We start from the raw sequence: 288,358 nt of genomic DNA, 5'->3' as shown, positions 1-288,358 counted from the left end.
CTCTTCTTCCGGCGTCTCCCGACGAATGACGGTTCCTTTAAGGGACGTCATCCAAGATGGCGTCCCTCGAATTCCGATTGGCTGATAGGATTCTATCAGCCAATCGGAATTAAGGTAGGAATATTCTGATTGGCTGATGGAATCAGCCAATCAGAATCAAGTTCAATCCGATTGGCTGATCCAATCAGCCAATCAGACTGAGCTCGCATTCTATTGGCTGTTCCGATCAGCCAATAGAATGCGAGCTCAATCTGATTGGCTGATTGGATCAGCCAATCGGATTGAACTTGATTCTGATTGGCTGATTCCATCAGCCAATCAGAATATTCCTACCTTAATTCCGATTGGCTGATAGATTCATATCAGCCAATCGGAATTCGAGGGACGCCATCTTGGATGACGTCCCTTAAAGGAACCGTCATTCGTCGGGAGACGCCGGAAGAAGAGGATGGATCCGCGTCGGCTGCTTCAAGATGGACCCGCTCCGCACCGGATGGAAGAAGATCGAAGATGCCGCTTGGATGAAGATGTTTGCCGGTCCGGATGTCCTCTTCTTGCCGGATAGGAGGAAGACTTTGGAGCCTCTTCTGGACCTCTTCAGCACCGGATGCCAGGATGGATCGGTGATACCTGTTGAGGTGAAGACAAGGTAGGAAGATCTTCAGGGGCTTAGTGTTAGGTTTATTTAAGGGGGGTTTGGGTTAGATTAGGGGTATGTGGGTGGTGGGTTGTAATGTTGGGGGGGTATTGTATGTTTTTTTTTACAGGCAAAAGAGCTGATTTTCTTGGGGCATGCCCCGCAAAGGGCCCTGTTCAGGGCTGGTAAGGTAAAAGAGCTTTTAACTCTATTAATTTAGAATAGGGTAGGGCATTTTTTTATTTTGGGGGTCTTTGTTATTTTATTAGGGGGCTTAGAGTAGGTGTAATTAGTTTAAAATTGTTGTAATATTTTTCTTATGTTTGTAAATATTTTTTTATTTTTTGTAACTTAGTTCTTTTTTATTTTTTGTACTTTAGTTAGTTTATGTAATTGTAGTTATTTGTAGGAATTGTATTTAATTTATTTATTGATAGTGTAGTGTTAGGTTAATTGTAGGTAATTGTAGGTATTTTATTTAATTAATTTATTGATAGGGTAGTGTTAGGTTTAATTATAACTTAGGTTAGGATTTATTTTACAGGTAATTTTGTTATTATTTTAACTAGGTAACTATTAAATAGTTCTTAACTATTTAATAGCTATTGTACCTGGTTAAAATAATTACAAAGTTGCCTGTAAAATAAATATTAATCCTAAAATAGCTACAATGTAATTATAATTTATATTGTAGCTATATTAGGATTTATTTTACAGGTAAGTATTTTTTTTTAAATAGGAATAATTTATTTAATAAGAGTTAATTAATTTCGTTAGATGTAAATTATATTTAAGTTAGGGGGTGTTAGTGTTAGGGTTAGACTTAGCTTTAGGGGTTAATCCATTTATTATAGTAGCGGTGAGCTCCGGTCGTCAGATTAGGGGTTAATAATTGAAGTTAGGTGTCGGCGATGTTAGGGAGGGCAGATTAGGGGTTAATACTATTTATGATAGGGTTAGTGAGGCGGATTAGGGGTTAATAAGTGTAGGCAGGTGTTGGCGACGTTGAGGGGGGCAGATTAGGGGTTAATAAATATAATATAGGGGTCGGCGGTTTTAGGGGCAGCAGATTAGGGCTACATAAGGATAACGTAGGTGGCGGCGCTTTGCGGTCGGCAGATTAGGGGTTAATTATTGTAAGTAGCTGGCGGCGACGTTGAGGGGGGCAGATTAGGGGTTAATAAATATAATATAGGGGTCGGCGGTGTTAGGGGCAGCAGATTAGGGGTACATAAGGATAACGTAGGTGGCGGCGCTTTGCGGTCGGCAGATTAGGGGTTAATTATTGTAAGTAGCTGGCGGCGACGTTGTGGGGGGCAGGTTAGGGGTTAATAAATATAATATAGGGGTCGGCGGTGTTAGGGGCAGCAGATTAGGGGTACATAGGGATAATGTAAATTGCGGCGGTTTACGGAGCGGAAGATTAGGGGTTAATAATATAATGCAGGGGTCAGCGATAGCGGGGGCGGCAGATTAGGGGTTAATAAGTGTAAGGTTAGGGGTGTTTAGACTCGGGGTACATGTTAGAGTGTTAGGTGCAGACGTAGGAAGTGTTTCCCCATAGCAAACAATGGGGCTGCGTTAGGAGCTGAACGCGGCTTTTTTGCAGGTGTTAGGTTTTTTTTCAGCTCAAACAGCCCCATTGTTTCCTATGGGAGAATCGTGCACGAGCACGTTTTTGAGGCTGGCCGCGTCCGTAAGCAACTCTGGTATCGAGAGTTGCATTTGCAGTAAAAATGCTCTACGCTCCTTTTTTGGAGCCTAACGCAGCATTTTTTTGGACTCTCGATACCAGAGTTAATTTTATGGTGCGGCCAGAAAAAAGCCTGCATAGCGTTAACAACCCATCTACCGCCAAACTCCAAATCTAGGCCTAAGCTAGCTACAATATAACTAATAGTTACATTGTAGCTATCTTAGGGTTTATTTTTATTTTACAGGCAAGTTTGTATTTATTTTAACTAGGTACAATCGTTATTAAATAGTTATTAACTATTTAATAACTACCTAGCTAAAATAAATACAAAAGTACCTGTAAAATAAAACCTAACCTAGGTTACAATTACACCTAACACTACACTGCAATTAAATTATTTCCCTAAATTAAATACAATTAAATTAAATTATCTAAAGTACAAAAAAACCCAATAAATTACAGAAAATAATAAACAAATTACAAGATTTTTAAACTAATTACACCTAATCTAATCCCCCTAACAAAATAAAAAAGCCCCCCCAAAAAACAAAATGCCCTACCCTACACTAAATTACAAATAGCCCTTAAAAGAGCCTTTTGCGGGGCATTGCCCCATAGTAATCAGCTCTTTTACCTGTAAAAAAAAGTACAAATCCCCCCCAACATTAAAACCCACCACCCACACAACCAACCCTACTCTAAAACCCACCCAATACCCCCTTTAAAAAAACCTAACACTAACCCCATGAAGATCACCTTACCGGGAGAAGTCTTCATCCAACCGGGCCAAAGTCCTCAACGAAGCCAGGAGAAGTCTTCATCCAAGCCGGATGAAGTGGTCTTCCAGACGATCAGAAGTCTTCATCCAGACGGCATCTTCTATCTTCATCCATCCGGCGTGGAGCGAGTCCATCTTCAAGACATCCGACGCAGAGTATCCTCTTCTGACGATGGCTAATACTGAATGAAGGTTCCTTTAAATGACGTCATCCAAGATGGCATCCTTTGAATTCCGGGAATTAAGATAGAAAAAATCCTATTGGCTGATGCAATCAGCCAATAGGATTGAACTTCAATCCTATTGGCTGATCCAATCAGCCAATAGAATGCAAGCTCAATCCTATTGGCTGATTACATCAGCCAATAGGATTTTTTTCTACCTTAATTCCGATTGGCTGATAGAATTCTATCAGCCAATCGGAATTAAGGGACGCCATCTTGGATGATGTCATTTAAAGGAACCTTCATTCAGTCTTAGCCATCGTCAGAAGAGGATGCTCCGCATAGGATTGCCTTGAAGATGGACCCGCTCCGCTCCGGATGGATGAAGATAGAAGATGCCGTCTGGACGAAGACTTCTGCCCGTCTGGAGAACCACTTCGCCCGGCTTGGAAGAAAAGACTTCTCCCGGCTTTGTTGAGGACTTCGGCCCGGTTGGATGAAGACTTCTCCTGGTAAGGTGATCTTCAAGGTGTTAGGTAAGTGTTAGGTTTTTTTAAGGGGGTATTGGGTGGGTTTTAGAGGAGGGTTGGTTGTGTGGGTGGTGGGTTTTAATGTTGGGGGGGATTTGTACTTTTTTTTTACAGGTAAAAGAGCAGATTACTTTGGGGCAATGCCCCGCAAAAGGCCCTTTTAAGGGCTATTTGTAATTTAGTGTAGGGTAGGGCTTATTTATTTTGGGGGGGCTTTTTTATTTTGTTAGGGGGATTAGATTAGGTGTATTTAGTTTGAAAATCTTGTAATTTGTTTATTATTTTCTGTAATTTAGTGTTGTTGTTTTTTTGTACTTTAGATAATTTAATTTAATTGTACTAAATTGTATTTAATTTAGGGAAATAATTTAATTGTAGTGTAGAGTTAGGTGTAATTGTAACTTAGGTTAGGTTTTATTTTACAGGTACTATTGTATTTATTTTAGCTAGGTGGTTATTAAATAGTTAATAACTATTTAATAACTATGGTACCTAGTTAAAATAAATACAAAGTTGCCTGTAAAATAAAAATAAACCCTAAGCTAGATACAATGTAACTATTAGTTATATTGTAGCTAGCTTAGGGTTTATTTTATAGGTAAGTATTTAGTTTTAAATAGGAATAATTTAGTTAATTATAGTAATTTTTATTTATATTTATTTTAATTATATTTAAGTTAGGGGGTGTTAGGGTTAGGGTTACACTTAGGTTTAGGGGTTAATAACTTTATATAGTGGTGGCGACATTGTGGGTGGCAGATTAGGGTTTAAAAAAATTAGGTAGGTGGCGTCGATGTTAGGGACGGCAGATTAGGGGTTAATAATATTTAACTAATGTTTGTGATGCGGGATTGGGCGGTTTAGGGGTTAATATATTTATTATAGTAGCAGCGATGTCCGTTTCGGCAGATTAGGGGTTAAAATTTTTATTTTAGTGTTTGCGATGTGGGGGGCCTCGGTTTAGGGGTTAATAGGTAGTGTATGGGTGTTAGTGTACTTTTTAGCACTTTAGTTAAGAGTTTTATGCTACGGCGTTGTAGTGTAAAACTCTTAACTACTGACTTTAAAATGCGGTACCAGTCTTGACAGGAGAGGGTGTACCGCTCACTTTTTGTCAGACTCGGTGCTATGCAAGTCCCATTGAAAAAAAGAGGATACGCAATTTATGTAAGTGGATTTGTGGTATTTCCAAGTCTGGCCAAAAAAGTGAGAAGTACACCTGTACCTGCAAGACTCGTAATACCAGCGGGCGTTAAAAAGCAGCGTTAGGACCGGCCAACGCTGCTTTTTAAGCCTAACGCACAACTCGTAATCTAGCCGAATGAGATTTGTAGGGTGAAAATGATAAGATAATTACGCTGATATTTGAGAAACATTTTTATACATGCCATGGAATGCCCATGTTAGCCAATTTTACAAAAAAAACAATTATGCTTTGTATTTTGTACTGATAAGTAGGAATTTCTATCGCCTAGATTTAGAGTTCTGCGTTAGCTGTCAAAACCACCGTTAGGGGGTCCTAACACTGGTTTTGTCCTACCGCTGGTATTTAGAGTCAGCCAGGAAAGGGTCTAACGCTCACTTTCCAGCCGCGACTTTTCCATACCGCAGATCCCCCTACACCAATTGCGTAGCCTATCTTTTCAATGGGATCTTTCTAACGCTGGAATTTAGAGTCTTGGCTGAAGTGAGCGTTAGAAATCTAACGACAAGACTCCAGCCGCAGAGGAAAGCCAGGAGTTAAGAGCTTTCTGGGCTAACGCTGGTTCATAAAGCTCTTAACTACTGTGCTCTAAAGTACACTAACACCCATAAACTACCTATGTACCCCTAAACCGAGGCCCCCCCACATCGCCGCCACTCTATTAATTTTTTTTAACCCCTAACCTGCCGACCGCACACCGCCGCAACCTACATTATCCCTATGTACACCTAATTTGCTGCCCCTAACATCGCCGACACCTACATAATATTTATTACCCCCTAATCTGCCCCCCAACGTCGCCGCTACCTACTTACACTTATTAACCCCTAATCTGCCGACCGCACACCGCCGCCACCTACATTATCCCTATGTACCCCTAATCTGCTGCCCCTAACACCGCCGACCCCTACATAATATTTATTAACCCCTAATCTGCCCCCCCCCAACGTCACCGCTACCTTACCTACAATTATTGACCCCTAATCTGCCAACCGGACCTCACCGCTACTCTAATAAATGTATTAACCCCTAAAGCTAAGTCTAACCCTAACACTAACACCCCCCTAAGTTAAAATATAATTTTTATCTAACGAAATAAAATAAATCTTATTAAATAAATTATTCCTATTTAAAGCTAAATACTTACCTGTAAAATAAACCCTAATATAGCTACAATATAAATTTTAATTACATTGTATCTATTTTAGGATTAATATTTATTTTACAGGCAACTTTGTATTTATTTTAACAAGGTACAATAGATATTAAAGGGACAGTCAACCCAAAAATTACTTTAACTTATTTAGATTAGTTAACTAACTATCTTTACAGTAAACTTTGGCAGAAAATAAACTTACTAGATCTCATCTGGCAGTTTGGAAATGGCCGCCTGACCCCTCCTTCTCTGACGTCTCCCAAAAGCTTGCACTAGTACAGGCTCCTTTTCTCGAGTCTAGTAGTCTCGTCCCTGCGCGCTCCTGCAATTTCAGCTAACAGCTGTTCATACCCGGCACTCACACACTGCCTCTCATCCATGCTGTGCTCTGTGTGTTAGAGACTGAGAGGCAGTGAGTGCCGGGCAGGCAGCGATATGATGGTCTGTGCTTTAGTTAATACTCTAATGAGATTAGAGAGAAATGTTTTATTTTTATTGTATTTCCCTCACTACTCAGTCCTCTATGATCGACTTTTTCGCGCACCATCAGCATTGCAACATTGTATCCACAGATGTGAAAGGCTGCACAGTAGTGATAATTACATACACAGGCACTGATGCACTGAGCTGATTTTGCTTGCCTCTTGCCTTCCACGCCCTGTGCACTCACTATATCATTATTTCCCCTCAGCTAGAAGTTCCTTGCTCCCGCTGCCCACTATCACTCGGGAGGAAGGAAGATGGGGAGGGGAGGGCAAGCTGTCACTGATCTGAGGAAGCACAGAGCACCCCCAACCCACAGGTACCATGGCACAGCATTAGCTCTACTATCCAGGAAAACCGGTCAATTCAGCTAACTATTAACGTGCGTTCTCATGGCACAGCTACAGAATAACCGAGAAAACATTCAATTATGTGCGCACATTAATAGTTAACTGAATTGACCTGTTTTCCTGCATAGTACAGCTAATGCTGCAGTGTAGTGTAGCACCGGGCACCGTTTAAACTTCCCTCATATCGGGGTACATGTTAGGGTGTTAGGTGCAGACTTAGGAAGTGTTTCCCCATAGGAAACAATGGGGCTGCGTTAGGAGCTGAACGCTGCTTTTTTGCAGATTTTTTTTCAGCTCAAACGGCCCCATTGTTTCCTATGGGGGAATCGTGCACAAGCACGTTTTTGAACCTGGCCGCGTCCGTAAACACCGCTGGTATTTAGAGTTGCAGTGGCGGTAAATATGCCTGTACGCTCCCTTTTTGGAGCCTAACGCAGCCCTTCTGTGAACTCTAAATACCAGCGGTATTTAAAAGGTGGGGGGGGGGGGAAAGCACGCGTAGCTAACGCACCCCTTTGGCCGCAGAACTCTAAATCTAGGCGTATGTGTTTTTTTGCACATCCAGTGTACTTAACTTATTTAATATGATTTGTTCCTGTGTAACTTACATACACATTTTTCATTTTTGATAAAATATGATTTTTGGCAAACAATTTTTTTTATAATTTTTAATACACCTTAACAATATAATTTTTTGTGCATATTTTTGTGTGAATAGTTTAATTATTCATTTTGTATGATTTCTAAATTATGATTTTCATTGTGCACTTTTGTCATGTATGCATTTCCTTCCCATCTGAAAATGCAATATACGCCCTTTAACAAGACACGTGGTCTTATAGAATTCTACTGAACTTGCAAGCATTCTTAACAAATTTCACCAGCCCAGAGAGATGTTTAGAATTGGGCCCACAGTGAGAAACAAGTTTTGTTTTGCACCCCAGTCTTGTAAAAAAGTTATTTTGTATATGATTACATTTGCCATACATATTATAGCTAACTGGTGGCATAAACTGTGCTTAGATCAATACCTTTGGATTTCTACTCAAAACTATTAAAGGGCCATGAGACCCACATTTTTTCTTTCATGATTTAGAAAGAGAATGCAATTTTAAGCATCTTTTTAATTTACTTATATTATCTAATTTGTTTTATTCTCTTGATATTCTTTGCTGAAAAGCATATCTAGATATGCTCAGTAGCTGCTGATTGGTTGCTGCACATAGAAGCCTCGTGTGATTGGCTCACCATGTGCATTGCTTTTTCTTCAACTAAGGATATCTAAAAAATGAAGCAAAATAAATAATAGAAGTAAATTGTAATGTTGTTTAAATTTGTATTCGCTATCTGAATCATGAAAGAAAGATTTTGGGTTTAGTGGCCCTTTAAGGTTACTGTGTGCTATCACCGCTCAAGTAAATTCAAGAGCGCTTTTATTTTTATACTCATATTACAAGTTAAAAGTAACGCTAAGTATCTCACATAATAGCCTTCTATGGGGTGCTCTGAAATATTTATGTTGGCTATTGCTTGAGTGCTAAGCTGAAGGTGTGCTAAATTGAAGGTGTGTTAAGGCAAATAGTCGAGTTCTTCACTAATATTTAAAAGTATGATTTTCTATTGCAGTATAAGTTTAAAACACTGCACACATACATACACAAACATACATATGTATACACATATAAATATAAACACCTACATATGTAAACACATATACACTCATAGAAAAAAGAGAGAGCAGCCTCCGTTCTGAGATACTGGCAGCTGCTGTCGGTCGGTGTCCAAAAAAGGCACAGGCTAAGCTAAATCATGTCAAAAATCCTTTATTAATCCAATGATTGAAAGCATCAGCACACACACTCCTCAACGTGCAGAAACCATTTGACGCGTTTCGCGCCTCTGATTGTCACTTTCTCAAAGATGGCATAAGATTAGAGGATTCCTCTTTTATATTTTGTTACTCTTCTCCCCTTTTGTTCGTATGGCTCTCCAGGAGGATACATTGTTATTAGCGTTCCCATTTATACACGATCTTGCCTAAAGGAACAATGCCTTAATATGAGCACTTCAGAATTATCTCTATATGGATCTGCTAAATCAATGTCATTATTCTTTTTGTTCATACTTATATTACCAGTATTTCTAGGGGTGCCAACTTTCCCATTGAACCTTACACTTTTAAAAAATTATAGACATATTTTAAAATTATTAATGATAGTCATGAAAAAGTTGTTATGTTTTTACTGTCAGATTAATTAAATGTTCGTCTTTGCTCCGCTTCTCCTTTTTGGCATTCTGTTCCACTTCCTTCTTCTTCCTTTTCTCTTTCCCAGCCGGTGGTTTTTCTATTTGTTACAGTTCCAAGTTTAAAACTCTGGTATGAAATAATGTTTTTTGAAAAGTATGTGCAAAGCAAAATAATACCCAGTGGCTCAGACTTAAGAAATTCACAATTATGGAGAATGAAGGTAAAGAATTTATGGACAAATGGACTGATAATCTATCAAACTGCTGGTTGATCATGATGGAACAGCTGATAAAACTTAAAAAAGCAAAGAGGGAAGAAACACTGAGAGAAATAAAAACTTTTCAAGAAAAACTAAAGGATAAAAAGGAAGATTAAGAGTACAGCTGAATGATGAATTAGAATAAAATCTGGAGAAATTGGAAAAAGAAATCCAAGAGAGGAAAGTGTCTAAATATGAAAGAGATAAAAAAGACTTACACATGGTATACAACTGACATAGTCTAAGAAGAACAACATGGGAACAGGATGACACAAGAAAAATAAAAATAATAAATATAATATGAAGAATAAAAATAAGAAGCACCATGGCAGAAACAGAAAAGTAAGCTTTTCAGACACCAGCAAAGAAGTGGTTAGCTACTCAGTGTCTACCCCATACAGTTACAGGATGAAGAAACCACCTCTCCTGTATTGGAATCCTCACAGGACTCTGTCAATGAGGAACAAAATACTAATAAGAGAGCCCAGGGAGTCATCCCGAAAGTTAAAAAACAACTTGGAACTGTCACAAATAGAAGAACCACCGGCTAGGAAAGAGAAAAGGAAGAAGGAAGTGGAACAGAATGCCAAAAAGGAGAAGTGGAGCAAACACGAACATTAATTAGTCTGTCCTCCTATCCCCTTAGTCAAGATGAAGAAAATATATTATGCAGAGAATTAGGATTCTCCACAACTACAGATCTGGATCTCTTTAGAACTATTACTGACATAAATACATTTGTTTATTATTATTATTATTATTCTTTATTTATAAAGCACCAACAGATAAAGCAGCGCTGCCCATGGGTACAAGGATAACAGTACAACGGAGAAACAATACGATAAAAGACAACATTTTACAGACAAAATACAGGGGGAATTGAGGGCCCTATTCCCATGGGAACTTACAATCTAGATGGGTAGGAGGATGGGAAACAGGAGGTGGGGACTGCAAAGGTGAGAATGATATTAGTGAGGAGATAGAGAGCAACTGTTAGTTAAGTGAAGTTAGTTTGTTAATAAGTCGGGTGATAAGCTTCCCTGAACAGAAAGGTCTTTAGGGAACGTTTAAAGGAGGAGAGGTTAGCGGCAAGTCTGACAGCATGAGGAAGTGCGTTCCAGAGGGTTGGTGCCGCACGAGAGAAGTCCTGTAGTCTAGCATGAGAGGAGGTGATGGTAGAGGACGCAAAAGCAGGTCATTGTTGGATCTTAGGGGGCGGGCAGGAGTATATTTGTTAATAAGTGAGGACAGGTAGGGTGGGGCAGCATTGGTGAGGGCTTTGTAGGTCAGGGTGAGAATTTTGAATTTAACTCTGTTGTGAATGGGGAGCCAGTGAAGGGACTCACAGAGAAACACAGAGAAACAGAGCGTCGAGAGGTGGATTAGCCTGGCAGATGCATTTAGGATGGATTGGAGGGGGGAGAGAGGGAGGCCAGTTAGTAAGTTGTTACAGTAGTCAAGTCAGGAAATTACCAGGGAGTGGATTAGCTGTTTAGTAGTTTCAGCACTTAGAAATGGACGAATTTTGGAGCTATTGCATAGGTGGTTATGGCAGGATGAAGAGAGCAATTGGATGTGGGGAATGAAGGACAGATTTGAAACAAGCGTGACTCTGAGGCAGCGAACTTGGGGTGATGGGGAGATAGTGGAGCCGCCAACAGTGATAGAAAAATTGGAAACTGAAGTAGAGTTAGAGGGGGGAATTAGAAGTAGTTCGGTCTTGGACATGTTTATTCTTAGGTGGTGAGAGGCCATCCAGGAGGAAATGCCAGATAAGCAGTCGCTGATGTGAGAATTGACAGAAGTAAAGAGTGCAGGGGTGGAAAGGTAGATCTGGGTATCATCAGCATAGAAATGATAGCTGAAGCCATAGCTATTAATAAGTTTACCCAGTGAAGAAGTGTAAATAGAGAAGAGTAGAGGACCCAGGACAGAGCCTTGAGGTACTCCAACAGACAGAGGCAAAACAGAGGAGGAGTCACCTGTAAAAGAGATGGAGAAGGATCTGTTAGAGAGATAGGGGTGGATTCAGGAGAGGGCAGTGTCACAGACCCCAAGAGAGCTGATAGCCGGTAGGAGAAGGGGATGGTCAACAGTGTCAAAGGCAGCAGAGAGGTCAAGTAAGATGAGTATAGAGTAGTAGCCTTTGTTTTTAGCAGAAAGGAGATTGTTAGTAACCTTGGTGAGGGCAGTCTCAGTTGAGTGTTGGGGACGGAAGCCAGATTGCAGGGGGTAAAGCAATGAGTTGGAGGACAGGAATTGGGTAAGGTGATCGAAAACTAGTTTTTCAAAGAATTTTGAAGCTAGCGGGAGCAGTGATATGGGGCGGTAGTTTGCAGGGGAGTTATGGTCAAGGGAGGGTTTTTTGAGGATGGGGGTGACCTTTGCATGTTTGAAGGAGGCAGGGAATAATCCAGTAGAAAGGGATAGGTTAAATATGGAGAAGAGTCTTTTAGGGTTTGAAGAGTGAGTGGATATAAGAGAAGAGAAGTATGTTTGCTTAGCTAAGCGAAGGGCAGAGGTGTAAGAGTAAAGAATGAACTTATAGTGCAGGAAGTCAGGTTCAGAGCAGGATTTCCTCCAGGCACGTTCAGAAGTGCGTGAGCATTTTTGTAGGTGGCGTGATTGTTGGGAGTGCCAGGGCTGGAGCTGACGACGCGGGGCTTTGCGAAGTTGGGGCGGAGCGAGAGTGTCAAGTGCAGCGGAGAGAGTATTGTTATAGTGGGTTATAACAAGGTCAGGGCAGGATATCATGGAAGTGTGGGAGAGGGGTATATGAATAAGATTGGAGAGTTGGGAAAGGTCCATAGTGTGCAGATTTCTACTGGTGAGGGGGCGAGAGGGGGAAGTAGGTTTAGCATCTATATGGGGATTAAAGGTGAGCAGATGATGGTCAGAGAGAGAGCAGAGATAGGAGAATACTAGATCAATCAATTGTCCGTCACGGTGGGTAGGAAATAGGGTGGATTGTGAGAGGCCGAAGGAGTTAGTGAGTGAGAGAAGTTTAGAGGCAGCAGGGGCAGATGGGTTGTCAATAGGGATGTTGAAGTCCCCCAGAATTAGGGTAGGTGTATTTGTAGAGAGAAAGTGAGGAAGCCAGGCAGCAAAGTTGTCAAGAAATTGGGAGGTTGGTCCAGGGGGGAGATAGATAACTGCCACTCTGAGAGAGAGGGGGGAGAACAGGCAGATGCAGTGGACTTCAAAGGAAGAAAAGGAGAGAGATGGAAATGGAGATAGGTACTGATAGGAGCAGGAGGAGGAGAGTAAGATGCCAACACCGCCACCATGTATCTCACCTGGCCTAAGTGTGTGGCTAAAGTGAAGACCACCATGAGTGAGAGCAGCAATGAAAGCAGTGTCAGATGAAGATAGCCAGGTTTCAGTAATTGCTAAAAGGTTAAAAGTGTTGGAAACAAACAGGTCGTGGACAGTTGTAAGTTTGTTGCAAACAGAGCGAGCATTCAAGAGGGCACAGAAAAGAGAGGGGATGGGAGCTGTGTGTTAATGGAGATGAGATTGTTGGTATTGCGTGACCTAGAATTATTGCAGTGGGAGACGGAGCGAGAGTGTAAAAGTGCGGTGATTGCTGCAGGGCCAGGGTTAGGAGAGACATAACCAGCAGCAAGCAGTAGTTCCACTGAGAGTGACAGAAGGTGAGAGCGAGATTTGTAGGAGCGTGAATGACTAGACACAGAAGAGTTAGAGGGGGAAGTGTTCCTAAGGAAACAGAGTAGTTCATGAGAGGACAGCATATAGGGGATGAGAGAAGGGAGGGGGAGATGTGGATAGTGTGGGGATTGTTGTTGTAGGGACATGCAGTGACTTTTAGGAGAAGGGCAGACAGAGAGAGCAGAAAAGACATGGAGAGCATTTTGTAGGTGTATAGTTATTAAGTTTACCTGTTAGTTGGTCTGCAGTTTTAACCTCCAGTTTCTAACTCCAGTGAGTAACTCTGCCACTTTTAATCAAAGAGCCACTTTAGACTCAGAGAGCCAAGGCTCAAATGATCTTATGGCTTGCAATATGTAATAATGAGTGTAATGGAATAATTTTGTGCAGCTGATTAAAAGAAGTTGGGCTAGCCAGGAGTTACACACTTGCAAATTAGAGGTGGAGAGGGGGGGGGGGGGTGGCAGGATGCATTCCAATTATACAAAGTATATGATAAAATGATTACTGGTAGACAATATGGAGACAGAGCAAATGGTTACCAGAGATTCAAACAGGAATTAAAGGGACATTTAACAGCAGCCAGGTAGACAGAGGCAGAAGACATTACCTGTAGAGAGATGAGATGAAGTAGCATTAGAAGCAGTGTGGATGTAGATGAACTCCAGTGAGTAACTCTGCCACTTTTAATCAAAGAGCCACTTTAGACTTAGAGAGCCAAGGCTCAAATGAGCTTATGGCTTGCAATATGTAGTAATGAGTGTAATGGAATAATTTTGTGCAGCTGATTAAAAGAAGTTTGGCTAGCCAGGAGTTACACACTTGCAAATTAGAAGGGGGGAAGGGTGGCAGGATGCATTACAATTATACAAAGTATATGATAAAATGATTACAGGTAGACAATATGGAGACAGAGCAAATGGTTACCAGAGATTCAAACAGGAATTAAAGGGACATTTAACAGCAGCCAGGTAGACAGAGGCAGAAGACATTACCTGTAGAGAGATGAGATGAAGTAGCATTAGAAGCAGTGTGGATGCAGATGAACTCCAGTGAGTAACTCCGCCACTTTTAATCAAAGAGCCACTTTAGACTCAGAGAGCCAAGGCTCAAATGAGCTTATGGCTTGCAATATGTAGTAGTGAGTGTAATGGAATAATTGTGTGCATCTGATTAAAAAAAAGTTGGGCTAGCCAGGAGTTAAACACTTGCAAATTAGAGGGGGGGGGGGGGGGAGGGTGGCAGGATGCATTACAATTATACAAAGTATATGATAAAATGATTACAGGTAGACAATATGGAGACAGAGCAAATGGTTACCAGAGATTCAAACAGGAATTAAAGGGACATTTAACAGCAGCCAGGTAGACAGAGGCAGAAGACATTACCAGAGGTTCAAACAGGAATTAAAGGGACATTTAACAGCATCCAGGTAGACAGAGGCAGAAGACATTACCAGAGATTCAAACAGGAATTAAAGGGACATTTAATAGCAGCCAGGTAGACAGAGGCAGAAGACATTGCCAGAGATTTAAACAGGAATTAAAGGGACATTTAACAGCAGCCAGGTAGACAGAGGCAGAAGACATTACCAGAGATTCAAACAGGAATTAAAGGGACATTTAACAGCAGCCAGGTAGACAGAGGAAGAAGACATTACCTGTAGAGAGATGAGATGAAGTAGCATTAGAAGCAGTGTGGATGTAGACTCCGCCACTTTTGATCAAAGAGCCACTTTAGACTCAGAGAGCCAAGGCTCAAATGAGCTTATGGCTTGCAATATGTAGTAATGAGTGTAAATATGTAGTAATGAGTGTAAAGTGTTTCAAAGTATAACATTAAAAATAAATTTCTCATGCACAATGGACAATACATAAGTGAGTGGAGACATAAATCTTGTATCCACCAAAAATATAGACCATACTCTGAGTAGGAATGAAGAAAATCATAATAGAGGTACAATAGAATAAAAATATAAAGAAAGCGTAGAAAGAAATGTGTTGGACTTTCAAGATGTGCCTTACAAACTTTGAGAGACTTACAAATAGATTCAAATATAAAAGAGGATCAGGGCATATATGTGATAGGAAAATCTTATAGAGACAGAAGTTATTTCTATCCAGTTAACTCTCGTAGTAAAGAGATTGAAATATTCCAAGAGACAGTTAGTTAATAAAGAGGTAATAAAATTATACCAGAAAACTAAAGAAAAATTAGAAAGATCAGTAGGATATCAAAATGTAATGATTAGGGAAAGAAGGGCACTAAAAAGACTACAACAGCAAAAAAAACTAATGATAACCAAAGCGGACAAAAGAGGTTCCATAGTTATCCAGGACATGGAAAAATACAAAACAGAAGCAGAGACGCAGCTTAATAATCAATACATTTACCTTAAAATGAGACAAGATCCCACTAATAAATATTAAAGAGAGTTAGAAAATATACTTAACTTTGGAAAACAGTTGGGATTTCTTACAGATGAGGACATTAAATATTTTATACCCAAATATCCAAGAATAGCAAACTTTAGACATGTTCCAAAAAATTCATAAGGGTGAGAACTCTCCCCCCATGGAAACCAATAGTATCAGGTATCGGATCCCTGGGGGAACACTTGGGAGAATGGCTTGACAATATTTTACAGCCATTAGTTGAATAATTACCAGGCCATCTTGAAGACACCATCTAGATTGTAAGTTCCCATGGGAACAGGGCCCTCAATTACCCCTGTATTCGTTTGTTTAATTTTGTCCGGTGTCTTATATTGTATTGTATCACTGTTGTATTTGTATCTTTGTACCCATGGACAGCACTGCGGAATCTGTTGTCGCTTTACAAATAAAGAAAAATTAATAAAATAATAATAATAACTAAGCACTTGATGCAAATCATAGAAAATGTAAAATGGCATCACACATGCACATGGATCACAATTGATGCAGAATCACTGTATTCTTGTATACCACACGAAAAGGGCAGAAAAAAAATTAATTATTTTTTGTCACATAACACTAAGTTTCCAAAAGAGGTTGTACACTTTATAGATTTAGTTCTTAATTTTTTGTTAACGCACAATTATTTTTTGTTTGATGGCACTTATTATCTCCAAAGATGCGGAACTGCAATGGGAGCTAAATTTGTTCCCACTTATGCCAAATTATACCTTGGCTGGATGGAGGCCATCCGTATCTTTGGAGATGATAACAATTTTAAGGCTGACATACAGTACATCTATATACCAGATGATTTATTATTCATTTGGAAGGGAAACAAATAAACTATACCACAGTTTGTGAGACGCTAATAACAATGTATCCTGGAGAGCCGTATGAACAAAGGGGAGGAGAGTATCAAAATATAAAAGAGGAATCCTCTAATGTTATGTCATCTTTGACACACACATATACATACATACATACATACACGTACATATGTACATACATATACATACAAACACATACATATGTACACATATGTACATACAAACACATACATATGTACACACATATACATACATATGTACATACATATGTACACACATATACAAACAAACACATACATATGTACACACATATACATACATACATACATATGTATACACATATACATACATACACGTACATATGTACACACATATACATACAAACACATACATATGTACACATATGTACATACAAATACATACATATGTACACACATATACATACATATGTATACACATATACCTACATACACATACATATGTACACACATATACATACAAACACATACATATGTACACACATATACACACACACATACATATGTACACACATAAACACACATACACATACATATGTACACACATATACACACAAACATACATATGTACACACATATACATGCAAACATATCCATATATACACACATATACATACATACACATACATATGTACACACATAAACACACAAACACATACATATGTACACACATATACACACATATACATACATATATACACACATATACATACATACACATACATATGTACACACATATACATACAAACACATACATATGTACACACATATACACACACACATACATATGTACACACAAAAACACACATACACATACATATGTACACACATATACATACACATACATATGTACACACATATACACACAAACATACATATGTACACACATATACATGCAAACACATCCATATATACACACATATACATACATACACATACATATGTACACACATATACATACAAACACATACATATGTACACACATATACACACATATACATACATATATACACACATATACATACACACACATACATATGTACACACATAAACACACATACACATACATATGTACACACATATACACACAAACATACATATGTACACACATATACATGCAAACACATCCATATATACACACATATACATACATACACATACATATGTACACACATATACATACAAACACATACATATGTACACACATATACATACATACACATACATATGTACACACATATACATACAAACACATACATATGTACACATATATACACACATACACATAAAGTTGCCCAAATTGCCCCCAAAATAAAGAGGACTGTAGAGTAACATAAAAAAAAAATGAGCATCTTTATTTAAAAAACCCCAAAACTGCACAAATTAGTTATACGGGTTTAAAGTGAGGGGAGGTGTTAGAAAAATAAAAGGCACTGAAAGTGTCTTTACATGGATGTGCATGGGAGACTGTGTTTTCTCTATAAATATATATGTATATGCTTATATACATATATATTTATGTGCTTATATGTGTATATACACATATAAACACATAAATATAAATGTATATATTTATATACATATATATTTATTTATTGCTGCCCAATGCTGTACGATTTGCCCCCTGTGCTGCTCTAGGTGGGGTGTCTGTCAGCATGAAAACAAGGCTACCATTAAAGCCTATGGAAGCACGTTCTTGTAAGCGCTTAGCTTACGGGAAATGTGAACGCGAGGTCACATTCGCATTGCGCCACACTTGTAATACCAGCACACATTTACATACCCTGGTATTACTGAGTGGAGCGAAAATATCGCGCTCGCGTAAATGCAATATTGTGCTCCACTTGTAATCTAGTGCTGTGTTTTGCAGTTAAACTCATAACTCACCACTTGTAATTTGAGGGATAATAGGGCACCCTGCTTTATCCATTAAAAGTAAAGAAAGGATGCATTAAAAAATGTCGACTGCATTAAGATTCTCTGGTAAATCTTTTTTTTACCATTCACTTTTAATACCAGGTTGTGTGTTATTCTTAGGGTCACAATATGGATGGCACACCCTGCAATATTGCTTGTGTTCCACTTATAATCTAGGCCTATTATTTTTTTACTGCAAGTTATATCTGCAATTTAAAATGCTATGGGCTAGATTACAAGTGTTATATTGCTTGACTGAGCTGCCATTAGCTGCTATTATAAGTCCATGAAAAAGCGCCGTAACCGGAATTCGCTCAAGTGCAACCTATACTTTCAATAAATATCACGACCGAAACTGCACTACAATATTTAGCGCACCTGAAGTAAACTGTTAGGGTTAAAAAAAGTTGCACAAAAAAACACATTAAAATAAGCTATTCCACACATATATACACTTTTTAATAAAAATATATTAATATTAATTAAAATAATATTAAATAGAAATAGATTTATAGTATCAGAGCCATAGAGGTGAGATATTAGATACACTATAAAATGATACACACAGACAAACAGAGGGAGACACACATACACAGGGACACCCATACACAGGGACACATTGTAGAAAAACATAATATCCATTTTTTTTTTCCGGGTTACCTCTGTCCTCAGACAAACTTTTTGTAAAGTTTTCTGAGTACTGGGGTAACCCCGAAACGTCACTAAAGAATAAAGAATTGCTTTTCAAGAGCCGGTGAGTGCCTTACTGTCTGGATGATTATATTGTTCTGTTGAAGTGCACCCCGGGCAGCAAGTTTACTGCTGAACAAATAAATGGTTACTGTGGGTGCTTTGCCACGAAACTGCTATATCTATATACTGAACATCGGGTACACCAGGCAAATGCCCAGTGGGCCTGTTGCCTTAGCCCAGCCCACCTATTAATTACACCAACCACACACACCAACTAATGTGGCTCTGTCTTTGTCCCCAAAAGTTTATTGCAGTACACAGCCTGAGCCAGGCACACAAAAGGTCCGATGTCCATGTAACGTCAGGAACTGGCCCTTTTTTGTGGATGGGTCATTCCTCTGTGGCCTGAGCTATGATTGGGAAACAAATCTTTTCTGAAGCTGCAGCCATAGACCAGTGATGTCACATGTGCAGAGGGAAGAGTGAGAAGCGTTCAACATGGAGAGAGAAGGTGGATGCAGTCATTATCAATATTGATACAATTACCAGACATATCTCACTTTTTTGGCTGCATATCTTTTACTTCCCTAAATATACTGGGCTAGATAACAAGTGGAGAGCTAAATTATTGCGTGCCCGCAAACGGGCTTGCGGTAGCAATTAGCACTTATAAACTTAACCAGAGATCAGATCTCTGGTTAATTTTATAAATGTGCCCCAAATAGCCCAAAAATACAGTCTAGCGTATTTTATTTAAAAATGAAGATAGCAGCATCATTATTTTTTAATAAAATTACTGCAACAGGCAGTATTTTGGGGGTAAAGTTGGTGGCAGTGGGGTGTTAGAAAAAAAGTGCACTGAAAAAGTGCCTTTACATTGCGGTTTATGAGAACTGTGTGTTCCCGGTAAATATATATTTAAATGCTTATATGCATATATATTTATGTGTTTATATACACATATTAGCACATAAATATATATGTATATATGGATATACATAAATATTTAAAATTGCTGCCATTGCTTCGCTACTGACCCTCTTTGCTGCGCTGAAGTTCTGATGCCGTCTCTGATTGTGTCAAAATGAGGATCCATTGGAGCCTATGGAAGTGCACTCTTGTGAGCACAATGCTTATCAGCAATGCGAATGCGAGGTCGCATTCGCATTGCTGTGAACTTGTACTACCCGCATAAATTAGCGTGCACTGGTATTAGACAGTATTACACAGTGGAGAGCAATTATCGCTTTCATCGCACGCTAATCTGGCCCACTGTGTCTGAAAGTCCTTAAGGAAATCTATTAAATAATCATACACTATCCTTGTTTCTGACAGATTTCCAATAGTTTTTTGTGGATTTCCATAATTCAGAGGCCAAAAAAAGTACAGATTTTTTTGGTAGTTTTTCTTTGAAATAGAATAAAACATTATAATAGTTTTGTGTTTGACAAAAAGATTAGAATATAGACCTGCCTTGGACAACTTTCATACAGCTTTGTATTTGCATTCTGGTGAGACACTGAAATTTTGTAATCTATATACTCTTAAAGGGACATTAAACACATCGAGATGGTAGTATAAAATTATAAATTGTATATATAAATAAATCTCTGCAATATACTTCCATTATTTATTTTGTCCCCTTTTCCTGTAATTCCATTCTGAAATTTTGAGCTTTTAAGTTCCTGTTAGAAATGGAAGTGCAGAACACTGTTATATTCCACACAGCCATTGGCTGCACACTCTAGTGACCTATTTATAACTGTCTCTAATTGGCCACAGCAGAGAAGGTAACCTAAGTTACAACATGGCAGCTCCCATTGTTTCATAGACAATTAAACATTACACTTATTTTGTCAATATTTAAACAGCTAATGAAACTTTAAAAAATACATCTACATTTTATATTCAGACTAATCTTTTCTTTAAATGCTTCGTTCTATCTAGCATTTATTTAGTGTTTAATGTCCCTTTAAATATGGTGTAAGCTACCTTCCCTATTCTTAATGGCACGAGACAGGGGTGCCCTTTGTCTCCCCTATTATTTGCGCTCTGTATTGAGCCATTGGCAGCGAGCATAAGAGGGCACCCAGACATAGTGGGAGTAAAAATAGCACAATCAGAATATAAACTCGCCATGTTCGCGGATGATATTTTACTAACAATTACAAAGCCCCTCATATCCTTACCCAATTTATATACAGTATTAGACTCTTTCTCGGGTATTTCAGGTTACAAAATTAACTCGGATAAGTGTGAAGCTCTCTCCGTAGCCATTCCTTCCCAGACTCAGAAACTAATGGAGTTAAACTTTGACTTCAAATGGGTCAAGCATACACTTAAATACTTGGGGATTAACCTTCCGCAACAGATGCATCATTTGTACAAATATAACTACCCACCATTATTTCGGAAAATTAGGCAAGACTTTTGGAACCCATTTGGATTGCTTTAGAGACAGAACTAGAAGGGAGGGGTGACTCGGACTTGGGATATACAACAGACTGGCGCCAATGCACACACAGGTGAGCTAACAATTAAATTATGGATGAAACTGAGGAAGAGAGAAGATATTCTCCCAAGAAATTCCTTATTAATGCCAATTAGGTATCTCTTACAGGGGTCACACGTAAACACCTAGAGAAATGGGAAAACAAGGGCCTGTACAGAGTGGCCGATATTCTAGAGAGCAGGTCGGTTTTGTCGTTTTCCCACTTACAGGAAAGAATAGCACCATTCAAATTACCCTGGTTCATTTATTTGCAGTTACAGTCCTCTCTCCAAAACTTCCTGAAAAATTCACCAAGCAAGGTGTCCACGGTGTTAGAGGCCTCTGGCATCAGTCCCCATAGATCCAAACACTCTATATATGGCAATCCAATACCCCCCAAACACATCTAAAACCCTCATCATGTTAGCGTGGGAATGAGAACTAGATATAATAAAAGATAGACAGGAGTGGGAAACATTATTCCAGTCAGGAGATAAAGGCCTACTAAGCGTTGACCTGAAGGAAAACACGATGAAAACAGTCTTTCGATGGTACTTGACCCCAGTTAGGACATCTCGTATGAACCCCCAGGGGAGCGACTTGTGCTATAGGGGCTGTGGGAAAAGAGGTACATATAAACATATGTGGTAGGATTGTGAGATTATACAGGAGGTGTGGAGGAGACTATCTTCATTTATAGGCCAGCTGATAGATGAGGAGTTTACCTTTACCATACAACAGGCACTACTGCATGAACCCATAGAAGTTTTTCATAGATACCTTAACACCTTCATTAGAATCCTATGCACAGTCACTAGAACATGTATCGCGAGATACTGGAACATAGGGACTCCGTCATGGACGGAAATATACAATAAAGTACAACACACTTATACCATGTATGAAGAAGCAGCGGGAATTCTAAACAATAGGGAGGTCATACATAAGATATGGTTCTATTGGATAGGTAGACAGGAGTCACTATCTAAGAGTCCTTACTTAGATTGAACCGATGTTGGGATGCAGGAGTGTGCTGTGGAATAGATGTCTTTATTTACAAGATACTTTGCTCTCTACAAGAAGGTCACTGTTTCTTTTACAGCTCCATACTATTACATACTTGGATTGATTAATGTCATCCACAGCCCAGCCTACAATTCACCTTCTCTTTGCAATACAAGTCAGACAAGCTGAGTCACTTCTCACTCCACTCACCCTGGCAATCATTCACTACTGGTTGTCTGCTCACTGTTAAATATAAGATCAAGCTTTATAATTTTCTGTTCATCTGCAGCAGTTTTGTATTTGTGGAATAGTTCACTCTCAAAACCAGCGTGGGTACTCATGCCTCTGGTTTACCTCCAATGACTCAGGCACTGGAGCCCAGGTTACCCAGGGTTTTAAAAAAAAAAAAAAAACATATATCGGGCATTGCATCCAGGTTTACCTGGTGTTTCTTGCCTAAGTCACTGAAAGTACATTTGACTATGACATCCTGTTTTGTATTTCAGTATATTTGGTTGCAAGTGGGCATGTGTGGCTGTAGGTTAGGGAACTAGATAAGAAGATGTATTGACGCAGAACCTGGGCACACAATTGGCATTCAAACCATATTAAAAACACATTGGGGTCAATTTAACAAGCAGCGGATGCTGCTTCCAACCCTGATCATTTCTGGTCCACCAAAAACTGAAGTTAAGAAGCAGCGGTCATAAGACAACTGCTCTTTAACTTCGCCTTTCAGGTGGCGGACTGAAATTATTGCGATTAACGTAAACTGTCGGGATTTAGTGGAATAGTAGAATAGTGGAAACTTGTCCGCTTGACCCTACATACATCTACCCCATTGTCTCAGCCTAGTTAGAATAATGTGGTGCAGAGATGATATGGTGCTATATACTGGGATTCTGTGAATTAAATCAGTCACATAGGTGATAAATTAATCTATGCTAACGACTAAGCTCCTTCAATCCGGGAGCTGAATTTACTTTTATCTAGACATGTGCAATTCATTTCGGATCGATTCAGAAATTCGGCCGAATTCGTACAAATTTCTCTGAATTCGAATCTGTCCGAACCGAAATTCGAAAAATTCCGAATCGATCCAAACCGAACCACTTGTAATAGCTGTTTAATTATTTTGCTCCCACAAATGGGCAAAGTAACTATAGGACCTACATATTTCACTGCCATTTTTTTTTTATAACACAAATTATTTAAGTCCTCTTCATGCACCAACTGGTAATGGTCTCTCAAATTTGGGGCCCGATCCGATATAAATCGTCGCCCGCAAAAGCTGGCGACGCCAAATTTTGCATGGGTTTGGTATCCTATATACGGCGTAACTTTGAAGTTACGCGCGTATATTTCTGCCTTCACCCGTCGTTTTTTGGCCCATAGATTGACATACAAAACACGCGCAGTTTGGTATCCAATATACAGCGTATGGACTTACGCGCGCAGATTTCAGAAAATCTACTCCATTCTCATCTCGCCACAAATTGCATGGGCAGGAACACTTGCACTGACTTAGAAACCAACGTAACTCTCTGAAGGCCTTACAAATGCATGCTTAACAACATACATATCAGCAGCTTGATCACAAATAGTTAACCTCTTAAAAGCATTTATTATTCCTGCCCGTGCAAGTGTGTCAAACCAATCACAAACAGCACAACCTCTCACCTGCAGCCTTAAAACACCTGCCAATGCACACCCTCATTAGCCACCATGTTTCCCTTGGAATATATTGTTTTCAGAGAGAGACAGCGTCGTTGGGCACAAGGGGTGCTGGAACCCATACAAGCCCCTGTTTTGGATGTTATTCCTGCTGCTGAGGTCCCTGGTCATGGTGCTGTAGCTGTCCCTGCTCCTGCTGCTGCTGTCCCTGCTCCTCCTCCTGTTGTCCCTGTTCCTGGTGCTCCCCATGCTGCTGTTGCTGCAGCTGGCTATAGGCCAGCAGGGCCTATAAGACAAAGGCATCAGCAGAGGGGAAGAGCACCAAGGATACACAGGGTTAGGGTCACCCTATTTGGGATGACAGAAGTGGAGGTCAGGGAAAAATATCGCTTGACATCTGCAAGCCTCATTGACCTCTATGAGATCTTGAAGGATGATATTGACCATCAAATTAATAGGAACCGAGCTCTGACTGGTATGCAGAAGCTGTTGTGTGTTGTACACTTCCTGGCATCCGGCTCATACCATTCAACAGATGGGCTTGTGTCTGGCCTAGCGCAGTCTACCTTCTCTTGGATTCTAGGGGAGGTTTTGACTGCTTTAGATAACCAGACACAGCGATACATTCATTTCCCCCGTACCCCCCAGGAATGGAACCGTCTTAAACAAGGCTTCTATCGACTGGGGGGTATTCCCAATGTCATGGGGGCAATTGATTGCACACATGTGCGTATCATGGCCCCACATGAGGAGCCACTCCTCTATATTAACAGGAAATGGTTTTACTCATTGAATTGCCAGATGGTCTGCGATACCACTCTGAAATTCATACATGTGTATACAGGCTTTCCGGGGAGTGCACATGATTCCTACATCCTGCGCCAGACCTCCTTATTCCAGATGTTTGAAACTGGAACACTCTCGGGAGGATGGCTGCTTGGTTAGTACCTTCATTCTGTCTGTATATTTCTACTAAAGGGACACTAAACACAAATTAATTATCTCATGTTTCAGATAGAGAATACAATGTTAAACAACATTACAATTCACTTCTATTATCTCATTTGATTTATTCTTTAGATATCCTTTGTTGAAAAAATAGCAATGCACATAGATGAGCCAATCATATGAGGCATCTATGTGCAGCCACCAATCAGCAGCTAATGAGCATATCTAATATGCTTGTCAGCAAATGATATCAAGAGAATGGAGCAAATTACATAATAGAAGTAAATTATAAAGTTGCAGAAAATTGCAGGTTCTTTTTAGTTGAAATAATTTGTATTATTGCAAATCTTATTCAACACAAAATTACAATACAATATGCTTGTTCACATTTAGATTACAGCTAGTGATATAACTCATAATACCGGTACGGTATAGTCCATGAGATGACACTTCTGGGAAACAAGAGAGCTGTATAATGCCGTAAGAGACTAAAGTCCAGTATCATACATACTTCTAAGTAGACTGAATAAGGTGTATTAGCTAAAGTCACATCTTCCAACCTTAACTCTTGCATTTATTTTCTTAAAATTTCCCCCTTCCTCCCCCCCCCCTGCAGTTGGGTTTTTAGAACTAAACCCAGAAATAAACTATGAACATTCAACTATTACTTCATAACTCATAACGTCGAGCAGCATCCAACTGAATTTAAAGAGTCCTGAGGAACATGTAACAGGGCCTGAGAGGCTGGAAGTTCAAAGGAATCCTCCAGTATTGTTCTAAGTAAATGTGTAAGCTTATCCCATGAAGGCTTTATTTTCGGGCAGTCCCACCACATATGGATATATGTACCTATCTCTGCACAACCACAATAACATAATCTGTTACCTTGGGGGGTGTAGTGCGAGGTCTTTAAAGGTGTAAGATACCACCTATAAGCAGTTTTAATTGAATTTTCAATAAGGTCTGCTCCTATTAGTCCCTTCTTCATCTTGGAAAAAATCTGCAGCCAATCCTGTCTGTCATGAGACTCACCTAGATCTTGTTCCCATTTATCAAAAATCCCCAATTTTGTTTTATTTTTAGCTTCCTGTATGGCCAAATATAATTGCGTTATCATTTTTTTCTTCCTGCTTGGAATTATAATGAGTTGTTCTAAAGTGGTGTATGGTGCCGGGGTGTTACACTGTTTGTATTTGCTAATAATATTAGAGATTTGAAGATACAAGAACCATGGCAATGTTTCTGGCTGAAGCTTATCTCTCAGTTGCGTGTATGTCAGTATACTACCTCTTTCTAGAAAGTCTACCACCCTATACAATCCCTTATTCTCCCATTTGGAAGTTTGTCTTTGAAAGTCTTTGGGTAGCAGCGCCCTTAAAGGTATAACTAAAGTTTGTATGGGAATTAAATGTAGCGACTCTGTTAAAGACTTCCACAGTTGTCTGGAATCTTCTGTGATTTTTAGTTTATGTCTTAGTTTAGCTGCTGTGAAAGGAGGGTTCCATATGATATCTGTCGGCTTGTCCACTCCCCTTATATCTGCCTCTATGTGTGGCCATGTGAGATCACTGCAATTTTTGCCTAACAGTGTGATTTGGGCTAACCTAGCTGCCTGGTAATAATCTAGTAAATTAGGCACTACGATCCCCCCCCCCCCCCCCAACTGTGTGTGTTGTTTGAGTATGTGCGCAGCTACTCTAGCGGTTTTGTGTCCCCGTACAAATCTAATTAATTCCGATTGCAGCACCTCTAGTTCCCCATGTGGGATTTTGATCGGTAGAGCGCGGAACAAGTATAATTATCTTGGTAAAACATTCATCTTTATTGCTGATAATCTACCATACCAAGAAAAATTTCCTTTTTTCCATGTCCTAATGTCTTTCCTAATAATTTTGAAGAGTGGTATATAATTTGCCTGATATAGGGAATCAATTTCTCCTGTGATATAAATTCCTAAATATTTGATATAATGTTTAACCCATTTAAAATCAAAATTGGCTTCAATCAATTTTTGTGTATGAGACGGTAACAATAGTGAAAGTGCTTCGCACTTGTCTGAATTTATTTTGAAGCCTGATATAGTGGAGAAGTCCTCTAAAAGTTGATATAAGATGGGAAGGGACAATAAGGGTTTTGTTATTGTAAGCATAATATCGTCTGCAAACAAAGTTAACTTATGTTCTCTTTTTTGTAAACTGACTCCATAAATGTCCTTAGTGTTTCTTATACACAAAGCTAGTGGCTCTATGCAAAGCGCGAATAGAAGTGGCAAGAGTGGGCAGCCTTGTCGGGTTCCGTTTAATATTTGAATAGGTCTAGATTGGTGTCCCGCCGCACTTATTATAGCTGTTGGGGTAGAGTATATAATTTACTACCAAATTCCATATGTGCTAGGACATCCCACATAAAGGACCAATCTATTCTGTCAAACGCCTTCTCTGCATCCAAAGAGAGGAGCAGAGAAGGCGTTTCTGTGCCCCGCAAATATTCCACTAGCGCAACCGTACGCCGCACATTATCTGGGGCTTCCCGCTCCCTAATAAAGCCCACCTGATCAGGGTGGATCAAGGAAGGCATACATTGTTTTAGTCTGTTAGCCAAAATTTTAGTAAAAATTTTTATATCTTGGTTGATTAAAGAAATTAGTCTATAGTTCTGGATAATTTTGTGGTTTCTTCCTGGCTTGGGAATTACTACTATCCTAGTTTGTAACATGTCAGGTGGGATTGAAGTACCTTGCATAATGTCGTTACAGAATTTATGTAAGTGAGGGATCAAATTTTTCCTAAATAATTTCTAGTAATCTCCTGAAAATCCGTCGGGCCCAGCGGCTTTACCTATCTTAAGGTCTTTTACTGCTAAGATAATTTCGTTTACTGTAATCTCTGCGTCTATAGTGTTTGCATCTGTACTACTCAATACAGGTAGCTTCGCTCTCTCTAGAAGTTTATGCTTAAGAAGCTCAGTCTGGACAGAGTGAGATACTTTCTTCCCATCATAAAATGACTCATAGTAATTAGCAAAGCATTCCGCAATTTCTTGCGGATGTGATGTTACATTTCCATCTGGCTTTTGTATCTATGGGATTGCATAATTTTTTGTCCGTTCTCTTAATTTATAAGCCAGATATCTATCTGGCTTATTCGCGTACAAGAAGTAGTGCGCTTTTAGTTTATGTAATGCTCTAAGGGAATTTTCATTTAAAATCTCAGCAAGAGCTTTTCTTTTTTGGGTCAGAGTATTTAAGGTAGTTTGAGATGGTGTGATTCGATGGGACTTTTCCAGGGCTTCAATTTCTTGGTGTAATGTGTCAACAACCTGCCTAATTTGTTTCATACGTTTTGTCTTTTCTTTTATAAGCATCCCCCTTATGTAGGGTTTATGAGCAGCCCATGTAATCGTCGGGTTAATTAAGGGGTCTGTATTTAATTCCCAATATTCTGAGTGTTACCTAAAATATTCGCATGGATATCTGGTTGTTTTAGTAGAGTCAGATCATAAGTCCATGATCTCTGTCTATTTGTATTAATTAGACCCTCTACTTGGACCAGAACAATAGAGTGGTCTGACCAAACCGAAGTGTGGATGGATGAGGAAATTAAACCTGGTAATAGAATCTGACTAATATAGATATAGTCAAGTTTGGTATACATTTTGTGTGCAGGTGAATAATATGTGTGGTCCGTTGTCTGGCCATATAGCGTTGTCCATGTGTCTAGAATGTTGTGACTATCCAGTATCTCTCTGATGGATTTAGTAATAGAGTTAAGTCTTAGCTGTTGGCTTGTGAGTTTAGATTGGGCTTTTTCTTTGGGTGTCATCAGGTTTATATTGAAGTCTCCAGCCAGGATAATCCTGGTTTGGGACCATTGAGTTAACAAATGTGAAAGAAGCTATGCTGCTGCTCGTTTTGGTGCATAAACATTACATAATATGATTTGCGTGCCCTGGATATTTCCTCTAACCACCAGATATCTGCCTTCTTTGTCTCTTATTACCTCTTCTTTTGTAATTTGTAGCGAATTGTGTATAAGGATCGATACCCCCCTCTTTTTTCTATCTGTCATAGAATGGTAGTGTTGGGTAAAATTTTTGTCCCAGTATTTGGGTACTTGTTGGTGTGTAAAATGTGTCTCCTGAAGAAACAGGATTTTAGCTCCTAAGTTATTGTATTGGGTGAGTGCTACTTTCCTTTTGATATTAGTATTTAGGCCTCGAACATTATGGGAAATTATCTGCAGTTTATCAGACATATGTAATTACCCATCTATCTCTACCCTCATACCTGTAAAGTCCAGTCATATCTGTATCTTGGATATCTTCTACTCTCTTGGATTCGGCTCTATAATGGAGAAACTTTCCGGTGAGCGCTCAACGGTACTTAAAACAATAGTAAACAACCAAACATTAAACATAATCAAACAATTATTCAACTTATATATGTTAAAATACTGTTTGTACATCCTCAAATATAAACCCCCCTAACTAAGTATGCAGTTCTATTCAATATAATATTCAATTTAAAGCAATAGTAATACAAGTGGGGTTTTTTTATTTTTTGGGGGTTTTTTTAGAAAAAAAAAACCCTTATAGTGATCTCCTTATAGTGATCTCACATTCTCTGCTTAGTACCTAAACATCTTGGTCTATAACTATTTAGAAACTAGCTGTCATCCGACATTCTAACTTTACTTAACTGGATGCTGTCTGATCAGCTGCCCCTAATCAGAGTTCTTAATCCATAAGGGATCTATATATCCTCTCTCCCTAAGCAGTGCCTAAGTGAGCTCATCTCATTTAAAAGTCCACCTCTCTTTATCGGTTTTGGCTCTATGTTGGAGTCTCTGAGAACATAAGGATTTACATCAAACCCCTTCTACTTGCTGAGAAGGCAAAGAAACAATGGTAGGGCTTCTGTATTAATCCTCAGGGTCTCTTCTTTCTCTTGGGAACCTTTGACCATCTTTCTGCTTGTGTTGTTCCTCTTGTTTGTAGTGGTGGTCTTTTGTCGTTGTCTCTCTGTTCCTCAGGTATGTCCGGGCATTTTAACTTAAGTAGCTGGCATATTTCCGGGATATCTTGTTTCTCTTTGATAGTGGACGTTTTTCCTTCATGATGGATATGGAGGGCAAACGGGAAACCCCATCTGTAGATAATTTGATTTTTACGTAATAACTGCGTCAGTGGGCGTAGGACAAATCTTTTCTGTAGCGTCTTAATACACAGATCTTAGTAAAACTGCCCCACTGTACCCTGAAATTTGAATGTTGGATTTTTCCTGGCCGCAATCATAATCTCTTCTTTTTCTTGGAAATGTAGGAGCTTAGTTATAACATCTCTTGGCGGATCTGTATCCTTGGGTTTTGCTCATAGAGCTCTATGAGCTCTCTCCATCTGAAACTTTCCCTCTACTGGCGAGTTTGTGATGGCCTGAAACAGCTGAAGTAGATAGTTTTTGAGGTCTGCAGGGGAGATTGTTTCTGGGATGCCCTTCAATCGTATATTACACCTCCGACTCCTATTCTTTAGGTCTTCCAATTTTTCATGAATTTCTGCTAATTCCTGCTGTTGTTCAGATACTTGCTGTGTGATAGTTGAGATATCTTCTTCCAGGGTTTCCTCTTTCTCTTCTAAGGATTCCAGTCTAGTTCCCAACTCTGATATATCTTGCTTAATTTCTGTTAGGCTATTTGTGACAGTATTTTGGAGGGTATCCATCTTTTCCCACATCTTATCAAAGATTGAGGTTAGATCTTGTTTAGAAACTAGGTTATTTATATCACCTTTGGTGACTGGGACATTACTTTCCCCTGGAGATAAGGCTTCTGTCATAATATCCATCACTTCTTCATGAATATTGTCCTCTTTTTCCTGGACCCTATCTCCTTTAGCAGCTCTAAAAAAAATATTAGCAGGAGCCGTCTTGATAGGTGTGCTTAATTTGTTTTGCTGCCTAGCGGCCATATTTTTGTTTAAAGACTGTCTCAGGGGATATCACAACCCCTCTTTTCTAGTAGGTTATAAGCAGTGCTTATGCCCCAGTATACTAGGCGTTAATCTGTAGCGTAGGGGTGCTTTGAGTTATCCTACTTATTTTATTAATCTTATTTAGAGACTTTTAGTTGCCAGTTGTATTAGAGCTTTTCCCTTGTTGTTCCTTTTTTGAGGGGAAGCTATCAAAGATGAGGTATTCAGCCTTTAAGAAACTGAACCCACCAACGTCAGCTGTTATTTCCTCTGGGGTTTCTCTAAAAGTCTTTTACAGTATTCACTGCTGTAACTGATAGGGCATGCCCTCCAACCCTATGCAGCACTAATTTATTGTCCTACATACTAGCTTATAATTGAAGCATCACACGTTTGTTTAAAATCCCTCTTGTGCGGTCAGACAGGCTCTGTGAATGTGTCTACCCACGTGGCTCCTCTACATGGCGTCTCACCCCACAAGGCTTCTACCGCCTCATTGCCCTCTGCCTTATAGCTGTGTGGTGTCCGTTATCGCTTACCGGGAGTGTGCTGAGCCTCTGACCACTATGCTTTGTTTCATCCGTTTCCCGGTAAGCCCTCCGTAGTGCCGACAGCTCCTTCTCTTGCAGGCCTCTTCTATGGAGTAACTAAGCGTCGCGGTGCTGGAGCGTGCTTTCAGACGCCCAATTTTACATATTGGGCAGGGCAATAATGTGACTGTGAACCGGAGCCTTTTTGAAGTCCCTTAAGCAGCTTTTGGTGGCTATTTCCCCACTTGTATGCTGAACTACATACGGAGCTCTACTCTCAAGCAACCGCCATCATGCCTGCCTAGGCTCCGCCCCTTGCAGGTTCTTTTTAAAGGGACAGTCTAGTATAAATTACACTTTCATTTCATTTCATTCAAATTTGCTTTTTTCTCTTGGTATTCTTAGTTTAAACTAAACATAGGTAGGCTCATATGCTGATTTCTAAGCCTTTGAGGGCTGCCTCTTATCACATGCTTTTTAAATCTCTTTTCAACACAAAGAGACAGAAAGTACACGTGGGCCATATAGCTAACACTGTGTTCAGGCACAGGGGGTATTTAAGATTTAGCACAAAACAATGCTAAATTTAAGACAAAAGATAATAAATAGTCACAGTCATGTGATCAGGGGGCTGGAAGAAGGTTCTTAGATACAAGGTAATCACAGAGGTAAAAACTATATTAATATAACTGTGTTGGTTATGCAAAACTGGGGAATGGGTAATAAAGTGATTATCTATCTTTTAAAACAATAACAATTCTATGGTAGACTGTCCCTTTAACTCATGAAACAAGAAATGTGTGTTTCATGTCCCTTTAAAGGGACAGTATACTATAAATAGTTTTTCACTTAAAAGTACATTGTCTTAAAATGGCATGTTCTATCTGAATCATTAAAGGGACACTCAATCAAAATTAAAGGGACAGTCTACACTAGAATTGTTATTGTTTTAAAAGATAGATAATCCCTTTATTACCCATTCACCAGTTTTGCATAACCAACACAGTTATAATAATATACTTTTAACCTCTGTGATTATCTTGTATCTAAGCCTCTGCTAACTGCCCCTTTATTTCAGTTCTTTTGACAGACTTGCAGTCTGCTCCCAGATAACTTCACGTGCACAAGCACAGTGTTATCTATATGAAATACGTGAACTAACACTCTCTAGTGGTGAAAAACTGTTAAAATGCATTCTGAAAAGAGGTGGCCTTCAAGGTCTAAGAAATTAGCATATGAACCTCCTAGGTTAAGCTTTTAACTAAGAATACCAAGAGAACAAAGGAAAATTGGTGATAAAAGTAAATTGGAAAATTGTTTAAAATTACATGCTCTATCTAAATCATGAAAGTTTATTTTGGCCTAGACTGTCCCTTTAAACTTTCATTATTCAGATAGAGCATGCCTTTTTAAACAACTTTCCAATTTACTTCCATTAACAAAATGTGCACAGTCTTTTTATATTTAAACTTTTTGAGTCACCAGCCCCTACTGAGCATGTGCAAGAATAAGTGTGTATGCATTTGTGAATGGCTGATGGCTGTCACATGGTACAGGGGGAGTGGAAAAAGACATAACTTTTAAAATTGTCAGAACAAAATTTAATACTCATTTGAATGTTAGACTAAGTGCTATTGCATTGTCTTGTTATCTTGCATTTGTTGATTATGCAAATCTACTGTGTTGACTGGTCCTTTAAAATAGAATTTTGATCTAGACTAATCCTGGCAAAAAAGTAGATTGCTTACAATGCATCAATTTAATGTTTTGGTTAAATATATCTTTTAAATGAAATCCATGTTATGTCCCTTTAAGCACATGATGTACCTGTAGTAATCAGAATACATATGTTACATGACAGGTGACGCAGGGTATGGCTGCAGACCATGGCTATTAACCCCCTTGGTGCACCCCCTTACAGAGCCACAACTCAGGTACCAGGAGGCCCACATACGAACAAGGAATGTCATTGAAAGGAGCTTTGGCCTATTAAAATCCAGATTCAGGTGTCTGGATGTTACAAGCGGAGCTCTACAGTATAACCCCAACAAAGTGTGTTGCATTGTCAATGCATGTTGTATTCTACATAACATTGCTGTGGACACACGTTTATTGGTGGGACATTCACCAAAAGCAGCAGCAGCTGGTTCCTGTACCTGAGGATGTGGACAGGGGGACACTAAGGGGGAATGAAGTGAGGGATTATGTCATCTGGGAATACTTCACCTGTAAGTTACTTGTTCATAAGTACAGTAAACCATAACATTCACATGTATTATGATGTTTGACAGTACCTCACCAACCATGCATGTGTATATATCATGTCTTGCAGAATTACATACTGAGGATTTCCACTGCATGTAAGTGAAACTACTACATCCCAACCCCCTTCCCTTAACCACCCTAATTACTGTATATTTCTCATTTGTTGAATTCATGTTTAGGACACTATGATTTATTGACTATCATTAAAGGGACACTGAACCCAAATTTTTTCTTTTGTGATTCAGATAGAACATTCAATTTTAAGCAACTTAATAATTGACTCCTTTTATCATTTTTTCTTCGTTCTTTCGCTATCTTTAATTGAAAAAGAAGGCATCTAAGCTTTTTTCTTAGTTCAGCACTCTGGACAGCACTTTTTTATTGATGGATGAATTTATCCACCAATCAGCAAGGACAACCCAGGTTGTTCACCAAAAATGGGCCGGCATCTAAACTTATATTCAATTTGAATTTGAATTTCAAATAAAGATACCAAGAGAATAAAGAAAATTTGATAATAGGAGTAAATTAGAAAGTTGCTTAAAATTTCATGCTCTATCTAAATCATGAAAGAAAATATTTGGGTTCAGTGACCCTTTAACCCCTTAGTGACCAGAGCACTTTTCCATTTTCTGTCCGTTTGGGACCAAGGCTATTTTTACATTTTTGCAGTGTTTGTGTTTAGCTGTAATTTTCTTCTTACTCATTTACTGTACCCACACATATTATATACCGTTTTTCTCGCCATTAAATGGACTTTCTAAAGATACCATTATTTTCATCATATCTTATAATTTACTATAAAAAAAATTATAAAATATGAGGAAAAAATGGAAAAAAACACACTTTTTCTAACTTTGACCCCCAAAATCTGTTACATATCTAAAACCACCAAAAAACACCCATGCTAAATAGTTTCTAAATTTTGTCCTGAGTTTAGAAATACCCAATGTTTACATGTTCTTTGCTTTTTTTGCAAGTTATAGGGCCATAAATACAAGTAGCACTTTGCTATTTCCAAACCATTTTTTTCCAAAATTAGCGCTAGTTACATTAGAACACTGATATCTTTCAGGAATCCCTGAATATCCCTTGACATGTATATATTTTTTTTTAGTAGACATCCCAAAGTATTGATCTAGGCCAATTTTGGTATATTTCATACCACCATTTCACCGCCAAATGCGATCAAATACAAAAAATTGTTCACTTTTTCACGAATTTTTTCACAAACTTTAGGTTTCTCACTGAAATCATTTACAAACAGCTTGTGCAATTATGGCATAAATGGTTGTAAATTCTTCTCTGGGATCCCCTTTGTTCAGAAATAGCACACATATATGGCTTTGGCGTTGCTTTTTGGTAATTAGAAGGCCGCTAAATGCCACTGCGCACCACAAGTGTATCATGCCCAGCAGTTAAGGGGTTAATTAGGGAGCTTTTAGGGAGCTTGTAGGGTTAATTTTAGCTTTAGTGTAGTGTAGTAGACAACCCCAAGTATTGATCTAGGCACATTTTGGTATATTTCATGCCACCATTTCACCGCCAAATGCGATCAAATTAAAAAAAAACGTAAAATTTTTCACAATTTTAGGTTTCTCACTGAAATCATTTACAAACAGCTTGTGCAATTATGGCACAAATGGTTGTAAATGCTTGTCTGGGATCCCCTTTGTTCAGAAATAGCAGACATATATGACTTTGGCGTTGCTTTCTGGTAATTAGAAGGCCACTAAATCCTGTTGCGCCTCACACGTGTATTATGGCTAGCAGTGAAAGGGTTAATTAGGGAGTTTGTAGTGAGCTTGCAGGGTTAATTTTAGCTTTAGTGTAGAGATCAGCCTCCCATCTGACACATCCCACCCCCTGATCCCTCCCAAACAGCTCCCTTCCCTCCCCCACCCCACAATTGTCCCCGCCATCTTAAGTACTGGCAGAAAGTCTGCCAGTACTAAAATAAAAGAGTTTTTAAAAAAAAATGAATTTTTTTTTTAGCATATTTACATATGCTACTGTGTAGGATCCCCCCCTTAGCCCCCAACCTCCCTGATCCCCCCCAAAACCGCTCTCTAACCCTCCCCTCTGCCTTATTGGGGGCCATCTTGGGTACTGGCAGCTGTCTGCCAGTACCCAGTTTACAATAAAAAGTGCTTTTTTTTGGTTTTTTTTGTTTTTTTCTGTAGTGTAGCTTCCCCCAACCCCCCACCCCCCACAAACAAACCCCCACCACCTTGCTCATTGTATATATTTTATTTTGATTATATTTTTTATTTCCCCATTTTCTGCAGTGTAGCGGTTCCCACCCGCTCCCTCCCCGTGCACGCGCCCGCCCCCACCCTCCCGTGCACGCGCGCGCGCCCGTGCGCGCCCCCAGCCACCCCCGCCCACGATCCCGCCCCCCTTCAGATCCACATGGCCATCGATGGCCGCCACCCGCCTCCCGGTCCGGCTCCCACCCACCAACGCCGGTAGCCACCGATCTCCGGTGCAGAGAGGGCCACAGAGTGGCTCTCTCTGCACCGGATGGCTTACAAACGTTATTGCAGGATGCCTCCATATCGAGGCATCACTGCAATAACCGGAAAGCAGCTGGAAGCGAGCAGGATCGCTTCCAGCTGCTTTCCACACTGAGGACGTGCAGGGTACGTTCTCAGGCATTAACTGCCTTTTTTCTGAGGACGTACCCTGCACGTCCTCAGTCGTTAAGGGGTTAAGAATGATGAAAATGGATGTTTATACCTTATGTTCACACCTTCTGTAAATACATTATTAGATATATCCATGTGTCAATTTATATTGTATGTGAGAAACCTTGATTTACATCTTATAAGTGAATATTACTATATGTACCCTTCATACACAACTATGTGATGTGGTTTATAGAACATGAATATGTCATAAACATGATAATAATACCTTTTTCGGCCATTTCCACACAGGTATTATTATATGTTTTAACAATATTACTGTACTAAAACACAACTCACATGGATGTGGATGACAATTATATGTTAAATAACAGAGGACAAGATTTATGGTCAACTATAAGAATATTTATTTTTTTCTTTGCTTCTTGGATGAGGGTTCTGAGGTAACTGGAGTGGATCTCCTGGTTCTTCTGGGTTGTGCGGATTCAGATGATTCAGCTGGAGTTCTGGCCACAGATGAGAGGCTGGAGGCAGTGTCCTGCTGGTGTGTGAAATGCTCCACCAACACACCCAACAGTTGGTTTTGTTCCTGCCTTCTGTTGTCAGTCTGCATCTGCATATCCGAAATAATTCTCATCATCTGAGACTGGTTTTGGACTATACCCCTTAAAGATGCTGCCATGTCCCGTTGTAGCTCAATGGAACGCTGGAGAAAAGTCTGTTGGCTTCTGTAAAACCTGCGTTGGTCTCTCTCTCTTCTCTCGCAGCTTGCTATGAGCCTCCTCTGGAGGGAAATGTATTCGTCGCCTAGGGTAGAATACAGAGGATCTACAGGCTGTTCACCAGCAGGGATTATAGGCGCAGGTTCACCTCTAGCTGCTGTTGCATCTGGAACTATGACAGATGGTGCTGCAGGAGGAACTACGACAGCTGGTGCTGCAAGAGGAACTATGACAGCTGGTGCTGCAGGAGGAACTACGACAGCTGGTGCTGCAGGAGGAACTATGACAGCTGGTGTTGCAGGAGGAACTATGACAGCTGGTGCTTCAGGAGGAACTACGACAGCTAATGCTTCAGGAGGAACTATGACAGCTGGTGCTGCAGGAGGAACTATGACAGCTGGTGCTGCAGGAGGAACTACAACAGCTATATGCTCCTCTTCAGATGCTGGAGCTCTTCCAAGGGAAGCGGATGGTGGAGCTCTCCGGGTGTACTGGTAGTCCCATTGCTGACTGGTGTGCGACCACTCAGCATGTCCAGTTTGCATGTCCTGTGCATAAAAGCCCTGACTGGCCTGATATTAGGGGGGTGTAAAGACATCTACCCTTTGGGCCTGACTTGGCTCCCCCTCAAAGCCAAAAGAATAATCCCCCGGTCAGAGCTTGTCTTCCAATGTTGGTGGCATGACGTCTGGGTCCTCAACAGAGGCAATCCAACCCAGCTCATGCCTGGGAGCATACTGTCCTTGTTGATGGAATCTCTGGACTTGTGGTTGCGGTGGAGGCATTCTCTGGACTGGTGGTTGCGGTGGAGGCATTCTCTGGACTGGTGGTTGCGGTGGATGCATGCCCGTTTGCACCCTGGTGACAGGAGGTTCTGTGGAAGAGTCAAATGATGAGAGTTATTAGTACAATCATATATATATCCATGAGGGCATACAATGTACATTGATACATGCTAGGGCCTATACTCATTCTCATGTCAAACTCTATAACATGCATGTGCACATTGGGATTTGTGAAATGAGGGATTTTAATATGCAAAGTATACATGTATGTGTTTCATACAATAGTTATGTGTACATGTCAGTGATGGAGAAAATGTGTTCTTTAAGTGACACTATGGTCACACAATTTCCTTTAGCCTTGCACATAACGTGCTTTCTTGAGCTAACAGTATTGTGATGGCGAAAGTGTCCATTTACTGAAAACTCTACATGTGGCTTGTGGCCTGTGTTACTCTGAGACATGTCAGTATTACACTATTCCACCTCATATCATGAATTTCAATGTGTTAAGTAGCATTAAATGGACATTAAAACCATTTTTATTCTTTCATGATTCAACTAGAGCATGCAATTTTAAACAACTTTGTAATTTACTTCCATTACCTAATTTGCTTCATTCTCTTGATATTCTTTGCTGAAAAGCATATCTAGATAGGCTCAGAAGCTGCTGATTTGTGGCTGCACATCAATGCTTCATGTGATTGGCTCACCCATGTGCATTGATATTTAATAAACAAAGAATATCAGAATAATGAAGCAAATTAGATAATAGAAGTAAATTGGGATGTTGTTTAAAACTGTATTCTCTATCTGAATAATGACATAAAAAGATTTGGTTTAATGTTCCTTTAATGTGAAATCTAATTGTAGATGTTTTTGTTAGTAGGCCAAATACCATGCTCCTCATTGTGTACATGAATGTGTGACATTAAAGGATGTTATATCTCAAATACATATAATACTGGTGTGTGGGATGTTACTCACCAGCATGCTGTGCTGATGTTGCAGCCCCTGAGTCACGAGCCCCTGGAAGTCCACGGACTGCTGTGATGCTCAGGGACCTGCGAATGATCTCCTGCCATTCATTGTATTCAGCCTCCTGGGGAGGACCACCACCTGTTCCCCTCTGGCTTCTTGGCCAATTTTCTCCTTCACCCGCCTCTTGCAGTCGTTCCACCTTTTCTTTAGCACATCGACATTCCTCCTCTGCTGGGCCACGCTGTTGACTGCATCCTCGACCAACAGCCATGCAGCCTTACGCCTTCGGCCAACTCCTTTGCCCTTCTCTTGGCCAAAGAGGGCAGTGTGGTTCTTCATGACGGCCTGGACTAGCGCTAGATTTTCAGCAAAAGAAAAGTTCGGGCACCTCATGCGCTCATCGTCCGTGGCCACCTAGCTTCCTCCCTGGGATGTCCCTGGTGTGGGTTCCTCCCTATCCTCTCCCTCCTCCCCTCTTCTATTCCCATGTGCACCCTCTGTCCTTCTTCTGAGTGTGCCTGGTCTTGGGGCAACCCCACTCCCATCCTCCCTTCTGGCTCCCCCTCTCCCCACTCCACTTACTCCCTGACGGGGACCCTGCTGCTCTTCCTGTCCATAATCCTCTCCTTGCAACTCCCCTCCCCTCCTCCCCTCCGCCTTAGCTCTCCCTGTCATCCTCAAACTACACACACTCACACTCACTCCCACTTCAATCACACACAATCACAACCAAACACTCAGCCTATCACACTGTAAAAGATAAATAAAATGTGTTAGGTGCTATATAAAAAAAGTGTTGTGTATTTTGTATATGTATGTATGCAAAATGTGTGCAATATGTAAAAAAAAGTGTAAGTAAATGTACAGGCTTAATTAAACACAAATCCAAAAATCCGACCTAACTGATGAAATGCGCCTCTCTCACTGCTCTTACTAATTATCACTATACTAACTGTAGTGTGCTGTAGCTCCAAGAACCAACCAAACACACTAAAGAAAATGGCGGCTGCGCATGGGTTTATGTATGGATTTTGAATCGCGTAATTACGTGGCGCATCTTTTAGAACTGGCGGTTATTTTTAACGATTCGTAGCTAATTTGCATCAAACTACTCTTTATTGAGACTTTACGTGAACAAAATACTGGCGTAAGTACTTGCGACGACTAAAATGTGTATTTGCGCACATTTTTGTTGATCGCTGGTTTTTCATACTTACGCCAGTTTAGCATCTGACGGCGCAGTATATTGGATAGCTCAAGTTTGGAGGTGAAATTACGGGCGGCGCGGGTTCCCTCGCTTTCGCCAAAAACTATGCCGTATATCGGATTGCGCCCTTGATATATTACTTTCACTCATCTTTAGTGAAAAGTGAGAGCAAGAAATACGGTGAATTTTTGGAGAGGGGGTTGAAAGAGTTTTTACCATCCAAACAAATTTCAAAGAAATGTCTGCAGGTGAAAGGAGAAAGAGAAAGTAAAAAAGGAAAAGGGAAAGCTTGTGATGACAAATAGGTAAAGAGAAGAAGAATTACACACAAAAAGGATATTAACACCTTTGTGGGGGTACTAAAGTGTTTACATCAGAACGAAGTACAGATGTAAACACTATTAGTAAAAATTAAATCACGTGATCTTCAATCCGATGATGTGATTTTAAGGCCGGGATCTGATCATGGGGGTCTGCCTATGCTGCTAAACACGACCCCCCATGCCGATCCTTGCCTAAGTCAAAGGGGGAAGCTGCAGGATGCTGTATATGGTAGAACATTGCATGCCATTCTAATGGCGTTAAAGCCCAGTGCTGTCAGGACTGCATGGAACATCCTAATGGCGTAAAGGGGGTAAGAGACCCTAACCTCTTGAGTGCTAACAACGGCTCTGAGCCGTTGCAAATTGTCTCACTCAGGTGCTAACGACAGTTCTCAAAGCCGTAGCTAGCATCCTCCTACCTTGAGGGAGATCTGGAGGCTTCCACCTTCTCCTACCCCGGCGATCAGGATTGTATATTGACAGGCATCGCCAGGGCTTCACGTTTTGCGTGATGACGTCAATGCGCAACTTTATTTAAAATGGACAATGTAAAGTATAGGGAAAGGGGGCATGCTGCTTAGAAGCCTGTATCTGAGGCATCTAAGCAGCTACAGACCCCCAAGACCGCCTAACCTTTCCAACAGTATAAGTCTTGGGGATCTGTAAAAAAAAAAAAAAAGTTACAAAAATGTTTTATGTAAAAACATTAAAAGAAAAAAAATTCAGCTTAGCACCCAGGTGGTAAAGTGCTTAGCACTCAAAAGGGTTAAAATAGCAATTTCAATAAAAAATAAGGGGTCGATCACAATCTTTTAGAAAATAACCAGTCAAGTCTAAGGAGATTATTTTTAAAGAAATTATTTCATAAGTTTTTATACAGTATAATGATCATCCCCTAATCGATTTAGCAAACTTTTTAGGGTTTTGCGTATCCAAAGCAGTCCAGAGATAAACCTCTTAAAATTCCCTGACTACATCTATCTTTTCTCCTTTACTATGACCAACTGGAAACCAGATATAAATGAGCTCCTGCACTAATCTAAGCAATCATTGTGCCTTATGTCACAGGGTCAGGTAAACTGAAGTATATGTAATCATATACAGTATACTCCAGGCTTTCTGGTGAATTTGAAAAAGCAGCAAAGAAAGATGGCACATGAAAAATAATAAGTGTGAGTTCCATTTTTTACTATGCCTAAGCATTTTATACCAGATGTAATTTTGATTTGAATAAACAGTTTGGTGATCAAATATAGATTGAGAGAAAATGAGAACTAGGCAAATAAAGAGCAGACAATGAAAAAGGAGAAATGTTTCATATAAACCTTGAAGAGACAGAAGTGAAGAAGGGAAAGAAGTACAAAGTTGCAGAATGCAGAGAAAAACAGAATATGAGTGTAGCGAACAGGGGAGGGGGCTAGCAGAGACTCAGTTTTACAAGTAAAGGAAGCGTGAACAGGTGCACGGTTAAGCTTAAAGGGACAATGAACCCATATTTTTTCTTTCATGATTCAGATAGAGCATGAAATTTTAAGCAACTTTCTAATTTACTCCTAGTATCAAATTTTATTCATTCTCTTGGTATCTTTATTTAAAATGCAAGAATATAAGTTTAGATGCCGGCCCATTTTTGGTGAACAACCTGTGTTGTCCTTGCTGATTGGTGGATAAATTCATCCACCAATAAAAAAAAGTGCTGTCCAGAGTCCTGAATAAAAAAAAAAGCTTAGATGTCTTCTTTTTCAAATAAAGATAGCAAGAGAACGAAGAAAAATTGATAATAGGAGTAAATTAGAAAGTTGCTTAAAAATGCATGCTCTATCTGAATCACAAAAGAAAAAAATTGGGTTTAGTGTCCCTTTAAGAAAAGTAGTTTGTTTCTTTCCCATCCACCCTTGATATACTAACATTGTGTTCAATTTGTTTACAGATTTCATAATGGTCATATAGATGGCAATGTGTCGATATCAGCACAGACTGGTTGAGTTGCAGGTTTGTCCATCTATAGTAAATCAGTTGTACAGAAAGTCACACCTGAAAACAGCCATCATTGTCACATGGCATAACTCCAGGTGGTGGATGGTAGCTGGAATGGGTGCAGGTTTGGGGCACATAAGAGTGGAACTAGCATTAAGGGAACTAAAGGGTGCATTTCAGGTATGGTTGAACCAGAAGTTCTTACATGCCCAATGGGGCTATTGGTCTAGTAAGCACCATGGTATATGGCAGGCAAAAGTAAGCACCTAAGTCTTATATCTGTTAGCTATAAAGTAATTCACTGGGGTGACAGTTTGCTGGACTCATTAACTTGATTTAGTTGGTTACATTTTTCAATAAAGTGACCTTTAACTTTCCCCATATAACATATCTCTGGCCTTTATTGATGACTATGGTTGTAACACCTAACATTTCTTCAAACTTAATTTTATTAGCAGCTAACTATCCTGGCAGCAGAATTAACTAATAGGCACTTGTATCATGGCATTGGGAAATATAAAGTTTCCCTACAATCCCTTGTTTGTTTTTCAAGAAGTCTCTCTTACTACCTATTTTTTCCTGTTTCGTTCACAACCTGAAATGTGTCAAACGTAAATAGCTGATTATGACTCAGATCTGGACACAAACAAATTAGTTGAATAAATGATAACTAATGAAAGTACTGTGTTGATAAGCACACAAGGGCATATGTACATTAAAAAGGCTGTTAATGTTAATTGTTCATATTTTTGATAATGTGAGTGAACACAATATGATTTTTTGACAAATATGACCATCTGCATGAATTTCTTTTTATATATAAAGTAACAATTATAGCTTTTGAATCAAATAACTTTCTTAAAGAAATCTGGTGAATTGTAGCTGTGTTTTGCTCTGCCTGATAATGCATAAAATAATAATTGCTTATTAAAGTTCATGTTCTATGCTTAGAATTTAGATTCCTTCTGAAAAAAATATCACAATAATAGCCTTTCTATTAAAACATAAAATTCTTATAATAAAATAGTATACTCTGAAAATTTTACAATGAATACAGTTATAAGCATTTTATTACTGTATTTTGCTTGCCCAAATTCAGTGGGAATAGTGTATTAATATAGAAACCATTTTGAACTTACCACAAAATGTAATCCAGACTTCAAGGAGCGCTGATTTGCAAAGTAAATGTTCTTTTGCTGTTTGCACAAACGTGAAACCAAGCACGCATAATAAAATAATTGTTTGAAACATGTTTGAATAACCATAAACTTCCAAAATTATTTATGCTTTTTATTTTGTAAAACAGGAAGAGCATTTATGAAAGTTGAGATGGAAGTAGTCAATTTCCTCTTTCAAATTAAAAGCATCATATTGTTATCATGTACTGTTCTTTCTGGAAATGTTAAGCAGGATCACTGTATAAAGAAAAGGTTGTGATCAAGCTGTACTTGAACAAATAAAAGATTTAATAATTGGAATGCAAGATACAGTTTAGAACAAAATGACAAATAAAGTGGTGTGTATAGAAAAAAGTATTTTATGCTTATCCTGATAACTTCATTTATTTCATAGCAGTGAGAGTCCATGATCTGTTACTCCTGGTAATTACTCTTCCTTACCACTAAGAGGAGGCAAAGATTCCTAAACCCCAAGAGCTCCATAAAACCTCTCCCACTTCACATGTGCCTCAGGGTAATGTATAGCCAATTAAAATGAGTTAAGAAAAAGGGGAAAAAAATGTGCTCAAGAAAAAACTAAGCCTAAAAAACATAGGATGGGGTCTAGTGGACCACCATGAAAGAAATGAATTTATCAGGTAAGCATAAATTATGTTTTTATTCATGCAGGTGGTGAGAGTCCATGGTCCATTACTCCTGGGAACTAATACCCAAGTTGTGGAGTCCACGAGTAATAACATAAATGGAGGGATTTAGAAAACTTTTTTTCACTGAGAGATTAAATCCACAACCCCATAAAAACCACACAAGCTGAGACAACTGCCAGAAGGACCTTTCTACCAAAGGCTGCCTCAGAATTTTGTAAAAGTATGCAAAGAAAACCGAGTAGCTGTCTTGCAAATTTGGTCAACTGAAGCCTCCTTCTTGAAAGCCCAAGAAGTCGTGACTGTCCTAGTAGAATGAGCAGTAATTTATTATGGTGGAGGCTGACCTGCCTCCAAGTGAGCCTTGTGAATCAAGAGCTTCACAAAATAATTCCTTTAGAAAGGAAATACTGATTGCGCTGTCAAGGACAGCTTAATTAGCAATACATGTCAGACATAAATTTAAATGACAATTGAAAAAAATACATTTAATACATGTAATAAAAACAAAAACAAAACATGAGCAAAATTAAAAGGTTTCCAAAATAAAGGAAACTATCAGTTGAAAGCATAAAGTGTAGCATCAAAAAAAAATCTATATAAAAAATAAAATAAAGTACATATAATGCAATAAAAATACAATAAAATCACATATCAATATACTATTAAAAATTTAAAAATGAACAAAGTCCAAATCTATGAGAGAGACAAATCTCATAGGGGAAGGCTTGAATAACGATGAGCGGACTCCAAATGGTCAGTTGACGCTGAAATAAGAAAAAATCACAATCACAACAGGAAGAAAAAGCAAATCTAAGGTGCTTTTAAATACTTACACCAGAAAGATTTGGCTCCAGTTCCACACAGTGTAGTCCTACAAAGTAACCGGCAAAGACACCAAGACATCTATACACCAAGAAATAAAGGCCTTCTAGACCTTATGATAAATCTTCCTAATTACAGGCTTAGGAGCCTGAATTAAAGTTTCAATCACTGAATCAGAAAAACCTCTATGTCTAAGGACTAACCGTTCGAATTCCATTCCATCAAGTTCAGAAACTTGAGATCTGGATGAAAAACTGACTTTGAGACAAAAGGTCTGACCCCAGAGGAAGAGGCCAAGGATTGAAGCTGGACATCTGAACCAGATCTGTATACCAAATCCTGCAAGGCCAAGCAGGGGTAATCAGGATTACTGAAGATTTCTCTAGTCTTATCTTGGAGCTCACTCTGGGAAAAGGAACCAGAGCTTGAACTAAGATATTGTCCAGTTAGGGAAACACTACAATACACTGAGATCTGATCACAGACAATAGGGTACCCAGCACTTTTGTGAATATTTTTGGAGCTGTAGTCAGATCAAATAGTAGAGCAACAAACTGAAAATGCTTGTCTAGAAAGGCAAACCTCAGAAATGGGTGTTCCCTGTGTATTGGAACATGAAGATAAGCATTATTTAAATATATTGTGGACATAAACTGACCTTGCTGAACAAAAGTCAGAAAAGTCTGAATAGTTTTCATTTTAAAGAAGGAATTTTTGCAAACTTATACAGAGCTTTTAGATCTAGGACTGGTCTGAAAGTACCTTTCTTTTTTGGAGCAATGAAGAGATTTGAATAAAATCCCATCCCCTGCTCCGGCAAAAGAACTGGAACAATCACTCCTATTAGTTTCCAGATCTGAAACTGACTGGAAAAAAAGTTTGATTCTTAAGGGATTCCTTGGAACATTGGACAAAAAAAAACTCCCTTTGGGAGGCCTTCTTCTGAAACCTATCCAATAACCCTGGGAAACAACATTCAGAACCCAGGGATCTGGAAGAGAATGATTTGCCCCCTTCCAGAACTTCTTCATGCAGATTTGGTAGTAGGGATAGATTTCTTAGCCTGCTTTGACTTGTTCCAGTTAGCACTAGGCCTCCAGACTGGGCCACAGGTGCTTTGCTTCTGAACAGAGGAGTTGACCTTTTGTTCCTTATTCTGACGAAAGGAACAAAAATGATTAGAAGTTTTAGTTTCCCTTTAGACTTCTTGTCTTGTGGAAGAAATGCCCCTTTACCTCCAGTGACAGTAGATATAGAATTTAAATCAGAACCAAACAGTTTCTTTCCCAAAATGAAAGAGACGATAGTTTGTATTTTGACAACTTGTAAGCAAACCAAGACTTAAAGGGACAATATACACCAATTTTCATATAACTGCATGTAACAGACACTACTATAAAGAATAATATGCACAGATACTGATATAAAAATCCAGTATAAAACCATTTAAAAACTTACTTAGAAGCTTCCAATTTAGCTGTGTTTAAAAGGTTACTGGAACACCCACTGCAAGTGGGAAATATCAGACACCTCCCCCTTCCTTTGCATATAAAAAGACCCTTTACACAAACAGAAGCAAGCTGGAGTAGGTATACGCTGGTATTCTCCTAAAACTTTGGGGCTTGGTTAGGAGTCTGAAAATCAGAGCAATATTAGTTAAAAGTAAGCAAACTATCCATTTAAAAAAAACAAAAAAACTTTATGGGCTATATTAATAGATCATCTACAAAACATGAATGCAAAAAAAAATTAGTGTATAATGTCCCTTTAAGCCACGAGGCTCCCCTAGCAAGGACTACCAAAGATATGCTTTTGATATTGATCTTCATAATATCAAACACAGAATCACAAATAAAAGAACTGCCACTTTTGAGTAAACCCAAAATATTTTCACTAGCAGAATTATCAAATCAAATGTTCTGAAAGAATAGCTAACCAGTAAGATGAAGTAGCAGCCATACCAGCAATAGAAAATGTCAGCCTAAGCCAATACCCTGCTTGTAAAAGGGCCCTTCTATGAAAAGATTCTAATTGACTAAAGAGTCTTTAAAAGAAGTACTGTCTTCCAAAGGGATAGTAGTACGCTTAGCCAGAGTGGAAATAGCTCCATCAACTTTAGGACTAGTTTCCCACTATTTAACATTAGCAGCAGGTAAAATATAAAACTTTTTAAACCTTGCAGAAGGATTACATTATTTACCTGGTTTAGATCATTCCCTAGAAACCATGTCAAAAACTGCATCAGGGATAGTAAAATCCTCAGGAAGTTTAAAGTGATGGTAAACTCTCCCCTTTTTAAAATCAGATCTGGATTTCTAGAAATATTTTATATGGGGGAGTGCAAGAAATTTGAAATTCATATATATATTAAAAAGTAACTTATACTGCATCTTCATTACACCTGATGAATTAAACTTCATCTAAAATATCACTAACATTCCGGATCTGTTTTTTAAAAAGGGATAGATTACCATCACTTTATCAACAGTCTTAAAAACTGAATTTAAATTATTACAAGGATTATCCTCAGAAACCTTAGTATCTTTAACCCCTAAAGTAAGTAAAGCTTCAGGCAAAAGAGAACGAATATGTTCAATTTTAAACAAAAAAGAGGAAGTATCAAGTTTAACATCAGAGGAAGACTCCTCATCACCAGAGGAAAATTCACCATCTGAAGACATAACAGTATGTATACCTGACTTCAGGAGACATAGTACTAGTAGAAGGTAAAATCTGAACTGACTTTTTATGCTTACTCAAAGCAGGAGAGGAGACAGCTTTGAAGAGAATTTTCACACTGGGTGATAAAACAGTAACATTCTCCTGTAATAAACAAACAGAAGAAGCAGTAATACCCATAGAAGATTCATTGGGTTGGTCTAACAGCATTAACAGTTTTAAACATAAGTAGGCATGTGCATGGCTAAAAAATTTGGTTCATTGTCGGTTCGGATCGATTCTGACTTTTCAAATTTCGGTTCGGATCGAATCAAATTCGTCAAAATTTGAATAAATTCATTTTGGATTTATTCGGATTCGAATAAATTCGGCTGAATTCGGTTCTATTCGGTTCGATTCGGTTCCGAAATTCAGTATGTTTTAGTACACTAACACCCATTTAGTACACTAACACCCATAAACTACCTATGAACCACTAAACCGAGGCCCCCCCACATCGCAAACCCAATAATAAAATTATTTAACCCCTAATCTGCCGACCGGACACCGCCGCCACCTACATTATAGTTATTAACCCCTAATCTGCTGTCGCTAACATCGCCGACCCCTACATTATAGTTATTAACCCCTAATCTGCCCCCCCCCAACGTCGCCGCAATCCTAACTACAAGTATTAACCCCTAATCTGCCGACCGGACATCGCTGCCACCTACATTATAGCTATTAACCCCTAATCTGCTTTCCCTAACATTGCTGACCCCTACATTATAGTTATTAACCCCTAATCCCCCCCCCCAATGTCGCCGCAATCTAACTACAAGTATTAACCCCTAATCTGCTGACCGGACATCGCCGCCACCTACATTATAGCTATTAACCCCTAATCTGCTGTCCCTAACATCGCCGACCCCTAGATTATAGTTTTTAACCCCTAATCTGCCCCCCCCCAACGTCGCCGCAAACTAACTACTAGTATTAACCCCTAATCTGCTGACCGGACATTGCCGCCACCTACATTATAGCTATTAACCCCTAATCTGCTGTCCCTAACATCGCCGACCCCTACATTATAGTTATTAACCCCTAATCTGCCCCCCCCCAACATCGCAGCAATCTAACTACAAGTATTAACCCCTAATCTGCCGACCGGACATCGCCGCCACTATAATAAATGTATTAACCCCTAAACCGCTGCACTCCCTCCTCGCAAACACTATAATAAATTTTATTAACCCCTAATCTGCCCTCCCTAACATCGCCGCCACCTACCTACAATTATTAACCCCTAATCTCCAGCCCCCAACGTCGCCGCTACTATAATAAGGTTATTAACCCCTAAACCTAAGTCTAACCCTAACCCTAACACCCCTTAACTTATATATAATTTAAATAAAACTAAATACATTTACTATAATTAAATAAATGAATCCTATTTAAAACTAAATACTTACCTGTAAAATAAACCCTAAGCTAGCTACAATATAACTAATAGTTACATTGTAGCTATTTTAGGATTTATATTTATTTTACAGGCAACTTTGTATTTATTTTAACTAGGTAAAATAGCTATTAAATAGTTATTGACTATTTAATAGCTACCTAGTTAAAATAATTACAAAATTACCTGTAAAATAAATCCTAACCTAAGTTACAATTAACACTACACTATCATTAAATAAATTAACTGCAAGTACCTACAATTATCTACATTTAAATAAACTAAACTAAAGTACAAAAAACCCCCACTAAATTACAAAAAAAAACACTAAATTACAAAAAATAAAAAAATATTACAAGAATTTTAAACTAATTACACCTAATCTAAGCCCCCTAATAAAATAACAAAGCCCCCCAAAATAAAAAAATGCCCTACCCTATACTAAATTACAAAAGTTAACAGCTCTATTACCTTACCAGCCCTTAAAAGGGCCTTTCGCGGGGCATGCCCCAAAGAAAACAGCTCTTTTGCCTGTAAAAAAAAAAACACAATACCACCCCCACATTACAACCCACCACCCACATACCCCTACTCTAACCCAAACCCCCCTTAAATAAACCTAACACTACCCCCCTGAAGATCTCCCTACCTTGAGTCGTGTTCCCACAGCCGGGCCGAAGTCTTCATCCGATGGGGCAGAAGAGGACATCCAGACCGGCAGAAGTCTTCATCCAAGCGGGGCAAGGAGAGGTCTTCCATCCATCAGAAAAGTACCAAAAAACAAACAAACACTAAATTACCAAAAATAATAAAATATTACAAGAATTTTAAACTAATTACACCTAATCTAAGCCCCCTACTAGCTATTAATATAGCTACAATATAACTAATAGTTACATTGTAGCTATTTTAGGATTTATATTTATTTTACAGGCAACTTTGTATTTATTTTAACTAGGTACAATAGTTAATAACTATTTAATAACTACCTAGCTAAAATAAATACAAATTTACCTGTAAAATAAATCCTAACCTAAGTTACAATTACACCTAACACTACACTATCATTAAATTAATTAAATAAATGAATCCTATTTAAAGCTAAATACTTACCTGTAAAATAAACCCTAATATAGCTGCAATATAACTAATAGTTACATTGTAGCTATTTTAGGATTTATATTTATTTTACAGGCAACTTTGTGTTTATTTTAACTAGGTACAATAGCTATTAAATAGTTATTGACTATTTAATAGCTACCTAGTTAAAATAATTACAAAATTACCTGTAAAATAAATCCTAACCTAAGTTACAATTAAACCTAACACTACACTAAATTAATAAATAATTAAATAAATTAACTACAAGTACCTACAATTAAATACAATTAAATAAACTAAACTAAAGTACAAAAAAACAACACTAAATTACAAAAAATAAAAAAATATTACAAGAATTTTAAACTAATTACAGCTAATCTAAGCCCCCTAATAAAATAACAAAGCCCCCAAAATAAAAAAATGCCCTACCCTATACTAAATTACAAAAATTAACAGCTCTATTACCTTACCAGCCCTTAAAAGGGCCTTTTGCGGGGCATGCCCCAAAGAAAACAGCTCTTTTGCCTGTAAAAAACAACACAATCCCCCCCCACATTACAACCCACCACCCACATACCCCTACTCTAACCCAAACCCCCCTTAAATAAGCCTAACACTACCCCCTTGAAGATCTCCCTACCTTGAGTCGTGTTCACCCAGCCGGGCCAAAGTCTTCATCCGATGGGGCAGAAGAGGACATCCAGACCGGCAGAAGTCTTCATCCAAGCGGGGCAAGAAGAGGTCTTCCATCCATCAGAAGTCTTGATCCAGGCGGCATCTTCTATGTTCATCCATCCGGAGCTTAGCGGCAGCATCCTGAAGACATCCGACGCGGAGCATCCTCTTCTTTCTTGATCCGACGACTAAATGACTGTACTTTTAAGTGACGTCATCCAATATGGCGTCCCTTGAATTCCGATTGGCTGATAGGATTCTGTTTCAATTGATTGAATCAGCCAATCAGATTTTCCTATCTTAATTCTGATTGGCTGATAGAATCCTATCAGCCAATCGGAATTCAAGGGACGCCATCTTGGATGACGTCACTTAAAGGTACAGTCATTTAGTCGTCGGATCAAGAAAGAAGAGGATGCTCTGCGTCGGATGTCTTCAGGATGCTGCCGCTCCGCTCCGGATGGATGAACATAGAAGATGCCGCCTGGATAAAGACTTCTGATGGATGGAAGACCTCTTCTTGCCCCGCTTGGATGAAGACTTCTGCCAGTCTGGATGTCCTCTTCTACCCCATCGGATGAAGACTTCGGCCCGGCTGGGTGAACACGACTCAAGGTAGGGAGATCTTCAGGGGGGTAGTGCTAGGTTTATTTAAGGGGGGTTTGGGTTAGAGTAGGGGTATGTGGGTGGTGGGTTGTAATGTGGGGGGGTATTGTGTGTTTTTTTACAGGCAAAAGAGCTGTTTTCTTTGGGGCATGCCCTGCAAAAGGCCCTTTTAAGGGCTGGTAAGGTAATAGAGCTGTTAACTTTTGTAATTTAGTATAGGGTAGGGCATTTTTTTATTTTGGGGGCTTTGTTATTTTATTAGGGGGCTTAGATTAGGTGTAATTAGTTTAAAATTCTTGTAATATTTTTTTTATTTTTTGTAATTTAGTGTTTGTTTGTTTTGTACTTTAGTTTAGTTTATTTCATTGTATTTAATTGTAGGTACTTGAAGTTAATTTATTTAATTTATTTAATGATAGTGTAGTGTTAGGTTTAATTGTAACTTAGGTTAGGATTTATTTTACAGGTAATTTTGTAATTATTTTAACTAGGTAGCTATTAAACAGTAAATATCTATTTAATAGCTATGTAACCTAGTTAAAATAAATACAAAGTTGCCTGTAAAATAAATATAAATCCTAAAATAGCTACAATGTAACTATTAGTTATATTGTAGCTATATTAGGGTTTATTTTACAGATAAGTATTTAGTTTTAAATAGGATTCATTTATTTAATTAATTTAATGATAGTGTAGTGTTAGGTGTAATTGTAACTTAGGTTAGGATTTATTTTACAGGTAAATTTGTATTTATTTTAGCTAGGTAGTTATTAAATAGTTATTAACTATTTAATAACTATTGTACCTAGTTAAAATAAATAAAAGTTGCCTGTAAAATAAATATAAATCCTAAAATAGCTACAATGTAACTATTAGTTATATTGTAGCTATATTAATAGCTAGTAGGGGGCTTAGATTAGGTGTAATTAGTTTAAAATTCTTGTAATATTTTATTATTTTTGGTAATTTAGTCTTTGTTTTTTTTTGTGGTACTTTTCTGATGGATGGAAGACCTCTTCTTGCCCCGCTTGGATGAAGACTTCTGCCGGTCTGGATGTCCTCTTCTGCCCCATCGGATGAAGACTTCGGCCCAGCTGGGTGAACACGACTCAAGGTAGGGAGATCTTCAGGGGGGTAGTGTTAGGTTTATTTAAGGGGGGTTTGGGTTAGAGTAGGGGTATGTGGGTGGTGGGTTGTAATGTTGGGGGGGGTGTTTTTTTTTTACAGGCAAAAGAGCTGTTTTATTTGGGGCATGCCCCGCAAAAGGCCATTTTAAGGGCTGGTAAGGTAATAGAGCTGTTAACTTTTGTAATTTAGTATAGGGTATGGCATTTTTTTATTTTGGGGGGCTTTGTTATTTTATTAGGGGGCTTAGATTAGCTGTAATTAGTTTAAAATTGCCGGTCTGGATGTCCTCTTCTGCCCCATCGGATGAAGACTTCGGCCCGGCTGGGTGAACACAAATCAAGGTAGGGAGATCTTCAGGGGGGTAGTGTTAGGTTTATTTAAGGGGGGTTTGGGTTAGAGTAGGGGTATGTGGGTGGTGGGTTGTAATGTTGGGGGTGGTAGTGTGTTTTTTTTTACAGGCAAAAGTGCTGTTTTCTTTGGGGCATGCCCCGCAAAAGGCCCTTTTAAGGGCTGGTAAGGTAATAGAGCTGTTAACTTTTGTAATTTAGTATAGGGTAGGGCATTTTTTTTATTTTGGGGGGCTTTGTTATTTTATTAGGGGGCTTAGATTAGGTGTAATTAGTTTAAAATTCTTGTAATATTCTTTTATTTTTTGTAATTTAGTGTTTTGTTTTTTGTAATTTAGTGTTTGTTTTTTTTTGTACTTTAGTTTAGTTTATTTAATTGTAGATAATTGTAGGTACTTGTAGTTAATTTATTTAATGATAGTGTAGTGTTAGGTTTAATTGTAACTTAGGTTAGGATTTATTTTACAGGTAATTTTGTAATTATTTTAACTAGGTAGCTATTAAATAGTCAATAACTATTTAATAGCTATATTACCTAGTTAAAATAAATACAAAGTTGCCTGTAAAATAAATATAAATCCTAAGATAGCTACAATGTAACTATTAGTTATATTGTAGCTATATTAGGGTTTATTTTACAGGTAAGTATTTAGTTTTAAATAGGATTCATTTATTTAATTAATTTAATGATAATGTAGTGTTAGGTGTAATTGTAACTTAGGTTAGGATTTATTTTACAGGTAAATTTGTATTTATTTTAGCTAGGTAGTTATTAAATAGTTAATAACTATTTAATAACTATTGTACCTAGTTAAAATAAATACAAAGTTTCCTGTAAAATAAAAATAAACCCTAAGATAGCTACAATGTAACTATTAGTTATATTGTAGCTAGCTTAGGGTTTATTTTACAGGTAAGTATTTAGTTTTAAAGAGGATTCATTTATTTAATTATAGTAAATTTATTTCGTTTTATTTAAATTATATATAAGTTAGGGGGTAATAACCTTATTATAGTAGCGGCGACGTTCAGGGCGGGAGATTACGGGTTAATAATTGTAGGTAGGTGGCAGCGATGTTAGGGAGGGCAGATTAGGGGTTAATAAAATTTATTATAGTGTTTGCGAGGCGGGAGTGTGGCGGTTTAGGGGTTAATACATTTATTATAGTGGCGGCGATGTCCGGTCGGCAGATTAGGGGTTAATACTTGTAGTTAGGATTGCGGCGACGTGGGGGGGGGCAGATTAGGGGTTAATAACTATAATGTAGGGGTCGGCGATGTTAGGGACAGCAGATTAGGGGTTAATAGCTATAATGTAGGTGGCGGCGATGTCCGGTCGGCAGATTAGGGGTTTAATACTTGTAGCTAGATTGCGGCGACGTGGGGGGGGGGGCAGATTAGGGATTAATAACTATAATGTAGGGGTCGGCGATGTTAGGGACAGCAGATTAGGGGTTAATAGCTATAATGTAGGTGGCGGCATTGGGGGGGCAGATTAGGGGTTAATGAAATTTATTATAGTGTTTGCGAGGCAGGAGTGTGGCGGTTTAGCGGTTAATACATTTATTATAGTGGCGGCGATATCCGGTCGGCAGATTAGGGGTTAATAAGTGTTAGATTAGGGGTGTTTAGAGACTCGGGGTACATGTTAGGGTGTTAGGTGCAGACTTAATGTTTCCCCATAGGAAACAATGGGGCTGCGGTGTTAGGTTTTTTTTCAGCCGAAACTCCCCATTGTTTCCTATGGGGAAATGCCGAATTTTACCGAGCTAATTCGGATTTATTCGGAGATACGGCAGCCATTTCAGATTCATTCGGTAGATTCGGAAGTATTTTAATTCGGAAATTCAAATCGATCCGAATCTCCGAATTTACCGAATTTTCTGAATTTCCGAATAAATCCGAAACGAATCGCACATGTCTAAACATAAGTCACATTAATAAGAGACCTCAGCTTCTTTACAATAAACACAATTAATCTGTGTAGAAAGGTGTTCAGGGGACTCAGCTTCTAAGGTAGATTTAGTGACAGAATCAGATAACTCCATTATAGCATTGACAAAGCAATGAACATTGCAACCTTTTTGTGGAACCACAAGCACTACACTGATCATTCCATAAAATGACCAGTTCTATATAAATTGTAGTTATTTTCAAATTGTTCAAAACTACCCATATATTTAATATAGTATTTAGAGCAACTAGGTGCTGTGTATCATGTTAAGAACGCTTTTTACTATTTCCAGTTATTGAAACCGGAATAGAATACCCCTTTCAAGCACTCAGGGTCCTGATAATCATCGTAATCCAAGTAGTGTATATAAAAACATTTTTGAAAAAAATCTTTATTTAGGAAATTAAAAATGGGTTTTAGAATTTTAAAAACATATGCAAAGAAGATAACTATTTTCCAAATAAATGGTGGGATATCCCAATGAGGACACAAATTAATATTATCTCTTAATATCATAAATCATTATTAACATTTATGAAATATCTATATCCACCATGATCAAAAAATATTTAATAGAGGTGTTATAACCTCCTTGGGTGTTTCAGTTTTACAAAATTAGTTAAAATATGTAATACTATAATTATCTCATGCTATACCTTTTCTTGTTTAAAAATAGACAGCTGTGGTTTTTGTTGGTTGTCAACCAGTTACAAAAAGTATATTCTACATTGCACAATAATGCCACTAAGTGGTAAAAAAATGAATCTCTTTTATCCTCTGTAAAATGCACATATTTTTTCATATAGGTGCTAAAAGTATTTCACTCTGTAGCAACAATGTTGTGATGTACTGATGAGTCTGAATAAATCTGAACAAGTAATTACCGTCTAGATTTGGAGTTTTGTCGGTAAAGACCTGAAAAGCTAACGCCGGCTTTTTTCTGGCCGCACCATAAAAATAACTCTGGTATTGAGAGTCCACATAAAGGCTGCGTTAGGCTCCAAAAATGGAGCGTAGAGCAAATTTAACGCAGCTTCAACTCTCGATACCAGAGTTGCTTACGCAAGCGGCCAGCCTCAAAAACGTGCTTGTGCACGATTCCCCCATAGGAAACTTGATTCTGATCAGCCAATCAGAATCAAGTTCAATCCGATTGGCTGATCCAATCAGCCAATCAGATTGAGCTCGCATTCTATTGGCTGTTCCGATCAGCCAATAGAATGCGAGCTCAATCTGATTGGCTGATTGGATCAGCCAATCGGATTGAACTTGATTCTGATTGGCTGATTCCATCAGCCAATCAGAATATTCCTACCTTAATTCTGATTGGCTGATAGAATCCTATCAGCCAATCGGATTTTGAGGAACGCCATCTTGGATGATGTCCCTTAAAGGAACCGTCATTCTTCAGTTGGACGTCGCCGGAAGAAGATGGGTCCGCGGTGGAGGTCTTCAGGATGGAGCCGGTCGTCATCGGATGAAGATAGAAGATGCCGGTTGGATCAAGATGGTTGCCGGTCCGGATCGCCTCTTCTTCCCGGATAGGATGAAAACTTTGGAGCCTCTTCTGGACCTCTTCAGCCACCGGATGATGGATCGCCAGCCCCCGCTTGGGTTGGATGAAGATTTTGGAGCCAGGACGGATCGGTGATACCTGGTGAGGTGAAGACAAGGTAGGATGATCTTCAGGGGCTTAATGTTAGGTTTATTTAAGGGGGGTTTGGGTTAGATTAGGGGTATGTGGGTGGTTGGCTGTAATGTTGGGGGGGTATGGTATGGTTTTTTTTACAGGCAAAAGGGCTGAACTTCTTGGGGCATGCCCTGCAAAGGGCCCTGTTCAGGGCTGGTAAGGTAAAAGAGCTTTGAACTTTAGTAATTTAGAATAGGGTAGGGCATTTTTTATTTTGGGGGTCTTTGTTATTTTATTAGGGGGCTTAGAGTAGGTGTAATTAGTTTAAAATTGTTGTAATATTTTTCTTATGTTTGTAAATATTTTTTATTTTTTGTAACTTAGTTCTTTTTTATTTTTTGTACTTTAGTTAGTTTATTTCATTGTAGTTATTTGTAGATATTGTATTTAATTAATGTATTGATAGTGTAGTGTTAGGTTTAATTGTAGGTAATTATAGGTATTTTATTTAATTAATTTAATGATAGTATAGTGTTAGGTTTAATTGTAACTTAGGTTAGGATTTATTTTACAGGTAATTTTGTAATTATTTTAACTAGGTAGCTATTAAATAGTTATTAACTATTTAATAGCTATTGTACCTGGTTAAAATAATTACAAAGTTGCCTGTAAAATAAATATTAATCCTAAAATAGCTACAATATAATTATAATTTATATTGTAGCTATATTAGGATTTATTTTACAGGTAAGTATTTAGCTTTAAATAGGAATAATTTATTTAATAAGAGTTAATTTATTTCGTTAGATTAAAATTATATTTAACTTAAGGGGGTGTTAGTGTTAGGGTTAGATTTAGCTTTAGGGGTTAATACATTTATTAGAATAGCGGTGAGCTCCGGTCGGCAGATTAGGGGTTAATAATTGAAGTTAGGTGTCGGCGATGTTAGGGAGGGCAGATTAGGGGTTAATACTATATATTATAGGGTTAGTGAGGCGGATTAGGGGTTAATAACTATATTATAGTAACGGTGCGGTCCGTTCGGCAGATTAGGGGTTAATAAGTGTAGGCAGGTGGAGGCGACGTTGAGGGGGGCAGATTAGGGGTTAATAAATATAATATAGGGGTCGGCGGTGTTAGGGGCAGCAGATTAGGGGTACATAGCTATAATGTAGGTGGCGGCGCTTTGCGGTCGGCAGATTAGGGGTTAAAAAGTGTAGGCAGGTGGAGGTGACGTTGTGGGGGGCAGATTAGGGGTTAATAAATATAATATAGGGGTCGGCGGTGTTAGGGGCAGCAGATTAGGGGTACATAAGGATAACTTAAGTAGCGGCGCTTTGCGGTCGGCAGATTAGGGGTTAATTATTGTAAGTAGTTTGCGGCGACGTTGTGGGGGGCAGATTAGGGGTTAATAAATATAATATAGGGGTCGGCGGTGTTAGGGGCAGCAGATTAGGGGTACATAAGTATAACATAGGTGGCGGTCGGCAGATTAGAGGTTAAAAAAATGTAATCGAGTGGCGGCGATGTGGGGGGACCTCGGTTTAGGGGTACATAGGTAGTTTATGGGTGTTAGTGTACTTTAGAGTACAGTAGTTAAGAGCTTTATGAACCGGCGTTAGCCCACAAAACTCTTAACTACTGACTTTTTTCTGCGGCTGGAGTTTTGTCGTTAGATTTCTAACGCTCACTTCAGACACGACTCTAAATACCGGAGTTAGAAAGATCCCATTGAAAAGATAGGATACGCAATTGACGTAAGGGGATCTGCGGTATGGAAAAGTCGCGGCTGAAAAGTGAGCGTTAGACCATTTTTTGAGTGACTCCAAATACCGGAGTTAGCCTAAAATCAGCGTTAGGAGCCTCTAACGCTGGTTTTCACGGCTACCGCCAAACTCCAAATCTAGGCCTACGTTACCATTAACTACCCATAATTGCTATATGTTACAAAAAAATATATCCAACTATACTGCTGTCATATAGTTAAAAATAATAATCCTTTTAAATGATTATTGCAGTATGTGGAAATATTTGGCCTATATTCTAATTTATCTGAATAAATCCAGACCAGGTTCTTATAACAACATTATCATATGGTGCTGAGTTTTAAGTAACCTCATTTGATTTGAAACATCAGACTTTTTCATTATTCTAGTGCCGTATATTTTATTCAAGAAACAGAGACCGACTTGTGGCGTATGAGTAAAGCACAGTTTTTACTGGACAATGTTGTTGTTTAAGATTATCAATTGCATTATAAGTATAGCAAACTTTGTAGTGTATCTTTACAAAAAAAATGGTATTGCTACTGATTGCATGTGTGATATAATGCTCACTGATAATAGACAGCTAATTACTTTACAGAAAATATTTATACATATAGATTCAATTCTTTTACTGTGTGAACGAAGGGCTATATTATAAGTGGATCACTAATTTATCATTTATATGATTTTTTTTGGTACAATATATATGTATATATATATATATATATAAAATTACATATAGGTATAGATATATAAAGGTGTATATATACGGTATATATATATATATATATATATATATATATATATATATATATATATATATATATATATATATACAGGGAGTGCAGAATTATTAGGCAAATTAGTATTTTGACCACATCATCCTCTTTATGCATGTTGTCTTACTCCAAGCTGTATAGGCTCGAAAGCCTACTACCAATTAAGCATATTAGGTGATGTGCATCTCTGTAATGAGAAGGGGTGTGGTCTAATGACATCAACACCCTATATCAGGTGTGCATAATTATTAGGCAACTTCCTTTCCTTTGGCAAAATGGGTCAAAAGAAGGACTTGACAGGCTCAGAAAAGTAAAAAATAGTGAGATATCTTGCAGAGGGATGCAGCACTCTTAAAATTGCAAAGCTTCTGAAGCGTGATCATCGAACAATCAAGCGTTTCATTCAAAATAGTCAACAGGGTCGCAAGAAGCATGTGGAAAAACCAAGGCGCAAAATAACTGCCCATGAACTGAGAAAAGTCAAGCGTGCAGCTGCCAAGATGCCACTTGCCACCAGTTTGGCCATATTTCAGAGCTGCAACATCACTGGAGTGCCCAAAAGCACAAGGTGTGCAATACTCAGAGACATGGCCAAGGTAAGAAAGGCTGAAAGACGACCACCACTGAACAAGACACACAAGCTGAAACGTCAAGACTGGGCCAAGAAATATCTCAAGACTGATTTTTCTAAGGTTTTATGGACTGATGAAATGAGAGTGAGTCTTGATGGGCCAGATGGATGGGCCCGTGGCTGGATTGGTAAAGGGCAGAGAGCTCCAGTCTGACTCAGACGCCAGCAAGGTGGAGGTGGAGTACTGGTTTGGGCTGGTATCATCAAAGATGAGCTTGTGGGGCCTTTTCGGGTTGAGGATGGAGTCAAGCTCAACTCCCAGTCCTACTGCCAGTTTCTGGAAAACACCTTCTTCAAGCAGTGGTACAGGAAGAAGTCTGCATCCTTCAAGAAAAACATGATTTTCATGCAGGACAATGCTCCATCACACGCGTCCAAGTACTCCTTAGCGTGGCTGGCAAGAAAGGGTATAAAAGAAGAAAATCTAATGACATGGCCTCCTTGTTCACCTGATCTGAACCCCATTGAGAACCTGTGGTCCATCATCAAATGTGAGATTTACAAGTACACCTCTCTGAATAGTGACTGGGAGGCTGTGGTTGCTGCTGCACGCAATGTTGATGGTGAACAGATCAAAACACTGACAGAATCCATGGATGGCAGGCTTCTTTTGAGTGTCCTTGCAAAGAAAGGTGGCTATATTGGTCACTGATTTTTGTGCCTGCTTATTTGGATCCTGTTTACAACACGGAGACCGTCCGTGGGATTCACCGCTCTTCTACTGTCTGTATTTTCCCAGTGAGGGCACCAGGTAGCTGAATCAATTTAGTGAGTGCCGTACATTTCTGCAACTTTGTATATATATATATATATATATATATATATATACATATATATATATATATATATATATATATATATATATATATATATTATATTATATATAGTAAAATCTGTTTAGAAATACTAAGACTGCTGCTATGTGCAGAACATTGGAATGTGAAATATCTACAGTAAATACATAGTTAAAACCTTTATTAAATATAAATATTGCATAAATATGTTTATATATATATATATGTGTCTATATATGTGTGCATATGTATTTGTGTTTAAATGTGTATATATGTCTGTAAATACATATATACACATATAAATATATATGTACACATATATAGACATAAATAAATACGTACATATTCATCTTTAGACATGTATATGTATGTATCTCTATGTTAAATTCTTTTGACTACTTTTTTCCCCTAACACTTCAGACCTCAAATCTTATAATAATAAATCTTTTATAAATTTGCGATTTATATAGTTCTTTTCTCCCTGTGAGACTCAAAGCACTTTACAAATATACCAACATAAGACATAAAAGTTAGGAGTTTCTGAAGGTCAGATAAGCGGACTGAATGCCTGATGGAAGAGGTGGGTCTTTAGCTTTTTTTTAAAAGTCTGTAAGGACGGTGCCTCTCTGATTGCGCATGGTAAAGAGTTCCAGAAAGTAGGGACAGCGTGGCCGAATGCTCTGGAGCCTGAGTTTGTCCTTATTCTTGGCACTGAGAGGAGCAGTTATAACTTTTTTAATATTTTTTTTTTATTTAATTTTTTTTTTTTAAATCATTTTTATTAGATGGTATTATTATGAGTGTAAGTGTACTTTTTGTTTCAAGAAACAGTTAACTAGAGCTCTGATGACGTGCTAACCCGATGATCATTAACTTGAATTGCGCTCAAGCGACCATGTTTACTTTCAACTTGAATTACAAGCTGAAAACCCATCATGCGCAAACACCCATGATACACACTTTATTGCTCATGCATAACTGTTAGTGCTCCGTTCGTAATCTGGCCATAAGAAGGAACAACAATGTCCCTACTAAAATTGTCAAAAACATCACCTAATTCTAAATTAGATAAGGACAAAATAAATAAACAGAAGAAATTCTTCAAAAGAAATAGCTAACTTAAAACAAAAAAACGTACAAGAAAGAATTTAATATCCACCTGAATCATGGGATCAAAAGGAGAAAACCTGCAAAGAATGACAGAAAGATTTGCAATTTTCTTACAGAACATAACAAAAACAGGAAAGAAGGGGGGACTTCCGGGCGGCGGCCATGTTGTATTTACAGACTATCTTACGTTATAGCCATCATCTGGGCTTCAAATTAGTAACTTCATGACCCTCAAAGGTTTGTCTCTCATTTGAAGCCTTCCTTCTCAGGATCGTTCTGCGCTATCATTTTCCAGAGCTCTTTAGAGGCTGAGGCCTTATAAAAAAAAACCAGTGGCATCCCTTCTGGTTTCCACTGTCGTGCAGCACCCAACATGTGCTGTTTAATGTAACAGGAAATAATACTTTTACAATTACCTTCCGAACGCCTGCTGTAGATCTGTACCATGGAACCACGTACTATTTAGTGTATTCTGGAGGAGCTGCGCTGCCTACTTGCTGATTATCGTGTGGCATTTGAAGAATCACTGTCTGTGGCGCTAAGTACTACTGGGGGGTACTTAACTCAGCAACCCATCCAAACGAAGCTTGATTCTAATGAGAGCAGGAGCAGTGGCACTCTGGGACCCCAGCGTTCACTCTCCACATTTGGTCATTCTCAGATAGATCTGGAAACTACTATCGAAGACTTTGCAGCGCAGGAAGATGGGGATAAACACGAGCACCCTGAAAGCTTTGAGAAGAGCCGTGCTGCCCTACAGAGTGCTCGTGAAGGCATTGTCGCTATTAGCCAACCATTTTCTATGCCATTCCAGGAGTTTCCGAGATGCATACCTGCTGGGACCTTAAGTGGAGACTTTGTTCCAGTCAAAGAAGTCTCACCACCGCAAGCATTGTACCTCTTACCAAATTCCTCGCTTACCTTCCGTCCATTTCTGTACAGACTTACTGCAATTAAAATGGGATCCAGGAGGTCTTCCTGTGGTAGGCAAAATACGGAATCTTTAGTCTCTTCTGAAATCTGGAGTGGGATAGCTCTGAACTATCTTCGTCATAGGTTTATGTTCCACATTTAGCTATCCAAAGACTTTGAATTTGGACAATTGTTTAACCTTTTTTGTTCTCACAAATTGCTCATTTAAAAAGTCCATCTGAGTAGGTAAGCCCCCCAAAATCTGTGTCCCAAGGATAGTAAACAAAGGTTTATTTAACTTTACCTGCTAAGCTCTGCTTCATTTTATATACGGTAAGGACTATATGAGCCTATTCTGTAGGTTTTTATGGCCATATCTGTTGTGAACAATATAGTCTCCTTTTTGAGGTCACTATAGATATATTTATATGTGTGTTACCATACTCTGCAATTTACAGCTTTAAATTATGATGGGCAGCTTACTCCCAACAGACACCCTGTGTCTTTGCTGGATTTAAACACTGTTTTTTTTTTAACTCCTGGTATGTCCCTTTAAAACCCTGTGTCTTTGCTGGATTTAAACACTGTTTTTTTTTAACTCCTGGTATGTCCCTTTAAAACCCTGTGTCTTTGCTGGATGTAAACACTGTTTTTTAACTCCTGGTATGTCCCTTTAAAACCCTGTGTCTTTGCTGGATTTAAACACTGTTTTTTTAACTCCTGGTATGTCCCTTTAAAACCCTGTGTCTTTGCTGGATTTAAACACTGTTTTTTTAACTCCGGGTATGTCCCTTTAAAACCCTGTGTCTTTGCTGGATTTAAACACTGTTTTTTTTTAACTCCTGGTATGTCCCTTTAAAACCCTGTGTCTTTGCTGGATTTAAACACTGTTTTTTAACTCTATAGAACCAACTGTCTACTCCATTAATCTGCTCTTTCCTGTCCCCAGCATGTGCATCTCCTTATCAAACTTTGCTTAATGAATTAATTAATCCCCACCCAATTTTCTTTCTTGAATCTACTCCTCTGATCTTGTAGCAATTAGTCTTCTCACCTGGGTGTAACTTATCTCCCTGTCTCCAAACAATTAAACTCAGCCGTCTGCTGTAGCCTTATAAATTTAGGACCAGTTAGGGGAGAGCGTTTGCTGGGGCCTGAGCATTTGCAGAGTATTCCATCTCTCTAAGCTCCCATCTGTCTAAGTGACCATTTTTAAGTGACAGCGCTGAGAATTAGACAAGAATTTCACAAGATTTGAAGAAGATTTGAGGCAAGCAAAATATTTTAATTAAAAAAATCTTTTGCACTTAACATTCTGCTGTGTTTTCAGGACTGCTTTTTCTTTTAACAGTCTCATGTCTATTCCACAAGCAGGCTCAAATGCTCATACCTTACCCTTCTCCACATGCAGTTTATATAGGCCCCTCTCTCCTTTCTTCACCATACCTTAGCTCTCACGAACTACTTTCTATTTTAAAATCTATGTCACTAAACTGCACCAACTCACAGAAATGCCTCCGCCGCTATAAATCTCATTCTCACCTACTCTTACTTTCCATCTTGATGCTATTAGCATCAGGCGACATCTCTCCAAATCCTGGGCCCACCCTCATTCCCCCCATTACCCAATCACGCACTCCATATAGAAACTTTAATAAAAGCAACACACATAACCTCATTTCCATCCAATGCATCCCACACGCACACACTCCTTTCACCTGCGCACTTTGGAACTCTCGCTCTGTCTGCAACAAACTTACAGCCATTCATGACCTGTTTATATCAAATGCTTTCACCATTTTAGCAATTACAGAAACCTGGCTATCTCCTTCTGACACTGTTTCCATTGCTGCTCTCACACACAGTGGTCTTCATTTTAGCCATACCCCTAGGCCAGGTGAGAAACGTGGCGGCGGTGTTGGCATCCTGCTCTCCCCCTCCTGCACTTATCAATACCTACCTCCAATCCCATCTCTTTCCTTCTCCTCCTTTGAAGTCCACTGTATTCGCCTGTTCTCCCCCCTCTCCCTCAAAGTGGCAGTCATCTATCGCCCTCCTGGACCAACCTCCCAATTCTTTGACAACTTCACTGCCTGGCTTCCTCACTTTCTCTCTTCAAATATACCAACCCTAATTCTTGGGGACTTCAACATTCCCATTGACAACCAATCTGCCCCTGCTGCCTCTAAACTTCTTTCACTCACATCCTCCTTCGGTCTCTCACAATCCACCCTATTCCTGACTCAGCATGATGGACACTCCATCAACCTGGTATTTTCCTACCTCTGCTCTATATCTGACACCACCTGTCGCCCTTTTCCCATTTCAGACCATCACCTGGTAACCTATAATATTAATGCAACAGCTAAACCCACTTCTCCATCCCGTCCCCGCACCTGTAGAAATACACATGCTGTGGATCTGCTCCATTTTTAAAAAATCATTCAAAATCTCCTCCCTCACACCTCCACTATAACCTGCCCTGATCTCGCTACAGCCCACTATAACAAAACTCTCTCCTCTGCATTAGACACACTTGCCCCTCCCCAGCTGCACAAAACACCACGCCGTCAGTTACGCCTGGCATACTCAGCAAAAACGCTATTTGCAAAAATGCTCCCGTACTGCTGAGCGTGTCTGGAGGAAAACTCACTCTGAACTCGATTTCATACACTATAAGTTTATTCTTCGTTCATACACTTCCGCCCTTCACTTAGCCAAGCAAACTTACTTCTCTTCTCTCATATCTACTCTTTCCTCAAACCCTAAACGACTCTTCTCCACCTTTAACCCTCTCCTCTACCCACCTGCTCCACCACCCTCACCTGTCTTTAGTTCTCAAGACCTGGCAGACTACTTTTTAAACAAAACACGTACTATCCGAAGCAACATCCCAAACCAACCTGCAATATTCCAACAACAGGCCCAATTACTCCCTCTGCCACCCTCTGTATCTTCCATCCAGCCACTGAGAATGAAGTTTCTTCCTTACTATCTTCCTCACGCCTCACTACCTGCCCACTCGACCCTATCCCTTCCCATCTAATACCCTCCCTATCTTCCACCCTCACTCCTGCTCTTACCCACATCTTCAACCTATCTCTCTCTACTGGCTCATTCCATCTTCTTTCAAACACGCAAAAGTCACTACCATACTCAAAAAACCCTCCCTCGACCCTAATTCTCCTGAAAGCTACCGCCCCATATCACTGCTTCCACTAACATCAAAACTCCTTGAAAAACTAGTTTACAATCGCCTAACCCACTTCCTGTCCGCCAACTCCTTGCTTGACCCACTGCAATCCGGATTCCGCCGAAAACACTCAACTGAGACTGCCCTTACCAAGGTCACAAACGATCTTATCTCTGCTAAAAATATTGGCTACTACTCTATACTCATCTTACTTGACCTCTCAGCTGCCTTCGACACAGTTGACCACCCCCTCCTCTTACAGACCCTTACCTCTTTTGGCCTCTGTGACACTGCTCTTTCCTGGATTCACTCCTATCTTTCTCACAGGTCTTTTTCTGTGTCATTTGCCGGCGACTCCTCCTCTCCTTTGCCTCTGTCTGTTGGAGTACCTCAAGGATCTGTTCTGGGTCCTCTACTCTTCTCCATCTATACTTCTTCGCTGGGTAAACTTATCAACAGTTATGGCTTCAAATATCACCTCTATGCTGATGACACCCAGATCTACCTCTCCACCCCTGCTCTCTCTCCCTCTGTCCTCTCTCATGTCAGCAACTGCTTATCTGGTATTTCTTCCTGGATGGCCTCTCACCACCTAAAGATTAACATGTCCAAGACTGAGCTCCTTCTTATCCCCCCCCCTTAAGCTCTACGTCGACTTCTGACTTCTCTATCCCTGTTGACGGCATCACCATTTCCCCATCGCCCCAAGTCCGCTGCCTCGGAGTCACACTTGACTCAAACCTATCCTTCGTCCCCCATATCCAATCGCTTTCGACATCCTGCCACAATCATCTACGCAATATTTCCAAAATTCGCCCTTTTCTGAGTGCTGACACCACAAAGCAAATAATCCACTCCCTTGTTATCTCCCGACTTGACTACTGCAATAACCTACTCGCTGACCTTCCTCAATTCCCGCCTCTCCCCCCTTCAATCCATCCTTAATGCCTCTGCCAGGCTGATCCACCTTTCCCGTCGATCTGTATCTGCTGCACCTCTCTGTGAATCCCTTCATTGGCTCCCCATTCACAGCAGAATCAAATTCAAAACTCTCACCAACGCCGCTCCCCTCTACCTATCCTCTCTAATACACAAGTATACTCCAGCTCGTCCACTAAGATCCAACAATGACCTGCTCCTTGCATCCGCAAGTATCACCTCCTCTCATGCTAGACTGCAGGACTTCTGTCGTGCAGCACCTACCCTCTGGAACACTCTCCCTCGTGCTGTCAGGCTTTGCCCTAATCTTTCTTTCTTTAAATGTTCCCTGAAGACTTTTCTGTTCAGGGAAGCCTACCACCCAACTCAATAATAAATTAATTTCACTTACCTAACATTTTCCTCATCTAACTCTGTATTAACATCTTTCTCAATCTTGCAGTCCTCACCTCCTGTTTCTCAACCTCCTACCCTTCTAGATTGTAAGTTCCCACGGGAATAGGGCCCTCAATCCTTCCTGTATGTGTTTGTAAAGTTTGTCCTGTATCTTACAAGTCTTGTATTGTTTTATTTAAATGAATTGTATCCATGGACAGCGCTGCGGAATATGTTGGCGCTTAATAAATAAAGTATAATAATAATAATAATATTTTCTATACAATAAAACAACCAAAAATCCTTAAGCCATTCTATTTGAAAATTAGAATTGCACTATAGTTTTACTGAGTAGGTGTTTCTGCTACAGTTTCTTATTGCTATTAGATTTGTAGCCCAAGTTCTCATAGCAACTGTTTGTTATATTTAATTTAAACATTTGAAAACTGTTGGGTCATAGCTGTATGTCTTTTTCTTATAACAATACTACAGTTTTCTCATAGCTTATAGTGTACGTGTTAATGTTTTCCTTTAGCCTAAACCCTAAATTTCATAATGCTGTCTATAGCCCAGCTCCATTTTATTCAGTCAGTGAACCTCTTCAAAATCAGCATTGCATACTATATTACTCGATTTACAATGATAGCTATAATGGTCTGTAACGGATGTCCCGTAGTGAAAAAGAAGCCCCAAACCATACTCCATATACATCCCTCTGACAAGCACTGTACTCTCAGGGAAAACCAGTCCTCAATATAGACTTAGAACCTCTTCTCTCTGAAGAATCAAATAGATATCTTCATTCTTCGACCACCTCCAGTGGAGGCAAAGTAAAGACTGAGGTGCCTGTGAGGTGGGAGGGGTTTTATAGAATTCTTGAGGTTTGGGAATCTTTGCCTCCTCTTAGTGGTAAGGAAGAGTAATTCACAGGAGTAATGGATCATTGACTCTCACCACCTATATCAAAGAAATGTATTTTTCTTTTTAAATAGATATTTATATATATATATATATATATATATATATATATATAATTCCTATATATATATATATATATATATATATATATAATAAGGCAGAGAAAGCGCACTCTCACTTAAGAGGCATCCACCAGGGTGCAGGCACGGTTTGATACAGAATAGATGAAACTTGCACTCACTGGATTTTTAGAAAAGGTGCTTTATTTAGCACAAAAAAGTGACGTTTCGGGGATCAATCACCCCTTCATCAGACCTTTATCTGAGATCACAAAAGGGGATTTAGTCTCCTATAAAAAAGTCTGCTAAATCTATTTCCCTATTCATCCCCATCGGTTCAAGACTGCCCAAAGTACGTATCCAATAGGTCTCTCTATGTCTAAGGGCTAGAAGTCTGTTACCTCCTCTAATATCCATCTTAACCAATTCTATTGCTTTTACTTTTAAGCTACTTGGGTCTTTATTGCGTATCTCCGTAAAGTGGACAGAAACTCCACGTGTGAGTACTCCTTGCTCAATATTGGTTAAATGTTCTCTAAAGAGGGGTTTTAGGCTCCGTTTTGCTCTACCAATATAAATTTTACCACAGGAGCATGACAAATGATAGACCACATGGTTTTACAATTCATGGAATTCTTGATACTATATATTTTGTTATCTCGCAAAGAGACAAAATTTGAGCTGTCTTTATCGATGTGTTTACAGCTCAAACATCCCTTTCTGCCACATTTATGAAAACCCTTGGTTTTCTTTTGTAACCAATTGGCCTGCTTAGTCTCCTCCTTAAGTTTGCTAGGTGCCAAGATGTTTTTCAGGTTCTGATTCTTTTTAAAAATCACTTTTGGTTTCTCAGTTAATACTGATTTTAGTACTGGATCTTTTAATAGGACAGACCAATGCTTCTTAAAGACACTCTCTATTTGGCGGGATGCTCTATTATATTTGGTTATAAAAAAGGGTCTGATCTCCCTGTCTGCTTCCTTTGTCTATTTTCTTTTTAGTTTTTAAGTAGATTTGCTCTATCCAAATTCCTCGCTCTAGAGTATGCCTTCTGTACCAAAGAGGAATCATAACCCTTACTGTAAAAACTTTCTTTTAGGACTTCTGACTCTTTATTGAAAGTCTCCACATCCGTACAGTTCCTCCTGACTCTCTGGAACTGTCCGAATGGAATATTTCGGATCCATTTCTCGTGGTGTCCACTTTCTGCATGCAAGTATGCATTGGTGTCAGTATCCTTCCTAAAAAGACTTGTAGTAATTTAATTACCTGTATGGGTCAAGGTTAAATCAAGAAAAGTAATAAAATCAGGATCATGACATTCAGTAAATTTAAGATTGAGAAAGTTTCAGTTCACATATAATACTAGATTGGTAATTTCAGTTTCTGGACCTTGCCAATTAATGAGAATATCATCTATGAACCGAAAACATCTCACTATGTGATCCATAAAGGGATTGTTGGAAAATATACATCTCCTCCCACCACCCCATATACAAATTGGCCAAATTTGGGGCAAATGTTGTCCCCATTGCAGTACCAGTTGTCTGGAGGAAGAATTCCCCCTCGAATAAAAAGTAATTATTTTTCAGAATAAAGTCAATGCTGTCAATGGTAAATGACCGTTGGGTTAGGTCTAAATAATTTGTTCTTCTAAAATAACATTCCACAGCTGAAAGACCGAAGGAATGTGGCATGGCCGTATACAGTGCAGAAATGTCTAAAGTGATCCACATATAGTCATCCTCCCACTTGCATTTAAATAGTTGGTTAATAATATCTGTGCTGTCCCTAACATACGATTGTAAGCATGGCACCATAGGTTTTAATATGGTATCCAACATTGTGACAGTTTCGTGGTTAGGGATCCTATCTCCGAAACAATCGGGCGACCTGGAGGATCAATTAATTGTTTGTGAATTTTAGAAAAATTGTATAACACTGCAATCCTAGGTTCTACCAACTGTAAAAACTCATATTCCGATTTATCAAGTATCCCTTGATTATTAGCTATAGCTATTAAAGCATCATAAAGGTCTTTAAACTCTTTAGTGGGGTTTGTTTTTAATTTTATATAAGTATTGGTATCTCCCAGTAACCGATATGCCTCTTTAAGATAATCATCTTTGTTTTGCAGCACTATTCCCCCTCCCTTATCTTCACAGATTATCAGTTTATTATCATTTTTAAGTGCTTCTAAAGCTTTTTTCTCTTCCAAACTTAAATTGTAATTTTTAGTGCTGTGATTATTTTTACATATTTTCTCTAAATCTCGAAGGATTAAATTATTAAATACTGGGATAAAATTGCCTTGAGCATGTAGAGGATAGAACGTGGAGTTCGGTTTCAAGCCTCTATGATTAACTTTTCAATTCAGACGCCTCTGCTTCTAAATCTTCAAGTGTTCTCACTAAGTTTTGAGTATTATAAAAAAAAAAATTGAGTATTGCCTAAACCCTGTAGATCCCCACTTTCTCTCTCCAAGTCTAATAAGGATTCAAGAGTCATAGACTCTTCTAACTCATTTAGTTCATACTCTATCACATGGTCTACAGGGAGTGTAGAATTATTAGGCAAGTTGTATTTTTGAGGATTAATTTTATTATTGAACAACAACCATGTTCTCAATGAACCCAAAAAACTCATTAATATCAAAGCTGAATAGTTTTGGAAGTAGTTTTTAGTTTGTTTTTAGTTATAGCTATTTTAGGGGGATATCTGTGTGTGCAGGTGACTATTACTGTGCATAATTATTAGGCAACTTAACAAAAAACAAATATATACCCATTTCAATTATTTATTTTTACCAGTGAAACCAATATAACATCTCAACATTCACAAATATACATTTCTGACATTCAAAAACAAAACAAAAACAAATCAGTGACCAATATAGCCACCTTTCTTTGCAAGGACACTCAAAAGAAGCCTGCCATCCATGGATTCTGTCAGTGTTTTGATCTGTTCACCATCAACATTGCGTGCAGCAGCAACCACAGCCTCCCAGACACTGTTCAGAGAGGTGTACTGTTTTCCCTCCTTGTAAATCTCACATTTGATGATGGACCACAGGTTCTCAATGGGGTTCAGATCAGGTGAACAAGGAGGCCATGTCATTAGATTTTCTTCTTTTATACCCTTTCTTGCCAGCCACGCTAAGGAGTACTTGGACGCGTGTGATGGAGCATTGTCCTGCATGAAAATCATGTTTTTTCTTGAAGGATGCAGACTTCTTCCTGTACCACTGCTTGAAGAAGGTGTCTTCCAGAAACTGGCAGTAGGACTGGGAGTTGAGCTTGACTCCATCCTCAACCCGAAAAGGCCCCACAAGCTCATCTTTGATGATACCAGCCCAAACCAGTACTCCACCTCCACCTTGCTGGCGTCTGAGTCGGACTGGAGCTCTCTGCCTTTTATCAATCCAGCCACGGGCCCATCCATCTGGCCCATCAAGACTCACTCTCATTTCATCAGTCCATAAAACCTTAGAAAAATCAGTCTTGAGATATTTCTTGGCCCAGTCTTGACGTTTCAGCTTGTGTGTCTTGTTCAGTGGTGGTCATCTTTCAGCCTTTCTTACCTTGGCCATGTCTCTGAGTATTGCACACCTTGTGCTTTTGGGCACTCCAGTGATGTTGCAGCTCTGAAATATGGCCAAACTGGTGGCAAGTGGCATCTTGGCAGCTGTACGCTTGACTTTTCTCAGTTCATGGGCAGTTATTTTGCACCTTGGTTTTTCCACACGCTTCTTGCGACCCTGTTGACTATTTTGAATGAAACGCTTGATTGTTCGATGATCACGCTTCAGAAGCTTTGCAATTTTAAGAGTGCTGCATCCCTCTGCAAGATATCTCACTATTTTTGACTTTTCTGAGCCTGTCAAGTCCTTCTTTTGACCCATTTTGCCAAAGGAAAGGAAGTTGCCTAATAATTATGCACACCTGATATAGGGTGTTGATGTCATTAGACCACACCCCTTCTCATTACAGAGATGCACATCACCTAATATGCTTAATTGGTAGTAGGCTTTCGAGCCTATACAACTTGGAGTAAGACAACATGCATAAAGAGGATGATGTGGTCAAAATACTCATTTGCCTAATGATTCTGCACTCCCTGTATACCATGGGTTGACTCTTGGGTCTCTTTATGTGCATGGAACCTCTTTAGGGTAAGTTTACGTGAGAATGTTTGGATATCTATAAAAAGCTCAAAATCACTAGGATTTTTTGTTGGTGCAAAGGAGAGCCCTTTCTTTAATAGGTCCTCCTCTTTGCTAGTCAATGTTTTTGAGCTAATATTAAAGATTTTCTGTTTGTGTTTCTGAGTTCTCACCACTCTTTCTCTTTTCTCCTTTTTGAGTCGGAGTACCACTCTTCCTCGACATCCTCTTCTCCTTCTCTGACTCCTCTTTTCGTGTTTTTCCCCATTGAGGAGTCTCCTACTCCTAAAAAATGTTCCTGATTTGATTCCCTATTAGCTTTAAAATAATGACCTATTTTGTTTGACTGTCCTTTGGAATAATTTTGATTCTCAGTATGGTTGTACTTTGGTCTAGCACCCATACTTTCTATGGTCCCATTTCTCTATTTTGTTTGTTTGGGTGTTGATATGTCATGTTTTGATTTTTGTGTTGTAAGCCTTGTGGTTCTTTCAAATTGTCAGCCAGATTACGAGTTTTGCTTTATGGCTGGCTCGCTAATAGCTTGCAAGTTATTTTCACCATAATGTCTATGGGGAAAAAATGTATGTTTAAACCTAACACCCTAACATAAATCCTGAGTCTAAACACCCCTAATCTGCCGCCCCGACATCGCAGACACCTACCTACACTTATTAACCCCTAATCTGCTCCCCCCTAAGTTGCTGCCACCTACCTACACTTATTAACCCCTAATCTGCCGCCCCCAATGTCGTCACCACCTATCTACACTTATTAAACCCTAATCTGCCACCCCCAATGTCGCCGCCACCTACACTTATTTACCCCTAATCTGCCGCCCCAATGTCACCGCCACCACTATACTAAAGTTATTAACCCCTAAACCTCTGGCCTCCCACATCACTAACACTAACTAAATATATTAACCCCTAACGTAACCTTACCCTAAGTCTAACCCTAACCCTAACGTAACCCTAACACCCCTAACTTTAACATAATTAAAATAAATCTAAATAAAACCTACTATTAATAACTAATTCCTATTTAAAACTAAATACATACTTACCTGTAAAATAAACCCTAAGATAGCTACAATATAACTAATAGTTACATTGTATCTATCTTAGGTTTTATTTTTATTTCACAGGTAAGTTTGTATTTATTTTAACTAGGTAGATTAGTTAGTAAATAGTTATTAACTATTTACTAGCTACATAGTTAAAATAAATACAAATTTACCTGTAAAATAAAACCTAACCTGCCTTACACTAAAACCTAACATTACAATAAAATTAAATAAATTAAATTAACAAAATACAATTATCTAAAGTACAAAAAATAATAAACACTAAATTACAAAAAATTATCAAAATTAAAACCAATTACTCCTAATCTAATAGCACTATCAAAATAAAAAAAGCCCCCCAAAATAAAAAAAAACCCTAGACTACACTAAACTGAAAATGGCCCTTAAAATGGACTTTTGCGGGCATTGCCCCAAAGAAATCAGCTCTTTTACCTGTAAAAAAAAAAAAAAATCCCCCAAAAGTAAAACCCACCACCCACACAACCAAATCCCACAAATAAAATCCTATCTAAATAAACCTAAGCTCCCCATTGCCCTGAAAAGGGCATTTGAATGGGCATTGCCCTTAAAAGGGCATTTAGCTCTTTTACTTTGCCCAAAACCCTAAGCTAAAAATAAAATCCACCCAATAAACCCTTAAAAAAACCTAACACTAACCCCCGACGATCCACTTACAGTTTTTGAAGACCGGACATACATCCTCATCCAGGCGGCGAAGTCTTCATCCAAGCGGGCAGAAGTCTTCATCCAGACGGCATCTTCTATCTTCATCCAGACGGCATCTTCTATCTTCATCCATCCGGCGCAGAGCAGGTCCATCTTCAAGACATCTGGCACGGAGCATCCTCTTCTGCCGATGGCTGTTGAAGAATCAAGTTTCCTTTTAAATGCCGTCATCCAAGATGGCGTCCCTTACAGCCAATAGGAATTAAGAGGGAAAAACTCCTATTGGCTGTTGCAATCAGCCAATAGGATTGAGCTTTCATCCTATTGGCTGATCCAATCAGCCAATAGGATTGAGCTTGCATTCTATTGGCTATTCCAATCAGCCAATAGAATGCAAGCTCAATCCTATTGCCTGATTGCAACAGCCAATAGGATTTTTCCCCCTTAATTCTTATTGGCTGATAGAATTCTATCAGCCAATCGGAATGTAAGGGACGCCATCTTTGATGACGGCATTTAAAGGGAAACTTCATTCTTCAACAGCCATTGGAAGAAGAGGATGCTCCGCTTGGATGAAGACTTCAGCCGGCTTTGATGAGGACTTCTGCCCGCTTGGATGAGGACTTCTCTGCCTGGATGAGGATGAATGTCCGGTCTTCAAAAACTGTAAGTGGATCATTGGGGGTTAGTGTTAGGTTTTTTTAAGGGTTTATTGTGTGGGTTTTATTTTTGGCTTAGGGTTTTGGGCAATGTAAAAGAGCTAAATGCCCTTTTAAGGGCAATGCCCATCCAAATGCCATTTTCAGGGCAATGGGGAGCTTAGGTTTATTTAGATAGGACTTTATTTGGGGGGTTTGGTAATGTGGGTGGTGGGTTTTACTGTTGGGGACCATTGGCAGTTTAATATAGGCTAGGGTTTTTTTTTATTTTGGGGGGACTTTTTTATTTTGATAGGGCTATTAGATTAGATTAATATAGTGTTTATTATTTTTTGTACTTTAGATAATTGTATTTTGTTAATTTAATTTATATGATTTTATTTTAATGTTAGGTTTTAATGTAAGGCAGGATAGGTTTTATTTTACAAGTAAATTTGTATTTATTTTAACTAGGTAGCTAGTAAATAGTTAATAACTATTTACTAACTAGTCTACCTAGTTAACATAAATACAAACTTAGCTGTGAAATTAAAATAAAACCTAAGATAGATACAATATAACTATTAGTTATATTGTAGCTAGCTTAGGGTTTATTTTACAGGTAAGTATTTAGTTTTAAATAGGAATTATTTAGTTATTAATAGTAAGTTTTATTTAGATTTATTTTAATTATATTTAAGTTAGGTGGTGTTAGGGTTAGGTTTAGGGGTTAATAGGTTTATTATAGCGGCGGAGTGGGCGGACGGCAGATTAGGGGTTAATTATTTTTAAATAGTGTTTTTGATGCGGGAGGGCGGCAGTTTAGGGGTTAATAATTTTATTATAGTGGTGACTATGTCAGGGAGCGGAGGAAAAGGGGTTAATACATTTTTTAAGTGGCGGCAGATTAGGGGTTAATTATTTTATTTTATTATTTGTGATGCAGGAGGACCTCGGTTTAGGGGTTAATAGGTAGTTTATGGTTGTTTGTGTACTTTGTAGCAGTTAAGTTATGAGTTTTATGGTACAGCTTTGTAACGTAAAACTCATAACTACTGACTTTAGATGGCGGTACGAATCTTGTCGGTATAGGGTGTACCGCTCACTTTTTGGCCTCACAGCAAAACTCGTAATACCGGCGCTATGGAAGTTCCATTGAAAAAGGACTTTTTTAAAAGTGTGGTACTGACGTTGCGTGAAAGCCAAAAAAGTGTGCGGTACAGCTATTCTGACAAGACTTGTAATAGCAGCGTTAGGGAAAAAGCATTGTTATGGGCCATAACAATGCTTTTTCACTCATAACTCCAAACTTGTAATCTAGCTGAATGTTTGTTATGTGTTTCCTTAAGTGAATTTTGTGTAGCTCTAAAATTTGGATGATTCTGACCACGGAAAGGGCCCTTTTCATTCCCATTATTGGAACCCTGTGTTGCATTGGGTTCTTATTTATGTTTGTATTATAGTATCTGATATAACGGAAATACCAATGGCACTACTTATAATTAAATAAACGTTCCCATATATGTGGTTACTGAATAGTAATCTTTTTGAAACAGGTATTGGCGCACCTCCAAACACATAAGACCACAAATTATTTCACATATTTAAACTTTTTTTCCTTTTTTTTCCTTTATATTGCAAAAAAATTGCCTTCATAATATTTCTTAAATTTTTGAATAAAGATGGGATCTTAGTCACACAATATGGCCATATTCTGCTCAGCCAGTCACCACTTACAAGGTGTCCCATAAAAGACTGGTCCTACCTATATGAAATTAGCCAAACTAAGCTAAATAATGCAATATTTAATATACCAACATTTTCTCACTGATTTATCACTAGGGTACTGACCAAAGCCCTTTGGTTTAAATCACTCCACCCTGTTCAGGTGTGTTCCAAACAATGTAATTTAACTGTGTGTATATAAAGCCAGAAAGCCTCATCCCATGCAGTCTGGGTGAGAGGTATAGTATTGTAATGTTGGAAATTTCTCTTTGGTATATTAGAATTGTATTGGCTAATTGTATAGTATTAAGAAATATTGGGAAGGCAGTTCTTTGCAGCATTAAGAAATATGTTTAAAATATGTGGAATAATATGTAGCCAGGAAGCCTCATCCCATGCAGTCTGGATGAGAGATTGGAAATTCTATTTTGGTATATTAAATATTGCATTATTTAGCTTAGTTTGGCTAATTTCATATAGGTAGGACCAGTCTTTTATGGGACACCTTGTAAGTGGTGACTGGCTGAGCAGAATATGGCCATATTGTGTGACTAAGATCCCATCTTTATTCAAAAATTTAAGAAATATTATGAAGGCAATTTTTTTGCAATATAAAGGAAAAAAAGTTTAAATATGTGAAATAATTTGTGGTCTTATGTGTTTGGAGGTGCGCCAATACCTGTTTCAAAATTATATTTACTTTTTGGTCACTTTGGCAGCACTCCCACAATATGTGTATTTTTAAAAACATATGCTTTTATTAGATGTGCTAATCAAAATTTCTCACTGAATAGTAATTATCTCACAGGGGATGGTGCTTGTACTGATCAATAATTCAAAAGAAATCAGTAAAGAACTGAAAAAAGAGTACAAATGTAGCACTCACAACGTTAATGGGTAAATAATTGATTTTGAAGCATAGGATGAAAAATAAAATTAAAACAACTTTTACTTGATAAATTAAAAAATGAAGGGTAAGGGGTAACTGGTTTAAAATTTGCATATGCTTATTTTAACGGAATAAAGTAAAAGAATGACTTGGAACAAAGATGAAAAACCTTGTGGCCTGAATACTACCTATATAATAGGTGACCTTGAGAGGTTCTATCTGTAACAAAATCACAGTTTGAATATACTGTCAGAGTTCACAGGAAATTATTATCTGGCTAGAATAGAAGTCACAGCTCTTAGTAGGAAAACAGACATGTTATATCTGCTGTCCAGTATAGGAAACAACAATAATGCCTCTAAATGTGAGTTAATTATGTTCTGTAAAATACGGTAACTAAAGACCAATACCTTATGATACCGAAGACCTATGTCAGAGGTCAGTATCTAATACCTATACTTTATGATTACCGATGATATTACTAAGTCCAAAGTTTGTACCAGAGGGTATTGATGTTTGCTATCAACTGTGTGATAAGTGATGCCTCTAAATATGAGTGGAAATACCAGAGACCTATACCTGTTAATTACCTGTGATAAGGCAATAATATATAGAATCAAAAATGGTGATGCCAGAGACCTATACCAAAGGGGACCTATACCAAAGGAACAATAATTATGGTACCAGAGACCTGTGTCAAAGGCCCGTATCTAATGCCTATACCTTTGGTTACCAATAATAATCCTAGTTATAAAAGATCAAAGCTTATACCTGAGGGCATTATTGGGTTTATAATAAAAAATGCATCTAAATGTGAGCAGATGTGTTCTCTCTGGAAATACCAGAAACCTATATCTGTTAATTATCAGTAATAGGACATTAATAGAATCAGAATTCTCTGGAGATACCAGAGACCTATACCTTTTGGTTACAGGTGATGGTACTAGGTATGGAAAGTCAGAGACTCACATAGATTATGTGGACAGTCCAGTATCTGATAGAATATACTTCTAAGTTAGTAAATTACTCTCTGGAAATACCAGAGACCTATACCTGTTAGTTTACCATGATAGAGCATAGATATAAGCTCATGTTAAGAAGCCATAAAGCTAAATTAGCGTGCCAGTATGTAGTGAGGAGTGCCCTCAGAACAGAATATAATTATATACCTCGTAATACCGTTAGTATAAAAGTAAGCATAAAAGAGAAAAAGAGAGGAGCGCTGACTCAAATGTAGGGATAAAACAATTTATTATAACATATAAGACGGTTCAAAAACACTCACAAGATAGAAGGGGTAAAGTTCATATCAAGGCCGTCTGCCGTGAATATTCCCCTGATGTCAGTTCACATTCACTCCGATGTTAGGAGATGTGTGGTCAAGGTGTTGAAGTCTCACGCTGTGTAACTAGTCCTTACAATACCGCTCTGCAGTCGCGGGTAGTGACGTTGAGTTCAGCGTGCAGTCTCCGTTGTTGAAAGTGGATCAGTGCACTACGGATCCCTTGTGGGGACAAAAGAAGTAGCAAGCCTGTGTTTTTCTTCTACGCGTTTCGTCCTGATCGACAGGACTTTGTCAAGAATACTAGAACAGCTCTACTGGCACCTTAATATACCAGCATTTAACCAATGCGGTTCAGGCTCTGGATTGATGTAAATCAGGCAGGTAATAGAAATTCGCTAGCTGATGTACAATTCTTGTTAAAGAACCATGCACATTACAAACTACAATATAAGGATATTAAGAATACTAAAAATACTTACGACAATCAGTGTAAATAGATATAAAATAAAAGGGCAATCAGAATAGATATGCAAATATAAAAGTGAACACGTAAATGTCACAAAGCAGCAGCAAATTCATACATAACAAGTGTTAATGGATCACATATACTATATATACTTCATAAATTATATAAGTTAAAATCATTAGATAATATACTGATACATACCTATGGTTCAAATATTAGATCATAATTCATAGTCATTCTCATAAATGCATAATTCATAGGGATTTCTATATACTCACTGAAAGATAAAATCATTAAAAGAGAAATATAACACTTCACTACTAATAAAAATTATGTACCAGATCGCTAAGACATATATATAGAGAACCAATTAAAAAAGGATAAAAATAGGAGAAAAAACTGTGAAGGGGATGCAAGGTAAAAATTACTTAGTAAAAAATTACTTCATAAAAAAGCTTGTATATCTAGTTCAATGTTTAACCCTTTAGGTTCTAATCAGTCTAAAGTTTTAATCCAATAGGTTTCTCTTTGTCTCAGTTTCAACAACCTGTTGGTATCCCATTTGTCTGGTGCTACCCATTCAATGACTTTTATACTGAGATCATTTGGGTTTTGGTTGTGGCAAACTTTAAAGTGGTGTGAAACACTATGGTTGTCGAAACCTGACTCAATATTTTTGACATGCTCTCTGAGTCTATATTTAATTTTCCTTTTAGTCCTACCTATATAAATTTTTCCACATTTACAGCTCAACTGATATACAACATAGGTAGTATGGCATGTGCATCTGAATTTGCATTTGTATATCCGTTTGCCATTGTAGTTAGTGAATGTAGTGTGATTGCTATCAATTAAAGGGCACATAATACATTCAGAGACCTTGCATGGATACAGGCCTACATTACTACCACACCAGCTAGTAAGAGTGCCATTTGATATTTTTTGTCTAAGTTTGGTGGGTGCTATGTAATTTTTAAGATCTTTATTTTTCCTAAATATAACTTCAGGCTTATCACTAAGTACCTTCTGTAACACTGGATCAAGTTTTAACACATTCCAGTGTTTATTAATAATCTTTTTAATATGGTAGTGTTGGTTGTTATACCTTGTGATAAATTTAACAGAACCCTCCTTTTGATTATTTCTATTGGTCTTCCTTTTATTCTCATATTGGTTAGTGATAAGGGCTTCTCTATCCATATTTTGGGCTCTAGTTCTGGCGGTGTTAAGAAGTTCTCTATTGTAACCTTTCTCTAAAAATTTATCTGTTAGAAAGTCAGCTTCTTTATTGTAATCCTCTATGTGTGTGCAGTTGCGTCTGATTCTCTGGTATTGCCCTAGTGGAATATTGTTTTTCCACTGTTTATAGTGGCCACTTTTGGCATTTAATAAACCATTTCTGTCCGTAGGTTTATGATAATTTTTTACACATACTTTATTGGTGTGGTTGTCGCAATATATCACCAGATCTAAAAATGATATGGATTCAGGTGAACTTTCATATGTGAATTTTAAGTTAAAAAGATTGCCATTAATATGAGAAATAAAATTATCTATTTGATCCTTCGGGCCCTGCCATATAATTAAAATATCATCTATATATCTGAAGTATTTAAAAATGTTATTAAAAAAGGGGTTATTATTCCATATATATCTGTTTTCAAACTGGGACATATAAATGTTAGCGTACGATGGGGCAAAAGTGGTCCCCATCGCCGTTCCCTGTGTCTGATGATAGAAAACTCCCTTGAATAAAAAATAATTGTGCGTTAAAACAAATTGTACAGCATCCGCAATGAATTTACGTTGTACCTCAGGTAGATGACTGTTACATAATGTATCTCTAATTGCCATAGTGCCTTGTGAATGAGGCAGCTGCCGCTCTTTATACCAGCATTCCTCATTCACAAGGCACTATGGCAATTAGAGATACATTATGTAACAGTCATCTACCTGAGGTACAACGTAAATTCATTGCGGATGCTGTACAATTTGTTTTAACACACAATTATTTTTTATTCGAGGGAGTTTTCTATCATCAGACACAGGGAACGGCGATGGGGACCACTTTTGCCCCATCGTACGCTAACATTTATATGTCCCAGTTTGAAAACAGATATATATGGAATAATAACCCCTTTTTTAATAACATTTTTAAATACTTCAGATATATAGATGATATTTTAATGATATGGCAGGGCCCGAAGGATCAAATAGATAATTTTATTTCTCATATTAATGGCAATCTTTTTAACTTAAAATTCACATATGAAAGTTCACCTGAATCCATATCATTTTTAGATCTGGTGATATATTGCGACAACCACACCAATAAAGTATGTGTAAAAAATTATCATAAACCTACGGACAGAAATGGTTTATTAAATGCCAAAAGTGGCCACTATAAACAGTGGAAAAACAATATTCCACTAGGGCAATACCAGAGAATCAGACGCAACTGCACACACATAGAGGATTACAATAAAGAAGCTGACTTTCTAACAGATACATTTTTAGAGAAAGGTTACAATAGAGAACTTCTTAACACCGCCAGAACTAGAGCCCAAAATATGGATAGAGAAGCCCTTATCACTAACCAATATGAGAATAAAAGGAAGACCAATAGAAATAATCAAAAGGAGGGTTCTGTTAAATGTATCACAAGGTATAACAACCAACACTACCATATTAAAAAGATTATTAATAAACACTGGAATGTGTTAAAACTTGATCCAGTGTTACAGAAGGTACTTAGTGATAAGCCTGAAGTTATATTTAGGAAAAATAAAGATCTTAAAAATTACATAGCACCCACCAAACTTAGACAAAAAATATCAAATGGCACTCTTACTAGCTGGTGTGGTAGTAATGTAGGCCTGTATCCATGCAAGGTCTCTGAATGTATTATGTGCCCTTTAATTGATAGCAATCACACTACATTCACTAACTACAATGGCAAACGGATATACAAATGCAAATTCAGATGCACATGCCATACTACCTATGTTGTATATCAGTTGAGCTGTAAATGTGGAAAAATTTATATAGGTAGGACTAAAAGGAAAATTAAATACAGACTCAGAGAGCATGTCAAAAATATTGAGTCAGGTTTCGACAACCATAGTGTTTCACACCACTTTAAAGTTTGCCACAACCAAAACCCAAATGATCTCAGTATAAAAGTCATTGAATGGGTAGCACCAGACAAATGGGATACCAACAGGTTGTTGAAACTGAGACAAAGAGAAACCTATTGGATTAAAACTTTAGACTGATTAGAACCTAAAGGGTTAAACATTGAACTAGATATACAAGCTTTTTTATGAAGTAATTTTTTACTAAGTAATTTTTACCTTGCATCCCCTTCACAGTTTTTTCTCCTATTTTTATCCTTTTTTAATTGGTTCTCTATATATATGTCTTAGCGATCTGGTACATAATTTTTATTAGTAGTGAAGTGTTATATTTCTCTTTTAATGATTTTATCTTTCAGTGAGTATATAGAAATCCCTATGAATTATGCATTTATGAGAATGACTATGAATTATGATCTAATATTTGAACCATAGGTATGTATCAGTATATTATCTAATGATTTTAACTTATATAATTTATGAAGTATATATAGTATATGTGATCCATTAACACTTGTTATGTATGAATTTGCTGCTGCTTTGTGACATTTACGTGTTCACTTTTATATTTGCATATCTATTCTGATTGCCCTTTTATTTTATATCTATTTACACGGATTGTCGTAAGTATTTTTAGTATTCTTAATATCCTTATATTGTAGTTTGTAATGTGCATGGTTCTTTAACAAGAATTGTACATCAGCTAGCGAATTTCTATTACCTGCCTGATTTACATCAATCCAGAGCCTGAACCGCATTGGTTAAATGCTGGTATATTAAGGTGCCAGTAGAGCTGTTCTAGTATTCTTGACAAAGTCCTGTCGATCAGGACGAAACGCGTAGAAGAAAAACACAGGCTTGCTACTTCTTTTGTCCCCACAAGGGATCCGTAGTGCACTGATCCACTTTCAACAACGGAGACTGCACGCTGAACTCAACGTCACTACCCGCGACTGCAGAGCGGTATTGTAAGGACTAGTTACACAGCGTGAGACTTCAACACCTTGACCACACATCTCCTAACATCGGAGTGATTGTGAACTGACATCAGGGGAATATTCACGGCAGACGGCCTTGATATGAACTTTACCCCTTCTATCTTGTGAGTGTTTTTGAACCGTCTTATATGTTATAATAAATTGTTTTATCCCTACATTAGAGTCGGCGCTCCTCTCTTTTTCTCTTTTGTGTATAGTTTCTTGGGAACTTTGGAAGTTCTTCTTAGAGGAGCAGCGGGACCACACACACTTTTTTTTATCTCTCTCTGTGACTTTGGAGATATATTTTGGACTGAATTATCATCTATTTGGACTCTGGACTTTGTAAGTACCTGTGTACTGGCTGTATGTATAATCCAGCTACCGGTGTACCCATATATTGTTAATTATTTCATTTATATATACCTTGTATTGACCTATCGCATACACGGTTATTATTATATCATATATATTGGGATGAGTTTATAGCGCTTTACCGTATATTTCCATATATACACCTGTTTCTTTATAAAAGTAAGCATAGCTATCTAAAAAGAGGGAGAGGGAAAGGGGACGCCACTGACGCGTTTCGCCGTGGTGGCTGTATCAAAGGGCCACCACGGTGGGTTTTGTATTGTAGTATTTATCTCCATCTACATTATTATCCCTTTTGTGATTGTAAGTGAAATTTGGTTTAGAGCCCTTCTTTTTGTTCTGTTTGTACTTGGGCTGACCATTTATATGAAATCTGTTAGATCTGTTTTCTATCTCTGTGTTTTCACTAGTAGCAGTAATTGGATTATTTTCTGTATTTGTAGGATTCATTATCAAATAGGCATTATTTATTTTTTTCTTTTTGGTTTTAATTACCTCCTGTTCAAAGGCTGCTATTGATAACCTATTCCTTTCATCTAACTCTCTGAAGTGTTCATTCTCTCCACATTTTTCTAAATCTTCTTCAATCTCTCTTATTTGATCTATCAGAAGATTCACTTTCTTTTCCCTAAATTTAATGGCAATATTAATCAATTTAGGGGAACACTCATCCAGAGCTTCCTCCCATTCTGTATTCAACTTCATCCAATTCAAAAATGCAATTTTTAGACACTCTCAAACCATTCGGTATGAGGCTATTGCTTTCAAAATTTTCCAAGATATCATATCATACCAGTGTCTAACTTGCATCTTTGAAAGTTTTTCTAGTCTTTTAAAAAGGAGTTCTGGATTTGTGGAGTTATTTGGTTCACTTTCAAAGTTGGTAGATAAAATCCTACTTCTATTGGTAGTATTGAAATATTTGCCATATTTATTGGTCATATTGGTAGGTTCAAATAAGTTAACACTGGTAAAAGAAATGAACAGTGCATATAGTAACACTATTAGGGGTTAAAACTATTGATTGCTATACAATAGTATATATACACACATACACTGAAATAGTGAAATATGATACAATGTATAGGTCAGCTCCTATAACCAGATAACCAATGGATATAAAAAACACCGGGTAGAAAAAATGCAAATACACAAAAAGGAGAACCCTATATAACCATATCAATCATAATAAACATTATACTATATAGGGTGTTAAAATAAGTGAAATTAGCAAATTTAACACAAATACACAAATTAAAAAGATATGTGTGCAGATCCAATGGTTGTATCCATCCAATAAAGGAATATCTTTTAAAGGAATCTGTAAACGCTGGGTAGTTGCAGCCCCTCCAATACACGGCACTGGAGAGAGGATCAAGATAAAGTAGGAAACAGAAGAGAGGAACAGGGGCGCACACTCCTCTAAGCGTAGTATGTTAAAACTTGTTAAAAATGTATTTACAGAATAACAAATACACACTCACACATAATAACCTCAAACAGTTATAAGGTATTATAAATGCATGAATAGGTACACATGTGAGAATCTCACAGCTCTACCGTAGATTCCCAGAGATGTCTTCAAGGATCCCAAAGTTCTATCGATCCAGCTGGGCAACTCCAAAATGTGGTGCTGATTCAGTGTCCCATAAGAAATAACAGTAAGTAAAACACTCTGTTGAATGTATCGCCCCAAACACCTCACAACCGCTCAAAAGAAAGTGCAGCCGGCTAGTAGATCAGCTGTGGGTAAGTGACGCGTAGATGGTGGGTGTTGCCTAATGCGTTTCGTAGGGGAACTCCCTACTTCGTCAGAGGCTGCCCACTGGTTATAGTGACCATCTATAAGAATGATTTAGGAGCTTCTCACATGATCTTGCTCCTCCAAAGGCCTACTAGAAAAACAGGTAATGTTCTGCTATATTACAGTTAAGGGTAAAAACAACAACTATGTATGACACAAAAATAGGTGTCAAATAGATAATGCTAAATTAAGAAAAAAATTCATTTAACGAAAATATATATAGAGAGAGAGAATTTACCTCTATATTCTAAATAGACAGTTAAAGGTCAATTGATAGGGTAAAAGTGAAACTTGATCTATAAAATACATAACAATATGACATTGTATTTAAAATTACATACAATATATACCAATATATATATATAAATATCTATTTAAAATGTAAAGAACATTTTCTTATATGTGAAGAACATTGGAATGTAAAATATTTACAGTAAAAAACAGCAAAATACAATATAAAATATTAAAATTGATTAAACATGAATTTTTATAGTTAAAAGTAACAGTGGAAATGGCTCCAAAGTGTATATACTGTATATGTGTATATATGTATAGTATATACGTGTGTATATAGGTGTTTATTTATGTATATACGCCTGACAAGAGCAAATTCCTTTAAAATTCAACTTGTAATATACACGCAAGTTAATACAGACTTAAGTGCGCCACTTGTAATCTAGCACAAAGTGTATACATATGTACACAATATACCCACAACCCCCAGCACTTATAGGTGTATTGTTCTTGTCCCAGTTTCACTATTGTATTGTAAGAAAAGGGCTGAGTCTCGGCTGACACATGTAAATTATATTTCCAATCAATACAGTCTGGGATCATTCCCTTTACGCCTTCAGTGTAGGTGGTGATGCTGCTTTTAAAATTCCACCAGTATCAGAAAAGCACCCACAGAGCTGTATGGTAAAATGCCTCGCAGCGAGACTGCTTCAAACAATCAGATCACTTTTTAAAATATTGCCAAAACCACAATTCTTTTATCATTGAGCCCTACAGTGACATCAATATTTAGAGCCTGATTCTCAAAAATTTCCCAGTATAGAAAGAAATCATCAGCTTATTTTACTCAGCATTATATTGTAAATTAAGTGTGCTGAACATAAGCATATTAGTGAACTCATTTTAATAAGATACACAGTTCCCAAAGTAAAAAACAATACCTTCTTATATTGACGAGACATCTTATAGAATCTTGCCAGACAAGAGAGTTTGGGAGAGATCAGGTAGGGATTGGGGATGGGTGGTGTCAGAGTGGAGGGTAATCTATACATTATAGCAAATGTTAACGTTACAAGATAACTGATTAACCCCTTCACTGCCAGGAATTTCAAAAGTGCGGTGCACAGGTGCAATTAGAAGCCTTTTTAATTGCGAAAAACCAATGGCATTGCCATGCATGGCTGCTGTTTCTGAACAAAGGACCCCAAATAATCTTTTTTAACCATTTGTCTTATGACTGTAGTGATTGTGTGTTAATAAGTTCAATGAGAAACTGCAAAAAAGTGTTTTTTTTTTAATATATGATCATATTTGGCAGCCAAATAGCGGCATCAAATATACCAAAATGGGCCTAGATCAATACTAATTTACAAATATACATAGAGGGGCCGATTTACTATGCCCTGAATGGGGCCAACTCGCCCTGTTTCCGCACGAGCCTTTAGGCTCTCCGGAAACAGGAGTTAAGAAGCAGCAGTCTTAAGAACTCCGCTCTGAGCGGAGGACAGCAATAAGCCCAATTGAATGCGATCGGGTTGATTGACACCCCCTCGAATCTGCAGGGGGCAGCATTGCACAAGCAGTTCACAAGAAGGAAATTATTTATCTTCTCAAGAAGGATTTGTTTTCTATCCCTTTTTTAGCCAGAGATATCAGCCTTCTTTCTTCCTCCATTCAGGCAATCTTCCCAGCTCCTCTTCAGTACAGAGCGCTTCAAAGATTGAAAATATTTTATCTTCGGAAGGGTTTCTCTTATCATCACAAAATCTCTTTATCCAAGGAAGCCATGGAGGAATTGAATTGGTGGCATAGAGGCATGGAAAGGGAAAGCAATTTTCGGAAGTTCTCCAGATTTGATAATAGAGTCAGATGCAAGCAAATCAGATTGGGGTGCAAGATGTGGTTCCCTAATTACAGGAGGGAAATGGTCTCCTTCAGAGAAACATCTCCATATAAATTGTCTGGAGCAATTAGCAGGAGCCTTTGCAGTCCTATAACTGTTCTTCTTCGGATGGACAACATCTCTGCAGTTCGCTATATCAACCGTCTAGGAGGTACTGCTTCAAAACGTTTATCGGATTTAACCAAAATTTTAATTCACGATTGTTTATCTCAGAATATATCTATTCAGGCAGAATATATTCCAGGTCTAAACAATCAGATGGCAGATTGGGGATTAAGATACCTCACAGATTTCTGCGATTGGAAGTTAAATTTGTCGATTTTTCAGAAGATTCAATCTCTGAGGGGTCCATTTTCAATAGATCTATTTGCTTTCGTCTGAATCATCAGATTTTTCCTTGCTACAGTTGCAGACCAGATCCTCAGGCTCTAGCAATAGATGCTTTTCTTCAACAGTGGCCAGATTCGGGAGCGTATGCCTTCCCTCCATTTCCGATGATTCTTTGAACCATTCTGTTTGTCAAGCATCAACAGACATCCCTTCTGATAATAACTCCCTTTTGGCAGACTCCGGTTTGGTATCTTCTTCTGGAGTTGTCAGCTTTTGTAAGCTTTTGACTTTAATTCTAAATGTTTTTTTCCTCAAGGGTTATTTTATCTATTTCTCGTAGAAATAAAACCTTATCTTCTATTGTTTATCCTTATTTTACTGAACATCCAAAACTTTGTGTAGTTCTTTCTCTCAAGGAGTATGAACAAAGAACCTTACCGTTAAGATCATCTTCTCATAATCAACTTCTTATTTCATATGCTTTACCTCATTTACCTGTTTCTTCTCCTACTATTAGTAGATGGGTTAAATGGGTCATGACCCAAGTTGGGGTAGATAGTAATTTTTTCTTCCCATTCTATTAGAGGAGCTTCAGCTTCAAAAGCTTTTTCCAAATCGGCTGCTCTTCAAGATATTCTTAATGCTGCGGATTGGTCTTCAGATAAAGTTTTTAGACAATTTTATTTCAAAAATAGAAAAAGGAAAGTCCCAACTAGTCCATAAAGTATGCCCCACTTTGATTTAACCGGAAAAAATACTATAAACTACCCTCTGGAGAGCGTTAAAGTATAATTGTATTTTTATATTTATGCAAATGTGTCCATTTCAAAATACAGCACTAATATTATATGCATGCTAACATTGCGCCTTCCCCAATGTAGCTGATACCTGATGGCGTCCTCCTGGTGCAAGGAGCCAAGTATCCTGTGTTGTCAGGCGTTCAAATAGGGCCGGTCAGGTGACGTATCTAGCGTGTCACTTCTACCTCTAATCCGATAGGTCCTAGCAAAGTGACGTATCCTGCGTATCTTGCTGTCCCATAACTATTTTCAATTTGAGGGGGAATTCTACCTGCAGAGACGTGGGACCACTATGGGGGCGAAGTTCGCACCCACCTACGCCAACCTGTTCATGGGTTGGTGGGAGCTATCCCACATCTATGCGGCTGGAAACCCCTTCAGATCGAAAATTAGATTATATATCCGCTACATAGATGACATTCTATTTGTTTGGAAGGGGAACAAGGAACAGGCACACACTTTTGTTAATTACCTGGGACTCAATGAAGTGAATCTACGATTCACATTTGAGTATAATACAGGCTGGGTACATTACCTGGATCTTGAACTAAGGGGCTGGCCTTCTGGAAGAGTTTCCTCACGTGTATAGGAAACCCATCACGGGGAATAGCCTCGGACACGCAAAAAGTTGCCATCCCAAACACATGCCCCACTCAGTGGCCAAAGGCCAATTTGTGCGAATTAAACGAAATTGTACTATGCCCCAAAGTTATAACACACATGCAGATGACTTGGAAAGACGTCTGCAACAACGGGTCTATAGTAGAAAGGTCATCAAGAGGGCAAGACATGAAGTGAACCATATACCAAGGGATACCCTTCTACAGGATAAAAATATCCCAAGAAAGAAAAAAGACAACACACTAACCTTTGTGACAGATTATTCAGCCCAATATACACAGATTTGTGGTATAATCCGCAATCACTTTCGATTATTGGTAGCTGATGATGCTCTCACGGAAACGGTCAAGAAAGGCTGTAGGTTTTCCTATAGGAGGAACAAAACAATAGGAAATCTGATTTCCCCCTCTCAGCTAAAAAGACCAATTTCTGAGACAGCTGCATCATCCTCCTGGCTTAGACACAAGGGGACCTTTTAGTGTGGATATTCACAATGCAAGGCATGTGAATATGTTCAGGTGTGTACCTCTTTTTCCTCAGCGGTTACAGGGGAAACTTTTGAAATTTCATCATGTTTAAACTGTAGATCTACTTATTGTATTTACCTACTTTGGTGTACAGTATGTAATTTACAGTATATAGGATTGACTACCAGAGATATCCGCTCTAGGATACGTGAACATTTGTCCACTATCCGGGTGGGTACGAGTAGTACTACACTGGTGACCCACTTTGTACAACGGCATGACAAGGATTGTCATTAGTGATGTCGCGAATTGTTCGCCGGCGAATGGTTCCCGGCGAACATAGCATGTTCGCGTTCGCCGCGGCAGGCGAACATATGCGATGTTCAATCCGCCCCCTATTCGTCATCATTGAGTAATACTTTGACCCTGTACCTCACAGTCAGCAGGCACATTCCAGCCAATCAGCAGCAGACACTCCCTCCCAGACCCTCCTACCTCCTGGACAGCATCCATTTTAGATTCATTCGGAAGCTGCATTGTTAGTGAGAGGAGGGACAGTGTAGCTGCTGCTGATTTAGTAGGGAAATCTATAGCTAGGCTAGTGTATTCAGTGTCCACTACAGTCCTGAAGGACTCATCTGATCTCTGCTGTAAGCCCTTTTTAGGGCTGCTTTTTTTTTTACCTGTGTAATCTAATTGCAGTTGCCTGCCTGCCAGCGTGTGTGTCAGGCTCACAGCGTATACTGTGCCCACTTGCCCAGTGCCACCACTCATATGTGGTGTAACAGTAGTGTAGATTTTAAAAAAAACAACACTTTTTTGACTGTGTTAAATAATAGCAGTCAGTTTCCTTCACACATGTGCGTTTAAGTGCCTGCCTGCCAGGGCACAGTGTCACCCCAGTGCAACTCATATCTGGTGTAACAGTAGTGTAGATTTAAAAAAAAAAAACACTTTTTTGACTGTGTTAAATAATAGCAGTCAGTTTCCTTCACACATGTGCGTTTAAGTGTCTGCCTGCCAGGGCACAGTGTCACCCCAGTGCAACTCATATCTGGTGTAACAGTAGTGTAGATTTAAAAAAAAACACTTTTTTGACTGTGTTAAATAATAGCAGTCAGTTTCCTTCACACGTGTGCGTTTAAGTGCCTGCCTGCCAGGGCACAGTGTCACCCCAGTGCAACTCATATCTGGTGTAACTAGTGTAGATTTAAAAAAAAAACACTTTTTTGACTGTGTTAAATAATAGCAGTCAGTTTCCTTCACACGTGTGCGTTTAAGTGCCTGCCTGCCAGGGCACAGTGTCACCCCAGTGCAACTCATATCTGGTGTAACAGTAGTGTAGATTTAAAAAAAAACCACTTTTTTGACTGTGTTAAATAATAGCAGTCAGTTTCCTTCACACGTGTGCGTTTAAGTGCCTGCCTGCCAGGGCACAGTGTCACCCCAGTGCAACTCATATCTGGTGTAACAGTAGTGTAGATTTTAAAAAAACAACACTTTTTTGACTGTGTTAAATAATAGCAGTCAGTTTCCTTCACACGTGTGCGTTTCAGTGCCTGCCTGCCAGGGCACAGTGTCACCCCAGTGCAACTCATATCTGGTGTAACAGTAGTGTAGATTTAAAAAAAACAACACTTTTTTGACTGTGTTAAATAATAGCAGTCAGTTTCCTTCACACGTGTGCGTTTAAGTGCCTGCCTGCCTGCCAGGGCACAGTGTCACCCCAGTGCAACTCATATCTGGTGTAACAGTAGTGTAGATTTAAAAAAAACAACACTTTTTTGACTGTGTTAAATAATAGCAGTCAGTTTCCTTCACACGTGTGCGTTTAAGTGCCTGCCTGCCTGCCTGCCAGGGCACAATGTCACCCCAGTGCAACTCATATCTGGTGTAACAGTAGTGTAGTTTTAAAAAAAACAACACTTTTTTGACTGTGTTAAATAATAGCAGTCAGTTTCCTTCACACGTGTGCGTTTAAGTGCCTGCCTGCCAAGGCACAGTGTCACCCCAGTGCAACTCATATCTGGTGTAACAGTAGTATACATTTAAAAAAAAAAAACACTTTTTTGACTGTGTTAAATAATAGCAGTCAGTTTCCTTCACACGTGTGCGTTTCAGTGCCTGCCAGGGCAGTGTCACACCAGAGCAACTCATATCTGGTGTAACAGTAGTGTACATTTAAAAAAAAAATACAATTTTGACTGTAATAGATTGAATAGCAGTTAGTTGTCTGCAAGCGTGTGTGTCAGGCCTACAGCGTCTACTCTGCCAACTTCTGCCAGTGCACAGTGCCACTCATATCTGTTGTCACAGTAGCTCTCACGCATAGTACCACTAATCAAAAAAAAAATGACAGGCAGAGGCAGGCCACCCCGCAGGGGCCATCGTGTTTGTGGTGCTGTGATTCCCTTTGGCCCTAGAATAATGCCCAGTGTTCAGAGGCCACGTACCCCGAACTCGAACATTTCTGACTCTGAGGACATAGTTGACTGGCTAGCACAGGACACCCAATCTTCTACAGCTTCCGCTCGGAACCTTGACGCACCATCCTCCTCCAGCTTAGCTTCGGGCACCTCTCAAGTTACCACTCGCCCGCCTGCCGCCACCACCAACACTAGCACCACAGCCGCTTCACTTCATCTGTCAGAGGAGTTATTTACACATCAGTTGGAAGAAATGAGTGATAGTGATGCGCAACCATTATTACCAGAGGATGTAGATAACAGGGATATGTCTCAGTCAGGCAGCATTACACACATGGACGTATGGTGTGATGATGATGATGTTGTACCCGCTGCTGCTTCCTTTGTTGACTTGTCAGATACAAGTGAAGCGGTTGATGATGACGATGCGTCCGTGGATGTCACGTGGGTGCCCGCTAGAAGAGAAGAAGAAGAGGGGGAAAGTTCAGATGGGGAGACAGAGAGGAGGAGGAGACGAGTTGGAAGGAGGGGAGGTCGTCGCAAGGAGCTAGTGGCACAGTCAGACAGCATGCATCGGCACCCGGGGTCAGCCAGACAGCACGCCAATCAACGCATGCTGTTGCCACCACCAGAATGCCGTCATTGCAGAGCTCAGCAGTGTGGTATTTTTTTTGTGTGTCTGCCTCTGACAACAGCGATGCCATTTGCAACCTGTACCAAAAGAAACTGAGTCGTGGGAAGTCCAACACTCACCTAGGTACAACTGCTTTGCGAAGGCACATGATCGCACATCACAAACGCCTATGGGATCAACACATGAGTACAAGCAGCACACAAACTCAAAGCCGCCATCCTCCTCCTGGTCCAGCATCTTCAGCCACGTCAACCACTGCTGTCCTCCTTGCCCTCTCTCAACCATCCGCCACGCCGTCTCTCGACTTGAACAGTTCCTGCTCATCTGCCCACAGTCAGGTGTCTGTCAAGGACATGTTTGAGCGTAAGAAGCCAATGTCACAAAGTCACCCCCTTGCCCGGCATCTGACAGCTGGCTTGAATGAACTCTTAGCCCGCCAGCTTTTACCATACAAGCTGGTGGAGTCTGAGGCGTTCAAAAAATTTGTAGCTATTGGGACACCGCAGTGGAAGGTACCCGGCCGAAATTTCTTTGCACAAAAGGCAATCCCCAACCTGTACTCGATTGTGCAAAAGGAAGTAATGGCATGTCTGGCACACAGTGTTGGGGCAAGGGTCCATCTAACCACTGATACCTGGTCTGCAAAGCATGGTCAGGGCAGGTATATCACATACACTGTGCATTGGGTAAACCTGCTGACGGCTGCCAAGCATGGAATGCGTGGCTCTGCAGAGGAGTTGGTGACACCGCCACGACTTGCAGGCAGGCCTGCTGCCACTTCCTCTACTCCTCCTACTCCATCCTCTTCCATAACCTCTTCGGCTGAGTCCTCTTCTGCTGCTGCGCCTTGCTCCACATCAACGGCACCCCCCCAGCTCCCCAGGTACTATTCCACATCCCGGATACGGCAGTGTCACACCGTCTTGGGGTTGACTTGCCTGAAAGCAGAGAGTCACACTGGACCAGCACTCCTGTCTGCCCTGAACACACAGGTGGATCAGTGGCTGACTCCACACCAACTGGAGATCGGCAAAGTGGTTAGTGACAATGGAAGAAATTTGGTGGCGGCATTGAATTTGGGCAAGTTGACACATGTGCCATGCATGGCACATGTGTGTAATCTGATCGTACAACGCTTTGTGCATAAGTACCCAGGCTTACAGGATGTCCTGAAGCAGGCCAGGAAGGTGTGTGGCCATTTCAGGAGTTCCTACACGGCCATGGCGCACTTTTCAGATATCCAGCGGCGAAACAACATGCCAGTGAGGCGCTTGATTTGCGACAGCCCGACACGTTGGAATTCAACACTCCTAATGTTCAACCACCTGATCCAACAAGAAAAAGCTGTTAACGACTATTTGTATGAACGGGGTGCTAGGACAGCCTCTGCAGATCTGGGAATTTTTTTGCCATGTTACTGGACGCTCATGCGCAATGCCTGTAGGCTCATGCGTCCTTTTGAGGAGGTGACAAACCTAGTCAGTCGCACAGAAAGGCACCATCAGCGACATCATACCATTTGTTTTCTTCCTGGAGCGTGCCCTGCGAAGAGTGCTGGATCAGGCCGTAGATGAGCGTGAAGAGGAGGAGGAAGAGTTGTGGTCACCATCACCACCAGAAACAGCCTTATCAGCATCGCTTGCTGGACCTGCGGCAACGCTGGAAGAGGATTGTGAGGAAGAGGAGTCAGAGGAGGAATGTGGCTTTGAGGAGGAGGAGGAAGACCAACCACAACAGGCATCCCAGCGTGCTTGTTGTCACCTATCTGGTACCCGTGGTGTTGTACGTGGATGGGGGGAAGAAGATACCTTCAGTGAGATCACTGAGGACGAGGAACGGGACATGAGTAGCTCGGCATCCAACCTTGTGCAAATGGGGTCTTTCATGCTGTCGTGCCTGTTGAGGGACCTTCGTATAAAAAAGCTGAAGGAGAACGACCTGTACTGGGTGTCCACGCTACTAGACCCCCGGTATAAGCATAAAGTGCCTGAAATGTTACCGAATTACCGCAAGTCGGAAAGGATGCAACAGTTCCAAAATAAATTAAAAAGTATGCTTTAGACAGCGTATAAGGGTGATGTCACAGCACAACGTGAATCTAACAGGGGAAGAGGTGAAAGTAATCCTCCTCCTCCCACGACCATGCCAGCAAGGACAGGACGCTTTACAGACGTGTTGTTGATGGAGGACATGCGGAGCTTTTTAAGTCCTACGCATCGCCACAGCCCTTCGGGGTCCACCCTCAGAGAACGACTCGAACGACAGGTAGCAAACTACCTCGCCTTAACTGCAGATATCGACACTCTGAGGAGCCATGAACCCCTTGACTACTGGGTGTGCAGGCTTGACCTGTGGCCTGAGCTATCCCAATTTGCGATAGAACTTCTGGCCTGCCCCGCTTCAAGTGTCCTGTCAGAAAGGACCTTCAGTGCAGCAGGAGGTATTGTCACTGAGAAGAGAAGTCGCCTAGGTCAAAAAAGTCTAGATTAACTCACCTTTATTAAGATGAATGAGGGATGGATCCCGAAGGGACTGACAGTGGGCGATACATTCAACTAAAAAATGCCTGATGAGATGAGCTGCCTTGGGATAAAAATGGTCCACACGCTGCTGTATTTTATCTCTGAATGCCGGATGACTTGCGTGACTTATCCGCCACCAACTAGGGTTCAAGCCGCAATGTTTTAGGGCACTTTCTGCCTGGGAAACAAACATCAATTTTTATGGCCGCTGCTACAGCAGCGGCTGCAACAATACCTAATTTTTCAGGCATGTGTACATGCCTAATTTTTCTGGCCTCTGGTGCTGCACTGTGGCTTCAAAAACCAAACCAAAAAAAAGGCACATAACAGGGATTAAACTGATAGGAATAGTACTACTTAACACACCACTACTATCTGGTGGCACATTAGATTGCACGCGCAGTGCCCCAAATTTGAAGTAGGAGGACCGACCAAGCATCTTTTTCCATCTCCCGGTTCCTAAAATCGATGCCATATACACGTCCCCTGATAGGGGACGTAATAGGGATTAAACTGATAAGAATAGAACTACTTAACACACCACTCATATCTGGTGGCACATTAGATTGCACGTGCAGTGCCCCAAATTTGAAGTAGGAGGACCGACCAAGCATCTTTTTCCATCTCCCGGTTCCTAAAATCGATGCCATATACACGTCCCCTGATAGGGGACGTAACAGGGATTAAACTGATAGGAATAGTACTACTTAACACACCTTATAATAACGCAGAGAGAGGCAACGCAGAGAGAGGAGTCTGAAGAAGAGGAGTCAGAGGAGGAAGGTGGCTTTGAGGAGGTGGAAGACCAAACACAGCAGGTGTCCCAGGGGGCTTGTTGTCACCTTTCGGGGACCCTTGGTGTTGTACGTGGCTGGGTGGAGGAAGAGACCTTCAATGACATCAGTGAGGACAAGGAACGGGACATGGTTAGCTTGGTATCCAACCTTGTGCAAATGGGGAGTTTGCGGTTGTGCAAATGGGCTGCTTGTTGTTTGCGGTGCGTTAAAGGGACAGTCTAGGCCAAAATAAACTTTCATGATTCAGATAGAGCATGTAATTTTAAACAATTTTCCAATTTACTTTTATCACCAATTTTGCTTTGTTCTCTTGTTATTCATAGTTGAAAGCTTAACCTAGGAGGTTCATATGCTAATTTCTTAGAAGCCCACCTCTTTCAGATTGCATTTTAACAGTTTTTCACCACTAGAGGGTGGTAGTTCACATATTTCATATAGATAACACTGTGCTCGTCCACGAGAAGTTATCTGGGAGCAGGCACTGATTGGCTAGACTGCAAGTCTGTCAAAAGAACTGAAAAAAGGGGCAGTTTGCAGAGGCTTAGATACAAGATAATCACAGAGGTTAAAAGTATATTATTATAAATGTGTTAGTTATGCAAAACTGGGAAATGGGTAATAAAGGGATTATCTATCTTTTAAAAGAATAAAAATTCTGGTGTAGACTGTCCCTTTAAACGGGGAGTTTGGTCTGTCACTGTGAAGCGAGTGTAACCCTTACACTACCTGATCGATACAACATCATACCTGATGTTTTAAAGCACGTTATTCCAAACAATTTAGGAATGTTAGGTGATTTATGCCCTTTATGGATTAAAACCAGACTCTGCATCAACCATGTAATTTTCCATGGGAGTTTTGGCATGGATCCCCCTCCGGCATGCCACAGTCCAGGTGTTAGTCCCCTTGAAACAACTTTTCCATCACTATTGTGGCCAGAAAGAGTCCCTGTGGGTTTTAAAGTTCGCCTGCCTATTGAAGTCTATGGCAGTTCGCCCGGTTCGCCCGTTCGCGAACAGTTGCGGAAGTTCGCGTTCGACGTTCGTGAACCCAAATTTTTATGTTCGCGACATCACTAATTGTCATTCATTAAAATGGATGATTATTGAAAAAGTTTAACCTCAAAAGAGGGGAGGGGATCGCTTCAAAGTTTTATCAAGACAAGAAATGTATTGGATATTCAGGCTCAAAACAAAGAGACCTTGGGGCCTGAATTCAGAAAATGATTTCATCAATTATTGGTCTTAGTTTATGGAGAACCACCTTTCCTTCTGCTGTTAAGTAATTCTTTAGATATTTGTGTTCCTATCCTTTAGTTACAGGTTTATTCTATCACAAAAAAAACAAAATCAACACATTTTTAATTCCTATCCTCTTGTCATAGGCTCATTCATAGGATCTAATAGTATTTTTTTTTAAAAAATAAAACCCTTTGGCCCTAGCACATATGGGAGTTCATTCTCCTATAGATGTAGATATTAATAAGTTTTATATCAATTAGGATCTTATCCTCTTGTCATAGGCTCACTTATTGAAATCAATATACTCCTTAGGAATTAATTACTTTGACATGGACCTAATTATGGAGATTAATACATCTTGGGGATTTGGCTCATGGATGGGAAACATTTATTTATTTATTTACCTTTAAATTCTAATTAACTAACCCACCTATCACATTAGAACACTGGGTATTTAAACCAGTGTGTCAGTCGATGTTTTAGGGATTATGAGTACGGCTCTCCTAGCCGAAACGCGTTAGTCTGTTTTTGGGGGTTACCCCACACTCTTTTTTGTACTCATTTTATGTTTAAATACCAATAAAGTTTAAGCTTTTTATACAATAATTATTTTTTTGGTGCCTGGCGTGTTTCCTGTTTTTTTTATTTGTAATTTTATTTCAAACCCATTCACTCTATTCCATTTAATTTAGTTTCTTAATCTATGTTGCTTTAAACTAGCAAAATAGGAGTCTCTGTCCTTGCAATAAAATTCAGATTATCATAGCTTTGTGACGGAATAATCTAGATTTTATTAAAGAGACAGAGACGAGTATTTTCCCTACACAAATTGTTATGTAATTTGTTCCCTCCTTATGTTTACATTTATTTTATATATGATATATTAATTTTATTTTTTTTATTCTTTCAGTGTCAAACTCTTCTTCAGGGTTTCAAGGAAATTTCTACACCCAACAGTGAGGTTCTTCAATCAAGTTCATCCAGAATTGATTCATATTCAAGCAAGTTTTCAAGTTCTTCAAGATTTAAAAGATCGTTTTTCTTCAATCAACCATCTTTTTCAGTTGTCCTGTTCTTGTTTTTCAGCCTTAAGTTTTTGGGACTTTTGTTATATTTTTCTCTAAATGTTTTTGGAGTTTTTCACATCAAAGATCAAAGAGGAGGAGTGGTTACATTCTGGTCAATTTATGGATACTTGGGCTTCTCTCATTGGACCTTTATTTCTATAAGATCTCAAGCCTTGTTCTCATTGGTTTCTCTGTTATATTCAATGCTTTCTTTTCTTTTCTGTAAAGTTTACTGTTCTTGTAAATGCTGTCTGCAGTAAAGTGAAAAGATATATAGCAAAATACTCTTCTCTGTCTCTTTAATAAAATCTAGATTATTCTGTCACAAAGCCAGGATAATCGGAATTTATTTTAGCAAAATAATGAATAATGCAAATGAGGAATGAAGTATAGGTATTTAAACTTTTTAAACTCTCTAAAACTGTAGATTAAACTTTATTTTGCTCTTTCCACACACAAAAATCCAAACAATGCTAATAAATGTATATGCTGTATGACTAGAAAATTATTTTGAAAACCATGTCATTACCGGAAGCAGTGTTTCTTAATGTGTGTGGTTGCAGAGAGTACACTGATGTTCCTCTTTAAACATTATCAGATGTTTCCCATTTGAGATAGCAAATACAGTATTTTGCAAAGAAATCAGTGAAAAACATTTAACTGAATTTTAAAACGTAACACATTCAGTTCCAATATCAAAATCTAGGCAATTGGAAAAAAAAAATCTTTATTTAAAAAATATCCTTAAAGAGACAGTATTCACCAATTTTCATATAACTGCATCTAATAGACATTACTATAAAGAATAAGATGCACAGATAATGATATAAAAATCCAGTATAAAACTGTTTAAAAACTTACTTAGAAGCTCTCAGTTTAGCTCTGTTGAAAAGGTAGTTGGAAAGCCCACTGCAAGTGGGAAATAAGACACTCCCCCCCTCCCCCTTCTTTTGCATATGAAAAGACCCTTTACACAAACAGGAGCAAGCTGGAGAAGGTAGCTGACGGTATTCTCCTAAAACTTTGAGGCTTGGTTAGGAGTCTAAAAATAAGAGCAATGTTATTTAAAAATAAGCAAAACTATACATTTATTTAAAAAAACAACTTTATGGGCTATATAAATAGATCATCTACAAAACATTTATGCAAAGAAAAAATGAGTGTATAATGTCCATTTAACTCATTTGATTTAACTAAGTATTTCACTGAAGCTGTTAATTGTAAGGTGCTTACCATCCCTTTAAGTAGATCATGCTTTTTATTGTTAACTAATTAGGGGATCAATCAATGAGAGATTTTCTCTTAAAATTATTCTTTGCTTTCTGTCCAAATTGGTCACATCCACTTGTTAAAAATCAGCAGCCACAAAGCCTTTTCAAAAGAAATGTTCCTGAAAAGGCCTTTTAATACGTTAATACTTGTTTTCGGGATAGGGATAGGTAGGTCACCCAAAACTGAAACGTATTATAGCCTTTTTACACATTTTAAGGTTACAGTAAAGTGCAGTTGAATTAACCCTTTAACAATAATAAAATGAAAAAAATGGATCCACTGCTAGCTTCTAAAAATCCAACTTTATTGTAGTCTAAAATTAAAAACACACGCAAGAAAGAACATGACACTACAGACGCGTTTCAGCAAGTGTCCCCATTTAAAATGACTAACTAATTGGCTAGTAAACATAATAGCTGTCTGCCCCTTCAAATTCAAGATGGTATTCACTTCCCTAGTCAAAAAGGATAATCTGCCTGGAGTAATTCTGAAGTAATCAATGACTCCAGGCCTAGTCATCAGAAGCCATTCTGAAGTATGCCCACAGGCCAAAATATTTAAATGAGATGACTCTAGAGTCATTCAATGGCTGTTCATGCTTGTGAAGTAATCCGTAAGGTAATCTGCTAATCATTCTGAAGTCATTACCTTAGTATGATGATGTGCAAATGACCTCTAAAGTAAATTGATGATCATCAAATTACTCCAGGAGTATCTCAAAAGTAATCCTGTTTGTCTTGGTTTTTTTCAGTTCAAAGCAATAAATGAAAGCATAATGCAAAAGATTTTAAACATATTCCTATAAACGTATCAAAATTGCTATTTACATTATATTATATATATATATATACATATGATATATATAAATCACCTGTAACTAGCCTATGCACATAAACAATATCAGCCCCACAAAGTTTAAGATGGTATCCACAGAGTGTTAATAGCAAATGAAATGTCATAAAAAGTATATAAAAACAAGTGCCAGCAAAATACCTCAATTACTATTTACTAAGCATACCTAAATAGGCTCTGAAGCAGCATTGCACTACTGGGAGCTAGCCCCTAATTGGTGGCTGCGCATATATATGTCTCTTTTCATTGGCTCACCCAGTGTGTTCAGCTAGCTCCAAGCAGTACATTGCTAATCCTTCAACAAAGGATACCAAGATTAAAAAGCTAATTAGGTGACAAAAGTAAATTGTGAAGTTGTTTAAAATTACATTCTTCATCTCAATATTGAAAGTTTAATGTTGTCTTTACTATCTCATTCATTTTAATGTCCCTTTAGCTTAATAAATTCAAAATGCATGAATCAATAACTTATGACAAATAATAATGTGCTGATTTTGTTAAATTATTATAATGAATTTAGTTATACATAGCATTTGAGATATTGCCATGGCAGATATGAAATCTGTTATTAATGTATTTAAATATGGAGATAGTTCATATAATGATTTAATGTTTTCAGCATATACATTAAAGGGACATTAAATACTTTGAGATGGTAATATAAAATGATACATTGTATATATAAAAAATGCTCTGTAATATATTTATTTTCATTATTGATTTTGTCCCCTTTTCCTGTAACTCCATTCTGAAATTGTGTGTTTTTCAGTTCCTGACTAGAAATGGAAGTGCGGAACACTGTCATGCTTCTAAAGTGACTACAAATTTGTATTATCGTTTTGGTGATTAGGTACCATATTAGCTAAAAAATAGTTCATACAGCTTAAAGGGAAATAAACCACTTTGAAATGGTAATATAAAATCATAAATCATATATATATATATATATATATATATATCTGCAATATACTTTAAATTTGTATTTTGTCCCCGTTTCCTGTATTTCCATTCTGAAATTGTGAGCTTTTCAGTTCCTACTAGAAATTGAAGTGTAGAGCACTGTACTATTCCACACAGCTATTGGCTGCACACTCTAGTGACCTATTTAACTTTCCCTAATTGGTCACAGCAGAGAAAGTAACTTAAGTTACAACATGGCAGCTCCCATTGATTTATAGACATTAAAACTTTACACTTATTTTGTCAATATTTAAACAGCTAATGAAACTTTTAAAAATACAACTACATGTTATTCTCAGACTATTCTTTTCTTTGAATGCATAATTATATCTAGCAATTATTTAGTGTTTAATGTCCCTTTAAAGTATGTATTTCTTGACAAAGAAGGTAACATTACATCCAACCGCCAACTCTTTTTGCTCCCCAGCAAAAATGAGCAATTTTGCAATCAATGAGCCCTGAAAAAAAAACAAAATAATAATTAGAAAATAAGTATAAAATCAATGAATGAAAATGGTAATATTGATCACTTGATATCTAAATATTTTTGTAATTTTAAATACCCTATAAAACGTTTATCAATTATTTTGGCCTCTAGGGTTGCCATGTGTTATTTACAAACATTCGGCACAGCAATATGGCTACCAGGGGATCATACAAAAAAAAAAAAGATCATACATTGGCTCCTACCAAAACTATATCTAAGTTCTACAATAGGCTCCTCTGCTGCCAGTAAAAAAAACTGCTAGTAATAAAAAGCAGTGATTTACCCTCCCCCTACAGTTTTGGCTTTGTGATTTGATATAACTGCTGTTATATCAAGGCATTGGTGGCCTTTAAACACCGAGGGTTTGACAAATGAAAAAAATAAAGGAATATTTATTATGAACAAAAAGAGTCACAGTGTGTTTATATAAAAAAGGAATAGAACACAATTACACATAAAACAACAATTTAAAGTAAAAAAGAGTAAAATAACAGAACCCAATACTGTACGTGCTTATATTACTGTTCCAAATATCAATCAGGAGATTGTTGTACCGTCACTATGTCCTAATCCTTCTTCAAAGAAGGAACGTCTTTTACACAATCTTGACGTGGTTCGTGCTTTAAAGTTTTATTTACAAGCTACTAAAGATTTTTGTCAAACATCTGCATTGTTTGTTGTCTACTCTGGACAGAGGAGAGGCCAAAAGGCTTCGGCAACCTCTCTTTCTTTTGGCTAAGGAGTATAATACGCTTAGCTTATAAGACTGCTGGCCAGCAGCCTCCTGAAAGGATTACAGCTCATTCTACTAGAGCGGTAGCTTCCACATGGGTTTTTAAAATTTGATACTTTTGCTTCTTTGGAGGCTATTTTTGGGAGAAAGGTCTTGCAGGCATGGTGCCTTCCGTTTAAGCGCCTGCCTTGTCCCTCCCTTCATCCGTGTCCTATAGCTTTGGTATTGGTATCCCACAAGTAATGGATGATCCGTGGACTGGATACACCTTACAAGAGAAAACATAATTTATGCTTACCTGATAAATTTATTTCTCTTGTGGTGTATCCAGTCCACGGCCCGCCCTGTCATTTTAAGGCAGGTGTTTTTTATTTTTAAACTACAGTCACCACTGCACCCTATAGTTTCTCCTTTCTCTTGCTTGTCTTCGGTCGAATGACTGGTAGTGGCAGTTAGGGGAGGAGCTATATAGACAGCTCTGCTGTGGGTGATCCTCTTGCAGCTTCCTGTTGGGAAGGAGAATATTCCTTGTGTGTGTAATTTTTTATTATTTAATCAGTATCAACAGTGCATAGGTCATGAACTCTTTTACTGTGATCTCATGACATCGCCCAGCTTGGATGAAGACTTCTCCCGGCTTTGTTGAGGACTTCGGCCCGGTTGGGTGAAGACGTCTCCCGGTAAGGTGATTTTCAAGGGGTTAGTGTTAGTTTTTTTTAAGGGGGGATTGGGTGGGTTTTAGAGTAGGGTTGGTTGTGTGGGTGGTGGGTTTTAATGTTGGGGGAGTGATTTGTACTTTTTTTTTACAGGTAAAAGAGCTGATTACTTTGGGGCAATGCCCCGCAAAAGGCCCTTTTAAGGGCTATTTGTAATTTAGTGTAGGGTAGGGATTTTTGTTATTTTGGGGGTGCTTTTTTATTTCTTTAGAGAGATTAGATTAGGTGTAATTAGTTTAAAATTCTTGTAATTTGTTTATTATTTTCTGTAATTTAGTGTTTGTTTGTTTTTGTACTTTAGATAATTTTATTTAATTTATGGAATTAATTTAATTATAGTGTAGTGTTAGGTGTAATTGTAACTTAGGTTAGGTTTTATTTTACAGGTACTTTTGTATTTATTTTAGCTAGGTAGTTAATAACTATTTAATAACTATTGCACCTAGTTAAAATAAATACAAACTTGCCTGTAAAATAAAAATAAACCCTATTCTAGCTACAATGTAATTATTAGTTATATTGTAGCTATCTTAGGGTTTATTTTATAGGTAAGTATTTAGTTTTAAATAGGAATAATGTAGTTAATAATAGTTATTTTATTTAGATTTATTAAAATTATATTTCTGGCCAAAAAAGTGAGCGGTACACCTGTACCTGCAAGACTCGTAATACCAGCGGGCGTTAAAAAGCAGCGTTGGTACCGGCCAACGCTGCTTTTTATGCCTATCACAAGACTCGTAATCTAGCCGTTCTTTTTTGTTTTATTACTTTTTTAAATTTATTGATATATGTAATATTTAGTGCTGCCTTAGACATAGACCTAGTTGGAATTATGTAGATATGTGCTTCATTATATTTTTATATGTAAATACATATTGATATTTAAATATAAACATAACTCCAACTAATCCTATACCTGGGCCAGCAATAAATATTACAAATAACAATAAATTTATAAAGTGAAACACTTGTATTGTTTAAAAACTTTAAAATTTCAACAGAAAAGAGGCCTCAAAAGCTTATTTTTTTCTCTTTTACACCTAGCTAAGCATACCATAATGTTTGAGACCTTATCGACAGCTTCCAAAAGTGTTTTAACTGTTTGCGCTTTCAATGGAAACCTGGTATAAATTTGTGCTTTTTGGTTTCTATTATTTTCTATGGGCCCCGTACATTTTTTTTTCCAGCTGGAGCCCGGCTGCCAGTAATGATGGAAAACGCGTCATCGCAAACTGTCAATAAGCGTAATGGCTTCCGATAGCTGTTTTTTCATTTTATGACCTCTCGATGGAAATAAGCCCTAAGTTGGTAAATACATAGAAGCAATATTGCAATTTCCATTTGGGTTTAAAACAGTAATTATGATTTATAATATTTAGTCCTCAAAAATTTACAGATTCAAAATATGTATCATAAACTAAAATGTGCTATGCCCCTTTTGATGCCTTATTGGTAAATCACAGTATTATAGTTTAGAGAAGGCTAGTAAATCTGTTACACTTACCGTGAAATAAGGCACATGTCTCGGAACTTTTACTATGCTTATGGTTATTGTTTCTGAGATAAAAAAAACAAGGAAGTATTAGCATTGTATTTAATGTCATATCAGACATCTGATCAAGAAAAGGTAGAAAAAACATAATTTATGTAAGAACTTACCTGATAAATTCATTTCTTTCATATTGGCAAGAGTCCATAAGCTAGTGACGTATGGGATATGCAATCCTACCAGGAGGGGCAAAGTTTCCCAAACCTCAAAATGCCTATAAATACACCCCTCACCACACCCACAATTCAGTTTAACGAATAGCCAAGTAGTGGGGTGATAAAGAAAGGAGTAAAAAGCATCAAAAAAAGGAACTTGGAAACATAATTGTTCTTTATAGAAAAAATCTTAACCACCATAAAAAGGGTGGGTTTCATGGACTCTTACCAATATGAAAGAAATTAATTTATCAGGTAAGTTCTTACATAAATTATGTTTTATTTCATGTAATTGGCAAGAGTCCATGAGCTAGTGACTTATGGGATAGTAATACCCAAGATGTGGAACTCCACAGAAGAGTCACTAGAGAGGGAGGGATAAAAATAATAACAGCCATTTTCGGCTGAAAAATTAATGCACAACCAAAAATATAAGTTTTTTCTCATAGTTGAAAAGAAAAGAACTTAAACATAAGCAGAGGAATCAAACTGAAACAGCTGCCTCAAGAACTTTTCTACCAAAAACTGCTTCCGAGGAAGCAAATGCATCAAAACGGTAGAATTTAGTAAATGTATGCAAAGAAGACCAAGTTGCTGCTTTGCAAATCTGATCAACTGAAACTTCATTCTTAAAAGCAAAATGCTTTCTGACCTTTCCTAGAACCAGAAAAGACAAAAAAAAGACTAGAACTCTTCCTGAAATCTTTAGTAGCTTCAGCATAATATTTCAAAGCTCTTACAACATCCAAAGAATGTAAGGATCTCTCCAAAGAATTCTTAGGATTAGGACACAAAGAAGGAACAACAATTTCTCTATTAATGTTGTTAGAATTCACAACCTTAGGTAGAAATTTAAATGAAGTCTGCAAAACTGCCTTATCCTGATGGAAAATCAGAAAAGGAGATTCACAAGAAAGATCAGATAATTCAGAAACTCTTCTAGCAGAAGAGATGGCCAAAAAGGAACACCACTTTCCAAGAAAGTAGTTTAATGTTCAAAGAATGCATAGGCTCAAAAGGAGGAGCCTGTAAAGCCTTCAAAACCAAATTAAGACTCCAAGGAGGAGAGATTGATTTAATAACAGGCTTGATACGGACTAAAGCCTGTACAAAACAGTGAATATCAGGAAGCTTAGCAATCTTTCTGTGAAATAAAACAGAAAGAGCAGAGATTTGTCCCTTTACGGACAAACCTTTATCCAAACCATCCTGAAGGAACTGTAAAATTCTAGGAATTCTAAAAGAATGCCAGAAGAATTTATGAGAAGAACACCATGAAATATTAATCTTCCAAACTCGATAATAAATCTTCCTAGAAACAGATTTATGAGCCTGTAACATAGTATTAATCACTGAGTCAGAGCAACCTCTATGACTAAGCACTACACGTTCAATTTCCATACCTTCAATTTTAATGATTTGAGATCCTGATGGTAAAACAGACCTTGAGACAGAAGGTCTGGTCTTAAAGGAAGTGGCCAAGGTTGGCAACTGGACATCCGGACAAGATCTGCATACCAAAACCTGTGAGGCTATACTGGAGCTACCAGAAACACAAACGATTGTTCCATGATGATCTTGGAGATCACTCTTGGAAGAAGAACTAGAGGTGGGAAGATATAAGCAGGTTGGTAACACCAAGGAACTGCTAATGCATCCACCGCCTCTGCATGAAGATCCCTGGACCTGTACAGGTACCTGGGAAGTTTCTTGTTTAGATGGGAAGCCATCAGATCTATTTCTGGAAGACCCCATATCTGAACAATCTGAGAAAACACATCTGGATGGAGCGACGTCCCCCCCCCCCCGGATGTAAAGTCTGACTGCTGAGATAACTTGCTTCCCAATTGTCTACACCTGGGATATGAACCGCAAAAATTAGACAGGAGCTGGATTCCGCCCAAGAAAGTATCAGAGAAACTTCTTTCATAGCTTGGGGACTGTGAGTCCCACCCTGATGAGTGACATATGCCACAGTTGTGACCTTGTCTGTCTGAAAACAAATGAATGGTTCTCTCTTCAATAGAGACCAAACCTGAAGAGCCCTAAAAATAGCATGGCGTTCTAAAATATTGATTGGTAACCTCGCCTCTTGAGATTTCCAAACCCCTTGTGCTGTCAGTGATCCTCAGACAGCTCCCCAACCTGAAAGACTTGCATCTGTTGTGTCCAGGTTGGACGAACAAAAGAAGCCCCTTGAACTATACAATGGTGATATAACCACCAAGTCAGAGAGAGTTGAACATTGGGATTTAAGGATATTAATTGTGATATCTTTGTATAATCCCTGATTCAGCATACAAAGCTGGAGAGGTCTCATATGAAAACGAGCAAAGGGGATCGTGTTCGATGCTGCAGTCATGAGACCTAAAACTTCCATGCACATAGCTACTGTAGGGAATGATTGAGACTGAAGGTTCCGACAAGCTGAAACCAATTTTAATCGTCTCTTGTCTGTTAGAGACAGAGTCATGGACACTGAATCTATCTGGAAACCTAAAAAGGTGACCCTTGTCTGAGGAATCAAGGAACTTTTTGGTAAATTAATCCTCCAAAGATGTCTTTCTAGTTGATTTGTGTGACATTCGGCAGAATGTAAAGTCTGAGCTAGAACCAAGATATTGTCCAAATAAGGAAACATTGCAATACCCCGTTCTCTGATTACAGAGAGTAGGGCACCGAGAACCTTTGAAAAGATTCTTGGAGCTGTCGCTAGGCCAAATGGAAGAGCGACAAATTGGTAATGCTTGTCTAGAAAAGAGAATCTCAGAAACCGACAGTGATCTGGATGAATCAGAATATGAAGATATGCATCCTGTAAGTCTATCATGGACATATAATGACCTTGCTGAACAAAAGGCCGAATAGTCCTTATAGTCACCATCTTGAATATTGGCACTCTTACAAAGCGATTCAAAATTTTCAGATCCAGAACTGGCCTGGATGAATTTTCTTTCTTTGGGACAATGAATAGATTTGAATAAAACCCCAGACCCTATTCCTGAAACGGAACTGGTAGGATTACCCCTGAAAGCTCCAGATCTAAAACACACTTCAGAAAAGCCTGAGTCTTTACTGGATTTCCTGGGATGCGTGAGAGAAAAAATCTTCTCACAGGAGGTCTTCCTCTGAATCCTATTCGATACCCTTGAGACACAATACTCTGAATCAATTAATTTTGGACAGAATCTGCCCAAATGCTTTGGAAAAATCTTAATCTGGCCCCCACCAGCTGACCTGGAATGAGGGCCGCACCTTCATGCAGACTTGGGGGCTGGCTTTGGTTTCTTAAACGGCTTGGATTTATTCCAATTCGAAGAAGGTTTCCAATTGGAACCAGATTCTTTGGGGAAGGATTGAGTTTCTGTTCCTTATTTTGTCAGAAGGAACGAAAACAATTAGAAGTTTTAGATTTACCCTTAGGTCTTTTATCCTGAGGCAAAAAAACTCCCTTTCCCCCAGTGACAGTTGAAATAATCTAATCCAACTGAGAACCAAATAAATTATTACCTTGGAAAGAAAGAGATAGTAATCTAGACTTTGATACCATGTCAGCATTCCAATAGTTGAGCCACAAAGCTCTTCTAGCTAAAATAACTAAAAACATAGATCTAACATCAATTTTTATGATATAAAAAATGTCATCACAGATAAAATGATTAGCATGTTGAAGCAAGCGAACAATGCTAGACAAATCAGGATCCATTTCCTGTTGCGCTAAACTTTCCAACCAAAAAGTTGATGCAGCTGCAACATCAGCCATAGAAATGGCAGGCCTGAGAAGATAGCCAGAATATAAATAAGCTTTACTTAGATAAGATTCAAGTTTCCTATCTAAAGGGTCCTTAAAGGAAGTACTATCTTCCATAGGAATAGTAGTACGTTTGGCAAGAGTACAAATAGAATCATCAACTTTGGGGATCTTTTCCCAAAACTCCAATCTAACTGCTGGCAAAGGATACAATTTTTTAAACCTTGAAGAAGGGATAAAAGAAGTACCAGGCATATTCCATTCCTTAGAAATCATATAAGAAATAGCATCAGGAACTGGAAAAACCTCTGGAGTAACCACTGGAGGTTTATAAACAGAATTTAAACATTTACTAGTTTTAGTATCAAGAGGACAAGTTTCCTCAATATCCAAAGTAATCAACACCTCTTTTAACAAGGAATGAATATACTCCATTTTAAATAGATAAGTAGATTTGTTAGTGTCAATATCTGATGTAGGATCTTCTGAATCAGATAGAGAAGTTTTAAAAGACCTTTTACATTTATTAGAAGGTGGAATAGCAGACAAAGCCTTCTGAATTGAATCAGCAATGTTTTTTTTTTATATTTACAGGAATATCATGTACATTAGATGTTGAAGGAACAACAGCCATAGTACTAGAACTGATGGATACATTCTCTGCATGTAAAAGCTTATCATGACAACTATTACATACCACAGCTGGAGATATAATCTACACAAATAGAACTGTTATCAGGCAGCAGGGTTCCAACAGTGGTTTCTGAGACAGGATCAGATTGAGACATCTTGCAAATGTAAGAGAAAAAAACAACATATAAAGCAAAATTATTTCCTTATATGGCAGTTTCAGGATTTGGAAGAAAAATGCAAACAGCATAGCCCTCTGACATAGAAAAAGGCAAGAGGCATATAGGAAATGGGGTTTAAAATAATAAAATTATTTGGCGCCAAGTATGACGCACAACGCAAACATTTTTGGCGCCAACATCCTGAAATGACACACTCACATCATTGCAGACTCATCCTTGTGCAAGGAAACTCGGCGTCAACTAAGACACCGGAAATGACGAATTTGCGTTACCGGACGTACCTTCGCAGCAAAAAAAAATATTATCGCGAGCCTAATTTTGCCCGCAAACATTTAATGAGAAAGCAGTCATTAAATTTTACCCCAGGTAAGAAAAATATTTTCCTGAATATGTTTTTTCCCAAATATGAAACTGATAGTCTGCAAAAGGAAATATACATAAACCTGACTCATGGCAAATATAAGTACAATACATATATTTAGAACTGTATATTAATACATAAAGTGCCAAACCATAGCTGAGAGTGTCTTAAGTAATGAAAACATACTTACCGAAAGACACCCATCCACTTATAGCAGATAGCCAAACCAGTACTGAAACAGTTATCAGTAGAGGTAATGAAATATGAGAGTATAATGTCGATCTGAAAAAGGGAGGTAGGAGATGAATCTCTACGACCGATAACAGAGAACCTATGAAAATATTTCCTGCGAGGAAAACCATAGAATTCAATAGGTGATGCTCCCTTCACACCCCTCTGACATTCGCTGTACTCTGAGAGGAATCGGGCTTCAAAATGCTGAAAAGCGCATATCAACATAGAAAATCAAGCACAAACTTACTTCACCACCTCCATAGGAGGCAAAGTTTATAAAACTGAATTGTGGGTGTGGTGAGGGGTGTATTTATAGGCATTTTGAGGTTTGTGAAACTTTGCCCCTCCTGGTAGGATTGTATATCCCATACGTCACTAGCTTATGGACTCTTGCCAATTACATGAAATAAATAGAACATTATGGACCAGATTACAAGTGGCACACTAAATAGCTTGTGCGCTAACTGTGCTCAAAGTAAAAATGTATTGTAACCAGGTTAGCGTGCATATTACAAGTTGAAAATAGAAAGCGCAAAAGCTAAAGGTCGAGGCGTGCTAAATTGAGGACTTTGGATACTGCAACCGCACTAACTTCTTCCTATAGACTTCTATGGAGAGCCATGTTAAAAAAACTAATAGTTATCGCTTGTGCACTAACTCTGACACCTTTATAGACTGACTGTGATAAATACACATGAATGCATTTATATATATATATATATATATATATATATATATATATATATACACATACTGTATATATATATATATATATATATATATATATACACAAACACATATTTAGACTGAAGTCAAGCTAAATATTTTAGTGCAGTTTTGGCTTTCGCTCAAGCGCAAACTATAACTTTCAATTTGTAAAGCAGTTCAAATGAATGCGGTCACGATACCCATTAAGAACATAGGCTGAGTGAAGTAGGCTGAACTAACCCTTCTCTGGCTAACGTGCATTTCCATGGACTTGTAATATCAAAGTTAAATGCTAATGGTAGTGCAGTCTAGTGAAATTGCTTATCGCACATGCTCTATCATTAGCACTCCCCTTGTAATCTGGCTATCAATTTGTAGTTTTTTTTTAAAAAGCCTTCATTTTTATTAGACACAAGCACAATACATTTGCAAAGTTCTGCATGTTTTGATATATATTTCTCTGTGTTGAGAGTCTGTATGTGTGTAAAGGTTTGTTACTAGTAGGTCTGGACTGAGCATAGGGCATACAGGGCATGTGCCCGGTGGGCTAAGGCCAGTTAAGGGCCATGACTGGTTTTCTTAGCCCTGCCCCATAACCCGCATTATTATTTATGCATCAGGGGCGGAAATAACATTGATGCAGCAGGTGCAGAGGCACCAGGGCCCAAGTGCTTCGAGGGGCCCATAGCAACAAAATCAAAGTAAAGTCCAGCACATTTGTAGCACTTGTGCAAGCTGCAGGGGAGACTGCAAACCCCCCAAAATAGATACAAATATCAAAGAGGCAGTAGCACAGTGTGAAATATCCATTTATTGGTGCCAAAGAAAAAAGCACAACGTTTCAGGGGTTACCCCTTAACAATAGCAGCCAGTCTATACATAGGCATATGCAGAATGTGTACAATCCTAATGCAGGGGGGGTCTTTCTTTATTGCAGGTCAATCTATCCTAAAAACCATTACACAGAGCAGCATGTATATTATTAGTATTGCTTACTAATGAGTTACCTTTGGGGGCCCAAAAAAAAAAAGTTTGCACCAGGGCCCACTGTTGAGTAGGTCCTCTACTGTTGAGCATGATGCAGGGCCCTACCCATGATGCAGGGACCTACCTCTCACTGCCTTCCTGGGTTTGTGAGCCAGGTAACAGCAGATCCTTGTTAGTTATTTTTTATTTAAATGTGAACTTAAATAGCTTCTTGGTTTGTTTGTTTTTTAATTATATTTCTTTGTGTATTTTGTAAACTGGTTGGCATTAAATAGTAAAAGAGTCAAAAGGGTGTTATAAACTATCATAAACACAAAACGTGAACTTTTTCACCTAGGATTTCTACATTAATTATTATAGTCACAACTTATGCACTTCAGGGAGCTAGCTGAATACATTGCTTGAGCCAATGAGACATATATGGACACCCAACAATCAGCAGCTAGTTCCCAGTAGTGCATTGCTGTTCTTGAGCCTACCTAGGTATCTTTTTGAACAAAGGATACCAAGAGAACAAAGCTAATTAGATAAGAGAAGTAAATTGGAAAGTTGTTTTTTAATTCAATTCTCTATTTGAATCATAAACGTTTAATTTTGACTTTACTTTCCCTTTAATCTGCTGGATGGTTTGAGCAGGGGAAAGATTCTTCAAATGAGTGCTGTCTGCAAATGTGTTGCACTTGGGAATGCAAAGAAATAGACTTAACAGAGGTATGGAATCATCATGGACTATAGAAAAAAGGTTCAGTAGAAAAATTGTGTATAGCACTTGGCACTGTACCGTTACTGTTTATCTTTTGCAAGCTGGAAAGAAGGTTTTGTTATATTCTGGGATTTCAGTATCATTCATTCATATGGGATTATTTGGTACTGTCTGGCATTGTTCCTGAATCAGTAACTATGTGAAAATGGTGAGAAAACGAATGTATACTTATAGGGACATAAAACTGCAATAAGGAAATGCTCTAATGCATGAAAGCAATGTATTGCTCAAGTAAAGACACCACTGGATCAGCAATACACTTCTGCATCTCACCTTGACACATGTCAGTGATTGGTGGCTTCAGACATATGTGAACATTAAATATGTATTTCATCTCTTTGTGGAGGTTAAAAACATATGGGCAAACCATAGTGTAATATTAAAACACTTGAATGTATTTGTGCCTCAAATATAATGGCATATAAGACACAAATGATGAAAGCAGAGTCTACAAGCTATTAAAGGGACATTAAACAATTTGAGATATTAATTTCAAATGTTTAATTGTTCGGCTCCCTTGCGTGGATCCCACTGGTACATTGACTGCCTCTGCTGACCTCTTACCCGTTGTTGAGAGAGATCTTCAATGAGTGGGACAAACTTGCTGCTACGCAGAGTACGATCTCAACTCCATGCTCTCCATAATTCTAATCAGAGACAACTCGGCCATTGGTATCCACTCTCCCACCACCACTGCAAAACCTCCACTCCCCTTTAACAACATTGCATCTACAATGCCATTTGTCAACGTAAGCTCAAAACCACACAAGAGCTCAAGAAATGGGACCCTAGACTCTTTACGTCTTGGTACCATTATGCCCAATTGTCACATTGCTTCACTTCACATAAACACAAGCCCTCACTTACCAGACCACTGACACCGTATGAAAACCTACGTACACAAACAAAAACCCCAAAACACTTCATCTCCCTTATCTACAACCTAGTCCAATACAACAACCACAACAACTTACCCTCTTATGTTCACGGATGGCACAAAGAATTGGGACATGAGATAGACCCTAAACAGTGGCACAAAATCTTTGATCTCACAAAGAAATGCTTGGTATCAGCTAAAACCCAAGCGTTTCAATATAAATTATTGAGTAGTTTGGTATTTAACACCCCAAAGATAGAAAAAGATATAACCCAATACAACAGGTAAGTGCTGGAGGGGTTGTGGTGAGGAAGGTTCAATGCTCCACATTTGGTGGAGCTGCCCCGCTCTCTGGTGTTTTGGAGAGAGATCTTTGCAGAAATTGACAGGATACTGGGACTAACAATCCATCCTAACCCCGCCCACCTGGTCTACCATGACCTCCCGAAGTTCAACGACATACACAAAAGGTCCCTTTTTATCATAATGCTCAATGGAGTTAACAAAATGAACCATAAATACTGGAAAACCACTAGCACCCCGTGCCTCCCAGAGTGGAGAAAAGAAACATGTCGCCAACCACTTACAACTAGAAAGATATCACTACCTTAAGATAGGAAAACCTGATCTCCATGAGATTATGCTCTTACTATGGGAGGGGATTCCCCTCTAACCAGACCATAAATTAACACACTATTAAACACTATAAAACATGAGAATACACAGCTACCCCACTCACTCAATACATTTCCCCCCTTCCCATTCTTCTTTTCCTTTTCACCTCACTTTGATTTCTACCTCGGGGCAACTACAGCCCGGGCACCTTAATTTCTAAGAAACAGGCAACAAAAGTCTACAGTTTATTTTATCTTTATTCAAAATTGTATATGTTTACACAGAAAGCCTAAAATGTTAAAATGAATGCAAGTTAAAATGAGGCCCTTAGGAATTACTCAACCTGCTTGGGACTTTCTTTCTTCTCTAATGTTGAGGAGACAGAATCGCACATGGACATTAAAACACCTGGTTAAAGAAGAATTCCTGCAACATCAACTACACCTCATGGGCCTCAACATGTATTGTCATTGGTTGTTATTCTTAAACCATGCTATGCTTCACCGCTTATTGTTAACCTGGATTACTCAAAATGAGCATTTAAAAAAAAAAAAGTTTAATTGTATGCAGTAAAACAACTTTGCAATATACTTTCATTATTTATATTGTTCCCTTTTCCTGTAATTTAATTCTGAATATTGTGAGCTTCCTACAGTAAATTCCTGTTAAAAGTGAAAGTGCAGCTGTAATCCACACAGTGATTGGCTGTACACTCTAGTAGGCCATTTATAATTGTCCCTAAATGGCCTTAGCAGAAAAAGAAACCTAAGTCACAATATGGAGGCACCCACTGCTTTATGGACATTAGAATGTTACCCTTATTTTTTCAGTATTTAAAAAACGAATGTCATTTTAAAAAATACGTATATGAAAGACTGCCCTTTGACTGTACAATCTGTCATTTTGATTTTGACAGCGGCTGCTGCTGCAGCTGATAGATGCCCACTGTTTACTCAGAGCGCTCTGTAATAGCGCACAAATAGTCACTCACTGTCACTCCCCATAAAAGAACCAACCCCCTCACACTTACTCTCAGGCCGCTCTGGCTGCTCTGTCCTCATTCACTGGAGAAACGGACCGGCCAGCGTGGCAACCATCTTTGTTTAGGGAAAAGTTATTATCTACTATGGTGAGTGAGGGCAGAGCTGCAGAGGTGTGCAGAAAAGGCATATGGAGCAGAGAGACAGGCACCCCTCTATGGAAGGCGCCTGTAGGCACATGCCTACTTTGCCTAACACCTAACACCCTAACATAAACCCCAATTCTAAACACCCCTAATCTGCTGCCCCCGACATCGCCGACACCTACATAAATGTATTAGCTCCTAATCTGCCGCCCCCAACATCACCGATACCGAAAGAAATGTATTAACCCCTAATCTGCCGCTCCTGATATCGCCACCACTATAATAAAGTTATTAACCCCTATTCTCCCGCACCACAACATCGCCGCCACTATAATAAAATTACTAACCCCTATTCTGCTGCTCCCCGACATCGTCGCCACTAAATAAAGTTATTAACCCCTAAACCTCTGGCCTCCCACATCACCGTCACTAAATATACCCATTAACCCCTAATCCGCCAGCCCCCCACATCGCAAAAAACTAAATTAAACTATTAACCCCTAAACCTAACAACCCCCTAACTTTAAATTAAAAATACAATATTCCTACCTTAAAATAAATAAAAACTTAACTGTGAAATTTAAAAACCCAAGTTTAAACTAACAATTAACTTAACATAACCATTATACTAAAATTAAAATAATTACAAATTAAATAAACTAAATTACACATTAAAAAAAACTAACACTACTAAAAACAATGAATCCTAAAATTACAAAAAATAAAAAAAATACAAATTATAACAAAAATAACAAACACTAAATTACGAAAAATAGCAAACAAAATTATCCAAAATAAAAACAACTACACCTAATCTAATAACCCTATAAAAATAAAAAAGCCCCCCCCCCCCCCCAAAAAAAAACCTAGCCTACAATAAACTACCAATAGCCCTTAAAAGGGCCTTTTGTAGGGCATTGCCCTAAAGAAATCAGCTCTTTTCCCTGTAAAAAAATACAAAGACCCCCCCAACAGTAAAACCCACCACCCAACCAACCCCCTAAAATAAAAAAACCTAACTCTAACAAAAACCTAAGCTACCCATTGCCCTGAAAACGGCATTTGTATGGGCATTGCCCTTAAAAGGGCATTTAGCTTAAAGGGCCACTAAACCCAAAATCTTTCTTTCATGATTCAGATAGAACATACAAATTTAAACAACATTACAATTTATTTCTATTATTTATTTTGCTTCATTTTTTAGATATCCTTATTTGAAGAAAAAGCAAAGCACATGGGTGAGCCAATCACATGAGGCTTCTATGTGCAGCAACCAATCAGCAGCTACTGAGCATATCTAGATTTGCTTTTCAGCAAATAATATCAGGAGAATGAAACAAATTAGATAATAGAAGTAAATTAGAAAGATGTTTAAAAATGCATTCTCTTTCTAAATCATGAAAGAAAAAATGTGGGTATCATGGCCCTTTAAGAAAGCCCAAACCTTAATCTAAAAAAAAAAACACCCAAAAAAAGTTTAAAAAAAACCTAATACTAACCCTCGACGATCCACTTACAGTTTTTGAAGCCTGGACATCCAGGTGGCAAGAAGTCTTCTATCTTCGTCCAGGCGGCATCTCCTATCTTCATCCTGGAGGCACGGAGCGGGTCCATCCTTCAAGACATCCGGCATGGAGCGTCCTCTTCATTCGGTCGCCGCCGTAAACTGAATCTTCAATGCAAGGGAGCCTTTTCAAAATGGCGTCCCTTGCATTCCTATTGGCTAATTTTATTTTTAAAATTCAAATCAGCCAATAGGATGAGAACTACTGAAATCCCATTGGCTGTTCAAATCAGTCAATAGGAAGAGAGCTACTGAAATTCTATTGGCTATTCTAATCAGCCAGTAAATAACTAATGAAACTTAAAAAAATACATCTACATCTCAGACTAATCTTTTCTTTGAATGCATCATTCTATATAGCATTTATTTAGCGTCTGCTTAAAACTATGAATATCCTTGCTACATTTTCAGAACATTTTTTTTGTCCATGACAAGCACTCATTGGTTAGGGTTAATAATCTTCATACTATTATTCTGAAATAATATTTTAAGGTTGAGTAATACCAAGAATCAAATGGTGGTTACATGATATGTGCTTAAAATAAAATATTACTTAGTTAATTAGTTCATTAATTCAGTTTGTTATTAGATAAGGGAATGCCCACTTCTGGGCTAATCAGATAAAATACAATGTGCTGAATACAAGCTGCAAGCAGCAGCAAAATCAGGGCTGGAGACAGGATAAACAAATAGGTACAGCAGTCAATAAGGTAACAAAGCTGGAAATCTGCAACAGGGAAAGTACAAGCAGAAGAACTAACTGTGCCAAATACAGTGACAATGTTAGGACAGTCCAAGGTCCAATGGCAGGCAGCAAGTATCTAAACATAGGCAATGTCACCAGCAGGAAGTCCAACAACAAGCAGGAACAGGATGGACTTCAATGACAAAGCAAGGAGTAAAGGCATATGAGCAATATGTAGTCAGAGAGCATTTCCCTTATTGGCTAGCATCCAGGGAGGGTGGAGCTAAGAGACACACTTGCTAATGTTAATATTTCTCCATAAATCACTGCAAGCAAACATTCTCCAGTGGCACAGACAGAGCAAACTGGACTCTGAACCTGGAGTCCCTCGTTCAATCCCAAAGGGGGCCACCGGCGATGTCCCTGCCGTGCGATTCGCATTTTAGTACGAACAGAGCTTATGGAATCCTTACAGTACCTTCCCCCAATGGGAGAGCTCCGGGCAATCAAAGCCTTTTCAAAGCAGGCAAGTCTTCAATGCGAACACAGGTGGAGACCAATGTCCAGGTTGACAAGGTCTTCTACAAAAGTAAAGCCATCATACATCAATGCCTTCATAATAAAGTTTCATCAGGAAATGTTACAACACAAGATCTTTCTTGTGCCGGCTTAATCTCAATGAATTGGACTTCAGTAATGTTTAACTCACAGAACTATATACTCACAGAACTATATACTCACCGAGTATATGGAGGGGGGTTACAGAATAATTCTGACTTGTTAATACATTGTGAGTGGGTCGTTTGTCAGAGCTGGAAAAAATAGGTAGTAGCAATGGCCCTAGGTGTGACAGATAAAGAGGAACCAGCAGTCTGTAAGTTTTCCTCTTCCGTGCCTCATCAGTGGAGTAAGATTCATAGTCAGGATCCAAAAGGTTAGCCTCAGGATTAAATTCACACTCTCCTTGTAAGTTATCCTCTTCCATGTCCTCATCAGTGGAGTAAGATTCATAGGAAAAAAGATAGCAAATTCTGACTCACACTTTATTCCTAATATGACTGGGACTCCCAAAAAAAACCTGATCTCCCTAAGGGTTAATATCAAAACATAGAGTACATAGATAGGGGAGCAGTGCTAGGAATAGCAATTAGGGTATTCACTACAGCAGAGCTTTCCAAACTGTGTGTCGTGACACATTAGTGTGTCGGCGTGTCCCAGCTTCAGCACAAATTTTTTTAATTTAAAAAAAAAATTTTAATTTTTTTGGGGGGTTTCCGACTTTCCGCCTGCCTGCTATGCATATCACATGGTTGACACGTGATTGATACCTAGTGGGTCACAGATCATCTTAACCAATTGATGCAGCTCAGTGGGAACTGAAACTATTCCCATTGGTGGCACATTGGCTCCTGACTGCACATGTAGTCTCCTCAATCGGCTCGTGACTGCACGTGAAGACAGTGAGTGGGAGAGCAGTGTGTTCGCAGCGCGGGCAGTAGTCAGTCGGACTTGCAGAGGGCCGCAGTTTAAACGCTGAGCTGAAGTCAGAAGTCAAAGTGTTTTTGTTTTGTTTTGTAGCTAGCTCCCAGTAGTGCATTGCTGCTCCTGCACTTGATATATGGATAGGAAGTGAAAGCTTAAAAATGCTCGATGATGAAATGCGAGTGTCTTTATCTAATATTCCACCAAACTGTGTTCATCCCATCAACCTCATGCATCCCATTAAAATAGTAAGTAGCTATTGGTGATGTTAAACTTTTTTTAATTCTTGCACATACTTATATACTGTTACTTGTAAATACATTTCGTTATTATATTATTTATGTATGTTTCCATATCTCTTAGAACAAGTTAGTTTAACCTCCTGTTTGCTGGTACAACTGAATTACTGTGTTGTAATATGATGTAGGTCTAAAAAGTGTGTCACCAACATGAAAAGTTGGAAAAGCACTGCACTACAGGATATAAAGAATTAAGGGGGGCCAAATAACTAGGTATTAATATGCATTAAGATAAGAAGGTGGTCAATGTACTATAAAAGTAAATCCAGTGTTAGAATAAATATAGAGAAAGATATCTACATACAGTATTGGATATCTAAGAATCTGAGTATACAATCCATAAGAAACAACTGAATAGAGGTAATAACACTCTTATCACAATAAAAACAGTGTATTAGATCTGGATCCTCTGCAAATATATAAAATACAGGTCTATAACAATATTATACAGACCAAGAGGTTAAAAATCAAAAATCGGAAAAATCTGAAAAAGCTTAAAAAATAGGCGAGTTGTTAAACAATGTTAAAGTGAATGTAAATTTTGATGATGAAGTGCCCGTTTTTTTTAAAATTCGATTAAAAACAGAAGCACTTTAATTCATCAAAATTTACATTTCACTCATGTTGTGAAATTACTTACCTTTTAATCTTGACAGCCACTGCATTGCTTCCTCTGCTCGTCGCAAAGCCTCTTCCTGGGTCTAAAATGAGGAATCCCGCTTCCTCCAATCATGGCGTTTAATCAGACACTGATTCCCCCGGGGGGGAAGCAATGATTGGAGGTTGACCGATACCGTCATTTCTGACATAGTAAGAGGCTTGCGATGACCAGGGGAAGCTGGAGTGGCTGCCAAGATTAAAAGGTAAGTATTTTCACAACACGAGTGAAATGTAAATTTTGATGAATTAAAGTGCCCTTGTTTTTAATCGAATTTTTAAAAACCAGGCACTTTATCATAAAAATTTACATTCAATTTAATATAGTCAGATGATAAAAAAAAGTTTAAAGTAAAAAGTGCTAATCCGTGTGGGTTCCCAGGGTGATAGGGAAAAAAATTCAGTGGTAAAAGTCAATTATATTATCCAATTGAATATGCATATATACGGGATTGTATCCTTATAGTGATAGAAACTATAGTCCAAAGATTGTAAAATAGTGATATTACGATGTTGGAGTACCTTATCACTGCTAGATAAGTGGTGTGTGAGTATTTCAATGTCCTGTGTGTCCGCCTGTCAGCCGGTATAGCTGCGTGGTCACACAGACATCTGTGGCTGAATCGTTAAATGTGTCCATGTGTGTGAGAAGAGAGTTGCTCAATATCTCCAAATTCAGTCGGTGTTGGTTGTTGTGTTGAATCCTATCTCGTCACTCTGTTTCTCGAGATAAAGCCATTGCCTTCCTCTGTTCAGTCAGCTTGTTAGGCTTGACCGGGAAATTAAAAAATGAGCCAATCAGGGTTGTCTATGCGTTTCAGCTCAAGGAGCCTTTATCAAGGGAATGTCCACTTCTGCGGCTAATCAGAGGAAATACAATGTGCTGAATAAAAGCTACAAGCCGCATCAAAGTCAGTGCTGGAGACAGGCTAAACCAGAGCTTTCCAAACCTTTCATGTTGGTGACACAGTTTTTAGACCTACATCATTTTGCGACACAGTAATTCAGTTGTACTAGCAAACAGGAGGTTAAACTAACTTGTTTTAAGAGATACGGACACATACATAAATAATATAATAACAAAATTTATTTACAAGTAACAGTATCTATGTGTAATTAAACAAAAAGTTTAATAACACCAATAGCTACTTACTATTTTAATGGGATGTATGAGGTTTATGGGATGAACACAGTTTCTGAATATTTGGTAGAATATTAGATAAAGACACTCGCATTTCATCATTAAGCAGCTGTCCCACTCACTGACTACACATGCAGTCATGAGCCGATTAAGGAGACTACACGTGCAGTCAGTAGCCAATGTGCCATCAAAGTCGCCAGTGGGAATAGTTCCCACTGAGAGGTGCCAATAGGTTAATATGATCTGTGACCCACTAGGTATCAATCATGTGCCAACCATGTGATATGCGTAGCAGGCAGGTGGAAAGTTGGGAACCAAAAATTATTATTTTTTTAAATATAAATTAAACATTTTTTTGGCTGAAGCAGGGACACACCTACACACTGCCGCAGACACACTAATGTGTCACGACACACAGTTTGGAAAGCACTGGGCTAAACAAATAGATACAGCCGACAATAAGGTACCAAAGCTGGAAATCTGCAACAGGGAAAGTCCAAGCAGAAGTACTAACAGTGCCAAATGCTGAGACAAGGTCAGAACAGTCCTAGGTCCAAAGGCAGGCAGCAAAATCCAAACATAGGCAATGTCACCAGCGGGAAGTTCAGCAACAAGCAGGGACAGGATAAACTTTGATGCCAAAGCAAGGGGTGAAGGCATAGGTTGCTCAATATGTAGCAACTGATTGACTGGCATCTAGGAATGGTGGAGCTGAGAGACACACTTACTGATTTTCATATTCTTCCATAAACCACAGCTAGTAAACATTCTCCAGTGGCACAGACAGATAAAACTGGACTCCCTGGTTCAATCCCAGGCAGTGCTCAGCAAGGGGGTCACCAGCGATGTCCCTACTGTGCGGTTTGCATTTTAGTAAAAAAAAGAACTTATAGGATCCTGACAGAACGGCTCATGATTCAGGTCCTAATTTGGACCTTTTTTAAGACAATCCATTATCACAACTGATGTGCAGCAGAGCATGGTGCTCTTTTCCTATAAAGTATATATTTAAGTATATCAGTTGTGATGATGGATGGACTTGAAAAAGTTGAAGGGTGGAGCCCGAAATGATTGTTGCCTGTCTGAGGGGGGAACCAAAATTTGACGTTCACTTACAACACAGTCAATTTGTGATCCACTTGGTGATATTGGACAGCATGAACAATGGACAACGCTTGAACGATCTCAGGTAACAGATATTTCATTATATTGAGTGACTATGAATGTGGAACACCCTTCGGTGCCTTATCTTGCATGACATGTGAATAGCGCTTAAGACCAAGGCACTACCGGAGACAGGAGATGCAATTGCTCACACTTGTTTAGCAGCGATAATCTTACCTTGCAGATGCATGAAATACATAGGGGCCTATTTATTAATGTGCTAGCGGACATGATACGATGCAGCGTATCATGTCTGCCGCATGTGTGATATTGAGATTATCAGTTGGTATGAACCATATCAACCTGTTGTTATGTGCACAATGGTAGAGTCAGGAAGTGCCTCTTGCATAGTGTGTGTGTGTATAGCATTCTTAATAAAGTTTACAGTTATGAAGACCTGTGCTTGATCTCCTTATATAAACTAAGATAAAACATGGTGTCAGAATAAGGAGTTCCCTGCTTCCATCTGAACTGACAAGCAAGGACTCTGAGGAATCCATTAGAAATCTTTGCAGCAAATTGAAAGAGTGAGAGTCAAGGCTCTGGCAGAGTGTCTACAGCTTCTTCTCATGAGCTGAGTAAGTGCATCATAACTTGTACAACTGACTAATTCTAACAGCACTACAGACTTTTATATTAATACTGCATAATTCAGAACATTAAGATGGAAAAGTTAAATCCTCCACCAGAATTGAAAATGACTGGTAATATGGAAGATGCATGGCAGAGGTTTAAGCAAAGATTCCAGCTATTTGTTAGAGCTATAGGAGCTCAGGAGCAAGATGATGAACAAAAGGTTGCACTTTTTCTGACTGTAGCAGGATCAGCAGCAATAGATGTATACAACACCTTCACATTTACAGATGAAGAAAGGGATGTTTATCAGGTTGTTCTAGACAAATTTGAACAGTGCTGTGTACCTAGATGCAATGAAACCTATGAAAGGTATCTTTTCAGATGTAGAATGCAGAATGAAACAGAGACTATTGAGGAGTATGTAACAGACTTAAAACTGAAGAGTAGATCATGTAATTATGGAGCAATGTGTAACTCATTAATCAGAGACCAGTTAGTCATGGGCAGCAGAAATATAAGGGTTAAAGAGCGCTTGCTCAGAGAGAAAGATTTAACACTGGAAAAGGCAGTAGAAATTTGTCAAAGTTCAGAGGCAGCACAGGAACAAGTGCGCACACTCTGCCACAGTACAGCAGCAACACCAGTAATGTCAGTTACAGTGGGGAAAAACAAAGTGCATCCACATTATGAAAATAAAATGAAAGGAAAAAGTTTTATCACACAAACAGCAAATTCTCAGCCTGAATCAGACTGTCTATGTACCAGATGTGGAAAGCAGCATGGCATAAGACAATGTCAGGCTTATGGGCAAATCTGCAGAAAATGTGGAAAAAGGAATCACTTTCAAAAGATGTGTAAAGCTAAAAAAACGGTTCACATTGTTGACCAGTCAGAAAGTGAGGAATCAGAAGAATTCTTTATTGGAATACTTGACTTAACCAAAGCTACAGATAAGGAGTGGGTCATTGAAGCTATTACAAATGGCACTAATATTGCTTACAAAGTAGATACAGGTGCACAAGCTAATTTGATGCCTGAGAGCAAGTATCACCAATTGAAGAACAAACCAGAACTTCTGAAAAGCTCAGTTAAACTAAAGACATATAATGGGGATTTTATCCCAGTGCTTGGCAAGTGCAGTGTGTTCCTGGAATATGGAAATCAAATGCATAAAATGAACATTCTGGTAGTTCCAGGAAACAAACCAGCTCTACTGGGTCTTCAAATGTGTGAAACTTTAGGACTGATTAAAAGGGTAAATGCTATTGATGGAACTAATAAAGAAAAGGACATAGAACATTTATTAACAGACTATGCTGCAGTATTTGAAGGAATAGGATGTCTTCCAATGCAACATAAAATACAACTAAAAGAAGGTTCTCGTCCAGTAGTGCATGCCATGCGAAATGTTCCAGTTGCTCTAAGGGATCGTCTTAAACGGGAACTTGCCAGGATGGAGGATAAAGGTATTATAAAGAAAATCAAGACACCTACTGAATGGGTTCATTCTATGGTGTTGGTGGAAAAACCGGATGGGGGTCTCAGAATCTGTATTGATCCCAAGGAACTGAATAAAAGCATCTTAAGAGAACACTTTCATTTACCAACAAAACCAGAATTGCTTGGGGAGCTAAGTGGAGCAACCGTATTCAGTAAACTGGATGCATCCTCAGGATTTTGGCAAATTCCACTGGAGGAGGAAAGCATGAAACTCTGCACTTTTAATACTCCTTATGGGAGGTACTGTTACAAACGATTACCCTTCGGCTTGTGTTCAGCACCAGAAGTGTTTCATAGTACCATGCAGCAACTTCTTGAACGAATACCAGGCACAACCGTATTCATTGATGATATTCTGATCTGGGGTAAAACCAAGCAAGAACATGATGAAAGGCTAAAGATGGTCTTAGATGTTGCTAAGGAGAATAATTTGAAGTTCAATAAGACAAAGTGTCAATTCAGAAAAACTTCAATTCAATATTTCGGAGAACAACTCACAGGAGGTGGTGTTTTACCAGACATGAAAAAGATTAAGGCAATTACAGAAATGCCACAGCCAGAAAATAAGCAAGATATACAACGCTTACTAGGAATGGTGAATTACCTTGGCAAGTTCATACCTAATTTACCAGACAAAACTGTACTAATGCGACAACTACTCAGAAAAAACTATGCCTGGGAATGGTCAGAGAATCACCAGAAAGAATGGAAGTTTTTGAAGGACATGCTTACTACTGCACCAACTCTGCAATTCTTTGATCCAACAGCAAAAACAAAGTTGTCAACTGATGCTTCCCAAAATGGATTGGGAGCAGTTCTATTTCAAAATCAAGGCTCGGGATGGATGCCTGTGGCTTATGCATCTAGGGCATTGACAGATACTGAAAAATCATATGCTCAAATTGAAAAGGAAACACTGGGACTAGTTTACGGATGTGAAAAATTTCATGTTTATTTGTATGGAAGAGTATTTTCCGCAGAAACTGATCACAAACCTTTGATTCACATCTACCAAAAGGGCTTGATAGATGCACCTCCAAGAATTCAACGTTTGTTGCTGAGACTTCAAAGATATGACTTCACCTTGGATTTTATACCTGGCAAGGAGTTGGTGGTAGCGGATGCTCTGTCACAAGCTTACTTACCATTTAACAATGAGGACTTACAGTTGCAGAAAGAGGTGACTGTTCACGTCAATCTGATCTTGAAGACAGCCCCGTTTAGTCATGCAATGTGGGCAGCAATAGAACAGGCTACAGAAACAGATGCTCTTTTAAGTCAAGTGAAGAAAGCAGTTTCTAGTGGCAAATCTAAGACATTAATGCCATCACTGTATAGACCATACATTTCTGAAATTTCTTTGATAAAAGGGGTACTTTTGAAAGGACAAAAGATAATTGTACCAGCGAGTTTGCAAAGTCAAATACTGAAAAGACTACATGAAGGTCATTCAGGTATAGAAAAGACAAAAAGACGAGCTAGAGACATTTTGTCCTGGCCAAATATGAATGAAAACATTGAGACAATGATCACTCAATGCCGGACTTGCCAAAAATTCAGACCTCAGTTACCTAAAGAGCCTATACTGGATACGGACTTCCCGTTGGCACCCTGGGAAAAGTTAGGAATGGACTTGTTTGTTTTCAAAAATCAGCATTATATCTTAGTAATGGATTACTTCTCTAATTACCCAGAGATAGCATTATTGGAAGATGAGTCAGCATGTACAGTGATCAAAAAAGTAAAAGCAATTTTGGCGAGACATGGCATTCCAAGAGTAATAATATCAGACAATGGTCCTCAATTCAATTGTAGAGAGTTTAGGGTTTTTGTCAGTACCTATGAATTTGAACATCGAACATCCAGCCCGGGATATCCACAAGCAAATGGATTAGCAGAAGCTGGAGTAAAAATAGTGAAAAACATACTTCGTAAAGCAACAGATGCAGACGAGTATCCATGTCTGGCTCTTCTTAGCTATAGAGCTACTCCTTTAAAATGTGGGAAGTCACCGGCAGAATTATTGTTTGGCAGACAGCTGGTCACACGAGTACCAGTTGTGAAACCTTGGAAAAGGTTCCCACAAAAACATGTAATAGAAACCAAATTGAAACTCAGAGAAAAAAGGAATGAATACTATGACCGAGCTGCAAAGCCTTTGGAGAATCTTCAGGTACAAACTCCTGTGCGAGTACAAGGTTCAAACAGCTGGAATACTGAAGGGACAGTTATCCAGCAATATTCTCCAAGATCGTATGTAGTTCAAACCAATGATGGGCAATGTTTACGTAGGAATCATAGACATTTGATGGCTATTCCATCAGTTCACAACAATTCGGCAGTGAAGGAAACCTGTGAGGATACATTGAACACTCCATTGCAGTTGGAGAATGAAGATGCCAGAGAAACTTTGCAAAGCTCGACTGACTTGCCTGCCAGTGATGCAATGCAAACAAGGTCAGGTCGATATATCAAAAAACCTAATCGTCTAATTGAACAATGTTAAAAGGGACTGAAGTTTTTTTACATAGACTACAGTTAAAAAAAAAATGTACTTTAAGTTTTCTGTTGTTTAAAAAGAAAAGAAAAAGGGAAATGTGTGTTATTGAGATTATCAGTTGGTATGAACCATATCAACCTGTTGTTATGTGCACAATGGTAGAGTCAGGAAGTGCCTCTTGCATAGTGTGTGTGTGTATAGCATTCTTAATAAAGTTTACAGTTATGAAGACCTGTGCTTGATCTCCTTATATAAACTAAGATAAAACACTGCACATCGATAAATGCTGACAGCATACTCTTATCATTGCATTTTCAATCGGGTTGATTTCTGTCCGTGGCCTCAGAGCAGGAGGACAAGTTATGGAGCAGTGGTCTTTACACCGCTGCTTCATAACTTCCGTTTCCAGTGGCCCCATAGTATCTATTTTCCAAGCTTGGCTACTTATTTTGCTACTGCCTTTTGACACTCATTGAATTGAGTATATCCATGGTGGATCGCTACATTGAAAGTGGGAGAAATCCTGTATTCTAGCTAAGAGAGTCTGTTTAAGGGAGAAATCCCGAGCGGTGGATCGGTTATAGGGAACCATTACATGCTGTTTTTGTTATTAGCGGGTTGTAACCCCTAAGAGCTGGAAAATTGAGTATTTTCCCATTACCTGCCTTTATGTTTTTTTTATTTTACTGGGGACGCCCAGTTTACAGTGTGTTTTATAAATTTTACTTGGATGCTTCTTATGGAAGTTTAATAAAATGTATTTTGTATTTTTTGCTAATAGGGTGCTTTTGATTATTGTTTGAGCGTGGGAATTGCAAATATATGATTATTTCTTGACTAGTGGAGTCAATTCCTGTTTCCAGCACCATCACTGAAAATATTGTTATTTTTTATTCTTATTGTATGAGGTGCCATTTTCTTTCATTTTATAGGATTAAACACACACACACACACACACACACACACACACACATATATATATATATATATATATATATATATATATATATATATATATATATATATATACACACACATACACATTCATTTCAGAAATGGATAGAAATTGAATATCATAGGAGTTATCATGTAGATATAAACTGCACAACACCAACTTAAAGGGACATGAAACCCAATTTTTTTCTTTCATGATTTAGAAAGAGCATGCAATTTTAAACAACTTTGTAATTTACTTCTATTATCTATTTTGTTTAATTCTGTTGATATCCTTTGCTGAAAAGCATATCTAGATAGGCTTAGTAGCTGCTGATTGGTGGCTGAACATAGATACCTTGTGTGATTGGCTCACCCATGTGCATTGCTATTTCTTCAACAAAGGATATCTAAGGAATGAAGCAAATTAGATAACAGAAGTAAATTGGAATGTTGTTTAAAATTGTATTCTCTGTCTGAATCATGAAAGAAATATTTTGGGTTTAGCGTCCCTTTAATAACATTTTACTTCTTCATTTAATCAATTTTGGCACAAGTAGTGACCTTAATCATGCATAACCATCTTCCAATGACCTGCTTCTTTTATACCATGAAACATTCTACAATTAATAACAGGTGAATAACATATATCTTGCTAAATAATTACTTCATAACATTATACTACCCTCTAGTGGCACAAAATATTTTTAAATTTTAATCCCTACCTTTCTCTATTGTATATTTATGTCCTGTGCTATGATGAAAAAATGATTTACCTTTTATTATTGAGCTGCAATTAGAACACCCCAGACATTGGTAGCAAATATTACTTGTTTGAATAATATTTCTTTCTTCTTAGCAGGACCTTCATCTGTTCTATCCAGCCTATCCTTCAGACATTTATCTCTACTACGTGCCATTATATGTACTTCCTGGAATGATTTTATATCCTCATTACACTATTTAAAAACATTACAATGCTTTCTTATAATCTTAATGATATTCTCACTATACACCAGGGGGCCTATTTATTATGTGCCTTTCCGACATGATCCGCTGATTGGATCATGTCCGACAGACATCGCTGAATGCGGAGAGCAAGATGCTCGGGTTAAATTGCGGCGATGTCTGTCCGCCTCCTCAGAGCAGGCAGACAGGTTATGGAGCAGCAGTCTTTAAACACGGGGCCCTCAAGCTCCATATGGAGTTTGATAAATAGACCCCTAGGGCTCAACAAACCCAGGAGCCAGGAAGACACTGGCTCCTAGAATTTTACTCCTGGCTCCAAACTTTTTGGGTTTTATATATATATATATCGTATTCTAAATATTCTTACTGGCTCCTAAATTTTAAACAGATTTGTCGACCCACTGCTATACACATTATATTGCGATGTAAATACTAACTAGCTATGTTTATTTTCCTTATTGTGTGCTTTTTCCCTGTTACTTGTTGTATCTACTATTTTAGTTTCCCCCTTTCCATGAATAAGTGTCTAACATTTTCACTGATTCCTCATTATATGTTAACAAAACTATAAACCTTGAACTGCAAAGTTTAAAAGATGTACAAATAACATTAGGGAACCGTTATAACCACATGCCAAACACATTGACTATGTATTGCCACCAGGTGGTGCCATACTGTCTGAACAACTTATTCTCATACACAAACATTTCTTCAACCTGATTCATACATAAAGGCTTCAAGCTGAAAAATCTTATTAAAAAAAAAAGACTATATTTGTGATTACATAATTTATGCTAGGCGCTATGCGTTCTCCTGGGGGGGGTTCTCCCTGTTCTTATGCACTTTGGGGATAGTATTATAAAAAAGTGTTTTAGAAAATCTGCTAATTTCTTATCAATAATATCATCTCTTTCAGTTTTCTTCAAATATTTTTTATTTCCTTTTGAATAAAATAAATAAATAACTGCCAACCTTGTCTTTCAGATATCGTAACTGAAAATCTAAAAAGACTGGAATTTACACTCAATATAGAATAATAGTATATTCCAGGACACTAAAGACTTTCCATAGAACTGATAAAAAGTAATGAGTTATACCCAAATAAACTGACTACAAAAACCCATTCCCTAATTCCATAGCTACTTTTGATGACAGAACAGTAAGTAGGTAGCCTTTGAAAAACAGATTTCTATACATGAAAAATAAGGTTGAGGTGAACATTTTTCAAGAATCATATCAGAGTTATTTACTGAATTCTACTAAAAAGTGCATTACATTTGGAACATTTATGTGAATGGATGTTTAGCATAACAACTTACCTCCTTTTAATGCACCACAAAATGGGAACTCATGGTCAGTTCCTGAACATATTTCATATTTATATTCAAAAACTTTTGCAGACTGAAGCCAAGTATCAACTGTTAGATAGATAACATGTAAATCTATTCCTGTGACAAGACAAAAAATGTTCAGAAAGATGTAGGGAAAACAAATATTTATATAACCAGCTTTGATTAAAGAGACTGTCAAGCCCAAAATAAACTTTCATGATTCAAATAGGGCATGTCATTTTAAACAACTTTCCAATTTACTTTTATCACCAATTTTGCTTTGTTCTCTTGGTGTTCTTAGTGGAAAGCTAAACCTAAGTAGGCTCATATGCTAATTTCTAAGCCTTTGAAGGCTGCCTCTAATCTGAATGTATTTTGACAGTTTTTCACGGCTAGAGGGTGTTAGTTCATGTGTGTCATATAGATAACATTGAGCTCCCGCACATGAAGTTACCTAGGTGTCAGCACTGTTTGGCTAAAATGCAAGTCTGTCAAAAGTAATGAAATAAGGGTGCAGTTTGCAGAGGCATAAATACAAGGTAATTACAAAGGGAAAAAGTGTATTAATATAACTGTGTTGGTTATGCAAAACTGGGGAATGGGTAATAAAGGGATTGTCTATCTTTTTAAACAACACCAATTCTGGCGTTGACTGTCCCTTTAATGTTATCATCAGACTTATTTCAGAAAATATAAACATTAAAAAACAACTTGTCATCAGTAGATTTCAAGTAGCAATATTTAAAGGGACAGTAAAGTCAAAATGAAAGGGATATGAAACCCAAAAATGTTCTTTTGTGATTCAGACAGAACATACAATTTTTAAAGAGTTTCCGGTTTAATTCTATAATCAAATTTGATTTGTTCCCATGATATTCTGTGTTGAAGAGATACCTAGGTAGGCACATAGAGCACGTGGGTTAATTTAAGATAAGCGCCAAGTTATTATCCTTTAGCTCCCTCACAGGTAATCTTCCCTATGATTACCACTTTCTAGTATAAACCAAACAAAAGTCAATTATTGAAGAAGAAAAGAAGCTTAAAACAAACGGCCGTTTGTACACTGAGTATCGGAGGAGCCGCCAAACACGCCGGAGCGTGTAGCGCAAGTACTTACCTGATTCGAAAGCCTGCTGCCAATACTGACAGCCAAAGATATCCCGAACAGAAGGTACTGCACCATCAGAGCCACACAGACCAAAACAGGCTCCAAAGAACCAAGCTTACAGGCTAATCTTGTATCGTACAAGATTGGAGAGAGAAAAGGCATAAATATCTTCCTGGTAAGATAAACAAACAAACCGCCAGACACAGCAGGTGTCAGAAGACCCGGTAAGCTCATTAGAAATACTTGTTACAAATTGCATAAAAAAGACTGAAGTGTTACAAGGTTATCCCTCTAAGAAATAACGGAAGTTTATTGGATTACAAAATATTTTTATACTGGAACTCTGCATATTGCTACAAAAGTTAAAAAGACTTTTAAACATCAAAGCATTTTTTATGAACATTTTATTCTGACAATTGGTCAAGAAAATATCTTTTTAAAGATACTACATTTTTAGATGTATATATAAGGTGGATTAAGGGGGTATACATAGCAATCGTTAATTATTATAATAAATTAGCATGTTGTAATATTTAAGACATAAAGGTTAAGATACACGAGAAATTAAACCATTATCAAGTATATTGAATAAAAGGGAGACGTCCCAAACCATAGTATATTAGCACAATTTTATTCAGATTATTCTGTCATCCAACCCTAGACTGATTATCTTGCTTACATTATTGTTTTTATGTATCTTTGATTTATATATGTTTTTAGATTGTCTACTAGCAATAAATATATGTGAAAATTATAATCTCCATATTGTCCTTCAAGCTTTTTTTAGCGCTCCCAAACTTCAATAATTGACTTTTGTTAGGCACATAGAGCACTACATGGCAGGAAATAGTGCTGCTATTTAGTGATCTTAAAAATCTGCTGCCATATAGTGTTCCAAAAATAGGCCACCTCCTATGCATACGCCTCTACTTTTCAAAACAAAAGATACAATGAAAACAAAGAAAATTGAAAATATAACTAAATTTGAAAGTGGCTTAAAATCGCATTCACTATCTGAATCATGCAAGAACATTTTTTGGTATCATATCCCTTTAAACTTTCGTTATTCAGATATACCATACAGTTTTAATGTATAACATTGTTGCAAATCTGCGGCCATTTAGTACTTGTCTTCAGACACATGCACGCTTCTTAAATTACATGCACACTTCTTAAATTACATGCATTATGCCTCAAACCTGTTCAGAAGAAGCGCTATCTAATTCTGTTTTGAACGTATCAGATTTCCAGACACAGCTGTGTATGACTATTTCTCCGGTATCTTTAAAACATTTTATTTATCTCCGAATCAATTAAAATTAAGAACAATTCACAAAAATGTGAACAAAAAAAAAATCATCCTTCCAGTGGGTGTCTTCTAAACCAGTAAAATATCAATAGGACTGCATATCTATAATGGTAAAAGACCTAACTATCCCTGGTTAAAAACTATCCATTAGGAAAAGGACCGAACATCTGTTTTATCCACACTGTGTCTCAGTAGGTGGTGGATAAGGTACCTTACTGTACGGTGATTTGTTAAGTGGCTGGAGACAGGACAATCATTGTATTCTTGTTGCGTCTCAGTTGGCGGTATCATAGGGGCGTTTCCTTATGCATTTCTCCTTCCAAATGGCTTCATCAGAGGTTTGCTGCCTTATGCCCCCTATATATACACGCTCAATCTGTTCTTTGTAATTATAGTGGTAAATCCTATTCAACTATAAGCAGCTAATGTTTTTTTAAAATACCTAGCGCTCACTCACTCCTTAAAGGGACATTAAACCCAAATTTTTTCTTTCATGATTTAGCAAGAGCATGCCATTTTAAGCAACTTTCTAATTTACTTCTATTGTCTAATTTGCTTCAATCTCTTGATATACTTTGCGGAAAAGCATATCTAGAAAGGCTCAGTAGCTGCTGATTGGTTGCTGTACATAGATGCCTCGCCTGATTGGCTCACCCATGTGCATTGCTATTTCTTCAACAAAGGATATCTAAAGAATGAAGCAAATTAGATAATAGAAGTAAATTGTAATGTTGTTTAAAATTGTATTCTAATCTCTATCTTAATCATGAAAGAACATTTTTGGGTATAGTGTCCCTTTAACTTACCTTCCTGCTTTCAACAAAAGATAACAAGAAAGCAAACAAAACTTGATAATAGAAGTAAACTGGAATGTTGTTTAAAATTGCATGTTCCATCTGAATCATGAAAGAAGAAAATTGTTTTTTATATCCTTTTAAATTAAACTATTTTAGATGCATTTGCTGGTCTTTCCTTACTATACCTTTAACATGTGAACTGAGTATACACAAAAACTATAGCCAACAGTCAAATGATATCACCCAAAACAGGCAAAAATAGGTCAGCTGCAGAATTTGAAACATACAAAAATCCTGTGCAATCCTGTGCAAGAATTCCTCTTTTAATTTTCCCCTGTGCAAAGTATAGGAATTGTTATCATGTCAGGAATGCATTTGAAAATGTTGAAGGGTTTTCTAATGATTAGAATACATTTGAATTTGTTTTGGAAGCCTAGCAAAATGCAAGGCTAGACACCTGTTGCTGTAATTGTGATAGAATGTAATATATATTCATACCAGGCCAAGGTTTGTCTAACAACCAAAAATGTAAGTTGTGGAAGAGAGTAATACAAAGTATGTAACTTTTGCAATAAATAATTACTAAATGTCATTTGTTTCTGGTAAACATTTGAACACACAATGTGATCTGTAGGGTTAAGGTTCGTGTTGGACACAGCTGAACAAGTTTTTACAGACAAACAATCATTTGTTTACTGTATTATCATAGTTGAAGGCACTATACTGTGCAACCTACTTTATTAGGTACAGCTTCCTAGCAGTGTGTTGAGCCTCCTTTAGCCTTCAAACCAGCCTGAATTTGTCTAGGCATGGATTCAATAAGAGGCTGAAAATGTTGTGGAGGTCAATGGACCCAATGTGTACCAGGATAACATTCCCCACATCATAACACCGCTCCCACAACCTTGCACAGTTTTCATCAGACATGACAAGTCCATGAATGTATGGTATTTGCGCAAAATTCTGAGCCTGCCATCTTAATCACGCATTAGGAACTTCAACTCATCAGAACAAGCAACCTTTTTCCAGTCTTCGATGTTCCAGTACTAGTGTTTTTGTGAAGGCGTGCTCTCTTGTTCTTCTCTGATAACAATGGCACCCGATGTGGCTACCTGCTGTTGTAGTAGTAATAATAATATAGTCCAGCACAGAGCACAATCCAAAAGGAGGGTAATCCTTGGAGTGACTGCCACATTCAATAATGAATATCCAAGAAGTAATAAGGACGACTCCTCTGTAGTTAAAATCCCAATTTTATTAGTCATACAGAATCAGACAACAAACCACAATGTTTCGGGGTCAATACCCCTTAGTCATGTGATAAAAAAGCATTCATACCATACCTGTTTAAATACGCTAACCAGGTAATTAACCCCTTATAAACTTATCAAGTGAAATAAATCACAACAGTATAGCCATACTGACCTTTACTGGCCAAGGGTGAAATGACATGCATATTAAAAACAGATAGTGAAGCCTCCAGGCTATATACATATTTACATGGTCACAAACAGTAATATTTTGCACAAAAAACATCATCATTCAACATTCTTGCCTACATATTAGAAAGATCTCAATTATAATCTAAAGTGTAAATTTATTCATCTGAGCAAGAAGTGAAAGCGATATTGCCAGAATATTTTCCATAAAATTAATTCTGCAACTTTTTAAAAAAATATATTTTAAATGAAAATAGGAAACCAAAAAATCTCCTCTTGGAAAATAACACTATACACCTAAAATAACCGCAGTTGATGTTACCCCTCCTATTGAAGCATGGTCCTAGGAGTATAAATGGACATAGAGTGATAACTCATTATCCAAGGAGCATACTTCAATATGATGGAGCAAGCTCAGCCGTCAACATAGGTGACCACATCAGTAAAAGACTGCCCAGTTAATTTCTCTGTTCATCCCCTTCGGATCCAGGGTATCCAACTTAAAGAGCCAATAGGATTTGCGCTGTTTTAACAACATCACTCTATTACCACCACATCTGGGCATCTTAATGTGGTCAATAACCTGGAACCGAAGTTGACTAATATGGTGTCCTGCTGCCAGGAAGTGATGTACTACATGAGCAGTAATTACCTTGCACCTGATATTGCTCTTGTGCTCAGTGATGCAATCCCCTACTCTTCTAGTGGACTCCCCCACATAGGCCCGCCCACAGGGGCATTTGATCAAATAAATGACATAGCTTGTGTTGCAGGTGTAATAGTCTCTATATTTAAATTTATGACCTGTCTGTGGATGTACAAAGTATGGGCTTTTAATAATTGATCCACAGTTAACACAGCCCAAACAAGGGAAACATCCCAGATTTTTCTTGGTAATGTATCCCTGTTGGGGGGATCTGCCAGGACCCACATCTGCCTTAATTAAAGAATCTCTTAGGCTCTTATTATGCTTATAGGCTGGCATTGGGTATTGACAGAACTCCTCAACATTGGGAATGCAATTCTGTAGGATGCCCCAGTGTTTACGTATGATACGTGAAATATATTGACTTTGTCTACAAAAGCTAGAAACAAAAACCATTCTCTTGTCCCTATTGCGAGGGGGTTTAGGTTTAAACAACGTGTTTCTATCAATTGTAGCCACAATTTGGATGGTCTTATCAATTAATTTCACTAGATAGCCTCTCTGAACAAATTTCTCCCCCATCTCAGCGAATCTAATTAGAGATTTATCAGTTTCATCCACAATCCTTTTAACCCTAAGCATTTGACTGCGTGGGAGAGATTTCACCAAGGAATGTAAAGGATGTGCACTCTCATAGTGAAGTAAACTGTTCCTATCAGTGGCTTTCCTAAATAAATCAGTTTTAAAGCCCATGCCATGTTTAATCACTGTTACATCTAAGAAATCAATGCTAGATTCACTCCATACCAATTTGAATTGTATATTGTTAGTAGAGCCATTCAAATCTGCTACAAAGGACTCCAGTGCTCCAACGTCGCCCAGCCAAATACCAAAGATGTCGTTGATGTAGCGCCACCAGGTGGCGCCACACCGACGAAACTCAGGATGTTCAAACACAAATCTCTCCTCAAATAAATTCATAAAAATGTTGGCATAATTAGGGGCGACGTTGGAGCCCATAGCAGTCCCCTGAAGTTGCATATAAAATTGATCCTCACACAGGAAATAATTATTGTATAAAATAATTTCCAATAGTTGCAAAATGAAAGTGATCTCAAAAGTAGAATATAAACCACTAGAATAAAGTGCACTATTGACAGACCAGATGCCACTAGCATGTGAAATTTATGTATAAAGGCTAGTGACATCGAGGCTGAAAAGAATCAATTTATCAGTGGGTAATTCTGCTCCACCAAAGGTCTCAAAATTTTGTCCAAATAGATAGCTATATTGGAAAAGATAAAATTCATCCCCGCCACAATGGGGCGACCAGGTGGAGCAGTCATGGACTTGTGAATTTTTGGCAGGACATATAGGACCGGAGTAACCGGATCCTTCACTTGCAAAAATTGACCAGTCTTCTTGTCAATAATATTGGATCTCAGTGCAAAATCCACAGTCATCTGAATCTCGTGTTGCAGCTTAAACACTGGATTAAATGAAATAGGACTGTATACCGATTGTACACTGAGTTGACGGAATATTTCATGTTTGTAATCAGACTTATTGAGAATGACGGTAGCCCCGCCCTTATCTGCTGGCTTTAAAATAATGTCACAATTCTCCTTAAGTCTGTTCAAAGCCTGATAATCATTTTTAGTGAAATTACCTTTCTTTAGGTTACCCTTCAAGTGTTGTTTGTTTATACGTTGTTGCAATTTATTGAGATCAAATTAAAACAATTTCTCAAAAGTTGTAATGCCATGATGTGTTTGTTGTGGAAAAAAACAAAATTTCTGCTTACCTGATAAATTTCTTTCTTTTGTGATGTACCGAGTCCATGGATTCATCCTTACTTGTGGGATATTATCCTTCCTAACAGGAAGTGGCAAAGAGAGCACCACAGCAGAACTGCCTATATAGCTCCCCCCTTAGTTCCACCCCCAGTCATTCGACCGAAGGCCAAGGAAGAAAAAGGAGAAACTATAAGGTGCAGAGGTGACTGAAGTTTTTAATAAAAAATACCATCTGTCTTGAATAGACAGGGCGGGCCGTGGACTCGGTACATCGCAAAAGAAAGAAATTTATCAGGTAAGCATAAATTTTGTTTTCTTTTGCATGATGTACCGAGTCCACGGATTCATCCTTACTTGTGGGATACCAATACCAAATATACCATTAGGGCACGGATGAAGGGAGGGACAAGAGAGGAACCTAAACGGAAGGCACCACTGCTTGCAAAACCTTTCTCCCAAAAATAGCCTCAGAAGAAGCAAAAGTATCAAATTTGTAAAATTTTGAAAAGGTATGGAGCGATGACCAAGTCGCAGCCTTACAAATCTGTTCAATCAGAAGCATCATTTTTAAAAGCCCATGTGGAAGCTACCGCTCTAGTAGAATGAGCTGTAATCCTTTCAGGAGGCTGCTGTCCAGCAGTCTCATAAGCCAGACGGATGATGCTTTTCAGCCAAAAGGAAAGAGAGGTAGCCATAGCTTTTTGACCCCTACGCTTTCCAGAATAGACAACAAACAAAGAAGATGTTGGACGAAAATCTTTGCAAATAAAATTTCAAAGGACGAACCACGTCCAAGTTGTGCAACAGACATTCCTTCTTATAAGAAGGATTAGGACACAGAGAAGGAACAACAATTTCCTGATTGATATTCCTCTTAGTAACAACCTTAGGTAGGAACCCAGGCTTGGTATGCAAAACCACCTTATCAGCATGAAACACAAGATAAGGTGAGTCACATTGTAATGCAGATAGTTCAGAAACTCTTCGAGCTGAAGAGATAGCAACTAGGAACATAACTTTCCAAGATAAAAGCTTAATATCTATGGAATGCATGGGTTCAAAAGGAACCCCTGAAGAACTCTAAGAACCAAATTTAGACTCCATGCAGGAGCAACAGGTTTAAACACAGGCTTAATTCTAGCTAAAGCTTGACAAAAAGCCTGAATGTCTGGAACATCTGCCAGACACTTGTGCAACAAAATAGACAGAGCAGATATCTATCCTTTCAGGGAACAAGCTGACAATCCTTTCTCCAATCCCTCTTGGAGAAAAGACAAAATCCTAGGAATCCTGATTTTACTCCAGGAGAAGCATTTGGATTTGCACCAAAAAAGATTTACGCCATATCTTATGATAGATTTTCCTGGTAACAGGCTTTCGAGCCTGAATCAAGGTATTTATGACTGACTCAGAGAAACCCCGCTTTGATAGAATCAAGCGTTCAATCTCCAAGCAGTCAGTTGCAGAGAAATGAGATTTGGATGCTTGAATGGACCTTGAATCAGAAGGTCCTGTGTCAGTGGCAGAGACCATGGTGGAAGAGATGACATGTCCACCAGGTCTGCATACCAAGTCCTGCGTGGCACTATCAAAATCACTGATGCTCTCTCCTGTTTGATTCTGGCAATCAGAAGTGGAAGGAAAGGGAAAGGTGGAAACACATACGACAGGTTGAACAACCAGGGTACTGCTAGAGCATCTATCAGTACAGCCTGAGGATCCCTTGACCTGGAGCCGTAACAAGGAAGTTTGGCGTTCTGACGAGACGCCATTAGATCCAATTCTGGTGTGCCCCATAGCCGAACCAGTTGAGCAAACACCTCCGGATGGAGTTCCCACTCCCCCGGATGAAAAGTCTGACGACTTAGAAAATCTGCCCCCCAGTTCTTTACACCTGGGATATAGATCGCTGACAGATGGCAAGAGTGAGCCTCTGCCCATTGGATTATCTTTGAGACCTCTATCATTGCTAAGGAACTCCTTGTTCTGCCCTGATGATTGATATAAGCCACAGTCGTGATGTTGTCCGACTGAAACCTGATGAATCTGTCCGAAGCCAGCTGAGGCCATGCCTAGAGAGCATTGAATATCGCTCTTAATTCCATAATATTTATCGGTAGGAGAGCCTCCTCCCGAGTCCACAAACCCTGTGCTTTCAGGGAATTCCAGACTGCACCCCAGCTCAGAAGGCTGGCGTCTGTCGTTAATATAACCCATTCTGGCCTGCGGAAACACATTCCCTGGGACAGATGATCCTGTGACAACCACCAAAGAAGAGAGTCTCTGGTTTCTTGATCCAGATTTATCTGAGGAGATAAATCCGCATAATACCCATTCCACTGATTGAGCATGCATAGTTGCAGTGGTCTGAGATGCAAGCGAGCAAATGGAACTATGCCCATTGCCGCTACCTTTAGACCAATTACCTCCATACACTGAGCCACTGACGGCCGAGGAATGGAATGAAGAGCTCGGCAGGTGGACAAAATCTTTGATTTACTGACCTCCGTCAGAAATATTTTCATGTCCACTGAGTCTATCAGAGTCCCTAGAAATTAAACTCTTGTGAGGGGGGAAAGAGAACTCTTTTTTAAGTTCACCTTCCACCCATGAGATCTTAGAAAGGCCAACACTAAGTCCGTGTGAGACTTGGCTAGTTGGAAAGTCGACGCTTGAATTAAAATGTCATCTAGATAAGGCACCACTGCTATGCCCCGCGGCCTTAGAACCGCCAGAAGGGACCCTAGCACCTTCGTAAAGATTTGTGGTGCCGTGGCCAACCCAAAAGGAAGAGCCACAAACTGATAATGCTTGTCCAGAAAGGCGAACCTGAGGAACTGGTGGTGATCTTTGTGGATAGAAATGTGTAGATACGCATCCTTTAAGTCCACGGTGGTCATATATTGACCCTCCTGGATCAATGGTAAGATAATCCAAATGGTCTCCATCTTGAAAGATGGGACTCTTAGGAATTGGTTTAGGATCTTGAGATCCAGAATTGGTCTGAAGGTTCCCTCTTTTTTGGGAACTGCAAACAGATTTGAGTAGAACCCCTGCCCCTGCTCTGCTTTTGGAACAGGGCAGATCACTCCCATGGTAAAAAGTTCTTCTACACAGCATAAGAATGCCTCTCTTTTTGTCGGGTTTACAGACAATTGAGAAAGATGGAACCTCCCCCTTGGAGGAGAATCCTTGAAATCTAGAAGGTATCCCTGGGTTACAATTTCTACTGCCCAGGAATCCTGAACGTCTCTTGCCCAGGCCTGAGCAAAGAGAGAGAGTCTGCCCCCTACTAGATCCGGTCCCGGATCGGGAGCTACCCCTTCATGCTGACTTAGTGGCAGCAGCAGGCTTTTTGGCCTGTTTACCCTTGTTCCAAGCCTGATTAGGTCTCCAGGTTGGCTTGGATTGAGCAAAGTTCCCCTCTTGCTTTGCAGCAGAGGAGGAGGGGACCACTCTTGAAGTTTCGAAAGGAACGAAAATTATTTTGTTTGGTCCTTGTCTTATTTGACTTATCCTGAGGGAGGGTATGACCCTTCCCTCCAGTAATGTCTGAAATGATCTCTTTCAGTGCAGGCCCGAATAGGGTCTTACCTTTGAAAGGGATGGACAAAAGCTTAGATTTAGATGACACATCAGCTGACCAGGACTTAAGCAATAACGCTCTACGCGCTAAAATGGCAAAACCTGAATTTTTTGCCGCTAACTTAGCAAGATGAAAAGCGGCGTCTGTAATAAAAGAATTAGCTAACTTGAGAGCCTTCTGTCCAGAATATCATCTAGTGGGGTCTCCAACTGAAGAGCCTCTTCTAGAGCCTCAAACCAAAAGGCAGCTGCAGTGGTTACAGGAACAATGCACACTATAGGTTGAAGAAGAAAACCTTGAAGAACAAAAATTTTCTTTAGGAGACCCTCTAATTTTTTCATCCATAGGATCAATGAAAAAGCAATTGTCTTCAATAGGTATAGTTGTACGCTTAGCCAGAGTAGAAATAGCTCCCTCCACCTTAGGGACTGTCTGCCATGAGTCCTTTATGGTGTCAGAAATGGGAAACATTTTCTTAAAAACAGGAGGGGGAGCAAACGGAATACCTGGTCTATCCCACTCCTTAGTAACAATGTCCGAAATCCTCTTAGGGACCAGAAAAACATCAGTGTAAACAGGAACCTCTAAATATTTGTCCATTTTACACAATTTCTCTGGAACTACAATAGGGTCACAATCATCCAGAGTAGCTAAAACTTCCCTAAGCAATAAGCGGAGGTGCTCTAGCTTAAATTTAAATGCCGTCATATCTGAATCTGTCTGAGGGAACATCTTTCCTGAATCAGAAATTTCTCCCTCAGACAGCAAATCCCTCATCCCTACCTCAGAACATTGTGAGGGAATATAGGATACGGCTACTAAAGCGTCAGAAGGTTCAGCATTTGTTCTTAACCCAGAGCTACTGCGCTTCCCTTGCAACCCTGGCAGTTTACATAAAACCTCTGTGAGGGTAGTATTCATAACTGAAGCCATATCTTGCAAGGTGAAAGAATTAGACGCACTAGAAGTACTTGGCGTTGCTTGTGCGGGCGTTACTGGTTGTGACACTTGGGGAGAACTAGATGGCAAAACCTGATTTCCTTCTGTCTGAGAATAATTTAATGCCGAATTTTTATAAGTCAAAATATGCTGTTTGCAATTTATAGACATATCAGTACAAGTGGGACACATTCTAAGAGGGGGTTCCACAATGGCTTCTAAACAAATTGAGCAATGAGTTTCCTCAGTGTCAGACATGTTTAACAGGATAATAATGAGGCAAGCAAGCTTGGAAAACACTTTATTTAATGAAAAAAAACACAATATGCAAAAACGGTACTGTGCCTTTAAGAGAAAAAAAGGCATACACAAACTGCAAAACAGGTTAAAATTGCTTCAAATTTTCCGAAATTTTAACAGTGTACCCACTAAGCTTTAGAAGGATTGCACCACAAGTAAATAAGCAATAAACCCCCAAATGAAAAAAACAGATTGATAATTGTCTAAAACCGGTTAAAAACCCCTATTAGCACCTTGCCACAGCTCTGCTGTGGTCCTACCTGCCCTTAGGGAATGATAATATGGGGTTAAAGCTTCGATTAGGCCCTCAGAACACTATCAGGACCTCTGGAGAAGTTGCTTGCTGCTTGTCTGAATAACTAAATGCCCAACTGAGGCGCGAAAATAGGCCCCGCCCACCGCACTCGATGTTGCTGGGGCTTACACAAACCTAACAAACCTTGTCTGAAAGCCATGTGGGTTATAACAACCCCAAATAAGCCAAATGAACCCTCAAGCAAATGTCCCATCAAAAATAAAAATTGTTACTCCCAGAACACACAAAAGTTTGTCCCAATCTCTCCTAAACAAACTGAGTGCCCAAAAAAATTAACCCTTTATGCAAGCTAGTAAAGCCTCTTATAACACTAGGATTACTGCTTACCCTTCCCCTAATTGGGATACTGTCAGCCTTTCTGAGTTAACACAGTCTCTGCAGAAAATATGACTGAACATACCTCATTGCTGTATAGCAAGAAACCGTTCCTCACACTGAAGTTTTCCTGTACTCCTCAGCTTCTGTGGGAACAACAGTGGACCTTAGTTACAAATGCTAAGATCATAATTCTGCAGGCAGAAATCTTCATCTATGTCCTGCCTGAGAGTAAATAGTACAACACCGGTACATTTAAAAATAACAAAAAATAAAAATAACAAACTCTTGATTGTAGATAAAATAAAACTAACAGCTTAACACCTCTTTCACTTTACCCTTCCTGCTTAGAGCCCGCAAAGAGAATGACTGGGGGGTGGAGTTAAGGGGGGAGCTATATAGACAGCTCTGCTGTGGTGCTCTCTTTGCCACTTCCTGTTAGGAAGGATAATATCCCACAAGTAAGGATGAATCCGTGGACTCGGTACATCATGCATAAGAAAACACACTTTTATTTCATAATCCTAAATCACCAATCTTAAGACGAGTTGGAAACAAGGGGTATTGTATTAACACCATTTTTATCAACATTTTTAACCATCTTAGTGTTGCAGTTCAAATTAGATGTTGATTTTGAACAGGTTTCCCCCAGTCCAACATTAACCCCATGTGGTGTGGCATGCCAATATATCAACCTTATATTCCTAAAGAAACAGAAAACGTCCTTATGGGTCTCAAAAGAATTAAAGTCACTGGAGGGGCAAAAAGATAAACCTTTTTGTAACACGGCCGCCTCGCTTGTATCCAGATGATAATTAGAACTGTTAATCACTATGTTTTGCGAGACCGTGTCGCCCTCCCCGGTTATGCCTTCACCACTTGTCTCACCTTGACAGGCTGATTTCCGCTGCTTGTGTTTGCGGCCGCCCCGTTTCCTGAGATACCTTCGCCTTCGCTCTGTGAAAAATCTGAAGAATCGGAGCTGCTGTTACTCGCCATCCCGGGCTGGTTCTGATGACGTCTCCTCTGGCAGGACGTGATGCGACGCATCTTGCCTTGTGGGTCATAGATCCACCTGTATACCCGATTTGATGTGTAGTCCTGCTCATCACGCTGGAACTTTGACCTCTTGCGTTCCTCGATGGTCTTCCTCATCTCCGCCAGAAGGTTCCGGCTGTCTGCCATCAGCTTATCAAAGCTTACATCCGAGGTTGTCTGTTTGATTTCTTCCTCCAGTTTAGCGATGGCAGCCTTAATCTCGTCAATCTCCAATTGCAGGAATTCAACCGTAAGTACGATAATGTGAAAAGAGCATTTGTTTAAAATATGTTCAAACTTACGGCAGTATTCGACATTGTCCTTTAGCAGGGTAGGACGTGTGCTCATACGTAATCCCCATGGGATACATTTTACCCTGAAATATTCAGCCAGGGTTGTGGCATGGAGAGCCTGTCATGTTGTACTCCTGCCACATCTGTCGGTGCTGTGTGTAAGAAACTGCGTGACCCCCGGACAAGAGTCGTTATCCTAGAGGCTTTTAAATCTGTGTAAATCTGTGTAAGCAAACGTCTGAGAGCCTGTTATTTCATCATTCATAGACATAGCTGAATACTCCGGTGCACGGACCAAGGCAGGACACACAATAGTAGTAATAATAATATAGTCCAGCACAGAGCACAATCCAAAAAAGAGGGTAATCCTCAATAATGAATATCCAAGAAGTAATAAGGACGACTCCTCTGTAGTTAAAATCCCAATTTTTCATATAGGATCAGACAATAAATCACAACGTTTTGGGGTCAATACCCCTTAGTCATGTGATAAAAAAGCACTCATACCACACCTGTTTAAATAGGCTAACCAGGTAATTAACCCCTTATAAACTTATCAAGTGAAATAAATCACACCAGTATAGCCATACTGACCTCTACTGGCCAAGGGTGAAATGACGTGTGTAATAAAAACAGATAATCAAGCCCCAGGATATATACATATTTACATGGTCACAAACAGTAATATTTTGCACAAAAAACATCATCTTTCAACATTCTTGCCTACATATTAGAAAGATCTCAATTATAATCTAAAGTGTAAATGTATTCATCTGAGCAAGAAGTGAAAGCAATATTGCCAGAATATTTTCCATAAAATTCATTCTGCAACTTTTTTGCAACTTTTTATAAAAAAAATGTAAAATGAAAATAGGAAACCAAAATATCTCCTCTTGGAAATTAACACTATACACCTAAAATAACTGCAGTTGATGTTACCCCTCCTATTGAAGCATTGTCCTAGGAGTATAAATGGACATAGAGTGATAACTCATTATCCAAGGAGCATACTTCAATATGATGGAGCAAGCTCTGCTGTCAACATAGGCGAATGCCACATCAGTAAAAGACTTCCCAGTTAATTTCTCTGTTCATCCCCTTCGGTTCCAGGGTATCCAACTTAAAGATCCAATAGGATTCGCGCTGTTTTAACAACATCGCTCTATTACCACCACGTCTGGGTATCTTAATGTGGTCAATAACCTGGAACCGAAGTTGACTAATATGGTGTCCTGCTGCCAGGAAGTGATGTGCTACAGGAGCAGTAATTACCTTGCACCTGATATTGCTCTTGTGCTCAGTGATGCGGTCCCCTACTCTTCTAGTGGACTCCCCCACATAGGCCCGCCCACAGGGGCATTTGATCAAATAAATTACATAGCTTGTGTTGCAGGTGTAATAGTCTCTATATTTAAATTTATGACCTGTCTGTGGATGTACAAAGTATGGGCTTTTAATAATTGATCCACAGTTAACACAGCCCAAACAAGGGAAACATCCCAGATTTTTCTTGGTAATGTATCCCTGTTGGGGGGATCTGCCAGGACCCACATCTGCCTTAATTAAAGAATCTCTTAGGCTCTTATTACGCTTATAGGCTGGCATTGGGTATTGACAGAACTCCTCAACATTGGGAATGCAATTCTGTAGGATGCCCCAGTGTTTACGTATGATACGTGAAATATATTAACTTTGTCTACAAAAGCTAGAAACAAAAAACATTCTCTTGTCCCTATTGCGACAACGTGTCTCTATCAATTGTAGCCACAGTTTGGATGGTCTCATCAATTAATTTCACTGGATAGCCTCTCTGAACAAATTTCTCCCCCATCTCAGCTAATCTAATTGGAGATTTATCAGTGTCATCCACAATCCTTTCAACCCTAAGCATTTGACTGCGTGGGAGAGATTTCACCAAGGGTAAAGGATGTGCACTCTCATAGTGAAGTAGACTGTTCCTGTCAGTGGCTTTCCTAAATAAATCAGTTTTAAAGCCCATGCCATGTTTAATCACTGTTACATCTAATAAATCAATGCTAGATTCACTCCATACCAATTTGAATTGTATATTGTTGGTAGAGCCATTCAAATCTGCTACAAAGGACTCCAGTGCTCCAACGTCGCCCAGCCAAATAACAAAGATGTCGTCGATGTAGCGCCACCAGGTGGCGCCACACCGACGAATCTCAGGATGTTCAAGCACAAATCTCTCCTCAAATAAATTCATAAAAATGTTGGCATAATTAGGGGCGACGTTGGAGCCCATAGCAGTCCCCTGCAGTTGCATATAAAATTGATCCTCAAACAGGAAATAATTATTGTATAAAATAATTTCCAATAGTTGCAAAATGAAAGTGATCTCAAAAGTAGAATATAAACCACTAGAATAAAGTGCACTATTGACAGACCCGATGCCACTAGCATGTGAAATTGATGTATAAAGGCTAGTGACATTGAGGCTGAAAAGAATCAATTTATCAGTGGTAATTCCAAATTGTGTATTTTGACAAGGAAATCATTCGTGTCCTTAATAAAAGAACATGACTGCTACACCAAAGGTCTCAAAATTTTGTCCAAATAGATAGATATATTGGAAAAGATAGAATTTGTCCCCGCCACAATGGGGCAACCAGGTGGAGCAGTCATGGACTTGCTTTGATAAGCTGATGGCAGACAGACGGAACCTTCTGGTGGAGACCATCGAGGAACGCAAGAGGTCAAAGTTCCAGTGTGATGAGCAGGACTATGCATCAAATCGGGTATACAGGTGGATCTATAACCCACAAGGCAAGATGCTTTGCATCACGTCCGGCCAGAGGAGACGTCATCAGAACCACCCCGGGATGGCGAGTAACAGAAGCTCCGATTCTTCAGATTTTTCACAGAGCGAAGGCGAAGGTATCCCAGGAAATGGGGAGGCCGCAAACACAAGCAGCGGAAATCAGCCTGTCAAGGTGAGACAAGTGGTGAAGGCACAACTGGGGAGGGCAACACGGTCTCGCAAAACATAGTGATTAACAGTTCTAATTATCATCTGGATACAAGCGAGGCGGCCGTGTTACAAAAAGGTTTACCTTTTTGCCCCTCCAATGACTTTAATCCTTTTGAGACCCATAAGGACGTTTTCCGTTTCTTTAGGAATATAAGGTTGAAATACTGGCATGCCACACCACATGGGGTTAATGTTGGACTGGGGGAAACCTGTTCAAAATCAACATCTTATTTGAACTGCAACACTAAGATGGTTAAAAATGTTGATAAAAATGGTGTTAATACAATACCCCTTTACAACTCGTCACTTAAGATTGGTGATTTAGGTTTAAGAAATAAAAGTGTGTTTTTTTCCACAACAAACACATCATGGCATTGAAACTTTTGAGAAATTGGTTTTATTTGATCTCAATAAATTGCAACAACCTATAAACAAACAACACTTGAAGGGTAACCTAAAGAAAGGTAATTTCACTAAAAATGATTATCAGGCTTTGAACAGACTTAAGGAGAATGGTGACATTATTTTAAAGACAGCGGATAAGGGCGGGGCTACCGTCATTCTCAATAAGTCTGATTACAAACATGAAATATACCGTCAACTCAGTGTACAATCGGTATACAGTCCTATTTCATTTAATCCAGTGTTTAAGCTGCAACACGAGATTCAGATGACTGTAGATTTTGCACTGAGATCCAATATTATTGACAAGAAGACTGGTCAATTTTTGCAAGTGAAGGATCCAGTTACTCCGGTCCTATATGTCCTGGCAAAAATTCACAAGTCCATAACTGCTCCACCTGGTCGCCCCATTGTGGCAGGGACGAATTCAATCTTTTCCAATATAGCTATCTATTTGGACAAAATTTTGAGACCTTTGGTGGAGCAGTCATGTTCTTTTATTAAGGACATGAATGATTTCCTTGTGAAAATACACAATTTGGAATTACCCACTGATAAATTGATTCTTTTCAGCCTCAATGTCACTAGCCTTTATACATCAATTTCACATGCTAGTGGCATCGGGTCTGTCAATAGTGCACTTTATTCTAGTGGTTTATATTCTACTTTTGAGATCACTTTCATTTTGCAACTATTGGAAATTATTTTATACAATAATTATTTCCTGTTTGAGGATCAATTTTATATGCAACTGCAGGGGACTGCTATGGGATCCAACGTCGCCCCTAATTATGCCAACATTTTTATGAATTTATTTGAGGAGAGATTTGTGTTTGAACATCCTGAGTTTCGTCGGTGTGGCGCCACCTGGTGGCGCTACATCAACGACATCTTTGGTATTTGTCTGGGCGACGTTGGAGCACTGGAGTCCTTTGTAGCAGATTTGAATGGCTCTACCAACAATATACAATTCAAACTGGTATGGAGTGAATCTAGCATTGATTTCTTAGCTGTAACAGTGATTAAACATGGCATGGGCTTTAAAACTGATTTATTTAGGAAAGCCACTGACAGGAACAGTTTACTTCACTATGAGAGTGCACATCCTTTACCCTTGGTGAAATCTCTCCCACGCAGTCAAATGCTTAGGGTTAAAAGGATTGTGGATGACACTGATAAATTTCTAATTAGATTAGCTGATATGGGGGAGAAATTTGTTCAGAGAGGCTATCCAGTGAAATTAATTGATGAGACCATCCAAACTGTGGCTACAATTAATAGAAACATGTTGTTTAAACCTAAACCCCCTCACAATAGGGACAAGAGAATGGTTTTTGTTTCTAGCTTTTGTAGACAAAGTCAATATATTTCACGTATCATACGTAAACACTGGGGCATCCTACAGAATTGCATTCCCAATGTTGAGGAGTTCTGTCAATACCCAATGCCAGCCTATAAGAGCCTAAGAGATTCTTTAATTAAGGCAGATGTGGGTCCTGGCAGATCCCCCCAACAGGGATACATTACCAAGAAAAATCTGGGATGTTTCCCTTGTTTGGGCTGTGTTAACTGTGGATCAATTATTAAAAGCCCATACTTTGTACATCCACAGACAGGTCATAAATTTAAATATAGAGACTATTACACCTGCAACACAAGCTATGTAATTTATTTGATCAAATGCCCCTGTGGGCGGGCCTATGTGGGGGAGTCCACTAGAAGAGTAGGGGACCGCATCACTGAGCACAAGAGCAATATCAGGTGCAAGGTAATTACTGCTCCTGTAGCACATCACTTCCTGGCAGCAGGACACCATATTAGTCAACTTCGGTTCCAGGTTATTGACCACATTAAGATACCCAGACGTGGTGGTAATAGAGCGATGTTGTTAAAACAGCGTGAATCCTATTGGATCTTTAAGTTGGATACCCTGGATCCGAAGGGGATGAACAGAGAAATTAACTGGGCAGTCTTTTACTGATGTGGCATTTGCCTAGGTTGACAGCTGAGCTTGCTCCATCATATTGAAGTATGCTCCTTGGATAATGAATTATCACTCTATGTCCATTTATACTCCTAGGACCATGCTTCAATAGGAGGGGTAACATCAACTGCGGTTATTTTAGGTGTATAGTGTTAATTTCCAAGAGGAGATTTTTTGGTTTCCTATTTTCATTTAAAAAAATTTTTTAAAAAAGTTGCAAAAAAGTTAAGAATTAATTTTATGGAAAATATTCTGGCAATATTGCTTTCACTTCTTGCTCAGATAAATAAATATACACTTTAGATTATAATTGAGATATTTCTAATATGTAGGCAAGAATGTTGAAAGATGATGTTTTTTGTGCAAAATATTACTGTTTGTGACCATGTAAATATGTATATAGCCTGGAGGCTTAATTATCTGTTTTTATTACGCATGTCATTTCACCCTTGGCCAGTAGAGGTCAGTATGGCTATACTGTTGTGATTTATTTCACTTGGTAAGTTTATAAGGGGTTAATTACCTGGTTAGCCTATTTAAACAGGTGTGGTATGAGTGCTTTTTTATCACATGACTAAGGGGTATTGACCCCAAAACGTTGTGGTTTGTTGTCTGATCCTGTATGACTAATAAAATTGGGATTTTAACTACAGAGGAGTCGTCCTTATTACTTCTTGGATACCTGCTGTTGTAGCCACTTCTGTTGTAGCCACTTCCGCAAAAAGGTGCGCCTAGTGGTGCATTGCGCTAGATTTTTCTCCACACCAAGGTTGAATTCTGATGTGATTCGTAAAACTTTGGTCTTTCTGTTTGCTTGCTCAAGTCTAGCCATCCGTCTCTGACCTCTCTCATCAATGAGGACTGGATGTTTTTTGTTCATTGTTCAATTCTCTATACACCCTTGAAACTGTATTACGTGAAAAGTTCAGAAGTACTGCCATTTCAGATACTTTTCATCCAGCACGTCTTGCACCTACTATCCACGTTCAAAGCCCATTAGATCACTGCTCTTCTCCATTCTCACTGCGGTTTGCATGCTTAACTGATAGTAGGAAAGTTGTTCTGCTGTAGTTATACCAAAACTGTGGCCACGTGACGTGCAACGTAGTGGAACGAACCATTTGTGTGCACAGCGGGGCTGAACCTCATATAGTGGCTGCACAGTGTAGTTAGTGTTCATTAATTTATATAATTGTTTAGATAAACGTGTAAAGCTAAAACATTTGTTGTGATCTTTTCTTTTAATATCCATAAATGCATGTGATGTAGAAGAAGTGCAGTTTTTAAAAAAACAACTGATTGTTCATATATGAGACCTTTCACTACACCTTACAGAGTGGCATCTATGTTATAAGATAGTAGACATAGCACTAGTGGTTACACCTATGGCTCTCTTCAGTGGGTCTCATAGTAGACCTGGTGGGTTGCAATCTAAAAGGTTGGTGAAGTGAGTGCCTAAATAAAAGGCTGAGGTGAAGTAGTGGTATACAGATATTAATGATGTTTATTCAGTTAACATTAACTCCAGATAAAAAGATACTTAAAATTATTACACTTTATATAATAAAATCATGGATCTTTGAGTTAACAAACAGACAAAAATACAAAGCACATTAGTGTAAACAACATATGTTAGATTTGCATAAAAAAATGAAAATAGTGGTATTGGTAAATTCTCCTGGGGGACAGCCCTTCTTGGAATTGGTAATACCATCTAAGGTGCATATAATATGAAGTCTCACTTGACAATAATGTTGAACAAATGTGTGTCCCAAGTGATATGTCCAACGTGCCCTTAAGCACAAGAGTTTCTGAGTGAATTAGTGAGGGGATCCAGTGCAGAATGTGGAAATATCCAAAATCCAATGAATACAAGAGAAACCAAAAGATCAAAAAATAAAAAGTATTGTGAAAAAAACAAAAAAGTTGGAAAAAATAAAAATGAAAAAGTGAATACTTTGTGAAAAGGTGAAAAAATATGAAAAGATAAAAAAATATATTGAAAAATAAAAATGTGGAAAAATAAAAAATGAGAATAATCTTTATGTGGTTTATAATGTGTGATAGGTATCCAAAATGTCATAGTGGACCGTTGGTCCTCCTATATATCCTATTAGTTAACTTCCATCTGGTGAGAAAGATCCTGAATATTCATGTGGGAAACACAAGAAACAATAGTGCAAAACAGTTTAAACACCTAGTTAGGGTATTAAAAAGGAGCTTACCAGTAAAATGTCAACGTGTTTCGGCCTGTTAACAGGCCTTTATCAAGACTATAAAACTGTATTAGACTGGTAGCTTTTATAAGGAGAGTGGGATGGTCTATTGTGAATGTTTGAGCGCCAAAATGGGGGTTACAAACCGCCCACTTCCTGTCAGATGGGTGTGTATGCAGAGTCGGAAGTGGCAACTGATTATATAGTTTCGTATATTACTTATATTTCAATGAAACTTGCTATCAGTGCCTAATGTTGCTGCCCTTAGCCAGACTTTGAAATTATGTAATGCTACCTATATCTTAGTGCCCTTAATGTGCAAACCATTCTCTAAGCTGATTATCAGTCGTTCGTTGTGTCTCAACGTCATAACTGGTTTCGGTATAATGTACTGGAACTATGCTGTAGTGTCTTACGGGCTTGTCAACAGACTGCTGTCTATCTGTCCTTGAAGTTACTCGCTGATATATTTGATTTAGGCATATGTGGGCTTAGATGGTTTGTTCAGTCTTACCTCAATACGGTAGGTATACGAGAAATCATTTCTGTATGTGCTAGATTCAAAATTAAAATCCATAGTTGTGTGAGATTCTTTTGGGATGAATAACTGATAATGAAGTTAAAGAATATATTGCTATCCAAGTGAGTGATCCACCATAGCTAAAAACGGACAGGGATTATATATAAGGATGGGAACAAATGCTTATATCATATGGGGTGCATCCATAGTAATGTATAGGCAAATGTAAAAACTAATATATAAATATATAAAAATAGATGCAAGTGTACATGATAAAATATGTGGCGGTGCGTCCATATGATTATAAAAACAAATACATACAAGTGTACATGATATAACATGTGGCTATTACAAATGGATCTACAGAACATAGATCTACAAAAATAGATCTACAAAAATGGATCTAAAAACATATACAAGCACACACATTATATAAAGAAGATAAAACACTGAGAAGCTGATGGATATAAAAACATATATAAAAACACATATAAGCACTCACGTTACACAAAGAGGATAAAACATTGAGCGGCTAGTATCAGATGGATAGAGCATATGTTTACAAGGACATATATACAGCGTGATATGTTTGAACTAAATGCATACGTACATGCTAAACCATATGGTATTTGGCAAATGGGTCTGAAAACTCATATTATATAGAGAGGATAAAGCACTAGGTCTCTGATATCGGATGGGGCATGTGTGAACGAAAACAAATATTGCAGCAAAAAATAGTAGATAGACTATGATCGCAATTAACTGTGAGCATGTCATGCAAATACAAGTGGGCAACTGTATGCATACTTTTTATATGATTATCTTGCAAGAGGAACCAACACCGGTGGGTTCTGTAATGGATTTGAACAATAGTAGAAATCTGTGGATTATATTCAAACTTTGTGCATAAACTTATCAGATGCACAAATTTTGAATACACCTTCACGTGGAGGACATGGTGAACTAGAATCAGGGAATATAAGATATACATATATATAATGCCTTGAATTACACTGGGCATTAATAAAGTTTATTGTGAGTGCAAAGTGTGCAAAGGACTACAAAGTTGGAGTTATGAATTCATGCCAGCTAATCGACTGATAAATAAATATCGCTGTTTGCATCAGTGTAAGCAAATGTCATATCGGATATCATAAAGAGAATACCAATTTATGGTAGTATCACCACTATTTGTGAGAGGGATATGTTGGATCAATAGGATGGATATAAAGCCCACCAGGGGTATATTATGTGTGAAACTGGCTAACTATATGCCGTAAATACGGGATATGTATCTGAAAGACAGGCTGTCAGGTGATAAAAATAGATATAAATGCCTATTGTCCTCTCAGATATGTGCCAAAGGAAAGTCAGATGTCAGAGTCCTAATCAGTTATGAGGTCTCTGATGGGTATATATATATATATATATATATATATATATATATATATAATATATATTATGTTATATGGGTAATTTGAATCTCGAATCTCACATATTAAGCATATTGAGGGTAGCCTTAAATCTTGTATCAAATGTTTATAATGTAGCACACAGTATCCCATAGCAACATTCCACAAGTTTCTTTTGTATAAGTTGTAACATATGGTTCTAATATAAGATCCTCTCTACAAATGGTTATATGGGCATATTCTGTTATGTGCTATAACAACATTCTTATTTCCTGTGGGCCCCTTATGCAGATGTAAAGTTAACTACGTTTTTTATATATTTCCTGTGACCTCATGTATGACGTATACATCACTATAAAACCTTTGTGTGTTCTTCAATAAATGGGAATCTTGTGAAAACACTCAGTTGCATGTGTGTGTGATTTCAGTGGTCACCCCAGGGCCCTGAAGAAAACGTGTGCTGCACCCTTATCAGCCAGAGCAGAGCTAAGAAACAAAAGAAGTAACCCTAAAAACTGGTGTCAGAAGTCGGATGAAACAGGGAACTCTCGGAAGGTGAGTTGAACAAAGAGTCCTTTTTATTCTGACCTTTTTTCTCTTACCACGAGACCCCTTAAGTTTCATTTTACATAGGAATAATTGGGAAATATATATGTGAATCTTTGGTAGATTCTAACTATTGTCTTTGGTAAACTAAAAAGAGGAATAGTAGATTTCTTTGGTAGAAATCAGGTTAAATATATATATGAATCTTTGGTAGATTCTAATTAAATCTTTGGTAGATTTTAATTAATAATAATTAAGTCTTTGGTAGACTAAATAAAAAGGGGAATAATAGATTTCTTTGGTAGAAATCAGATTATATAAAGTCTGGCTGAAGGGTTAAACCACACATTTTCTTGCTGCTTGCTTTTGAAATATGCTGTATGGCTAACATTGCTTTAAAGTTATAAGATAAATACTGCATTGTTTATATGAATTCTTATGCTGCTTGCTTTTTAAATATGCTGTATGGCAAAATACTGTTTATTGTATAAAGTGTTAAGGAAGTAAAATACTGCTTATTGTATAAAGTATTAAGAAAGTAAACTGTTGCTAATATGTATTGCTGTTTCTGAATGTTAGTAAAACGCTACATTTTTTCTGGTGAAGGGTGACCTTTGACCTAGAGATAATTAAAGCCAGAAACTAGCATAGTGATATTTTTTTTTTCTTTCTCTTGTTGTAAACTTAAGCATTTAGGCACAATAACTGGTAACGGAGTACAACCATTCTAGTTAATGTGGTTTTTGCAAAAAGATTCAATAATTAATTGCTCTTAAAGGTAAAGGTATTGTATTTTTATATTTGTATTATTTTTTATTTATTTATTTTTTTGTATTGTATTTTATTTTGTTGTAAAAGTTTTAAAGGATAAGTTAGGAGTTGAGAATGGGTAAATCCCAGTCTAAACAATTTCCATCACCTATGCAAGGAAAAACATGTAAAGATTATGTGGGAAGGGTGTCGCCCGATGGGTTTATGTATATTATTCCTTGGGTTCAGAATATGGCAGAATGGACAGAAGCTATGAGAAGCTCTGATCCATTCCCCAGAGAGGGGGATAATGATAAATGTCATATGAATATGGTAAAAGGGTTGTGTCTAGGTGATGAAGAGGCATTTCCATGGTATAAAGGTGATCCAAGATGGAATATGGATTATATGAAAAAGGGTGGGGAAAATTGGCTGACTGTTGCTCCATACTTGCAATATATTGATATAGATGGGAATAAAAAGAAGGGTAAAAGTGAGAAGCAAAGACAGACAGCATATTGACCCCCCTGCCCCATATAATGCCCCTCACCTACCTTTGCCATCATATAACAGACTATATCCTAGCCTCCCATCCCCTAGTGACATAGATCTAGAGACTATTGCTATTGCCTCTGCTCAGGTACCCCAGGAATGGACCTTGCCAGGAACTCCCCGATACCAGGTCACTAAACCCCAATTATGCCCAAACCCCCGATTAAGGTTGAACCAGTAACACCTTCCTACCCCCCTACAATAACCCCACAATATAAAAGAGGGAATGAAGAAGTAGAGGAGGAGGAGGCAGCTGTACCAGAAGCTAGTATGCCATTTCTTACTGTGGGAGACCAATTAATTATTAAACCTTTGTCCCCGGGTGAATTAAGGGAAATTACCAAACCCCCGTCAACATCCATCAGCTTGTATTATGTATTTAAAAAGAATGTTACAAGGACAAAACATGACACAGACAGACATAAGAATTATCATTGATGCACTTCTAGACTATGACCCTGAATCAGGTTGGGAGTGGGGTAATGTAAAGAGTATTAGTAAATTGAGTCGAGATCCAACAATTAACTTTGCCCTAAACACACGTGAGGGACTTGATGAAATGTGGACAGAATTAAGTATAGAAATGCATAGAATATGGAAGGATAAACAAAGTATGTCAATTGCACTAGCGTGCAAACAGAATACAAAGGAAACAGTAGTAGAATTTGTTAAGCGTTTTTATAAATGCTGGAAGGAAGAGGCTGGAATGGAATCAGGAGATGCAATGGGCTCTCTGAAGGTCCAGACTTGCATTAGTAATATGCAACCTCAGCTTTCCTTGTTGGTGAAGCAACTTGTCTCTGATTGGCCGGAGTTGACTCCAGAAGAATTATTTAAAAGAATTCATGAAAAAGAAGGGGCAGGTTGTTTTGACATCAGGAAATTAGAGGAAAAAAACGTTGCTTTTTATCAAAAGCAGAGTTTACAACATTATGATCCATTCCAGGCCAGGGAAAGGGATAATACAGGGAGTAATAGAATGTATGTGAGAGGTAGAGGGAGAGCTAGAGTAAGAGCTAGAGGGAATTATACTTCAAACAGAACACATTGTTTTAACTGTGGGGAACAGGGACATTGGAAAAATGAATGCCCAAAACCCCCTAATAATTCTGCCCCCCCCTTACAATCCCCGACAGTATAACAGACAGCCTTACATAGCCCCTGCACCCATGGAGGCACCCAAACACAACATACAATGGCCATAGGGGTGCCTAGAAGGTAGCACTCCAATTTTTCCAGTGGTGTCAACAAGTTATCATGAGCAACCGTACTTAGTCCTAGAAGTGGAGGGAGAACCCCTACCATTTCTAGTAGACACAGGAGCTACATGCTCCGCCTTATGCTCAGATATGTATGATGGCATTACTGGAAAATCTGAACCTTCTTTAGGGATTAATGGAGTGCTGACTCAGACTCGCATCACACCGCCACTTGAAGTTAGGGTACCCTGTACTGGCCAACAACTTTTGCACCCATTTCGTATTATAACTCGGTGCCCCCTTAACCTTTTGGGTCGTGATCTTATGGGTCCCCTTGGAGTGAAAGTAGCTGTCACTAGACAGGGTGGGTTAGACGTGAGTCTAGGGTCCACTAACCTGTGTTTTTATAATGACATATTGACAGATGTCCCATCCTCTGTATGGGTATCTTCAAAACTTGACGTTGGTTTAGTTCAGTGTACCCCATATAAAGCCAGTTACTAGAAAGGACATGCTCACCTTTCTAGGTATGATTAATTATTGCAGACAATGGATTCCTGAGTGCTCCCATCATGATTCCATTCTAAGGCAAGCCACAAAAGGGGATAGACCTGAACATATACAATGGACCACAGACATGACTAAATCCTACATAGCTCTGAAGACTAGCATTATTAGTGCCCCTGCTTTGGGACTACCTGATTATTGTAAACCATTTCACTTGTATGCGAGGGACAATTGTAAAACCATGGCTGCTGTCTGTGCCCAAGAGCATGGTGGAGGCAATATGGGTCCCGTAGCTTTCTTTTCCAAAGTAGTTCCAATACCGGTACAAGGGATGCCGGCGTGTCTCCGAGCATTGGCGGCTTGCGCCATGGCTGTAGAGATGGTTGAAACAATCACATTAGGCCATCCAATAGTACTACACACTAGTCACCAAGTTTTACATCTTGTAAAAAATGTCACTACCCAACACATGACTTCTCAAAGACTTTCTGGTTATGAATGTATATTATTGAATAATACAAATCTGACTATTAAATATAGTAGTGTCAGTGCCAACTCAAATACTTAGTGCCTTACTTACAGGATCACCAGACTTTCCAACAGACCATGATTGTATAGAGGTAATACACCACATTACCACACCAAGACCTGACTTGATGGATAAACCTTTTGACCATGCTGATAATGTGTTTGTTGATGGTTCTTGTTCCCGACCTAGTGACGGTATTTATAAGACAGGCTATGCCGTTGTGCAACTACCAGACATTGTTCTAGATGCAGGCCCCATTCCTTATCCTTCTGCAAAAGCTGCAGAATTAATAGCACTCACAAAAGCATGTAAATTGTTTGAAAATAAATCTGTTAACATTTACACTGACTCTCGCTATGCTTTTGGGGTTGTGCACGATTTTGGTATGATATGGAAACAACGTGGTTTTGTTTCAGCAGATGGCAAGACCATCTCTCATACAGACCTGATTAATAACCTTTTAGAGGCCATACAACTCCCAAAGGACATAGCGATCATACATTGCCGTGCACATACATACAAGTCTGACCCTATTTCCTTGGGTAATGCGCTTGCAGATAAAATTGCTAAAGAGGCTGCTTATGTTTCTCATACATCCGGATCCACCATCCGTATGTATGCTGTTTTAGCCCCACCTTCATGCCCTACAGACCATATGCTTCTTGAACTCCAGGGACATGCCACTCCTAGTGACATATCTTTCTGGACTACTAATGGGTTAACTTTAGATGAGAATGGTTTGTTTTCTAAAGAGGGGAAGGTGGGCATACCGGAAAGCAGTGCACCACTCTTTATAGCACAAGCCCATGGTGTTGGACACCTAGGTATAAAACCAACAACTAACTTGTTGAAGCAATCTTTCTACATTAGAGGTATAGGTGATCATTGCAAGGCATATATTAATAGATGTGTATATTGCTTACAGACCAATGCAACCATCTCCAATAAAGCCCAGCATGACCACTTACCCCCACCTACAGCCCCATTCACACATCTACAAATTGATTTTACACATATTCCAAAAACTGGCACTAAACAATTATATCTGCTTGTAATAGCTGACCAATTTTCTAAGTGGCCAGAAGCTTTTGTTACCCAGAGGGAAGATGCAAAATCAGTCGCTAAAATTTTAGCCACTGAAATAATTCCCAGATTTGGTTGTCCGCTTCAGATTAATTCTGATAACGGTCCAGCGTTCATTAGTAAAATCACACATGAGTTAGTAGAATGGTTACAGATTAATTGGAACTTTCACATTCCCTACCATCCTCAAAGCTCAGGGGTTGTAGAAAGAATGAATCGCAATATCAAGGAAAAACTTTTAAAGGCAACAGCAGGTACATGGGTTAAATGGCAAAACTATTTACCTGCGATTTTAGCAGAAATCAGAATGACCCCAAATAGGACAACCAGGTTGTCTCCATTTGAGGTCCTAATGGGTAGACCATTCCCGACTCCATAGGTAAAAGGCCCACTTATCATTAAAAATGGTGATTTAGATTGTATTAAGGAACAATATGTAAAACAATTGATTGATAAATTGAATGGCATCTATGGTGATGTGTCTTCCCGTTTACCTCTTCCCTCACAGGAACCAACCCATCCTTTCAAGCCTGGAGATCTGGTCTGCATTCGCCAGCTGAATAAAGCAAAGAAAGGAGGTTTCCCGTTCAGCAAGCCAGTCACTGTGATCGCTGTAACCAGGACTGCCGTACTGACTGACGACAAGGACATCTGGATACACGCTTCACGAGTGAAACTCTGTCCAAAGAAAGGAGAAGTGGGTGACAAGCTATCGGTCACCCCTCACAAAGGAGAAGTGGGTGATAAGGTATCGATCACTCCTCAGGATGACGATCTCAATCATGGATCCAATACATTCCTGCAAGATCTTCCTTTTCCTAATGGGGATATTGATCTTTGTGTATATCCCAATAGTATTAATAACAGCATGTTATTACTCACCTGAAGATGCTGAACACTTTACACCTATATGTTTACTATTATTAACATTGTTTAACTGTTACATGTCTTGTACTTTACGAAAGAAAATATCAGGTATGATACAAGATGCAGAAAAAATTCAACTGCAAAATTTAATTAGAGGTAGACCCAGATAGTTTATATTGTAGGAACATTACAGGTTATGTGATCACGATGTGATCAAAGAGGGGAATGATGGGTATACATATATATATATATATATATATATATATATATATATGTTATATGGGTAATTTGAATCTCACATATTAAGCATATTGAGGGTAGCCTTAAATCTTGTATCAAATGTTTATAATGTTGCACACAGTATCCCATAGCAACATTCCACAAGTTTCTTTTGTATAAGTTGTAACATATGGTTCTAATATAAGATCCTCTCTACAAATGGTTATATGGGCATATTCTGTTATGTGCTATAACAACATTCTTATTTCCTGTGGGCCCCTTATGCAGATGTAAAGTTAACTACGTTTTTTATATATTTCCTGTGACCTCATGTATGACGTATACATCACTATAAAACCTTTGTGTGTTCTTCAATAAATGGGAATCTTGTGAAAACACTCAGTTGCATGTGTGTGTGATTTCAGTGGTCACCCCAGGGCCCTGAAGAAAACGTGTGCTGCACCCTTATCAGCCAGAGCAGAGCTAAGAAACAAAAGAAGTAACCCTACAGTCTCAGCATGAGTCATAGTGGAGGTCATGTTCAATATGGATGTGTTGAACAAATGGATTATATAGATAATTCTCACAAGCATATAAATAACCAGGTTTATATTTAAAGGGATATTAATAACTAGATATGTATCTACTATGATATGCACAGGATATTTACGCCTAGATTTAGAGTTCTGCGGCCAAAGGGGTGCGTTAGCTACGCTGGCTTTTTTTCTGGCCGCACCTTTTAAATACCGCTGGTATTGAGAGTTCACAGAATGGCTGCGTTAGGCTCCAAAAAAGGAGCGTAGAGCATATTTACCGCAACTTCAACTCTCGATACCAGCGGTGCTTACGGACGCGGCCAGCTTCAAAAACGTGCTTGTGCACGATTCCCCCATAGGAAACAATGGGGCTGTTTTAGCTGAAAAAAAACCTAACACCTGCAAAAAAGCAGCGTTCAGCTCCTAACGCAGCCCCATTGTTTGCTATGGGGAAACACTTCCTACGTCTGCACCTAACACCCTAACATGTACCCCGAGTCTAAACACCCCTAACCTTACACTTATTAACCCCTAATCTGCCGCCCCCGCTATCGCTGACCCCTGCATATTATTTTTAACCCCTAATCCGTAAACCGCCGCTACTTACATTATCCCTATGTACCCCTAATCTGCTGCCCCTAACACCGCCGACCCCTATATTATATTTATTAACCCCTAATCTGCCCCCCACAACGTCGTCTCCACCTGCCTACACTTATTAACCCCTAATCTGCCGAGCGGACCGCACCGCTATTATAATAAAGTTATTAACCCCTAATCCGCCTCACTCCCGCCTCAATAACCCTATAATAAATAGTATTAACCCCTAATCTGCCCTCCCTAACATCGCCGACACCTAACTTCAAGTATTAACCCCTAATCTGCCGACTGGAGCTCACCGCTATTCTAATAAATGTATTAACCCCTAAAGATAAGTCTAACCCTAACATTAACACCCCCCTAAATTAAATATAATTTAAATCTAACGAAATAAATTAACTCTTATTAAATAAGTTATTCCTATTTAAAGCTAAATACTTACCTGTAAAATAAATCCTAATATAGCTACAATATAAACTATAATTATATTATAGCTATTTTAGGATTTATATTTATTTTACAGGTAACTTTGTATTTATTTTAACCAGGTACAATAGCTATTAAATAGTTAAGAACTATTTAATAGCTAAAATAGTTAAAATAATTACAAATTTACCTGTAAAATAAATCCTAACCTAAATCCTAAATAAATCCTAAGTTACAATTAAACCTAACACTACACTATCAATAAATTAATTAAATACAATACCTACAATTATCTACAATTAAACCTAACACTACACTATCAATAAATTAATTAAATAAAATAACTACAATTACCTACAATTAAACCTAACACTACACTATCAATAAATTATTTAAATACAATACCTACAAATAAATACAATGAAATAAACTAACTAAAGTACAAAAAATAAAAAAGAACTAAGTTACAAAAAATAAAAAAATATTTACAAACATTAGAAAAATATTACAACAATTTTAAACTAATTACACCTACTCTAAGCCCCCTAATAAAATAACAAAGACCCCCAAAATAAAAAAATGCCCCACCCTATTCTAAATTAAAAAAGTTCAAAGCTCTTTTACCTTACCAGCCCTGAAAAGGGCCATTTGCGGGGCATGCCCCAAAGAATTCAGCTCTTTTGCCTGTAAAAAAAACACATACAATACCCCCCCCCCCAACATTACAACCTACCACCCACATACCCCTAATCTAACCCAAACCCCCCTTAAATAAACCTAACACTAAGCCCCTGAAGATCTCCCTACCTTGTCTTCACCTCACCGGGTTCAGCGATCGGTCCAGAAGAGCCTCCGATGTCTTGATCCAAGCCCAAGCGGAGGGCTGAAGATGTCCATGATCCGGCTGAAGTCTTCATCCAAGCGGGAGCTGAAGAGGTCCATGATCTGGCTGAAGTCTTCTATCAACGGCATCTTCAATCTTCTTTCTTCCGGATCCATGTAGTTCATCCCGCCGATGCGGAACATCCATCTTCACCGACGACTTCCCGACGAATGACGGTTCCTTTAAGGGATGTCATCCAAGAGGGCGTCCCTCGAATTCCGATTGGCTGATAGGATTCTATCACCGAATCGGAATTAAGGTAGGAAAATTCTGATTGGCTGATGGAATCAGCCAATCAGAATCAAGTTCAATCCGGTTGGCTGATTCAATCAGCCAATCAGATTGAGCTCGCATTCTATTGGCTGTTCCAATCAGCCAATAGAATGCAAGCTCAATCTGATTGGCTGATCGGATCAGCCAATCGGATTGAACTTGATTCTGATTGGCTGATTCCATCAGCCAATCAGAATTTTTCTACCTTAATTCCGATTGGCTGATAGAATCCTATTAGCCAATCGGAATTCGAGGGACGCCATCTTGGATGACGTCCCTTAAAGGAACCGTCATTCGTCGGGAAGTCGTCGGTGAAGATGGATGTTCCGCGTCGGCGGGATGAACATGGATCCGGAAGAAAGAAGATTGAAGATGCCGTTGATAGAAGACTTCAGCCGGATCATGGACCTCTTTAGCTCCCGCTTGGATGAAGACTTCAGCCGGATCATGGACCTCTTCAGCTCCCGCTTGGATGAAGACTTCAGCCGGATCATGGACATCTTCAGCCCCCCGCTTGGGCTTGGATCAAGACATCGGAGGAGCTCTTCTGGATCGATCGGTGAACCTGGTATGGTGAAGATAAGGTAGGAAGATTTTCAGGGGCTTAGTGTTAGGTTTATTTAAGGGGGGTTTGGGTTAGATTAGGGGTATGTGGGTGGTGGGTTGTAATGTTGGGGGGGGTATTGTATGTGTTTTTTTTACAGGCAAAAGAGCTGAATTCTTTGGGGCATGCCCCGCAAAGGGCCCTGTTCAGGGCTGGTAAGGTAAAAGAGCTTTGAACTGTTGTAATTTAGAATAGGGTAGGGCATTTTTTTATTTTGGGGGTCTTTGTTATTTTATTAGGGGGCTTAGAGTAGGTGTAATTAGTTTAAAATTGTTGTAATATTTTTCTGATGTTTGTAAATATTTATTTTTTATTTTTTGTAACAGTTCTTTTTTATTTTTTGTACTTTAGTTAGTTTATTTCATTGTATTTATTTGTAGATATTGTATTTAATTAATTTATTGATCGTGTAGTGTTAGGTTTAATTGTAACTTAATTTAGGATTTATTTTACAGGTAATTTTGTAATTATTTTAACTATTTTAGCTATTAAATAGTTCTTAACTATTTAATAGCTATTGTACCTGGTTAAAATAAATACAAAGTTACCTGTAAAATAAATATAAATCCTAAAATAGCTATAATATAATTATAATTTATATTGTAGCTATATTAGGGTTTATTTTACAGGTAAGTATTTAGCTTTAAATATGAATAATTTATTTAATAAGAGTTAATTTATTTCGTTAGATTTAAATTATATTTAACTTAGGGGGTGTTAGGGTTAGGGTTAGACTTAGCTTTAGGGGTTAATCCATTTATTACAGTAGCGGCGAGATTCGGTCGGCAGATTAGGGATTAATAATTGAAGTTAGGTGTCGGCGTTGTTAGGGAGGGCAGATTAGGGGTTAATACTATTTATTATAGGGTTATTGAGGCGGGAGTGAGGCGGATTAGGGGTTAATAACTTTATTATAGTAGCGGTGAGATCCGCTCGGCAGATTAGGGGTTAATAAGTGTAGGCAGGTGGAGGCAACGTTGAGGGGGGCAGATTAGGGGATAATAAATATAATATAGGGGTCGGCGGTGTTAGGGGCAGCAGATTAGGGGTACATAAGGATAACGTAAGTAGCGGCGCTTTGCGGTCGGCAGATTAGGGGTTAATTATTGTAGGTAGCTGGCGGCGACGTTGTGGGGGGCAGGTTAGGGGTTAATAAATATAATATAGGGGTCGGCGCTGTTAGGGGCAGCAGATTAGGGGTACATAAGTATAACGTAGGTGGCAGTCGGCAGATTAGGGGTTAAAAAAATTTAATCGAGTGGCGGCGATGTGGGGGAACCTCTGTTTAGGGGTACATAGGTAATTTATGGGTGTTAGTGTACTTTAGAGCACAGTAGTTTTATAAACCGGCGTTAGCCAAGAAAGCTCTTAACTACTGACTTTTTTCTGCGGCTGGAGTTTTGTCGTTAGATTTCTAACGCTCACTTCAGCCAAGACTCTAAATACCGGAGTTAGAAAGATCCCATTGAAAAGATAGGATACGCAATTGACGTAAGGGGATCTGCGGTATGGAAAAGTCACGGCTGAAAAGTGAGCGTTAGACCCTTTAATGACTGACTCCAAATACCAGAGGGCGGTAAAAACCAGCGTTAGGAGCCTCTAAGGCTGGTTTTGACGGCTACCGCCCAACTCTAAATCTAGGCCATAGAGTGTTAAAGGATCACATCTTCTGTATTTAAAGAAGCACTAAGTTTGACTGTAGCAGTTTTATTAGTGTTCATTCAAAAACTCACATTTCAAAATATGACCACATGTATGTTCATACTAGTCCTCATATTTAACTAGTGCGAAAGGTTTAGAGTGGCCTGCTGCGATCACTTAGAATGCTTTAACACTCTTTATATCCAGTGCATATCATAGTAGATACATCATAGTAGACACAACGAACGACTGGTAATCAGCTTACAGAGTGGTTTGCACATTAAGGGCACTAATAAACAGTATATGTAGCATTACATCATTTCTGAGTCTGGCTAAGGACAGCAACATTAGGCACTGATAGCAAGTTTCATTGAAACATAAGTAATATACGGAACTAATATAATCAGTTGCCACTTCCGACTCTGCATACACACCCATAATACACCAGCATCTGACAGGAAGTGGGCGGTTTGTAACCCCCGATTTGGCGCTCAAACATTCACAGTAGACCATCCCACTCTCTTTATAAAAGCTACCAGTCTAATACAGTTTTATAATCTTGATAAAGGCCTGTTAACAGGCCGAAACGCGTTGGCATTTAACTGGTAAGCTGCTTTTTAATACCCTAACATACGGCTAGATTACGAGTTTTGCGTTAGGCTGAAAAAGCAGCGTTAACAGGTCCTAACGCTGCTTTTTCACTACCACTGGTATTACAAGTCTTGCAGGTTTAGGGGCACCGCACACTTTTTTGGCCTTACCGCAAAACGACTTACGTAAACTTTGTAAAGTCTTTTTTCTATGGGACTTCCATAGCGCCGGTATTACAAGTCTGTCCAGGAAGGCCAAAAAGTGAGCGGCCAATAGAATGCGAGCTCAATCCTATTGGCTGATTGCATCAGCCAATAGGATTTTTTCTACCTTAATTCCGATTGGCTGATAGAATTATATCAGCCAATCGTAATCTAAGGGACGCCATCTTGGATGACGTCACTTAAAGGAACCGTCATTCAGTAAGAAGACTCCGGATGAAGAGTATTCTCCATGGTGGATGTCTTGAAGATAGAAGATGCCGTCTGGATGAAGACTTCTGCCCGTCTGGAGGACCACTTCGCCCGGCTTGGATAAAGACTTCTCCCGGCTTGTTGAGGACTTTGGCCCGGTTGGATGAAGACTTCTGCCGCTTCCTTGAGGATGGATGTCCGGTCTTCAGAACAGTCGATCTTCAGGGAGTTAGAGTTAGGTTTTTTTAAGGGTGTATTGGGTGGGTTTAATTTTTAGGTTAGGGTTGTGGCCTGCAATAGAGCTAACTGCCCTTTTAAGGGCAATGCCCATCCAAATGCCCTTTTCAGGGCAATGGGGAGCTTAGTTTTTTTTAGACAGTATTTTATTTGGGGGGTTGGTTGTGTGGGTGGTGGGTTTTACTGTTGGGGGGGTTGTTTGTATTTTTTTTTACAGGTAAAAGAGCTGATTACTTTGGGGCAATGCCCACTTGATGATACGTTTGGACGTACTCTGATAGCGTCTGGAGTGCACTGGAGCCGGCTTTTTACAGAGCAGCGTCTATCAGATCGGAGCAGAGAGGGTCCTAAGGATTTATGCAAAGACTTATCCGCTGGCTATTGAAAATAACAGAAGGGAGAGAGGAGACCAGTGGAGAGATGCTCCCACGTAACAACATATATATGCATACACATACCTCATGTTTGAGGACATCGATGTGAGTGTTCAGTCTGATGTTTGGATGTTTGTACTTTTATGTTAACCAATTAATAGTTTTTAATCTACACTTAGATCATCCGTGTACTGTTTGGTGCACGGAGTTGCGCTCCTGTTCTCATATTTTGTACAGGGACTTGCTTTAGACTTTTTCTCAGCCGGCTCTCCCCGTTGATCCCTATGGGGAAATCGTGCACGAGCACGTACGGCCAGCTCACCGCTGACTTAAGAAGCTGGTATTGGAGTGTGGTAAGGAGCAAATTTTTTCTCTACGCTCACTTTTTGCCTTTTAACGCCGGGTTTGTAAAAACCTGTAATACCAGCACTGTAGGTAAGTGAGCGGTGAGAGAAAACTGCTCGTTAGCACCGCCTAGCCTCTAACGCAAAACTCGTAATCTAGCCGTAGGTGTTTAAACTGTTTTGCACTATTGTTTCTTGTGTTTCCCACAGGAATATTCAGGATCTTTCTCACATTATTCAGGATATTTCCACACATTTACTCAGAAACTCTTTTACCTAAGGGCACGTTGGACATATCACTTGGGACACACATTTGTTCAACATTATTTTCAAGTGAGACTTCATATTATATGCACCTTAGATGGTAATACCAATAAGGGCTGTCCCCCAGGAGAATTAACCAATACCACTATTTTCATTTTTTTTAATGCAAATCTAACATATGTTGTTTACACTAATGTGCTTAATATTTTTGTCTGTTTGTTAACTCATGGATCCATGATTTTATTATCTAAACTGTAATAATTTTAAGTGTATCTTTTTATCTGGAGTTAATGTTAACTGAATACACATCATTAATATCTGTATATCACTACTTCACCTCAGCATTTTATTTAGGCGCTTACTTCACCAACCTTTTAGAGTGGTATCTCTCAATATAATGCTATCCAGATATCCTCCTATATCATCAGTCTGACCAGAGCTAATTACAGGCATGAACCCAGAGGCAGAGATAAGCCATATAGACTCTAAGGATAGCAGCTGGGACAGAAATCAGCAACAGTAGTGTGAATAAGGGTTTCAGTCGCAGGAGTTTGGAAGCAGTTAACTCTTCAGTAGACAGGATAAACTGCAGACAACTGTTAGGTAGAGTCAAGACTAAGAACACGGTTGGTAGCAGTAGGTCAAACAATCACCATAACGCAAAAGGTAACAGGAGGTTTGCAGAAGCTCAATCACAGAATTTGCACAAAGTTGCAAGGAAATTTCAGACTTGGCATGAACAAAATATGTATGAAGAAAATCCAGGAAAAAAACTATAAAAATACAAACTATACATGAAAAGTGGAGGTATGATATGTAAGGCCTTTTTTCAGGGGCAGAACTATCATTGGTGCACCAGGCCCCAAGTCTAAACATAGGCGTATGCCTATGAGCTTATTTGCTGTGTATAGATACTCATTATTATTATACTGTGCAGCATACTCATCAGTGTATAGATACTTACATTGTTATACAGTGCAGCGTGTTCGCTATTTGTGTAGATATTCCATCATTAAACAGCATATTTATCAGAGTATACACACTCATCATTTTTATACAAAGCAATTTACTCATCAGGGTACAGTGTATAGAAAAAAAACAAATCATTATACATTTATTTCCTAAAATCTATTTACCCACAGATCCTTGGTATATTCTACAACCACATCAACCTTAAGAAAAAATTATCCTCCAGCACTACTAATCAACTACTGTCACTTACAAATAGAAGCAGTGATTTTTTCTTTTACACTATTTTCTCTGTATTAAAGGGACAGTCAACACCAGAATTTTTGTTGTTTAAAAAGATAGATACTCCCTTTATTACACATTCCCCAGTTTTGCATAACCAACACAGTTATAGTAATATACTTTTTACCTCTGTGATTGCCTTGTATCTATGCCTCTGCAAACTGCCCCCTTATTTCAGTTATTTTGACAGACTTGCATTTTATCCAATCAGTGCTGACTCCTAGGTAACTTCACGTGCAGGAGCTCAATGTTATCTATATGACACACGTAATGCTCTCTAGTGGGGAAAAACTGTCAAAATGCATTCACATAAGAGGCGGCCTTTAACGTCTAAGAAATTAGCATATTAGCCAAACTAGGTTTAGCTTTCAACTAAGAATAGCAAAAGAACAAAGTAAAATTAGTGATAAAAGTAAATTGAAAAGTTGTTTAAAATTGCATGCCCTATTCAAATCATGAAAGTGTATTTTGGACTTGACTGTCCCTTTAATGTACAAACCAGTTCCTTGTTAACTATGGAATAATGGTTTACTAATTCTTGTAATGTCTATTTAAACAGGCAATAAAAAAAATTAATTAAACAGCACAGTGTGCTCACTACCAGAGTTTAAATACTCATTATATCAACTATTGAACTGATGACAAGGTGTTTAAGGTTCATATTATACAATGAGAGATGAAATCAGAGATATAGACATCTACACTGAAAGCAGCCACAGAGAACAGACAAAGTAAAAATTATAAATAGTGGACAAGAGAGCAATGAAAATGTGAGTCACTGCATTGGGTATAAAGCATTGCTCTCTTAAACCTGCAACCCATAGCAACAGTGTGAACTTTCATTGGCAATTATTTGCCATGGTCATCTCCAAACATAATAATAATCTACCGGCTAGATTTAGAGTTTTGCGGCCAAAGGGGTGCGTTAGCTACGCATTGTTTTTTCCCCCCGCACCTTTTAAACAACGCTGGTATTTAGAGTTCTCAGAAGGGCTGCGTTAGGCTCCAAAAAGGGAGCGTACAGGCATATTTACCGCCACTGCAACTCTAAATACCAGCGTTGCTTACGGACGCGGCCAGCTTCAAAAACGTGCTCGTGCACGATTCCCCCATAGGAAACAATGGGGCATTTTGAGCTGAAAAAAAACCTAACACCTGCAAAAAAGCAGCGTTCAGCTCCTAACGCAGCCCCATTGTTTCCTATGGGGAAACACTTCCGAAGTCTGCACCTAACACCCTAACATGTACCCCGAGTCTAAACACCCCTAACCTTACACTTATTAACCCCTAATCTTCCGCCCCCGCTATCGCTGACCCCTGCATTACACTTTTAACCCCTAATCTGAAGCTCCGGACACCGCCGCAAACTACATTATCCCTATGTACCCCTAATCTGCTGCCCCTAACACCGCCAACCCCTATATTATATTTATTAACCCCTAATCTGCCCCCCCAACGTCGCCGCTACCTACATACAATTATTAACCCCTAATTTGCCGCTACTATAATAAATGTATTAACCCCTAATCCGCCTCACTCCCGCCCCAAAAACCCTATAATAAATAGTATTAACCCCTAATCTGCCCTCCCTAACATCGCCGACACCTAACTTCAAGTATTTACCCCTAATCTGCCGACCAGACCTCGCCGCTACTCTAATAAATGTATTAACCCCTAAAGCTAAGTCTAACCCTAACCCTAACACCCCCCCTAAGTTAAATATAATTTAAATCTAAGGAAATAAAATAAATCTTATTAAATAAATTATTCCTATTTAAAGCTAAATACTTACCTGTAAAATAAATCCTAATATAGCTACAATATAAATAATAATTACATTGTAGCTATTTTAGGATTAATATTTATTTTACAGGCAACTTTGTATTTATTTTAACCAGGTACAATAGCTATTAAATAGTTAATAACTATTTAATAGTTACCTAGTTAAAATAATTACAAAATTACCTGTAAAATAAATCCTAACCTAAGTTACAATTAAACCTAACACTACACTATCAATAAATTAATTAAATAAACTATCTACAATTATCTACAATTAAATCAACTAAACTAAATTACAAAAAAACAAACACTAAATTACAAAAAATAAAAAAAATTACAAGAATTTTAAACTAATTACACCTAGCCCCCTAAAAAAATAACAAAGCCCCCAAAATAAAAAAATGCCCTACCCTATTCTAAAATAAATATTTTACAACTTTTTTACCTTACCAGCCCTTAAAAGGGCCTTTTGCGGGGCATGCCCCAAAGAAAACAGCTCTTTTACCTGTAAAAAAACATACAATACCCCCCCAACATTACAACCCACCACCCACATACCCCTAATCTAACCCAAACCCCCCTTAAAAAACCTAACACTAAGCCCCTGAAGATCTTCCTACCTTGTCTTCACCACACCGGGTATCACCGAGCCGTCCAGAAGAGGCTCCGAAGTCTTCATCCTATCCGGGCAGAAGAGCTCCTCCGGAGGGTCCAAAATCTTCATCCTATCCGGCAAGAAGAGGGCATCCGGACCGGTAGACATCTTCATCCAGGCGGCATCTTCTATCTTCTTCCATCCGGCACGGAGCAGGACCATCTTGAAGCAGCCGACGCGGATCCATCCTCTTCTAATGACGTCCTAAGTCCGAATGAAGGTTCCTTTAAATGATGTCATCCAAGATGGCGTCCCTCGAATTCCGATTGGCTGACAGGATTCTATCAGCCAATCGGAATTAAGGTAGGAAAAATCTTATTGGCTGATTGAATCAGTCAATCAGATTCAAATTCAATCCGATTGGCTGATCCAATCAGCCAATCAGATTGAGCTTGCATTCTATTGGCTGTTCCGATCAGTCTGGATGCCCTCTTCTTGCTGTATAGGATGAAGACTTCGGACCCTCTGGAGGAGCTCTTCTGCCCGGATAGGATGAAGACTTCGGAGCCTCTTCTGGACTGATCGGTGATACCTGGCGTGGTGAAGACAAGGTAGGAAGATCTTCAGGGGCTTAGTGTTAGGTTTTTTAAGGGGGGGTTGGGTTAGATTAGGGGTATGTGGGTGGTGGGTTGTAATGTTGGGGGGGTATTGTATGTTTTTTACAGGCAAAAGAGTTGTTTTCTTTGGGGCATGCCCCGCAAAAGGCCCTTTTAAGGGCTGGTAAGGTAAAAGAGCTGTAAAATATTTATTTTAGAATAGGGTAGGGCATTTTTTTATTTTGGGGGGCTTTGTTATTTTTTTAGGGGTCTTAGAGTAGGTGTAATTAGTTTAAAATTCTTGTAATCTTTTTTATTTTTTGTAATTTAGTGTTTGTTTGTTTTTGTAATTTAGTGCTGGGTTTTTTTGTAATTTAGTTTAGTTGATTTAATTGTAGATAATTGTAGATAGTTTATTTAATTAATTTATTGATAGTGTAGTGTTAGGTTTAATTGTAACTTAGGTTAGGATTTATTTTACAGGTCATTTTGTAATTATTTTAACTAGGTAACTATTAAATAGTTATTAACTATTTAATAGCTATTGTACCTGGTTAAAATAAATGCAAAGTTGCCTGTAAAATAAATATTAATCCTAAAATAGCTACAATGTAATTATTATTTATATTGTAGCTATATTAGGGTTTATTTTACAGGTAAGTATTTAGCTTTAAATAGGAATAATTTATTTAATAAGATTTATTTTATTTCGTTAGATTTAAATTATATTTAATTTAGGGGGGTGTTAGGGTTAGGGTTAGACTTAGCTTTAGGGGTTAATACATTTATTAGAGTAGCGGCGAGGTCCGGTCAGCAGATTAGGGGTTAATACTTGAAGTTAGGTGTCGGCGATGTTAGGGAGGGCAGATTAGGGGTTAATACTATTTATTATAGGGTTTTTGAGGCGGGAGTGAGGCGGATTAGGGATTAATACATTTATTATAGTAGCGGTGAGGTCCGGTCGGCAGATTAGGGGTCAATAATTGTAGGTAGGTAGCGGCGACGTTGGGGGGGCAGATTAGGGGTTAATAAATATTATGTAGGGGTCGGCAATGTTAGGGGCAGCAGATTAGGGGTACATAGGGATAATGTAGGTGATGGCGGTGTGCGTTCGGCAGATTAGGGGTTAAAAAATGTATTATAGTGGCGGCGATGTGGGGGGACCTCGGTTTAGGGGTACATAGGTAGTTTATGGGTGTTAGTGTACTTTAGAGCACAGTAGTTAAGAACTTTATGAACCGGCGTTAGCCCAGAAAGCTCTTAACTCCTGGCTTTTTTCAGCGGCTGGAGTCTTGTCGTTAGATTTCTAGCGCTCACTTCAGCCAAGACTCTAAATACCGGCGTTAGAAAGATCCCATTGAAAAGATAGGATATGCAATTGACGTAAGGGGATCTGCGGTATGGAAAAGTCGCGGCTGGAAAGTGAGCATTAGACCCTTTCCTGACTGACTCTAAATACCAGCGGGCGGCCAAAACCAGCCTTAGGACCCCTAACGCTGGTTTTGACGGCTAACGCAGAACTCTAAATCTAGGCGTACATTTCTATCACTATGGTCTGAGAGCTTTTATGTCTTTCCCAGAATACTACATAGTTTTTCAGCTCTTTCTCAGTCATTTGATGATATTTAAAATGTTCCTGCTAATTATAGTTACAGAAGCACTTACTTGGAATCCATGACATAGAAAAATTGATTTCTGTTTTGGTGTCAATAACACAAGGATGCATGTAGAAATTTGGATGGTTATTTTCATCTAAAAAATAAATAAATTAAAAGTTTTGATAGCACAAAACTGGAGATAAAAAAAATAAAAATAAATTAATACATAGAAGATATGTCTCATTTAGTTCTTACTTTGTATGTCATATATATATATATATATATATATATAGTAAATCAAGAAATATCACCTGCGCTAAAACCTTACAATATAGTGATATGTTGTTTCAGTATATTTTATGTGTTTAATTTTGCAATATCTTATTTTAACTGTGGTAATAATGGATAATCCTATTTTTACTGTGTAGAATAGGTTGAATTAGTTATAGCACAGGGTTTGCATTACAACTGTCTTTTTAACGGACACACGTTTGGAGTTCAATATTACTGTGTTCTAGGCTTTTATCTTACCTCATTATGGATTGAGGTTAACAAATGTAAGCACAACATCTTTTGTATATAATACATTTCTACAGGATTTTATACAGTATTACGCTATGTATGTTCCTCTCTTTCTTACATGAACCTGGGGAACGGTGGCAACCACTCTCTTTTGCTCCTGAGAGGGTTAAAGATTCTCACCATTTCATGAAAGATTTACAGAGAGTCCAGGGATACCATTGATGACTAGGATCTCCCCTTTTACACATAAGCAAGACGTAGATAAAGCATTCAGAAAACAGTACTCTGAAAGACAAGGAGATAATCACCTTTACCCATACAGAGCACAGAACTTACCTCATACAGATTGAGGTTTGATTTGGTAAGCAGGAATTCTTACTTTTGCACCAGTATTGAAAAGGACATCTATAACAAGAAACCTACATAAACCGTGTCTATTTATCTGTTCTCTGTCTAATAGGACACACTGTACTATATAGACTAATAGAATATATTATAGAAGAGCGCCTATATATACCATTGATTGCTCTTTCTTTAACATATATATATATATATACTTAACAAATACCAGTTTAGCCCACCATTCGTCAGCAGCCTGGGTGCAGGGATATAATAGCATAAAGTAACCAGGTACCCGCTGTCATGGACACCAATATCATTACAAATTCTTTAGTGGAATAAACCTCACACACTATAGTGACTGTGTTCGCATCAGAGGTGAATCTCATGCAATATATATAGATATGTGAGACCACTTTAAAATATAAAATGAAATAAAACAATTACATTCATGGATTGTTATTCATAATAATGAAATAACAAAAGATTAAAAACATAATTGGGCTACAACATAGTACTATTAAGGACAATCCAATTGTTTCTAAGATGTTCTAATAAACATAACTGCAGTTAATAGAAATCCAAAATTAAAGCCAACCAATCTGGTAATGTGGATAAACAATAGGGGGAATGGTCATTATATATGATATTGACAGGGATGAGTGTCCCTTGTTGGCACAGTGTCGCGCCACTGGCTGCTCCGAATCACCATCTTTAAGGGCAATCCTTATGGTGTGTCGATGGTTGGCCATCCGTTCACGTAATGTGCCAGAGGTCTTGCCTACATAAAACATGGAGCAAGGACAAAATAAAAGGTACACTACGTGCGTAGTGGTGCACGTTATCGAGTGTCTAATTGTGAAAGTCCAGTTCGTATGTGGGTGATGGAACACCTTCGTGCCAATTAGGCTGTTGCAAGTAGTGCAACCTAAGCACCGGTAAGAACCCTTGATGTTCCTTCTGATGCCAGTGTTATAACGCGCTTTAGGGTCTGTTCTCATCAGCAAATCTTTAAGGTTGGTACCCCTCTTGAAATCCACCATGGGTTTTAAATTCTTGGTAAATGTCAACTTTGGGTCAGAGCACATGATGGGCCAATGCTGGCGGAGAATTTGACCAGTGTTCTTGGTTGCCGGAGTGAAAGTGGTGGACATGATTAGTTTATCTGTAATGTCCCGTTTAGGCTTTGGTTGAATTAATTCAGATTGTGTTAATGTGGATACAGATTCCATCATTTCTTGAATCACAGATCCTGTGACCCTGACCTAGTGTGCATACCTGGGGTAATTTTAGGGGGGCATGGTGGCTCTGTGTTAGTGCTATGCCGCACCCCTCCCTTCATCGGGTGAGGTTTGCATAGTTCTCACAGCACTGTGAATTGGGATCTTTTAAGTTTCCATATCCTACAGTGGAAGCCTGGCCAACCTTTATGAGTTACTCTATTTTTTGCACTGAATATCATAACTAATCTAGGCTATGGGGGTCAGACCATCTATTATATCATGGGACTCTTTGTAATATATATATATATATATATCTGTATACCCAGTGGTGTATACCTTTACATTGTGTCTTTTCATTTACCATACTATGATTTAAGTCCTAGAGATGTACACACACTTTGCTTAGTTATGCAATGTAGGTCTGTTATGCAATAACTGATAGTTGAAACGATAGGTCATATTCTATGACCATCCCTGTCAATATCATATATAATGACCATTCCCCCTATTGTTTATCCACATTACCAGATTGGTTGGCTTTAATTTTGGATTTCTATTAACTGCAGCTATGTTTATTAGAACATCTTAGAAACAATTGGATTGTCCTTAATAGTACTATGTTGTAGCCCAATTATGTTTTTAATCTTTTGTTATTTCATTATTATGAATAACAAAACATGAATGTAATTGTTTTATTTCATTTTATATTTTAAAGTGGTCTCACATATCTATATATATTGCATGAGATTCACCTCTGATGCGAACACAGTCACTATAGTGTGTGAGGTTTATTCCACTAAAGAACTTGTAATGATATTGGTGTCCATGACAGCGGTTGCCATGGTAACATAATCACATTTAAATAATAATTTTTGTCAGAATATAAGTGTCAATTATACACACTTGTGTGGTCACTGTATATTTTTGGTTATAGTGATGTTTGATAATCATTTTTCACTGTTGATGTTTATATATTAATTTCGACGAAAACCGGAAGTGATGTCACTGAACTTCCTGTTTCGGCACTGACTGTGGAACACACTTTGCGTTCCACTGACGAATCTTTTGGCGCAATTTTTGGAGAAGAGAGGTTTGTGTTTGTTCACCTGTATGTATACACTATAAAAAGGTTGTTTTTTTTGCACAGTTGTATGCTGGTGAAGGGGTGTTAAACCCCGAAAACATTCCACATTAAAATTATTGTTGAAAAGACCTGTGAGTGCAGAAATGCAAAAGAAAGAAAGTAGTGTGGGAATGCGCAATCTGATATAGAGATAAAATCTGATAATTAATTAGTAATGTTAGTATATTAGTATATTCACAAAAGTCTCCTTATCCGTATATAACAAAATAACTAGTCTCTATCAAAACATAATATATAGTATAAAATATAATATAATGACACCTGGCTCCAAAAAGATAAGCACAAACACAAATGGAATATTGAAACACAAAATGTAACTGTAATAGATAATGTAGTTAAGATTACATTTCCAAAGAATTCATCATATATGTAGCAATATCAAGAGACGAAACTGGACCCTGTTGGGTGACTACTTACACTCCAGAACCTCAATCAGTATGAGGTAAGGGCCAGTGCAAGAAGAGTCTGTCTTAGAGAACAGGGGAATACACTCGTATTGCTTGTAGTGACTTAGGCTTGTATTCCGGATCTCGGACGTAATGCATGTAAAGAGATCATCGAAAGCTAGTGCAATACTGTATCTTTATTTAAAACACACACTTATTAGCAGAATTCAATGCTCACATTTATCAACCTCAATAACATATAAGGTAATTTGGTACACATATATAAACAACACAAAACCCTAGTGTATAGATCTAGAATAAAACAAAGTCCTGAAATATCGGTGTTCACAAGTAATCCTGATGCGATTCGAAGGCACTCACTATCTCAACCTTCTTCATCGGAGGATATTACTGATTACACGCGGTAATCCTCACTTTAAACCGGGACGGCGGCACGCCCCTTTACATAACAACCAGCGCCTATTGGTTGCGTGGTGCCCATGTGATATTAACTTCACAGTTCTTGATCCTTAATGGTCCATACACATCACGTGTTTGTTCATTTATCCCATTGGCTAGCAAGTCTTACTATAGTAATGACACCAGGTTTGTGATCGTTTAGTCTCTGTGGTATCCCTAGTGGTCCGTGCACGTCACACGTTAGTTCATTCATCCCATTGGCTAGCAAGTCTTACTATAATAATACCAGTTTTGTAATCGTTCAGTGTCAAAGGTATCCGGGAATATTATGTGATTTGAATGAAACCGTGAATATCAATCACATTATTCTAATAGCAAATTAATCCGAATTTAATCCGAATTTAATCCGAATCCATTACCAACCCGTAATATAAGAATTTTAATTCTTGCACTTATTAGTTATGAAACTTATACGGGTCAGCCAATAGGATTTCAGTAGCTCTCATCCTATTGGCTGATTTGAATTTGAAGAATCAAATGAGCCAATAGGAATACAAGGGACATTTTTAAATGCGTACCTTGAATTCACTATTCAGTGTACAGCTGAGATCGTACGTAGAGGATCCTCCACGCTCAATGGCTCAGAGGTCACCGGTCCTGCTCATCTCTGCTCCGCGTCGGCTTGGTCCTGGATGAAGAAGGAATAGGTCCCCGCTTAAAAGAAGTTGTCGACCGCTTTTAAGGGCTATTGGTAATTTAGCATTAGATTAGGGGGGGTTTTTATTTTGGGGGGGCTTTTTTATTTTCATAGGTATTAGGTTTAAATTTTTTTATTTTTGATAATTTTGTTTATTATTTTCTGTAATATTCGATTTTTTTATTTTTATGCTAATTGTTTGTAACTTAGTATTTTTTTAATTTAGGTAATTGGGGCTAATTTAGGGGGTGTTAGGTTAGGGGGTTTAGTAATTTAATTAGTTATTTGCGTTGTGTGGGTTTGGCGGTTTAGGGGATAATAGTTTTAATAGGATTATTGCATTGTGTGGGTTTGGCGGATTAGGGGTTAATAGATTTATAAGGTTTCTTGCAATGTGGGTTAGTGGCAGATAAGGGGTTAATAGTTTTAATAGGGACTGTTCGATGTGGGTTAATGCGGATTAGGGGTTAATACTTTTATTAGGTAGATTGTGATGTGGGTGAATGGCAGATTAGGGGTTAATACATTTATTAGGTAGATTGTGATGTGGGTGAATTGTGTATTAGGGGTTAATAGTTTAATGAGGCTTATTGCATTGTGGGGGGTTGTCGGTTTAGGAGTTAATACTTTTATTATTAGTTGTGATGTGGGTTTGATGGCGAATATAGGGGTTTTACGTGTCGGGTTTATTTTTGGGAGCGGGTTAGACTTTTATGGGAGATTTGACTTTTTTTTTCTCTTAGACGCCGGCAGTTTTTTAAACTTACGTAAGTCACTGGCGACTCCAGAAATTTGTATTTACGCTCATTTCTGAACATCACTAGTTTATCCGACTTACAGTATTTTATGAACTGCCGGTGGGGTTTATGTAATACCACGATGTGCAAGGTGAAATTATGGGCAGCGCAGGTTTCAGCAGTTGCGCTGAAGCCTGCGCTATATATGTAATCTTGCCCATAGTATAAAAACAATCTATAACAATCAGTTCATCTTCTACTCCCTATAGAAAGTACACATGATAAACTGATCATAAGTTAATCTAATCATTGTCCTCAAATATATAAAGAAACGTAAAAGGAGAAAGAACATAAACATTTGTAAAAACAAATTGTAAAATATGTATTCTTTTAAAAAAATATTAGCACCTGATGATAGAAGCAATAGCCTTCCATGTAAACTAATAGTCTAGGAAGAACATATAGATGTCTAGATTAGGAAATTTATATATTAATAGATGTGGATATTAAAAGATGTATTAATAGATGTAAGTATTGAAAAGTGTAAATATTAATACAGGAGATAATATAAAATATTTTATGTAAAATACTAATCTATTGGCCCAATTTAAACAATCACTAATAAAAATGCCCACTTATCTCTTTTGCAGTTGTAATTCCCTACTGTCACCTTTCTTATTCTTAGCTACATGTTCCAAAATAGTTCCATTGAGACAGGAGGGTTTTTTATTATGCTTATCTCTATAGTGGGCTGACAGATTATGTGATTTCTCCACCGACTCAATATTAGTAATGTGCTCTAGTACTCTCTTTTTGTAGGGTCTAATGGTACGCACAACATACTGTAGGCCACAGCTGCACTGCAAGAGTTAGACAACATGGTCTGTTTTAAGGTTACATAGGGTCTTGAGTATTGTGGACTGCAAGAGGTAGACAACATGGTCTGTTTTAAAGTTACATAGGGTCTTGAGTACTGTGGACTGCAAGAGGTAGACAACATGGTCTGTTTTAAAGTTACATAGGGTCTTGAGTACTGTGGACTGTTGGGAGAGTAAGTAGCCATATTGAAAGAGTAAGTAAGTCAATATAGCTACTTACTCTCCTAGCAGTCCACAGTACTCAAGGAGTTTATAAGCATTATCTATGCTCGCTACTATAATGGTATGCCCTTGGCATGATAGACACTTATCAGCTATATCTTCTTTTATATGTGTTTTCACACTAATTTAACTAGGTATACATATACGAGTGTATACAGGGACATAAAATGCCATGGATATAGTATGGGTTCATATAGAACTAAGATTAGATAGTTGCTATTCATCACAGGTTGTATACTCACCGTAATCGCTTAGAGATGGAACGTGTCCATGAGTTTAAGATGATGTTATCAGACGTTCTTCAAATTGGCTTCGAATTACTCTTACTGCTTTTTAACTTTTATAGTATCTTTACACTATATAAAAGGGGTTCCCTTTAAGTCTTGCCTTTTGTAAGTATGGTACATGTAGGCGACTTCCAATAGCTACCCATTGTCTGATATAATCCTTTAAGAAAGTCTGGAATAGTCAGTCTGACGTTTAGCAGATTCTTCACCAATAGTGAGTGACATAATTGTTACTATGGTAACCATTAGACTCCAACAATGGCTCAGTCACTTTAAACAATTACAGCTTTGGTATCCATACATGGTTTATACTTTACTACATTTATCCATGTCCATGTCGAGACGTATATCTATATACAATTTATTTAAGATGTTGGTTTAATATGTTGGTTGTTCATGTTAATACATATGGTTATATTGTTCCCTATTATTCTCACCATGTCATTTAATACATGTATACATACATGCCCCATTGGCGATTTTATATATAATCAGGTGTAGAAATAGAATGGGTCTGGAAATTATGTGTTTCCATGGCAACAGAAGTACACAATATAGATCAGCAAGTACTGATAAGAATATGAATAATATTAAATTGGAACACACTTGATTTTGTCACTATGATATTATATGAGAGGGACACTTTTTAGTGTTAAAAGGTTATTCCAACAAAGGCATTACAACAAATAGGGATTTATGGAAGTTACGTATGTTAGTAACATCACTTCCGGTATACCGTAATACTTACAAAATATATTATTGGAAGGGCAGTACACACATTAGAAGATAGAACGGATAATTAGAATTCCTTATAGGATAAGTCTAAGGTTAGGAATTGTGAAAGATTGACTTATACAATACTACATGATAATCTGAGTGTTGGCATAAAGACAGAAGTGACGTCAGGATATGAGGCTACTTCCGGAAATCAGAGTAGGCAATGATATCCCATAGGAAGCGGAACACATTAACAGCAAACAGGAAAGGGATGTCACTTATCTCAATTTTGGCGCTCAAACATTTCTTCCAAAGGAAGTCATTAATTACTTGTACTGTATACACACATACTATATAAGGCCACCATTAACTACCAAATTTAGTCTTGATAAAGGCCCTATCTAAGGGCCGAAAGGCATTGACAAACATTGGTAAGCCTTATTTCAATCATTGATTTTGTATCATAGCGATATTGCACCATTTAGTTATATTTTTTACAGGTCACCTGCTGGATTTGATGTTCTAACTCTAGAAGAAGTTTACATATCACATAGAGACACTAAGCATCACACATTTTATTTTAACTCCACTTTTTTCTTTTTTACTTGTAATTTTTCAGCTTTTTATACATTTTTTCACAACATCACGTTTCCCTTTTTTCCCATATTGGGAATTTTATTTTGCAATTGGATTCCCTGGAACAGTCTCACCCTACCCACCTTTCTGGAATCTCATTTGCGACTATTTTTAAGGTGCACCTATAGATTGGTTATTTAGCCCACCCCTCATCTGGGGATTTTTAGTACCATGCACTGTATGGCCTAGATGGTTGACAGAGATACACAGTTGTTTTTATTACTTTCTTTTATAATTTTCTTTTATTGTTAACTGTTATTTATAGAAATCTCTATAGCATCTCTATAAATCTCTATTTTTGTTTTAATAAATATTGTTTTATTTTATATATCTCTACAGCTTCCTAGGCGCTCTGGTATATTGTTTTTACTAATTTTCTCTATAGTATCAGGAATGTCTCTAAGATAAGATCTAAGGCTTGGTACCAATGGTTGCAAAAATGTATCTATATACTCTGAGATATTGGAGGTTAGGGAATTGATTCCTGAGACGGTGGTTTTACACTGTCTTATGGACTTTGGGGAGATGGTAAAAGACAGCAACAGTAGGAGTATTGTTTTTAAGATACTCCCATTTACTTTCATTAATAATATTTATATGTTTAGCATCATCCAATAGATGTTTGTATTCAGATACAGGTATAGGTATTTACATCAAATAATAATTTATTTGCTTCCTGGAGATAATCATCTCTATCTGGAATAGCTATCCCACCCCCTTTATCTGCTTAATAGATCACATTGCCTCAATCTTTTCTAGATTCTTTAGAGAGTCCTTATCTGTTTTGCTCAGATCGTCTTTCATAATTTTATAATTTTTACACATACTATCTTGAACTTCTTGTACCATTTTTTCAAAAACTGGATTAAAATTCCCCTTAAAGTGAACATGGAAGAAAGTTGAGGGGGGGGGGGGTTATTTGGTATGGGCTTCAAACTCTATACATGCCATTTTGTTAGTACCATCAACCTCAAGACTATTACCAAGATCTTGTTGATTCTCTTCTTCTAGGGTCTCTAAAGTTCTAAGAGTCTCCATATCTGATTATTGTAGCCCTCTGTCTAAATCTTCTCTTTCATCTAGTTTTCCATCTCTAATTTTCTCAAAGTGTCTTTTTAGTGTGAGGTTTCTCATAAATTCATTTTAAATCCACCAACAACTGAAAGGGGTTAGGACCTCTAGTCGGAGCAAAAGATAACCCTTTTCCTAAAACCTTTTGTTCTTTTTCAGAAAAAGATTTACTAGAAACATTAAATATTTACATTTTTACATCCATGTCTCTAGTATTAGTGTTGATCTTTTTCTCTTTGTTCCTATGTTTCTTTCCTCCTCTGCATCCTCTATATATTTTCGTTCCCTTGTTTAAAATCTATTGTTCACCATTGTGATGTCAATACCAAGGGGGGGGGGGGGAATTGTGGTTTGTTCTATTCTGCTTTTGTATTTCTGTGTATTTCCTGGAGTTCTCCCTAAAAAATTATTTGAACCATAATCTTGATATCTATCTCTATGTTGTTGTTTATATTGTTGATTTCTCCTCCAATTGTTATCTGCTCTTCCATGATAAGTATTGTAATTTTGGTTGGATCTATATTGAGATTTATAATTTCTATCTATATTTTGATTACTATAGTACTCTCTACGATTACCTCCCTTGGGGATCTCAGGTGCTGTTTTATGATACATTTTTGGTTTTCCCCTTAATGGGTTATAGTTGTTTTGAGTCCCATAGTGATTGAAATTATTTTGATGACTATTCCTATTGAATCTGGCCCCACCGTGCTCCATTCTATTCTTTCCCTGATAATTTGTCAGTTCTTTTTTGTTATTGGCATTATGAAATCTATTACAAGAAGTTTTATTGATACTATCATTTAGGGGAATCTTATTACAGTTTTTGCAAAAATTGTACAAGAAGATCTAGATAGTATGTGTAACAAATATAGAATTAAGACAGACAATCTGAGCAAAACAGATAAGGAATTTCTAAAGAATCTAGAAAAAGATCGAGCCATTGTGATCCATGAAGCGGATAAAGGGGGTGGGATGATTATCTCCAGCAAGCAAATAAATTATTATTTGATGTACATACCTAGTGGGAGATCCAACAAAGTCATATCTATCTAAATACAAATATCTATTGGATGATGCTGAACACCTAAATATTATTAAGGAAAGTGAATGGGAGAGTCTTAAAAACGATACTGCTACTATTGCTATTTTTTACCATCTCCCCAAAGTCCATAAGGAAAGTATAAAACCACCGGGGAGACAGATCATCTCAAGAATCAATTCCCTCACCTCCAGACTCTCAGAGTATATAGATACATTTTTGTAACCATTGGTACCAGGCCTTAGATCTTATCTTACTCCTGATATTATAGAAAAAATGAACAAGGTTGATTGGAAAGAGGGTTTTTTGTGGGTTACTCTGGATGTCAATGCCCTATATATACGAATATCCCACATAATAAGGGCTTGCTGGCTGTCGGTTACTGGCCAAAAAAAAGTAACTAATCTATCGCTAATCCATCAGCAGTTCCTACTATAATAAATCCGATTCATTCTGGAGAAGAACTACTTTATGTAGGAGAATGAATTCTAACTCCAAACAAATGGCCCAGCTATGGGGACTAAATTTGCCCCTAGCTATGCCAACCTTTATATGGGTTTGTGGGAGGAGGAAGTCACCTGGAACAACAATTTGCACCAAAGAAATATTAGAATATGGGGAAGGTACATTGACAATATCATCTTCATATGGGATGGCACAGAAATGGAATTAGACTATTTTATAACCCCCCTTAACAGGAATTAATTCAATCTTACTTTTATTGGAAAACACAATAAAAAGGAAATTTATTTGCTTGATGTAATATTTTTTCATTAAAATTAGAATATTCCGACTAAGCTCTACAAGAAAAAAACAGACAGTAATGGGTATTTACATGCGAAAAGTGGTCATGATCCAAAATGGATCAACAATATACCTATGGGACAGTATCAACAAATTAAAAGAAACTGCTCAAGGAATGAGGATTTTGAAAAAGAGGCAGGAAATTTACTTAGGAGATTTAGGGCCAGGGGTTATAACACTCATAAGATAAATAATGCACTTACTAAAGTAAGGGATTTGGATAGAGCAACACTTTTGGAAACCAGTAAATTAAAAGAGAATAAGTAAAAAAGGGACTGAACCATTAAATGCAGTTAATTTCATTACTACCTATAATGAGGGAGCTCCAGAAATCAAACAGATTATAAAAAAAAAAACCTGGCACATTCTAAAAAAGGATAACCTATTAAAAAGAATAACAGGAAATTAACGTAGGGTTATTTTTTAAGAAAAATCAGAACTTCTATAATATATTAGCCCCAAGTCAATTAAAAAGTGGTACCATCAAAAATACCAACTGGCTCAATAAAGTAACCACTTGCTTTTTCAAATGCAATAGGCTGAATTGCGTAGCATGTTCACACCATTTTATAACATCTAGTGTCACTGGAAAAAAGTATGAGATCAAGATGTAACTGTAAAACAGACCATGTTGTCTACCTCTTGCAGTGCAGCTATGGCTTGCAGTTTGTTGTGCGTACCATTAGACCCTACAAAAATAGAGTACTAGAGCACATTACTAATATTGAGTCGGGGGAGAAATCACATAATCTATCGGCCCATTATAGAGATAAGCATAATAAAAATCCCTCCTGTCTCAAAGGAACTATTTTGGAACATGAAGCTAGGAATAAGAGAGGTGGCAGTAGGGAATTACAACTGCAGAAGAGATAGACCTTTTTCATCTACACTCTACAGACTTTTGTTCCCATTAGGACTCAACAAAGATTTAGATCTGGCAGCGTTTTTTGGTTTAAGTGGGCATTTTTATTAGTGATTGTTTCAATTGGGCCAATAGATTAGTATTTTACATAAGACATTTTATATTATCTCCAGTATTAATATTTACACTTTTCAATACTTACATCTATTAATACATCTTTTTTTAATTTTATTTAAATAGTTATTATTGAAGTTTTCAAAAGTAATAGAGAAAAACTTTTCATTTTATACAACTGTTATATCTTTAGAGTACATATGTTTGATCATTCATTATTCATATCCTGTTGTTGATGGGACCTCCATGTAGCATGTCCTTGATCTACCTTAAGCAGATATGATTTGAACTTTTCTTATTCAGTCCCATGTACATTTGGGTGATCAAAACTTGAGTTTAAGATCTTGGTTGCATTATACATGAATTTCTATTATATCATATATAATATTAAATCCTACTACTGAACATACATATTTATAGATTTGTTAAGAACTATCTCTGAAAAATATGAAATAAAAAAAAATAAAAAAAGATGCGAATTGAAGATCAAGGTATGAAAAGGAAAAAGAAGAGGGAAAATTTTGGTGATGTAAACAAGAGAGAGGGGAAAGGTGGGTGGCTCACTGCAGCTTCATGTTATCAATAGTCCCTAATAGGGATTCCCAATAAAACTTAATGTCATAAAATATGTTGTTTCCCTTTTCTAAAATAAACATATTCCTCCTGAGATTAGAGCGTTGAAGTGTATTGGATCCATTCCTTTCTAGAGGGAGGGTGAATGGACCTCCACTTTCTGGCTATCAATGTTCAATTGCTATTCAACCCTATTATTAAAAGATTCCACCTGATTGTACATAAATTCTTGGGTCCATAGTTCAGTATTGCTGTTAGAGGTTCTAATGTGAAGTGCTCTTTAAAAATTATACGGAAGCTTGCTTCTATCTGTGACCAGAACAACCTATGTATCTCACATTGCCATCATATGTGTGTCATAGTACCTCTCCTTCCACACCCCCTACAACAATTACCGCTTGCTCTCTGGTAAATATGTTTCAAGTGAGATGGGGTTAAATACCACCTAGTTCATATTTTATGGTTAATCTCTAGAATTTTTGTGCTGCCGAAAATTTACAGGTATTATAAAATATATTTTTTCAGTCCTTCATATCAAGAGATACTCCTAGCTCTTGCTCCTAACCCGCTGTGTACAAAGGTAAGATATTTTTAATATTATCTTCCAGTAGGCTCCTAGCAAGAGATAGGGTGCAAGAGGGAAATTATTTCATAAGGCATATTTTTTCAAGTGAAGTGGGATTTCTCAGAAGATCATCCTTATGTGGAGAGTTTTGGATGAGATGATACAGTTGTGCATATTTTAGCCATGAGGAATAATTCCCTCCTGCTATATCTGTCACATCTAGTCTTTGTTTTAATTTGCCATTCTGTGTTATAATCGGTACTGTGTAACCTAATTCCCCACTATTCAGTATATAGGGTTCTAGGCCTCCAAAAAATTCAGCATTATATGAGATTGGCGATAGAGGAGAACCCCTAGAAGATATGCCATTCTGTGAATCTCGTAAATGATCCCAGTTGTTAAATATATGCGAATATAAATTTGAAGTGCTGACTAAAGTTGGTCTAACATTCGGATTAACCCAACAGAGAGCTCCCACTGAGGGACTCCTTATGCGAGTCTATAGTGGACCACGCTTTATATTCTGTTACTTTATGCCATTCTATAACATGCTGAAGAGTAACCGCATTATAATATTTTTCTATATGTAGTACCCCCAATCCTCCCACCCCCAATGGTCTGTACATATTAGTTTTATTTATTCAAGGTTTAATCTTACCCCATATAAATGAGTTTATAGCCGATTGTACCTTATTTAGGTAAATTTTGGGAAGATAATTTGGAACCATTTAAAGAACATACACCAGCTGGGGAAGAGTAGTCATTTTCATGGGCTGTATACAGCCCCACCATGTTAGTGGTTTGTCTCTCCAGCCGCTGAAATCCACATTCAGATTATTTAGCATATTTAAGTAGTCATACTGGTACAATTGGTTAATCAAGGGTGTTAATTCTATCCCAAGGTATTTCATTTTTTGTTGTTGAAATCTATAAAGGCAGATTTTCTTAAGAGCCGTTAATAGTTTGTTTTCCATATTAATATTAAGGATTTCTGACTTTTGAGGGTTTAGTAAAAAATTTGAAAGTTTGTTAAATCCTGTGAATTCTGATATGAGATGTGGGAGAGAAGTCTGTGGTGAGGTCATAAAAAAACCATCATCTTCATATAATGTGAGGTTATAGTTATTTGGGCCTATTGGAATACCTTGAATATCTCTATTCTCCCTAATATGTGCTGCTAGAGTTTCAATTGATAATGCAAAAAGAAAGGGAGATAAAGGGCACCCCTGTCTAGTGTAATTATCTATCTGAAAGCTATAAGATAAGGTGCCGTTTGCTTTAACTCTAGCTGAAGGATTATTGTATATGCTGAGAATTCATTTCACCATTAAACTCCCAAAGCCAAACTTGTCAAGAAATGCCCTGAGGAACCCCCAGTCCAGACGGTCAAATGCATTTTCGGCATCTGTAGATATCAGGACTGTGGGCTCCCCAGTTCTTTTTAAATGTTTTATTAGGTGTAGTTTTCTTATGGTATTGTCCCTTGCCTCTCGGCCCGGGACAAATCCTAATTGATCTACATGTATTAATTTAGGTAAAATTGAATTTATTCTTTTAGGCATAATTTTTGTGTAAATTTTTATATCCAAATTAAGTAATGATATTGGTCTATAATTTTCCACATATAGAGGGTCTTTCCCTGGCTTTGGGAGAACCGTGATGTGTGCTTCTAAGATTTGTTTGGGCCAAACATCTGTGTTATCCAGTGTTTGAAACATAGAAGTGAGGTGCGGCGCTAGTATATGCTTAAATTGCTTATAGTAAGCATTTGAAAATCCATCTGGACCAGGACTTTTATGGAGCAGCAATTTATTTATTGTAGCAAGCACCTCTTGCAAAATAATAGGATTTTCCATTATCTTAGCTATTTCTACCAGTATTTTTGGGGAGGTCCAACTCTTTAAGATAAGTGGAATAAGCTTCTGGGTCATTCGCATTCCACAGTAGGTGGAAGATTATGTACATTTTTATAATAGGTTTTAAATTGCTCCAATATACTTTGAGAGCCCTGAACATATTCTCTTGTAAACCGTTTTAATTTATATATATATATATATATGTTATTTATTTTTGCCCGTAATAATCTTGCTAATAGCGTTCCCATTTTGTTAGATTCTGCATAGTATAATTTTCTGAGAAAATATGCTCTGTCCTGAGCTTCTTTATATAATAAATTATTTAGGTTCCCTCTAGCTATTTGTAACTGTTTGCTGAGTTTTTGGTCACGTGGATTGTGTTTATGTGTAATTTCCGTTTAATGTAATTGGTGTCTAGCCTCTATATATTGTGTTCTATATTGTTTCCTAAGAATGGTTTTCTGTTTCATGAATTCCCCTCGAATTATCGCTTTATGCGGTTCCCAAATGGTCATGGGAGAGGAGTGAGTGGGTGTAGTAAATCTAAAATGTTCTCGTATACTCAGTGTAACTTTTTCCAGAATTGCTGTTTTTTTGAGAACGGTTTCCTCCAGTCTCCACACATAAGGAGAATGAGGGCGGTTTTTACCAGTATAGTTTAGCACTAACTGCTGCGTGATCCGACCAACTTACTGCTTCAATATCTGTATCTATCAATAAACTATATGTGAGTTGGTCAACAAAGACATAATCAATACACAAATAATTTTTATGGGGAAAGGAATAGAATGTGAGTTTTATTTAGTTGTGGGTAGTTTGTTCTCCATATGTCAATCAAGGCCAGCTTGCGTAAATTCTCACAAATTTTGCAGATAGTGGATGAAGGAATTGATCCATGACCTGAGGAACAATCAATATCTGGTTCCAGGGCGACATTTAGATCTCCTGCTAGTATTAGAGCTCCTCTCTGGACCCCCAAAATTTTATTTGTAAGCGTTTGAAAAAATTTAGATTGTTTTGTGTTAGTTGCATACACATTCACTAGTGTAGTTAGTCTATTATGTATGGTACCTACTAGAATTAGCCATCTACCTTTAGTGTCTTCAACTCTTTGCTGTAGCTGAAATTGAGTCATTCTATTAAATAATATTCCCACTCCATTCTGTTTTTTGCATGGGATGCAAAATATCCTGCTGGGTAGTCCCTATTGAGAAATTGTGGTGAGTTATCTCTGGGAAAGTGTGTCTCTTGCACAAATACTATGCTACCTTCCATTTTTTTTAAACATGATAGTGCCACTGATCTTTTTGTTGGCGAATTTAGCCCTTTAGCGTTTTGTGAAATTATTTTAATCCTCTGACTACTCATAGTGGTTGGAGGAAGTGTGGAGATCACATGAATATAGCATTATCCACCTGCAGAGAGTTATATTGCACCTGTACGTTCTTGTTCTGACTGCTTGTTCCCTTGGAAATTGCAATTTGCCTATTCTGGGACTAAAAGTTTTGTAGAGGTGTTGTACCCCATCTACCCAAGTAAAAGAAGAAAAAGGGAGAAGTAAAAAGGACAGTAGAAGTGTCTCTCAATTGTGCAGTTAAGCAACCTATTTGTTCATATTCAAACCAATCAGGTAAAAAATTGTAACTTAAGCTATATAATACACAAAAAAGGAAAGAAAAGATAGGGGCTATTGCAGCACTCATTCTTACTTGATTTGGTATTGAGTTAGTTAAAACAAACTATACTTTATTTGAATATATTTAAAAAATATGGGGTAAATACCCCTACCGTTTACCACACCTACTACCAAACAGTGATTAAACTAAAAACAAGCCCACAGTCACTTCTCTGTTTCCTGGCCGATAGCAGGATACGTCGGCATCAGGTGGCTGAAGTGACTGAAATGGCAAGATTAAAAGTATATGGAGCAAACGCGTTTCGGCTACGACCTAGCCTTTCTCAATGCTGTATTTTACACTGACATTTGGTAAAACCAGAGGCTACCGGATGCGCGGACTTTAATACTCATTGGAAAGTCCCAGTTAGCCAATCACGTCGATTACAGGAAGAACGCCCCGTTATCATCCAATGGTTGTACACGGGGAACAACGCCTACTAACCCGACTGTGTTGTTTGGCTCTAGGGACTAAATGATATGCCGCGCATGCTCAGTGTTCCGCTGCTAGCGTGTAAAAAGTAATTCCATGTAATAACACTGCTAATTTAGAAATACGAATTTATACATTATACGGACAAAGTTTTATCCAAACAAGGAAGATCTTACATTTCTAAGAAATGTTTACCATACGCTATAGGGTTTATATTTCAATGGTTCATATCAATTCACAATCTAACGGTACTTACTGGAGTAGAAGAGTATAAAAGTTTTAAAGACTATGGAAATACCATTATTAACAACCCTTTAAAATTACCTGCATTATATTTACCATTATGTAAATATTGCCATACTGGCATGATTTAAGATTATGATATGGATATCCAACAAAAAGTAAAATATGTTGTCCACTTATACCTCACTTTTGTCTGTCATATTTATAAAATCACATCCAGCATGCCTGAACATATAACGGTAATGCAGTATATATGTAATTTAGGATTAAGTTATAATTGTCCAATAGTCAGAGTTACAGTTCTTCTTTATGAAGTATCACTACCATTTAGAAGGATCGATTACCATGAACCCACAAAAATTACCCTATAGATGGAAATTACATTATCTGGATTATGATCTATATTGCGTAAATGCATAAATATATAATATTTCTTCTGGGTCCCAATCTTTAAATATATAATGTTAACTCAAGATCTTTAATTTACTAGATCTAAAATATATATCCATTATACAACGATTGGGACATAGGAGCGGACTAATAGTCCAAGGATGTATATGCTCATTAAAATAACAGTATTCCTATAATTTTAATGAAGTGATACAAGCTCACCAAATTATAGAATTGAATACAGTAGGCTATGTAATTAACTACATGGAATAAACTCTTTGCCAGTTGTAGCAGATCAGATATACACCCAATAATTGTTATACTCATTCATGCCATGGGGCATGACAGTATTAAGATTGAAAACCCATTTGGTTTCCATCTGTAACAATTTATCCTCAGTGTTACCCCCTCTTATTCCGGGCTTCAATTTTTCAAGACCCCAACATTTTAAGGCACTGGTTTTCCCATTATGATAGCGGAGAAAATGCCTGGCAACACTAGTAATTTGTTTGGATTTGTCTACATCTCTTTGGGCTGTTCTAATATTGCTAAGGTGTTCAGTTATGCGTGTGCCCATGCTCCTTGTAGTCATTCCAATGTAATATAAATTACAGCTACAGGATATACAGTAGATAACATTAGTACTCTGACAATTTATGTGTTGTTTAATATTCCAGGTTTTTCCAAATCTGTCAACTATTTTTTGTTTTTTAACCATGTGTTGACATACTGAGCAGTGTCCACATGCAATAGAGCCTTCATATATAGGCAATTTTTTAGCATTTCTGTCATAATGGCTACTGACCAGTGTATCCTTAATATTCCTAGCTCGCCTATATGTTACTAGAGGTTTCTCTGTTATTAACGGTTTAAGCAGTTCATCTCCAGTTAGGACATGCCAATGTTTGGTCAGAATTTTAGTAATTTGATCGCTGTGTGCGGAATAAGTAGTAATACACCTTAGGGGGGTATTATTCTCCTTAATCTTAGGGGTAAGTAGTTCTCCCCTATCTTTCTGTAACGCTCTGTTATATGCTCTCGCAAGCAGTTTTTTTGAATAGCCTCTTTCAAGTAACCTTTGTCTAAGTTCTCTAGCAGCTATTTTGAAATTTTCAACGGTGCTACAATTTCTCCTTAAACGTATATATTCTCCCATAGGTAGTCCTCTAATAGTAGCAGGATGGTGATAGCTACTAGCATGTAAAATATTATTAGTGGAAGTGGGTTTCCTATACGCTTCTGTAGCAATAGAGCTATCAGTATTTCGAATTGTTATATCCAAAAATTCCACTTTGGATTTTTGTATGTTAGATGTGAGATATAGTCCAAATGGATTATCATTTAGAATATTAATGAAGTTATGCAAGAGATTCTCAGGACCATTCCATATAAATAGAATATCATCTATATATCTGGACCAGTGGGAGATGTGTTGAGTAAGGTGTTTTACATTATCATTGAACACCACAGTTTCCTCCCACCAGCCCAGATATATATTAGCGTAGGTTGGGGCACATGCAGTGCCCATCGCTGTCCCACAGGTCTGTAAATAAAATTTGTCATCGAATACGAAAAAATTATGGGTTAAGATAAACTCTATCATATTCAATAGAAATTGTTTGACCTCCTCACTCATACTGGCATTTTGGTTAAGATAGTATGATACCGCTCTACACCCCCACTGTGTTTGTATACTAGTGTAGAGCGATTCAACGTCACAAGTTACCAGTACTGAGTTACTGTCAATATTGATCTCATTAATTTTATTCAACAGATGCATAGTATCCCTGGTGTACGATGGGAGTGATTCTACAATATATCTCAATCTTGCGTCTATGTATTTGCTGGCCTTTTCAGTAAGGGAGCCTATTCCAGACACAATTGGTCTGCCTGGTGGCTTGCATGTGTCCTTATGTATCTTTGGCAACAAATACAAAGTGGCTGTTTTTGGTTCTTTTACTTCCAGAAAATTCAATTCCTTCTGATCTATAACACCATCGTTAAATGCTGAGCGAATAAGTGTATTATAGCTGTTGAGAAACATCTCTGTAGGGTTACATAAAAGTGATTTATAATTAGAAGAATTATTAAGCTGACGTGGTGCTTCCTCTCTGTACATAACATCTGGCCAAATAACAATGTTACCGCCTTTATCACTGCTTTTTATTTGTATACCTTTCATATTTTTCAATTGTGTCAGGGCTATAGCTTCTTCATTAGATAAGTTGTGATCAATAGCACCACTGTTATCCTGTATGTCTAAAATATCTTGGCATACTAAATTAAGAAAGGTCAGTGTGTTATGCGATGTATGGTTTGGAGGTACAAATTTGGACTTGGCTTTTAAAATTGTTCGCCAACCAATATCCTCTTGGTCTGGATTGCAGCTAATAGCTTCATCTAATAATGCAATAAGATCATTAATGGCAGCCTGATCATTAGCATTAAGAGTGTTAGATTCAGAGTTACTGAAATATTTTTTAAGGAGAATTTTTCGGGTAAAAAGGTGGATATCCTTTATTGCCTCAAATTTATTTAGTTTAGGTGTTGGTATAAATGACAGGCCTCTTTTTAGGACGGATATTTGTACGTTGGATAAAGTGATATCAGAGAGATTAATTATATTTAGTTCAGGAATGTCTACTTCTTTTTGTGTTGTGATTTGTGATTGAACTTCACTTGTCTGCGAGTTCTGGGCTTGACGTTTACGGCCCCTTCTGGTTCTACGCCTAAAGGGATGTTAGTTTTGTTACTAGTATGAGGTACAATTCTATTTTTCAGAATCGGTCTAGGTATATTTTCACCATCAGATAAATCTACATCTGTGTTGTCACCTTCTCTGTCTGATGTATCTGCATCTAGACTAGCTGTTTTATTCTGTCCCCAAAGGTAGATTGTATCAGAGGAATAATCGTTAAGATCCCTATCAATCTTACGTTCTTTTCTCTCTGAGATAAAACGTGCAAATTTTTCGACTTCTCCCTTAGTTTTATTGTATGACTTTTGAAAATCTTCATTTAATTCATACTGTTTGAGTTCGTCACACAATTTAGAGATTCCCTCATTGATGTCATTTAATTTGTCTAGTTCATATTCTGTTAAATACCCCATCAATTTCAGCGAGCATTCAGTTAAGGCACTTTCCCATTTAATTTTAAATTCCGGTTTGTAATCATTAAACGAAGGGAACAATTTTAATCTTAGGCCTCTAGGAATGACATTGTTATCTTTGTAAAAGTTGTACATTCCTATGTTCCATTGTTTTTTTATGTGTTTCCTTCTGATTTTTTTAAGATTTTTTAAGGAGTCAGACCATTCCACTGAACTATTACTCTCTGTAGTGCTTTTATTTCTGAGTTCCGCTGTTAAATTTGTAATGTCTTTAGTCCATTGGAGCATTTCTGCTCCTAAATCAAAAGAGGCCATGATTTACGATCTAGTTAGTGTGTGCTCTAAGTTTACAGGAAAAAATGTGAGTGCAATTCTCACATATGAGGTTACAATATTTAGAAATATATATAAACTGGCACTACACGGATGTGAAGTAAGATAAAGAATCCATAGATTCCGGTGCTACCCCTTGTTAACAATTATAATACACAAAAAAGGAAAGAAAAGATAGGGGCTATTGCAGCACTCATTCTTACTTGATTTGGTATTGAGTTAGTTAAAACAAACTATACTTTATTTGAATATATTTAAAAAATATGGGGTAAATACCCCTACCGTTTACCACACCTACTACCAAACAGTGATTAAACTAAAAACAAGCCCACAGTCACTTCTCTGTTTCCTGGCCGATAGCAGGATATGTCGGCATCAGGTGGCTGAAGTGACTGAAATGGCAAGATTAAAAGTATATGGAGCAAACGCGTTTCGGCTACGACCTAGCCTTTCTCAATGCTGTATTTTACACTGACATTTGGTAAAACCCGAGGCTACCGGATGCGCGGACTTTAATACTCATTGGAAAGTCCCAGTTAGCCAATCACGTCGATTACAGGAAGAACGCCCCGTTATCATCCAATGGTTGTACACGGGGAACAACGCCTACTAACCCGACTGTGTTGTTTGGCTCTAGGGACTAAATGATATGCCGCGCATGCTCAGTGTTCCGCTGCTAGCGTGTAAAAAGTAATTCCATGTAATAACACTGCTAATTTAGAAATACGAATTTATACATTATACGGACAAAGTTTTATCCAAACAAGGAAGATCTTACATTTCTAAGAAATGTTTACCATACGCTATAGGGTTTATATTTCAATGGTTCATATCAATTCACAATCTAACGGTACTTACTGGAGTAGAAGAGTATAAAAGTTTTAAAGACTATGGAAATACCATTATTAACAACCCTTTAAAATTACCTGCATTATATTTACCATTATGTAAATATTGCCATACTGGCATGATTTAAGATTATGATATGGATATCCAACAAAAAGTAAAATATGTTGTCCACTTATACCTCACTTTTGTCTGTCATATTTATAAAATCACATCCAGCATGCCTGAACATATAACGGTAATGCAGTATATATGTAATTTAGGATTAAGTTATAATTGTCCAATAGTCAGAGTTACAGTTCTTCTTTATGAAGTATCACTACCATTTAGAAGGATCGATTACCATGAACCCACAAAAATTACCCTATAGATGGAAATTACATTATCTGGATTATGATCTATATTGCGTAAATGCATAAATATATAATATTTCTTCTGGGTCCCAATCTTTAAATATATAATGTTAACTCAAGATCTTTAATTTACTAGATCTAAAATATATATCCATTATACAACGATTGGGACATAGGAGCGGACTAATAGTCCAAGGATGTATATGCTCATTAAAATAACAGTATTCCTATAATTTTAATGAAGTGATACAAGCTCACCAAATTATAGAATTGAATACAGTAGGCTATGTAATTAACTACATGGAATAAACTCTTTGCCAGTTGTAGCAGATCAGATATACACCCAATAATTGTTATACTCATTCATGCCATGGGGCATGACAGTATTAAGATTGAAAACCCATTTGGAATAGGCTCCCTTACTGAAAAGGCCAGCAAATACATAGACGCAAGATTGAGATATATTGTAGAATCACTCCCATCGTACACCAGGGATACTATGCATCTGTTGAATAAAATTAATGAGATCAATATTGACAGTAACTCAGTACTGGTAACTTGTGACGTTGAATCGCTCTACACTAGTATACAAACACAGTGGGGGTGTAGAGCGGTATCATACTATCTTAACCAAAATGCCAGTATGAGTGAGGAGGTCAAAAATTTCTATTGAATATGATAGAGTTTATCTTAACCCATAAATTTTTCGTATTCGATGACAAATTTTATTTACAGACCTGTGGGACAGCGATGGGCACTGCATGTGCCCCAACCTACGCTAATATATATCTGGGCTGGTGGGAGGAAACTGTGGTGTTCAATGATAATGTAAAACACCTTACTCAACACATCTCCCACTGGTCCAGATATATAGATGACATTCTATTTATATGGAATGGTCCTGAGAATCTCTTGCATAACTTCATTAATATTCTAAATGATAATCCATTTGGACTATATCTCACATCTAACATACAAAAATTCAAAGTGGAATTTTTGGATATAACAATTCGAAATACTGATAGCTCTATTGCTACAGAAGCGTATAGGAAACCCACTTCCACTAATAATATTTTACATGCTAGTAGCTATCACCATCCTGCTACTATTAGAGGACTACCTATGGGAGAATATATACGTTTAAGGAGAAATTGTAGCACCGTTGAAAATTTCAAAATAGCTGCTAGAGAACTTAGACAAAGGTTACTTGAAAGAGGCTATTCAAAAAAACTGCTTGCGAGAGCATATAACAGAGCGTTACAGAAAGATAGGGGAGAACTACTTACCCGTAAGATTAAGGAGAATAATACCCCCCTAAGGTGTATTACTACTTATTCCGCACACAGCGATCAAATTACTAAAATTCTGACCAAACATTGGCATGTCCTAACTGGAGATGAACTGCTTAAACCGTTAATAACAGAGAAACCTCTAGTAACATATAGGCGAGCTAGGAATATTAAGGATACACTGGTCAGTAGCCATTATGACAGAAATGCTAAAAAATTGCCTATATATGAAGGCTCTATTGCATGTGGACACTGCTCAGTATTTCAACACATGGTTAAAAAACAAAAAATAGTTGACAGATTTGGAAAAACCTGGAATATTAAACAACACATAAATTGTCAGAGTACTAATGTTATCTACTGTATATCCTGTAGCTGTAATTTATATTACATTGGAATGACTACAAGGAGCATGGGCACACGCATAACTGAACACCTTAGCAATATTAGAACAGCCCAAAGAGATGTAGACAAATCCAAACAAATTACTAGTGTTGCCAGGCATTTTCTCCGCTATCATAATGGGAAAACCAGTGCCTTAAAATGTTGGGGTCTTGAAAAATTGAAGCCCGGAATAAGAGGGGGTAACACTGAGGATAAATTGTTACAGATGGAAACCAAATGGGTTTTCAATCTTAATACTGTCATGCCCCATGGCATGAATGAGTATAACAATTATTGGGTGTATATCTGATCTGCTACAACTGGCAAAGAGTTTATTCCATGTAGTTAATTACATAGCCTACTGTATTCAATTCTATAATTTGGTGAGCTTGTATCACTTCATTAAAATTATAGGAATACTGTTATTTTAATGAGCATATACATCCTTGGACTATTAGTCCGCTCCTATGTCCCAATCGTTGTATAATGGATATATATTTTAGATCTAGTAAATTAAAGATCTTGAGTTAACATTATATATTTAAAGATTGGGACCCAGAAGAAATATTATATATTTATGCATTTACGCAATATAGATCATAATCCAGATAATGTAATTTCCATCTATAGGGTAATTTTTGTGGGTTCATGGTAATCGATCCTTCTAAATGGTAGTGATACTTCATAAAGAAGAACTGTAACTCTGACTATTGGACAATTATAACTTAATCCTAAATTACATATATACTGCATTACCGTTATATGTTCAGGCATGCTGGATGTGATTTTATAAATATGACAGACAAAAGTGAGGTATAAGTGGACAACATATTTTACTTTTTGTTGGATATCCATATCATAATCTTAAATCATGCCAGTATGGCAATATTTACATAATGGTAAATATAATGCAGGTAATTTTAAAGGGTTGTTAATAATGGTATTTCCATAGTCTTTAAAACTTTTATACTCTTCTACTCCAGTAAGTACCGTTAGATTGTGAATTGATATGAACCATTGAAATATAAACCCAATAGCGTATGGTAAACATTTCTTAGAAATGTAAGATCTTCCTTGTTTGGATAAAACTTTGTCCGTATAATGTATAAATTCGTATTTCTAAATTAGCAGTGTTATTACATGGAATTACTTTTTACACGCTAGCAGCGGAACACTGAGCATGCGCGGCATATCATTTAGTCCCTAGAGCCAAACAACACAGTCGGGTTAGTAGGCGTTGTTCCCCGTGTACAACCATTGGATGATAACGGGGCGTTCTTCCTGTAATCGACGTGATTGGCTAACTGGGACTTTCCAATGAGTATTAAAGTCCGCGCATCCGGTAGCCTCGGGTTTTACCAAATGTCAGTGTAAAATACAGCATTGAGAAAGGCTAGGTCGTAGCCGAAACGCGTTTGCTCCATATACTTTTAATCTTGCCATTTCAGTCACTTCAGCCACCTGATGCCGACGTATCCTGCTATCGGCCAGGAAACAGAGAAGTGACTGTGGGCTTGTTTTTAGTTTAATCACTGTTTGGTAGTAGGTGTGGTAAACGGTAGGGGTATTTACCCCATATTTTTTAAATATATTCAAATAAAGTATAGTTTGTTTTAACTAACTCAATACCAAATCAAGTAAGAATGAGTGCTGCAATAGCCCCTATCTTTTCTTTCCTTTTTTGTGTATTATAATTGTTAACAAGGGGTAGCACCGGAATCTATGGATTCTTTATCTTACTTCACATCCGTGTAGTGCCAGTTTATATATATTTCTAAATATTGTAACCTCATATGTGAGAATTGCACTCACATTTTTTCCTGTAAACTTAGAGCACACACTAACTAGATCGTAAATCATGGCCTCTTTTGATTTAGGAGCAGAAATGCTCCAATGGACTAAAGACATTACAAATTTAACAGCGGAACTCAGAAATAAAAGCACTACAGAGAGTAATAGTTCAGTGGAATGGTCTGACTCCTTAAAAAATCTTAAAAAAATCAGAAGGAAACAAATAAAAAAACAATGGAACATAGGAATGTACAACTTTTACAAAGATAACAATGTCATTCCTAGAGGCCTAAAATTAAAATTGTTCCCTTCGTTTAATGATTACAAACCGGAATTTAAAATTAAATGGGAAAGTGCCTTAACTGAATGCTCGCTGAAATTGATGGGGTATTTAACAGAATATGAACTAGACAAATTAAATGACATCAATGAGGGAATCTCTAAATTGTGTGACGAACTCAAACAGTATGAATTAAATGAAGATTTTCAAAAGTCATACAATAAAACTAAGGGAGAAGTCGAAAAATTTGCACGTTTTATCTCAGAGAGAAAAGAACGTAAGATTGATAGGGATCTTAACGATTATTCCTCTGATACAATCTACCTTTGGAAACAGAATAAAACAGCTAGTCTAGATGCAGATACATCAGACAGAGAAGGTGACAACACAGATGTAGATTTATCTGATGGTGAAAATATACCTAGACCGATTCTGAAAAATAGAATTGTACCTCATACTAGTAACAAAACTAACATCCCTTTAGGCGTAGAACCAGAAGGGGCCGTAAACGTCAAGCCCAGAACTCGCAGACAAGTGAAGTTCAATCACAAATCACAACACAAAAAGAAGTAGACATTCCTGAACTAAATATAATTAATCTCTCTGATATCACTTTATCCAACGTACAAATATCCGTCCTAAAAAGAGGCCTGTCATTTATACCAACACCTAAACTAAATAAATTTGAGGCAATAAAGGATATCCACCTTTTTACCCGAAAAATTCTCCTTAAAAAATATTTCAGTAACTCTGAATCTAACACTCTTAATGCTAATGATCAGGCTGCCATTAATGATCTTATTGCATTATTAGATGAAGCTATTAGCTGCAATCCAGACCAAGAGGATATTGGTTGGCGAACAATTTTAAAAGCCAAGTCCAAATTTGTACCTCCAAACCATACATCGCATAACACACTGACCTTTCTTAATTTAGTATGCCAAGATATTTTAGACATACAGGATAACAGTGGTGCTATTGATCACAACTTATCTAATGAAGAAGCTATAGCCCTGACACAATTGAAAAATATGAAAGGTATACAAATAAAAAGCAGTGATAAAGGCGGTAACATTGTTATTTGGCCAGATGTTATGTACAGAGAGGAAGCACTACGTCAGCTTAATAATTCTTCTAATTATAAATCACTTTTATGTAACCCTACAGAGATGTTTCTCAACAGCTATAATACACTTATTCGCTCAGCATTTAACGATGGTGTTATAGATCAGAAGGAATTGAATTTTCTGGAAGTAAAAGAACCAAAAACAGCCACTTTGTATTTGTTGCCAAAGATACATAAGGACACATGCAAGCCACCAGGCAGACCAATTGTGTCTGGAATAGGCTCCCTTACTGAAAAGGCCAGCAAATACATAGACGCAAGATTGAGATATATTGTAGAATCACTCCCATCGTACACCAGGGATACTATGCATCTGTTGAATAAAATTAATGAGATCAATATTGACAGTAACTCAGTACTGGTAACTTGTGACGTTGAATCGCTCTACACTAGTATACAAACACAGTGGGGGTGTAGAGCGGTATCATACTATCTTAACCAAAATGCCAGTATGAGTGAGGAGGTCAAACAATTTCTATTGAATATGATAGAGTTTATCTTAACCCATAATTTTTTCGTATTCGATGACAAATTTTATTTACAGACCTGTGGGACAGCGATGGGCACTGCATGTGCCCCAACCTACGCTAATATATATCTGGGCTGGTGGGAGGAAACTGTGGTGTTCAATGATAATGTAAAACACCTTACTCAACACATCTCCCACTGGTCCAGATATATAGATGATATTCTATTTATATGGAATGGTCCTGAGAATCTCTTGCATAACTTCATTAATATTCTAAATGATAATCCATTTGGACTATATCTCACATCTAACATACAAAAATCCAAAGTGGAATTTTTGGATATAACAATTCGAAATACTGATAGCTCTATTGCTACAGAAGCGTATAGGAAACCCACTTCCACTAATAATATTTTACATGCTAGTAGCTATCACCATCCTGCTACTATTAGAGGACTACCTATGGGAGAATATATACGTTTAAGGAGAAATTGTAGCACCGTTGAAAATTTCAAAATAGCTGCTAGAGAACTTAGACAAAGGTTACTTGAAAGAGGCTATTCAAAAAAACTGCTTGCGAGAGCATATAACAGAGCGTTACAGAAAGATAGGGGAGAACTACTTACCCCTAAGATTAAGGAGAATAATACCCCCCTAAGGTGTATTACTACTTATTCCGCACACAGCGATCAAATTACTAAAATTCTGACCAAACATTGGCATGTCCTAACTGGAGATGAACTGCTTAAACCGTTAATAACAGAGAAACCTCTAGTAACATATAGGCGAGCTAGGAATATTAAGGATACACTGGTCAGTAGCCATTATGACAGAAATGCTAAAAAATTGCCTATATATGAAGGCTCTATTGCATGTGGACACTGCTCAGTATGTCAACACATGGTTAAAAAACAAAAAATAGTTGACAGATTTGGAAAAACCTGGAATATTAAACAACACATAAATTGTCAGAGTACTAATGTTATCTACTGTATATCCTGTAGCTGTAATTTATATTACATTGGAATGACTACAAGGAGCATGGGCACACGCATAACTGAACACCTTAGCAATATTAGAACAGCCCAAAGAGATGTAGACAAATCCAAACAAATTACTAGTGTTGCCAGGCATTTTCTCCGCTATCATAATGGGAAAACCAGTGCCTTAAAATGTTGGGGTCTTGAAAAATTGAAGCCCGGAATAAGAGGGGGTAACACTGAGGATAAATTGTTACAGATGGAAACCAAATGGGTTTTCAATCTTAATACTGTCATGCCCCATGGCATGAATGAGTATAACAATTATTGGGTGTATATCTGATCTGCTACAACTGGCAAAGAGTTTATTCCATGTAGTTAATTACATAGCCTACTGTATTCAATTCTATAATTTGGTGAGCTTGTATCACTTCATTAAAATTATAGGAATACTGTTATTTTAATGAGCATATACATCCTTGGACTATTAGTCCGCTCCTATGTCCCAATCGTTGTATAATGGATATATATTTTAGATCTAGTAAATTAAAGATCTTGAGTTAACATTATATATTTAAAGATTGGGACCCAGAAGAAATATTATATATTTATGCATTTACGCAATATAGATCATAATCCAGATAATGTAATTTCCATCTATAGGGTAATTTTTGTGGGTTCATGGTAATCGATCCTTCTAAATGGTAGTGATACTTCATAAAGAAGAACTGTAACTCTGACTATTGGACAATTATAACTTAATCCTAAATTACATATATACTGCATTACCGTTATATGTTCAGGCATGCTGGATGTGATTTTATAAATATGACAGACAAAAGTGAGGTATAAGTGGACAACATATTTTACTTTTTGTTGGATATCCATATCATAATCTTAAATCATGCCAGTATGGCAATATTTACATAATGGTAAATATAATGCAGGTAATTTTAAAGGGTTGTTAATAATGGTATTTCCATAGTCTTTAAAACTTTTATACTCTTCTACTCCAGTAAGTACCGTTAGATTGTGAATTGATATGAACCATTGAAATATAAACCCTATAGCGTATGGTAAACATTTCTTAGAAATGTAAGATCTTCCTTGTTTGGATAAAACTTTGTCCGTATAATGTATAAATTTGTATTTCTAAATTAGCAGTGTTATTAGATGGAATTACTTTTTACACGCTAGCAGCGGAACACTGAGCATGCGCGGCATATCATTTAGTCCCTAGAGCCAAACAACACAGTCGGGTTAGTAGGCGTTGTTCCCCGTGTACAACCATTGGATGATAACGGGGCGTTCTTCCTGTAATCGACGTGATTGGCTAACTGGGACTTTCCAATGAGTATTAAAGTCCGCGCATCCGGTAGCCTCGGGTTTTACCAAATGTCAGTGTAAAATACAGCATTGAGAAAGGCTAGGTCGTAGCCGAAACGCGTTTGCTCCATATACTTTTAATCTTGCCATTTCAGTCACTTCAGCCACCTGATGCCGACGTATCCTGCTATCGGCCAGGAAACAGAGAAGTGACTGTGGGCTTGTTTTTAGTTTAATCACTGTTTGGTAGTAGGTGTGGTAAACGGTAGGGGTATTTACCCCATATTTTTTAAATATATTCAAATAAAGTATAGTTTGTTTTAACTAACTCAATACCAAATCAAGTAAGAATGAGTGCTGCAATAGCCCCTATCTTTTCTTTCCTTTTTTGTGTATTATAATTGTTAACAAGGGGTAGCACCGGAATCTATGGATTCTTTATCTTACTTCACATCCGTGTAGTGCCAGTTTATATATATTTCTAAATATTGTAACTTAAGCTATATACCATCAAACTTCATAAATTTAAGTAACATGACCTTTTTCTTTTTTTTCCCCCTTTTCAGAGAAAGGTAACCAGAGTCAAACAATTTTTTTATGTTGGGACTATATACCAGGAGTAAAAATAACAGATACCAAACCTATTTCTTTTGGAGAGAGGAAAACATAAAAAAAAAAAAAAAAAAAAATAAGAACAATACAGACTGATACATGACTTAGTAGTCCTCTTGTGTGGTGATATTGCTCTGTGGTATTGTAAAGAATTCATGTAGGCTCCACTATTTCCAGAGATGATGGTGTTCCGGCATTGTGTTCTCTATTCTTGGGTGGTTGTGCCTTTGGGAGCCATCTTGAGGGTCATGTACAGTCATATGCAAAAGTTTAGGCACCCCTGACAATTTCCATGATTTTCATTTATAAATAATTGGGTGTTTGGATCAGCAATTTCATTTTTATCTATCAAATAACTAAAGGACACAGTAATATTTCAGTAGTGAAATGAGGTTTATTGGATTAACAGAAAATGTGCAATATGCATCAAAACGAAATTAGACAGGTGCATAAATTTGGGCACCCCAACAGAAATATTGCATCAATATTTAGTAGAGCCTCCTTTAGCAGAAATAACAGCCTCTAGACGCTTCCTATAGTCTGTAATGAGTCTGTAATGAGTGTCTGGATTCTGGATGAATGTATTTTGGACCATTCCTCCTTGCAAAACATCTCCAGTTCAGTTAGGTTTGATGGTTGCCGAGCATGGACAGCCCGCTTCAAATCACCCCACAGATTTTCAATGATATTCAGGTCTAGGGTCTGGGATGGCCATTCCAGAACATTGTACTTCTTTCTCTGCATTGTCTTGTTGAAATATCCAGCTCTGGCGATAACTTCAACTTTGTGACTGATTCCTCAACATTATTCTCAAGTATCTGCTTATATTGAGTGAAATCCATGTGACCCTCAACTTTAATAAGATTCCCAGTACCTGCACTGGCCACACAGCCCCACAGCATAATGGAACATCCACCAAATTTTACTGTGGCTAGCAAGTGTTTGTCTTGGAATGCTGTGTTCTTTTGCCGCCATGCATAACACCCCTTGTTATGACCAAATAACTCAAACTTTGTTTCATCAGTCCACAGCACCTTCTTCTAAAATGAAGCTGGTTTGTCCAAATGTGTGTTGGAGTACCTCAAGCGACTCTGTTTGTGGCGTGTGTGTAGAAAAGTCTTCTTCCGCATCACTCTCCCATACACTGTATTGTTGAACGATGCACAGTGACACCATCTGCAGCAGGTCTTTGGCGGTGGTCTGTGGGCTGTTTTTGACCGTTCTCACCATCCTTTGCCTTTGCCTCTCCATTTTTTTACTTCTGGCCTTAACAAGAACTGTGCCTGTGGTCTTTCATTTCCTTACTATGTTCCTCACAGTGGACACTGACAGCTTAAATCTCTGCGATAGCTTTTTGTAGCCTTACAGTAAACCATAATGTTAAACGATCTTTGTTTTCAAGTCATTTGAGAGTTGTTTTGAGGCCCCCATGTTGCCACTCTTCAGAGGAGAGTCAAAGAGAACAACAACTTGCAATTGGCCACCTTAAATACCTTTTCTCATGATTGGATGCACCTGTCTATGAAGTTCAAGGCTTAATGGGCTCACCAAACTAATTGTGTGTTCCAATTAATCAGTGCTAGGTAGTTACAGGTATTCCAATCAACAAAATGACAAGGGTTCCAAAATTTATGCACCTGTCTAATTTTGTTTTGATGCATATTGCACATTTTCTGCTAATCCAATAAACCTCATTTCACTACTGAAATATTACTGTGTCCTTCAGTTATTTGATAGATCAAAATGAAATTGCTGATCCAAACACCCAATTATTTATAAATGAAAATCATGGAAATTGTCAGGGGTGCCTAAACTTTTGCATATGACTGTATGTCTGCATTCATCTCCTGTAGGTTTGGGAGGGCAGGACATGGAATGTCCAGTAATTAGCAGAATTGATTGATGTCCTCGTATGATTTATATATAGCTATGATATTTCCTATATTGACTCTCAAGCTGAAAGGGAATCCCCATCTATATTGAATCCCCAAATCTCTGAGGTGTGAGGTAAGAAATCTGTCTTCCCTTAGTTTTTTAGGGTCGTGGGGCTAAGGTCAGCAAAGAGGGAAATATTAGTCCCCTCGAAGGATATTGGATGTGTCTTCCTGGCTGCTGTAAGAATATTTTCTTTATCTCTAAAACTAGAGAATTTAATTATGACATCTCGTGGTGGTGCCTGAGAGCCTAATGATATCTGTCCAGTGGAAATTCTATTGCCTCCTCTCCCCCAGTAATGTAATTAAACAGTCTCTGTAAGTAGGATAGAAGCTGTCCAGATACCACCGTTTCAGGTATACCTCTCAATCTAATATTTTGATGACGCCCCCTATTGTCTAAGTCCTCCACTTGATCCTGTAATTGTTGTATAAGATGTTGATGGTGTGAGGCCTGCCTAGAATGGAGGTCTAAATATTTATTGGTTTGTTCTGCATCTTCCTCTAGTATTTCGATCCTATTTACAATTTCATTGATATCTCTTTTAACCTCTGCAAGGCTTGTTTTAATTAACTGGTTCACTTGAGCGATTAGAGATGAGAAATCCTCCTTAGAGGGTAATGTTTTAAGATCTGCTCTAGTGAGTGGAGCTTGGTCATCCATTTCTCCATTTGTATCCGTGATTTCTGTCTCACATGTGTCTGCTTCTCTCTGGTCTCCTTGAGTAGATTCTACATTCTTAAAGTAATTATGTAGTTTGGCATTGGGTGTGCTAAATCCTTTAAAGGCTTATCTGCCTTTGTGATGCATCTAGATGCCATGTGTCCACTGATGGGCTCTTTAGTATGATCTTCTACCTAGTGCCCGGGATGCACTGATCTGTTTTTTATGGTAGTCTCCTCTCTAATCCAACCGTGTAATTTTTATGGTTGCTTCAGTCAGGACTCCAAGCTTGTCTAGGCCCTTTCTGTTTGTCCATTATGGCAAGTGTATTTTCAGGGAATTTCTATTGAGGCCTTTACAGCTTGTGAGAATAAGAGATATCAATGTCCCATATATAAAAGTTAGTACCAGAGAAATGTGACATCCCACTCGGCCTGTAGTTGTGGCTCAGCATTAATCTACATATCCTTTAGGCCTTTTGTGGATTGCTTGTAGACCCTGTCGCCTTCTCAAATTTTGTTCATATTTTATAGCAACATGTTTACTAGTGTACTGTCTTGCATAGGCATGTCTCTCACGATGTTACTGAAACAGTATGCCTTACCCTTAGGCATGATGATCGTGCCTCGTGGCGGTGTCAGCACTTATTCCTGTATGCAACCCGTTACCTAGGAGGTTTATCCGGAACTATGGCGTGTCCTACTGTGTGTCTCCAACTCACACACCGGAGATGATCTGTTGCAAGATAGACAGATGTCCTTGCTTATCAGAGTCAGTGTTTTGCTGGATGCGCTGGTCAAAATGGTGCTGTGCTGCTGCGTGTCACATCCTTTCAGGAGATATTATTAACCTCAGCGAGAGCCATCTGGTTTGTTTTCTATGTCCCAGCGAGGTCAGAGCTACCCCTGACAGTATTATCCTGTAATCCAGGAGTTTTTACCTTTATCGGTTACTTATTAGGCATTTGTTGTTGCCGTTTGCTCGGAGCTCCCAACTCATGCGACCATCTCAATTTGCCGGTCGGCTCCGTCCTATCAATACATCTTTTAATATCCACATCTATTAATATACAGGTGGCCCTCGGTTTACAACAGTTCAATTTGCGCTGTTTCAGAATAACAACCTTTTTTTCAGTCATGTGACTGCTATTGAAAAGCACTGAGAAGCAGTGCATTGATTAAAATAGCCAGTAGGTGGAGCTGTCCGCTTGTGTTGCAGCAAATATATGCAAGCCAAGCACACAAGTAGGCTGAAATTAATCAGTGTGGCTAGCTAGACCTGAGCTATTGAGCAGCTTTCAAAGGAGCAAGATCTTCCTGTCTATAAATCAGTCCAGATTGGAATGCATTGAAAGAACTGTTTGCAAAGAATTGCAAGTAAAGTCTGTGTTGTGTGATTTTTTTTTTATTAGGTATATAATGCTGTTTTAGCAAATGTTTTTGTTCATTTCACTTAGTTTTTCACTTAGTTTAATTATATATTCTGTGTTGTTTTATTATTTAATTAGGTGTATAATGCTGTTTAGCATTTAAAGACTTAATTTCACAGCTTTAAAAAACATAATTTATGTAAGAACTTACCTGATAAATTCATTTCTTTCATATTGGCAAGAGTCCATGAGCTAGTGACGTATGGGATATACATTCCTACCAGTAGGGGCAAAGTTTCCCAAACCTCAAAATGCCTATAACTACACCCCCCACCACACCCACAATTCAGTTTAACGAATAGCTAAGAAGTGGGGTGATAAGAAAGGAGCGAAAGCATCAACAAGGAATTGGAATAATTGTGCTTTATACAAAAATCATAACCACCACAAAAAGGGTGGGCCTCATGGACTCTTTCCAATATGAAAGAAATGAATTTATCAGGTAAGTTCTTACATAAATTATGTTTTCTTTCATGTAATTGGCAAGAGTCCATGAGCTAGTGACGTATGGGATAGCACATACCCAAGATGTGGAACTCCACGCAAGAGTCACTAGAGAGGGAGGGATAAAAATAAAGACAGCCAATTCCACTGAAAAAAGAATCCACAACCCAAATCAAAAGTTTCAATCTTATAATGAAAAAAACTGAAATTATAAGCAGAAGAATCAAACTGAAACAGCTGCCTGAAGTACTTTTCTACCAAAAACTGCTTCGGAAGAAGAGAAAACATCAAAATGGTAGAATTTAGTAAAAGTATGCAAAGAAGACCAAGTTGCTGCTTTGCAAATCTGATCAACAGAAGCTTCATTCTTAAAGGCCCAGGAAGTAGAAACTGACCTAGTAGAATGAGCCGTAATCCTCTGAGGCGGGGATTTACCCGACTCCAAATAAGCATGATGAATCAAAAGCTTTAACCAAAAAAATGGCAGAAGCCTTCGGACCTTTCCTAGAACCAGAAAAGATAACAAATAGACTAGAAGTCTTTCTGAAATCTTTAGTAGCTTCAACATAATATTTCAAAGCTCTTACCACATCCAAAGAATGTAAAGATCTGTCTAAAGAATTCTTAGGATTAGGACACAACGAAGGAACAACAATTTCTCTACTAATATTGTTGGAATTCACAACTTTAGGTAAAAATGTAAATGAAGTCCTCAAAACCTCCTTATCCTGATGAAAAATCAGAAAAGGAGACTCACAAGAAAGAGCAGATAATTCAGAAACTCTTCTAGCAGAAGAGATGGCCAAAAGGAACAATACTTTCCAAGAAAGTAATTTAATGTCCAGAGAATGCATAGGCTCAAACGGAGGAGCCTGTAAAGCCCTCAAAACCAAATTAAGACTCCAAGGAGGAGAAATTGGCTTAATGACAGGCTTGATACGAACCAAGGCCTGAACAAAACAATGAATATCAGGAAGATTAGCAATTTTTCTGTGAAACAGAACAGAAAGAGCAGAGATTTGTCCTTTCAAGGAACTTGCAGACAAACCCTTATCCAAACCATCCTGAAGAAACTGTAAAATTCTAGGAATTCTAAAAGAATGCCAAGAGAATTTATGAGAAGAACACCATGAAATGTAAGTCTTCCAAACTCGGTAATAAATCTTTCTAGACACAGATTTGCGAGCCTGCAACATAGTATTAATCACTGAGTCAGAGAAACCTCTATGACTAAGCACTAGGCGTTCAATCTCCATACCTTCAAATTTAATGATTTGAGATCCTGATGGAAAAATGGACCTTGAGATAGTAGGTCCGGCCTTAACGGAAGTGGCCAAGGTTGGCAACTGGACATCCGAATAAGATCCGCATACCAAAACCTGTGTGGCCATGCTGGAGCCACCAGCAGTACAAATGAACGCTCCATTATGATTTTGGAAATCACTCTAGGAAGAAGAACTAGAGGCGGAAAGACATAAGCAGGTTGATAATTCCAAGGAAGTGACAACACATCCACTGCTTCAGCCTGAGGATCCCTGGACCTGGACAGATACCTGGAAAGTTTCCTGTTTAGATGAGAAGCCATCAGATCTATTTCTGGAAGCCCCCACATCTGAACAATCTGAAGAAACACATCTGGGTGAAGAGACCATTCTCCCGGATGTAAAGTCTGGCAACTGAGATAATCCGCTTCCCAATTGTCTATACCTGGGATATGGACCGCAGAGATTAGACAGGAGCTGGATTCCGCCCATGCAAGTATCCGAGATACTTCTTTCATAGCTTGAGGACTGTGAGGCCCACCTTGATGATTGACATACGCCACGGTTGTGACATTGTCTGTCTGAAAACAGAAAAACGGTTCTCTCTTCAGAAGAGGCCAAAACTGAAGAGCTCTGAGAATCTCACAGAGTTCCAAAATATTGATTGGTAATCTCGCCTCTTGAGATTTCCACACCCCCTGCGCTGTCAGAGATCCCCAGACAGCTCCCCAACCTGAAAGACTTGCATCTGTTGTAATTACAGTCCAGGTTGGACGAACAAAAGAGGCCCCCTGAACTAAACGATGGTGATCTAACCACCATGTCAGAGATAGTCGAATATTGGGATTTAAGGATATTAATTGTGATATCTTTGTATAATCCCTGCACCATTGGCTCAGCATACAAAGCTGAAGCGGTCTCATGTGAAAACGAGCAAAGAGGATCGCATCCGATGCTGCAGTCATGAGACCTAAAACCTCCATGCACATAGCTACTGAAGGGAATGATTGAGACTGAAGGTTCCGACAGGCTGAAACCAATTTCAGACGTCTTTTGTCTGTTAGAGACAAAGTCATGGATACTGAATCTATTTGGAATCCGAAAAAGGTTACCCTTGTCTGAGGAATCAAGGAACTTGTCTTTGAAGAAACAACACTAGTTGATTCGTGTGAAATTCTGCAGAATGTAAATACTGAGCAAGTACCAAGATATCGTCCAAATAAGGAAACACCGCAATACCCCGCTCTCTGATTACAGAGAGAAGGGCACCGAGAACCTTTGAAAAGATCCTTGGAGCTGTTGCTAGGCCAAAAGGAAGAGCAACAAATTGGTAATGCTTGTCTAGAAAAGAGAATCTCAGGAACTGATAGTGATCTGGATGAATCAGAATATGAAGATATGCATCCTGTAAGTCTATTATGGACATATAATGCCCTTGCTGAACAAAAGGCAGAATAGTCCTTATAGTCACCATTTTGAATGTTGGTATTCTTACATAACGATTCAGACCCCGTTCCGGAAAGGGAACTGACACAATTACCCCGGATAACTCCAGGTCTGAAACACATTTCAGGAAAGCCTGAGCCTTTACTGGAATGCGTGAGAGAAAGAAACTTCTCACAGGCGGTCTTACCTTGAAACCTATTCTGTACCCTTGAGAAACAATGTTCTGGATCCAATGATTTTGGATTGAATTGATCCAAACATCTTTGAAAAATCTTAGTCTGCCCCCTACCAGCTGCGCTGGAATGAGGGCCGCACCTTCATGCGGACTTGGGGGCTGATTTTGATTTTATAAAAAACTTGGATTTATTCCAGGCTGGAGAAGGCTTCCAATTGGAAACCATTCCTTTAGGGGAAGGGTCAGGTTTCTGTTCCTTATTCTGATGAAAGGAGCGAAAACGGTTAGCAGCCCTAAATTTACCCTTAGATTTTTTATCCTTAGGCAAAAAGGTTCCCTTCCCCCCAGTAACAGTTGAAATAATAGAATCCAACTGAGAACCAAATAATGTATTACCTTGGAAAGAAAGAGATAGGAACGTTGACTTAGAAGTCATATCTGCATTCCAAGTTTTAAGCCATAAAGCTCTTCTAGCCAAAATAGCTAAAGACATATACCTGACATCAATTCTAATGATATCAAAAATAGCATCACAAATGAAATTATTAGCATGTTGAATTAGTTTAACAATGCTATACACATTAGGATCTGGTACTTGTTGCGCTAAAGTTTCCAACCAAAAAGTTGAAGCCGCAGCAACATCAGCCCAAGAAATAGAAGGCCTAAGAAGATGACCTGAACATAAATAAGCCTTCCTAAGATAAGATTCAAGCTTCCTATCTAAAGGATCTTTAAAAGAAGTACTATCTGCAGTAGTAATAGTAGTACGCTTTGCAAGAGTAGAGATAGCCCCATCAACTTTGGGGATCTTTTCCCAAAACTACAATCTATCAGTCGGCAAAGGGTACAGTTTCTTAAACCTTGAAGAAGGATTAAATAAAGTACCCAGACTATTCCATTCCCTAGAAATTACATCTGAAATAGCATCAGGAACTGGAAAAACCTCTGGAATAACTACATGAGGTTTAAAAACCGAATTTAAACGTTTACTGGTTTTAATATCAAGAGGACTAGTCTCCTCTCTATCTAATGCAATCAACACCTCTTTTAATAAAGAACGAATATACTCCATTTTAAATAAATATGAAGTTTTGTCAGTGTCAATATCTGAGGCAGAATCTTCTGAACCAGATAGATCCTCATCAGAGATAGATAAATCAGAATGCTGTCGGTCATTTAAAAATTCATCGAATTTATAAGAAGTTTTAAAAGACCTTTTACGTTTATTAGAAGGTAGTATAACAGACAGGGCCTTCTGAATAGAATTAGAAACAAATTCTCTCACATTAACAGGAATATCTTAAACATTAGATGTTGAAGGAACAACGACAGGTAATGGATTACTACTAATGGAATTATTGTCTGCTTTTGAAAGTTTATCATGACAACTAATACAAACTACAGCCGGAGGAACAGTTACCACAAGTTTACAACAAATGCACTTAGCTTTGGTAGAACCGACATCAGGCAGCAGGATTCCAGTAGTAGATTCTGAAACAGGGTCAGCTTGAGACATCTTGCAATATGTAATAGAAAAAAACAACATATAAAGCAAAATTATCAATTTCCTTATATGACAGTTTCAGGAATGGGAAAAAATGCAAACAGAATAAGCCTCTGGAAACCAGAAGCAAAAAAGAAATAATTACTTAAATAATGTCAAAAAATCTGGCGCCAAGTATGACGCCCAAACTGACAAATATTTTTTGGCGCCAAAAACGTCTGCAACAAACACGAGCATCATAGATGATGCAACTACATGAAAACTCTCGGTGCCAACTAAGACGCCGGAAATGACGTCATAACGTCAATAAACATAATTCTCGCACCAAAAAAGTCTTGCGCCAAAAATTACGCAATAAATTATAGCATTTTGCCCTCCCGCAAGCCTAACAGCCCGCAATTTAGAAAGAAAGTCAATTTGAAAAATTTTCAGGTACGACATAATTTTTTCATATGCATTTCCCAAAAATGAAACTGACAGTCTGTAAGAAGGAAATATACTGATTAACCTGAATCATGGCAAATATAAGTATAAAAACATAATTTATGTAAGAACTTACCTGATAAATTCATTTCTTTCATATTAGCAAGAGTCCATGAGCTAGTGACGTATGGGATATACATTCCTACCAGGAGGGGCAAAGTTTCCCAAACCTCAAAATGCCTATAAATACACCCCTCACCACACCCACAATTCAGTTTAACGAATAGCCAAGAAGTGGGGTGATAAAAAAGTGCGAAAGCATATAAAATAAGGAATTGGAATAATTGTGCTTTATACAAAATCATAACCACCACAAAAAAAGGGCGGGCCTCATGGACTCTTGCTAATATGAAAGAAATTAATTTATCAGGTAAGTTCTTACATAAATTATGTTTTCTTTCATGTAATTAGCAAGAGTCCATGAGCTAGTGACGTATGGGATAATGACTACCCAAGATGTGGATATCTCCACACAAGAGTCACTAGAGAGGGAGGGACAAAAGAAAGACAGCCAATTCCTGCTGAAAATAATCCACACCCAAAATAAAGTTTAATGAAAAACATAAGCAGAAGATTCAAACTGAAACCGCTGCCTGAAGTACTTTTCTACCAAAAACTGCTTCAGAAGAAGAAAATACATCAAAATGGTAGAATTTAGTAAAAGTATGCAAAGAGGACCAAGTTGCTGCTTTGCAAATCTGATCAACCGAAGCTTCATTCCTAAACGCCCAGGAAGTAGAAACTGACCTAGTAGAATGAGCTGTAATTTTCTGAGGCGGAGTTTTACCCGACTCAACATAGGCAAGATGAATTAAAGATTTCAACCAAGATGCCAAAGAAATGGCAGAAGCTTTCTGGCCTTTTCTAGAACCGGAAAAGATAACAAATAGACTAGAAGTCTTTCGGAAAGATTTAGTAGCTTCAACATAATATTTCAAAGCTCTAACAACATCCAAAGAATGCAACGATTTCTCCTTAGAATTCTTAGGATTAGGACATAATGAAGGAACCACAATTTCTCTACTAATGTTGTTGGAATTCACAACTTTAGGTAAAAATTCAAAAGAAGTTCGCAACACCGCCTTATCCTGATGAAAAATCAGAAAAGGAGACTCACAAGAAAGAGCAGATAATTCAGAAACTCTTCTGGCAGAAGAGATGGCCAAAAGGAACAAAACTTTCCAAGAAAGTAATTTAATGTCCAATGAATGCATAGGTTCAAATGGAGGAGCTTGAAGCGCCCCCAGAACCAAATTCAAACTCCAAGGAGGAGAAATTGACTTAATGACAGGCTTTATACGAACCAAAGCTTGTACAAAACAATGAATATCAGGAAGAATAGCAATCTTTCTGTGAAAAAGAACAGAAAGAGCAGAGATTTGTCCTTTCAAGGAACTTGCAGACAAACCCTTATCTAAACCATCCTGAAGAAACTGTAATACTCTCGGTATTCTAAAAGAATGCCAAGAAAAATGATGAGAAAGACACCAAGAAATATAAGTCTTCCAGACTCTATAATATATCTCTCTAGATACAGATTTACGAGCCTGTAACATAGTATTAATCACAGAGTCAGAGAAACCTCTGTGACCAAGAATCAAGCGTTCAATCTCCATACCTTTAAATTTAAGGATTTCAGATCCTGATGGAAAAAAGGACCTTGAGACAGAAGGTCTGGTCTTAACGGAAGAGTCCACGGTTGGCAAGAGGCCATCCGGACAAGATCCGCATACCAAAACCTGTGAGGCCATGCTGGAGCTACCAGCAGAACAAACGAGCATTCCTTCAGAATCTTGGAGATTACTCTTGGAAGAAGAACTAGAGGCGAAAAGATATAGGCAGGATGATACTTCCAAGGAAGTGATAATGCATCCACTGCCTCCGCCTGAGGATCCCGGGATCTGGACAGATACCTGGGAAGTTTCTTGTTTAGATGAGACGCCATCAGATCTATTTCTGGAAGTTCCCACATTTGAGCAATCTGAAGAAATACCTCTGGGTGAAGAGACCATTCGCCCGGATGCAACGTTTGGCGACTGAGATAATCCGCTTCCCAATTGTCTATACCTGGGATATGAACCGCAGAGAGTAGACAGGAGCTGGATTCCGCCCAAACCAAAATTCGAGATACTTCTTTCATAGCTAGAGGACTGTGAGTCCCTCCTTGATGATTGATGTATGCCACAGTTGTGACATTGTCTGTCTGAAAACAAATGAACGATTCTCTCTTCAGAAGAGGCCAAAACTGAAGAGCTCTGAAAATTGCACGGAGTTCCAAAATATTGATCGGTAATCTCACCTCCTGAGATTCCCAAACTCCTTGTGCCGTCAGAGATCCCCACACAGCTCCCCAACCTGTGAGACTTGCATCTGTTGAAATTACAGTCCAGGTCGGAAGCACAAAAGAAGCCCCCTGAATTAAACGATGGTGATCTGTCCACCACGTTAGAGAGTGTCGAACAATCGGTTTTAAAGATATTAATTGAGATATCTTTGTGTAATCCTTGCACCATTGATTCAACATACAGAGCTGAAGAGGTCGCATGTGAAAACGAGCAAAGGGGATCGCGTCCGATGCAGCAGTCATAAGACCTAGAATTTCCATGCATAAGGCTACCGAAGGGAATGATTGTGACTGAAGGTTTCGACAAGCCATGGACACTGAATCCATCTGGAAACCCAGAAAGGTTACCCTTGTCTGAGGAATCAATGAACTTTTTGGTAAATTGATCCTCCAACCATGATCTTGAAGAAACAACACAAGTCGATTCGTATGAGATTCTGCTAAATGTAAAGACTGAGCAAGTACCAAGATATCGTCCAAATAAGGAAATACCACAATACCCTGTTCTCTGATTACAGACAGAAGGGCACCGAGAACCTTTGTAAAAATTCTTGGAGCTGTAGCTAGGCCAAACGGCAGAGCCACAAACTGGTAATGCTTGTCCAGAAAAGAGAATCTCAGGAACTGATAATGATCTGGATGAATCGGAATATGCAGATATGCATCCTGTAAATCTATTGTGGACATATAATTCCCTTGCTGAACAAAAGGCAAGATAGTCCTTACAGTTACCATCTTGAACGTTGGTATCCTTACATAACGATTCAATATTTTTAGATCCAGAACTGGTCTGAAGGAATTCTCCTTCTTTGGTACAATGAAGAGATTTGAATAAAACCCCATCCCCTGTTCCGGAACTGGAACTGGCATAATTACTCCAGTCAACTCTAGATCTGAAACACAATTCAGAAATGCTTGAGCTTTTACTGGATTTACTGGGACACGGGAAAGAAAAAATCTCTTTGCAGGAGGTCTCATCTTGAAACCAATTCTGTACCCTTCTGAAACAATGTTCTGAATCCAAGGATTGTGAACAGAATTGATCCAAATTTCCTTGAAAAAACGTAACCTGCCCCCTACCAGCTGAGCTGGAATGAGGGCCGCACCTTCATGTGGACTTAGAAGCAGGCTTTGCCTTTCTAGCTGGCTTGGATTTATTCCAGACTGGAGATGGTTTCCAAACTGAAACTGCTCCTGAGGATGAAGGATCAGGCTTTTGTTCTTTGTTGAAACGAAAGGAACGAAAACGATTATTAGCCCTGTTTTTACCTTTAGATTTTTTATCCTGTGGTAAAAAAGTTCCTTTCCCACCAGTAACAGTTGAAATAATAGAATCCAACTGAGAACCAAATAATTTGTTACCCTGGAAAGAAATAGAAAGTAGAGTTGATTTAGAAGCCATATCAGCATTCCAAGTTTTAAGCCATAAAGCTCTTCTAGCTAAAATAGCTAGAGACATAAACCTGACATCAACTCTGATAATATCAAAAATGGCATCACAGATAAAATTATTAGCATGCTGAAGAAGAATAATAATATCATGAGAATCATGATGTGTTACTTGTTGCGCTAAAGTTTCCAACCAAAAAGTTGAAGCTGCAGCAACATCAGCCAAAGATATAGCAGGTCTAAGAAGATTACCTGAACACAGATAAGCTTTTCTTAGAAAGGATTCAATTTTCCTATCTAAAGGATCCTTAAACGAAGTACCATCTGACATAGGAATAGTAGTACGTTTAGCAAGGGTAGAAATAGCCCCATCAACTTTAGGGATTTTGTCCCAAAATTCTAATCTGTCAGACGGCACAGGATATAATTGCTTAAAACGTTTAGAAGGAGTAAATGAATTACCCAATTTATCCCATTCTTTGGAAATTACTGCAGAAATAGCATTAGGAACAGGAAAAACTTCTGGAATAACCACAGGAGCTTTAAATACCTTATCCAAACGTTTAGAATTAGTATCAAGAGGACCAGAATCCTCTATTTCTAAAGCAATTAGTACTTCTTTAAGTAAAGAACGAATAAATTCCATTTTAAATAAATATGAAGATTTATCAGCATCAACCTCTGAGACAGAATCCTCTGAACCAGAAGAGTCATCAGAATCAGAATGATGATGTTCATTTAAAAATTCATCTGTAGGGAGAGAAGTTTTAAAAGATTTTTTACGTTTACTAGAAGGAGAAATAACAGACATAGCCTTCTTTATGGATTCAGAAACAAAATCTCTTATGTTATCAGGAACATTCTGCACCTTAGATGTTGAGGGAACTGCAACAGGCAATGGTACTTTACTAAAGGAAATATTATCTGCATTAACAAGTTTGTCATGACAATCAATACAAACAACAGCCGGAGGAATAGCTACCAAAAATTTACAGCAGATACACTTAGCTTTGGTAGATCCAGCACTAGACAGCGATTTTCCTGTAGTATCTTCTGACTCAGATGCAACGTGAGACATCTTGCAATATGTAAGAGAAAAAACAACATATAAAGCAAAATTGATCAAATTCCTTAAATGACAGTTTCAGGAATGGGAAAGAATGCCAAGAACAAGCTTCTAGCAACCAGAAGCAATAAAAAATGAGACTTAAAAAATGTGGAGATAAAAGCGACGCCCATATTTTTTAGCGCCAAATCAGACCCCCACATTATTTGGCGCCTAATTGCTTTTGGCGCCAAAAATGCCACATCCGGAACGCCGACATCTTTGGCGCAAAATAACGTCAAAAAAATGACGCAACTTCCGGTGACACGTATGACGTCGGAAACGGAAAAGAATTTTTGCGCCAAAAAGTCAGCGCCAAGAATGACGCAATAAAATGAAGCATTTTCAGCCCCCACGAGCCTAACAGCCCACAGGGAAAAAGTGTCAAATTTTTGAAGGTAAGAAAAAAATGATTAATTCAAATGCATTATCCCAAATATGAAACTGACTGTCTGAAAAATAAGGAAAGTTGAACATTCTGAGTCAAGGCAAATAAATGTTTGAATACATATATTTAGAACTTTATAAACAAAGTGCCCAACCATAGCTTAGAGTGTCACAGAAAATAAGATTTACTTACCCCAGGACACTCATCTACATGTTTGTAGAAAGCCAAACCAGTACTGAAACGAGAATCAGCAGAGGTAATGGTATATATAAGAGTATATCGTCGATCTGAAAAGGGAGGTAAGAGATGAATCTCTACGACCGATAACAGAGAACCTATGAAATAGACCCCGTAGAAGGAGATCACTGCATTCAAATAGGCAATACTCTCTTCACATCCCTCTGACATTCACTGCACGCTGAGAGGAAAACCGGGCTCCAACTTGCTGCGGAGCGCATATCAACGTAGAATCTAGCACAAACTTACTTCACCACCTCCATCGGAGGCAAAGTTTGTAAAACTGAATTGTGGGTGTGGTGAGGGGTGTATTTATAGGCATTTTGAGGTTTGGGAAACTTTGCCCCTCCTGGTAGGAATGTATATTCCATACGTCACTAGCTCATGGACTCTTGCTAATTACATGAAAGAAACATATATTTAGAACTTTACATATAAAGTGCAAAACCATAGCTGAGAGTGTCATAAATAAAAGGAAACATACTTACCAAAAGACACTCATCTACATATAGTAGATAGCCAAACCAGTACTGAAACGAGAATCAGTAGAGGTAATGGTATATAAGAGTATATTGTCGATCTGAAAAGGGAGGTAGGAGATGAATCTCTACAACCGATAACAGAGAACCTATGAAATAGATCCCCGTTAGGATGACCATTGCATTCAATAGGTAATACTCCCTTCACATCCCTCTGTCATTCACTGCACTCTGAGAGGAACCGGGCTTCAGCATGCTGAGAAGCGCATATCAACGTAGAAATCTAGCACAAACTTACTTCACCACCTCCATAGGAGGCAAAGTTTGTAAAACTGAATTGTGGGTGTGGTGAGGGGTGTATTTATAGGCATTTTGAGGTTTGGGAAACTTTGCCCCTCCTGGTAGGAATGCATATCCCATACGTCACTAGCTCATGGACTCTTGCCAATTACATGAAAGAAATAATGTATTAGGTGTTACTTTTGACAATTTTGAGAGGGACCTTGAACCTAACTCCCTCACTTCCCATTGACTTACATTATAAACTGGGTTTCCATTTACAATGTTTCGATTAACAACCATTCCTTCTGGAACCTAACACCGGCGTAAACTGAGGGCTACCTGTATACATTTCCTAATCTAGACATCTATATGTTCTTCCTAGACTATTAGTTTACATGGAAGGCTATTGCTTCTATCATAAGGTGCAATTATTTTTTTTTAAAAGAGTATATTTTTTACAAATGTTTATGTTCTTTCTCCTTTTACGTTTCTCTATATATTTGAGGACAATGATTTGATTAACTTATGATCAGTTTATCATGTGTACTTTCTATAGGCAATAGACGATGAACTGATTGTTATAGATTGTTTTTATACTATATATTTTTATATGACTGACTATTCGATAACCTACTCAATATTTTATCTATTTTTATTTAGCATACCTATGTGAACCTTAGGATTGTACATAGAGTGACTAGCACTATGAAATAGTGGTTTTTAAACTGAAGCAAAATGTAGGTCATATTTTGTATTGCTTATCTTTTTCTGTGTTTCTTATATGGCTTTTTATGAGTTTATAATGTCATGACACATTAATTGCTGAACCGTATTAGATGCCAGTGCTTTAAGTTTCGTAACTAACAAGTGCAAGAATTCACAATCTTATCTTACGGGCTGGTAATGGATTTGGATTAACTTGCTATTAGAATAATGTGATTGATATTCATTGTTTAATTATAATCACATAATATACACTGATACCCAGGACACTGAACGATTACAAACCTGGTGTCATTATTATAGTAAGACTTGCTAGCCAATGGGATGAATGAACTAACACGTGACGTGCACGGACCATTAGGGATGCCCCACACACTGTACGATCACAAACCTGGTGTCATTATTATAGTAAGACTTGCTAGCCAATGGGATGAATGAACGCGACGTGTAGGACCATTAAAGATCAAGGACTGTAAAGTTAATATCACATGGGCGCCACGCAACCAATAGGCGCTGGTTATTATGAAAAGGGGGCGTGCCACCTTTCCAGTTTAAAGTTAGGATTACAGTTTGTAATATTCTCTGATGAAGAAGGTTGAGATAGTGAGTGCCTTCAAAACACGTCAGGATTACTTGTGAATGCTGATATTTCAGGACTTTGTTTTATTCTGGATCTATGCACTAGGACTTTGTGGTTTTTATATATGTGTACCAATTACCTCATATGTTATTGAGGTTGATATATGTGAGCATTGCATTAAGTGTGTGTTTTAAATAAAGATACAGTATTGCACTATCTTTCAATTATCTCTTTACATGCATTACGTCCGAGATCCGGAATAGAAGCCTAACTCACTACAAGCAATACGAGTGGATTCCCCTGGTGTCTAAGACAGACTCTTCTTGCACTGTGCGGCCCGTACCTCATACTGATTGATATTGCTACATATATGATGAATTCTTTGGAAATTGACTCTTAACTACATTAGCTATTAGAGTTACATTTTATGTTTTAATATTCCATTTGTGTTTGTGCTTATCTTTTTGGAGCCAGGTGTCATTATATTATATTATATATTATGTTTTAATAGAGACCAGTTATTTTGTTACATACAGATAAGGAGACTTTTGTGAATATACTAATATACTAACATATTACTAATTAATTATCAGATTGTGCCTGCCCACACTACTTTCTTTCTTTTCTATATATATATATATATATATATATATATATATATATATATATATATATATATATGTATACTGTATATATTCAATAAACTAAATTGTTACTTATATTATGCTATAACATTGTTCTATATATTGGACTAATACTGTTTTCTTGATATCTCCTGATGTATAAACTCATTTGCCAGCAAGGGGTTACTATTTTATGTTAATTGAACGTACTTTATGTGCGCTTGATAAATGTAAGTTGTAGGACCTGTAAAATACTTGCTTAAGGGGACATAAAACCCTAAATTTTCCTTTCATGATTCAGATAGAGCATACAATTTTAAACAACTTGTTTAATTTACTTCTATTATCAATTTTGCTGCAGTCTCTTGGCATCTTTTGTTGAAGGAGCAGCAATGCACTTTTAGGAGCTAGTTGAACACATTGGTAAGTCAATGACAAAAGTCATATATGTGCAGCCACCAATCAATAGTTAGCTCCTGGCTCTTCAGCCTATCTGGGGGTATGATTTTCAACAAACAATACCAAGAGGACTAAACAAATTAGATAGTTGAAGTAAATTGGAAAGTTGTTTAAAATTGTATGTTGTATCTGAATCATGAAGGTGAAAAAAACATAATTCATGATTACCTAATAAATTACTTTCTTTCATGGTGGTGAGAGTCCACAATCCATTACTCCTGTGAATTACTCTTCCCTGCCACTAGGAGGAGGCAAAGATGTCCAAACCCCAAGAGCTCTATAAAACCCCTCTCATCTCACTGGTACCTCAGTCTAACTTATAGCCATGCAAATGAGCGGCGAGATTACATAGGTGGTGTAGGTTTCAGCACAACTGCTGAAATTTGCGTCACCTATAAGTTCACCTCGCACATCGGGTGAATCACATAAACGGCGCCGGCATATCATATACTGCCTAAGTTTGATAAACTGGCGACATTCAGAAATGTGTGGAAATACACATTTCTGGAGTCTGCAGTGACTTACGGCAGTTTAAAAAAAAAAACGTTTAAAACACACGTAAAAATCTAAGCCACCTCCCAAAAATGAAACCGACACGTCAAAATCCCTATATTCGCCATCCCCCCACATCACAATCTAGATTACGAGTTTTGCGCTACAGAGGGTGTGAAACAAACTAAACAAAAGTTGCGTTATTTCACCCTCCATAGCGCTGCTATTACAAGTTTCTTAAAAAAAACCTCCTTGCACATGCGATATGGTGGTGATAAGCTCCATACCGCACAAAATCCAAGGGCTGAGAATATGTGCTCGTGCACGCTTTACCCATAGACATCAATGGGGAGAGAGTGTTAGAAAAAAAACTAACACCTGAAGTGCGGAATGGCGATCGCCATAACGCAACCCAATTGATAGCTATGGGGGAAAAAAAAGTTATGTTTAAACCAAACACCCTAACATAAACACCAAGTCTAAACACCCCTAATCTGCCGTCCCCAACATCGCCGACACAGAAATAAAGTTATCAACCCCTAATTAGCCTCTCCCGACATCGCCGCCACTAATAAAAGTTATAAACCCCTATTCCGCCGCTCACCGACATCGCCGCCACTAATAAAAGTTATTAACCCCTAAACCTCTGGCCTCCCACATCACCGCCACTAAATAAACCTATTAACCCCTAAACCGTCAGCCCCCCACATCGCAAAAAACTAAATTAAACTATTAACCCCTAAACCTAACAACCCCCTTACTTTATATTAAAATTACAATATCCCTATCTTAAAATAAATAAAAACTTACCTGAAGTTAAAAAACTAAGTTTAAACTAACAATTAACCTAACATAACTTATATACTAAAATTAAAATAACTAAAAATTAAAAAAACTAAATTACACATTAAAAAAAACCTAACACTACTAAAAAAATGTAAGTCTAGAAATTACAAAAAATAAAAAATGCTAAATTACGAAAAATAGCAAACACTAAATTATGAAAAATAACAAACGAAATTATCAAAAAACAAACAAACAATTACACCTAATCTAATAGCCCTATAAAAATAACCCCCTCCAAAATAAAAAAAACACCCCCTAGCCTACAATAAACTACCAATAGCCCTTTAAAGGGCCTTTTGTAGGGCATTGCCCTAAAGAAATCAGCTCTTTTACCTTGATAAAAATACAAAGACAACAGTAAAACCCACCACCAACCAACCCCCCAAAATAAAAAACCTAAGCTAGCCATTGCCCTGAAAAGGGCATTTGTATGGGCTCCCGAAGATCCACTCACAGTTTCTGAAGTCCGGACATCCATCCTCATCCAGGCGGCGAGAAGTCTTCATCCAGGCGGCATCTTCTATCTTCATCCCGGTGACGCGGAGCAGATCCATCTTTGAAGACATCCGACACAGAGTGTCCTCTTCATACGGTCACCGCCGTACACTGGATCTGCAATGCAAGGGAGCCTTTTCAAAATGGCGTCCCTTGCATTCCTATTGGCTGATTTGATTCTTGAAATTTAAATTCAAATCAGCCAATAGGATGAGAGCTACTGAAATCCTATTGGCTATTAAAATCAGCCAATAGAATTTCAGTAGCTCTCATCCTATTGGCTGATTTTGGGGGGATTGGTTGGGTGGTGGGTTTTACTGTTGGGGGGTCTTTGTATTTTTTTTCAAGGTAAAATAGCTGATTTCTTTTGGGAAATTCCCTACAAAAAGCCCTTTTAAGGGCTAATGGTAGTTTATTGTAGGCTAGGGGTGTTTTTATTTGGGGGGCTTTTTTATTTTTATAGGGTGTTCTGTCGAGAACTTCAATTCCTCGAAAACTCCAATCTGACTTCCGGTAAGTCTTCTATGTTAATATCCGTTTTGCCTCTGTCTAGGGGGGTGCACCGCCGATCCTCTGGCATACACCCCAAGTAAACCGATTGGAGTTTTCGATGTATTGGAGTTCTCGATAGAATAAGGGCTATTAGATTAGGTGTAATTGTTTTTATTTTTGATAATATTCGTTTGTTATTTTTCGTAAAAAAGTGTTTGTTATTTTTTGTAATTTAGTATTCTTATTTTTTGTAATTTTTTAATGTGTAATTTAGTTGTTTTAATTGGTAGTCATTTTAATTTCAGTATAATAGTTTAGTATAATAGTTGTTAGGCTAATTGTTAGTTTAAACTTTTTTTTTTTTTTATTTCACAGGTAAGTTTTTATTTATTTTAAGATATGGATATTGTCATTTTAATTTAAAGTTAGGGGGTGATAGGTTTAGCGGTTAATAGTTTAACTTATAAGTGGCGACGTGGGGGGGCTGGTAGTTTAGGGGTTAAAAGGTTTATTTAGTAGTGGCGATGTGGGGGGCTGGCGGTTTAGGGTTTAATAGGTTTAGTTAGTGGCGGCGGTGGCAGGAAGCGGCGAAATAGGGGTTAATAACTTTATTATAGTGGCGGGGATGTGGGTGGGTGGCAGATTAGGGGTTAATAAGTTTTAAATAGTGTTTGTGATGCGGAAAGGCCTCAGTTTAGGGGTCAATAGGTAGTATATGGGTGTTAGTGTACTTTGTAACAGTTTAGTTGTGAGTTTTGTGAAACATTTTTGTTACACAAAATCCATAACTACTGCTCTCAGATGGCGGTATGGAACGTGTCGGTATAGGCTGTAACGCAAGCATTTTAGCCTCACTGCACAACCTGTAATACCGGCGCTATGGAAATCCCATGCAAAAACGTCATTTTTTTGAGTGCGGGATTGACGTTGCATTACAGGCTAAAATGCTTGCGGTACAGCTATACCGACACGACTCGTAATGACTGCGTTACTGTTTTTACACTGAAATTTACATTTTTTCAGCATTAAAACCCTAACCCAAAACTCGTAATCTAGCCGATTGGTATTAACCCCTAAACCGCCAACCCCCACATCGCAATCTACATAAATTATAAACCCCTAATCTGCCAACCCCCCACAAAGCAAAGTATTGAATGACATTATTAACCCCTAATCCGCCAACCCCCCACAACACAATCTACCTAATTAACCTATTAACCCCTAAACCTCCACCCCCCAACACAAAGTATCTAATGACGCTATTAACCCCTAATCCGTCAACCCCCACAATGCAAACTACATATTAAAACCTTTAACCCCTAATCCGCCAACCCCCCACAACACAATCTACCTAATAAACCTATTAACCCCTAAACCGCCAACCCCTCAAAACACAAAGTATCAATCTAATCACTAAGCCCTCTAACCTAACACCCCCTAGGTTAACCCTAATGAACTACAATTACATAAAATAAAAAAAGATTATCTCCCTAGAAAAGTAAAAATCTAACACTAACGCCGACATAAAGCTAGATTACGAGTTGTGCATTCGTCTTGTAACGTTGAAAATATGACATTTTCAGCGTTAAAACAGTACCGCAGCCATTACAAGTCTTGTCATTATAGCTGTGCCGCAAGCCTTTTAGTCTGTAACGCAAAGTCAGTCCCACACTCGTAAAAATTATGTATTCATGGGATTCCCATAGCGCTGCCATTACGAGTTTTGCGGTGAGGCTAAAAAACCTGTGTTACACCCTAAAACGACAAGATCTGTAACACCATCTAAAAGCAGTAGTTATGAGTTTTACGCTGCAAGGGCGCAATCCGATATACGGCGTAGTTTGCGGTGCAAGCGAGGGAACCCGCATCGCCCGCAGTTTCAGCTCGCATCTCGAGCTATCCAATATACGGCACCGTCAGATGCTAACGTGCCGTAAGTCGGATAAACCAGCGATGTCCAGAAATCTGCGCAAGTACAAATTTCTGGCGTCGCCAGTGACTTACGCCACGTTAGAAACTGCCGGCGCCTACAAAACCTGACTAAAGTATGAAATCACCCGCACTGTCTAACACGCCTCCCTAACATAGCCTGACACGTCTAACACGCCTCCCTAACATAGCCCGACACGTATAACCCTCTATCCGCTATCCCCCCTCACTATCCTAACAATAAAATATGTATTAACCCCTAAACCGACGCTCCCGGACCCCGCCACCAGCTATATTAAATATATAACCCCCTAAAGTGAGCCCCTACCCCGCCGACATCTATTTTAAAATTATTAACCCCTAATTTAATCCCCCTACCCCGCCGCCATCTATATTAAATTATTTAATCCCTAAAATACTAAACTATCCCTACCACTAAACCTAAGTCTAACCCTACAAATAGCCCTGAAAAGGGCTTTTTGCGTGGCATTGCCCCAAAGTAAGAGCTCTTTTGCCAGCCCTTAAAAGGGCTTTTTGCGGGGCATGCCCCAAAGAATTCAGCTCTTTTGCCAGCCCTTAAAAGGGCTTTTGGCGGGGCTTTGTCACAAAGTAAACTGCTCTTTTGCCTACAATCTAATCCCCCTACACCGCGGCCACCTATAATAAATGTATTAACCCCTAATCTAATCCATCTACACCGCCGCCAGCTATATTAACTATATTAACCCTAATTATATTAGGGTTAATATAGTTAATATAGTTATTATATTATATATATTAACTATATTAACCCTAATTATATTAGGGTTAATATAGTTAATATCGTTATTATATTATATATATATTAAGTATAATAACCCTATCTAACTCTAACATCCCTAACTAAATTCTTATTAAGATAAATCTAATATTAATATTATTAATTAAAATATTCCTATTTAAATCTAAATACTTACCTATAAAATAAACCCTAAGATATCTACAATATAATTAATAATTACATTGTAGCTATGTTAGGGTTTATATTTATTTTACAGGTAAATTGTTAATTATTTTAACTAGGTATAATAGCTATTAAATAGTTATTAACTATTTAATAGCTACCTAGTTAAAATAATTACCCAATTACCTGTACAATAAATCCTAACCTAAGTTACAAATACACCTACACTATCAATAAATTAAATAAACTACAAATATCTATCTAAAAATACAATTAAACAAACTAAACTAAATTACAAAAAAAACAAACACTAAATTACAAAAAATAAAAAAATTACAAGATTTTTAAGATAACTACACCTATTCTAAGCCCCCTAATAAAATAATAAAGCCCCCCAAAATAAAAAAATTCCCTACCCTATTCTAAATTAAAAAAAGTTCAAAGCTCTTTTACCTTACCAGCCCTTAAAAGGGCTTTTTGCGGGGCATGCCCCAAAGAAAACTGCTCTTTTGCCTGAAAAAAAAACAATACCACCCCCCAACATTCCAACCCACCACCCACATACCCCTAATCTAACCCAAACCCCCCCTTAAATAAACCTAACACTACCCCCCTGAAGATCTCCCTACCTTATCTTCACCACGCCGGGCCGAACTCCTCATCCGATCCGGGTGATGTCTATCCAAGCGGCAAAGAAGAAGTCTTCATCCCGGCGATGTTTTTATCCAAGCGGCAGCAAAGTCTTCTTCCATCCGCCAGCATCTTCCATCAAGCGGCATCTTCAATCTTCTTTCTTCGCTCCACCGACGCGAGCATCCATCCCGGGCCGACGACTGAACGACGAATGAGGTACCTTTAAATGACGTCATCCAAGATGGCGTCCGTCGAATTCCGATTGGCTGATAGGATTCTATCAGCCAATCGGAATTCAGGTAGAAAAATCTGATTGGCTGATTGAATCAGCCAATCAGATTCAAGTTCAATCCGATTGGCTGAACCAATCAGCCAATCAGATTGAGCTTGCATTCTATTGGCTGTTCCAATCATTAGTTTTTTAGTTTTTTTATTACTTTTTTTTTAATTTTAGGTTTTAATATAAGGTATCTTAGGTTTTATTTCACAGGTAAGTTTGTATTTATTTTAACTAGGTAGTTATTAAATAGTTAATAACTATTTACTAACTAGTCTACCTAGTTAAAATAAATACAAACTTACCTGTGAAATAAAAATAAAACCTAAGCTAGCTACAATATAACTATAAGTTATATTGTAGCTAGCTTAGGTTTTATTTCACAGGTAAGTATGTATTTCGTTTTAAATAGGTATTATTTAGATAATAATTGTTTTGTTTAAAGTTTAATTTAGCTCTATTGAAATTATGTTAAAGCTAGGGGGTGTTACGGTTAGGGTTAGGTTTACGGTTAGGGTTACGTTAGGTTTAGGGGTAGGTGTAGGGGTTAATAGTTTAATTTAGATTTTTGTGATGTGGGGGGCTGGCAGTTTAGGGGTTAATAGATTTATTTAGTGGTAAAGATGTGGGAGGACAGAGGTTTAGGGGTTAATAGCTTTATTTAGTTGTGGCGATGTCAGAGAACGGCGGAATAGGGATTAATAGATTTATTATAGTGTGGGCGATGTTGGGGTGCATGGGAATAGGGGTTAATAACTTTAGTATAGTGGCGGCAATATCTGGAGCAGCAGATTAGGGGTTAATAGTTTTATTTAGGTGGCGGCGATATCGGGATTAATAACTGTAGGTAGGTTGCGGTGATGTCGGTGGGGGCAGATTAGGGGTGTTTAGATTTGGGGTTTATGTTAGGGTGTTAGGTTTAAACGTTCATTTTTTTTCCCCATAGACATCAATGGGGCTGTGTTACTGAGCTTTTCTTTCCCGCAATCGCAGGTGTTAGACTTTTTTCTAACCCGCTCTCGCCATTGATGTCTATGGGGGAAGCGTGCAGGAGCAAGTCAAAACAGCGCTTGTTTTTTGTGCGGTATGGAGCTTAAACGCACCATATCACACGCACAAGTCGACTGTTTCAAAACTTGTAATGGCAGCGCTATAGAGGGTGAAGTAACGCAACATTTGTTGTGTTCGTTTCGCACCCTTTATAGAGTAAAACTAATCTAGGTGTAAGGTACTCCCCATTCCTGAAGTCCAGCGGTGAAGGTCTTCTTCCAGGTGGATCAATCTTCATCCAGCGCGGGACCATCTTCTTTTTTCATCCCGGTGGCAAGATACCTCAATATAAATATATAATAAATAATTTAGTTTTTTCTGTAATCTTACGGCTAGATTACGAGTTGTGCGTTAGGGTAAAAAAGCAGCGTTAAGAGGTCCTAAAGCTGCTTTTTTATGCCCGCTGGTATTACGAGCCTTGAAGGTTTAGGGTCACCGCACACTTCTTTGGCCTTACCGCAAAACGACTTACGTAAACTTTGTAAAGTCTTTTTTCTATGGGACTTCCATAGCGCCGGTATTACGAGTCTGTCCTGGGAGGCCAAAAAGTGAGCGGTACACCCTACCCTGTCAAGAGTCCTAACGCATTTAAAAGTCAGTAGTTATGAGTTTTATTGTACAACAACATAAAACTCATAACTAACGTGCTAAAAAGTACACTAACACCCATAAACTACCTATTAACCCCTAAACCGAGGCCCTCCCGCTTAGCAAACACTATAATAAAAATTGTAACCCCTAATCTGCCGCTCCGGACACCGCCGCCACCTACATTATATTTATGAACCCCTAATCTGCTGCCCCCAACATCGCAGACACCTACATTATATTTATTAACCCCTAATCTGCCACCCCCGACATCGCCGCCACCTTCATTATATTTATGAACCCCTAATCTGCCACCCCCGACATCGCCAACACCTACATTATAATTATTAACCTCTAATCTGCCGCTCCGGACACCGCCGCCACCTACCTACATTTATTAACCCCTAATCTGCTGTTCCCAACGTCGCCGACACCTACATACTATTTATTAATAGTGATGTCGCGAACTGTTCGCCGGAGAACAGTTCCCGGCGAACATAGCTTGTTCGCGTTCGCCGCTGCGGGCGAACATATGCGATGTTCGATCCGCCCCCTATGTGTCCTCATTGAGGAAACTTTGACCCTGTATCTCACAGCCTTCTGACACATTTGAGCCAATCAGAGGCAGACACTCCCTCACAGACCCTCCCAGCTCCTTGGCAGCAGCCATTTTAGATTCATTACGATCTTGCTTTCTTAGTGAGAGGAGCTTTAGTGTTGCTGCTGCTGACATTATAGGGAAATAGATAGCTAGGCTAGTGTATTTAGTGTCCACTGCAGTCCTGAAGGACTCATCTGATCTCTGCTGTAAGGACAGCACCCCAAAAAGCCCTTTTTAGGGCTATAACTTCAGTCATTTTTTTTTTATTTTTTTTGTAATTTTATTTGCATTTGCCTGGCTAGTGCAATTGAATTGCAGTTGTCTGCCTGCCAGCGTGTGTGCCAGGCCCACTTGCCAACTAGTGCCACCAGTCATATTTGTTATAACAGTATTGTAAATATTTAAAATAAAAACTTTTTTGACTGAGAAACATCAGTCATCTAGTGTGATCTAATTGCAGTTGCCTGCCTGCCAGCATGTGTGCCAGGCCCACTTGCCAACTAGTGCCACCAATCATATTTGCTATAACAGTATTGTAAATATTTAAAACAAAAACTTTTTTGACTGAGAAACATCAGTCATCTAGTGTAATCTAATTGCAGTTGCCTTCCTCCCAGTGTGTGTGCCAGGCCCACTTGCCAACTAGTGCCACCAATCATATTTGTTATAACAGTAGTGTAAATATTTTAAAAAAATATTTTTTGACTGTGAAACATCAGTCTGCTAGTGTAATCTAATTGAAGTTGCCTTCAATGTATCTATCTCGTGGTTGTGCAAATGGACTGTTTGCGGTTGTTTGCGGTGCGTTACACGGGGAGTTTGGTCTGTCACTGTGAAGCGGGCGTAACCCTTACACTACCTGATCGATACAACATCATACCTGATGTTTTAAAGCACGTTATTCCAAACAATTTAGGAATGTTGGGTGATTTAGGCCCTTTATGGGTTAAAACCAGACTCTGCATCAACTATGTAATTTTCCGTGGGAGTTTTGCCATGGATCCCCCTCCGGCATGCCACAGTCCAGGTGTTAGTCCCCTTGAAACAACTTTTCCATCACTATTGTGGCCAGAAAGAGTCCTTGTGGGTTTTAAAGTTCGCCTGCCTATTGAAGTCAATGGCGGTTCGCCTGGTTCGCGAACGTTTGCGGAAGTTCGAGTCCGCCGTTCGCGAACCTAAAAATTTAGGTTCGCGACATCACTATTTATTAACCCCTAATCTGCTGCTCTCAACATCGCCGACACCTACATATTATTTATTAACCCCTAATCTGCCGCCCCCAACATCGCCGCCACTATATTAAAGTTATTAACTTCTAAACCTAAGTCTAACCCTAACCATAACACCCCCTAACTTAAATATAATTACAATAAATCTAAATAAATATTCCTATCATTAACTAAATTATTCCTAAATACTAAACCTGTACCTGTAAAATAAACCCTAAGATAGCTACAATATAACTAAGAGTTACATTGTAGCTATCTTAGGGTTTATTTGTATTTTACAGGCAAGTTTGTATTTATTTTAACTAGGTAGAATAGCTATTAAATAGTTATTAACTATTTATTAACTACTTAGCTAAAATAAATACAAATGTACCTGTAAAATAAAACCTAACCTAAGTTACACTAACACCTAACACTACACTATAATTAAATAAATTAACTAAATTAAATACAATTACCTAAATTAAAATAAATTAGCTAAAGTACCAAAACAAACAAACACTAAATTACAGAAAATAATAAACAAATTACAGATATTTAAACTAATTACACCTAATCTAATAGCCCTATTAAAATAAAAAAATCCCCCCTATTAAAATAAAAAAAAAACCTAGCCTAAACTAAACTACCAATAGCCCTTAAAAGGGCCTTTTGCGGGGCATTGCCGCAAAGTAATCAGCTCTTTTACCTGTAAAAAAAAAATACAAACCCCCCCAACAGTAAAACCCACCACCCACACAACCAACCCCAAAATAAAATACAATCTAAAAAAACCTAAGCTCCCCATTGCCCTGAAAAGGGCATTTGGATGGGCATTGCCCTTAAATGGGCAGTTAGCTCTATTGCAGCCCAAAGTCCCTAACCTAAAAATAAAGCCCACCAAATACACCTTTAAAAAAACCTAACACTAACCCCCTGAAGATCGACTTACCAGGAGAAGTCTTCATCCAAGCCGGACCGAAGTCCTCAACGAAGCCAGGTGAAGTATTCATCCAAGCCGGGCGAAGTGGTCCTCCAGACGGGCAGAAGTCTTCATCCAGACGGCATCTTCTATCTTCATCCATCCGGTGCAGAGTGTGTCCATCTTCAAGACATCCGACGCGGAGCATCCTCTTCATCCGACGACTAAAGCTGAATGAAGGTACTTTTAAGTGACGTCATCCAAGATGACGTCCCTTAGATTCTGATTGGCTGATAGAATTCTTTCAGCCAATTGGAATTAAGGTAGAAAAAATCCTATTGGCTGATGCTAATTTAATTGTAGGATAATAGTTAAGGTAGGTTAATTAATAGTTTAATATAGTTTATTTTAACTCTAAAGGTAATTTAAAATTTATTATAAGATAGGGATGTTGTAATTTTAATGTAAAGTTAGCGGGTTGTTAGGTTAAGGGTTTAATAGCTAAATTTAGTTTATGGCAATGTGGGGGACTGGCGGTTTAGGGGTTAATAGGTTTAGTTAGTGGTAGTGATGTGGGAGGCCAGGGGTTTAGGGGTTAATACTTTTATTTGGTTGTGGTGGGGTCCAGGAGTGGCGGGATAGGGGTTAATACTTTTATTTCGTTGCGGTGGGGTCCGGGAGCGGTGGGATAGGGGTTAATGCATTTTATTTAGTGGCAGCGATGTCAGGGTGGCAGATTAGGGGTGTTTAGACTTAGGATTTATGTTAGGGTGTTAGATGTAAACGTAACTGGTTTTCTACCATAGATATCAATGGAATATCTGGCAGCAGCAAACATAAGCTTTTGCTTCTTTCAGACTCCCATTGATTCCTATGGCATCTGCGGCCTCCAGGGTGGCGGATTGAAAACCAGGTACGCTGGGCCGGAATAGCCACGAGTGAACCGGTTAACTATTTGATAACTTTGAAAAAGTATCAAATAGTGCTGAATGTGTATTCGGAACATTTGTAATGATGTAAGCATCGATCTGTGTCAGATTGAGACCGGCAGATCGTATGTTACATCACAGAATTAAAATTTTGCCGGTCTGTAGGCTTTGTTAACTAGGTCGAATCAAGCTCGCCACAATTACGCTACGGAATTCCAGCGTATTTCAGGTTGACGGCTTGATAAATATCCCCTATAGAGGAGTTTTCCATATTTTATTTTGAAAGTAGAGGTTTACTCCCTTGAGCTCAACTTTAATATTTATTTGTGTACTCTAGTAAACTGTCTAAGTTGTTCATCAATAATATTTCTTTATATTTTATGTATAATTGTAACAAGTGGCGAGTTCTTGTTCTGAATGTATGTAACTTGTATTCCTAAACCTCAATAAAAAAAAACATAATTTATGTAAGAACTTACCTGATAAATTCATTTCTTTCATATTAGCAAGAGTCCATGAGCTAAAGACGTATGGGTTATACATTCCTACCAGGAGGGGTAAAGTTTCCCAAACCTCAAAATGCCTATAAATATACCCCTCACCACACCCACAAATCAGTTTAACGCATAGCCAAGAAGTGGGGTGATAAGAAAAAAGTGCGAAAGCATAAAAAATAAGGAATTGGAATAATTGTGCTTTATACAAAAAAATCATAACCACCACAAAAGGGTGGGCCTCATGGACTCTTGCTAATATGAAAGAAATGAATTTATCAGGTAAGTTCTTACATAAATTATGTTTTCTTTCATGTAATTAGCAAGAGTCCATGAGCTAGTGACGTATGGGATAATGACTACCCAAGATGTGGATCTTTTTCTAGAGAGGGAGGGATAAAATAAAGACAGCCAATTCCGCTGAAAATAATCCAAACCCAAAATAAAGTTTAAATCTTATAATGAAAAAAACTGAAATTATAAGCAGAAGAATCAAACTGAAACAGCTGCCTGAAGTACTTTTCTACCAAAGACTGCTTCAGAAGAAGAAAACACATCAAAATGGTAGAATTTAGTAAAAGTATGCAAAGAAGACCAAGTTGCTGCTTTGCAAATCTGATCAACCGAAGCTTCATTCCTAAACGCCCAGGAAGTAGAAACTGACCTAGTAGAATGAGCTGTAATCCTTTGAGGCGGAGTTTTACCCGATTCGACATAAGCATGATGAATTAAAGATTTCAACCAAGATGCCAAAGAAATGGCAGAGGCCTTCTGACCTTTCCTAGAACCGGAAAAGATAACAAATAGACTAGAAGTCTTTCGGAAATTCTTAGTAGCTTCAACATAATATTTCAAAGCTCTAACTACATCCAAAGAATGCAATGATCTCTCCTTAGAATTCTTAGGATTAGGACATAATGAAAGAACCACAATTTCTCTACTAATGTTGTTAGAATTCACAACCTTAGATAAAAATTTAAAAGAAGTTCGCAACACCGCCTTATCCTGATGAAAAATCAGAAAAGGAGACTCACAAGAAAGAGCAGATAATTCAGAAACTCTTCTAGCAGAAGAGATGGCCAAAAGAAACAAAACTTTCCAAGAAAGTAATTTAATGTCCAATGAATGCATAGGTTCAAACGGAGGAGCTTGAAGAGCCCCCAGAACCAAATTCAAACTCCAAGGAGGAGAAATTGACTTAATGACAGGTTTTATACGAACCAAAGCTTGTACAAAACAATGAATATCAGGAAGATTAGCAATCTTTCTGTGAAAAAGAACAGAAAGAGCAGAGATTTGTCCTTTCAAGGAACTTGCAGACAAACCTTTATCCAAACCATCCTGAAGAAACCGTAAAATTCTCGGAATTCTAAAAGAATGCCAGGAAAAATGATGAGAAAGACACCAAGAAATGTAAGTCTTCCAGACTCGATAATATATCTTCCTAGATACAGATTTACGAGCCTGTAACATAGTATTAATCACAGAGTCAGAGAAACCTCTTTGACTAAGAATCAAGCGCTCAATCTCCATACCTTTAAATTTAAGGATTTGAGATCCTGATGGAAAAAAGGACCTTGCGACAGAAGGTCTGGTCTTAACGGAAGAGTCCACGGTTGGCAAGAGGCCATCCGGACAAGATCCGCATACCAAAACCTGTGAGGCCATGCTGGAGCCACCAGCAGAACAAACGAGCATTCCTTCAGAATCTTGGAGATTACTCTTGGAAGAAGAACTAGAGGCGGAAAGATATAGGCAGGATGATACTTCCAAGGAAGTGACAATGCATCCACTGCTTCCGCTTGAGGATCCCTGGATCTGGACAGATACCTGGGAAGTTTCTTGTTTAGATGAGAAGCCATCAGATCTATTTCTGGCAGTCCCCACATTTGAACAATCTGAAGAAATACCTCTGGGTGAAGAGACCATTCACCCGGATGTAACGTTTGGCGACTGAGATAATCCGCTTCCCAATTGTCTATACCTGGGATATGAACCGCAGAAACTAGACAGGAGCTGGATTCCGCCCATACCAGTATTCGAGATACTTCTTTCATAGCCAGAGGACTGTGAGTCCCTCCTTGATGATTGATGTATGCCACAGTTGTGACATTGTCTGTCTGAAAACAAATGAACAATTCTCTCTTTAGAAGAGGCCATGACTGGAGAGCTCTGAAAATTGCACGGAGTTCCAAAATATTGATTGGTAATCTCACCTCCTGAGATTCCCAAACCCCTTGTGCTGTCAGAGATCCCCAAACAGCTCCCCAACCTGTGAGACTTGCATCTGTTGAAATTACAGACCAGGTCGGAAGAACAAAAGAAGCCCCCTGAACTAAACGATGGTGATCTGTCCACCACGTCAGAGAGTGTCGTACAATCGGTTTTAAAGATATTAATTGAGATATCTTTGTGTAATCCCTGCACCACTGGTTCAGCATACAGAGCTGAAGAGGTGGCATGTGAAAACGAGCAAAGGGGATCGCGTCCGATGCAGCAGTCATAAGACCTAAAAATACCACAATACCCTGTTCTCTGATTACAGACAGAAGGGCACCGAGAACCTTTGTAAAAATTCTTGGAGCTGTTGCTAGGCCAAACGGCAGAGCCACAAACTGGTAATGCTTGTCTAGGAAAGAGAATCTCAGAAACTGATAGTGATCTGGATGAATCGGAATATGCAGATATGCATCCTGTAAATCTATTGTGGACATATAATGCCCTTGCTGAACAAAAGGCAGGATAGTCCTTATAGTTACCATTTTGAATGTTGGTATCCTTACATAACTATTCAATATTTTTAGATCCAGAACTGGTCTGAAGGAATTCTCCTTCTTTGGTACAATGAAGAGATTTGAATAAAACCCCAGCCCCTGTTCCAGAACTGGAACTGGCATAATTACTCCAGCCAACTCTAGATCTGAAACACATTTCAGAAATGCTTGAGCCTTCACTGGATTTACTGGGACACGGGAAAGAAAAAATCTCTTTGCAGGAGGCCTTATCTTGAAGCCAATTCTGTACCCTTCTTAAACAATGTTTTGAATCCAAAGATTGTGAATTGATCCAAATTTCTTTGAAAAATCGTAATCTGCCCCCTACCAGCTGGGCTGGAATGAGGGCAGCACCTTCATGTGGACTTGGGAGCTGGCTTTGGTTTTCTAAAAGGCTTGGATTTATTCCAGACTGGAGATGGTTTCCAAACTGATGCCGCTCCTGTGGGTGAAGGATCAGGTTTTTGTTCCTTATTGTGACGAAAGGAACGAAAACAATTATTAGACCTAAATTTACCTTTAGATTTTTTATCCTGTGGTAAAAAAGTTCCTTTCCCTCCAGTAACAGTTGAGATAATAGAATCCAACTGAGAACCAAATAATTGATTACCCTGGAAAGAAAGGGAAAGCAAAGTTGACTTAGAAGACATATCAGCATTCCAAGTTTTAAGCCATAAAGCTCTTCTAGCTAAAATAGCTAGAGACATATACCGGACATCAACTCTAATGATATCAAAGATGGCATCACAAATAAAGTTATTAGCATGTTGAAGAAGATTAACAATGCTATGAGAATTATGATCTGTTACTTGTTGCGCTAAAGCTTCTAACCAAAAAGTTGAAGCTGCAGCAACATCCGCTAAAGATATAGCAGGTCTAAGAAGATTACCTGAACATAAGTAAGCTTTTCTTAGAAAGGATTCAATCTTCCTATCTAAAGGATCCTTAAAGGAAGTACTATCTGCCGTAGGAATAGTAGTACGTTTAGCAAGAGTAGAGACAGCCCCATCAACTTTAGGGATTTTGTCCCAAAATTCTAATCTTTCAGATGGCACAGGATATAATTGCTTAAAACGTTTAGAAGGAGTAAATGAATTACCCAAATTATTCCATTCCCTGGAGATTACTTCAGAAATAGCATCAGGGACAGGAAAAACTTCTGGAATAACTACAGGAGATTTAAAAACCTTATTTAAACGTTTAGATTTAGTGTCAAGAGGACCAGAATCCTCTATTTCTAATGCAATTAAAACTTCTTTAAGTAAAGAACGAATAAATTCCATTTTGAATAAATATGAAGATTTATCAGCATCAACCTCTGAGACAGAATCCTCTGAACCAGAGGAACCATTATCAGAATCAGAATGATGATGTTCATTTAAAAATTCATCTGAAAAATGAGAGGTTTTAAAAGACCTTTTACGTTTACTAGAAGGAGGAATAACAGACATAGCCTTCTTAATGGGTTTAGAAACAAAATCTCTTATGTTAACAGGAACACTCTGAGTATTAGATGTTGACGGAACAGCAACAGGTAATGTAACATTACTAAAGGAAATATTATCTGCATTAACAAGTTTGTCATGACATTCATTACAAACAACAGCTGGAGGAACAGATACCACAAGTTTACAGCAGATATACTTAACTTTGGTAGATCCAGCGCCAGGCAGCGTTTTTCCAGAAGTATCTTCTGACTCAGTGTCAATCTGGGACATCTTGCAATATGTAATAGAAAAAACAACATATAAAGCAAAATTGATCAAATTCCTTAAATGACAGTTTCAGGAATGGGAAAAAATGCCAGTGAACAAGCTTCTAGCAACCAGAAGCAATAAATAATGAGAGTTAAATAATGTGGAGACAATAGTGACGCCCATATTTTTTAGCGCCAAAAAAGACGCCCACATTATTTGGCGCCTAAATGCTTTTGGTGCCAAAAATTACGCCACATCCGGAACGCCGACACTTTTGGCGCAAAAAAAGTAAAAAATGACGCAACTTCCGGCGACACGTATGACGCCGGAAACTGAAAAAAAAATGTTTGCGCCAAAAAAGTCTGCGCCAAGAATGACGCAATAAAATGAAGCATTTTCAGCCCCCGCGAGCCTAACAGCCCATAGGGAAAAAAGTCAAATTTTAAGGTAAGAAAAAAATTGATTTATTCATTGCATTATCCCAAATATGAAACTGACTGTCTGAAATAAGGAACGTTGAACATCCTTTGTCAAGGCAAATAAATGTTTGAATACATATATTTAGAACTTTATATAAAAGTGCCCAACCATAGCTTATAGTGTCACAGAAAATAAGACTTACTTACCCCAGGACACTCATCTATATGTAGTAGAAAGCCAAACCAGTACTGAAACGAGAATCAGTAGAGGTAATGGTATATATAAGAGTATATCGTCGATCTGAAAAGGGAGGTAAGAGATGAATCTCTACGACCGATAACAGAGAACCTATGAAATAGACCCTGTAGAAGGAGATCATTGAATTCAAATAGGCAATACTCTCCTCACATCCCTCTGACATTCACTGCACGCTGAGAGGAAAACCGGGCTCCAACCTGCTGCGGAGCGCATATCAACGTAGAATCTAGCACAAACTTACTTCACCACCTCCATAGGAGGCAAAGTTTGTAAAACTGATTTGTGGGTGTGGTGAGGGGTGTATTTATAGGCATTTTGAGGTTTGGGAAACTTTGCCCCTCCTGGTAGGAATGTATATCCCATACGTGACTAGCTCATGGACTCTTGCTAATTACATGAAAGAAATAAAAATGAGGAGAACCTGTTTTTGCAACTGGCTGAGAACCATTGCCACACACACACAGACAGACAGTGAAGTTTACTAAAATGCCTCTTTGTGAGACAAACTTCAAACAACGGTTAGATCACAGTATTACTTTTTTTATTTATTTTGTCCCCCTTTCTTGAAATTTAACTCAGAAAATTGTGGGACTCCAATTCTACTGAGCTTATATAAGGAGCCAACATATTGAAACCTAAATCTCCCCATAACTAATCTCTTTTGCTAAAGGACAATTAGGAACCAGCAAAATAGTTAATAAAGGGCCAGTTTACAAGTGGAGCACTAAATATCCCTTTGATGAAAGCGATATTTGCGTTCCAATGTGTAATACCAGTGCACAATAATGTGCACTGGTATTACAAGCTTTCAGCAATGTGAACATGACCTTCCGTTCACATTGCGCACACGAGAGCGCGCTTCCATAGGCTCCTATGGGAGCCTCATTCTGATGCCATCATATACGGCATCAGAACTCGCGCTGGGGGTAAGTAGTGCAGTGATGGGCAGCAGTGCTAAATATATATGTATATGATTATATACATATATATTTATGTGTTGATATGTGTATATACATATATTAACACAAAAATATTTGACATAAGCATATACCTATATATTTACTGGGAACACACAGTTCTCATTGACCACAATATAAAGGCATTTTTCAGCGCAAATTTTTTTATTACATCCCACTCCCACCAACTTCAGCCCCAAAATACTTTGGGCAGATTTATAAAATTAACCAGAGGTCTAATTTGGCCGTTTGCGGGCGTGAGATAATTTAGCGCTCCCCTTGTAATCTAGCCCAAAGTGTTCAAACACCGAACTGTCCAAGCAATAGATAAGGGAAACCCTGTAAGATATTTGTTTTAACATTGATATATTCTACAAAGTCACAGTTTGTACAGTTAAGTGTTTGGATATTTTATTGCCTGCTTAATATCTGTCACTAACTGTCCTCAGCAAAATAGATGAGATACAGCGAAACCTAGTTTTCAACATAATGGCACCCATTACTTTACAGAAACAAAAGTACTTTATAGGAAACTAAACCTTTACTCTTTTTTCTTCAATATTCAAAGAACTAACATAATTTAAAAAATGTAATTGCATACTATCAGACTGATTTAAATACATTATTTTTAGCATTTATTTACTACTTTAAGAGAATGTGTTATGCTCTTTTTATTCAAAGTTTTCATATAATCTTTGAAAACATTAAAAACATTTTTGGTTTTGAATTAAACAAATTGTTTTTAACTTGTTGGCACAGCTTTGACAAGAGTTACTAAAGCATAGACATAAATCAGATCTGCACAAATCTGCAGGATACACATTTAGGAATGTTTTCAGTTCCACCAATGTGTTTTAACCCCTTAAAGCCATTAGGACTTTCTATGCCGTCCTAATTTTAATGCCCTTAGGACAGCATAGAACGTCCTAGCCTTTTGGCTGTACTAAAGCCAAAGGCGCTTCCCGAATGGGATTGCAGGCTGGAGCCTGGAGGGTGTGCCTAGCATCATAGGCCCTCCCCCCAGACACAATCCCATCATTGAAATCATGCAATCGCATGAACGAGCACGTGATTTAAATTTTTTACTTATTTGTTTACATTACTTTGTTCCGATGTAGACATATAAGTCCGGTCGTTAAGGGGTTAAATACTATGCTCTTGTTTCATAAAACTAAAAGATTTTATCGTGAAATTTCTTTTTTTTTTTAAATGTATTTTAGCAACTGTGCTCAAGCAAACGTCAGGCATATGTTTGCATTGCAAAGTGAAGTCTCTGATTAAGGAACTATGCCATAGCTATGTAGTAAATGTTAAAGGGATGTGAAACTCCGAATACATTTTCCTGATTCATAAAGCTTGTGTAACTAAAATAATAGTCTTCAATTTAGTTGTTACATGAAAATGACCTCTTTTTAGGTATCATTTGCTAAAACATATCTCCTGGGATAGGCTTATCAGTGTGCATGTCACATGAGCACTATATAATATCATTGTAACGAGTTGAAAACACTGCTGACAAACAGTGCCTGAACCTACCTCAGTATGGAAAGTTTTAACAAAGAATAATAAGAGAAAAGAAATAACAAAATCTATAGTCTGTCTGAATCATGACAATTTTACTCTGACTTTCATGTTCTTTCTTTTATAATGCCATTCGCTTGCTATATATGCTGTTTGTTTACAATGTTTGGTTACTTACCATGCAGTGAATACCGGACTTCTAGATTTGAAGAGTTACAGAGTAAATATTCTTTAGCTGTGTCCACAAACACAAAAGCAAGTAGTGAAAATAGAACTAAATGAAGCATTATTTAGAATTGTAAAACTTTTCTTGGAAAATTTAGTGCTTGTTCCGTGCTGTAATCAGGAAGCGTATAGTTTAAAAGGTTAGGTAAAGTTCATATTCCTCTTTCAATATTATAATTCTTCTTTGTGTTCCTGGTTTCTACTGAATCCAACAGGGAGTGTCACGCTACTAGTAATTTTACATTGATTAAATATGATCAAATGGTAGTGCCGAAGCTAGCTGTAATTGCAAATGCAGAAAGGAAAAGGAAGCATTTTACTTGCTTAAAATGAAAAGAGGAAATTGGGATGCAAATCAGACAAACACAGATAATCTTTTCATGCATATTAAATGGAGTACAAGCAAAGATTTTGTGATATCATATTGAAAACAAAAATTCCTCATAAAGGGCCAGATTACAAGTGGAGCAGTACTCGATTGCACATTTCACATTCCAAAATTCTTCACATAGAAGCATATGTCCTATTTATTTATTCATACATACATATTTCTACACACACACACATATATATATTATATATATATACACACAGTATCTCACAAAAGTACATCCCTCACATTTTTGTAAATATTTTATTATATCTTTTCATGTGACAACACTGTAAAAAGTATAAGTATGCATACTGTATGTACTCAGTACTTGGTTTGGGCCCCTTTTGCAGCAATTACAGCTTAAATGCGGCGTGGCATGGAAGCTATCAGCCTGTGGCACTGCTGAGGTGTTATGGAAGACCAGGATGCTTCAATAGCGAATAGTAGAAGATAGATGGCGCTGGTCTGTAGAGTGATTTTTCTCTAATGATGAAGAGAAAAACAGGGCTTGAGGTGTATGTAGCAACCAAATTACTATGAGTGCAGTATACTCACTCCATATGCTGCAGTAGTTCAGCTTCAAAATCGTGTGTCTCCAGGTTGGGGTATGGTAATCCCATATATTGCCTGCTGTTTAGCTGTGAATAAATGGAGACTCAAGTGACAAATAATCCAATGTGCAGAAATAAAAAAGTAGTAACTTACTCCATATATTTGGAGAGTCCGGCTTGGTACAGCAAAATAGACGTCTTTGTCAAGAGCAGAATTAAAAGCAAATATAAAATGATAAAAACAAATCACTGAATATCATGTATCATGTATTTTTCTTGCTTGTATCCTGCTTCAATAGCTGCCTTCAGCTCTTCTGCATTGTTCAGTCTCATCTTTCTCTTGGCAATGCCCCATAGATTCTCTGTGGGGTTCAGGTCAGGCGAGTTTGCTGGCCAATCAAGCACAGTAATCCCACGGTCACTGAACCAGATTTTGGTGCTTTTGGCAGTGTGGGCAGGTTCCAAGTCCTGATGGAAAATGAAGTCAGCATCCCCATAGAGCTCGTCTGCGGAAGGAAGCATTAAGTGCTCCAAAATATCCTGGTAGACGGCTGCATTGACCCCGGACTTAATGAAGCACAGTGGACCAACACCAGCAGATGATATGGCTCCCAAAATCAACACAGACTGTGGAAACTTCACACTGGACTTCAAGCATCTTGTAGTGTGTGCCTCTCCATTCTTCCTCCATACTCTGGGCCCTTGGTTTACAAATGAGATGCAAAATTTGATCTCATCAGAAAAGAGGACTTTGGACCACTGAGCAACAGACCAGGTCTGTTTTTCTTTAGCCCAGGTAAGACGCTTCTGACGTTGTTTGTTGTTCAGGAGTGGCTTGTCAAGAGGAATACAATATTTGAAGCCCATGTCCAGGATCCGTCTGTTTGTGGTGGCTCTTGATGCACTGACTCCAGCCTCAGTCCACTCCTTGTGAAAGTTTCCAACACTTTTGAATGGCCTTTTCCTGACAATCCTCTCCAGGTTGCGGTCATCCTTGCTGCTTGTGAAACTTTTTCTTCCACACTTTTCCCTTCCACATATCTTTCTATTAATGTGCTTTGATGCAGCACTTTGGGAACATCCAACTTCTTTTGCAATGACCTTTTGAGGCTTTCCCTCCTTATGGAGGGTGTCAATTCTGCACAACTGTCAGGTCAGCAATCTTTCCCATGATTGTGATTCCTACTGAACCAGACTGAGGGACCATTTAAAGGCTCAGGAACCCTTTGCAGGTGTTATGGCTTAAAGGGACACTGAACCCAATTTGTTTTCTTTTGTAATTCAGAAAGAGCATGCAATTTTAAGCAACTTTCTAATTTGCTCCTATTATCAATTTTTCTTCATTCTCTTGCTATCTTTATTTGAAAAAGAAGGCATCTAAGCTTTTTTTGGTTTCAGTACTCTGGACAGCACTTTTTTATTGGTGGATGAATTTATCCACCAATCAGAAAGGACAACCCAGGTTGTTCACCAAAAATGGTCCGGCATCTAAACTTACATTTGTGCATTTCAAATAAAGATACCAAGAGAATGAAGAAAATTTGATAATAGGAGTAAATTAGAAAGTTGCTTAAAATTTCACGCTATATCTGAATCACGAAAGAAAAAATGTGGGTACAGTTTCCCTTTAATTAGCTGATTAGAGTGGGACACTGAGCCTAGAATATTGCACCTTTTCACAATATTCTAATTTTCTGACGGCTAGATTTAGAGTTTTGTTGGTAAGGACCCGCGTAGCTAACGCCGGCTTTTTTCTGCCCGCACCATAAAAATAACTCTGGTATTGAGAGTCCACATAAAGGCTGCGTTAGGCTCCAAAAAAGGAGCGTAGAGCATTTTTAACGCAGCTTCAACTCTCAATACCAGAGTTGCTTACGCAATCGGCCAGCCTCAAAAACGTGCTCGTGCACGATTCCCCCATAGAAAACAATGGGGCTGTTTGAGCTGAAAAAAAACCTAACACCTGCAAAAAAGCCGCGTTCAGCTCCTAACGCAGCCCCATTGTTTGCTATGGGGAAACACTTCCTACGTCTTCACCTAACACTCTAACATGTACCCCGAGTCTAAACACCCCTGCCTTACACTTATTAACCCCTAATCTGCCGCCCCCGCTATCGCTGACCCCTGCATATTATTATTAACCCCTAATCTGCCTCTCCGTAAACCGCCGCTACTTACATTATCCCTATGTACCCCTAATCTGCTGCCCCTAACACCGCCGACCCCTATATTATATTTATTAACCCCTAATCTGCCCCCCACAACGTCGCCTCCACCTGCCTACACTTATTAACCCCTAATCTGCCGAGCGGACCGCACCGCTACTATAATAAAGTTATTAACCCCTAATCCGCCTCACTAACCCTATAATAAATAGTATTAACCCCTAATCTGCCCTCCCTAACATCGCCGACACCTAACTTCAATTATTAACCCCTAATCTGCCGACCGGAGCTCACCGCTATTCTAATAAATGTATTAACCCCTAAAGCTAAGTCTAACCCTAACACTAACACCCCCCTAAGTTAAATATAATTTTAATCTAACGAAATTAATTAACTCTTATTAAATAAATTATTCCTATTTAAAGCTAAATACTTACCTGTAAAATAAATCCTAATATAGCTACAATATAAATTATAATTACATTGTAGCTATTTTAGGATTAATATTTATTTTACAGGCAACTTTGTAATTATTTTAACCATGTACAATAGCTATTAAATAGTTAAGAACTATTTAATAGTTACCTAGTTAAAATAATTACAAAATTACCTGTAAAATAAATCCTAACCTAAGTTACAATTAAACCTAACACTATACTATCATTAAATTAATTAAATAAAATACCTACAATTACCTACAATTAAACCTAACACTACACTATCAATACATTAATTAAATACAATATCTACAAATAACTACAATGAAATAAACTAACTAAAGTACAAAAAATAAAAAAGAACTAAGTTACAAAAAATAAAAAAATATCTACAAACATAAGAAAAATATTACAACAATTTTAAACTAATTACACCTACTCTAAGCCCCCTAATAAAACAACAAAGCCCCCCAAAATAAAAAATGCCCTACCCTATTCTAAATTACTAAAGTTAAAAGCTCTTTTACCTTACCAGCCCTGAACAGGGCCCTTTGCGGGGCATGCCCCAAGAAGTTCAGCTCTTTTGCCTGTAAAAAAAACATACAATACCCCCCCCCCAACATTACAACCCACCACCCACATACCCCTAATCTAACCCAAACCCCCCTTAAATAAACCTAACACTAAGCCCCTGAAGATCTTCCTACCTTATCTTCACCATACCAGGTTCACCGATCCGTCCTGAAGAGCTCCTCCGATGTCCTGATCCAAGCCCAAGTGGGGGGCTGAAGATGTCCATGATCCAGTAGAAGTCTTCATCCAAGCGGGGCAGAAGAGGTCTTCCATCCGATTGAAGTCTTCATCCAAGCGGGGCAGAAGAGGTCTTCCATCCGATTGAAGTCTTCATCCAGGCGGCATCTTCTATCGACATCCATCTGGAGCAGAGCGGCAGCATCCTGAAGACCTCCACCGCGGAACATCCATCCTGGCCGACGACTGAACGACGAATGACGGTTCCTTTAAATGACGTCATCCAAGATGGCGTCCCTCGAACTCGGAATTAAGGTACGAATATTCTGATTGGCTGATGGAATCAGCCAATCAGAATCAAGTTCAATCCGATTGGCTGATCCAATCAGCCAATCAGATTGAGCTTGCATTCTATTGGCTGTTCCGATCAGCCAATAGAATGCGAGCTAAATCTGATTGGCTGATTCAATCAGCCAATCAGATTTTTCCTACCTTAATTCCGATTGGCTGATAGAATCCTATCAGCCAATCGGAATTCGAGGGACGCCATCTTGGATGACGTCATTTAAAGGAACCGTCATTCGTCGTTCAGTCATCGGCTAGGATGGATGTTCCGCGTCGGAGGTCTTCAGGATGCTGCCGCTCCGCTCCAGATGGATGTCGATAGAAGATGCCGCCTGGATGAAGACTTCAATCGGATGGAAGACCTCTTCTGCCCCGCTTGGATGAAGACTTCAATCGGATGGAAGACCTCTTCTGCCCCGCTTGGATGAAGACTTCTACCGGATCATGGACATCTTCAGCCCCCCGCTTGAGCTTGGATCAGGACATCGGAGGAGCTCTTCAGGACGGATCGGTGAACCTGGTATGGTGAAGATAAGGTAGGAAGATCTTCAGGGGCTTAGTGTTAGGTTTGGGTTAGATTAGGGGTATGTGGGTGGTGGGTTGTAATGTTGGGGGGGGGGGGTATTGTATGTTTTTTTTACAGGCAAAAGAGCTGAACTTCTTGGGGCATGCCCCGCAAAGGGCCCTGTTCAGGGCTGGTAAGGTAAAAGAGCTTTTAACTTTAGTAATTTAGAATAGGGTAGGGCATTTTTTATTTTGGGGGGCTTTGTTGTTTTATTAGGGGGCTTAGAGTAGGTGTAATTAGTTTAAAATTGTTGTAATATTTTTCTTATGTTTGTAGATATTTTTTTATTTTTTGTAACTTAGTTCTTTTTTATTTTTTGTACTTTAGTTAGTTTATTTCATTGTAGTTATTTGTAGATATTGTATTTAATTAATGTATTGATAGTGTAGTGTTAGGTTTAATTGTAGGTAATTGTAGGTATTTTATTTAATTAATTTAATGATAGTATAGTGTTAGGTTTAATTGTAACTTAGGTTAGGATTTATTTTACAGGTAATTTTGTAATCATTTTAACTAGGTAACTATTAAATAGTTCTTAACTATTTAATAGCTATTGTACCTGGTTAAAATAATTGCAAAGTTGCCTGTAAAATAAATATTAATCCTAAAATAGCTACAATGTAATTATAATTTATATTGTAGCTATATTAGGATTTATTTTACAGGTAAGTATTTAGCTTTAAATAGGAATAATTTATTTAATAAGAGTTAATTAATTTCGTTAGATTAAAATTATATTTAACTTAGGGGGGTGTTAGTGTTAGGGTTAGACTTAGCTTTAGGGGTTAATACATTTATTAGAATAGCGGTGAGCTCCGGTCGGCAGATTAGGGGTTAATAATTGAAGTTAGGTGTCGGCGATGTTTGGGAGGGCAGATTAGAGGTTAATACTATTTATTATAGGGTTAGTGAGGCGGATTAGGGGTTAATAAGTGTAGGCAGGTGGAGGCGACGTTGAGGGGGGCAGATTAGGGGTTAATAAATATAATATAGGGGTCGGCGGTGTTAGGGGCAGCAGATTAGGGGTACATAAGGATAACGTAGTTGGCGGTCGGCAGATTAGGGGTTAAAAAAATGTAATCGAGTTGCGGCGATGTGGGGGGACCTCGGTTTAGGGGTACATAGGTAGTTTATGGGTGTTAGTGTACTTTAGAGTACAGTAGTTAAGAGCTTTTTAAACCGGCGTTAGCCCAGAAAGCTCTTAACTACTGACTTTTTTCCTGCGGCTGGAGTTTTGTCGTTAGAGTTCTAACGCTCACTTCAGACACGACTCTAAATACCGGAGTTAGAAAGATCCCATTGAAAAGATAGGATACGCAATTGACGTAAGGGGATCTGCGGTATGGAAAAGTCGCGGCTGAAAAGTGAGCGTTAGACCCTTTTTTGAGTGACTCCAAATACCGGAGGTAGCCTAAAACCAGCGTTAGGAGCCTCTAACGCTGGTTTTCACGGCTAACACCAAACTCCAAATCTAGGCCTGAGATTGTGGATTTGGGGTTTTCATGAGCTGTAAGCCATAATCATCACAATTATGACAAATCACGGCTTGAACTATCTTGCTTTGCATGTAATGAGTCTATCTCATATATTAGTTTCACTTTTTAAGTTGCATTAGTGAAATAAATGAACTTTTGCACGATATTCTAATTTTTCGAGTTTCACCTGTAGATACAAAAATACACTTAAAATGGCTGCAGCAAGGGAAACTTATAGTTAAAATATAAAATATAGTCACTAGTAATAGCTACAAAACTGGCAAATTAAAACATTTTTGTTTCAAAGTTAAGCAAAATTTGTATCTAAACACAGACTTAGTTCAAACAATAAAAGCTATAATTTAAATATAACATCTATCATATATATATATATATATATATATATACACATACACACACACATATGCAGTCATGACCAAAAATATTTGCACCTCTGCATTTCTGTCAGATAATGCACCACTTCGCCTAGAACATTGTTACAATTACAAATGTTTAGGCATTCTCATGTTTATTTATTTTGTATGTATTGGTATGACACAACAAAGTGGAGAAAAAAAGCCAAATCTCACACATTCCACACAAAAATCCAATAATGGAGATTTTGATGGCAGATAAGAACCATAGGCCAAACAGTGTGCCCAATAATTTCTAAAAGTATAAAGTTATCTAGATTGTAGGATAGCTTAATGCTTATTCTAGGCATTCTTGTCGTTACCACCTCTTGTGGAAGTTTATTCCATAAATCAATCACTCTTTCTGTAAAGAAGAACTTACACATATTACTCCTGAATCTACGACCCTTAAGCTATAGAGCATGACCCTGACATTAAAAAATCAAGTCCAATAACCAAAGCCTGTAGATACAGAAACTTTTCATGTCATACTATTCTGAATAGTCCCAGAGGAAGTCAGTTCAGACAGACACATAAAAAAATATCACTCATATTACAAAGTAAAATAATAGCTTCAGCACTATGGGGATCATGTCCGCGTACTCTGTCAGCATTTAACATTGCACAAGCAGTTCTGGTGAACTGATTGTGCAATGCCGCCCCCTGCAGATTTGCGGCCGCTAGCAGGGGGTGTCAATCAACCCGATCATATGAGATTGAGCGGATTGATGTCCGTATCCTCAGAGGAGAAGGATGAGTTAAAGGGACATTAAACCCAAGATTTTTCTTTCAAGATTCAGATAGAGAATACAATTTTAAGCAACATTCCAATTTACATCTATTATCTAATTTGCTTTATTCTTTAGATATCCGTTGTTGAAGAAATAGCACTGCACATGGGTGAGCCAATCACACGAGGCATCTATGCGCAGCCACCAATCAGCAGCTACTGAGCCTATCCAGATATGCTTTTCAGCAAAGGATATCAAGAAAATGAAGCAAATTAGATAATAGAAGTAAATTAGAAAGTTGATTTAAATTGAATGTTATTTCTAAATCATGAAAGAAAAAATATGGGTTTCATTTACCTTTAAGGAGCAGAGGTCTTAAGACCACTGCTTCTTAACTCCTGTGTCCGGCGAGCCTCAAGGCTCTCGCTGAAACAGCTGCAGGATCGGCCCCTATGTGTCTAGCTAAGCAGCTAATAACATGACTTGTACTACATACTTCATACTGAGAGATAAGTCATACGTTACTGATAGAATGGATCCTTGAGAAATTCCTTCCTACACCTTGTCTTCCCCAAGATTATTACACGTGACATCACATCACCACTGGCCCGCGGGGAGTGGCCAGCGTAGACAGTCACTGGGAGGGGAGCACTAGCGGGCAGCTGGGCAGTGGGCTCTGGTGACTCACTGAGAGAGACACAGCGCTGCAGACAGTGCAAAGGGCATCAGACTGACTCAGAGTGATACACACATAGTGCACTGGCGTTGCCATTATCTCGCTGCGTACTCAGACAACCAAAACCCGGCCATGTCCAGGGCCTGAGTCTCTTCTAATCCAAGATAGCCACCTTAAAACACAAACAGGTGGCAACCCTAATCCCAGACCTGGTGCCTCAAGGGAGCCCGTGCTGCTGGCGAGGTGACTCCGTTGCAGGAGGAGGATTACTCAAGTAGAGTAAGTTCTTGTCTGGCTTTTTCTCACACCCTGAACTGTGTCACCCGGGTGCCACAACCCCTACACCCTCCCCAGTGACGCAACTGTTCTGCTGGCCTAAACTTTCTGCAATACTGCATTGTTTACTACATTTTAAAGCATTGAAATAATAATTCCCAAGTCCTGTTCCCCATTTGTAAAAGTCATTGAGTTTGTAATTAACATTTGGATTTTTCTTTCCTAAATGCATAATTTTGCACTTTGCAATGTTAAACTTTAGATGCCAGTCATTTGTTCACTCCTCAAGGGTCTGCTTGGCACGGGAAGTGGTTGTAAGAGACTTGCTGTGTTAACTATACACACAGAACAAGACTGTACATAAGATTTTATATCTTTTTTTGCATGCCAGGCCAAAAGAATTGTCGACTAATTAACTCTTGAGTCTTATGGATATCTCCACATCCTCCCAGAGAGGTGTCATGAAAATAATGTAGGACCTCAGGAACTACGGAGAATGGCTCTACTACCTTGCTGTCCAAATCTGGAACTCTGGATGCTGAATAGTTTCTGAGGAACTAGGAGTATCTTCAGGGTTTAGAGTCTCTAGATGAAGAGTGTCCCAAAAGTCAGCTTTGTTAGCTAGGAAATGTTGTGGTTGCAGAATAGTAGTTGTCTCAGATTCTATCTTCTCAATGTCTCCAAAACGAGATAAAGCATACCATTCTTGGCTTCAGGTCACTATGTAAAAGTTGCACAAAACACATAAAAAATACATTACAAAGTACAGTTTCACTCATAATAACACAATCCAATACAAAAAAATATTTTTAAAAATTTCCACAAAAAACTTATAAGGGCTCAAAGATATGAGGTCTCAGGTGTTAGAAAAAAAGGCAGACAAATGGCTTTAACATAGAGCTACATACATATACATGTCTAAAGATATATATATATATATATATATATATATATATATATATATATATATATATATATATGTTTATATGTGTGTACATATGTACTTATGTATTTCCAGACATATATACACTTATAAACACATAAATACATAAGTGTACATATCTAGACATTTATATAAGTGCATTGGAGCCCATTACAGTTAAGTAGATTAAAACATGTAAAAACATATTTATGCAATATTCATATTTAATAAAATGCTATACTGTGTATTTACTGCAAATATTTCATATTATAATGTTCTATGTATTTTTAAATAGATATTCCTATATATATATATATATATATATATATATATATATATATATATATATCTGTATATCTGTGTGTATATATATATATATATATATATATATATATATATATAAGTATTGATATATTTTACCAAAATACCACCAGATATATGTAGAAATATGTGTAAAACATATTCTGCTATGTGAAGAACATTGGAATGTGAAATATTACTATTTTCATGTCGGGTTAGCGCACTTGAGAATATGTGATCGGGTTTGCGTGCGAGTAGGGTGTTCGTTTTTTTCCACTTTTTTTGCTCCATTGAATTCTATGGAGGAATACGTTAACGTGTTCATGATATCTGAAGTTTGCATTTTGAACACCTCAGGTTAGTGTGTAAGCCAAAACTTTTTACTTTCAACTTGTAATATGAAAGCTACCCAACAAGCACAAAAAGATTACTTCTAGCAGAGTTAGCGTGCGAGTGAGAGCATTAAATACCGCTACACTTGTAATCTGGCTGATAATCTGTATATGAATTATTAAGTAATGATAGTTGCCTCAGGAGTTTAGACTATTGTCTAATTCCAAAAGATCAAGCTTAATAAGCTAATGTTTCATTAGCTGGTGCAGCTGTATGATTTAAAAATGCTTGATACTGAGGCTCTCTGGTAGAGTGGAGTACCCTGAGTATAGATTATGTTGTATTTTTGACGTTATGTGCTTTCCTCCATTAGATGAGATCTTGTGCAGTCAGGGTAAACACCTTCACCTAGATTACGAGTTTTGCGTTAACAGGGGTGCGGTGCTAACAAGCAGTTTATGCTCACCGCTTACTTGCAGACAACGCTGGTATTACGGGTTATTAGAAACCCAGCGTTAACCGCAAAAACGTGAGCGAATTCTATCAGCCAATTGGAATTAAGGCAGAAGAAATCCTATTGGCTGATGCAATCAGCCAATAGGATTGAGATTGCATTCTATTGGCTGATCCAATCAGCCAATAGAATGCCAGCTCAATCCTATTGGCTGATTGGATCAGCCAATAGGATTGAACTTCAATCCTATTGGCTGATTGCATCAGCCAATAGGATTTTTTCTACCTTAATTCCAATTGGCTGATAGAATTCTATCAGCCAATCGGAATTGAAGGGATGCCATCTTGGATGATGTCATTTAAAGGAACCTTCATTCTTCAGTCGGCCGTCGTTTGAAGAGCATGCTCCGCGTCGGATGTCTTGAAGATGGAGCCGCTTCGCGCCGGATGGATGAAGATAGAAGATGCCGTCTGGATGAAGAATTCTGCCCGTCTGGAGGATCTCTTCTGCCCGGCTTGGATGAAGACTTCTGCCCATCTGGAGGACCACTTCTGCCCAGTTGGGTGAAGACGTCTCACGGTAGGGTGATCTTCAAGGGGTTAGTGTTAGGTTTTTTAAGGGGGGGTTGGGTGGGTTTTAGAGTAGGGTTGGTTGTGTGGGTGGTGGGTTTTAATGTTGGGGGGTATTTGTACTTTTTTTTTACAGGTAAAAGAGCTGATTACTTTGGGGCAATGCCCCACAAAAGGCCCTTTTAAGGGCTATTTGTAATTTAGTGTAGGGTAGGGCTTTTTTATTTTGTGGGGCTTTTTATTTTGTTAGGGGGATTAGAGTAGGTGTAATTAGTTTAAAAATCTTATTTTATTATTTTCTGTAATGTAGTGATTGTTTTTATCGTACTTTAGATAATTTTTTTAAATTGTAATTAATTGTATTTAGTTTAGGGAATTAATTTAATTATAGTATAGTGTAGTGTTAATTGTAACATAGGTTAGGTTTTATTTTACAGGTAAATTTGTCTTTATTTTAACTAGGTAAATAACTATTTAATAAATATTGTATCTAGTTAAAATAAATACAAAGTTGCCTGTAAAATAAAAATAAACCCTAAGATAGATACAATGTATCTATTAGTTATATTGTAGCTATCTTAGGGTTTATTTTATAGGTAAGTATTTAGTTTTAAATAGGAATAATTTAGTGAATTGTATTAATTTTATTTAGATTTATTTAAATTATATTTAAGTTAGGGGGGGTTAGGTTTAGGGTTAGACTTAGGTTTAGGGGGTTAATACATTTAGTATAGTGGCGGCGACGTTGGGGACGGCAGATTAGGGGTTAATAAATGTAGGTAGGTGTCGTTGATGTTAGGGCAGGCAGATTAGGGGTTAATAATATTTAACTAGTGTTTGCGAGGCGGGAGTGCGGCGGTTTAGGAGTTAATATATTTATTATATGGCAGCGATGTCTGGTTCGGCAGATTAGGGGTTAAAAATTTTATTTTAGTGTTTGCGATGTGGGGGGCCTTCGGTTTAGGGGTTAATAGGTAGTTTATGGGTGTTAGTGTACTTTTTAGCACTTTAGTTAAGAGTTTTATGCTACGGCATTGTAGTGTAAAACTCTTAACTACTGACTTTTTTTTTTTTTTTTTTAAATGAAGTTTTTTATTGAGGAAATAACAATTTACAGTAATATATTCATGTACAACACACGTAGATAGAGACATATCACTGATTAGTACAGTATTTAGGTATCTGAACAATGGAAATAAATATTATTGATGTGTTGGAGCATGTTAAAGTTAGAACCTCATTATAAAAAATAATTCCCTCCATCCACTCTTGGTCCCTGCTAAATTTAAATATTATTGAGGGGGAAATCTGATGATTCAAATGGCCACTCATGGACCATTAATATGTGTAACATTGCAATTGTGAAGCAACAAATGGGAGTATATGAGAATAGCCATGGTTGGGGAGAATGGGTAACAATTTTCATACTTACCATTGTAAAAAATGCTCTTATCAAGACATAACCTTGTTATTTAGACCTTGTGTGAGATCGGAGGGTTTTGTAAGTTATGGCAACTAATGGAGTGGTGGGGGAGAACATACCATAGGAGGGATCTATAGCTCTTAACTGTAGGGAATAATAACAGACGTGGAGGGTTATCCAGTCAAACTATATGGTTAAAAGAAATAAACATGTGAGCTTAAATGCAGAAGCACTGCCTTTTCAAATAAGGAAATATAACCAAGGAGGGGTGAACCTGGAAGCTAGTAGTCAGAGCGCACAGTTAAGGGGTTACACAAGGCAGCCTAAGTGGTTCTACTATATTAGCCCCCCAAACCATAGAAGGCAAACAGGAATATGGCAAAGCAATGATAAGTAGTGATGTCCCGAACTGTTCGCCCGCGAACGGTTCACAGCGAACATAGGTTGTAGGTTGTTCGCGTTTGCGTTTGTGGGCGATCCGCCCCTATGTGTCATCATTGTGGAAACTTTGACCCTTTATGTCACAGCCGCCTGACACATTAGAGCCAATCAACATCAGACACTCCCTCACAGACACTCCCAGCTACTCGGAATCCGCCATTTTAGACTCATAACGACCTTGCTTTTTTAATGAGAGGACGTGTTGTGTTTTTGCTCCTGACATTAATAGGAAAAACATAGCTAGGCTAGTGTATTTACAGTCCAGAAGGACTCCACTCATCTCTGCTGCAAGCACAGCACCCCAAAAAGCCCTTTTTAGGGCTATATTTCGTGCCGGTTTTTTTTTTCTTTTTTTTTTATTAGCATTTGCCTGGCTTTCAGCTGTGTGTTTAAGGCTCACAGCATATGATGTGACTACTGCCACCACTGATATCTCCCTAACAACATTATTTTAAATTTAACTAACCCAAAAATATAATTATTTTTCTAGTGTAATTTTTTTTCATTTTCTATCAGGCCAGTGTCACACAGCATATACTCTGGTTCATTGCTCTGTGCCAGCCAGCAGCCACCAGTGTTAATATCCGTTTATAACATTATTTTTAATTTAAAAAAAAAACACAAAAAAATATTTTTCTAGTGTAATCTAATTACATTTACTATCATGCCTGTGTCTGTCAGGCTCACTCAGCATTAATATACCTCTTTTTTTTCAGTCTTTTGGTTAATTGGTCTGTGCCAGGCAGCCACCCAGCACTCATATCTATTTTTCTTTCACCTTAATTTTAATATAAAAAAAAAAAAGTTTAAATTTGTTTGCTAGTGTAATCTAATATAATTTTCTATCCGGCCTTTGTATTTTGCTGACATAGAGAGCCTACTGTGTTTACTTGCTGCCCTCCCTAGTCTATGAGCCACGACTCATATGTGTTTAACCTTTTTTTAATTTCCCCCCCAAAAAAATCATTTCAATCATTTTTCTAGTGTAATCTAATAGTATTTTCTATCAGGTGTGTGTGTATCCGACATACAGAGCCTACTGTTTTTAATAGCTGCCCTTCCAAGGCTATCAGCCCCGACTCATATGTATGTGCTTAACCTTTTTCTTAAAATTTCCCAAAAAAAGTCTTTAAATCATTATGCTAGTGTAATCTAATTGTATTTTCTATCAGGCCTGTGTCTAACTGTCTATCTGACTTACACAGCATACTGTTGTTATAATTGCTGCCCTACGTAGCAGCCAGCCAGTGCGACCACTCATAGAGTCATATGTGCATTGCACTTCTTAACATAATTTTAATATTAAAATCTAAAATTTTAAAATATTTTGCTAGTGTAATGTAACTTAATTTTCTATCAGTCCTGTGTTTTTGTCACTTACACAGCATACTGTGTTAAATTGCTGCCCTACCTACCATCCACGACTCATATCTGCCAGCCTGTCTGCCAGGCCCAAGTAGCCAATTAGTGGCACCAATCACAATTCTTGTAACAGTAATAAAAAAAAAAAAAACATAATTTTTTGGACTGCAAATATTCAGTCTCCTAGTGCCATTGAATTTCATTTACCTCCTGCCTGCCACTGCCAGCCTTTTGTGCCAGGCCGTCTAGCCAACTATTTACACCAATCATAATTGTTGTCACAGTCAGACAGTATAGTTATTAATTTAAATAAAAAAAATTTTTAGTGTTGATCTTAATCCTCAGTTTGCTCGTGCCTTTGAATTGCACTTTTCTACAGCCTTCCAAGCCTGTGTGCCAGGCCTACTTAAAAAATATTTACACCAATCATATTTTTTGTGACAGTATTCTAATAATTAAAAATTAAAATTTTTGGTAATAGTTACTGTGATTTGAATCCTCAGTTTGCTGGTGCCATTGAATAGCACTTTCCTCCTGCCTTGCAGCCTGCTGTGAGCCAGGCCCACCTAGCCAATTGTTGTCAGCAATCATATTTCTGTTAACAGTATTGCAAAAATTGTCAATCATCACTGTTTAGACTGTCAGTAATCAGTCTCCTAGTTTCCTTGAATTGCATCTCCCTCCTGCCTGCCATCCTTTTGTGCCAGGCCGTCTTGCCAACTATTTACACCAATCCAAATTTTTTGTCACAGTATAGTTACTAATTAAAATTAAAAAAATCTTTATTGTTGATGATCTTAATCCTCAGTTTGCTCGTGCCTTTGAATTTCACTTTTCTACAGCCTTCCAAGCCTGTGTGCCAGGCCTACTTAAAAAATATTTACACCAATCATATTTGTTGTGACAGTATTCTAATAATTAAAAATTAAAATTTTTGGTAATAGTTGCTGTGATTTGAATATTCAGTTTGCTGGTGCTATTGAATAGCACTTTCCTCCTGCCTTGCAGCCTGCTGTGAGCCAGGCCCACCTAGCCAATTGTTGTCAGCAATCATATTTCTGTTAACAGTATTGCAAAAATTGTCAATCATCACTGTTTAGACTGTCAGTAATCAGTCTCTTAGTGTCCTTGAATTGCATCTCCCTCCTGCCTGCCATCCTTTTGTGCCAGGCCGTCTTGCCAACTATTTACACCAATCCAAATTTTTTGTCACAGTATAGTTACTAATTACAATTAAAAAAATCTTTATTGTTGATGATCTTAACCCTCAGTTTGCTCGTGCCTTTGAATTTCACTTTTCTACAGCCTTCCAAGCCTGTGTGCCAGGCCTACTTAAAAAATATTTACACCAATCATATTTGTTGTGACAGTATTCTAATAATTAAAAATTTAAATTTTTGGTAATAGTTGCTGTGATTTGAATCGTCAGTTTGCTGGTGCCATTGAATAGCACTTTCCTCCTGCCTTGCAGCCTGCTGTGAGCCAGGCCCACCTAGCCAATTGTTGTCAGCAATCATATTTCTGTTAACAGTATTGCAAAAATTGTCAATCATCACTGTTTAGACTGTCAGTAATCAGTCTCCTAGTGTCCTTGAATTGCATCTACCTTCTGCCTGCCATCCTTTTGTGCCAGGCCGTCTTGCCAACTATTTACACCAATCCTAATTTTTTTTCACAGTATAGTTACTAATTACAATTAAAAAAATCTTTATTGTTGATGATCTTAATACTCAGTTTGCTCGTGCCCTAGAATAGCACTTTTCTACAGCCTTCCAAGCCTGTGTGCCAGGCCTACTTAAAAAATATTTACACCAATCATATTTGTTGTGACAGTATTCTAATAATTAAAAATTTAAATTTTTGGTAACAGTTGCTGTGATTTGAAACCTCAGTTTGCTGGTGCCATTGAATAGCACTTTCCTCCTGCCTTGCAGCCTGCTGTGAGCCAGGCCCACCTAGCCAATTGTTGTCAGCAATCATATTTCTTTTAACAGTATTGCAAAAATTGTCAATCATCACTGTTTTGACTGTCAGTAATCAGTCTCCTAGTGTCCTTGAATTGCATCTACCTCCTGCCTGCCATCCTTTTGTGCCAGGCCGTCTTGCCAACTATTTACACCAATCCTAATTGTTGTCACAGTATAGTTACTAATTAAAATAAAAAAAATCTTGATTGTTGATCTTAATCCTCATTTTGCTTGTGCCATTGAATTGCACTTTTCTACTGCCTGCCAGCCTGTGTGCCAGGCCCAACTATCCAATTAGTGCTAGCAATCATATTTCTTTTAACAGTATTGCAAAATTTGTCAATCAACACTGTTTTGACTGTCAATCTGCAGTCTACTAGTGCCCTTGAATTGCATTTTCCTCCTGCCTGCCTGCGTGCCAGTCCCAACTAGCCAATTAGTGCCACCACTCATATTTATTGTAACAGGATTGGAATTTTTGTTAATCATAACTGTTTTGACTGTGATTCTTCAGTCTCCTAGTGCCATTGAATTGCAGTTTCCTTTCTCCCAGCGTGTGTGCCAGACAGGCTCATTTGCCAAATCGTGCCAAACAATCATATTTGTTGCCACAGTACTAGTAATATTTCAAAAAATTAACAATTTGTGATTTTTAAAACATCTGTCTTTTTTGTTGTTGTCAGTCTCACAGCGTATACTGTGCCCACTTTCACAGTGCCACCACTCAATTGGTGTAATAGTATTGTTAGTGTCCATTTTAAAAAAAATGACAGGCAGAGGCAGGCCACCCTGCAGGTTCCGTGGTCGTGGTGCTGGGATTCCTTTAGACCCTACAAATATGCACATTGTTCAGACGCCGGGTGCCAGGGGGGATGCAAAAACTTCTGAGGAGGACCTAGTTGAATGGCTAACACAGGAAACCCAATCTTCTTCAGCTTCCGCTGCTAGTCCTCCTAACCTTGACGCACCATCTAAGTCCAGCTGTGCTTTGGGCAGGTCTCAAGTGACCAGTGCCACTCCGCCGCCTGTCGCCACCACCAACACTAGCACCACAGCCGCTTCACTTGATCTGTCACAGGAGTTATTGACACATCATTTTGAAGAAATGAGTGATGCACAACCATCATTGACAGAGGATGTAGATAATAGTGATCAGTCTCAGTCAGGCAGCATTACCGACATGGAGGTACGGTGTGATGATGATGATGTTTTACCCGCTGCTGCTTCCTTTCTTGATGTTTCAGATACAAGTGAAGCGGTTGATGATGATGTGTCGGTGGATGTCACGTGGGTGCCTGCTAGAAGAGAAGAAGAAGAGGGGGGGGGGGGAGTTCAGATGGGGAGACAGAGAGGAGGAGGAGACGATTTGGAAGCACGGGGAGGTCGTCTCAAGGAGCTAGTGGCACAGTCAGACAGCATGCATCGTCACCAGGGGTCAGCCAGACAGCCCGCCGATGCCCATCAACGCATGCTGTTGCCACCACCAGAATGCCGTCATCGCAGAGCTCAGCAGTGTGGCATTTTTTTTGTGTGTCTGCCTCTGACAACAGCGATGCCATTTGCAACCTGTGCCAAAAGAAACTGAGTCGTGGGAAGTCCAACAGCCACCTAGGTACAACTGCTTTGCGAAGGCACATGGTCTCCCATCACAAAGGCCGATGGGAAGAACACATGAGTAGAAGCAGCACACAAAGTGAAAGCCGCCCTCCTCCTCCTGCTCCAGCATCTTCAGCCACTTCAACCAGTGCTGTCCTCCTTGCCCCCTCTCAACCATCCTCCACTCAGTCTCTCTTACGTAGCAGTTCCTGGTCATCTGCCCACAGTCAGGTGTCTGTCAAGGACATGTTTGAGCGTAAGAAGCCAATTTCTCAAAGTCACCCCCTTGCCCGGGGTCTGACAGATGGCTTGTCTGAACTCTTAGCCCGTCAGCTTTTACCATACAAGCTGGTGGAGTCTGATGCTTTCAAAAAATTTGTATCTATTGGGACACCGCAGTGGAAGGTACCTGGCAGAAATTTCTTTTCACAAAAGGCAATCCCAAACCTGTGAGAAAGGAAGTTATGGCATGTCTGGCACACAGCGTTGGGGCAAGGGTCCATATGACCACGGTTAGCTGGTCTGCAAAGCATGGTCAGGGCAGGTATATCACCTACACTGTGCATTGGGTAAACCTGCTGACTTCTGACAAGCATGGAATGCGTGGCTCTGCAGAAGAGTTGGTGACACCGCCACGACTTGCAGGCAGGCCTACTGCTACCTCCTCTACTCCTCCTACTCCATCCTCTTCCATAACCTCTTCCTCGGCTGAGTCCTCTTCAACTTCTGCGTCTTGCTCCACATCTATGGCACCCCCCCAGCTCCCCAGGTACTATGCTACATCCCGGGTACGGCAGTGTCACGCCGTCTTGGGGTTGACTTGCCTGAAAGCGGAGAGTCACACCGCACCAGCACTCCTGACCACCATGAACGCACAGGTGGATCAGTGGCTGACTCCGCACCAACTGGAGATTGGCAAGGTTGTTTCTGACAATGGAAGTAATTTGGTGGCGGCATTGAAATTGGGCAAGTTGACACATGTGCCATGCATGGCACATGTGTGTAATCTGATTGTACAACGATTTGTCCATAAGTACCCAGGCTTACAGGACGTCCTGAAGCAGGCCAGGAAGGTGTGTGGCCATTTCAGGCGTTCCTACACGGCCATGGCGCACTTGTCTGATATCCAGCCTGTAGGCTCATGCGTCCTTTTGAGGAGGTGACAAACCTTGTCAGTCGCACCGAAGGCACCATCAGCGACATCATACCATTTGTTTTCTTCCTGGAGCGTGCCCTGCGAAGAGTGCTGGATCAGGCAGTAGATGAGCGTGAAGAGGAAGCGGGAGAGTTGTGGTGTCCATCACCCCCGCAAACAGCCGAATCAGCATTGCTTGCTGGACCTGCGGCAACGCAGGAAGAGGATTGTGAGGAAGAGGAGTCAGAGGAGGAATGTGGCTTTGGGGAGGATGCGGAGGAGGAAGACCGAGCACAACAGTCATCCCAGGGTGCTCGTTGTTGTCACCTCTCTGGTACCCGTGGTGTTGTACGTGGCTGGGGGGAAGAAGATACCATCAGTGAGATCAGTGAGGAGGAGGAACACGACATGATTAGCTCAGCATCCAACCTTGTTCAAATGGGTTCTTTCATGCTGTCGTGCCTGTTGAGGGACCCTCGTATAAAAAAGCTGAAGGAGAACGACCTGTACTGGGTGTCCACGCTCCTCGACCCCCGGTATAAGCATAAAGTGCCTGAAATGTTACCAAATTCCCGCAAGTCGGAAAGGATGGAGCATTTTCATAATAAATTAAAAACTATGCTTTACACAGCGTATAAGGGTGATGTCACAGCACCACGGGAATGTAACAGGGGAAGAGATTAAATTAATCCTCCTCCTCCCACGACCACGGCGGCAAGGACCGGGCGCTTTCCTGACGTCTTGTTGATGGAGGACATGCGTACCTTTTTAACTCCCATGCACCATCAGAGCCTTTTGGGATCCAGCCTTAGAGAAAGACTCAACCGACAGGTAGCAGACTACCTAGCTTTAACTGCGGATCTTGACACTCTCAGGAGCGATGGACCCCTTGACTACTGGGTGTGCAGGCTGGACTTGTGGCCTGAGCTATCCCAATTTGCAATGGAACTTCTGGCCTGCCCCGCTTCAAGTGTCCTGTCCGAAAGGACTTTTAGTGCAGCAGGAGGTTTTGTCACTGAGAAGAGAAGTCGCCTAGGTCAAAAAAGCCTTGACTATCTCACTTTTATAAAAATGAATGAGGGCTGGATCCCGAAGGGACTGACATTGGGCGATACATTTGAATAGAAAACTACTGATGATCATATGAGCTGGCTTGGGCTACAACTGGTACACATGCTGGCCTTTTTTTTTGGTTATAAAGACGGAGGACTTGCTTGACTTATCCGCCAACAACTAGTGTTCAAGCCACAAGCTTTTAGGGCACTTTATAAATGTTTTACAAACATCGATTTTTCTGGCCGCTGCTACAGCAGTTGCTACAACAATACCCCAATTTTTCAGTCATTTGTACATTCCTAATTTTTCTGACCTCTGCTGCATCTCTGTGGGTACAAAACTCAAATAAAAAAAATAAGGCACATAACACTAGTGATTAAACTGTTACAAATTGTACAACTTTACACACCACTCATATCCGGTGGACCATTCAATTGAATGCAAAATGCAACAAATTTGAAAGAGTAGGACCGACCAAGCATCTTTATCCGTCTCTTGGTTGCTCTAAATTATCTCCGTGTTCCATCTATGCCATACCTGTACTCTATTGTGCAAAAGGGTGGCATATGTTGTGTTTCATGCTGTTGTGCCTGTTGCGGGTGGTGCCCATGATATAAAAAGGCTGAAGGAGAACGACCTGTAGTAATGGGTGCCCCATCCAGTTTTTAGAAAAATGTTCCTGGTTCCTCTCAATTATCTTTGGGTTTCTAAAATGGATGCCATACCTGTACTCGCTTGTGCAAAAGGATGGCATATGTGGTGGTGTTTCCTGCAGTTGTTTCTGTTGAGGGTGCTGGACCCTCTTATAAAAAAGCTGAAGGAGAACGACCTGGAGTGGGAGTCCAAGCATGGTTTTTGGGGCTATTTCACTTTTACAAACAATTATCTGTGGGTTTCACAAATCAATGCCGTACCAGTACTCTATTGTTCCAAAGTATGCCATATGTTCTCTTTCCTGCTGGTATTTTGTTTGAGGGTCTTGGACACTCTTATAAAAAGGCCTAAGGTGAAAGAGGTGTACTGGGTGTCCACTCATTTTTATTTTCTATTTCTCATTTGACCAAAATTATCTCTGATTTTGTAAAATCAATGCCGTACCTGTACTCTATTGTTCAAAAGGATGCCATACGTCCTCTTTCCTGCTGGTGTTTTTTTTTTTGGTTTTTGGGGCTATTTCACTTTTACAAACAATTATCTGTGGGTTTCACAAATCAATGCCGTACCAGTACTCTATTGTTCCAAAGTATGCCATATGTTCTCTTTCCTGCTGGTATTTTGTTTGAGGGTCCAGGACCCTCTTATAAAAAGGCCTAAGGAGAAAGAGGTGTACTGGTTGGCCACTCATTTTTATTTTTCTATTTAACAATTGACCATAATGATCTCTGGGTTTGTAAAATCAATGCTGTACCTGTACTCTATTGTTCAAAAGGATGCCATACGTCCTCTTTCCTGCTGGTGTTTTTTTTTTGAGGGTCCAGGACCCTCTTATAAAAAGGCCTAAGGAGAAAGAGGTGTACTGAGTGTCCATTGAATAATTTTTTTTATTCAAATTTCCATTTGCAAAAAAATTATCTATGGGTTTCTAAATAAATGCCTTTCCTGTACTCTATTGTTCAAAAGTATGCCATATGTCCTCTTTCCTGCTGGTGTTTTTTTTGAGGGTCCAGGACCCTCTTATAAAAATGCCTAAGGAGAAAGAGGTGTACTGGCTGTCCATCGAATCTTTTTTTTTATTCAAATTTCCATTTAAAAAAACATTTCTATGGGTTTCTAAAATCAATGCCTTTCCTGTACTCTATTGTTCAAAAGTATGCCATATGTCCTCTTTCCTGCTGTTTTTTTTAAAGAATTGTACTGGGTGTCCATCCAATCATTTTTTTTAGTTAAAATTCAAGGTTGCAAAAAATTATCCCCGGGTTTCTAAAATCAATGCCTTTCCTATAATCTTTTTTCACAAAGGATGCCATATGTCCTCTTTCCTACTGCTGGTTTTGTTGAGTGTCCTGGAGCCTCTGCTAAAAAGGCCTAAGGATAAAGAAGTGTAATGGGTGTCTATTCAATGTTTTTTTAGATTTCCCGGTTGTAACAAATTTTTTTTATTCAAATTTCCATTTAAAAAAAAAAATTCTTGGGTTTCTAAAATCAATGCCTTTCCTGTACTCTTACTCTATTGTTCAAAAGTATGCCATATGTCCCCTTTCCTGCTGGTGTTTTGTTTGAGGGTCCTGGACCCTCTTATAAAAAGGCCTAGGGAGAAAGAATTGTACTGGGTGTCCATCCAATCAATTTTTTTGATTCAAATTCACGGTTGCAACAAATTATCCACAGGTTTCTAAAATCAATGCCTTTCCTATAATCTTTTTTTCACAAAGGATGCCATATGTCCTCTTTCCTACTGCTGGTTTTGTTGAGTGTCCTGGAGCCTCTGCTAAAAAGGCAGAAGGATAAAGAAGTGTACTGGGTGTCTATTCAATGTTTTTTTAGATTTCCCGTTTGTAACAATTTTTTTCTGTCTTTCTAAAATCAATGCCTTTCCTGTAATCTATTTTTCAAAAGGATGCCATATGTCCTCTTTCATGCTGTTCTTTCTGTTGAGGCTCCGGGACACTCTTCTAAAAAGGCCTAAGGATAAAGAAGTTTACTGGGTGTATAATCTATGTTTTTTGCGATTTCACGGTTGCAACTAATGATCTCTGTGTTTCTAAAATCAATGCCTTTCCTGTAATCTAATTTTCTAAAGGATGCCATATGTCCTCTTTCATGCTGCTGGTTTTGTGGAGGGTCCTGGAGCCTCTGCGAAAAAAGCCTAAGGATAAATAAGTGTACTTGGTGTATAATCCAATTTTTTAGAGATTGCACGGTTGCAACTAATGATCTCTGTGTTTCTAAAATCAATGCCTTTCCAGAAATCTATTTTTCTAAAGGATGCCATATGTCCTCTTTACTGCTGCTGGTTTTGTTGAGGGTCCTGGAGCCTCTGCTACTAAGGCCTAAGGATAAATAAGTGTCCTGGTTGTCTAATCCATTTTTTTTTAGATTTCCCGGTTGCAACAAATTATCTCCGGGTTTCTAAAATCAATGCCTTTCCTGTAATCTATTAGTCACAAGGATGCCATATGTCCTCTTTCATGCTGTTGTTTCTGTTGAGGCTACGGGAGACTCTTCTAAAAAGGCCTAAGGATAAAGAAGTGTACTGGGTGTATAATCTATGTTTTTTTAGATTTCACGTTTGCAAAAAATTATCCACGGGTTTCTAAAATCAATACCTTTCCAGTAATCTATTATTCACAAGGATGCCATATGTACTTTTTGATGCTGTTGTTTCGGTTGAGGCTCCGGGAGCCTCTTAATCTTATTAAAAAGGCCTAATGAAAAATAAGTGTACTGGGTGTATAATCAATGTTTTTTTCTATTTACCGTTTGCAACTAATGATCTCTGTGTTTCTGAAATCAATGCCTTTCCTATAATAATTTTTTCAAAAGGATGCCATATGTCCTCTTTCCTGCTGCTGGTTTTGTCGAGGGTCCTGGAGCCTCTGCTGAGCATAACATTTTTTTTTTTTATTTAACTTGACTTAATAACTGAAGCATGACTTCAGGAGTCAGGTGTGGTCGTAGGTAGTGGTTGTTGTTAGCAGATTATTTTTATTGCAAATTGCAATTGCCACAGCGTGCATAAAATGTGCGTTACTAGTCCAAATTTTAAGGTTTTTTTTTTCATTCAGGATTAGTTTGTGGACCGGCGCAATATTGGAAATGCAAAAAACAGGTCTCCGTACCCGTTGATATAAGGGGTGACTACTACTGCTTTTACCAGGCTCCTCTTGGATAGCCCCAGAAAGTGTGACTATGAATCCCAAAAAGAAAATTAAATTAAGGTTGAAAACTAACTCCAAAGTAACTTGTAAGACCTGGAGCTCCTCAAACACACGTCCTACCGCAACAGCTATAGGCTCCGCCACCCACAAATCTTAACTTTTTCATGCCAATTAATATTGCCACAGCTGGAACAACAGTAAATAACATGTGCGTCACCACAGTCTCCGAAGCCGTTGTCGGATGTATACAAAAACACTGATAAAGTATTCCTTTAGGAGCGCAAAGAGATGGCTACCGGAATACTCCAGGAACTTCACAAGAGTGGCTGTATTGTGTTTCTGGTGATGTTTGAGATATCTGGGTAGTGTACAGGGAGGGCAAAAATCGTCTCCATCTCTGTGCACCACAGGACAGGACGTCCTTGTCATCCATAAGCACATGAAATTGCTGGTATTTTCGTTGCTTCAAGAAGTTCATTTTTTGTGGTGATAGATAGTACAGAATTAAATAAACTTTGGTTTCCTACCATACTCAAGACAATCTTGTATTTCAATATTCGTACTTGCTGTGGGAAACACTGGCCTGTCCATACCAGGAAGATGATTTAGACAGAAGTAACGAGCTCTGCTTGCAGGTGACACATGTTTATCGTCAATCATCAAAGGGGTTGCGTGCAGAATATGGCTGATGGCCCCTTATTCACATGTTTGTCCAGAGCCACAACATTTGCAAACAGCCAGAAGAAAGGTCGTTTCTCCCCAGCCTTAAGTTGAGCTTCATTTACCAAATGCTGATATTCAAAAAAATAGACAAACAGTGCCTTAAATAACACATTTGCGATATGGATTCACCAGAGCAAGGTCATTGCAAGTACTAAGTTCCCACGATAACAAAATTAAAATGCCACAACTATGCAATCTTCACCTTCAGATTATTATTGTCACACTCCATTGTACTCCTATGCCCAGCTCCCTGCTCTTGTTTTTGTTGAGGGTCCTGGAGCCTCTGCTGAAAAGGCCTATGGATAATAAAGTGTACTGGGTGTCTGTTCAATGTTTTTTTTTATTTCCCGGTTGCAAGTAATTATCTCAGTGTTTCTAAAATCAATGCCTTTCCTGTAATCTATAATTCAAAAGGATGACATATGTCCTCTTTCATGCTGTTGTTTCAGTTGCGGCTCCGGGACCCTCGTATTAACAAGGCCTGAGGATAAATAAGTGCAACCGGTGTCTAATGAATGTTTTTTTCTAATTTCACGGTTGCAAATAATGATCTGTGGGTTTCTAACATCAATGCCTTTACTGTAATCTTTTATTCAAAAAGATGACATATCTCCTCTTTCATGCTGTTGTTTCGGTTGAGGCTCCGGGACCCTCGTATTAAAAAGGCCTGAGCATAAATAAGTGTCACGGCTGTCTAATTAATGTTTTTTTCTAATTTCACGGTTGCAAATAATGATCTGTGGGTTTCTAAAATCAATGCCTTTACTGTAATATTTTATTCAAAAGGATGACATATCTCCTCTTTCATGCTGTTGTTTCGGTTGAGGCTCCGGGACCCTCGTATTAAAAAGGCCTGAGCATAAATAAGTGTCACGGCTATCTAATGAATGTTTTTTTCTAATTTCACGGTTGCAAATAATGATCTGTGGGTTTCTAAAATCAATGCCTTTACTGTAATCTTTTATTCAAAAGGATGACATATCTCCTCTTTCATGCTGTTGTTTCGGTTGAGGCTCCGGGACCCTCGTATTAAAAAGGCCTGAGCATAAATAAGTGTCACGGCTGTGTAATCAATGTTTTTTTCTAATTTCACGGTTGCAAATAATGATCTGTGGGTTTCTAAAATCAATGCCTTTACTGTAATCTTTTATTCAAAAGGATGACATATCTCCTCTTTCATGCTGTTGTTTCGGTTGAGGCTCCGGAACCCTCGTATTAAAAAGGCCTGAGCATAAATAAGTGTCACGGCTGTGTAATCAATGTTTTTTTCTAATTTCACGGTTGCAAATAATGATCTGTGGGTTTCTAAAATCAATGCCTTTACTGTAATCTTTTATTCAAAAGGATGACATATCTCCTCTTTCATGCTGTTGTTTCGGTTGAGGCTCCGGGACCCTTGTATTAAAAAGGCCTGAGCATAAATAAGTGTCACGGCTGTGTAATCAATGTTTTTTTCTAATTTCACGGTTGCAAATAATGATCTGTGGGTTTCTAAAATCAATGCCTTTACTGTAATCTTTTATTCAAAAGGATGACATATCTCCTCTTTCATGCTGTTGTTTCGGTTGAGGCTCCGGGACCCTCGTATTAAAAAGGCCTGAGGATAAATAATTGTGTAACGGGTATCTAATGAATTTTTTTTTTTATTTCACGGGTCATATAAATGATCTCTGGGATTCTAAAATCAATGCCTTTCCTGTAATCTATTATTCAAAAGGATGACAGTACTACCAAAATACAGCCAATGAAGGGCCTTAGGAAGACTGAGCCAAGGTTGGATTGTAGTATTTGGTTAGGCTAATCATGATGGCCATGTAGACCACCACCACCGAGAGTCCTGGAAGTAACAGGGATGATGAGATGAAAGAGCTAAGAATAGTAGAACTTGAAACAACAGAGTTAGCCATGGGTGTTAGTGCAAAACCGCTTGGCTTTTTTTTGGCTTTGAGTGCGGCTATTCATGCAGGCCATATAGAGCTGACAACATTCGGTGTCGTATCAGCTATTAAACTAATAAGAACAGTACTACCAAAATACAGCCAATGAAGGGCCTTAGGAAGACTGGGCCAAGGTTGGATTGTAGTATTTGGTTAGGCTAATCATGATGGCCATGTAGACCACCACCACCACCGAGAGTCCTGGAAGTAACAGGGATGATGAGATGAAAGAGCTAAGAATAGTAGAACTTGAAACAACAGAGTTAGCCATGGGTGTTAGTGCAAAACCGCTTGGCTTTTTTTTGGCTTTGGGTGCGGCTATTCATGCAGGCCATATAGAGCTGACAACATTCGGTGTCGTATCAGCTATTAAACTAATAAGAACAGTACTACCAAAATACAGCCAATGAAGGGCCTTAGGAAGACTGGGCCAAGGTTGGATTGTAGTATTTGGTTAGGCTAATCATGATGGCCATGTAGACCACCACCACCGAGAGTCCTGGAAGTAACAGGGATGATGAGATGAAAGAGCTAAGAATAGTAGAACTTGAAACAACAGAGTTAGCCATGGGTGTTAGTGCAAAACCTCTTAGCTTTATTTTGGCTTTGAGTGCGGCTATTCATGCAGGCCATATAGAGCTGAAAACATTCGGTGTCGTATCAGCTATTAAACTAATAAGAACAGTACTACCAAAATACAGCCAATGAAGGGCCTTAGGAAGACTGGGCCAAGGTTGGATTGTAGTATTTGGTTAGGCTAATCATGATGGCCATGTAGACCACCACCACAGAGAGTCCTGGAAGTAACAGGGATGATGAGATGAAAGAGCTAAGAATATTAGAACTTGAAACAACAGAGTTAGCAATGGGTGTTAGTGCAAAACCGCTTGGCTTTTTTTTGGCTTTGGGTGCGGCTATTCATGCAGGCCATATAGACCTGACAACATTCGGTGTCGTATCAGCTATTAAACTAATAAGAACATTACTACCAAAATACAGCCAATGAAGGGCCTTAGGAAGACTGAGCCAAGGTTGGATTGTAGTATTTGGTTAGGCTAATCATGATGGCCATGTAGACCACCATGTAGTAATAAGAACAGTACTACCAAAATACAGCCAATGAAGGGCCTTAGGAAGACTGAGCCAAGGTTGGATTGTAGTATTTGGTTAGGCTAATCATGATGGCCATGTAGACCACTACCACCGAGAGTCCTGGAAGTAACAGGGATGATGAGATGAAAGTGCTAAGAATAGTACTACTTGAAACAACAGAGTTAGCCATGGGTGTTAATCCAAGACCGCTTGGATTTATTTTTGTATTGAGTGCAGCTAATCATGCAGGCCATATAGAGCTGACAACATTCGGTGTTGTATCAGCTATAAAAATAATAAGAACTGTACTATCAAAATACAGACAATGAAGGGCCTATGAAGACTGAGCAAAGGTTGGATTGTAGTATTTTGTTCGGCTAATCATGATGGCCATGTAGACCGCCCGTAACAGGGATGAAAGTGCTAAGAATAGTACTAATTGAAACAATAGTGTTAGCCATGGGTGTTAGTCTAAGACCACTCGGCTTTTTTTTGGGTTTGGGTGCAGCTAATCATGAAGGCCATATAGACCTGCCACCATTTGGTGTTGTAACAGGTATGAAAATGCAAAGAACAGTACTACTTAACACAACCTACTTACCATGGGTCCCAGAGCATATGTTTGGTTGTTATACTTTGTAAGGGTAATCATGCAGGCCATATAGACCTCCACCGATAGGGTGAGTATGAGTAACAGCTATTAAAATGCGAAGGACATTACTAATTAACACAACATAGTTAACATGGGTCGCAGACCAAGAGCAGATGTCTTATTATTATATTTTGTATGGGTAATCATCCAGGCCGTATAGACCTCACCAAATAGGGGGAGTTACAGAGATTAAAGTGCTAAGAATGGTAGTCCTTAAAACACAACCTCGTTAAAATAGGTAGCAGACCACATGTCTTATTATTATAATTTTTCAGGGTAATCTGGCAGGCCATATAGAACTCCCCCGATAGGGGGGGGGGGAACAGGGATTAAAGTGCTAAGAAAAGTACTAATTGACACAAGCTAGTTGGGTCCAAGAACGCATGTTTGATTATTAGAATTTATTAGGGTAATTGTATATCTAACAAATCTATCTATTTCTCTTCTATCGATTCTATCTAACTATCAATCTATGTATATCTATCTATCCTATCTATCACTATCAATCTATCTTCTGTCCGGGATGTTTTGAGACAGCCACTTTGGGAATGTTAGTTGATTTAGACCCATTATGGCTTAAAAGCAGACTCTGCATCAACTATGTAATTTTCCATGGGAGCTTTGCCAGGGATCCCCCTCCAGCATGCAACAGTCCAGGTGTTAGTACCCTTGAAACAACTTTTCCATCACTATTGTGGTCAGAAAGAGTCCTTGTAGGTTTTAAAGTTCGCCTGCCTATTGAATTCAATATAGATAGGATATCTATCTATCACTATCAATCTATCTTCTGTCCGGGATGTTTTGAGACAGCCACTTTGGGAATGTTAGTTGATTTAGACCCATTATGGCTTAAAAGCAGACTCTGCATCAACTATGTAATTTTCCATGGGAGCTTTGCCAGGGATCCCCCTCCAGCATGCAACAGTCCAGGTGTTAGTACCCTTGAAACAACTTTTCCATCACTATTGTGGTCAGAAAGAGTCCTTGTAGGTTTTAAAGTTCGCCTGCCTATTGAATTCAATGGCGGTTCGCGCGTTCGGGAACAATACCAGAAGTTCGAGTCCGCGGTTCGCGAACCGAAAATTTTAGGTTCACGACATCACTAATGATAAGGAAACAGTCGTTATTAGATAATTTACCTCTATGAAAATATATGCAATAACTGATAGGCTTAGGATGCACACACCTCATACCACCAGCAGAGAGACACATACTGCACGAACACAACAAAGCCATAAAAATAACTCAGGAACATGAATAAACAGGTAATAATCCATATTTGACTTATGTGTAATCTGAGTGCCCACAGAGTCCAAAGTTCAGACATGTGAAGCTTGCAGACCAAGTTCGTGCATACATGGCTACAGACATCAAAGTAAACTTCCTAAGTGTTATGTAGAGCATAAAGCTGCATGGCAATAGCTAGAGGTATTGCAGCATGTATAAACATTAACCCCCGTAAACCAGCACAGTGACATCGACATAGTTGGAGGACTCATTTACTATATTAGCCTAATATATGATCTGTGCTCCATGCGGGGCACAAAGTAAACTGAAGGCAGATTTCTAGCAGCGTGCTGATCATAGTACCTTGTGTAAACCGTTCAGGTCCTCTTAGTGGATTCAAATTGAACCATGCGGGCGCCTATGTCAACTCGTATCCTTAGAGTCCTTGAGCTACAGGTATTATGCCGCTAAGCAGATTCATGGATCTATACCTGGATTGTTCGCACTGAATCTGCCGTGCGACAGCGGCTCAGGAATAAGTTCAACCTACTCTGGTTTTACACTGCTGGTAGTGGCTTCTGCAAAGATGCCTGATGAGGACCCACGGGTTCCAGCTGGATCCTCCGGCGGAGCAACATAGGGCTGGTGAATTGTACTCGTAGGTCTCAGATCCCACACGCTGTAAGCAGGGACCTTTGCAACTGAGTTCTGCAGGATCATCCTTAGGTCTAGGCTGCTGCTAACATTCCGCTTCTGTGCCAGCATCAGACTTCCTTTTGCAGCATTCTCCTCCTTATATTCAGAGCAATCTAGCGATATGGTTCTCTCCTCCGGGCTGGCCGAATGCTCCCTCAGTTCGCCTGGCTGCTTATCCAAAGTGTTTGGGTCACTAGTTGAAAAGCTTTCGCAAGAGAGCAAGGGTTGTATGCATTTGTTAGTTATAGTTACCAACTGTGTTTGGAGCTGGTACTTAATACATTCGGCTTTCAGTTTGTGTGAAGCATGCAGTTCACCCTTAGCCCTTGCACAAGTATCTTTTAGAGAGGCATATTCCTTGGCAATGATTGCGCACAGCTCATTGTAGTGAGAGTTAAGCATGGCTGCAACTTCCCGGATGATCCATGTAGAATCCAGCGCCATATTGAAAAGGTAGTGCTTTAATAGCATGTAGAAAATTCCCTTGTCTCTGGAGGCAGATGCAGTTCTGCTGTCCGGGGTTATACCACAAGCTACTCTCCCCTTATATACAAGAAGTGTCAGTGTCTTTGCACTGCATACCCGGCTTACAAGATACCGGGGGGGTGTTGAGAGCCTTTACTGAAGTAACTGCCTTAGGCCTCAACGCTCCAGATCGATTTCCAAAGGTTACAATACCAAAGATTTAGTATCACCCAACTCAGGTTGGTCTGTGGATTATTAATATCAAAGTGTGGGAGTTGGATGATCTTCTTGGCCACTGATAAAAGGCAGATTATCTGTGAATCCCTTGGAGCAACCGATATTGCTACCATTCAAGGTGCTGCCTAGAGACACGCCCCCAACTACTGACTTTTAAATGCGGTACCAGGCTTGACAGGAGAGGGTCTACCGCTCACTTTTGGTCAGACTCATAATACCGGCACTATACAAGTCCCATTGAAAATATAGGATACGCAATTGACGTAAGTGGATTTGCGGTATTTCCGAGTCTGGCCAAAAAAGTGAGTGGTACACCTGTACCTGCAAGACTCGTAATACTAGCGGACATTAAAAAGCAGAGTTGGGACCTCTCAACGCTGCTTTTTAACCGTAACGCACAACTCGTAATCTAGCCACTTATTTACAGCAGATCTTGTGTTATAACTAAAGGAGAAGCCATTTGAGGGTAAAATCCCCTGCTATGTAATGGGCTTTGGTAACTTAGAATAGGCCTATAAATGACCTGCATTGAGCCGAGCGGAGGTTTGACACCTGGATGTGAGTCCTGGCTGCTTTGCACTGCGATATATGTCTCTGAGACCCGAGTTGTTGTCAACAATGGTTAGGAGCTGAGAGATGTGATGTGGCTCTGTCGTTACGACTCTGCAAATCTATCATAACCATCAGGCTACAAAATGCTTGGGTTCTCTAGTCACCGTTGTTCTGAAGTGTAAGACTTACTGTGTGCATTGTGTGGCGTCTTAGAGAGCACTTGTAGGCCGCAGGTGTTGTGTCCTTATAGAGGGTGAATTACTCAGTGGAACAGGCAGAGTTTTGCGGCAAAGGTGTCTCCACTTTTGTTAGCTGCCCGGGGTACTGTGTTAAGGGTGAATTATGTGTAAAAAACTGGTCTTACATACCTCCGTGATCAGATTATCTGTGTGGTGCAGCCATCTTGGACGTCTGCACGCTCCGCACCCCGATAATTTTAGTTTTGGGGGAATTTCCCAGCCTAGAGTTCTGTACTTTCCTTATAAAATTATATGGGTCCGTAGCAGTTTACTATATCTAGATCAATAATGTTGTAGTGGGTCCTTTAAACTATTTATGGCACTTATTCATGTAACTACGGTGTGTATATTTGCATTTATTTTGTAAACACCTTTCCAGGAAAATTATTGCCAAGGGTGCTAAAAAAGTAAACAGAAAACTGTAAACAGAAACATGAAACCCAAAATGTTTCTTTCATGATTCAGATAGATCCTGCAACAACTAATTTACTTCTCTTATCAAATTTTCTTCATTCTCTTGGTAAGTTTTGTTGAAAAGCAGGGACATAAGCTCAGGAGCGTGCGTGCTTGCAGCACTATATGGCAGCAGTTTTGCAAGAATGTTATATATTTACAAGAGAACTATATGGTAGCAATATGTCCTGCCATTTAGTGCTCCAGACAACTACCTAGGTATATCTTCAACAAAGAATACCATGGGAACAAAGCAAATTTAATAAAAAGTAGTATTTTTTTTTTTAAATCATATGCTCTGTCTGAACCACAAAAACATAATTTATGTAAGAACTTACCTGATAAATTCATTTCTTTCATATTAGCAAGAGTCCATGAGCTAGTGACGTATGGGATATACATTCCTACCAGGAGGGGCAAAGTTTCCCAAACCTTAAAATGCCTATAAATACACCCCTCACCACACCCACAATTCAGTTTAACGAATAGCCAAGAAGTGGGGTGATAAGAAAAAAGTGTGAAAGCATATAAAATAAGGAATTGGAATAATTGTGCTTTATACAAAAAAATCAAAACCACCACAAAAAAGGGCGGGCCTCATGGACTCTTGCTAATATGAAAGAAATGAATTTATCAGGTAAGTTCTTACATAAATTATGTTTTCTTTCATGTAATTAGCAAGAGTCCATGAGCTAGTGACGTATGGGATAATGATTACCCAAGATGTGGATCTTTCCACACAAGAGTCACTAGAGAGGGAGGGATAAAATAAAGACAGCCAATTCCTGCTGAAAATAATCCACACCCAGAATAAAATTTTAATGAAAAAACATAAGCAGAAGATTCAAACTGAAACCACTGCCTGAAGTACGTTTCTACCAAAAACTGCTTCAGAAGAAGAAACACATCAAAATGGTAGAATTTAGTAAAAGTATGCAAAGAGGACCAAGTTGCTGTTTTGCAAATCTGATCAACCGAAGCTTCATTCTTAAACGCCCAGGAAGTAGAAACTAACCTAGTAGAATGAGCTGTAATCCGACTCAACATAGGCATGATGAAATAAAGATTTCAACCAAGATGCCAAAGAAATGGCAGAAGCTTTCTTGTCTTTTCTAGAACCGGAAAAGATGACAAATAGACTAGAAGTCTTTCGGAAAGACTTAGTAGCTTCAACATAATATTACAAAGCTCTAACAGCATCCAAAGAATGCAATGATTTCTCCTTAGAATTCATAGGATTAGGACATAATGAAGGAACCACAATTTCTCTACTAATGTTGTTACAATTCACAACCTTAGGTAAAAAATTCAAAAGAAGTTCGCAGCACCGCCTTATCCTGATGCAAAATCAGAAAAGGAGACTCACAAAAAAGAGTAGATAATTCAGAGACTCTTCTGGCAGAAGAGATGGCCAAAAGAAACAAAACTTTCCAAGAAAGTAATATAACGACCAAAGAATGCATGGGTTCAAAAGGAGGAGCTTGAAGAGCCCCCAGAACCAAATTCAAACTCCAAGGAGGAGAAATTGACTTAATGACAAGTTTTATACGAACCAAAGGTTGTACAAAACAATGAATATCAGGAAGATTAGCAATCCTTCTGTGAAAAAGAACAGAAAGAGCAGAGATTTGTCTTTCAAGAAACTTGCGGACAAACCTTTATCTAAACCATCCTGAAGAAATATAAGTCCTCCAGACTCTATAATATATCTCTCTAGATACAGATTTACGAGCCTGTCACATAGTATCAATCACAGAGTCAGAGAAACCTCTTTGACCAAGAATCAAGCGTTCAAACTCCACACCTTAAAATTAAGGTTTTGAGATCCTGATGGAAAAAAGAACCTTGAGACAGAAAGACTGGTCTTAACGAAAGAGTCCACAGCTGGCAAGAGGCCATCCGGACAAGATCCGCATACCAAAACCTGTGAGGCCATGCTGGAGCTACCAGCAGGACAAACGAGCATTCCTTAGAATATTGGAGAATACCCTTGGAAGAAGAACTAGAGGCGGAAAGATATAGGCAGGATGACACTTGTAAGGAAGAGATAATGCATCCACTGCCTCCGCCCGAGGATCCCGGGATCCGGACAGATACCAGGGAAGTTTCTTGTTTAGATGAGAAGCCATCAGAACTATTTCTGGGAGTTCCCACACTTGAACAATCTGAGGAAATACCTCTGGGTGAAGACCATTCGCCCAGGTGCAACGTTTGGCGACTGAGATAATCCGCTTTCCAATTGTCCATACCTGGGATATGAACCGCAGAGATTAGACAGGAGCTGGATTCCGCCCAAACCAAAATTCGAGATACTTCTTTCATAGCCAGAGGACTGTGAGTCCCTCCTTGATGATTGATGTATGCCACAGTTGTGACATTGTCTATCTGAAAACAAATGAACAACTCTCTCTTCAGAAGAGGCCAAGACTGAAGAGCTCTGAAAATTGCACGGAGTTCCAAAATATTGATCGGAAATCTCACCTCCTGAGATTTCCAAACCCCTTGTGCCGTCAGATACCCCCACACAGCTCCCCAACCTGTAAGACTTACATCTGTTGAGATTATAGTCCAGGTCGGAAGAACAAAGAAGCCCCCTGAACTAAACGATGGTGATCTGTCCACCATGTCAGAGAGTGTCGTATAATCGGTTTAAAGATATTAATTGAGATATCTTTGAGTAATCCCTGCACCATTGGTTCAGCATACAGAGCTGAAGAGGTCGCATGTGAAAACGAGCAAAGGAGATCGCATCTGATGCGGCAGTCCTAAGACCTAAAATTTCCATGCATAAGGCTACCAAAGGGAATGATTGTGACTGAAGGTTTTGACAAGCTGATATCAATGTTAAACTTCTCTTGTCTGACAAGGACAGAGTCATAGACACTGAATCTATCTAGAAACCTAAAAAGGTTACCCTTGTCTGAGGAATCAATGAACTGATTGGTAAATTGATCCTCCAACCATGAACTTGAAGAAACAACACAAGTCGATTCGTATGAGATTCTTCGAAAAATGAGAAGACTGAGCAAGTACCCAGATATCGTCCAATAAGGAAATACCAAAACCCTGTTCTCTGATTACAGAAAGAAGGGCACCGAAAACCTTTGAAAAAAATTCTTGGAACTGAGGCTAGGCCAAACGGTAGAGCCACAAAACTGGTAATGCTTGTCTAAAAAGAGAATCTCAGACACTAAAAGTGATCTGGATGAATCGGAATATGCAGATACACATCCTGTAAATCTATTGTAGACATATAATGCCCTTGCTAAACAAAAGGCAGGATAGTCCTACAGAAACCATCTTGAATGTTGGTATCCTTACATAACGATTCAATATTGATAGATCCGGAACTGGTCTGAAGGAATTGACCTTCTTTGGTACAATGAAGAGATAAAATAAAACCCCAGCCCCTGTTCCAGAACTGGAACTGGCATAATTACTCCAACCAACTCTAGATCTGAAACACATTTCAGAAATGCTGAGCCTTTGCTGTGTTAACTGGGACACGGGAAAGAAAAAAATCTCTTAGCAGGAGGCCTTAACTGAAGCCAATTCTGTACCTTTCTGAAACAATGTTCTGAAACCAGAAATTGAGAACGGAATTGATCAAAATTTCTTTGAAGAAAACGTAATCTGCCCCATACCAGCTGAGCTGGAATAAGGTCCGCACCTTCATGGGTACTTAGGAGCTGGCTATAGGTTTTCTATAAGGCTTGGATATATTCCAAACTGGAAATAGTTTCCAAACTGATACCGCTCCTGAGGATGAAGGATCAGGCTTTTGTTCCTTATTGTGAGGAAAGGAACGAAAATGATTATTAGACCTAAATTTACCTTAGATTTTTTATCCTTTGGTAAAAAAGTTCCCTTCCTTCCAGAAACAGTTGAGATAATAATTTATTACCCTGGAAAGAAAGGGAAAGCAAAGTTGACTTAGAAGACATATCAGCATTCCAAGTTTAATCCATAAAGCTTTTCTAGCTAAAATAGCTAGAGACATATACCTGACATCAACTCTAATGATATCAAAAGATGGTATCACCAATAAAATTATTAGCATGTTATAGAATAATAATAATGCTATAAAATTATGATCTGTTACTTGTTGCTCTAAAGCTTCTAACCAAAAAGTTGAAGCTGCAGCAACATCCGCTAAAAATATAGCAGGTCTAAGAAGATTACCTGAACATAAGTAAGCTTTTCTTAGAAAGGATTCAATTTTCCTATCTAAAGGATCCTTAAATGAAGTACTATCTGCCGTAGGAATAGTAGCACATTTAGCAGGAGTAGAGACAGCCCCATAACCTTAGGGATTTTGTCCCAAAAAAACTCTAATCTGTCAGATGGCACAGGATATAATTGTTTAAACGTTTAGAAGGAGTAAAAGAATTACCCAAATTATTCCATTCCCTGGAAATTACTTCAGAAATAGCATCAGGGAGATTAAACACTTCTGGGATAACTACAGGAGATTTAAAAACCTTATTTAAACGCTTAGATTTAGTATCAAGAGGACCAGAATCCTCTATTTCTAATGCAATTAATACTTCTTTAAATAAAGAACGAATAAATTCCATCTTGAACAAATACAAAGATTTATCAGCATCAACCTCTGAGACAGAAACCTCTGAACCAGAAGAACCATTATCAGTATCAGAATGATGATGTTCATTTAAAAATTCATCTGAAAAAAGAGAAGTTTTAAAAGACTTTTATGTAAACTAGAAGGAGAAATAACAGACATAGCCTTCTTAATGGATTTAAAAAATAAAATCTCTTATGTTTATCAGGAACACTCTGAAAATTAGATGTTGACGGAACAGCAACAGGTAATGTAACAGTACTAAAGGAAATTTTATCTGTATTAATAAGTTTGTCATGACATGCAATACAAACAACAGCTGGAGAAACAGATACCAAAAATTATAGCAGATACACTTAGCTTGGTAGCTCCAGCACTAGACAGCGATTTTCCTGTAGTATCTTCTGACTCAGATGCAACGTGAGACATCTTGCAATATGTAAGAGAAAAAACAACATATAAAGCAAAATTGATCAAATTCCTTAAATGACCGTTTCAGGAATGGGAAAAATGCCAAAGAACAAGCTTCTAGCAACCAGAAGCAATGAAAAAATAAGACTTAAATAATGTGGAGACAAAAGCGACGCCCATATTTTTTAGCGCCAAATAAGACACCCACATTATTTGGCGCCTAAATGCTTTTGGCGCCAAAAATGACGCCACATCCGGAACGCCGACATTTTTGGCGCAAAATAACGTCAAAAAATAACGCAACTTCCGGCGACACGTATGACGCCGGAAACGGAAAATAATTTTTTGCGCCAAAAAAGTCCGTGCCAAGAATGACGCAATAAAATGAAGCATTTTCAGCCCCCGCGAGCCAAACAGCCCACAGGGAAAAAGAGTCAAATTTTTGAAGGTAAGAAAAAATGAATAATTTAAATGCATAATCCCAAATATGAAACTGACTGTCTGAAAAATAAGGAAAGTTGAACATTCTGAGTCAAGGCAAATAAATGTTTGAATACATATATTTAGAACTTTATAAACAAAGTGCCCAACCATAGCTTAGAGTGTCACAGAAAATAAGATTTACTTACCCCAGGACACTCATCTACATGTTTGTAGAAAGCCAAACCAGTACTGAAACGAGAATCAGCAGAGGTAATGGTATATATAAGAGTATATCGTCGATCTGAAAAGGGAGGTAAGAGATGAATCTCTACGACCGATAACAGAGAACCTATGAAATAGACCCCGTAGAAGGAGATCACTGCATTCAAATAGGCAATACTCTCCTCACATCCCTCTGACATTCACTGCACGCTGAGAGGAAAACCGGGCTCCAACTTGCTGCAGAGCGCATATCAACGTAGAATCTAGCACAAACTTACTTCACCACCTCCATCGGAGGCAAAGTTTGTAAAACTGAATTGTGGGTGTGGTGAGGGGTGTATTTATAGGCATTTTAAGGTTTGGGAAACTTTGCCCCTCCTGGTAGGAATGTATATCCCATACGTCACTAGCTCATGGACTCTTGCTAATTACATGAAAGAAAGATAATGTTTGGGTTTCATACTCCTTTAATGCTGGAAGGTTGTATTGGTGGAGGTGGTCATTACTCTTTCTACCTCTATGTCTCAGTTCTATTCACCTCTTCCCAAATTTCCTTTCTCCTTGTCATATAAGATCAAAGGATATGTAAAAAGAAAATCTCTTGAAAATATACTGCTGATGACACCTTTAAATATTAGGGGTGCCGCAACAATCAACAGCATAGATCCACAGCATGTACAGTGTGTTTTAGTCTATTAAATAGCAAATACATTTTCTGGATTTATCAGCAAATGATTTTAAACCAATAGCTATGTTTCCATTAGATTTGCAGATTTCCAGATACAGTTACTTTTCAATACTAGATATTTAAGGTACTAGTTGTGGACTATGGGGCCAAATTATCAAGCTCTGAATTGAGCTTGATGCCCCTGTTTCCGCACGAGCCTTTAGGCTCGCGGGAAACAGCAGTTATGAAGCAGCGGTCTAAAGACCGCTGCTCCATAACTGGTCCGTCTGCTCTGATGCTGCGGACATCAATCTGCCCGATCCTATATGATCGGGCTGACTGACACCCCCTGCTAGCGGCCGCAAATTGGCCGCAAATCTGCAGGGGGTGGCATTGCACAAGAACTGCTTGTGCAATGATTAATGCTGAAAGCATATGCTGTCTGCATTTATCAATGTGCGACAGACATAATACGCTACATCGTATAATGTCCGTCAGCACTATAAATATATAAATATATTTATATATATATATATTTATATATATATATATATATATATATATATATATATACACAGTGTATATATATATATATATATATATATATATATATATATATAAGAACAAGAAAAATAGAGATGGCGCTATGTAAAAAAGGAGATGATTACAATAGATAAATAAGGTTAATATTCATGCAAATATGAGAAATCAAGGACAGCAGGTGACAACACAATTCACCACACAATAGTAGAATAACATAGAAAAGCATATAAAAGTATCACTTGAAGTGTGCAGGTTTCTCGTATAAAATATATATAAAAACAATATATATAGAAAGTCTATGTATATATCTTTATATTTTTCCCTTGTAATGGCAAAATAAAAGTCTTTCTAGGTCTTCTTCCAATTCTTGTATGTCCCCCTAAGGGTATGCACTTACATTAGAAAACCTCAATCATATGAGGTAAGGATGATTCAATAAGGCTAGAATGGATAGTGTCCTCTTAAGTATGTCGCCACCGGTAGGTAGAACTTTCTGTGCTCTTAGAATATTTTTGCCCTTCTTGGTATCTTGGTAGATGGAAACTTTCGATCTCAATCACCATACCATGAAAGAAAGCCAAAAAGAAATATATATTGTAATACCGTTTAATAATATCACATATATATACACAGATAGACAAATACAAACTCACATTTAAAAACCTCAACAAATGAGGTATGACAAAAGCATATATACAATATCCAGTAGTCAGAAGGTATTGTTTAGCCAAATCAGCAGGTGAGAAAGCAAGTCTCAGCAAAAAGTTCAAAATCAAAGTGCCGGTGTATTTAGAGGGCTATCGTAACTCTGTATAGTACCTGACGCGTTTCAAAGGGTTAAATGTGCTTTATTCCCTTCTTCATCAGAGGTTAACCTATACAACTGGATTCCTACCTTATATAGGGCTCTCCATATGCGTTACAAATCATCCTAGTTCAATTTCCTGCGTACATGTGTGTCTCCCATATCCGGAATGTTAAACATCACTTCCGTTTTTTTGTTCCTAACTATGATGGTATATTATTCCCTTCCATAGTTGTAAGTTAGGGTTCTTCCGGTAAGTGAGACGCTTAGCGTCACTTCCGGTTTTTGTATTTAATGTGGAGCCTATTATGCTAACCTTTTCCCCCGAGTAGATCTAATTTCAATGGAATGCACAGTGACTTCCGGTATGGTGACACGCATAACGTCACTTCCGGAAGATATCTTTTTCGGTCACTGAGTCTTAATATAAATTAAAGGATATAATCTGGTGAAAGATAATAAATATCTATGTTATAGAAATCCAGATCCCGGGCCCATATGTATATGTATATATATTTTCTTTTCATTGCTACCAAGAAAAATTAGTATCTGGTAACCACGGTCACCAATTCTAGTTTGTACATCTTGATAAAAAAAAACTTTACGGTCCTAACACAAGGATCATATATACATTTATAAGTCGATACATACATAGATAAATATATGGGGACAGGAAACCTTCTATTACATATAAAAAATTGTGTGGTGAATTGTGTTGTCACCTGCTGTCCTTGATTTCTCATATTTGCATGAATATTAACCTTATTTATCTATTGTAATCATCTCCTTTTTTACATAGCGCCATCTCTATTTTTCTTATTCTCATTTTTTTCATTTGGAGGTGACTAGGAACTCCTCTTACTATTGGAGATTGGCAGACTGTGTAAAATAAAAGGAGAAAATATATAGGGGTGCTTGAAATAACGACAAGTACTTATCTCTACACCTTAGGAGCGCTATAGGGTAAGCTAGAGGGGTCCACCCAATAGCTCTCTGTCTTACTTGCCATTTTAGTGTTTTCCTTTTTCCTGTAGCTGCTACTTTGGAGAGGGAGCATATATATATATATATATATATATATATATATATATACACTCATAGTACCAATATAAGAATTGGCTAGGAATTTCTATACACACTATTACTTGAATAGACCTATTAGTGGTACTAGTCTTGCTACTAAATATGTCAGAGTCTATAGATTATGAGTATGGGGCATATTTTTACCCTATTAACAAAGAAAAAAAGCTCTCAATAGATGAAGAAAACTTTATTGTCAATGAAAAAAAATTATCTATCACTGATCCCAAACACTTATTTGAAAAATTGGAAAAGCTTACTAAAAAACAACTCTTAAACTGGGATGACTGCACCATCTAGAACGTTATGTTAAATATAAGGTTGTGCCAAAAGGACTTAAGTTTGAGAAAGTGGCTATTATGGATCCTACTGAAGTAGAATTACTGACAGAATGGGACACTAGCCTAGAGGAGATCTCATTCAAATTAATAGACATTCTCATTCGATATAGACAGAAACTAATACTGAATCTTACTACACAGATTAAGGATATTAGAAGTAGACTTAACAACTTTAGAGGGGATGTTTATTATAAAGAATTGGATGTAGCCAATAAAAAGAAAATAGAGGTGTTTGAATGCAAAGTGGAAAACAAAAAAAGAATTAAGTTTCTGAGAGACTATAACCTGAAAATACAGAGTAATGAGGAAAATAAAAGACCCATGCCAGGAATTGATAATACAGATGAGGAAAATATGGAAGGTGCTACTGGGGGCGGAGAAAACCTAGATGATCAGGTTTTCCAGGAATTATGTGGGGAGGAGGTAGATAGCCCCAGAGAAGGAGGATCCAATCAGGACTGGGCCGATATATACTCCCCTGATTATAGGGGAGTATATATCGGCCCAGTCCTGATTGGATCCTCAAAGAAAAGAATCAGTTTATATTGGATAAAAATACTAATAAAACTGGGAAAATGAGGTATCCTTATAACACCCAGAAAGATAGTCACACCAATAAATTGAGGAACACATCTAATAGAATTCCCAACAAACAGATAAATCATCTTAAACATGTGGGTAATGGTCTTAGGATTCAGGGGCATATAAACGCTCAGAAACAAAAGAGGCAACAGTATTTTGATAAAAATAGAAATAATAGCCAAAATAATCAAGCTTTTTTAGGGCATCGCAACAGAGAATACAACCCACCACCACAACAACAAGCACAACACCTATACCAACATCCTCACACGACCCCACAATGGAGGAGACAAAGCACAAAAAGGGCACTAGAAAGAGACCAAGGGGTTGCAGAGCAGGGAAATTGGTACGAAACAAAAAATACAAAAAAGAACAGAATAAACACAAACTGGGAATACTAAATAGTGTGAAAATCTTTAATTTAACAGATAAGACGTTTCCAGAAAATGCCATGAATTTGTTTCAAATCCTTTCTCATTATATATAGATCTACAAAAATGTATTAGGAAACTAACATTAGATCGGCACTATGAGAAAATAAATAAAGCAAAGGTAGAGTCTGAAAAGACCGAGAAAAACAAAATTTATGCTTACCTGATAAATTCCTTTCTCCTGTAGTGTGGTCAGTCCACGGGTCATCATTACTTCTGGGATATTAACTCCTCCCCAACAGGAAGTGCAAGAGGATTCACCCAGCAGAGCTGCTATATAGCTCCTCCCCTCTACGTCACCTCCAGTCATTCGACCAAGGACCAACGAGAAAGGAGAAGCCAAAGGGTGTAGTGGTGACTGGAGTATAATTCAAAAAATGTTTTACCTGCCATAAAAAACAGGGCGGGCCGTGGACTGACCACACTACAGGAGAAAGGAATTTATCAGGTAAGCATAAATTTTGTTTTCTCCTGTTAAGTGTGGTCAGTCCACGGGTCATCATTACTTCTGGGATACCAATACCAAAGCTAAAGTACACAGATGACGGGAGGGACAGGCAGGCTCTTTATACGGAAGGAACCACTGCCTGAAGAACCTTTCTCCCAAAAACAGCCTCCGAAGAAGCAAAAGTGTCAAATTTGTAAAATTTGGAAAAAGTATGAAGAGAAGACCAAGTTGCAGCCTTGCAAATCTGTTCAACAGAAGCCTCATTCTTAAAGGCCCAAGTGGAAGCCACAGCTCTAGTAGAATGTGCTGTAATTCTTTCAGGAGGCTGCTGTCCAGCAGTCTCATAGGCTAACCGAATTATGCTACGAAGCCAAAAAGAGAGAGAGGTAGCCGAAGCTTTTTGACCTCTCCTCTGACCAGAATAAACGACAAACAGGGAAGACGTTTGTCGAAAATCCTTAGTTGCCTGTAGATAAAATTTCAGGGCACGGACTACATCTAGATTGTGTAGCAGACGTTCCTTCTTCGAAGAAGGATTAGGACACAAAGATGGAACCACAATCTCTTGATTGATATTCCTGTTAGTGACCACCTTAGGTAGGAACCCAGGTTTAGTACGCAGAACTACCTTGTCTGAATGAAAAATCAGATAAGGAGAATCACAATGTAAGGCGGATAACTCAGAGACTCTTCGAGCCGAGGAAATCGCCATTAAAAATAGAACTTTCCAAGATAACAGCTTGATATCAATGGAATGAAGGGGTTCAAACGGAACACCCTGTAAAACATTAAGAACTAAGTTCAAACTCCATGGTGGAGCAACAGTTTTAAACACAGGCTTGATCCTAGCTAAAGCCTGACAAAAAGCTTGAACATCCGGAACTTCTGACAGACGTTTGTGTAAAAGAATGGACAGAGCTGAAATCTGTCCCTTCAAGGAACTAGCGGATAAACCCTTTTCTAAACCTTCTTGTAGAAAAGACAATATCCTCGGAATCCTAACCTTACTCCATGAGTAACTTTTGGATTCGCACCAATATAAGTATTTGCGCCATATCTTATGATAAATCTTTCTGGTAACAGGCTTCCTAGCCTGTATTAAGGTATCAATAACTGACTCAGAAAAACCACGTTTTGATAAAATCAAGCGTTCAATTTCCAAGCAGTCAGCTTCAGAGAAATTAGATTTTGATGTTTGAAGGGACCCTGGATCAGAAGGTCCTGTTTCAGAGGTAGAGACCAAGGTGGACAGGATGACATGTCCACTAGATCTGCATACCAAGTCCTGCGTGGCCATGCAGGCGCTATTAGAATCACTGATGCTCTCTCCTGTTTGATTCTGGCAATCAATCGAGGAAGCATCGGGAAGGGTGGAAACACATAAGCCATCCCGAAGGTCCAAGGTGCTGTCAAAGAATCTATCAGAACCGCTCCCGGATCCCTGGATCTGGACCCGTAACGAGGAAGCTTGGCATTCTGTCGAGACGCCATGAGATCTATCTCTGGTTTGCCCCAACGTCGAAGAATTTGGGCAAAGACCTCCGGATGAAGTTCCCACTCCCCCGGATGAAAAGTCTGACGACTTAAGAAATCCGCCTCCCAGTTCTCCACTCCCGGGATGTGGATTGCTGACAGGTGGCAAGAGTGAGACTCTGCCCAGCGAATTATCTTTGATACTTCCATCATTGCTAGGGAGCTTCTTGTCCCTCCCTGATGGTTGATGTAAGCTACAGTCGTGATGTTGTCCGACTGAAACCTGATGAACCCCCGAGTTGTTAACTGGGGCCAAGCCAGAAGGGCATTGAGAACTGCTCTCAATTCCAGAATGTTTATTGGTAGGAGACTCTCCTCCTGATTCCATAGTCCCTGAGCCTTCAGAGAATTCCAGACAGCGCCCCAACCTAGTAGGCTGGCGTCTGTTGTTACAATTGTCCAGTCCGGCCTGCTGAATGGCATCCCCCTGGACAGATGTGGCCGAGAAAGCCACCATAGAAGAGAATTTCTGGTCTCTTGATCCAGATTCAGAGTAGGGGACAAGTCTGAGTAATCCCCATTCCACTGACTTAGCATGCACAATTGCAGCGGTCTGAGGTGTAGGCGTGCAAAGGGTACTATGTCCATTGCCGCTACCATTAAGCCGATCACCTCCATGCATTGAGCTACTGACGGGTGTTGAATGGAATGAAGGACACGGCATGCATTTTGAAGCTTTGTTAACCTGTCTTCTGTCAGGTAAATCTTCATTTCTACAGAATCTATCAGAGTCCCCAAGAAGGGAACTCTTGTGAGTGGAAAGAGAGAACTCTTCTTTTCGTTCACCTTCCATCCATGCGACCTTAGAAATGCCAGTACTAACTCTGTATGAGACTTGGCAGTTTGAAAGCTTGAAGCTTGTATCAGAATGTCGTCTAGGTACGGAGCTACCGAAATTCCTCACAGTCTTAGTACAGCCAGAAGAGCACCCAGAACCTTTGTGAAGATTCTTGGAGCCGTAGCCAATCCGAATGGAAGAGCTACAAACTGGTAATGCCTGTCTAGAAAGGCAAACCTTAGATACCGGTAATGATCTTTGTGAATCGGTATGTGAAGGTAAGCATCCTTTAAATCCACTGTGGTCATGTACTGACCCTTTTGGATCATGGGTAAAATTGTCTGAATAGTTTCCATTTTGAACGATGGAACTCTTAGGAATTTGTTTAGGATCTTTAAATCCAAGATTGGCCTGAAAGTTCCCTCTTTTTTGGGAACCACAAACAGATTTGAGTAAAACCCTTGTCCTTGTTCCGACCGCGGAACCGGATGGATCACTCCCATTAATAAAAGATCTTGTACACAGCGTAGAAACGCCTCTTTCTTTATTTGGTTTGTTGACAACCTTGACAGATGAAATCTCCCTCTTGGGGGAGAGGATTTGAAGTCCAGAAGGTATCCCTGAGATATGATCTCTAATGCCCAGGGATCCTGGACATCTCTTGCCCAAGCCTGGGCGAAGAGAGAAAGTCTGCCCCCCACTAGATCCGTTCCCGGATCGGGGGCCCTCGATTCATGTTGTCTTAGGGGCAGCAGCAGGTTTCCTGGCCTGCTTGCCCTTGTTCCAGGACTGGTTAGGTCTCCAGCCTTGTCTGTAGCGAGCAACAGCTCCTTCCTGTTTTGGTGCAGAGGAAGTTGATGCTGCTCCTGCTTTGAAATTACGAAAGGAACGAAAATTAGACTGTCTAGCCTTAGGTTTGGCTCTGTCTTGAGGCAGGGCATGGCCTTTACCCCCTGTAATGTCAGCGATAATTTCTTTCAACCCGGGCCCGAATAAGGTCTGCCCTTTGAAAGGAAAATTAAGCAATTTAGATTTAGAAGTAACATCAGCTGACCAGGATTTTAGCCACAGTGCTCTGCGCGCCTGAATGGCGAATCCAGAATTCTTAGCCGTAAGTTTAGTTAAATGTACTACGGCATCCGAAATAAATGAGTTAGCTAACTTAAGGGCTTTAAGCTTGTGTGTAATCTCATCTAATGGAGCTGATTCAAGTGTCTCTTCCAGAGACTCAAACCAAAATGCTGCTGCAGCCGTGACAGGCGCAATGCATGCAAGAGGTTGCAATATAAAACCTTGTTGAACAAACATTTTCTTAAGGTAACCCTCTAACTTTTTATCCATTGGATCTGAAAAGGCACAGCTATCCTCCACCGGGATAGTGGTACGCTTAGCTAAAGTAGAAACTGCTCCCTCCACCTTAGGGACCGTTTGCCATAAGTCCTGTGTGGTGGCGTCTATTGGAAACATCTTTCTAAATATTGGAGGGGGTGAGAACGGCACACCGGGTCTATCCCACTCCTTAGTAACAATTTCAGTAAGTCTCTTAGGTATAGGAAAAACGTCAGTACTCGACGGTACCGCAAAATATTTATCCAACCTACACAATTTCTCTGGTATTGCAACTGTGTTACAATCATTCAGAGCCGCTAACACCTCCCCTAGTAATACACGGAGGTTTTCCAGCTTAAATTTAAAATTTGAAATA

General features: G+C 38.5%; 2 protein-coding genes across 2 annotated transcripts in view; both read right to left on the bottom strand.

The window, feature by feature from the left end:
- The window catches only part of LOC128659563 (lymphocyte antigen 96), a 168,574-nt gene extending 124,714 nt beyond the window's left edge, over positions 1-43,860 (bottom strand). The window contains exon 1 of the mRNA XM_053713159.1: positions 43,747-43,860. Within this exon, the coding sequence (XP_053569134.1) occupies positions 43,747-43,858 (112 nt within the window). The 5' untranslated portion in view covers positions 43,859-43,860. The remainder of the gene's footprint in view (positions 1-43,746) is intronic.
- Positions 43,861-100,075: 56,215 nt separating this feature from the next.
- On the bottom strand, positions 100,076-241,675 carry LY96 (lymphocyte antigen 96). Its single transcript, XM_053715135.1, has 5 exons — positions 241,355-241,675; positions 173,033-173,119; positions 130,286-130,414; positions 105,063-105,115; positions 100,076-102,080 (listed from the first exon to the last, which is right to left on the bottom strand). The coding sequence occupies exons 1-5, from the start codon at positions 241,461-241,463 to the stop codon at positions 101,982-101,984; spliced, it is 477 nt and encodes a 158-aa protein (XP_053571110.1). The 5' UTR covers positions 241,464-241,675; the 3' UTR covers positions 100,076-101,981.
- Between the last annotated feature and the right edge of the window lie 46,683 nt (positions 241,676-288,358).

Source organism: Bombina bombina, chromosome 5 (assembly GCF_027579735.1).
Source record: "Bombina bombina isolate aBomBom1 chromosome 5, aBomBom1.pri, whole genome shotgun sequence".
NCBI lineage: Eukaryota > Metazoa > Chordata > Amphibia > Anura > Bombinatoridae > Bombina > Bombina bombina.
The sequence above is the reverse complement of the archived record's forward strand: the minus strand, read 5'-3'. Positions and strand labels throughout refer to the sequence as shown.

What these genes read in the sequence shown, in the direction of transcription:
- LY96 (XM_053715135.1), bottom strand. Translation starts at nt 241,463, where the DNA reads ATGCTTCATTTAGTTCTATTTTCACTACTTGCTTTTGTGTTTGTGGAC. An exon ending in TTCTATGTCATGGATTCCAA is followed by an intron (nt 130,415 to 173,032) that starts GTAAGTGCTTCT and finishes GTCTTGTCACAG; the next exon opens with GAATAGATTTACATGTTATC. An exon ending in TTGTGGTGCATTAAAAGGAG is followed by an intron (nt 105,116 to 130,285) that starts GTAAGTTGTTAT and finishes TTTTTATCTCAG; the next exon opens with AAACAATAACCATAAGCATA.